The 243,793-nt window shown below is 44.8% G+C and overlaps 7 protein-coding genes and 1 long non-coding RNA gene across 18 annotated transcripts in view; 4 read left to right on the plus strand and 4 right to left on the minus strand.

Moving 5' to 3' along the window:
* The window catches only part of ENTPD4 (ectonucleoside triphosphate diphosphohydrolase 4), a 22,094-nt gene extending 19,198 nt beyond the window's left edge, over positions 1 to 2,896 (plus strand). For all 4 annotated transcript variants that reach the window (XM_083588665.1, XM_083588666.1, XM_083588667.1 and 1 more), the window contains exons 13-14: positions 288 to 449; positions 976 to 2,896. In XM_083588665.1, coding sequence (XP_083444791.1) covers positions 288 to 449; positions 976 to 1,204 — 391 coding nt within the window. In that variant the 3' untranslated portion in view covers positions 1,205 to 2,896. The remainder of the gene's footprint in view (positions 1 to 287; positions 450 to 975) is intronic.
* A 22,700-nt stretch (positions 2,897 to 25,596) lies between these two features.
* Positions 25,597 to 94,827, plus strand: LOXL2 (lysyl oxidase like 2). The gene is made up of 14 exons (XM_083588559.1): positions 25,597 to 25,729; positions 36,887 to 37,326; positions 40,784 to 40,959; positions 54,384 to 54,595; positions 59,110 to 59,329; positions 64,828 to 65,011; positions 69,719 to 69,870; positions 74,015 to 74,182; positions 83,441 to 83,603; positions 84,576 to 84,819; positions 89,686 to 89,801; positions 90,769 to 90,905; positions 92,164 to 92,275; positions 93,233 to 94,827. Exons 2-14 carry the CDS (start codon positions 36,975 to 36,977, stop codon positions 93,301 to 93,303), a joined length of 2,307 nt encoding a protein of 768 aa, XP_083444685.1. The 5' UTR covers positions 25,597 to 25,729; positions 36,887 to 36,974; the 3' UTR covers positions 93,304 to 94,827.
* Positions 94,828 to 98,260: 3,433 nt separating this feature from the next.
* Positions 98,261 to 118,139, minus strand: R3HCC1 (R3H domain and coiled-coil containing 1). Of its 2 annotated transcripts, none has more exons than XM_083588703.1 (8): positions 118,066 to 118,139; positions 110,466 to 110,595; positions 107,628 to 107,765; positions 105,381 to 106,764; positions 101,646 to 101,818; positions 101,176 to 101,246; positions 100,199 to 100,294; positions 98,261 to 98,481 (listed from the first exon to the last, which is right to left on the minus strand). In XM_083588703.1, exons 4-8 carry the CDS (start codon positions 106,650 to 106,652, stop codon positions 98,330 to 98,332), a joined length of 1,764 nt encoding a protein of 587 aa, XP_083444829.1. In that variant the 5' UTR covers positions 106,653 to 106,764; positions 107,628 to 107,765; positions 110,466 to 110,595; positions 118,066 to 118,139; the 3' UTR covers positions 98,261 to 98,329. The 2 variants fall into 2 exon arrangements, with proteins under 2 accessions (XP_083444829.1, XP_083444830.1); XM_083588704.1 differs by lacking the exon at positions 118,066 to 118,139 and adding an exon at positions 111,672 to 111,799.
* Positions 112,506 to 196,586, plus strand: LOC310750723. The gene is made up of 2 exons (XR_014542191.1): positions 112,506 to 112,614; positions 193,769 to 196,586. It is a non-coding gene; the product is annotated as an uncharacterized lncRNA (long non-coding RNA).
* On the minus strand, positions 127,110 to 129,291 carry LOC310749913 (D(1) dopamine receptor-like). The gene has a single exon (XM_083587232.1). It carries the CDS (start codon positions 128,631 to 128,633, stop codon positions 127,266 to 127,268), a length of 1,368 nt encoding a protein of 455 aa, XP_083443358.1. The 5' UTR covers positions 128,634 to 129,291; the 3' UTR covers positions 127,110 to 127,265.
* CHMP7 (charged multivesicular body protein 7) lies at positions 135,928 to 161,708 on the minus strand. Its single transcript, XM_083588828.1, has 10 exons — positions 160,736 to 161,708; positions 155,616 to 155,790; positions 153,700 to 153,885; positions 152,108 to 152,241; positions 145,996 to 146,044; positions 144,827 to 144,946; positions 143,312 to 143,410; positions 142,616 to 142,676; positions 141,023 to 141,208; positions 135,928 to 139,706 (listed from the first exon to the last, which is right to left on the minus strand). The coding sequence occupies exons 1-10, from the start codon at positions 161,023 to 161,025 to the stop codon at positions 139,642 to 139,644; spliced, it is 1,365 nt and encodes a 454-aa protein (XP_083444954.1). The 5' UTR covers positions 161,026 to 161,708; the 3' UTR covers positions 135,928 to 139,641.
* On the plus strand, positions 171,142 to 196,586 carry LOC310750543 (tumor necrosis factor receptor superfamily member 10B-like). Of its 2 annotated transcripts, XR_014542114.1 has the most exons (11): positions 171,142 to 171,403; positions 177,593 to 177,716; positions 181,559 to 181,690; positions 184,415 to 184,529; positions 186,117 to 186,223; positions 186,517 to 186,612; positions 187,909 to 187,949; positions 189,072 to 189,239; positions 189,823 to 189,886; positions 193,206 to 195,063; positions 195,540 to 196,586. XR_014542114.1 is itself a non-coding variant. In XM_083588879.1 (10 exons), the coding sequence occupies exons 1-10, from the start codon at positions 171,305 to 171,307 to the stop codon at positions 193,496 to 193,498; spliced, it is 1,239 nt and encodes a 412-aa protein (XP_083445005.1). In that variant the 5' UTR covers positions 171,178 to 171,304; the 3' UTR covers positions 193,499 to 196,586. The 2 variants fall into 2 exon arrangements, 1 of the variants encoding a protein (XP_083445005.1); XM_083588879.1 differs by having other exon boundaries at positions 171,178 to 171,403; positions 193,206 to 196,586.
* Positions 196,587 to 200,382: 3,796 nt separating this feature from the next.
* Positions 200,383 to 240,154, minus strand: RHOBTB2 (Rho related BTB domain containing 2). 6 transcript variants are annotated; one of them, XM_083588564.1, is made up of 11 exons: positions 240,041 to 240,154; positions 230,671 to 230,758; positions 212,605 to 212,806; positions 211,468 to 211,571; positions 209,707 to 209,892; positions 207,668 to 208,680; positions 205,794 to 205,912; positions 204,006 to 204,156; positions 202,841 to 202,929; positions 202,138 to 202,243; positions 200,383 to 201,659 (listed from the first exon to the last, which is right to left on the minus strand). In XM_083588564.1, the coding sequence occupies exons 2-11, from the start codon at positions 230,724 to 230,726 to the stop codon at positions 201,427 to 201,429; spliced, it is 2,259 nt and encodes a 752-aa protein (XP_083444690.1). In that variant the 5' UTR covers positions 230,727 to 230,758; positions 240,041 to 240,154; the 3' UTR covers positions 200,383 to 201,426. The 6 variants fall into 6 exon arrangements, with proteins under 6 accessions (XP_083444690.1, XP_083444691.1, XP_083444692.1 ...); XM_083588565.1 differs by lacking the exon at positions 240,041 to 240,154 and adding an exon at positions 237,780 to 237,948; XM_083588566.1 differs by lacking the exon at positions 240,041 to 240,154 and adding an exon at positions 237,768 to 237,948.
* Between the last annotated feature and the right edge of the window lie 3,639 nt (positions 240,155 to 243,793).

Here is a 243,793-nt window from a genome sequence, read left to right on the forward strand (position 1 = left end):
TATCTCTTGGGTTTAATGTTCAAGCCTGCTGGAGCAGATGCACTCAATCTGTCATAGCAAAACTTAATAATCTATTCCATATAAGTGCCTCATTTGTTGGCTGCAATCTAGAGAATGTCTGTGTAAGTTTAAGTAAAAAGTGTGCCCTTGAATATGCAATTATATGTAAATGCACAAGACCAAGGGAATTCAGTTATACTTTTTAGGCTGTTCTTTTTATGTCTTAACGAGTTCTGCTTCTGTTTAAAAACAGCAGAAGTTGACTTCTTAATGTTTATTCTTTGTAGGTATCAATGCTTTAAGTCAGCCTGGATGTATGAAGTGTTTCACAACGGTTTCTCTTTTCCTGTAAACTATGGCAACTTAAAAACTGCACTGCAGGTCTATGACAAAGAGGTGCAATGGACGTTGGGGGCCATTCTCTATCGAACACGATTTTTGCCTTTGAGGTATGGCTTCGCTTTTCTTAAGTGTGGTATTCAAAAAGAGCCAGTCACCAGTCACAACCCTTTCAGTGGATAATTTTCTCCAGAAAACTTTGCATCTGTGATGCTTTCTGAGCATCATGTAGAGCTAGTGAGTTGCCCACCAGATGGTGGGAATAGAGGACGAATGGAATGGTAAACACTAGTTGTTGTTCACCTCTCTGTGCCCTGTTCCTTGAGACCAGCACAGCAGCCTTTGCTGTTGGGTTGCTAGGCATTCAGATAGGTTTGAGAGGATGAAAGGAATTGGTCTAAAGAGGAAGATGACATTAGTGTTACAGCCGCTGACATCACAACTCCCCCTCCCCCCATAAAGTTCTAAGGGATAGTTTAGGAGTTGGGGCTCTTCCCACTTGAAAATCAGCATATTCCTCAGTTGCCCTCTCAGCTTTCTTCTGGCATCTCTCCCACCCTTGCAGAGGCTGACTTGCTGAGGTGTGGGTTGCTGTAAGATTTCTTTCATGCTAATAATTTTGTTCTGTTTTCCCAGGGACATCCAGCAGGAGAATTTCCGAGGCAATCACTCCCATTGGCGCAGCTTCTCCTTTGTTTACAACCATTACCTATTCTTTGCCTGCTTCTTTGTTGTGCTGCTGTCCATCCTGCTGTACCTGTTGCGATTGCGACGGATTCACCGGCGAATGCTACACAGCGGCCCGTCCCCTTCCCTCTGGATCGAGGAAGGCCTCCCGCCACAGAAGATCCCAGGAGCCTTATAAGCTGCTGAACACTGGTCTTAGGACTTGCTAAAGAAAAAGCCATCATTTTTGCCTCAGGGTTCTTTTCTCATCCCTAGAAACCGTTGCCCAAGTCTCTTGCTGCGGTGTTGGAATCGAGAGGTCACCTGTACCTGGAAAACTGAGGGAGGAAAGCAGGGTCAGCTCCGCTTGGCTAGACTGAGGGAATATCAGCCAAAATTATTTTAAAAACTCATACCTTAAAAGTAAATGCACTTTGACATTGAGGGGAGATGTTGTGGAGGGAGGAACGAAAAGGGTGGGGCAGGGAAGACTTAATGCCAGTAAATAAATAAATGGGAAAGAAGCAAACTAGTCTGTTCTCCACTGTTCTGTACACAGCTACTGTGATTGTTCTCTCAATATATGGTAAGCCAGCTCATTAAAAGTTCCTGTGGATGTGAGGGAAATCTTATTAACCAATAATCCATCCTGTAAGGCAGGGCTGGGGAGCTGGATGGGGCTGGCTGGCCAGACCATTATCTTCCCGCACCTCTCGTGCCCACAGTGACATTGGGTGACCCGTTTTTGCCTGCATGGTTTGAAATCAGACTGTGGGCAGAAGCACAGCCTGCAAAGCACAGACTTATCAGTTGAATGTCAGGGCTTGCAGAGTGCTATGCACAGCCCATCCTGACAGGCAGCTGATGGACAATGCCTGAAACCCCCTTTTGGCTGTAACTCATATGATGTTTAGTGTTGGGCAGGTAAGCCCAGCTGAAATGGCCCGGTAGACTTAATTGAGCCCATGGGCTGGAGGCTCTCCTTTGGAGCCCTAAGGATATCTCATTTGTCCCTAAGATCCACACACTCCGTATGCCCCAGAGCCACACTGACATCAGACAAAGGGTTCTTTAATCTATTCATTCCTGGTGTGAACAGCAACATAGGCTTTAACAGAACTCTCCCTTGGTGCTCCCCACAGCTGCTTGCTGTGTCTGCACAGAGGAACCAGCACCCAGGGAGAATTGCGCAAAGTGAGAGTCAGCAGCAGGATTCATAAACCCTTCACCGCTGTAAGCAAATGCACATTGCAAGACGAGGCCTCCACCCAGTCCTCTGCTGCTGTCCACGCTGGGAATGAGGGTGTTAAAGAGCCTTTTTTTTTGGTGTCTTGGCTTGCCTGTGAGTGTTTCAGTGAACAGTGCCAATATGGCTGGTCTTGAAGCCCTTGCTCTGTCTTTAAAAAACATTTTGTAAAATATGCTGACCAGGGCAATAGATCTTGAGGTTCTGAGCCGCCCCCTGAAAAGAGGGTTCTTCAGTTTGTTAACGTTGTGATGTACAGTATTCTTGCAATATTGGGATGGAGCAAACCTGGCTAGCCATTGTAATGTACTGGTGTTGGGAAATGCACTCATAACGTGGCACAGTCGGCCTTGCCTGCAGTCCACCTGGTGTGCTTGGTAGCACTATCTGTGCTGCAGCAGAGAGTTAATATATGTGTGGCTTTCAGTCTTTGGGCCTGGCAGTAATTATTGATCCTTTTGTAGCAGCAAATAATTGAGTGAGACTGAAACACTGCTTGGACGCGTGCTGGAAAGATAACATGTATGCTGTCATGTCCTTATTTCTGGCTATAGAAACTGTTTTTTACTTGAAAGAACATGTTCATAATTTAAAGTGGCATTTGTGTGAACATCTCATAAAATACAAGCTTTATCATCTTAGAAAGCAGCATCTGGTTTCACTCATGCATGAAGGTGTGTGTGTGTGTCTGTGTCTGAGTGTGTGTGTGTGTGTGTGTGTGTGTGTGTGTGTGAGAGAGAGAGAGAGAGAGAGAGATACTAGCCTAATTGTACCTTATTAGAATCTCTTCCAGGCTTGTGAAGTTGGAGTGGGAGGATACATTTGAAATTAATTATAATCTTTTGACTGGAATCCCCCATGTGTGCTCTGGTCAGGGAGCATCTATTTAAGGAAGGGAGTTGCTCTTGCACATGTTGCTCATGCTTTGAATTTCTTTCTTTTCTTTTTGGCCTATTTAGATTCCCACACATCTAATTTTATTGTTACCCTTTACCCCCAAAAGACCCAGGATTGTAATTGGCCCTGAGTGTTTAAGTATATTATAGAAATGTAGGCAACAAGTGTAACTATCAGACTTCCTTGGCATTTTGTGTTTTTTTTTAAAAAAAAAGCTGAAGCCTTTTGCTTTCCAATTCTATATACAGTGGTACCTCGGGTTACATACGCTTCAGGTTACAGACTCCGCTAACCCAGAAATAGTACCTCAGGTTAAGAAATTTGCTTCAGGGTGAGAACAGAAATTGTGCTCCGGCGGCAGCGGGAGGCCCTATTAGCTAAAGTGGTGCTTCAGGTTAAGAACAGTTTCAGGTTAAGAACGGACCTCCGGAACGAATTAAGTCCTTAACCTGAGGTACCACTGTACAGTAAATGCTTGTGATTCTATCATGAAAAATATGGGAGGACAAATCTTGCAACTTTAGTACTTGTGTCAAATCAACAAGTTTTTAACAGCTGTTGGAGGAATAATGAGCTGCTTTCTAATCCAGAGCAATTTGCAGTGACCCCCTCCCCTCCACGAAATAGTGAAACACAACACTCTTAATAGCCTTAAGCTCAACAGTTTTCAACTGGGTTCCCAGGCCTCATGATCCTCTCCATCCCAAAGGCTGTGTTTATACATTGGGGGGGGGGGTTGGTTAGGCACTTAACAAGCTTTGCTTCAGCCTCTCCTCTCTCTCCACCCCCCACCAAAAAAAAATCCATTAAGGTTAGCAAAGAAAAGACCAGGGCTGTGCCCTCTAACCTTTGCCAATGGCCTTGCAGCCAGGTAAGTGATATCAAGACATATCCATCAGCATTGCTTCTGCTTCAGGGCTGCAGCTACAGGACCCAACCAATCTTTGATAAGCATTCTCTTAAATGGGTCTCTATGCAGGAGGGGAGTAGCTTAAAAAAGGAAATGATTTTTTGTTATTTGTTTTTAATTGTTAGAATGCTGCACTCTGTATGAGGGAAAAACAGGGTTTTTTTCTCATTTCCTTTCTATTACTCAAGGGTCTGTCTTTTTTCCTCTTTTAAAGGTTGCCTGGACAAAACAGTTTGGCTAATTATACTCTGCCAAAAAGAGCGTAACAAAGAGGTCGGCCAAAAAGTCTCAGTAGCCTGGTGACAAACTTGATCTGGGGCACTCTGTCCCCTGATGCTGCTTTTATCTCTGCCATTGTTGGTGCTTAATGATGGGTGGAAGTCTGCAAATGCCACGTACATGGTAGCAATGTTTAATAACAGCCTCACTCTCAGAAATATACTTTTTGGAGAAGAAAAAAATTCTGTTATTTTTCAGGTCATCTTGCCAGCAGCAGAACCAAGTGCAAAGCAAAGGCTGCATTCGTGCCGAGCTGCTTTTCTAATTTTGTAATATTTTTATATCCCACCTATCGTCCAAGGAGGACCTCAGAGTTCTCAGGAGGCCTTCTGACCAGGCACTGGACAAGCCCTGGCATTCTTGGCTTCAGTAAGGGCATTCCATTTAGTACCATAGGTCTGCAGGTCTAAAGAAAGGGCCATTGTTCAATGGCAGATCGTCAACTTTGCATGATGTGTGGCTGTGACTTCATACAATGTTTTCTTCTAGTTAGATGGCACATTTTGATTCATAACTTTCCTTCCAAAAAGTTAGAGCCTATTCTATTCTAGTCTAGAGGAACAGAAAGCTAGTGGGGGAATCAGCAGAACGGGTTATGTTTAAAGAGATGTGCACAGTTCACTTTGCCAGCAAATAAAATGGGGTGGGTTAAAAGGCAGGGTGCAAGCAATTGAATGACTTAAGGGAATAATGGGTGGAGAAAGATCTAAGCATGGGAATTAGGTGGTGATGACAGGAAGAAAACCAAATAAGCTGAAGGGAAACTGAGCAAGAGATAAAGAAAAACCCAGGCATAGGGCTGCTCCATTTTTGTTTCATTTTATTTTACAAAATGTCACTTAACTGTAAATAAGCAGTTTACAAAGAATATAAAATATACTTTAACACCATCAGTGAACCCCCCCCCCCGATAAAACCAACAGTTAGACATATACATTATAGGGTAAAATTACAGACTAAAATACAAGCAAACTTTACATGTCTGGGCAGGCTTGCCTAAATGAAAGTTTTTAGCAGGTGCCAAAAAGAATACAGCAAAGTCACTAATGCCAATGGGCAGGGAGTTCTAAAGGATAGGTGCAGCCACACTAAAAAAAAGCATTTCTTGCAAGGGTGCCTCAAAGATCATGGCCACTTTTAAATCCTCAGATTTTGCTGCCTGATATTAAGCATTTTGTTAATGAATTAATTGCATACTGCCTTCCTTACCGATCCCAAGGCAGTTTATGATATTGTTCCCCATCAAGGCTAGCCTAGTCCTTTGGTCAACTGTGGCAGAAAATTACACAGGCACCTCTCCTTCTACCTGGCAGTAAAAATGTAATAATAATTTGTTGTCTTTCATTACATCCAAGGCCTCATTTTGCCTGATGGTGGGGCCAGCCATCCTACTGTGTTCCTCTGTGTCTGCATGCACCTGAAACTTACGGCTGAAAACAAATCCAAGTTGAAAGATTCAGGTGTAAACTTGGCTATGGTTAGAATAACTGGTCTGTGGACCACCAGTGGTCTGTAAACATATGCATATTGATTTTTAATCATATTTTTATTGCTGCTTTTATTCTGCTATACTGTACTGCAATTCAAATTCTATAGAATCCAGTTTGCAGTGCAATGTAAGAAATAAAAGCGGTAAAAATGCAATTACAGATCATACAGCATCTAGCACAGCACATTACAATTGCTACAACAGGCAGAAAAATCATTAAGTGGTCCGCCAAGACCCTCAGCAATTTCCAGGTGGTTTGAGAGGGGGTGGAGCTTGGCAGCCACTATTCTCTTTTTTTAAAATGAATATTTATTAGATTTTCCAATTTTATATAAACACAAAAAGAAAAAGAAAAAGAAAAATATTTAAAAACAATTCAGTTTCAATAACAGTTTTTCAATCACATGTTTCTTTGACTTCCTCATACCTCCCCTTCTTGTTCTCTAGTTCACCTTATTAATTCAGCAAATCCTAATCTCTTAACATTCCTTTTAAAATAAAACCTTATTTTCCATTCAACTTTTTAAAATTTAATAACATAGACCATTATAATCCCCATTATCTTTATCATAACAGCTAGTCCCCACCAAAGTTCAAACCAACGTCTTTTCAAAGTTCATTAATTTTATAATATTTCTGTAGATAGTCCTTGAATTTCTTCCAATCTTCTTCTGCTGCCTTTTCTCCCTGGTCGCGGATTCTGCCGGTCATTTCTGCCAGTCCCATACAGTCGATCAACTTCATCTGCCATTCTTCCAGAGTGGGTAGATCTTGAGTCTTCCAGTGCTTTGCTATAAGTATTCTTGCTGCCGTTGTAGCATACATAAAAAAAATTCTGTCTTTCTTTGGCACCAGATGGCCGACTATGCCCAAGAGAAAAGCCTCTGGTTTTTTCAGGAAGGTATACTTAAGTATCTTTTTCATTTCATTATAAATCATTTCCCAGAAGGCCTTAATCTTTGGGCATGTCCACCATAGGTGAAAGAATGTACCTTCAACATCCTTACATTTCCAGCATTTATTATCGGGCAAGTGATATATTTTTGCGAGCTTGACTGGGGTTATGTACCACCTGTATATCATTTTCATAATATTCTCTCTTAAGGCATTACATGCCGTGAATTTCATACCTGTGGTCCATAACTGTTCCCAGTCAGCAAACATAATGTTATGTCCAAGATCTTGTGCCCATTTAATCATAGCTGACTTAACCGTTTCATCCTGTGTATTCCATTTCAGCAGCAGGTTATCCATTTTTGACATGATTTTAGTTTTAGGTTCTAGCACTTCTGTTTCTAATTTAGATTTTTCCACCTGGAAGCCAGTTTTCCTGTCCAAATTGTATGCCTCCCTTATCTGAAAATAATGTAGCCAGTCTCGGACTTTGTTTTTTAATTTCTCAAAACTCTGCAATTTCAGTCTATCTCCTTCTTGCTCCAAAATTTCCCAATATTTTGGCCAGCTGGCCTCCATATTGAGTTTTTTCTGAGCTTTCGCTTCCATTGGTGACAACCACCTTGGGGTTTTGTTTTCCAGTAAATCCTTATATCTAGTCCAAACATTAAACAAAGATCTCCTAACAATATGATTTTTAAATGCTTTGTGAGCTTTAACCTTGTCATACCACAAATATGCATGCCATCCAAAGACATTGTTAAAACCTTCTAAGTCCAAAATGTCTGTGTTTTCAAGAAGCAGCCAGTCTTTCAACCAGCAGAATGCTGCTGACTCATAATACAGTCTAAAGTCTGGCAGGGCGAAGCCACCCCTTTCTTTTGCATCAGTTAAAATCTTATATTTTATCCTAGGCTTCTTGCCCTGCCAGACAAATTTAGAAATATCTTTCTGCCACTTCTTAAAACATTCCATCTTGTCCACAATTTGTAATGTTTGAAACAAAAACAACATTTTAGGCAATACATTCATCTTTATGGCTGCTATTCGACCCATCAAGGAAAGCTTCAAATTTGACCATATTTCGAGATCTTTTTTCACTTCTGACCAGCATTTCTCATAATTGTTTTTAAATAAGTTCCCATTTTTAGATATCATGTTAATCCCCAGATATTTCACCTTCCTCACCACAGACAGACCTGTTTCATTCTGAAATTTCTCTTTTTCAAACAATGTCATATTTTTCTCTAAAACCTTAGTTTTGGTCTTGTTCAATTTAAATCCTGCCACCTGACCGAATTCTTGGATTAATTCTAAAACTCTTTTAGTACTAGATTCTGGCTCCTGTAACGTCAAAACTAGATCATCTGCAAATGCTCTCAATTTATACTGTTTAACTCCGAGCTGTATACCTTTAACCAACCGGTCCCTTCTAATCATATTCAGCAAAACCTCCAGGACCGATATAAAAAGTAAAGGGGAAATTGGGCATCCTTGTCGTGTCCCTTTTTCAATCTTAAATTGTTCCGTAACCACATTATTTACCATTAATTTGGCCTTTTGTTCAGAATATATTGCACCTATACCATTTTCAAAACCTTGGCCTACCCCCATACCCTGTAAATTCTTTTTCATAAAACTCCAAGAAATGTTGTCGAAGGCTTTCTCCGCGTCCACAAATATCAAAACAGCTTTAGTATTTATATCCACATCTAGCTTTTCCAAAATGTCAATTACATTCCTCAAATTGTCAGATATGTGTCTTCCCGGCAGAAAGCCCGCTTGGTCCTTATGTATCTCTTCAATCAATACTCTTTTCAATCTCTTGGCCAAAATGTCAGCAAAAATTTTGTAATCCACATTTAATAAGGATATGGGACGGTAGTTTTTAAGTTGGGTCTTTTCAGTCTCTGTTTTCGGTATAAGTGTAATGTAAGCCTCTTTCCACGATTCTGGTGCCTTTTTCCCTTCCAAAATCTCATTGCAGACTTCCTTCAAAGGTTGTACTATCCAGTCCTTCAAAGATCTATAATATCTGGAAGTCAGTCCGTCCGGTCCCGGAGATTTGCCCAATTGCATATTTAAGATGGCACCTTCTATCTCCTGATCTGTTATTTTACAGTTCAACAATGCTTTACTTTCCTGTGAGATTTTTTGTAATCCATTTGTTTTCAAAAATCCATCAATGTCCCTTTCATTCTGTGGCCCTTGTGCGTACAATTGCTTAAAATTTGTTGGTTATAAAGTTGCAATAAGAAGCTGGATTTGAGACCCCTAGCGGCAACTACGTTGCAAAGACACTTTAGACTGCAAGTTCTGTTGTGGGAAAATTTTTACTCTACCAAAACAAATTCCTCAAGTGTGTGACTGACCTTGGGAGTGCATGTGAGTGTTATGGCAGATAAAGCAGAGTTGACACAGGAGAAAACTACCAGGTCCGGAAGACAATACAAAGTAGACACTACTAGAAGGCCTTCAACGGGGGGGGGGGGGTAGTGGGCACAGCAGGAGCTGTTGCCCCACAGGCAAAATTAAAGGTTATGCCAACTGATGAACTGTTGGCCCAAGCATTGGGTAAAATTGATGCATCTTTGGAGAAATTGGCAAACAGAGTTGAAGAGACAAATAAACAAGTAGCAGAGGCCTGTGCAAAAATTGAAGCGAACACCGCAAGTACAGTGGTGCCTCGCAAGACGAAATTAATTCGTTCTGCAAGTTTTTTCTTCTTGTGAGTTTTTCGTCTTGCGAAGCACGGAAAATCAATTAATGCGTTCCTATGGAGACCGCCTTCAGACCAGGTCAGAACAGCCTTCTGAAGGCTGGCGGTGGGAAGAAAAGCCCTTCTCCCGCCGCCAGCCTTCAGAAGAGTTCCCCCAGGGCTGCCTAGGCTGCGGATAGCAGCCTGCTGCCCCGCGCGAGGGGCGCTCTGCTTCAGAGCGCCCCTCGCGCGGGGCAGACATTCGCAGCTTGGGGAGCTCTGCAGGAGTTCCCCGCAGGGCTCTCCAAGCTGCGGATAGCAGCCTGCTGCCCCACACGAGGGGCGCTCAGGGAACTCCTGCAGAGCTCCCCAAGCTGCGAATGTCTGCCCCGCGCGAGGGGCGCTCTGAAGCAGAGCGCCCCTCGCGCGGGGCAGCAGGCTGCTATCCGCAGCCTAGGCAGCCCTGGGGGAACTCTTCTGAAGGCTGGCGGCGGGAGAAGGGCTTTTTTCCCCACCGCCAGCCTTCAGAACAGCCTTCTGAATGTTGGCGGTGGGGAGGAAAACCTTCTTCCCACCGCAAGTCTTCAGGACAGGTCCGAGAACAGAGGAGAAGCGCAGCGCGCCTTCTCCTCTGTTCCCGGACCTGTCCTGAAGGCTTGCGGTGGGAGGAGGGCTTTCCTCCCCACCACCAACATTCAGAATGCTGTTCTGAATGTTGGCGGTGGGGAGGAAAAACCCTCCTCCCACCGCAAGCCCAGGGAACAGAGGAGAAGCGCTGCGCGCCTTCTCCTCTGTTCCCGGACCTCCCACCGCAAGCCTTCAGGACAGGTCGGGGAACAGAGGAGAAGGCGCGCTGCGCTTCCCCGCTGTCCCCGGAGATTTCCCTGTGGGCTTTCGTCTTGCGAAGCAAGCCCATAGGGAAATTCGTCTTGCGAAGCCGCTAAAAAATCGGAAAACCCTTTCGTCTTGCGGGTTTTTCGTTTAGCGAGGCATTCGTCTTGCGGGGCACCACTGTATTAATTTGAATACCTCAAGTATAAATGAACTAGGGAAAAAGGTGAATTCTAATACGCAGTCTATTGAAAAACTATTGGAAGAATCGGCGTCAACCAGAAAACTGGCTGAAGAAGCCAAGGAAATTGCAACTGCTGCCCAGGAACAGATCCCACCGGTACATAAGAAATTTGAAGAGTATGATTTGATGCTGTTGATGATAGATCTTGAAAGAAAAGCGAGAAACTTAAGAATAAGAGGCGTGCCAGAAAGTGAGAAAGATAATTTGGCAGAATTTCTTACAAAAGAATTTACACAATTTTGGCAAAAGGACCTGGGGGAGGAAGAATTCACTATTGTGAGTGCCTTCGGAGTTGGTAGAAGACAAGGAAATAACAAAGCAAGAGACTGTCTGATAATTTTGAAAACTAAGGAAGAAAGAGACAAGATACTGAACTTACATTACCAAAGAACCCTGGAAATTGGGGACACTTATGTGGAAATCTTTAAAGATATACCTAAACATATCTTGGAGGTAAGGGCCCACTACAGAGACTTGGTTGCCTTGCTGAGGAAAAACAGAATAATTTTCAGGTGGGAATTCCCCCAAGGCCTATCTTTTAAATATAGAGGAAAGAAAATAAGAATAAGGACAGTGAACGACAAGGACAAGTTTTTGAAAGACCACGAAGAGGACCTGCAGAAGGAAGTGGACTCTGCTGAGGACGTATTGATGCCAGGACAAGGACTTTTGGAGATTGCAAATTTGATATCTGGACGCTCCGGCCCAAGGAGAGACAAGCCACCGACAGAAGAAGAACAACAACTTGGTGCAGTAGGAGGGAAAACTAATTAACCAATCATGTCTCTGCAACTTTTAAGCTGGAATTGTAATGGACTGAATTCCCCTAGAAAGAGAAAAGAGATATTTCATATATTAAAGAAAGAACATTTGGACTTGATTTGTTTACAAGAGACTCATGTTACGAGGCTACACAGGAAAATATTGGTTAATAAAAGATTAGGGCAAGAATTTATTTCGTCTGACAAAGTTAAAAAAAGAGGAGTGGTGATTTACGCAAAGGAGAAATTTTCACCGAAATTTATCCTCAAAGATGAGCAAGGAAGATATTTGGCTATTGAAATTCAGTTTCAAGGGGAGAAATTTTTGATAGTAGGTGTGTATGCACCAAATGAGGGCAGCCACTATTCTCACCAATATCTGAAAATTTGCCTATTCACCCATCCCTAACTCCCAGTAATGGTATTCAGAGGCATCTTGCCTCCACCGCTGTGGGCAGAACATAGCCACCATAGCTCCTAGCTGCCATTGAGAATCTTATCCTCCATGGATTTGTTTAATCCCCTTTTAAAGCCATCCAAGTTAGTGGCCATCAGTGCTTGAGTCCCGGTCCCAGAATTTGGCATCTTGAGAACTTCCAGTTTCCTAATAACAATAATAAGGGTTCTAGCCCTTAGGACAACCAAAATAAGCTTCAAGCTTGTGAGACTGTAATTAAATCCCCCAAGCCAGAGCTGACTGAGCTACGTCTTCAGTGGACATAACAACAGAGCCATAATAATAAAAACAATAAACTCAGATCACAACGTCTAGCTTTTCCTGGCACAGAATATTGGATTGGCATAGGTTTTGGAAAAATAATAATGCAGAGTGCGCACAGCATCACATATAACAATGCACAGTCTGGTGACAGAGTGCAAGTGGAAATGTCATCTCCATCTTGTTGTTTTGATGTCTCATTGTACTGAATGTCTGGCTTCACTTCAAGAGGTGAAGTCAAGGTACAACCAGGTGAAGATGTTGCTTTGGCCCTTGTGTATTGTATGTAGAAACATGCTTGCCTTAATTGCGCCAGGTGGCTTCCGCCAAACTCTTAACAACTAGCAGGTTATCTAGACAAGTGACATGGTACCCAGCCAGATATTTTTCAAAGGTGTCCCTTCTTTCATTAGTGCAAAGTATTCGCTTGTGGTGCCACTTGAGGTGCTTAAGATTGTGCTCAGCACACACCAAGCCGCTAGAGTGGTGGAGAGGGATGAAAAGAGACCGAAGGAGGATTGAGACTGGAGTTTAAGAACAAAGGAAGATTTCTGCTGGATCAGCTCTAATCCATCTGTTTCCAGATGTGGCCTGTTGGATGCTCCCAAGAAGCTTGCCAACTGGGGCATCAGGACTAGAGCTCATCCCAATTTGTCACCACTGGAGGTAGCTCCAGAGCAAGAGACTCTTAATCTCAGAGTTGTGGATTTGAGCCCCACATTGGGCAAAAAGATTGCAGGGGGTTGGACTAGATGACCATTGTGATTCCAATTCTATGAAAGCTTGATACTCATAGATACACAGTGCCTCTGAATAGGGAAACTCCGTTTAGCTGTCAGGGTTTGTCATCACTGGTAGATGCATCCAAGAGCAATCATTCTCTTTAAATCTTCTGTAATTGCAAATATTAATGAAAGTAACTTGCAGAAATGTGTTGTATTAGTGAAAATTTATCTGCAAAAAAGTGCATAGAAAAATGTTACATTAGGATAAATTTGTACTAAAATGCTGCTGAATTTCCATGAGGACTTTTTAAACAACATGCAAACTAGTGTTGGATATGGAGAGAACAGGACCAAAATTAAAAGAATGAGAAACTGACAGAAAATGAATTTGACCCATTTGTCCATCCCAACCTGGGAGGAAACTTTATTTAATTCTTTATTTAATTCTTTATTTAATTCTAATAGAATTTACTTCTGAACCGACATGGGTAGGACTATAGCTTAAAATATTTATTATGGCATAAATTTTCATGGGCAATGGTCCATGCCATTAAGAAATCTTAAACAGCCACAATGCTTCTATTAATTTCTGGTTTTATTTGGAACATGTTTGTACTATCTCAGTATATGTGTGCATTAAACCCTGTTTCAGGTAGCATGTGATTTTTAAATTCTAGATAATTGGCCCCTGCAGTTGATTTTAAAAATATGGAATGGAAACTTTACTTTTTAGGGACTGGCTAACTTTTGTATGAGGACAATCTCCCCAAATCATGAGTCCTTTTTAAAGTCAGGCATTTATCTGGGAATTTTTAATATCTGATTCAAAGACATCTGTTTCCAATCTCTGGGAGCCAGAGCTACAAAGTGAGCATTATGAAATGTTTCTTCAAATCTCATAAAGTCTTCGGAGGAATGCAGTGTTAAAAACAAATGTTTATTGGGTTTGCTTCAGTAGCCAGTGCAAATAGAACAGAGGACTCAGAGCATTAAAAAAACACGCTTTGTTTCATCAGGCCAATGACAGGGCCAGAAAGCCATATAATGTCGGACTCCAACTCTCACCAGCCCCAGCCATTATGGCCACTGGACAGGGATGATGGGAATTGTAATCCCACAACATCTGTAGGGCCACAGCTTTCCCACCTCTGATCTGCACCCCAGCTTGCTTATACTACAGAATGAGGTGGTTCAATGGACAAAACCACTTCAAAAATCAGGTTGAGGGGGTGTCCCGTTTTGTTAAAGTCCTTATGAAATCAACTCCCTGTATTACTGACTAATCTTCATGACACTACTCTTCAGATATACTTGAAGGTCTGTCACACACAAGTGGGCGAAGACTAATTATCTGCTGCCCTACAGAGCAGGACTTGGTCTAAGTTTCACAAGAGGGTAGATTTCAGTTGAGTATCAGGAGAAACTTATTGATGGCCAGAGCAGTTCAATGATGGAACCTAGAGGTGGGTGGGCTTTCCTGTGCTAGGGGTCTTCAGGCAGAGGCTGGGCAGCTCTAGCTGTATTTCCTGCACTGAGCCAGCATTGGACTAGATGCTCTAAAAGACTTCTTTTAAGGCCCCCTCTAACTTGAAGTGGTTTACAATAAGGTCGAAGCCTGGAGAATAGAGAACTAAGAGGAGATAGGATAACCATCTTCATATTTCTGAAGCGCTGTCACATGGAAGAGGGAGCAAGCTTGTTTTCTCCTCCCCTGGAGGGTAGGATTTGAACAAATGGCTTCAAATTGCAAGAAAGGAGATTCCAACTAAACAGCAGGAAGAACTTTCTGACAGTAAAAGCTGTTCAGCAGTGGAACAGTCTCCCTTTGGAAGGTTGTAGACTCTCCTTCCTTGGAGGTTTTAAAGCAAAGGTTGGATGGCCATCTGTCATGGAAGCTTTAGCAGATTCCTGCATTCCAGGGGGCTGGGCTAGATGACCCTTGGGATCCCTTCCAACTCTACAACTGTATGATTCTATGACTCAACTCTTCAATTGAAATCCAGTGGGGCTCAGTTTGGCTCGACTGGAGTAAGGAGTCCCCTGGAGACGTCAAGGTGGCCAGATAAGGAATGGGAGGAGCTTGGAGAATTGGAGGAGGAAAGGGAAGGTCCTAGGCGTTGAGGAATGAGGGCTGTGGGTCCCAGGAAGGTTCTGATCCAGAGGAAGGTCCTTGCTGATTGGAAGGTGGAGTTCTGGATCCAGGAGAAGGGCGTAGAGATCCATCAAAAGCTTTCAAAACTTTCAGCTATAGCAGCAATCTGATCTGCAGGTGGGGAGCCAGAACATCATGCCCCTCACTTATATGGTTCTAGTAGGGTGTAAGGCAGGGAGCCCAATCAGTAGGTGGGGCCAGAGCTCATAATAGGTGGGGCCAACTAATTCTAGTTTTGTCCCTATCTGCCTCCCTGCTGAGTCCTACAAGCTTGTTCTTCTCAAGCTATCACCTAAGTCATCTCTCTGTAGAGATCAGGCTGCTCAGAAGTTCCATTCATGTGCTTTAGTCAATATGAAAGGCTGAGGTGACCTGAATGAGGCTTGAACCTGTGGCTCCAGGAAGTCTAGATGATGCAGATAAAGGACCAAGGCTGTTAAACCACCCCTCCACAATGTTTGGAAAGAGCTAACAATTTTGAGAAGAAAGAATAAATGACCGGTTAGTGAGGACCAGGAAGCTAACATGTGCATTGACACTTGGCATCCCAAGGCCATGGATATTCAGTGGGGGAAGTCCAGCAATTGTTCACAAACCTTGCTTTCAATCTAATTGCCTAAGCATAAACTTTGTTGGCACATCTGGAATTCTGGAATTCTCATATTTTCATCACCATCACCATCACCACCACCACCATGTGTGTTTCTAGACTTCAAGGGTATGAGAAGCTCGGAGTGCTTCCAAACCATCACTGTTTTCACAAGGCTGCCACCAGTATATATCAATTTGCTGCTTTTCAGATAATAATATACTGTAGTTTGCATTTTTCTGATAGCGGATAAGGGAATGTAGCTTTAGAAGGTTACATATAATCCTAAAATGGTTTAATAGTTCTGTTGGAAGCTGCAATGCTAGCATCTGCCGTGGTTTGCCTTGGCTCTTACCTTGGCACACAGTCCAAATGGGAGCTACTGCTGACAAGTTCCGACAAGATCAGTGACTTCACCTCAGGCACTTCAGTTCATTTTCTGTCAATTCTCTCACTTTGCACGGAAATCCAACCATTCCATTGGCAGAATGCTGGATGCCTTATCCTTACCCGACCTTCCACTTTACCTAGGCATGCTGTAAGCATTCCTGATGGGGGCTGTCATTTGCCTTTCCAAGCCTAGACTAGCGGCAGCCCTTGCATTCCATTACATTCCCAGTCTGAAGGGAGTTTCCTTTGTGGCATTTGCAACCAGGCACAATTTGAGTAAATTGTAAGTCTCTGGTGGGCTTCTGCCCAGCAACCTGTGGCTCAGCTGGTGAGCTGATGAGCCAACATGATAAATGATCAACCACAAGGTGGCTCTCTCAGTGTGTGGCAAAGGCAGACCTTTATCACCCTTTGCACACGATAGACTGATGCAGTTGGAAGTGGTCTTGAAGATCATCTGCTCCAACCTCTTACAAATGCAGGAAATGCACTGCTCTAACATTGCTGATCAATTGCCATCAGTGGCAAGCTCTAATGAAGGAGAGCCTAGCAGCCTCCGCTGTCAACTAGCTTGCACTGAAGGATGGACTCATCGGTCCGTTTCAGTTTCCTCAGGTTCTCATTTTTCCAGTCTTAGTTCTCCAAATTTCTGCAGGAATTTGCAAGTTTATTCTTTTAATCCTCATGAAAAGACATCAGCACTTTAGTGCTGATATCTCCTAATAAACACTTTTTTGTATGCAGTTTTCACAGATGTACACATTGTTGCAGGAGATTTCCCCTAATACTGTATATTCATTTTTATGCACACTTGCCCCAGTATATCCTTTTTTGTAAACATTGGTTGGAGAACTGCATCACAAAATTTGGAAAAGCGTGAATTTCAAAGGATGGCTCTGTTTCAGTTTGTGCAATGTTTCAGAAAGTGTGAATTAGGTATGTTCACCTTAAAATGCAAAGTGAATTGAATTTCTGCCCCGTTTTCTAATTCCGCTCCCATGAAGTTCTTCCTAACATTTAGTCTATAAATAATTTCCCAGTGCTACTCTTTGGAGGTTTGCTTTGAACTCTCAGTGACAGGTTATAGGACAATTGTGTTTTCCTAGCATATCTTTTACATCAATAGCACAAACTGCCACCCTGGCTTTTTAAAGTAGTGAACAACAGGCTGCTGCAGAGTAAAAAGAAAGAAAGTTGATGGATGAGAGCCTTTCCTTCAGCAACATTCAGTGCTCCCTCTGGCAAAAAAGTATACATTTCCTGAAGGCCCAAAGTGGGTAAACCAGATAACACACCTACAGCACACACATCCATTCCCTCTCCCTCTCCCTCCTCCCCTCCTGCACCACAGAGGACAGGTCTCTGTTGGAAGACATCCTCTATTTAAGGGCTGTCTGGTCCAAGTCTGGTTTAAAGATAAAGAAGAGCCTTCAGAAAGAGAGCTCAGGAGAGGCCTTTGAGTTGCCCACCAGCAGCTAGCAACTGGAATGGAGATGGATCAGGCCCCAAAATCACCTGGTCCCTGGGGCAGAGGAGGGGGGCAGTGGGGGCGGGCTGCTCCGGGTGTCACAACTGAGGTGGTGACAAAATGGTGGGGGGCACTCACTGTGGGGCCTGCAGTGAGCCCAAACCACGCATCTCTCCTGGGAGTGACATGGTGGCTTGGGCACCCGCAGGCTCCGTGCTGCCCCAAACAGTCCGCCCACCGCCTCCCCCTCAGCTGTAGGGCGACTGAGTGGGAGGAGACAGGCAGACTCCTTGGGGACCCCAGGGAACGTCCTGCCCCGGCTCCCCCCGCCCCCACAGGCAGCTGGCCCCACCCCTGGGTGCAGGGCATGCGCGCCGCCCCAGGCGCCTGATCAACTTGCTCCACTGCTGCCCGGTCCACTGTCTCCTCCACCATAGGGAGGAATGTTTCTATTTAAATTATAATAATTGTTTCTAAATGTGCACTCAGAGATATAAATTACAATGTGCAAATGTTTTGGCAAAGTTTGAGTGGCCACTCCCTCTCTCTCTTTCACACACACCTGCCTGCACCCCAATAGCCAGGACAGGTACAGGGAGGGGATGGCCAGTGGAAAGTCTTGCAAGCCAGACTGAGAAGCCTGGTGAAGGGGAGTGGGGGCATTCACAGGACTTTTCCTGGGCCAGGGGGTTGTGTGGCGAGAGAAATATTCAGAATGGATAAATAAATATATGTTGTTGTCTTTGTCCATGGAGTTTTCTTGGCAGGGATACTGGAGTGGCTTGCCGGTTCCTCCTCCAGGTGGATCACGTTTGGTCAGAACTCTCCACTATGACCTGTTCATCTTGGGTGCCCTGCTCAGCATAGTTCATAGCTTCTTTGAGTTATTCAAGCCCCTTCGCCATGGCAAGGCAGTGATCCATGAAGGGGAAATAAATATATACACGTAACCAAAAGGTGGGAGCAGGCAAGCTTCTCATAAACCACATGAGAAGAGTGTCTGCACAACTAACTTCAAATTCCGGGTTCCAGAAATACTTGAAGCTTACTATTTTTAAAAAATTAAAGTTGGGAATCTGAGGATTTTGGATCAGCTTGGGGGGAACTGCCCCCCTTGCCCCCCCTGAACACCCATGCCTGGTGGGTCACATTCAGATAAGCACTTCTGCACTTCTGTTGACCTTTCCTATGGTAAATGTTTCCTCCATGAAACACTGAAGGATATTATTTATATTTATCAGTCACTTTACTCACAGAAATGACTCAAAGCGGCTTGCAAATACAGTAAAATAACTACAACCAATTACAATAAACACAACAAATAAAAATCTAAAAACACATCTCTACAAATGAGAGACAAGTCTAGTTGTTCCTGCCTCACCAAAGGAGACCACACCTACTTAAGAAACCTGCAAATTAAGGGCCGAAAGATGGTGATTGCAGGGTCTGGGTTGGTTCATGTCAGCAGAGGTACTGGAGTCCCGAGCCCTTTAAGTCTTTATAGGTCACAACCAGCACATTTGTGCTCAGAAACTAATCGGTAGCCCCTGCAGTTGGACCAGGATCGGTGCTGTGTGCTCAGACTCTGTTGCTCCAACGATCAACCTGGCCACCAATTTCTGCACCAGCTGCAGTTTTCAAACTGTCTGCAAAGGCAGCCCCACGTAACGTATTGCAGTAATCTAACCTAGAGGATACGTTACTCTCTTGTGTATTTTTAGACTTTCCTGACGTCATGGTTGGATAGCAGTCTATACATTTGTCAATAAATAATAAACATTTGTTACCTATAGGGTAGGCTGATATACACCAGCAATAGGGAGCTGGGCTACATTGTTGATCTGAAATTGTCAGGAGGACTTTTAAAAACAAAGAGCAATTCTAAATGCAAAAAGGGTTTATTTTTATTGGTTTTTGTTTTTCCTTAACTATACAAAAACAGAGCAGAGCCCAATGGGCATGTACTTTGCACAAACAATTTCAATAATGGAAAATTTAAACAATTTAGGGCACTTTTCCCATTTCATGTTTTGACAATGTGTCTTTCTGAAAATCTGGGTTAATTTCCTCCTGAATTATTGCTTTTGTGTACATGTATTTTGTTTTCTGATTTACATTGGCTATCAAAAATATAGAATCTGATAACAAGCAAATATGCAGGGGATACTTTGGGGATGTGGAACTGTGTGTGTAAAGGAAAGCAACATGACAGGACTGAAATGTGAGATTTGGGGAAAACATCCCTGAATGACCCCAAAAAGCTCTCGGTTGGACCAAGTGCTCTTGACATCACAGTGTTAGGCAATCTAATTGCCTCTTGACACTATGGTTCATTTCTTATTGTTCTCCTTTTCAGCATTAAAACTTGCACTTATCCCATCAAGGTATTTCAGAGCTTTGCTTTGATTACAGGGGAAATGTCACATTCTTTTCCGTGAAAACAAATATTTGGAGGCAATAAGGTTGTTGTTTTTCCATTGGAAGGTGTACTCAAAGGAATAGCTTTTCCTACCTCTTGTTTGTTCTTGTTGTTTACCAGCATTGATGGTTGCTTTATCTTCCTTTCTGGGGAATGAGCTGGCACTCCCTTGTGTGTCTGGACCGCATCACAGCTCCCTATTCAGTTTTGGTCCACGTGTGCACAGCTGTTAGTACAGGAGAGGTGCCCATGCCACCAAGCTCAAGCCTGCTCTGTTCGCTTTTTCCAGCTGCAGCAGGCTAGAATTAGTCAAAGGTGAGGTTGTGTTTGGGCCAGAGGATCTTCATGGCTGAGGCATCCAACCTTCAGCAATGGATGGAGACAGAGGCAACATTTTTAGGATGGATTCTTTACCAGTGGTGTGAGCCTGAAATTGTGTCATGTCAATTCCAGCAGAGCAAACACTGGGTCAGCTAACAGCCTTGTGCTTCCTTTTGCCCAATAGCCAAGAGTAATGGAAGCTGTTGTTCAAAAGAGCTGAAGGGCACCAGGCTGGGAAATGACTGTTCTGAAGTAACACAGACACATAAGCTCAGCCCTCCCATTATTCCCACTCCACTCCTAAATTATAAACCATTCCACAGTTGCTCTGGGGATCAAGACAAATACCCCAACTGCACTATACATTTAAGGCATTATATACCACTTTATACAGCCGTGGATCCCCAAAGAACCCTGGGAACCGTATTAAGAGGGCTGAGAGATGTTTGGAGACTTCCTTTCCATCCAGACTGGTTTCCCAACCAATCTCACTTCCCAAGGATCTCTGGGAATTGTAGCACCGTTTCACATTAGTACGGACGGTGCCCAATTTTTCCTCAAAGCAGCTGAGTGTTCTGCCTGTTCCCACAGTTTATCCAACAACGATATGAGATTGACTGAGAGGGAGCATGACTGGCCCAAGGCCAGTCAGTCATGGCTGAGAGGGATCTCAATCTGGTTCTCTCAAGGCCTCATCTGATTCTTTAACCACTACACCAGTGACAGGGAACCTGTGGCCCTCCAGATGTGGCTGGAATCCAGATTTTATCATCCCTGGCCATTGGCCATTCTGGCTGGAGCAGAGGTGAGTCATAGTCCAGGTTTTCCATCCCTGAACATCACTTTGGCTGATCTCTTCCTAGGCAGCCAACTTTCCCCTCATTCAAACTGACCATGCTGAAAAGTTTGTGTTATGTACTGAGTTGAATAGGATCCAAACTGCAGCAGTCTGATTGGTCCTAGAACAATAGGATCCAAAAGGCAGCAGTCTGATTGGTCCTAGAACAATACAGCAGTATGATTGGTTGGCAGGAACCACCCAATCATGCTCCAGATAGAAGTGAATCCACAACCTGATTGGCTTACAGTAGAATTCCGGAATTAGCCAATCATGTGCAGCGCATTGTGTAAATAATGTATATAAAGCAGATACTTTGAGGGGACATTCATTCATTCCTCCTCACCACTATGAGCTGAATAAAGAGCATGAAATCACTTTGCGACTCTGAGTATATTTCAGTTTGTTTGTTTATTATTGTTAAAATTGCATACTAAAAAGGTAAAGGTACCCCTGCCCGTACGGGCCAGTCTTGCCAGACTCTAGGGTTGTGCGCTCATCTCACTCTATAGGCCGGGAGCCAGCGCTGTCTGCAGACACTTCCGGGTCACGTGCCCAGCGTGACAAGCTGCATCTGGCGAGCCAGCGCAGCACACGGAACGCTGTTTACCTTCCCGCTGGTAAGCGGTCCCTATTTATCTACTTGCACCCAGGGGTGCTTTCGAACTGCTAGGTTGGCCGGCGCTGGGACCAAACGACGGGAGCGCACCCCACCACAGGGATTCGAACCGCCAACCATGCGATTGGAAAGCCCTAGGCGCTGAGGTTTTACCCACAGCGCCACCCGCGTCCCAAAAATTGCATACTACCCTTCATCTAAAGACCTCTGGGCAGTTCACAGCACAAAAATACAAAATGAAAGCACAAAATACATAATAAAAACAAGAACAAGAATAAAACAAATCAATAACCCCCCTTCCCCAAACACATTTAAATGGGCACCGAAGGCCTGGTTAAAGAGGAACACTTTCGCCTAGCGCCTAGAGGAGTATACTGAAGGCAACAGGCAACAGTGGTGTAGCTGGGAGGGCAGGGGGCTGCACTGGGCGCCACACCGCGGGGGCGGCACTTACCGCAGGGCCTGCAGCATGCCCCGGCCACACATCTCTCCTGCGAGTCATGTGGTGGCTTGGGCACCTGCAGGCTACATGCTGCCCAAAATGGCAGTGTAGGGCCCACTTCTCCCTCTGCCACCTGAGGGGGAGGTGGCTGCAAGGCTCTGTACAGCGTGCCCTTCTCTGGCTTGTTTTGCCCCTGGGCGCAAGGCACATGCGCCGCCCCAGGCGCCCAAGCAGCTACCTACGCCACTGCCAGGCGAACTTCCCTGGGGAGAGCATTCCACAGATGGGGAGCCACTACAAGAAAAGGCCCGTCCTTATGTTGCCAACCTCTGGAACCCTCATGGAGGAGGCGCATAAAGATGGGTCTCAGAGGGTGAGCTCAGGGTCCAGGTCAGTTCATATGGGGAGAGGCAGTTCTTGAGGTATTGCAGTCCTGAGCTGCTTAAGGCTTTATAGGTCTAAAGCAGCACTTTGAATTGTAGAATCCGTTTTGTAGAATCTGTTCTGCCTGGTTCAGAAAAGGTTACTGAAAGATGGAAGCAGCCAAGCTGGCTCATCTCAGTTAGCAGAGTACCTGCACCTTTTGCTTCATAATTTTCTTTCAAAGAGGGCCAGAGACATACTCTTTTTCAAAAATGTATGTGGTTTCTTTCCCCAGTGGGGGAGACTGCTGACTGTGAGCCTGGTACATCAGTACCCCTTGTCCCCACTTCTTGGCAGCCCTCCACGGTGCTTTGGCGCCTTCCTTTGAGATCACCAGGGCATCTTCCAGGTGCACCATCACCATGGAAGTCTGAGGAGGTCCAATCCCCTTGAAAAGATTTTGGGGGGTGCAGGCCCCCAATTACCCCTAGATGGTGCCCCTGGTTTTCCTCCTACCTAGAGAGTTGCTACAATAAAATAGCATTCAGGGACAGTAGGGAGTCAGACAGCAGCAGTATCTCAGGCACCTGGCAGTTGTGGGATCCTGCAAGGTCTCCCATGCTCTTAAAATTGGAGCATCCAAGAATTTGGGACATGATGCCACCAATATGCAAATGACACCCAGCTGTGTCTCTTCATTGCATCCGAATCCAGAGAGGCTATGCATGTGTTTGATAAGGGCCAGTAAACTGAGGCTGACTCTTGGTAAGACTTGCTCTATGGGTAGCTGGCTCCTGGGTCCAGAATTAGCTAGACCATCTGTTCTAGGTGGAATAGCACTCCTCAGACATAGCAACTGCATAGTCTGGAGGTACATCTCCATTCTAAGTTGTTGTGGAGACCCAGTTGGCCTCAGTAGTGCAGACGGTGTGCAGACAGCTGCAGATGGTTGGCTAGCTATGGCCATTCCTGGGCTGGGAAAAGCGGGTGGCAGAAGTCCATGCTGTGACCACTTTATACTTCTGCATGGAGTATTTTTTTTTTTTAAGTAGCGGTAAGTAATCTGGTCTATTTCACTACCTAATTCCTGCATGCCTAGACCCTGCTTATACTTAAGGTCACTTTCAAAACAGTACCACACAATCATTTATATTTTAGGGAATAACAGTATGGAATAAATTAAAGATTCTGTATTGACAAAGGCTGCAATTCTGTTCACTTTTACCCTGGGAGAAAATCTCACTGAACTGAGTATTGTTAGGCAGGCTGAAATCTTATGTCCATTTACCTGGGGTGCAGTATGGTGGAGGAATGGAGCAACCACGAGGACAGAAAATGGGATTTTAAAAATGGAGTAGCATTGATGGGAGAGATGGGGGGGGGACAGGACAGAGAGCAGCCCTGAGGGGCAGGTGTGTTTGGGTAATGATCCACTGTGGGAGAGAGAAAGATGTGGGGTGAGTTGGCTGACAGAGAGAAAGAGTTTGCCTTCTGTGAAATGTTATTTGTTTTGGGTTTTGGCCTTTTGTGAAAGGGTGTTCTTTTGGAGCAGAAAGCTATAGGTTCCAAGGATTTGCTGTTGTGTTTTGGGACTCAGACTCGACCTCTGCTTTGTACTCCCTTCCTTCCTTGTCTTTTTTGCCTCACCAATTTCCTTCTGTCTGCCTTTTGAGAATGGGCCTGCCCCCCACTCCCTGACAGCCATTTTGCGGTGGTGCCCTTAGTGCTTCCTCAAAATTCGAAATGTGCTTACGGACCAAACACAATTGGGACTCCTATGGTAACCCCTATGACAAGTCTGTGGGGGTGGAGGACCTTGTTAGGCCCCTGCCAAGGCTCCCATGCCAGGAGGGCCCCTGGTGCCAACACACCTAGAATCCCTGGCCTTCCTCCTCCTGCTCACTGTTGCTGCCTGTTGCCTTATCTTGTCTAAGCAAATGAGCAGGGACAAGACTGGCTGGAACAAGCATCCTCTTTTCCATTCATCTTCAGGTAGCTGTACCCAATGAGAGAGAGTAAATTAATGGGCAGTTCTGGCAACTGGGAGGCTGTGGGTTTCCCTCTGCACAGAGCTCTGTCTGGCACCTTCATTATGCAGTTTCCACTGTATGTTTTATCCTGGCATTTGACATCTGAGACCCACTGACTCTGCGCCTGAGATGGTAATTTTTAAAACATTGTTTTTCATATTGAATTTTTAATTGTTGTAACTCACCCTGGCACCTCCTGGTGAATGGCGGGTGATAAACCAAATGAAAACTAAATAAATATGAGGAGGGATTAGGACCCTGCATAGAAGAGGCTTACGGAGAGTCTCTTCCCCAAATCCACCACCCCAAATCTTGGAGCCAGCAGTCTTTTTTGCCTTTCATTCCCTCCCTAGAAATTATGTCCATCACTATTGACCTCATGGGGTTAGAATACCACTAGTATGAGGATGGTGTCGATAATGAAAAGAATTTATACCCCACCTTTCATGACAAGAAAAGGACTTTTTGGTCCAAATGTGCCTACCTGCACAAATAAGACCTTCCACAGAGGCCCTCCTCTGGGTGGCTGTCAGAGAAGGGCCTGTAGTTGGTGGCCCCTCAACTGCAAGAATTAGTTCCCAGGGAGACTCACCTGGTGCCTATTTTGATTTCACTGAATGTCATAAAAATCATGGGATTGTAGAGCTGGAAGGGACTCCAGTGGTCATCTAGTCCAACCCCCTGAAGTGCAGGGATCCCAGCAGGAATCTCCACTCACAGCTGCTGGTTTTATACTGGTTCCTTAAACTGTGCTGCTTTCAAGTTGTTTTTGATTTAATTTGCGGGTTTTGTTTTGTTATTTTATTTTTGTGTGTGTGTCTCCCAGAAACTTACACAGAAAGCACACACTTTTGAGGACTGAAGAATTGGGGGGGGGGGAGGTGATAAAAGGTGATCACCAATTGTAGTTTCTGAAAAACATCCCGCCAAGAGAAAATGAAATGAATAAATAAAATGACCATCCTGGCACCCTTTCACATGCCTTCCCACACCTTTGCCCCTGCAGTACAATAGGCATATTAAAGTATGAATAATCCAAAACAGAGAGCAGCCCCCACCCCGGCCGCCCGCCAACTTTTAAATACATGTTTCCTAGAAAGTAGCCAGTTCCGCCCCCTCCCCATCACCCCCCCCCCTGCTTCAATGCCTGCGCTTTAGGAATGCCACAAGGCAGATCTCAGATTACAGCAAAAAAGCACATGATATCACCCATTTGAGTCTCAGCTGGTGTTGGCTGCGTGTGAGGGGGTGGGCCCGGGGAGGGGTTTGCCCTGAGAGGAAGACTCCTGTGAAATGTGCAAGAGAAGAGGCTCTTCTCAGCTGCTGCAAGGCTCAGTCCGGGAGAGGCGCTTTATGCAAGAGGATCCTTTCCCCGCAAGGTGTCCTGCCAGGAACTGCTAGGTAAGAGCAACCACTAGAGAATTAATGATGTCCTGTACTTAAACTGATGGAGCTACAGAGACAGCAGCAAACCAGGAAGAGCTACTCTCTCTGCGGGTGTTTGTGGGCACATGCATTTCTCTCTCGCTTTCTCCTTTTTTCAGGGGTAAAGGCACTGCCTTTGGTACCATCTGCATTCAGAGACCTGGAAGAGTCAACATGCAGAGTGTGGGGCGCTGCTCCGCAGACCCCCTGCTTTGCAAGCAAAAGGTCCCAGATCCCGTCTTTGGGGTCTTCAGCTAAGACTGGGAAAGACGTCTCCTGTCTGAAACTCTGGAGAAGCGTAGTCTCTCGCTCGCCGGACTGGCTGCTTCCTGGGTTCTGAGCCATAGCTGTCAACGTTTCCCTTTTTTTAAGGGAAATTCCCTTATTCCGAATAGGATTCCTTGCAAGAAAAGGGAAAAGTTGACAGCTATGTAGCACTGCTGGCAGAATGCTTTTTCAGAGACGGGGGTGATCAACCTTTGAACAGCCGCTTTAGACAGAGTAGCTGGAGACCTGAGAGTCCATTTGCTCTTCCCTTCAAACTTTCTGTCAACATCATGAACTGTCCCGGGCATAAGAGGATAAAATGTAGGAGAAGGGGAGGGGGGAACCCTTCCATAAAGCTCCGTTGGGTCAGATTGAATAATATGTGGGGCCAGGGTGCTTGGAAAAGTTTTCATCACAACTCAGTGCACTCCAACTTAAAACGCAGCTAGGTCGTTTTCTCAATTCCCAAAGAAACGACAGGATGAAGGATAGATATGGATTGTGACTAACTTCATGTGCATACCTCTTCCCAAACCAGCAGTGGGAGCAGAGTAAGGGGGGCGCGAACAGAGCCACTTTCCCATTCTTTGTTCTTGCACAAGAGGAGCCAATACTGCATATTAGGAGGAGATGAAAGTCCAGATTTGAGGAGACCCAAATTCAAACATGCCTAATTAGCTCCAAAGCTCGCTTATGGATACTGGGCCTGCCTACATATTTCACCCTAGCCTACCTCACAAGGCTGTTGTGAGGACAGAAAGAACTTATGATTTTATTTTATTTTATTTTACAAAATAAATCTAAATAGATAGATAGCTACAAATCCTGCTCTGGGGTCCTTGGAGGATAGGTGGGAAGCAGCATGTGTTAATGGGAATGCTTTTATATATATAAAAATACCAATATCAGAATGCTGTGACTTTGCAGATATGAGTCTGTTGCCAGACTGACTCTTTCCACCATGCAGTCCCTGACCTAATGAGGCAGAAAGAGAGGGTTGCCAATTGCCCACAAGCCGGGACAGTAAGCATTCAGCAATGTTGTTAGTAGTGTTTGTTTCACCTTAGGAAGCCACAGATCAGAACTGTGTGTCAATTCAGCTAATCTGGTGAGCCAGCCCTGCTGCTTTAGTGGGCTCCCCAACTTCTGCCTCACGACGCTGCTGATGGTGCCACTCTCAGGCTTCAGAGTGAATGTTCAGAAGGGTCTGGCTTAAGGAAATCAGATGTGCAGTGTTTGTGAATCTGATAGATAAAGACAAGGCGAATAGTGGGAATTCGCCTTGTCACAGACTAGTTATGACCTGAGGATGAAAAAAGTGCATTGCAAACTAAAGGCAGTGGGGCATGGAGGGGGCACCAGCCATATAAAAGTGATAGAATCATAGAATGGTAGTTTGAAGGGACCTTAGGGGTCATCTAGTCCAGCCCCCTGCAATCACAGCTAAATCCTAGAGTTACATTGTAAACTTTATGGCTGAGTGGGGATCCCTGATCCTAGTCCAACATCATAACCACTATACCACATTGGCTCTACAGAGATGGGGGAGGGGGGAATTTCCTGGAAGTCAGAAGTTTGAAAACACCCACTATGGATAGTTGTATCCGTCAGTCCTGAGCCAGACTCAAAAAGGATTTGGAGTGGCCTTCAAATGGTGAATATCCTGAATCAGAGGTGTGTGTGGTTTTTCCAAAGTACTCCCAGATGTGGGAGCTCAGGGGACTGTAATATAAACGTCATTTGACGGATTCTTTCTGGACTGAATGCAGCCCTTATGTAGTGCTTTGGTTCATGGCTCCAGGAGATCCCTGCCTCTTCTGAGGATCAAATAACAGGTGTCACCTACTGAAGTGTGTGTGTGTGTAATCTCTGGAAATGCACAAGGGAGGGCCAAAATTTAGATAAAGTGACTTTGTAAGCAAGATATACTTGTATACAAAGAGCATGGAGAAGTTGATGGTGATGACTGGGCTGAGGAGGCGTTAGGGTGGGTTATCTGTAGAGTCGCAAAATGTGTGTGTGGAAGGCACTTCTATGTAGGAAACGATTTGTGTGTGTAGGTTGTCATTCATCCTGCTCATGTGTGAGAGGCATGTGTGTCATTGGCCCATGTGATGAAATACCTGTTTTTTTCCAGGCCGGGTACCTATGTTTCTTTGTTATGTGGGGAGCAGGGGAGAAGCAAGGTGTATTGTGTTACCTTAAAGACTAACAGTGAGATCTGATGTTAGCCATACTCAGAGTAGACCTACTGAAGTCATTTATTTCAGTGGGTATACTCGGAGTCGGACTATCATGGTGTTTGTAAATGAAACCAGCAAGGAAAGATACAGGGGTTAAAGATAAGCAAGACTGGATTCTAGAAAATAGGTGCTTTCCAGTTCACACTTCAAGTTAAACCCTCTTTTGTAAGAAATGTTTGGTGAGATCTTGCTGGAAACTGGTGCTGTTGGCATGACAGTTTTCCACTGGAGGTGGGACATTTGTGGGGGCTCCACCTTGTGGGCTTTCACCACTCAAGGCGGTCACCCCAGCTTGCCTCATGGGCAGGCAAGGCCCTGAGTTTAAAGATCATAATTGTTAGGGAAAATAAATTAAAAATTCACATTCCACTGTGTGTGTGTGCTTTGATGTTTTCTTAGGCTTGCTGTTCTATATTTTGGCACGTCAGCTTGTAATAGTCTGAATGCTGAAGGAAAAATTGCTGAGGGTCGTGTGAACTGGAACTGGGAACTGAACATGAATGACAGTAGTTCATTTTGTAAAGGGATGGGTGTGGACAGGAATTAGTTCCTTTTGGACATGCTGAAGTAGAACTTTTGTTGTTGTTTAGTTGTTTAGTCGTGTCCGACTCTCCATGACCCCATGGACCAGAGCACGCCAGGCACTCCTGTCTTCCACTGCCTCCCGCAGTTTGGTCAGGCTCATGTTTGTAGCTTCGAGAACACTGTCCAACCATCTCATCCTCTGTCGTCCCCTTCTCCTTGTGCCCTCCATTTTTCCCAACATAAGGGTCTTTTCCAGGGAGTCTTCTCTTCTCATGAGGTGGCCAAAGTATTTGAGCCTCAACTTCATGATCTGTCCTTCCAGTGAGCACTCAGGGCTGATTTCCTTAAGAATGGATAGGTTTGATCTTCTTGCAGTCCATGGGACTCTCAAGAGTCTCCTCTAGCACCATAATTCAAAAGCATCAATTCTTCGGCGATCAGCCTTCTTGATGGTCTAGCTCTCACTTCCATACATCACTACTGGGAAAACCATGGCTTTAACTATACGGACCTTTGTTGGCAAGGTGATGTCTCTGCTTTTTACTTTTTTTATATAAAAAAGCAGAGAACTAGAACTAGTTCTGTTTAAAAATGAACTTTCCAAACACTGTTGCAGACCCTCACCGTCTATGAATAGGAAGGCAACAGGAAACGTGACTTTATGTGCACCTCACGTAAGGGACAAGCCCTTAATCCACAGCCCTGATATGCCCCTGATCTAGAAGTTAAAAGATAAGGTTAGAAGGTGGAAATCAACCCCCAAGAGCATTTGAACCTCTTGGCTCATCTCTGATTTGTGTCAGGGCAAAGGACAATGATCTGAAAAGAAACCTCATTATCTGAGATATGTAGAGTTTAGTGGACCACAAGCACACTGACCGGGGAAACTGCTTCACGCTGGCTCTAGCTATGTAAGTTTCACTCAACAGCAAAGAGTACACTCCATCCCACCCTTTGAAAGCAGTGTCCCATTCCTAGTCCACACTCATCTCCACCTCCCTTACATACAAAGGGTCCCCAGTGCTATCCCTGGCAGCTCAAGCTAGGGCTGGGTAGACCCTGTGATTGGATGGGGAACTTAGGAGCCTCCAGACACAGTTGGACTGCAATTCCCATGATCCAAACACATCTGAAGGGCCACAGGTTTCCAATCCCTGGTGTAGACAAAGCTCAGCTAGGTTGACCAGGTGTCTGACATGGCAGAATGCAGCTCCCTGGGCTCAGAGATTTAACACCAGCTCCTGGTGCCAAGGCTTCCAGTTCAGCATGAAAACTTGCAAGCCCTATTATGTTGCATTCCAGATCAAGATTTCTTCACTGGAGGCTTTGGCCACTCAGCAAAAAAACATCATGTTGTGGAAGCTGAATTCTCTCACAATGGGCCCAGCCGAGCTCCATGAATCTGCTCTGCTTTTACCCCTTTGTGATTTTCTTGTAAGAGTACAAACTGCAAAGGAATTCACAAAGCTTCTTGTAGTGAATGTAGGGGCTTTGAATGGCCAGCCCCTGTTCTCTGACGGCAGCAGCATTCATACATGACCTCATTTGGAAGCCGAGGTCTCAACTGGCACAAGAACTGACGTGTCTGTACAGTTTAACATTGTGGAGGAACATCTTATAGCCTGATCTTGTAAACCCATGACCCTTTCTTAGATTATGATGGTGGTGGTAGTGGTGATAGTATTCATAATCACAATCATAATTCTTAGCAAGGGAGGTCAGAATTATTATCCTCATATTGCAGGTGCAAGGGGGGGGAGGCTGAGACTAATACACACTGGATTGCATAAGGCGACCAGGCTAGTTCATGTTTGAGGGGAAAGGTGAATCCAGGATATTCTGACTCACATCACAATCTCTTAATCATTAAAGTGCTGCTTTTTAGTATGCTGGTCTTCGTAGTTGTTGGGTCACCCTGGCTCATGGTGGATTGGATCAGTGGTGCCAGCATTGTTTTGTTTTTGTTTATTTGGGTTTGTTTTTTATAAGGAGAGCTGCTTCCAGTGAATTTTCAGTGATGCTGAGGCACTGCTTTTTCGGCAATTGACTGAAAGCCAAACCAAGTTGGAGGTTCCACACAGCCCATCTTATAGCGCTGTATTATCTAGCAATACCCAGACCCAACAGCCTTCAAGAGTATTTACTCACAAGTAGAAATACAAGTAGGAGATCTGTTCAATTTGGGTCCTCTCAATTTCTCATTTTTCCAGTCTTAAATTCTGTTCTCCACATTTCCACAGCAATTTGTGGGTTTGTTTGTTTTTTCATCCTCATGAAAATTCATCAGAATTGTAGTGCAAATTCTTCCCAACAAACACACTTTTGTATACAGTCTTGACTAATGTGCACATTTTCAAGCAATTTCCCCTAATATAATGTGGCCATTTTCACTCCATTTTCACTTGTCTGCATTTGAATGCATTTCCCCCTAAGACATTGGTTGGTGGAGAACTGCCTGACAACATTCAGAGAAGTGCAAATTTCAAAGGGTAGCTGTGCTTTGGTTCACATACTGGTTGAAGAAGTATGAATTAGGAGGTTTTTCATTAAAGTGCAAATGAAATAGAACTCCCCCATCCCCACGAGTCTTGTTCCACAAAGATGATTTTTAACATTAATTAAATGTTTCCTGTTTGCAGATGCTTCCTGGTTTATGACTTCCTGTTGAACATGATGCGAGAATTAGTGCAGGGGGCCATGTGTGCTACTTTACAGGTGATAGTGCTCTGTAAAAGGACAGCTTTCTATCTGAAGGGCTGCCTGGCCTGCCAGGTTTAAATATAACCCTAAAGAGAGAAAGCAGGGGCCTTGAAGTTGCTCATCAACAGCATCTGACAGGAGGCCCAGAGTCTACTTCCTCCCAGTCTTCACAGCGAGGGTGAGATGTATTCGCAAATGTATCTGTTGGATCATAAGTTCTTTCACCAGCACATGCCCACCAGTTGGATGCAGGGGTGGGTGGGGACTGAGATGTTTAGAATCCTTCCTCAGAGCAGGAAACTTGACTCCAACAATGTTTGATTCTGACCTGGCTAAGGTTCTGCAATGCTCTGAAACATGAAGAACTGCCATTTTTTCCAGGGTAAACCACATTGAAAAGCTATTAAACCCAATTAATCATCTCCGGCAGTAGAAGGAGGGGATCTGTTGTAATAGCTTTTCAGCATGTGACTGTTTTAAAGCTTCTGCTTTCAGGAGAGCAGGAAATAATAGCATACAGCATGCAGATATGAAGGCGCAGATATGAAGGGGTTCCTGCATGGCCCTGTTAAGTGGGGCTCTCAAAACCGGAAACATTGTACCTTTCAGGGTACCAACAGGTGTACACCAACCGTCCCAACCTGGTGCCTTCCAGCTTTTTTGAACTACGGCTGCCATCACCCCCAGCCAACGTAGCCAGTGATCAGGGATGATGGGGGTTGTAGCTATTTGGAAAACTAGGTTGAGGAATGGAGCCTACACATACAATTACACTCACCCCAAATGGCATGATCGGACCTGCCTTGGTAATGCTAACCCCATCTGAGTTTCAGCCGTTTGAATTAAGAGCGTCTCTATTTGAATTCTGAACAGAAGCCGTGCTCTTGCAAGCAACTCATGTTTGCTCTATCAGCTCAGGCCTGCAAAGCTTGTCTAACATTGCTCTTTAGGAAACATGGGTGAACCTCCAGGTTCAGATGCAGTATACCTCTAGATACCAGTTGCTGGGTAACAACAATAGGAGAGAGCTGTTGCATCCATGCCCTGCTTGTGCCCTTCCTTGTTGGCCCCTGTGGGAAACCAGATCCTGGTTTAGACCTTTGGCGTGATCAGGCAGGTCAGCAAAACTGGCAGCACCATCCATTTATTATTATATTTATCCCATCTTTCCTCTGTGAGGCAGGGTCGGCTGAGAGACAGTGACCAGCCCACTGAGCTTCTTGGCCAAGTGGAGTTTTGAACTTTGGTCTCCTGGGTCTGACCCTCCAGCCACTGCACCACATTGGTTCTCCAGGAGTGCAATGCTTAGCAAAAGGCTGGTCTTCTCTTTCCCTTATCACGTTTTTGCACTTGGTGCTGAAAACAGCCTCTTTCCTAGATGTCTGTTTACGAGCTGATTCTTTCCTGTGTTTTGGCGGCTGCTAGGGAGAGTAATCCTACTCTGGGAAGTCCAGTGGTGGGCTTCTCTCGCTGCTGCCTGGCCTCGCTTCACATGGAAGCTATTCCACACACATGGCCCTTCCGACCGCTTCACGTGCCGGTTGCAAGGATGACAAAAGAAATTGGCAGCGAGTGAACCAGCCGGCTCAGTTTGAGGCCAAGAAGCAGGCTCACGTTTCTGCCTTGTCTTTTTAAGTCCCTCCCCAGCTGAATCAGAGGGTCTTGAGATGCTCTGAGGATGTCCCTGTGGTTTCAGCCCCTGCCCCCCACCCCCAGCATAAACTGTTGGCCGGGGAGGAAAATGATGCACAGGCAGGGGGTGGCAGGCCACTCTCCCTAAAAGTGGAGAGGGGAGAATCTCATCTGGGTCTTTTTGGTGGTCCTGTGGTTAAAACCAGACATTCAGTAATGGAAATACTCCGTACATGACATCATTTCAGGGGCCTTGTGGGAGGGGGATATTCTCTCTATTGTGAACAGGGGGCCACAGTATTTATTTATTTGAGGATCTGCCACTTCCTTCTTTTTTTATTAAACATGGTACAGAGGGAGACACAGAAAGAAGGAATGAAAGAGAGAGAGTGACCCAACTCACAGTTTAAAGGAACTGTTTGCTTATATCATCACTGGTTTCTGTTGTTTATTACATCTCTACCCCACCCTTCCTCCCAGGGGAGCCCAGGACTACAAACAGAGAGTAATACAATTTAAAATGAAATGAAAATACTTCAAGCATAGGAAAACTTTGAGAGCATTTTAAAACAGCAGCACAGCTAATAATCTCAAGGCTGCTGGGGTCTCTCTCAGCCAACAAATGCCTGGGTGAACAGGAGTGTTTTAAAATTCCTCCTGAATGTTAATAAATGGGAGCCACTGCCATGAAGGCCCTGCCACACGTCAGCACCAAGCAGACAGTGCAGGTTGTTAAACAGATCAAAATCCTCCACATCCGTTCTTTTTGGGATACAGTTTGGGAGGGCAGAAATGAAGACGAAGCAGACGTGCTCAGTGGATCCAGCATTTTATGATACGGTATATGCTAACAGCAAACTCAGTTCTCTAGGTGTTTTTCTTTTAGTCACCCACAAAAAGATGGAGGTTATTAGTAACCTCAGAAGAGCCCCAACCTTTGCAGAAATACAAAAACAAAAAAAAAACAAAAAACAAACCACACACAACTTCAGTGGGGGGGAAAACCTCCTGTTGGGCTGAACAGCCCCAAAAACAGGCCAATGAAGGTTAAGCATGTTCAGTCGCTACAGAAAGTTAACTGACTATTGTGGGGGGAAACAATATCAACAACAACAAAAATCAGGAAAGGGAACAGAGTATCCTGAATGAGACTTATCCTTTCGATTCATTGATTAAACATCTTGGGCTTAATTCAAACCTTGAGCCCAATTAACAGTGTTATTTAATTAACAGAGTTAAGTGTTTAAGTTATTGAGGGTTTATATTCCACTGTACTTTTGTTCCTCACATTTCTTAGATTTCTTACCTACCACTTCACCATAACGTCCCAGGGTGGGATACCCAGCCGTGTCAAAATGCAATATTGCAATCAGTTAAGACTATTTCTCCTTCAACGTTTAGCTGGCTGCTGGCTTTGGCTGGCCTGGAGAGTTCCCTTGCCCTTTTCCTGAAGCTCAGTGTGAGCCCTGGGAAATTCCCCTTGTTTGGAAGATTCAGGAGGAGGGCAGGGGAACTGACAGATCTTGTGGTGAGTCTCTCTAGTGGCTGCGAAAGCAGTGGGATGACTCTCTTTCCCAGGCATCTGAGGTTCAGCACAAGCCATAGAATCATAGAACTGTAGAGTTGGAAGGGAACCCAAGGGTCATCTAGTCCAACCCCTTGCAATCCAGAAATCTCAACAATGCAGCCCATCCAACCTCTGCTTCAAAAGCTCCAAGGAAGGAGAGTCCACCACCTCCTGAGGCAGTCCATTCCGCTGGAACAGCTCTTACTGTCAGAAAGTTCTTCCTGATGTTTAGTCAGAATCTCTTTTATTTTCACCTGAAGCCATTAGTTCGAGTCCTGGCCTCCAGAGCAGGAGAAAACAAGTTGCTCCATCTTCCATGTGACAATCTTTTAGATATTTGAAGATGGCTACATATCTCCTCTCAGTCTCTTCTTTTCCAGGCTAAACATCCACAGCTCCCTGAACTGTTCCACATAAGCTTAGGTTTCCAGAGCCTTGGTTGTCTTCCTCTGCACATGCTAATATGTACCTTCCTCTGCACATGTTCCAGCATGCTGCTAATATGCTGCTAAAATTGTGGTGCTCAGAACTGGACACAGTACTCCCAAGTGCAGAATAGAGTGGGAGTATTCCCTTGAACACTAGACTTCTGTTGATGCAGCCTAGAATAGGTTTTTTTGCTGTTGCATCACACTGTTGACTCATGTTAAACTTACGGTCTACTAAGACCCCTTGATCCTTTTCACATGTACTACTGGTAATCTAGGTGTCCTCCATCTTATGCTTGTGCAGCTGGTTCTTCCTGCCTAAGTATAGAACCTTACATTTCTCCCAATTGAAATTCATTTTGTTAGATTTGGCTCAATTCTCCAATCTGTTAAGGTCATCTTGAATCCTGATTCTGTCTTCTGCAACATTAGCTACTCCTCCCACTTTGGTGTAATCAGCTAATTTGATAAGCCCCTCCTCAATACCTTCATCCAAGTCATTTATAAAGATGTTGAACAACAATGGGCCCAGGACAGAACCCTGTGGCACCCCACTTGCCACATTTTTCCAGGATGATGAGGAGTCGTTAGTGAGCACTCACTGGGTTCAATCAGTCAATCAGCTACAAATCCACCTAACACTTACCTTGTCCAGCCCACATTTTACGAGCTTATCCGCAAGGAGATCATGGGGGACTTTCTCAAAAGCCTTACTGAAATCAAGATACACTATGGTTGGATAGTGTTCTCAAAGCTACCAGCATGAGTTTGACCAAACTGCGCGAGGCAGTGGAAGACAGGAGTGCCTGGAGTGCTCTGGTCCATGGGGTCATGAAGAGTCGGACACGACTAAACAACAACAACATGACCACAGCATTCCCCTGATCCACCAATCTCTCCCCACCAGGAGAAACTAAGCACATAAAAATGCAAAATGTATGGTGAATTATTAGATTTGTATAAATTGCAGATCAGATTTTTCAAAAAATAAATAATTCCAGAGATATCATTTATTTCAGTGTTGTTGATCTACCAGTACAAGACATAAGCAAATATCCCATCATCTATATAAGGGTTTGGTCCCCAAAGAGGTGAAATGTTATACAGTATGGGTGACAGAGAGTGTCTTCCTTTCCATCTTAGCATATCTAGAACCAAGGGAGCCAAGGAATCTGGGCTAACGAGTGTTTCAGATTATAAATTCTTTTAAAAAAGAAAAAGTGTTGTGGGTTGGATCTACCAAAGTCATACCTTTTCCCAAAGACTTATTTCTATTCAGTGGAACTTCTCTCTCTCCTCTTCCTTTGTCCTCTTCATGACCCCCCCAAATAGTTTCTGGAGGGGTGGGGGGAAACCAGAGCAGATTTGCAGCATGTGGAGTGTGGGGTGAGGAGGAAAGGGAGTCCTTTTGCAGAGGCGGACGTCCTTGTGCTGAGGAGGCGACACTGTTGGATATAACTCTGTGTTTTTATTGCCCCTTTGCATGTGTGTGGTGCTATACCTGCAATGACGCATTCACAGAAGGCCCCGTCCAATGCTGCAGTCAGGAAGGGAGGGAGGTGCATGTGTGAACTAGCCTTCAGGGAGAAGTCAGGAAGCCACTTACGCGTTACCCAAAAATAAGACAACATGGGCCATGGCTCTTGCAGAGTTTAAGGGAATCCAATGCAACAGCTGCACTAGCGGAGGCTTGTTTCGCAACAGCTGAATCCATTGCTTAACAGTCTTTAGCAGCTGGCATCTTTCTCACAGCCCATTTTTTTCCTTCCAGCAAACCAGCCCAGCTGCCTCCTGATCCTCTCTCTACTAAACTCAGCTGATAAAGGACTTGGCTTCTGGGGGGACCACAGTTTCCCAAAATGGAAAGGTTCCTAGATTTCAGCCCAAACCACTCTTTGCTCACATTGCTCCTCCTTGCATGCCTGAGCCACCTGACCTTGGCCCAATATGAACATTGGCCACACTACCCTGAGCAACAGCCTCCGCAGCAGCTGCCTCCCCTGCCAGCTGATGTCCCTCATATCCAGCTGCGGTTGTCAGGGCAGAAGAGGAAGCACAACGAAGGGCGGGTGGAAGTCTTCTACAACGGAGAGTGGGGCACCGTGTGCGACGACGACTTCACCATCCACGCTGCGCACGTGGTCTGTCGGCAGCTGGGCTACGTGGAGGCCATGTCCTGGAGCCCTGCTTCTAAGTATGGCAAGGGAGAAGGTAAGGCTTTTCCTTGTCCCTGTGCATGAAGAGCATTTGCTTTCTCCTGCCTTCTGCTAGCAAACATTAGCCCAGAGGCAAGGAACCTTTTTCATACACATTTTCTTAGGGGTCTACATAGCAGTGGTGGGCAGAGCAATGGATGTGACTCTTAGCCTTTGTAGAGCAGGTTACAATGCAGGCACACAAAAGCCAGAGGTTTCTACCCACACATCCCCACCAGCACCACACCTCCATCTGCACAAGCAAGAGGCTTTATCTACAGTTCAAGGTTGCATTCCATCCAGACAAAAGTACTTGTGGGGGTGGAGCAGGGTGCATCCTGGACAGGGGGGTGTCCTATGGAGAACCCCAAGAACTGGATAGAGAGCAACTCCTGCAGCCAAGCAGGTGCCAAACGTCTTGCTCTGCTTTCCTTTGGGCCACATCAGTGAGACTCAGAGGGGGGTCATGGTGTCTGACCAGCCCAGGACCTCCAGACACACTGCCCAAGCGTGCGTCCTGACTTCGGTGCTGCTAAAGCAGTGCTTTGACTTCACCCCTGGAGGCACACTCCATTGTCTCTCAAGACAGATGGGTGCCAACAACAACAATTTATGAAGAAGAAACAGAAACTTCAGCAAACCTATCTCTTTTTGAGAAACCTCTTGTAGCCCTCCTCCTCTGTGTAAGGCAATCTGAGAGAGCTATGTCTCTGACATAATCCAGGTCTCCGTTAGTGGCTCTGATTTGGCTTTCCAATGACGAGCAACAACTGGTTGCGCTGCTGTTAACAACAACAAACCAACCACTAGGCCATTGTGTTTAATCACTGGGTTTGCACCACTTTCCAGTGAAAATAGAGCTAAGGATGGGTCAGACTTCAATTCCTGGACCATGATGGAAAAGATGGTGTCAAAAACATTTCCCCAGAAATTTTGCACTGTACTGTGGGCTCAGCATTCATGAAAAAAGGAATAATTCCTAACCCTTTCCAACACAGTGTGGATAAAATCTTGTTTATTCGTTTGGATGGCACAAGATTAGATTGAGATGAGCATTCCCTTCCAGATCAGCAGATTATATAAGCAAACCATTCACCCTTTTTGTTATGGCTAGGGGTCTCAAAAGATGGGTGTCTGGGGCCTCTCTGGGCCTCTGAGAGAGCCTGCATTTGCATCATTATCATGCCCATCAACCCCCCATCATCTCTAACCATTGGCCATGCTGGCTGGGACAGATGGGAGTTAGAGTTCCAGCAATGATCCTGTAATGCACACTACACCTCCTGAAAATCCCATTCTGCATTTGCCCATCCTAGTCCTTATGCATTCCTTCAGTAACTTTACTTCCTTTTGTAACATTAATGGAGAGAGGGGGTGTCAAAAATCTGCACCCATTTATTCAGAATTTTAGAGGCTGTAGCTTTCTCATAACTACTAGCTGGGATTTAACCTCCCAATGGGCCTCTACCTGTCTCAACCATAGTCCTGCTTTGCCTTTCTGGCAGCTCTCCCAGGTGGAGTAAAGCTTGCAGCATTTATTCCATTTTCCAAAAGGTGACATTCCCATTTCAGAATGCTGCCATTAAATGAGCTAGAGGTATTATGATGCCTGTTTATATTTTGATCCCACCCTCCCTCCAAGTAACTTGAGGTGGTCTACACAGCCCCACCTGCCAGGGACTAGGAGTCAGGTCCCTCTCCATCAGGTGATGGAGGCAAGACCTCTGAACCTGAAAGGGAAAGGCATGCAGGGCCACCCAGAGGCACTGCTCCCAATTGACTTGTGCCCGACTACCACCCCATTGCTGTCCTCTGACCACACTGTAGAAGGCCTGTACTTCCTATGCTCTGTTGAAGTAGGAGATTACTAGAGAGGGATGGAACCTTTTAATTACAGCAGCATTTTGCAACAGAGCTGATATCAACAATTAGGTTGCTAGCAGCCTGGTGGGCTTGCTATTAAAGGGCTGGGTTTCAGCTTGTTCATTGCTGGAGCAACTTTGGAGCTAAGTGCAGGTCTGCATCTAGCCTGAATCCTACCAGAGCCTTGTCCTCCACTTCAGGACACTGCCGCCTTTTTAGTTTCACAACCACTCCACAACGTAGGTTAGACCCTTTTGTTGCCCAAGTGGCATCCCACTTCCACTCCAGCTAGGGCTAGTACTTTAAAAATCCTTGCTGCCCCATTCAGAAACTAATTGCTGCCTATCTATCTTCCACCTTTCATGGTGCTGCCTGAAGACATACCTCACTTCACCCTGAGGTATGATAGGGCCACTGCCAGCTTAGGTTGAGAGAGACAGACCAACTGGCTTAAAGTCATCTTGTACTGTAAGCCTTATGCTGAGTGGTGGTTTTAACCCAAGTCTCTCTGCTTTAAGTCCCAAACTATAGCCGCTATACCACACATCCTCATACCCCCCTCTCCATTTAGATGACTTAGTCAGTGGTTAAACTGAACCCCCCTCTACAGCTGTTTATTGAATAGTTGGTGCCTTTGGATAGATGTGAAAGCTGCTAAATATAGAAGGATGATTTTTCAGCCCGGATAATTGGAGGCTGTGGACTAATCAGCAAAACTAGTGGAATTTAGTGACATTGCTGCATTGTGAATAATAATAATAATAATAATAATAATAATAACTTATTTATATCCCGCCTTCCCCAGCCGAAGCCGGGCTCAGGGCGGCTAATAACAACTGAGCACGGAAACTCTTGCAGGTTTCAATGGGAGGAACCTGTGATAAAGGTCACTTTATCCTGACCCTTGTAAGCTGATACAGCACCATCAGATGATTGACACAGAAAGGAGGGGGGAGTGAGGGTTTTGTGCAGTGTCCAGGCATGTGCCTCTGGAAAGCCCATGAGCAGGACATGAGAACTATTGCACTCTCCTGTTCATGTTCCCCAGCCACTGGTATTCAGAGACATGCTGATGCTGGAGGTATTATATAGCAATCTTGTCTAGCAGCAATGTATGGCCTTATCCTCCTCTGAAAGCTGTCCAGGTTGGTGGCCTTCAATATATATTGCATGGGGTCCTCAGGCCTTTTTTTTGGCAGCCCTCGGCAACATTTGATGCCCCCTGCCCTGACAGCCCTTGCACTGCCCTCCCAAAGCCAGGTAAGCAAGTTACTGGGCTTTGGGAAAAAGGTATGAGGGCTCCGACAGGGTCCTAGAGTCCTCCAGGCTCCTTCTCAAAGCCTAGTTAATGCTTTGACAGCTTTGGGAAGAAGGTGGTAGGGCTCTAGGACCCTGCCAGAGCCTTGCACCTTCTTCCGGGAGGGGCCGTCAAATTTTGGCCTTGCTCCTCCCCCCCGGGAGTTCCATCTCAAAGTTCTCTTGCAGCCCACTTGTTATGAAAAGTTGGACCACCCTGATATCTTGGAAGGAGAATATATGACCACTCAGCCACAGTAATCGAAATGTGTGGCACGGTTTCAGGATCTTTATTTCTTGTCTTTCCTCTGTAGGCAGAATCTGGTTGGACAATGTCCACTGCAATGGCAGAGAGGCTTCATTGGCTGTATGCACCTCGAATGGCTGGGGCGTATCAGACTGCAAACACACTGAGGATGTGGGTGTGGTCTGCAGTGAAAAGAGAATCCCTGGCTTCAGGTTTGATGACTCCCTGCTCAACCAAATAGAGGTAAGCACAGCTTGGTATTAAGCAGGGCTTAGCCCCTGAAGCGTCAGCTGCTTAGACCTGTGAGAACAAGTTGCCTCCAATTCATTTGGCAAACCATTGTTGTAGTCAGGGTACACAGTTCTCAAATTCCATTTAGAAGAATGTTGATAAATGAACAATAAAATATGGATTAAGGTAGGATGCACCTTTAGGCCGTGTTTGCAAACTTGGGTTCTGCAGATCTAGGCTGATGCTAAAAGCAAGTCAGAGGCGGGGGAGGGGTGTATCTGTAGGCAGATTTAGGGCAGGCGTTTTCCACAGCAGGATCCCAGAATCATTGTTCATGGCTAAACCCTGGAGTAGGCAGGCGGGAGCAGATCAGATAAGGATAGAAGGCAAGGCTCCTTCTATTTATATTACACTATACAAAATGTACAAAATACATTGTACGTAGGGTAAATATAGATGCCTCTTCACCTGACAATGTATGGATGAAGACAGATACCCTCATGCCACAACCAGGTTTGGGCTTTTCTGTTCTAGGGTGAGCTCTCCTCCTCAACTGACTCTTTTCTAACACATGTACCTGACTCTGATTCCAGTGAGGGTTTTCCCCTTCACCAGTTGGCTTTTATTTAAAGATACCTACAATGCTTTTACATTTAAATCAGGTTGACCAGGTGCAAAATAAGAGAGAGGGTGCAGATCACTCTGCACAGCTGGCAGGCGGGAGGTGTTCCATGATTCTCACAAGGGCTGGCCAATCAACAGCTGGATTCTCATGGAAGGAGGAACAGCCTATTGCTCCCGAGTTCAACTTAGTTTGGTGGTTTGGCCATCTTTCCCAAGGGAGTAAGTATAGATCCACTTACTGCAAGTGAGATACATACTACTGTACTTCACCCTAGATTTCTCCATATGCCTCTTTGGGGATGTTGTATTAGAGAAGCACCAAGCATGACTAGAATGCCTTTTGCTTTCTTCCTTGAATGTGTGGGCTTTTTGCATTCCACCCTGATTCTCTTGGAGATGACTCAACTTGGGGAGGTCACAGAATGTCCAAGATGGCTTGGGTAGTCACTGGCTTCCCCAGGGCCACATTTGCATTCTCAGAGCAGAAACTGGAGGAAAAGATGGATGTCTAGACAGAGGTCAGCTCTCTCTGGAATGCTTCATATATTTAATCATGCAAGTCAGCTTCTCTGCCTACTGCTTTTCCATTTGCTAAGGATTGAAGTGTATGAGGTTAATTCAAGGCCATTCCGATCTACCCTGATGAATCAGTTTGCACTGACCTAACTCTTCCTAGGAACTTGAAAAATCATACTTTGGGGGTGGGAGGAAATGGGAAATAAATTATCTGCGTAGGAGGTAGAGGAGCAGAGGCCTTGGCTTGTGTATATATCAGAACATTCACAGGCTTCTGGTTGATCTGGTGCCTGTTGCATCCATGCCATTTTGTGTCTTGCATTCATGAATTGACCTGGGAACTGGTAGGAAAACTCCCTGCAGTTCTCACTGTTCTATGCTTAGCTTCATCCTTGATCAGAGGCTCAAATCTTGGTACTGTATTTTTCGCTCTATAACACGCACCCGACTATAACACGCACGTAGTTTTTAGAGGAGGAAAATCCGTAGGCATGCCACCCGTAGGCATTCCCTCCATAACACGCACAGACATTTCCCCTTACTTTTTAGGAGGAAAAAAGTGAGTGTTATGGTGCAAAAAATATGGTATATCCTGTGCTTTTTCCTGGGGGTATTCAAGGGTATGCAGTACCAGCATCTTTCCCACTTAACTGTTAAAAGTGTGGCACTTGCTGTAACAACTTCATGGTGAGTACCAGTACACACCCACACACCCACACACCCACCCACACAATATTGGGTATCTCCACTTTGGGGGAAAGAGTTCAGGTGGCAGGTCTGGGGGATGTTTTTGCCTGAGGCCCTGGAGACTCAGTTAGCCTTGAAGGAACACTAGATTGCTGTGTCTGTCCAGACCCATGGGAAAATTTAGACAGAGGAATGGGATACCCCAGGCAAAAGTTTGTGCCAGGCAAGATGATCACAATGTTCGGAGGAGGTTCCCTTTTTCCAATAAGATTTTATTAAGACCTTTCATAATACATTGCAATAAAAAACAAACTAATAAAAACAGAGAAAAAGAAAGGCAGAATAATGCAAAGTCCTCTCCCACAGGTAGATCTTAACTCTTACCTTACACAGAGAGAGGTGAACCCTTCCAGCTCTTACCCGGGAGCTTCCCTTTCTTCTCCCAGCCTCCCTCCCCCTGACTCTCTTGGTCCTTCACCCCCATCTACATGCAAACCCCTCATTAACCCTGAGTGCATGACAACAAGAAACACAAAAGAACAGAGCAAAGCAGAAGCAAGAACAAAGCAAAAAAGGAAAAGAAAAGATAACCAAGGGATAAAAATATTAAAGGAATAAGAAAATAATATAAGGAATAGAAAAAAAGGAAAAGAAACAAGTAAAAAGGACTTCCAACTATCCGTCTGTCAGTTGTATATACAAGAGTTCTTCAAAATATTCAGATCTTCACCCCAGTGTAGTATCCAGCTGTTCCTTCCATGGATAGTTGATCTCAGGTTCATTCATTGGGAATGTTCAGAGCAGGGTCAATGGTAGAGCACCTGCTTTGCATCCAGTGGGTTTCAGGTTTACTCCTGGGGCCACCTGCAATTAAAAGGATCAGGTATCAGGTGATGGGCAGAGCTGTACCTGGGACCCTAGAAAGGTGCTGCCAGTCAAAGAAGAAATTGTTTGCATTTGACATCATGCTAAATCATACCAGCTTGGCATGAATGAGGAGGAACAAGACCCAGTGGGTCCTGGGCTTATGTGCTCCCCCCTCTCCTCCTTCCATGCAGATGGGGGGGGGGGAGGTCAGAAACTTTTGCTTCATGGTACTTTGTATCACCTGAACTCACAAACTTTATGGCTGGGGTAGCCAACATGGTACTCAATGGATGCTGTTAGATATTAACTCCCTTCAGCCCCAGCCATCATGGCTAATACTCGGGGATGATTTATTTTTATTTATTCGTGGCATTTATATAAGTGCTGTACATGGTTCTCCCCCTCCACACAACAGCCTGTTAGGGTGAGAGACAGTGACTGGCCCAAGGTCACCCAGTGAACTATGGTTTCAAACAAGCTCCTTGAAGCTGCCTTGTCTAAACTAACAATAGTTAATTACAGTTCTGGGTTTGGACAATATGATAAGTTGTGATTAAATGAAAATGAAAGCTGCTTAACTCCTGTTGCTGACTGTGAAAGAAAAGGAGAGATGGAGTGGGGAGTGTGCACACCAAAAAGGCATTCTGTGGCTCATTTCTGCCACACTAAGCTGTGGTTTAGCATGACATAACAGTGTGGTCAGTAGTTGGCTAGATGGACAAATAGACTGAACTAATATAATGCAGCTGCCTGTGGATGCTTCCACTCATGTCAAAACCACCAGAAATCTCTATTAAAATGGAAATTTCAGCAATTTAAAAATATTTGCTCCATCACTACTCTGGGAGCAGTGTGGTAATCAACTTTCTAAACTTAATATTAGTGGGAGTTATTCACAAAAATCCTTTGAGCTGTTGGTAATATATTGTGATTTTCTGCTGAGGATGTTCCACATATCAGGTAAAGGCTTGCCAGGAGCGTGGCCAACAAACAGCTGTAACCAGCTTTGATCTAGAGGCTGGCTGCCAAGTTGTGTAAATGGCGGGAGACTATAACATGAGTCACTTCAAGGACAGATGTTGTTCCAGGGTTGGTGCAGGCAAATTCCACAATGGTAGTTCATGTCAGGGCAAAGCAAGGAAGACAGGATGGCAACAGACGGCTTCAGAAGAATAATCAAGTATGAGGCAAAAAAGCATTGGGTTGCCGGCAAGCAGATAGAAGGGCTTGAAGTAAGTCAGGGACTGGGAGAGCCTGCAGGAACAGATAAAAGTAGGAAAGTTCCAGAAGATACCAAGGCTTCTGTTGCTGAATTGTTGAGAGCTGTGCATTCAAAGATGCTGTGCTCTGATTCTCTGGGCTATCAGTCAGTGCAGGTGAAATACTGGTATCTAGACTTCAAGTTCAGGTCTACTGCCAAGGGTGAGGGAGCCCCCAGTAAAGTGTGGACTGTGGGATTCCTGAAACAATGGTTGGCCCGCTAGTTAGGACTTGTAGTGGCCTGGGGGCCTTGCCTTTGTGGCACCAGCATGTTTTTCCTTCGTCAACTTCCCTTAGGTTGAGTTGGCTACCAAGACATTGTAGCCAACTTGAAAAGATAGCTGGCCTCTGCTTGGAACTGCTATGGATGTTCATTTTAAGGAGAGACCAGAGCAGGCGTTAAGTGGTGGACTCTGCTGAGGAGGGTGTACTGGGAGGCCAGCAGCTGATCAACGATGCTTGCTGCTAACACTGAACCTGATAACGTTAATCTAGCTGAAGAAACTGATGTCTGAATCAATTATATGACTGCCATCTTTTGCTTTCTGGGAAGGCTAGCATCTTTAACAGTTATGGAGCATGAGGAATTCAGTTGCATTTCCATGAAAAATACCTCTCTGCCTTTTGAGTTTCTGCCTGTTTTGCAGTTGGCAAAGGCACAAAAGCACGGCTGTAAATCAGGAAGCAAACCTAACCAGTTGCTCCATCTTTGGCACAAGCACATAAAATACCATGGACGAAGCTCGAACAGATATTGTTCCAGCTTTCAGGTTAAGTTTGTCTTTTATTTTCTTTGGCTTCATGGAGATAGAATAGCTGGGGTTTTTTTTTCCCGTTGCCCAGATCTACTGCAATATAACACTTGCTTCAGCTTAGACCTAAACGTTATCATAATGCGCTTTCAATTTAAATGCCATTAAAGAACTTTAAAAATGGAAGGAAATTATCCAAACTCACCCAGGGCAACTGGCAATTCTTCGACATATTTTTGTTAGTTTGTTAAAAAAAATTAATGGTTATTTTAACCCATTGCTGTTGACAATCTAAATGATGCACAACATAAACACATGACAGAATATAATAATAAATAGGACTTATACCCAATGTAAAGAAATGGAAATTGATTAATTACAAGAGTTTGAGGCTGCTATCCTGTGCCAACAGGGAGTAAGTTTCATTGAACCCAATAGGACTTATGTCTGAGTAGACATGCATGGGATTGCATTGTTAGTTAATTGGTTGATTATATCAGTTATATCTACATAAAACTGAATATTAGAAAGCTATAATTGTAAAACCCACATATCACAGCAGGGAATTGGAAAAGGCATCAGGCTTTCACACACAGAAAGGAATGCCTTTTTAAAGATTTGAAGTTTAGGAACTTAGTAGAATACAGGAAACTGTCTGTCAGGGGCTAAAGCCAGGCAGAGGTCAGCAATAAAATAATAAAGCACCCAACATCGGTGAAATTACTGCTTTATTTAAAGAAATGAAACAGTGCCGTCCTAGTGATGAGAGCAACTCTTCCCCCAATGCGACAGTTGTGAGGACTGAAGGTCTCTGCCTTCCCACCGCTCTCTAAGGCCCCTCTTCCCCCATTTCCTTCCCCAGCTCCTAAGGCTCCATCGTCTTGTCTCCCACTGCTCCACCCTCTTCATTTCTTTGCATGTTTGGGGAGACCGGGGGGAGGGAACCCTGTCGCAGCAGGTGGGGGAGACTCCCTGGATTCTCCAGCAGCTTGACTCAACTCTGTCTCTTGGCCCTCAATCCTCTCCAGCCTCTAAATCGGGGCTGCTCTGTGCCCCAGCTTCTTCCTGCTCACTAAACCCTGTTACCTCTTCAACTTCTGACACCTCATCCTCCCAGTCTTCTCCCTCTGACCACTCATCGTTGTCCCACCACCAATCCCTGGCCTCTGAGCCTTCTTCCCCTGGGGGTGTCCTTGGGGTTTCCCTGCTGGTGCCTGCCAACACTCCTCTTCATCCAACCAGTCCATGGCACTGCCCCATCGAGCTCAGTATTGTCCACACTGACTGGCAGTAGCCCTCCAGGTTTCAGGCAGGGGTCTTTCCCATCTTCCTGTAGATGCCACTGGGACATTTTGTACCTGGGAGATTTTGCATGTGAAGCATGTGCTGTCCCACTGAACTACATAGCCGTTCATGGAATCGCAGTCCTTCCCCTTTTTAAAAGAGCTTGATTTGGAAAACAAAATCTGCTGACACTTTTTAGTCAGTCTTATTGTTTTAAATTAAACTGATCATAATTGATAAATCAGCTAAACAATGTAGCTCTGACAAAAAAGTTAAAATGGGGCCCGCCATTTCCCTTAGCGCCAGAAATTCATTTTCCAGGATGAAAAATAGTATTTAGTCTGACAAAACAGTCAACTGATATCTTTTACACCATCATTTTAGTCAATGTAATATTACACAAGCAGATCTAGTGGGACTATTTTGTTTTATAGGTGTGCAAACTGTGTGCCTGTATGAAGCTGAACTGGGAAGCAGGAAAGAAAATGGGGCAAAGGCTTAAGTTAGCTTTTCTGGCAGACATTAAATGTTGTGCTGACCTGGTAAAACCATTAGCAGACTCAAATATCCTCTGAGGATAAAAGCTATGAAATATTGCTGATGAAATTGTTCATATGCGTTCTTAGCCAACACAGGATGAAAATCAGAACAAAAGAGGGATGGATTATTTATTTATTTATTTCTTTTTGCAGTACATGAATCTTCTTTTTTGTACTAGAAACTTTGAGGAAGAGAAACAAGGACTGGCGTGCCACAGAAGCAGGGGAAATTTCCCAGAGTGGCATTTTTTCCTTTTACACCAACACCCAATGTGTTGGCAACTCATTTCTCAAGGCCAATTTAACAGTGATTTCACTAGCTACAATTGTTAGTATATAAGCCTGACATGTTTGCCTATAAAGCAGAAAGATCAGGGTGGCTTTCACACTAAACTTTTCTCTGGCAGTGTAATCATCTATTTACTCACTTTTTATGAAGCATTCACTGTGTTGTAGCTAGATTTTTGCATTGCAGTGGTTTTTCTGTTGTCTTCATGTATTTTTTTTAGATGTAATCCATGGTTTGCTAGTGTTTTTTTGCAGTAAAATGTTACATTTGCAGCAGCATCCTGTCTAGTGTGGAAAGGCAAAGCATAATTAAGGCTTTTGGGGGCTACTGTGTTTGTAATTTAAAGCTTCCTCCTTGCATGTTGTGCCATTTCTTTTCCTTTTTGTGCTTTCTGTTCAGCTACTTTCTGTCCTGCCTTAAAAGAAATAAAAGAAATAATGAGAAGTTTCCAGAAATTGAAGCCTTCACTGCCCCAGCAGATAACAAAGATTGGCTAATTAAAGGATAGTTAATCACTATAATCCCCCAGCTGCACTGAACTGGGAAGTAATATTGCAAAAAGAAAACTTTTAATTAATGTTGCAAGGGATCTTAATTGTGACTAAACACTTTAGAATGACTTTGGCTATGCAGAAAGTTATCACTCTAAGTGTACAACTTCTCTTTTAATTCTGCTTTCAGCTACTTGCCTGAAGGCAATGCCTGGCCATCACGGAAGGGTGCTCACATGGTTGCAATCTTGAAGTGTTTTTCAGGGCTTGCTTCTGAAATTCTTTAGTGCTAAGACCAATATCTCCAGGTATCCACTGAATATATTTTAGGGGACGGAGTATCTGTGATGGGGTTGTCTCTTTTTCACCATTCAGATATTAAAGCGGGAGGCGGGGTTGTTTAATACCGAAAAGCAGACGACTTCAGCCAGTTCCAGCAGCAATCGGCCATAAAACAATACTGCATCATAAGGACACTTGTGTTGCTAAGGTACAGGCAGAGGAGCAGGAGGTAGAGCGATGGATGATCCAGCAGATAGAGACCAAAGTCTGTGTGAGTTATGAACTAATATAAAGTAAGGTCACCCTGCATTTCCCTCTTCTAGTAATGAGGCTTTGCAGTTGGGGAGGAATGAAGGACCTGTGACCCTCCAGATGTTGCTGAACCACAACTCTCATCATCCCTAAGGATGCCTTGCTGCTTGGGGGCTGATAGCAGCTAGAATACAACAACATTTGGAGAATCACTAGTTTTCCACTTGAGCTATAGGGACTTTTCCAGCAGAATATGGAGATAGTTGGCCCGTTTCCTCTCGGAAGGGATCAGATTTATGCTGTAGCTTCAGGGAGTCCAGACAACTGTTTACAACTCTGCAGCTAAAGTGGATTGATAGGATTGTCCCATCCAACTCGTTCTGCTTGGGGCTGGGACTCATCATTTTCTGTCTTTGACATTCTGCTGAACCAGAGCTTTGCCTGGTTTCGAAGAACACCAAATCTGGAAATCTATTGCGAAGAAGAGGAGGAAATTAGTTATTTTAATCTAGAAAATTTAGCTGAATCCTTGGAACAAATGTTTGAATTCAGTGACTTTAATGTTCAGCGGGGTCAATATTTATTTGCATGACTGCTTGTAGGGAAAACAGGCAATGTTTAACTAAATCAACAGATGGTACAAGAATTCAGACAACTTATGACCTGTTTGCGTGGTGGTGAACTGACTTTAGGCAAAAGTGTGCCCCCCCCCGCTCAATTGCATGTGCTGCCTGCCTATCATGGACAGATGGTGGAAACTTCAAACAGCCAAACTACTGCATGATTGTTGGAAACGCCCCATGAGAAAACAAGGGCTGGGTAAAACCACCATTAGATGCTGGAAAAGGGGGTGAAAGGAGGTGCCACATTGAGCCCATCTTTCCATATTCAGTTTATAGACAAACTGTCCAAAAATGTATATGTTATAGAGCACTTCATAGAGAGAGTCAGCATGGAGTAGTGGTTAGAACATTGGACTTGGGAGACAATTATTATTATTATTATTAGTAGTAGTAGTAGTAGTAGTATTATTATTGTTTATTAATTTATACCCCACCCATTTGGCTGGGTTTCCCCAGCCACTCTGGGCAGCTTCCAACAAAATCCCCCATTCACCTATGAAACTCTCTGCGTGGCCTTGAGCCAACCGCTGTTTTTGTGAGGATAAAATAGCAGAGGAGAAAGAACCTCCTTTAGCTGTGGTTCCTGTATTGCAGACCCTTGGGATCCCCTCCAGCTCTACGTTTCTGTGATTCTGTTATTTTTATTTATTAAATAAATAAGCTCCTTGAATCAAAAGCAAGATATAAATGTAATAAAAAGACATTCAATAAGTGTCTGATCTTGCTCTTCATTTTACGGTGCACAGTGTAGTAGTAAAAAGAAACAGCAACAGCGTTCTCCCCTTCCCCTCTTGTATAGCCCCATGTTGCTCATGTTAAAAGGACAGCCGTAAGCAGCAACAGAAACACAAACGCCATATGGGAAGGCGTAAGAGATTGTAAGAGGCTTCACCTTACACTTAATGAGGAGCAGGGTAGGTGCCAGGCAGCCTGGGGCTGCTGGAGAAGAGTGTTCCCAAGTCAGGAGGCCATAGCTGGAAGGGCTCCATCTCCAGCCCTGCCAGGGGGGCTTTAAGGGTCTATTGCTCCATTTGTGGAGCGCTGCAAAATGTGGGGTTTTCACTGCAAACTTCAGGGGTTTTCCTGCAAAAAGGCTGCAAAACTTTGGCACCAGTTTTGAGGGGATCCCAGATTTTGGGGTTCTTGTTAATGAAGCTGAGGCCATATGCAACTTACTTCCAACAGCTTTTCTTTTCATTTGATTACTGTAGATTTAAAAAATAGTAACTATTTTTCAAAATGCTACCCAATTCACTTTCAGAGGTACTGTATTATATTTATAAACAGGAAGGGGGAAATTCCACAGTCGTGACATAATGACAAATAAACCATGTATATAAAGGAAAACAAGCTCTTTGGGGTACTTTATATAAAGTTCCAGTGGGCTCCCCCCCCCCGTGATTCCTTTTCTTCCTTTTTGTTGCCTGTCTCTGCAGCCAAGAGCTCCCCCTCCCTGGCTGGGCTGCTCTAGCTTTGGGGGGTCAGAGTTCCTGTGAGGTTTGCATGCTGCTGCTGTTGTCACGTAGGCCCTGGATGTGAAAATCAGTCTCTCTTCATGACTCATAACCCATCAATTCAGTGGAAGGGAAATCCAGACGTGCTCCAGAGGAGAATTAATTTCACAAAGGCAAGCACAGAAATCCTAGGAAATTGCTAGTTAAACCTATCTACCCTTTCCACTCTTGCAAGGCATAGCTATTGGAAGCAGAAACAGCGTAATTTTAGCCAGCAAATTTTATTTATCTGGTTGTTTGTATCCTGTCCTTCTGGGGCGCATGAACAAAGTTTCCAGGCAGCCCTCTCAGCTGGGCTAGAATCTGTGGGAATAGCCAGTAGTCAGGACCGAAGAGTAAGTCAGAATTATAGTGTATACCAGGTTGCGGGATTGCTTCACATGTTAGATTCCTGCAAAAGAAATAATGGTGTATTTTAAAATAATAGTTCCCATCTGAAACACATTTTCTCTGAAGTAAATTGTATTAGTTTTGATGGAGTTGAAAGTCAACTCATGCTTAGAATTGCAGTGTTATTTTAATTTCCAGTTTATGATTCAGTTATCATTAGTTCATTAAAAGTCTCTTGCTTTCACTTAGCCACAGGGCTGCAGCAATAGTTAGTGGCTGGGTGCGTGTGTTCACACACTAACTGGTTGCTTGTCTAGGAAGCTCCTTACCAACCCCACCCCCGACCAGGCCACCCACATGTAGATTGTGTCTAGATTGTGTCTGCCAAAGGCAGCCCCACAGATGTCACAGACTGGTTGGACACAGAGGAATGGTGGGAGGTACCCATAGCTGTCAATGTTTCCCTTTTTTAAAGGGAAATTCCCTTATTCCGAATAGGATTCCTCGCAAGAAAAGGGAAAAGTTGACAGCTATGGAGGCACCAGCAGGGGAGCCCCCAAGGGAAGAAGGCTGAGTGGTTGGAGGAAGAAGAGAGAGAAGAAGGAGAAGGGGAGATGTTGGAAGCTGAAGAGGAAACAGGGTGGGGTGGTCTGTGACAGAGAGAAGTCCACACTCAGAGGTAGAAGTGGAAGCAGGAGAGGAGGGAGGCCAAGAGGCAGAGATGAGTCAGGCTGGTGAAGAGGCACAGGTGTCTCCCTCTCCTGCTGCGACAAGCTCCTGCCACCCCATCCCCCCAGTTTCCAAGAACCAGGAGAGGCATGAAGAGGGCGGAGGAGAAGGTAGCTTCACACAGGCACACTCTCAGATTCCTTGGAGTAAACCTTGGAGAGGAGGGGACTTAGGCAGCTGTGGGGAGGCAGGGACCTTCCATCTCTGCAACTGCTTCATGGGGGCATGCTTCATGGACCTGTCGGAGATGAGTTACTATGCTCATTAGGCCTCTGGCCCCACTTGCTGCCCAAGGATGGTCCCATAGGAAGGAATGCAGCCCTCCAGCTGAAAAAGATGGCCCACCCCTAATCTAGAGCCATGACCAGATCTCCAGTCCAGGCCTTGGATGTAAAGAGTCTACTGGGTGCACCATCACTTCCAGGCACATGCCAAGGTTTTTATGATTTTCCATCCTGGTCTCATCTCACCAAGCTTCTACAATTCCTCAGGGCTTTAGAACAGCCTTGCTGAGCAGTTCTGGGAGCAGGGAGGCATGCCTGGGAAAAGACCTCAAATGCCCCACTATCAGCACAGAGGCGCTCAAGGCAGCAATTTGAATCCTGGTTGAAGACTTAGTGCTGTTAGTTTAGTTAATGCACAGGTATATACAGTGCTTTTTTCTTTAAACAAATGTTTAGGGGTACTCAAGAAAACCACGATTTTATAGTTCAAATTGGGGGAAATAAATGCAGTAAATGGACAAAAGTACAAAGATTCACAAAATGTTTAGGGGTATGCGTACCCCTGCATACCCTCATAAAAATGAATGACTTTCGTCCAGTAGCACTCACACCTATAATCATGAAGTGCTTTGAAAAGCTGGTACGAAATCATGTCATTGCCTGCCTACCAGAGGGACTGGACACATTCCAATTTGCTTATAAAACGAAAAGATCGACAGAGGACGCTGTGGCGATTGCCCTCCATGCCGTCCTTGCACATTTGGAGCAGCGGGGGGGTTATGCCAGACTGCTTTTTTTAGATTTCAGCTCGGCATTTAATACCATTCTACCACAACGTCTGATGTCTAAACTGGAAGATCTGGGGCTTCCGTTATCACTTTGTGGGTGGATACTGGACTTTTTGTCAGACCGCCCCCAGAGGGTTCGGTTGGGCCCTTATACCTCTAATATGCTTAAGACTAACATAGGAACACCACAGGGATGCGTACTCAGTCCGCTCCTTTATATTCTCTACACGTACGATTGTGTCGCTGCTCACCCTAGTAATAGGGTTGTCAAATTTGCAGATGACACAACCGTGATTGGGCTCATCCCTGAAAGGGAGGGTGAAACGGATTATAGAGATGAGGTGGAGCGGCTGACAGAGTGGTGCAGAGCTAACAACTTGCTCATAAATACAAGGAAGACAAAGGAGCTTGTGGTGGACTTCAGGAGACAGAAGAGCAATATCCAGCCACTTTTGATTGATGGGGTCTGTGTGGAGAGGGTAACAACATTCAGATTTTTGGGCATTGAATTACAAGAGGATCTGTCCTGGAGTGTCAACACAAGGGGGCTTGTGAAGAAGGTGCAGCAGAGACTGTACTTTTTGAGAATTCTAAGGAAAAACCATCTTCCGCAGAAACTGCTGCTTGCCTTCTATCACTGTGCCATTGAGAGCGTGCTCACTTATGGCTTATGTGTGTGGTACGGAAGCTGTACTACCCAGGACAGGATGGGGTTCTGCAGAGTTGTTAAGGCAGCAGAGAGCATTGTTGGCTGCCCACTCTCCACCTTAGAGCAGATTTATGCCACAAGGTGCCATAGGAAGGCACTGGACATAGTAAAAGATCCATCGCATCCTGGTCACTGTCTCTTCGAGCTCCTGCCATCGGGACGGAGATACAGGACGATGAAGACAAGAACGAGCCGTCTTAAGAACAGCTTCTTCTCCAGAGCGATCTCGGCCCTGAATGGGAAGCCTGGACTTTGAAAGTCATCTAATCTTCCTTGCTGTACTATACTGTATTGTTTTAATTAGTGTTTTTATGGAGCAGTCAAGTAATTTCGTTGTCCCTGAGAGGGGGCAATGACAATAAAGATATTATTATTATTATTAGTATTATTATTATTATTATTATTATTATTATTATTATTATTATAAAAAGCACTGTGTGTGTGTGTGTACGTGTGTACGTGTGTACGTGTGTACACCCACCCATACCGCCCTAGGATCTTTTGATAAAGGGCAATATATAAATTGAATAAATAATAATAATAAAATAGTAATAATATTTGTTTTATCAGCGCAACTAATCTGTTGTTTGTGATGTATTTCTTGCTTGCTTTGTATCTGCGTTGTGGCCAATGGATTAGCAACAAACCTTTGCCTGTCTCCAACTCCTTTTCCTAGAACATGAACATCCAGGTGGAAGATGCCCAGATCCGACCCATCCTCTCTGCCTTTCGCAAGCGCATTCCCGTCACAGAGGGTTACGTGGAAGTGAAAGAAGGAGGCGTCTGGAAACGAATCTGTGACAGGAACTGGACCACAAAAAACTCACGTGTTGTCTGTGGCATGTTTGGATTTCCATCAGAGAAGAAATACAATGTCAGAGTCTACAAGTAAGAGAGGGTTTTAAAAGGGGGTGGTTGTGTTCTTGGTCCCTGCTTAGAGCTAGAGGTTTCCAAATGAGGTGGCAAAAACCTAGGCAAATTGCTTTGGTGTCCCCCACCCCCTGGTCAATGTATTAAGCAGCTTCTTTTCTTCCTTTAATTTCCTTCATAACAAGGGAGGCCCCCAGGCAGCTGCAGAACAGCTTGTGTTAGGAAACTGTTTGTATTGTTTTTCCAGCCTGAAGACCATGATTTGTGGGGCAACCGTGGAGGGAGGTCCAAAGGCTCAACATTTGCGGTTTTTTTGCTTGTTCTTCTGGCTTGTCAAAAGGCTGTTTCCCACTGAGGTTCCTGCTTACAGGATTCCACTGCCTACATTTCTTGTTGTTCTTCATTAGCGAGAAAAGTCAAAACAGAAAGGCTCCTGGATTAGAATCATGTAAAGCAGCATGGAAAGGCTCTTTCTTTTTCAAAGTCCAGATGCTTTTGTTTTTTTCCACAGGCATCAGTAAATAAGTGCTTCCAGGTGACCTGGTGTTGTGTCCAGTGCACGGAAACAAAATATCACATGTTTATGCCAGTTCTCTCCTCCCCTCTTGGAATCTTTAAAACTCACCGTTTATATTTCAGCCTGATGCATTGTGAAAGAATTCACCACAAGAAGGGCAGAGAGAGAGAGAGAGAGAGAGAGAGAGAGAGAGAGAGAGAGAGGCATGTGAACTCGCTTCTTTTTGACATGGTGCTGACATGATGCGGTGCCTTGTCAATCTATATCTGGTCATCTGCTCCTTACCATAAATTGTATCTTGTCAGTCTGTGCTCTGCATGCACTGTTGCCCTACAAGCAGCGGTTTGCAAAAGTTGAGGTTTAGTGGCAGTGCCAAAGTAATCCATCCTGCCCCACCAGATTAAATGGGGGCAGGTTATGGGCTGGCATTTGAAGGCAATGGCTTGTATCCCATGCAGCACTTAGTAACTTTCTCATCCATGCAAAGGTTCTGTGTTTCCTGAATTTTGCAGTGCAGTTCTAGCAAGGTGTATAAAAATGCACATACTAGAGTAAAGTGTGCACATAAATGCACATATTAGTGGGGGGGGGATCATAAAATGCATTATATTGGAGAAAATTGCATGCAAGATATGCATAGTAGAAGAAATTAGCTCTGACATGCTGATGAATTTTAAAGGAGGACTTTATTTGCAAACTAATATGGAAATGTGCTGAACTGAACTTAATATTGGAAAAAATTAGAAACTGAAATTTACATATTCAGCAATCCTAAATGTGCCTGACATGAAACTCAGTGTGCACATTTAAACAGGACACAGAACCATCTGTAATAGTGGAGGTCATTTTTGTGGGAGATGTGGAATAGAGATCTCTGAAGGCAGAAAAGCTGGAGAATCATTTTGCTAGGGATGTGAGGTATGAGTTTCTTTAAAAACTGGGGAGCCCAGCCCCAGACTACCCATGTTGGGATGTTGGTTGGTATCTAGCAGCTCTCTCTTTTCCCAGTGTGTTCTTTAATACTGCCTTTGTATTTTCACATACTGCCTTAAAGGGAAAGCAAAGTCTCCAGTCACTTGGATCCAGTCTTTTTTGCACGTGACTCTGAAGCCCTGTTAACATGCCTCTCATTTCTCTGGTTTCACTCTGCATAATATTGTAAATAGCCTTTTCCACAAGGGTGGGGCCTTCCATTGACACTGTGGTTTCCACAGCTGGGAAATCAGTTTCCAAATTGGGTTTCTACTCCAATAAGCTGACTCTGTACTTCTGGGGGCTGTGGGTTAAAAGGAACCCCCCCCTTGCCCACAGAACTAAGAATTTTCATTCCCGAAGCGTAACCTCAGCTTTTACGTGCTGAGGCATTCCACGTGAGACTGCTGAACTTCATGATGGTGGGAAGCCAAAAGATTCCCAGATGCCTCATTTCGCTAAAGAAAACAACTTAGTTCATCATCATCCTTGCTGCCAAACTCTCACCCTGGAATGTAATTTGGGTTCTGCATTTGACAGTGCAGTTTTATAATTAAAGGAAAAACAAACTTTAAAGCTCTGGGAGTTTCCTATCCTACTGTTCGTTTCATTGAACTCTTTGAGGCCATTTTCCTAATCATTCTTGTACCATAAGAGCATAAGAAGAGGCCCCTGGATCAGACCAAAGCACCATCTAGGTCAGCATCCTGTTCTCACGTTGGGCAACCAGATGTGAGGAGGACCTGAGCTCAACGGCACTCACCCTATTTGTGCAACTGCTATTCAAGATGTACTGCCAGTCACAATGGTTATATTCTACCCCTGAGCGCATGGAGGCAGTGTTTACCTTCCTGCTGCAGCAGTACTTCTTCATCACTTGACACAGTCCTCCGTGCGCCAGAAGCAGTCCTGTTGTCCTGTTGGCTACGTGACCCAGAAAGCTGTCTGTGGACAAACACCGGCTCCCTTGGCCTGAAAAGCAAGATGGGTTCCACACCCCATAGTCACCTTTGACTGGACTTAACCGTCCAGGGGTCCTTTACCTTTTTTATTATTCTACTCCCACTGTCCCAGGCAGTACGTATATCCCTGAATAGTGGTTTCGGGGAATCCCAAGTTGGTATGGTGTTGTTGTACTCAGGTGCTGTTTTGCAGTTTCCCACTTTGGTTAGCCACTTTGAGAACAAGATGCTCTATTAGAGGAGCTAGTGGCCTGATCCAGCAGGGTTTTTCTGTTTTTATGCTACCTTGATGGTGGAGGCAGTGTATAGCCATCAAGGCGAGTAGACACTGAATAGTCCTACCCTCCATGAATTTGTCTGATCCTCTTTTAAAGCCATCCAAGTTGAGAAGAGCCCTTCTGGATGGTGTATTTAGTCCAGCATCATGTTTCATGCACTAGTCAGCCAGAAGATTCTGGGAAGCCCACAAGAAGGACATGAAGACCATTGTCCATGGGAAACATAGGAAGCTGCCTTATACCAAGTCAGACTTCTGGTCCATCTGTCTTAGTATTTTTGACACTGACTGGTAGCAGCTCTCCAGGTTTTCAGTCAGGGATGTTTCCCAGACCCATGCAAGTCAGGGATTGAACCTGGGCTGTTGACATCCTTCCCTACCTTGGCTTCTGAGCTTCAGAGGCATACCTGGAAGTCTCTTTTAGCTATCATGGCAAATAGCCACTGATAGAACTACTTTCATGGATTTGTAGTGAAATGTCTGTCTAGCACTAGTCAAATCCTTACTACCAGATCAATCCTCAAAGCAAAATCCTGGCTACCACAAGCAGCTGCCTCCATCAAGCAACTCTCAGGCATTTGTCAATTCACAATCTAAATTGCTGACACAAGTAGATAATTCATTTTAAAAAAAACTATTGTGGATTTAGGCAGCGTGGAAGGTTTCCTCAAAGCATTGCACAACACAGCATTCTGAGATTTTTACTGCCATGCGTAGCAGGGATGGTGAACCCAGGTCCCTTCAGATCATAGCTGTCAACTTACAAATTTGAAAATAAGGGACCAGCAGCCTTGAAAATAAGGGACCAGCAGCCAAAATAAGGGACCTGCGGCCTCACCTGTTCCAGGCACTCCAGTCTTCCTGTCCTCCTGCAGTCTGGTCAAACTCATGCTGGTAGCTCCAAGAACACTGTCCAACCAACTTTGTAACCAGAGGTTCAACTGAATAGAATCAGAATCACATGCACCACAAGACCTATGCAGCCTCAACTTAAGATGGCTCCCCGGCCTGGCTTTGCACTGCAAAGTTTGCAGCAGCACGTGCAACAAAATGGTGTCCAGCATTCAAAAAACCCCTCAGCTTGCATTAACTAGCCACACACAAGGCATGCAAGCTCCACCCCCCCAGTCATTCTTAGACTTCTTATTGGGTGAGCAACACAGCCAAGCAACACAGTTGGAGCCTCCCTCCTCCCTGGCCGGCAGGGAGAGAGGGAGAGGAGCTGCTTCCTTTGAAATTTAAGGGACATCATTTAAGGGACATTTAAGGGACATCCATCAATAAGGGACAGCAGCGGGACATGGCGCTGAAATAAGGGACTGTCCCTTCAAATAAGGGACACTTGACAGCTATGCTTCAGATTCAGTTGGACTTGCTCTCCCATCGTCCCTGGCCATTGGCCAAGCTTGTTGGGGTTCATGGGAGTTGGAGTCCATTAGCAACTGGAGGACCACAGGTTCCCCTGTCCTGCTATACAAGACATTGAATCCTTAAAGCCATATTGAAGTAGCTCAAACCTTGGTCCTGAATTGAGAGCTCTTCTTTTATGTATAAGAGATGTGTTCTTAACGAGTTTCTTCCCTGTTTCTTTCATGTATCTCAGCTCAAGACAGTCCTGTATATGCATTTGGATGAATATGCTTATTTGATTGTGTGAATTTACCTGGCTTGCATGTGAGCAGTGTCACAAGACTTGGCCCATAAGGACAAACCTATCGCTTCAACTAATCTGGCTAAACACAACTTTTTGTTATCTCAGCATGTTGCTCTCCGTGATTCCGGTTTCTTCCTTCCTTCCTTCAAGGATGACAGCAGCCAGAAGAAAGCACACTTATTGGGCTTATTCCATGGACTGCACGGGCAACGAAGCACACATCTCCAGCTGCAAACTGGGCAATCGCATCAGCACAGCTAGTGGGAACGCAACATGTGAGAATGGGATGCCTGCTGTGGTGAGCTGCTACCCTGGTCGTGCTTTTGCCCCTGGCAGCCACAGTGGTTTCCGAAAAGCTTTCCAACCCGAGGTAAGAGAGACAGAAATATGTTCAGCTATTGCTGAGGAGCATAAATTTGTGGAGCTTGAAATAAGCAGTGGGTATTCAACCAACCATGTGGCTCATGTGGAAGGCTTAAGCTAACACTCTGCACCATACGTTTGAAGCACTCTTATACCACTTTAACAGTCTTGACTTCCCACAAAGAATCCTGGGAACTGTAGTTTGTTAAGGGTGTTAGGGGCTGTAGCTCATCACAAACTTCAGTTAGCCATGACTGTTGAAGTGGAATGGTGTGGATATGACTGAGACAAATGTTTTCTTATCTAAATCTACATATGAAGGCAACAGGACTCCACACAATCTGACTCCACACAGATACCATGTCTGCTTGCCATCCCCTGATCCAAGGACAGCCAACTTGTGGCTGAAGAGCCACACCCAACTTTGGTCCTGATTGTCTCCAGCCCACGCAACCTTTCTGATTGCATCTTTTTAAAATTAATAATAATATTTATTAAGTTTTCCAATTTAACAATCCAATAAAAAACACATTAAAAACATTTCAAATTATAAAATAATCAAACAGTCCAAATGTTATGCCAAATTATAAATCTTTGTTTGATTTCCCATGCTCTGAGGTGGGGCGGTGGCGTTCATCTCACATTTATTCTGCTCCTAAGTTATTCTCTGATTGCATCAAGTTGGATGCAGTGACTCAAATGTCTCTCATTAATTTATTACCTTTCCCCCAAGGTGCTCAGGGTTGTATACATTGTTCTCTCCCCTCCCCTTTTTATGTTCATATGGTGAGAGCTAGTGACTGGTCCAAGGTGATTCTGTGACTTTCATAGCTGAGAAGGGATTTGAACCAGTGTCTCCCTAATCCCAGGCCAAGCATGTGTCTAATCCATTACACCAATGGGAGAATGCCTGCCCACATTCTTCAGCCATGGAGAGGGCAGACACTCCCTGGCCAAGTTTCTAGTGGGAGATGCACAGTGATATCATGACCTGGTGAGTTTGGGGCCTGAGTAAGTGGACTATTGCTATCCTGTTCGCTGAATTACTTGCATTCAAGCATGTCTTCACTGTAAATCAGCCTTTGTCTGCCTAGAGCCCTCTAGACGCTTTGGACTCTGCAAACTCCTGTCAGCTCTAGCCAGCCACAGCATCTTGGGAGCTGAGGGGCACCAGGTTGACATCCTTTACTCTCAGTGAACCATGTGAGAGGTTTATGGATCTCTAAAAGAAAACTCTTCGTATCCTCATCACAAAACGGCAGCCTTCAGATGTCCTTGGGGGAAGCTGTTGCCATTAAACTGGGTACATCAGTGCCCACAGCACTGTAGCTTAAGCCTATTTCTTTCACAGTTAATGTGGCTGAAAGTTTGCACAACCATGAGCAATGGGATAAGATATTCCACTGTGACTCATAGCACCTTTCCATGAATTCCTTGTGCATATTTGGGCATTATTTACAGAGCTGTAGGAATACACATACTCTCTGGGATGCAGTGACGGGATAACAGTGTTCTCAACAGTTGCCTTAGTAGATTCTCCAACCACAGTACAGTGGTACCTCGGGTTACAGATACTTCAGGTTACAGACGCTTCAGGTTACAGACTCTGCTAACCCAGAAATAGTACCTTGGGTTAAGAACTTTGCTTCAGGATGAGAACAGAAATTGTGCGGTGGTGGCGTGGCAGCAGCAGGAGGCCCCATTAGCTAAAGTGGTGCTTCAGGTTAAGAACAGTTTCAGGTTAAGAATGGACCTCTGGAACGAATTAAGTTCTTAACCCGAGGTACCACTGTATGAACCCATCTTTGAAACTGCTATCTATCTATCTATCTATCTATCTATCTATCTATCCAGTTGCAAAAGTGGTCCAGGAATTAAGGGATGGTTTTGTTGCTGATATCATGGGTATTAACCAATGATTACTCATAACAACTAGCCCCTCGCCCCAATTCAGAGTGAATGGTGCAAGAAAGCAGTGGCGTAGCGTGGGGGGTGCAGGGGGGCCAGCCGCACCGGTGCAACATCTGGAGGGGGCGCGCTCGCACTCGCAGCTCTCTAAAATCCACGGGTTAGGGGGCGCAAATTACTTGCCTTGCCCCGGGTGCTGACAACCCTTGCTACGCCACTGCAAGAAAGTAACAACCATGCTGAACCTCTTGTTTTCCAAAGCTTACCACTCTAGAACAGAAATGCATGTTTGTTTGTCAGCAGGGAAGATGTACTCAACTCAAGCTACATTTACTACTCTTAAAAAGTTGCATCTGTCTTCAGTCCATCAGAGCAACATTTGTACTGTAACGATGCTAGTGTTCCTGTTGTGCAAGGCCTCGTTTATAGCCTCCCTCCTGTTTTGACCTAGGATGCTTTTTGACTGAGGACAGCGTATGTTCCATTTAGTGCTGGAAATGGCAAGGCTCTTGGCAAAACACTTGCCACATTCTTGTTCAAAATTCTTCTGTTCAAGCCAACTGACTGCTGAGCTGGCTGGCTTGGCTGAACTTGCAGCTCCTTGTTTCTCTCGTGCTGTCTGCTATTCTTGCTATGTAGATGTTAAATGTGGACAATTCCTTTCCGTTATATAACTGTGACTTGTAACAGATAAACTACCCAAAAGAACATACAGTACAAGCATTGGTTTTGGGTTTTTTTATATTATAGATAAATGTTTGATGCTGGTGAAACTGGTTAGCAGCACTCCTGGAGATTATGGATCCATGATCCCATCTTGTATAAAAAAGCTGCCACACTTTAGTGCATGGGTAGGCAAACTAAGGCCCTGGGGCCGAATCTGGCCCAATTGCCTTCTCAATCCGGCCCACAGACGGTCCAGGAATCAGCATGTTTTTACATGAGTAGAATGTCTGCTTTTATTTAAAATGCACCTCTGGGTTACTTGTAGGGCATAGGAATTTGTTCATATTTTTTTCCAAAATATAGTCCGGCCCCCCACAAGGTCTGAGGGACAGTGGACCGGCCCCCTGCTGAAAAAGTTTGCTGACCCTTGCTTTAGTGTCACACCTTGTTTCCTACATTCATAGCAGAGATAGAAATTGCAACACAGGAAGCATGATGCCATTTAGGTTGCAGACAGATCTATGGAGCTGGATTGATTAGCCTCGGCCAGGCACTTCCAACTTCCAAAAGGTTGCAGTCTATTCACAGTATAAAAAACTGGCAGTGATCTACCCATTGTCATTGGAGGGACCAGGAGAGTGCGCGGGGGCATAGCTGTCAACTTACAGATTTGAAAATAAGGGACCAGCAGCCTTGAAAATAAGGGACCAGCAGCCAAAATAAGGGACCTGCAGCCTCACCTGTTCCAGGCACTCCAGTCTTCCTGTCCTCCTGCAGTCTGGTCAAACTCATGCTGGTAGCTCCAAGAACACTGTCCAACCAACTTTGTAACCAGAGGTTCAACTGAATAGAATCAGAATCACATGCACCACAAGGCCTATGCAGCCTCAGCTTAAGATGGCTCCCCGGCCTGGCTTTGCACTGCAAAGTTTGCAGCAGCACGTGCAACAAAATGGCATCCAGCATTCAAAAACCCCCTCAGCTTGCATTAACTAGCCACACACAAGGCATGCAAGCTCCACCCCCCAGTTGTTCTTAGACTTCTTATTGGGTGAGCAACACAGCCAAGCAACACAGTTGGAGCCTCCCTCCTCCCTGGGCAGCAGAGAGGAGCTGCTTCCTTTGAAATTTAAGGGACATCATTTAAGGGACATCCATCAATAAGGGACAGCAGCAGGACATGGCCCTGGAATAAGGGACTGTCCCTTCAAATAAGGGACACTTGACAGCTATGCGCGGGGTGCTGTGTGGAAGGTGGTAGCTAATTGGACGCGGGAGGGGGGGAGTTTTAAGTGGGGGGGAAGGAAAGGGAGGCAAAAGTTCTCTCCCTCCCCCAAGCTGCTCTCCCCCCCCCAAGCGAGCCCTTTCTCTCCCCCCGCTGACAAAGGGAGCTGCACAGTTGATGCGGATCAGGCTGTCACACACAGACCAGAACTGACTATCGCTCCAGCTCTTTCCCTCTAACTATCTGCCCAACTATCTTAGAAACTATCCTTTTATTCTCCCTCCCAAAACACTGGCTCCACTCCCCTTTTGGTAACCAATCAGACAGAGGCTCCAGCCCTCTGGTGGAATTCTGAGGCACTGCATCACCAGACTCTGGTCTGGCTCAGCTGTCCGTCACACCATCATTTGATTCCAAAATGCATCCACAAAACACCTGAGTTCTGTGGGAGAAGGAGGTTTTTTTCCCTAATGGAACCTCAGACTAACCTAGCTGAGGTGGAGTTCCTGGAACAGCCCTGTTATCCTGTAAGTCATCAGAGAGTGCATTTATTTCAGCACCAATAATTGCTCTATTTGTTTTTTATATAGAAGCATGGATTTTCAGTCCTCTAGCCTTATGGGGAAGTATGTACATCGTGTCCTTGGATGAGGAACCTGTTTTCAGTTTATTTAAAATATTTCCTATGGCTCATAACTGTTGATGTTCTTGTTGGATTTGGGGGCCTGAAGGAACATGAGCTTCAGATACTCCTGAGTGGGCATAGCTGTGTCTCTTTTTAATTCCAACTTTTCAGGAGCTGGAATTCAACAATCATTATCATTATCAGTAAAGGCTGAAAAGATTAGATCTTTATACCTGATACAAAATTCTGTCAAACAAATCAAATGAACCATGCAAGTTCATCTCTTCTCCCTCCTCCATCCAAATTTAGAAAATGTGCACAAATGTGTTAGGATTACACAATCTAGTCTGCTTCAGCTAATCATAGGGAGGGGGCACAGAAGCTCCTCTTGACCTGTCGACTACTGAGAAGCCTAATCTGTCCCAGAGTTAAAAAAGAAAGTAGGCCAGGATCTACCTCATTTTCCTTGAAGTGCCCATAAGTTGGGGGAGGGAAAAATTTAATTTTATTTGCATTTTAATGAGAAATTACCTAATTCACATTTCTGAAACCAGTATATAAACTGAAAACACATCTATTCTTCAAGATTCAGTGTTGCCCAAATTTTGTGATGCAGTTCTCTGACCAAATAATTTGTATCAAACTGTGTATATTAGGTGAAAGTGTACATCAAAAAGATCATATTTGGGATTCTTTACAGAAACTGCATAAACAAATGTACATTTTAAAAAATCACTAAAATGATGCGGAATTTCATTATTTGTTTCCAAAAAGCAAATTGCTGTGAAAATGTGAAGAATTGAATTAAAGGTTGAAAATGTGAGAAAATGACTCTTCTATCCCCACAATGAATCGTGCCCTAGGTTGCGGCATCACTTAACTATCCCTCCTTCAAAACAAAGTGTGTGTTTAACAACTGCCACCTCCAGTAGTGTATTCAGGAAAATTGCATCTATAAACTGAGTTAATTTCATCTCCAGTTCCTAGTAGGAAGCAAATTGCTCTGCGTTATAGACAGTTGCCTGTGACGGTTACATTCCTGTGAACTTAAGGGTTTTTCCCCTTGGTCTTTATCTTTCAGCTTCCACTGGTGAGGTTAAAGGGAGGAGCCAAGATTGGCGAAGGTCGCATTGAAGTGCTGATGAATGGGGAATGGGGAACTGTTTGCGATGACCAGTGGAACCTCGTTTCTGCAAGTGTGGTCTGCCGAGAGCTAGGCTTTGGATCTGCCAAAGAGGCTATTATGGGTGCAAGGCTTGGGCAAGGTAAGCGTGCTTCCTGTTCAGGAACCTTTAGAGTGGGCTGTCGGGACAGCAAGATGAAGAACTCAGTGGCTGAGCGCCTGCTTTGCGTGAAGAAGATCCCAGGTTCAATCCCCAGCACCTCTGGTTTAAAATAAAGGGACCAAGTATCAAGGGCTGGGGAACAACTCAGCAGCCCTTGGAGAGCTGCTGCCATTGAGAATATTGACTCAAGGTGGCTTGCAGATAAAAACAGCTAAAAACATTAAAAACCATCATTGAAAAAATTAAACACACACACATGAGAGAGGGGGGGGGGAGAGAACCATACAAATAATTACAGTAAAATAGCACAGTATCAGCCTTTCATTAAAAGCAGTTGGTTCCCAAAAGCCTCTTGGAACAAGAAAGTCTTCACCTGCTAGTGGAAGGACAACAAGGAGGGAGCCTGTCGAACTTCTCTAGGGAGAGAGGTCCATAGTCTGGAGCAAACACTGAGAAGGCCCTCTCCTGCACCCCTACCAAGTGTGCCTGTGAGAGTGGTGGGACTGAGAGAAGGGTCTCCCCCAAAGATTTCAGGCAAGCTCATATGAGGGAATATGGTCTTTCAGGTAGCTTGGACTTAAACCATGTAGGGCTTAGGTATGGGTATGTAGAGTAGATAATGTCAGGTTAGAGGGCAAGTCGTCTAACCTGGAACAAGGCATCTTCCTATGTTCCTATGCAGTAGCAAGACCATGGTCCATACTCACAGATATTCTGAATACCCACAGAGGGGCGCAATGTGTGTCTGTACAGAGACACATTGATCTCACCGGTGGGGAATCTTATCAGTGAAGGCTGGGACATTCAGCCTTGAGGAAGTTGCAGCTCTTGCTGTCACCGCAACATTGTCCTGCATAGCAGCTTTTGTTTTTCCTCCTAGATGTGAATGACAACCACTTGCTTACTTGAGGGGTGCACTTGATCCCACCCCAGGCCTGGGTTCAATGTCTTTATCATGCTAGAAAAGAGATGGGAATCTTTTTTGGCCCAAGATCTGCATTCCTTTATGGGCTACGTCCGGGGGGGGGGGCATATACCAGCAGAGGATGAGCCCAGAGGCAAAGAGGGCAGCAGCAGAAGCAGCAAAACGGGTGGGGCGATGAATGTGGCTCCTACCTTTAGCCAACAGGAAACAAAAAACAGATTTTTGACACACAAACTCCATCCAGGCAAACAAGAGGCATTATCAGCCCCAAGGATATGTTCTTGGAGTGCTTTGGCCTGGCTGGAGCAGGTCCTTAAACTGAAGAGAGCAGGGCTGGTGCAGGTGGGGCTTGGGCAAAGTCCTGAGAGCCAGATGGAGAGGCCTGGAGGGTGACATTTGGCCTCTGGACTGGCGGGGGAGGGGTGGGGATTCCCCATCCATGTACGGGAATGTGACGCAAGGGAGAGGGGGAGAGAAGCATTTTGCAATATTTGGAGCTGGTTTGCATCTTCATTGCTTAAAAGTATATCCTCCTTTCCCTCTATAATGGGATTATTATGTTAAAAACAATCAAACACAATATGAACAAATAATTAGAAAACTCCCAGCAGCCAAAATACCTGGGAGATTTCCAAAGCCTGATTAAAAAGAGAAGTTATAAACTACTTTCCTGAACGCATACAAATCTTTAGGTTTTAAGAGGCGGGAAATAGGCCCAGGGTCCTTATGTGGCCTCGCTGCCCAGACCTCCCCGCTCCCCATGGGTGTTTTTGCCTTCTTGGAATGTATCCTTGAACTCTGATAATGCCTGCATGGAGAAGTGTGTTTGTGTTGAACAGGGATGGGGAACTCCATGGCTTTCCAGGTGTTGGTGGACTACAGCTCCCATCTTCCCCGGCCATTGGCCATGCACCCTGGGCTGATGGGAGTTGGAGCCCAACAGCATCTGGAGGACCACAGGGATAGAAAGTAGCCTGCTGTGCACAGGGCAAAGACTACCAGGGCTGCTCTACCCACTTTTGCCTGTGGCCCCATCCATTGCGGGCATGTGGCCCCCAGCAGGGAGCGTGGTCCTCAAGCTGGGAAAGAAGGTTCCTTGCAGCTTTGTGAGGCAATTGTTTCCATGGACTCTTCCTCAAGGCTCCAAATCACCCCCCAGGCCTGTGTTACTATCCACTACCTAACCAAAAACCACACCATAAAACATAATGGAAGGGTGAGATCCTCCAGAGCTGTGTGGTTTGGGGTGAAGGAAAAGGAAAAGGAATAAAAACGTATGAGACACACTGCAGCTCTCTGGAATCTTAAAAATGCAAGCTTGCCAGCCAAGCAGCACACAAGAGTTCTCTGATGTGAATTTAATTGCAGTTATGGCTGCAGAAGTGCCAGCCATCACACGAAAAGGTTTGGCTGCCACGTGAAGGGCTCAAACGTGCTGCCTGCTGCCACATTACACAGTCAGACCATGGAAACTCTCTCTTTTTTTACCGTCTTGGGTGGCTGAGCTGAAAAAGACCTCTCTCTACCTGAGGCCTTGGCAAGTTGCCGCTGCCAGCCAGAGCAAGCAATATTTGGTTTGATGGATCGATGCTGTAACCAATAAGGTGGCTTCGTATGTTGGGGGCAAAATGCTAACGTAAATGGATTTGGGGGCTTTCTTAAGTCCTTAAAACCCATCTAGGCTGGATATGCTTAGATTGGAGAAGAGAAGATTAAGGGGAGACGTGATTGTGGTCTTCTAATATATGAAGAATATATTAACAGAATATGGATCAGACTTGTTGTCTCAAGGCGGCAGGACTAGGAACTGATGGGTAGAAATTGCAAAGAGGCCTATTTCGGCCGGACAGTGGGTGATGCTTTCTAATTCCTGCTCCAGAGAAGCGGACACGGAGCAATGGATCCAAACTACAAGAAAGAAGATTCCACCTAAACATTAGGAAGAACTTCCTGACAGTGAGAGCTGTTCGACAGTGGAATTTGCTGCCAAGGAGTGTGGTGGAGTCTCCTTCTTTGGAGGTCTTTAAGCAGAGGCTTGACAACCATATGTCAGGAGTGCTCTGATGGTGTTTCCTGCTTGGCAGGGGGTTGGACTCGATGGCCCTTGTGGTCTCTTCCAACTCTATGATTCTATGATTCTATGATTCTATGATTCTATGATTCTATGAATAGTGAGGGGTGTTTGACAGTGCAGCAGGCTGCCTCATGTATTTATGGGCTCTCCTTCATTAGAGGTTTTAAAACAGATGCCAGACAGCCCTCTGTCAAGGATGCTATAACTGCATCCTGCATGGCAGATCCGGCAGATCCATCTCTAGGATTCTTTGATCTGGTAAACTGGGGATTTTCACATCAGTTAATTGGCTCCAAACCCTCACATTATGGATTGTATACAACTAACCTCTTCTCAGAGTAGACCCATTGAAATTAATAGACCTAGGTTAATCATGTCTATTAATTCAGTGGGTCTACAGAGTATGCCATTAGTGAAAGGCTATAACTACAGAAATACACCTGCACACGAAAACACTCGTATAGTGGAGAAAGTGCTGGACTTGAGAAAACAAGGCCTCCAAGCCCTGCACAGAAATGAAACTCACTAGGAGATCCTGGGCTGGTTACTGTGAGGATAAATGGGGAACAACCCCAGACATGCTGCTTTGAGCTTTTGTGATGAAGAATGGAGTGCACATGTGATAAATGCATCTACTGTATGTGGGTGTAGGTAAGCTGCACCCTCTCAGCCTATGATACATTTCTTTGACTCCTGGAAAAGCTGCTTCTCCTGCTCCACACTTTCCCAAACAAAGCCTCTCTCCATCAGAAGGTGGCATCTTCTGATTCATGGGTTCTTGGGACAGGTGTTGGCTCAGGCTCTTTGCCCTTGGTTGGAAATGTTTTGCTTGGTCCTTAAAAAGTCAAGAAAATCACACACTTTTTTTTTAAGCCAGAGGTGCCAGGGATTGAACCGAGAACCTTCTTCATGCAAAGCAGGTGAATGCATTAGAGGCTAAGGCCTCTATTGTATTGTAGGGACCTACTTCAATGCCACAAGACTTCTCAGTAAACACACATAGGTCCAGGCTGCAACAGATTTATTGGAGAAGGGGCTTCAGGTTTAACAAGCAATCAACTTTGGCTAACTAGGTCCCAGTTTTATCCATGTTAAAGTGGGAAGTGTGAGTCATTCTACACCCAAAAAACCAAATAAAATATTTTTTTATGATAAAATACTTATTCAAGCTCAAAACATCCTGTGGAATCCTTTTGTATCCTCAGAAGGCCAAACAATCTTGGACTCCTCAAGTAGCCCACCTGTATTTGAAGTTACTTGTTTTTCTGTTCTTTTATATTGCCCTGGAAAAAGTATCCTAGTTCCCACTGAAATGTCAGAGCTTGATCAAGTGCAGGTTCCTGACGGGAAGGAAGTTGCCAAAAGTGCTGGGTAATATATATTTTGCTTCCAGTTCCCCAGCTGAAGTTTATAAATGATGGAGAAGTGGAAAGTTGGCCTTTCTTTTCCTTCTGGCCTCTTTATTGTAGCAAAATAAACTACTGGAAATAATTTCTCAAGCAGTTTTTAAAAAGTGGCAAGAAGCATTAGCAGAAATCCTTACTCTGTGGTCTTCTTGGGTTAGTATCTGAAGTTTCTAGATCTTGGGATTTGATAAGGCTAGAGTTCTTAAGTATGATATCTGAAATCCAACGTTTCTTCATCTTACTTGCTGTAGAAAATTGAGAATGTCTGTTTCTTCTTCAAGGTATGGGCCCCATTCATGTCACTGAAGCAAATTGCAAAGGATTTGAAAAGTCTTTCACAGACTGCAAATTCAGCACCCAGTTAGGAAGTTGCACTCATGAAGAAGATGCTTCTGTTAGATGCAATGTTCCAGCTATGGGATTCCAAAACCAGGTAAGGAACAGAGCTGTCTTGTCTATAATGGGAGAACCATTTTTCTGCTTTTTTTTTTTTTTGTATTTATGATATTTTCCACAAGCAACAGTTCCCCTACACAAGCAAGTGTGAAAATAAACTCTGAGCTAACTCACAGGAGCTAATTCACAGGAATATTTCAGAAAGCCAGCACCCTTTTCCACAGCTACTGCAAAAGTTGGAAAGTTCAAACCATGCTGACCATTTTGAAATGTCACACTAAACCATAGTTGAACATGCCAAGAATGAACCTAGATGGGTTCAAGGGAAGGGCTTGCATGCTGCCCTGCCTGCCTCTCCTCTAGCATGGCTTTGGCTTCCAATTTCCCTTAACCACAGTTTAGCTTGCCGTAGGTATCCTAAGCTGTAGCTAATGTTTACTGTGGTTTTTTAAAAATAAAACCAACAAACTAGCTTCATAACCCATGATTCACAGGTTGTCAGTTTATGAAACAACTAGCTGCATTTAAGCACCAAAGGAAGAGAAAAGAGGTGGGAATGAGCAAACCTAAGGCTATCGGAAGTAGGTCTTTGTTATGCTAAACTAGGGTTTAGTATGACATCAAAACTTTCCCACTGTGGGTGAAATCCAAAATCCACAGTGCCACAACAGCTTTATTAGGATCAACCAAAATGTCAGAAAGTTTTAAGCAAGCTTTTTGAATTCTCCTGCACTTTTCATCACACAAGATGTTGCACAAAGTGGTAGCAGGAGGGAAGGAAAAACATGGCATGGTCTTTTTATCCTCAAGGCTGCAGTACTTAAGCTGGAGTATAGCAGGAGTCATGCAACATTAACCTGAATGCAGAGCTCTCCATCCCTTGCCTGGTCATATCAAGATCCAGTGAAGATCTCAGGGTTGAAGTCTTTGTATCTCTAGGACAGTGCAGGAGAACTTCCAAGCAGATTGTGCCCATGGCTTTCTGATCAATGTTACTTCCTTTATCAGGTATTCCCAGTGCTATTTTTCTAGAAAAGGTAGTGCCGGAACTCAACATGGGAACCGTCCTCCTTCTTTTAGGCAATGGTGCCCACCTGAGAGGTGCTAGAACTGAGTTCCAGTGAGTTCCGGCTGAAAAAAGGCCCTGGGTATGCCACATGTCATGCATTGATCATTAACTTCAAGAAAATAGGCTTCTTTCAATTTTAGAAGCACAAAATAGTACAGCCACAATCAAAATGTCCAGAAGAGTGCTGGATGTTTTTACTCTGAGCTATTCCCCTTCAGTCTAGAAGCATATTCTTGGGATATAACTTGCTTGTTCAGTAGTGTTGCTAAGGAAACACAAGGGATGTGCTTTGAGCCATAAGGACATTTGGGAATGTCTTTGTGGATTTGTTGTTCTACCTGTATTGAAGAGATCATAGCACCAGAGTCGTATGGGTCAAGGAGCTAAGGGCAACTCCAGTCTAGGCTGAAGCAAAGAACAAAATCTATTACAGTCCTATGGTTCATGGTGCTAACATATTTGCAAATGGGCAGCCATTTGTATTTGTATGAGACTCGTTGTCACCCTCATAACATGTGTTTGTGTATTGCTAATGCTGTTCTGCAGAACAGATGAGACCTGGGGTTGGTTCAGAGCAGGAGTTGCCAACCTGCTGCCCAAGATGACTAAGATAGCTTCCAGTGGTGTCCCTGAGCAGATGCCCAAGACTGTGGGTTTTCTTTTCTTTTTTAAAAATTGGTCTGTAGCCCTCCTAGAGGTCTAGAAATAAAGCTACGGGGCAACATGTGCAGGTCCCTTCCAAGCAAACTTTGTGAAATGAAGAGTGGTGTGGCCACTCACATTCCGCTTGCAGGCTCCCCACTGACATCTGGCTTCCAACTATGAGAACAGGATGCTTGACTAGATGGCACTTGAGTCTGATGCAGTTGGGCACTTGATGTGCTGCATTGCAGTACTATATTGGCAAAATGGCGGCCACTTGAAGAAGCCATCATGTGAGATTCAACCTCACTGCAGATGTTCAAATAATGCATTTGTCAATGCACAGTAAAAGCAGGATCCAGTGCTTGGCAGCATGGGCCCACAGATGGTTAGAGACCAATAATATGCATAGGTTCTTCAGGTAGCTACTGTGTCCCCACCCCACCCCAAGGTGATGCTTTGGACTACTTCTTAAAAGTGTTACTAAATATGTGTTTAGTTTTAATGAGAATGAGAAGAGGTTTTGCTCAGCCCTTCACATTGAGGTCACCTTCAAATGTTGGCTCAAGATCTTGGCTGGCAGGCAGACCACTGAACTTGTGGGATTTGTATCCTGATCATTTGGCCAGACTCTACTTGTTCCATTCACTTTAACATCTGTGCTCTTTTAGACCTGGAGAGCAGAACATAGAACAGCATGCTAGTCATTCTTCAAGATCTGTGCTTCATAAACACTCCTCTGCTTCTCACTGCTGGTAGCATTAAAACTTTCTCAAATATGCAACTTTAAATGTCACTAAGGAAGCTTCCTTATACCAGACAATTGGCGCTGATCTGAAGCCCTTCTCTAACTTAAACATTTGTGCCCATCTCTGTGATACTTGGCACTAGAGATTCCTTTAGGCGTAGATCACATCAACATCTGCTTCAGACCCTCAGCCAAAGAGGCACTGCAACTTCTGTAATGTACTGTACAAGGTTTTTCTTAAACCCGGGTCCCATGTCCTGGGGGAAGGGGGCAGACTCTGAGACCTGATCCTGAGGGGTGGCCAGTCCACAAGTCTGCTAAAGTCAAAAGTAACAGCAAAGTTCCCAGGCTTCATCTGCACAGCTACTGGCAAATTAACCCCCAATCAATATGCAATTGCAATTGCATTTGCATTAAGGGGGCGGGGGACAGATGGGCAAGGAAGGCCTTTCAAAGCTGTTCCTATAATGAGTGATGTGGAGAAGTAGAAAGTTCAGCAATCAACAAGTCAAGCAGCTCCCAATCATCTCAGCCCATAAACCCACTGATGAAGCATTAGAGCCAATTGTAAAAGGTTTAATTCATAGTTGTAGGTCCCAGAGGAGGCCTGAAGGTTGCTAAATCCAGCTAATCTCTAAGTGAATGGAGTGCCACTCTGGACACTTAAAGCTCTGACCACTGTTGAACTTGAGAATGTTTTCACACATCCCAGCATAGTGACCTTGCCCATAGTTCTGCATAAACTATATCAACATTGGGCTTATCCACACCTCCATTTGCCCTGCTGCTTAACCACTGAATTGGAACAAATGGCAACTGGGCTTTCCCACAGATTGCATTTTGTTCCAATTTAGTTCTAAAGAGCTGGCTTTCCAGGGGAAAGCAGTGGCGCAAAGCCAAAACTGCTCAGCCCTGTGCCTAGAAAGCACCAAACACGTGAAAAACCACTCAGCCTTGTGCTGTCTAGGAACAGGACAAACAGACGTGTGGATGAGCCCGTTGTGCAATTCAGCCATTAAAAACCGGGGGTCTTCGGATGATTATCTGGATGCTTGCAAGTCAAGTAGAGACAGAACTGTGTTAGCTGTTAAAAATCACACAGGCCAGCCAGGGAGATGCTACTGACTTTTAATAAGTTAATTTGCCTGGGACTGTTCTTGTTGCATTTCTCCTTTCCCCGTTTTAGTGCTCTGTGTAGAATTGCCCTGTGCACACTTCCTTGGGAGCAAGCTGCATTGAACTCAGTGGGATTTACTTAGGAACATAAGAAGAGCCCTGATAAATCAGACCAAAGGACAACCTAGAACAGCATCGTGTTCTCACAAGGGCCAGCCAGATGCTGCTGGGAAGCCTGCAGGCCCTGAGCAGAATGCTTTCCATTGCTAACAAAGTATTCAGAGGCCACCACCTCCGACACGGCAGGCGGTACATAGCTGCTATGACTAAGGCTTGTCCACACTTCGGATTGTCTTGTGCTTTCTTAGAACTGGCATCAGATCAGCAGCTCTGGTCCGAAAGGTTTTCATATCTATCCCAGTGCAGAAACACAAAAAACTACTTTCTACCTCTGTCTTGGCACAAACAATTTGATTTGAGTTTCTAAGTAATATGTTTCAACAGGAAATGAATTTTGCTCCCTTTGCTGTTTGCACAGGACCAGTTTGTTTGTTTTTTGGTGACAGGAGCTATCACTTTTTATTTTTCTTCTTTTATAATTTACAGATACGTTTGAGTGGTGGCCGCACGCCCTACGAAGGCCGGGTGGAAGTCCTCCGGGAGCTCAATGGCACACTCAAGTGGGGCACAGTCTGCAGTGACAAATGGGGCACGATAGAAGCCATGGTGGTCTGTCGCCAGCTGGGCCTTGGCTATGCGGCCCACGCCTTCCAGGTGTGTTGATCACTCTTGGCTGGTTTCCCCGTGGGCCAATGGGATAAGAGCAATATTACCTAGGATCCAATCTGAACACCAACCTGCTACATGGGAACCACTTATCATTTTTCATTATACTTGTTTGCCTTCTTTATCTGGCTGTCTCCATCTCTCTTTCCATGCCCCCATACTTCTGCATTATTCTCTCCTTCCTATCTTCCTTTCCTTTCTTTTAAAAAGTTAGGAAGAAAGACAAAATTGTGGCTGCATCCCTATTTTAGGGATGGAAAACTGTGGTCTCCCAAATATTGTTGGGCTCCAGTTCCTACCAACCTCAGTCCATTTGGCCAGTGGTTAGGGGTGATGGGAGGCCTAGTTCAACAACCTGGAGGGCCTCAGCTTCCCCTTCCTTTGCTAGGGGCACACTCACCTTTTGGTCCACAGTGCACTGAGGTTTTCATATGCATGACGGGAACCACCTGGAGCTTCACATGGCTGCAATGTGTACAAGCAGCACAGCTGTCAGTAGACCTTAACCTCAAAGACTCTCTTAATTCCAATAGCATGAGCTACAAGCAGCTTTAACTTCTGCTTTTAAGGAATGTTCTAGTCATACATCAGAGAATCGTAACCTCATTTGTATTAAAAGTTGGCCAAACTAGGGAGGCCTAAAATTATTGGACCATGTGAGACTTGAAATGGGTCATGGAAACTGAACATTCATCTATACCCAAATAATCCAGTTCTTCTTTAAGAGCAACTTGTACTGATGGGGAGAAAGTAGTAATGTTGGTTTTAGGTCACTGCAGGAGAGTTACAATGTCTTTGTGAAATAAGCTATATGGTCTTACAGTATTCATTGAAAATTCTTGAAGTATTAAGACAAGCAACTGTGGTAGAAAGTGGACAGTATACCGTATTTTTCGCCCTATAGGACGCACTGTCCCATAAGGCGCACCTAGTTTTTTGGGGGCTCCCACGGCTTGCGGAGATCTACGCCAAGCCTGGAAAGCAAGAGGGGTCGGTGTGCACCAATGCCTCTCGCTCTGCAGGCTTCAGCGAAAGCCTGCATTCGCCCCATAGGACGCACACACATTTCCCCTTCATTTTTGGAGGGGAAAAAGTGCGTCCTATGGGGCGAAAAATGCGGTAATAGCTTTGCAGCAACAAGTAAAATGTAATACAGCAATGAAAGAACCCCAGGAGAATGTTTAAGATGAAATCATGTCAATCCACACGAGAAGCAGACCACCCATATTTTGGTGAGTGTTTTTGGTTGGGATGAGGAAGGCGCTGCGCAGAGCTAGTCCCATGCTTGTTAAGAAGACACACCTGCCTTAATATCCACATTGCCTGAAGTCCTTTCCCTCCTGGGCCTCTGGCTTCAGTTTGCCTGCCATCAGCTGTCATGGAGCTTATTGATTAATCACATTGGTATCCCACCCTTCCTCCAAGGAGCTCCGGGAGTTACATAAATGGGGATTGTTCTATTTTACGGAGAAGTGTCAGCAGCTCTTCCCAAACCCAGGCCCCTCTTTTATGCAGCCACCCGCTTATTTTCTGATATATTTTTGAATGCTGTGACAAGGCCCTAATTTCCTGGGTCATTTAAGACTTAAATTCACACTTATCGCTCATTACTTGATGCTGTACTTGAGCATTTTCCGCTCAAGGAAACATTGCTATTCTTCATCCACGCTTTGGGTTTCCTGCCAAGGGGGCAACTTGTGATTCTCCTCTGCAGAGAGTTGTGCAAACTGCAATTGCATTGGCCCCTGACCTCAGTGGAACCTTCCACTTTAGCTGACCCAGAAAGTCCACAACACCTGGTTCCTTTCTAGCTCATTGTTTTTCGCAATTCAGATCAAAGCTACTTTGAGGGGAAATGCATCAAAATGCAGCATTTCCTAAGAAAGGACAGGTTAGATGTTAGATAGGCAGTGAGAGTGCACTGGGGGCAGAATGAGCAGGGCTGCATCCACAGCCTTTGACATTGTTCAGCGTTTATGCAGAACACTGCTGGGAAGTGAGGTCTTCTTAAATGAGGAATTCTCTTTTGCAACAGTACCCAAAAGTGGAGCTCCCTTTGGTGACCCCACCCCACCCCCAATGTGTTGCAAAAAAGCACCAAGTGTTTCTGGGACATTTCCCCAGGAAATAAGCTGGTGCCAAAACACACCTTCATTGTCAAGGCTAGGGGAGGTGGCAGCAAGGGGAGCTAGCGCTACAGTCTACTGTGTGTTCCTCTTAAAACTGGAGCTGGAAGGCCTCACTTTAGAGATTTGGTTTATTTTCTTGTGTGGCTGCCAACTCCTAGTTCAAGAGTTGAGGGCAACTACATCCATGGAACACCATGCTTTCCGATCTCTCAGCTGTGTTGACATAAGCAGGGCCAGTGCTGTTTGATGTGGGGCATTTCCTGTGGCCGGGGCTACTGATACTTGCAAGAGAAAAGGCCCTTGTGTTCCTCCAGGCTGCACCCTTGATTGGAATATACGGCCACCCTTGTGTGTGGAACAGGGCACACCCTATGTATATGTGTGTGCAGCCGGTCAAGGGGTCCGTTGGCAATGTAATTAACTAGACCATGTGTTGCTGCAGAAGCGATGGTACGTACAGTTCATTCACCCTTCAGAAGCATATCCTTTTATGATGTCCTCCCTGCCTTGGATCTTGCGCAAAGAGGACAATAGTGCTAATCTGAAGCCCTTCTTGCATTTATACCACATGTTGCCGAAGCTAAGGAGCAGGGCGCACATTTTGCATGTAAAAGGTCGCAGTTTCAGTCTCCCTCAACTACGAGAAGCATGTAGCGCTGGGAGAGAATGCTGTTTGAAATTCCAGAGAGCTTCTGCCAGCCAGTGTAGACAATACTGAGCTTTATGGACTGATGGTCCGACTTGGTATAAGGCAGCTTCCTATGTAGTAAATACAGGAATGTGGGCTGCCAGTCAGATAGAGAGAAAGCCAATTTCAGTCTCCTGTAAAAAGACCTTTAATTCTCATGGCTGAAAGTGTAAGGACATGCATAATGTCTTAACAGCAGTCGCGAGGGGTCCTTTACCAGAGACTTCACAATGTGTCTTTTGCTTGCCAGCGAGTTCAGTGCTGACTTAGCTGTCAGACTTCACAAACACACACACACACACACATGCCTCTCCTGCATGCTCAGCAGGGGTGCCATCTAGGGGGAGCCGAGGGGCCAAGGGCCCCCCAAAAAAATTCAAGGAGGGGGCTGAGCCCCTTCAGTATTCCATGGTGATGTGCATGCACCACGCAACACACTTACATCACTCATGCACACACTTCCCTACATGCTCATGTCACATGTCAAGTCATGTGGTGGTGGGGCTCATGTGGTGTGCGTGTGCCGGCCCCCTCAATCGCAAGGGCAAGCCAGTGTGCCTGATGCTCAATAAGATGGTCGCATACGTGATTTCTCAAGCATTAGAAACCATTAAGTTAAAAGTAAATCTGAGCCACTCAGAAACATTTCAGTTCAAAAATAGCTTAAACCAAAAAGGAGTTTTTTTAAAAAAACACACAAACAAAATAATGTTAAGAACTAAATGAGGTGTTTGTGTGGAACTAAATAAAAAGGAAGGTATGCTAGCAAGATTTTTTAAAATAATAATAATAATGTTTTTAAAACTGCTCCAGGAATTGGAGTGTTAGCGATCTCACAGGTGCTAGACAGTAGGCTCCATTCACAATTGGCTTCTCATAGAATCTTAGAGTTGGAAGAGACCCCAAGGGTCATCTAGTCCAACCCCCTGAAATGCAGGATTCTCAGCTAAAGCATCAATGACATCCCTTCTTCCAAAACCAAACTACACTGAAAACTTCACTCCCAGTCCAAAAAAAGTATGTTAGTATTGCATAATGGGTGCTTTCAATTGCTATTGATGTGGCTTTTCAGGGTCTTATCGTAACTTTCAATAATTTCCAATACTTTACAAACTATCTCCATGGTATTAGTTATAAAAGTGCATCTTGGCTACAGAGTGAGCTTTCTGTTGTCCTTCCAAACACACAGATGTTGCAAGGGAGGCCTCGTTTATATAACAGGCAACAATGTTATTGTGGCAGCACTTCTGACTCAAAACAGATCAAGCCGATAAATTAATAGATGATTTGTGGTGTTCAGGGTGGAGTTGGGAATTCAAAGCTTGGCTGCCCAATTGCTATAGCAAGTCCAGAATCATTGCATTCGCAATGAATTGCATCATCAGACCACCAGATGAGGAGGAGGAGAGGCTAGGATGGTTGGAGTAACCTTCAAGAACAGTCTGTTGTATTTCCCAACCTTCCAGCTCATTGGATAGACCAGGTCTTGTAGGACCAAGCCAGTCCCCAGCAAAGGATGCTTGCTATTTATTTATTACAATTTCCTTTCAGGGTATAGGGTTATAGCCAGTGTTACTTATACTCAGAGAAGACCCATTGAAATTAATGGGCATTGCTTACTTAGTCCTATCAATTGTAATGTGTCTACTCTGTGTAGAACATAGTTTGAGATAACCCTTGGATCTTACCAAAGTGGCTTACAAGTCACATTCAGTCATATATTTTAAAAACACAATAAACAATATTAACAAGTCATCAGCATCCTTCCTATGTGGCAGCTGATGTTAGATTACCTTTTGCAGGGGGAGGAAAGTCCAGCTGGAGTGGGTCTGCTTGAGGAATCCATTCTTTGAGAATTCCAGAACTAATTTAATGGGCTAATCTGCAGCACTTAGAGTGACATGCAGTTGGAATGCAGTTATTCTTCGGAATGTTGTGATACAGTACTTCACTTAACAAAAATGTAACAAAATGCATATGAAAAAATAAATATATTTAGGAATGCATATTTTGTGAAGAAATAGTAGGCAACAGTCAACTATCATTTCCCACTGACACAAGGGTTTCATTTTACACAATGGAACTTCTCACCTCCTGCCCCTGTGTTCCCCCTAAATGTGTTCCCCTAACCCTCTGGAGCAGATTTGGGAAAGGTGTGTGGCATACATGGGGAGAAGCAAGGGGGAACATTCCATTGCACAACAGAAAATCCCTGCACCAATGGGATGTATTACTTGGCTCTTGTCAGTGGCGTAGCGTGGGGGGTGCAGGGGGGGCCGGCCGCACCGGGCGCAACATCTGGGGGGGCACGCTCGCCGCCTCCGGAATCGCCGAAGAGCCTCGGGCGCAGGCTGTAGCAGAGCCCCATGTCTCGCGGAACCGATGAGCTGTGCGCGCGTCCGGGCTGAAGGCGTCCGGCAGGCAGCGGCTCTCAGCGCTCGCCGCAGTCCCCGCACGTCAGGGCCGCGGAGGGCGCGCCAGGCAGCCCCTCCTCACAGCCCCGCTGCCGCCACTGCTGCTGCAGCTGCTGGGCCATGTTGCATTTTCCTCGCCTCTCTGCCCTCCTCCTCCTCCGGGCAAGCGGCGTCGTTTGGGCGGCAGCGCCAGCGGCAACTCGCCTCAGATCACCTGACACGGACCCGCCGCCGTCGCCGTGGCTACCTTACCGTAAATACCCCAGCCCAGGCAGCAGCAAGAGGAAGCTGGCAGCGGCGGCAGGTTAGGGGTTAGGGGGCGCAAATTACTTGCCTTGCCCCGGGTTAGGAGGCGCAAATTACTTGCCTTGCCCCGGGTGCTGACAACCCACACTACGCCGCTGGCTCTTGTTCTTTAAATACGACTTCGTGTGCAGAATTATTATTATTTTAATCATGGATTACTGTGGAAACATAATATAGTGGACTTTGGAATGAGGACATGCACAACTGACATGGACCAGTAACAGACATCCATCCATCCCTACCAAGACCATTTTGCTTCTTCAGCTCTGAAGCAACCCTTCACTCATACTGATACAGTTCCAGCATTAGCATGTTCACACTAGGTCTCTCACGCAGATGTACTGACATATTAATAATGGTGCTACATTGCTGGCTGGCCAGTCCTTGATTGGACTGCTTGCTGGTTCATAGCCAGATTAACTACACACTACTACACATACTACACAGATGGGAGCTCATTGGGCCTTGCTTAGAGGAGACCTGCTGAAATCTATGGCCATGAGCAATTTTTAAGTCCATTAATTTCAATGGGACCTGCCTTGGATACAATCTATGATTAGAAAATAGTTGATGATATCTGTTCGAATGAGACACTCATCAGAGTTTAGGGAAGGTTGCACATGCAGAGCTAAGGGGAGACTGCAAATGGAAGTTGGTAGTTTGGGAGAAAAGGCAGAGAAAGTTGAATGATGATGATTTGTAAATAAGGTAAGGTTACGCCTGATTTGGTGCATCAAATGTTAAGAGGAGCTTAGTATATTATCACTTTGTACATAGATTTGGCTGGCTGTCAGCTGCATACCCTTGCCTTCCTCTCGCCTAAGCTGCTGTAATGCCACTGATCCCATTCTGACTGCCGTGGAAGAAGGGCCAGTCATGGAATGGTGACTAGATGTGCAGTTACTGAGTGGGAAGTGAAAGATTGGGCTTGTTTGGCAGAAGTAAAAATTCATCTGAATGGCAGGAGTGTCTCTGTGAATGGTAAAACATAAAGGTTTGGTGTGGGGGCTGAGGGCCAGGGAACCAGAGGGTTTGGCAGAGTTGAATTTCACACAGTGATTTGAAATAACTAGCAGAAAAAGAGAGCAAGGAATATTCTCGCCTCTATTAAGTGGGCATAGATATTTTCTAAAAGCTTTCCATACCATGGCTTTGTTCCCCCTTTTTTCTGCAGTAGTGGTCAGTCCTGTACTTTGGGGCAGGGCAGCTACCTGAGGAAAAAGCCACTCCAACATCAGCCCATCTGCTGTGCTTGGCTCCTGGTTAGCTCAATGGGAGAAAAAGGCACGACAAGCTGCTTGATTTGCTGTTTACTGAGCTGTTGCCTGTTTTCCAGGACATGTGCCAGGTCTCCATTACTCAGTGAGTTCAAGGAGGTGGCATTTTAATTTGTTCATAATTCAGTTAATTCTTCTTGGGCAAACGTCAGCCGTCTGGGATCCAGCTGCTAAATAGATGCTTCCTGGATCCAAGTATCAGATAGTAGCAAAAAAACTTGAGAGCTTAATTAGGGGTTGCAAGAGACAATGAATGGTAGCAGATTCCCCCCCCCCCAATAATGTTTGGGTAAAGAATGTGTGATGACTGACACAGCATTTTGATGTGTTGTTCCCCCTACTATGCCAGGACAATGACAGCATGCATTGAGTTTACAGTGGTACCTCAGGTTACATACACTTCAGGTTACATACCCTTCAGGTTACAGACTCCGCTAATCCAGAAATAGTGCTTCAGGTTAAGAACTTTGCTTCAGGATGGGAACAGAAATCATGCTCCAGAGGCGCGGTGGCAGCAGGAGGCCCCATTAGCTAAAGTGGTGCTTCAGGTTAAGAACAGTTTCAGGTTAAGTACAGACCTCTGGAACGAATTAAGTACTTAACCCGTGTTAAGTACTTAAGCACTGTACTTAGAAATTGTAAGAGGAAAGAGTACAGCTCTGTAACTTTCACAGCTGTGAGCTGTGGAGCCTTAATTTCAAAACTTTATGGGACTGCATATACACTTTGACTTCCCCCAAAGAATCCTGGGAAGTGTAGTTTGTTAACGGTGCTAGCAATTGTAGCTCTGTGAAGAGTAAGCTACAGTTCCTGGAATGCACTAGGGGAAGTCATGTGCTTTATCTCGGCCTCAGCTGAGACGTGGTGGTGATCATAGTGGCCTCTTATAAGAGTGTTGTAGATGCGGCAGGTGTAGCACTTTGCATTCAAGAAATGCAGTAAATAATAGCAATAATCAATAGGAACAAAGCAATAGCTACAAAAACCACAAATATATTCAGACTGAGGGTGGATCTACACACAGCTCTCCCACGGCTTGTGGATAGCAGCCTGTTCTGGGGGCTGGAGTCAGGGGAAGCTTGGGCTTCCCCCGCCCCAGCCCCGCACCTGGGGGGGGGAAAATAATTTTTTTCCCTTTCTTTCCCCCCCAAAAAAACTAGGTGCGTCCTATGGGCCGGTGCATCCTATGGGCCGAAAAATACGGTAAATTGTTAGAACAAAAGAATAAAAACACTATGTAAAATCACATAGAAAGGTTTTGTGCTCTACTACGCCATCTGGTGCTGCATGTTTATAATGCATTCAAAATGCTGTGGGGTTTTTTTACTAATGTAGCTGAGTCCTGACACTGCCTGTGTGAAGTTATAAGGCAGATTAATGCAACAGGTGATTCACAGACTTTTTAGAAAAAACAAACTCAATTTAGATTAGTAGGAAGGGACTCATACATGATTAGCAAGGGGTAGTTACAAGATAGTTTTTAAAATTTTCTTAATAGAAAGGCCCATCTAGCCCAGCATCCTGCTTACACAGTAGCTGACCAGATGCCTGTGAGAAGCCTGCAAGCGGAACCTGAGTGCAGCAGCACTCTGTCCACCTGCGATGCCCGGCACCTTCTGCCTCTGACAGTGACAGTAGCTGTCATAGCTAGTAGCCATTGGTAGCTCATCCTCCGTGTGTTTGCTTGATCCTCTGCTGGCCATCACTGCCTCCTGCGGGAGAGAGTTCTTGAAGGGCTCCTCACGGACACCTGAGGGTGCTTCCACTCTGCCATTCATTGTGTATTCGGTGCTAATCGTGTCTGCAAGTTTTGTGCAGCATCAAAATGTCATCACTTTTTGCTTTCCCATTTAATTCAGATTTGCCAGCCCTGGTGAAATTTGATAAGTAAAACAGAAGTAAAACCCAACAGAAGCAGTAATTGTGGATGAAGTGGGCCTGGGTGTGTGGGGTGACATTTTGCTGAGAACAGCATCGTGTGGAGGTGTTGTGGCCTGAGGAGTCGGGCCAGGCGGCCCCAGTTTCATTTGCACTGATAAGGTTGGATATTGAAGCCATTCTTCCTATGGGAGCAGGGACCAGTGCCTTATTTTCTCTCTCTCTTAGTTAGTAAAAGCACAGGAGTAATGCTGTACATTAGCATCAGGAGAACACGCAGTTTAATGATTTTGTTGCTGCAAGCTCCAGGATCTTCAGAATCCTTGATGGGGAGCCTCTTAATCTTCAAAAAAAAATATATGAGAAATTGTCTGAAGCTGCCTTCAGCATTTTCAAGTGTTCCATGCAAAGTAGGCTGCTGGGTCTTGGGAGCCTCAGAAATGACAAATCTCATGTTTCCCTGAACTTGCAACTATTATTTTTTATTGTAAAGCATACATAGTTCTCTTTTTTTTAGCATTAAATTCTGCTTCCATTGATATGTTTTCTGCTAGGAAACCTGGTACTGGTATGGGGAAACGAGCACCAGTGATGTTCTCATGAGTGGGACAAAATGTTCTGGGACAGAGATGGCCCTGTCACACTGCCGCCACGATACCCACGTAGTCTGCCCCAGAGGAGGTGGGCGCTTTGCAGCTGGCGTTTCCTGCACAGAAAGTGAGTTGTGAAACTTCCTTTTCTAGGTACCATAAAGACAAACCTCCCATTTATATTTTTTGCCCTGGATCTTTGTTTTGTTTTGTTGTTTTGTTTTGTGACAGCTGCCATTATAAATGAGATTTGCCTTGTATTCGTGAATTTTTAAAACTCTGTTTAAAAGATCTGTTTCTGAGTCACTCAGGGCTCTCTCTGCTTCAAATTATTATTTTGAGTTCTGAGCATCTCTGCATAAAGGGAAGGTGTCTGTTCCCCCATTCACTACTACAAGGGATCTAAAAATCCACAACTTTTTCCTCTTGGCCAAAATGGATGGAATTTCTAGGCACAGGAGCTCCTCCAGAGTAAACTGTATCTGCCAAACTGAAGACAAATAGGTCCAGCAAATGGGGGGGGGGGGGGAGGCATAAAAGAGATTCACTTTCCTCTATAATCCCTAGTGGTTTTGTCTCTTTCTCACTGTGCTATAACTAAAAGGTGTCTGAGTGGTATGTGGTTTTGCTTGTCTTTCTGGTGATTGATTGTGTTCTCTAATAGGCCTTCCACTTTAAAGCTTACAAGGTAGTCCCATAAAGGCCTCCCCTTAGGGCTTTGCAGATCTCAAGTAGACCATACAATTGTAAGCTGCCCAAGAACTCTGTGTATGGAGTTATAAAGAGATCTTGGGGGTTTTGTTGTTGTTAGAGAAACATGGGATTTTTTAAATGAAGCTTTTAACTTTTTTTAAAAAAGAAATGATCTCATGTTGTGCTTTAACAAAAAAGAATCCAGAACTCTTCAATGCTCTGCACGCAACATTTTTGACCACCTCACTAAACCCATGGATGTAAGAAGCATAGTGATATATAGGAAAACATAGCTGTGCAGTACGGAAAAACACAGCTAATGCAACATGGAGGGTGCTGGCATCATATTTGGCCTGAAAAGTCTGTATGTCGGGGCTAAGACTCCCCTTTCTTTTCTGGCCTCCAGCTGCAGCTGACCTTGTCCTCAATGCCAAGGAAGTGGAATACACATCATACCTGGAAGACCGTCCCATGTTCATGCTGCAATGTGCGCTGGAAGAGAACTGCCTGGCCTCCTCCGCTGTCAACACCTCCATTTCCACTGGCTACAGGAGGCTCCTGCGTTTCTCATCCCAGATCCACAACAACGGACAGGCTGACTTCCGCCCCAAAAGTGGACGCCATTCCTGGATTTGGCACGACTGTCACAGGCAAGACTTTGCTGTTCACCACCACCATTGTGGATTTACCCAGTAGAAAAAAACTTGGGGTGGTCAGAGTTCTGGCCTCAGCAAATTTGATAAAAGGCAGATTAAGATTCATGTGAAATGTAGGGCAGCCCTGTGGATAAAACGCTGGTTGTGAACTCAGTGTTCAGGTTCAATGTCCACATCTGCCAGCAGCAAGTGAGCTAGGTTCAGTATTTCTTCTGCATATATTTTTAGGCCCCACTAAGCCTAATTGGGTAATTGAGGCATCCTCTACATCCCCTGAAATGACATAGGCCAGGAGTGGCATGGAGGAAGCAGTCACTCTGGTCACAGGGATTTCCCAAGGCTGCTCTAGGGAAGTGCCTTCCAGTGAACTACCACCCACAGAGCAGCACCATCACTGCAAAATCTGTTTTGGGGGCCATTTTGATGTTCCCACAATGCCGTGGCATAGCATTGTTCTAGTGCATCTTAGGAACGTCAAAATGGTGGCTTCCAAAACAAAACGCTCACTGATGGTGCTTGATAAACCTGAGCCTGTGGACATGGACAAGTGGGAGGGCCCATTGCAGGACAGGTGTTGGCAAAATGGGCCTTGTTGGGACCCCCGGTGGGTGCCTGAGGTGCCGCTGCTGGCACTGGATAGACCAGACACCACCCAGCTGATCCTTACAAGAACTCTGTGAGGTAGGTTAGGCTGAGAGACAACAGCTGGCCCAAGGCTAGAGTTAGGTTAGCACAATGTGCTGTGTGGTTTAGTGGGTATTTGAACCTAGTGCTCTGGGATCCAGTTCTGTGATCCTTGTCCCCACTCTAAATATGCCTAAAAAGCAAACCAGGGATAAAAAACAAGTCTTCTTTGCAGATATTCATTCATTCCTTTCAAAGCATGATGTACAGTCTAAAAAAAAACAAATAATATATGTTTTGAATCCCAGTCTTTCATCCATTAAGTTCAGAGCAGGCCCAGCACTTGCATGAGTGTATACGGAGCTAATACTCGCCTCTTGCTGCAATGGGAAACTTTGCCTTCGGCAGAGAGGCTTCCACAGGAAAAGTTCATTGTGGACTCACTGCTGCTCAGGCATGTAGGTTTGCTGCAGCTTCCACACAACATCATCCTTATCAAAAGGCCACCCCATACTTTTTGCCCATTTAATCCAAAATCAACACTTTTGTTTGTTTTTATGTACAGGATTTTCTGCAGAAACAGTAAACCTGAATAAAGTGGGAAAGTAATGCAGGGCAGCATTTTGATGAAAGTGGCTTTCTCTGGATACTATGGGAAACTTGTATGTGTGAGCAGCCTTGACTGAGCTTTAAACCCCACGCGGAAGCACCCCCTATCTCTGGAGCCCCAAATCAGCCAATGCACTTGTGCCTTAAAACAATACAATAACCCTTTAGCAATCTGTTGATGAGACTCTCAATAAGTTACGTAATATTCCCAGTTTATACTCCATTACCTAGTATATTACATTACTCCATATTCATCAGCAAAGATATGTAAGGTTATAGCCAGTGCTAGTCCTACTCAGAGTAGATCCATTGAAGTTAATAGACATGACTAACTTAGGCTCATAGATTTTAGTTGGATACAACTGGTAATGTTGCATCTAATGTAGCACTAAATTGGGGTCCCATAAACACAAAGATTACCGTTAATACAATTAGACTCCCCCCTTTTCCCTGTGCAACCCCTAAGTTCTAGGGGCTCCTCCACCCCTCTGAAGCTGTTCTGGGGAGTGCTGGGCATGCGTGGAAGGGGGGAGGGAGTCCTGTTGTGCTAGCAGTAATCTTTGGGCTGACGGGGTGAGTTCCTTGAATTATGCAGGCGTTCATCATTTCAGGAGGGGCCCCATTTCCCATCTAGCGCAGGTCTGAATAACTTGTGATTCACCAAACCAAATTCAGCAAGCATTATGGGGCCCACCACCTCCTTGACAGACCTCATCCTCCCCATTCTTGCAGCACTCAGTCAGCTGCAAACATATAACAGTTATCGGCCTCTGGTGGCTGTTGGGCCACGTCTACCTGGGGGGGGGGGGTCAAGCATTCTACAGGCCTCTTTCTGCTTAATCCCAGAGCCCACCAGAAAAAGAGAAAGAAAGAGGAGTGCCACCTCAGCACGCTGACTCTCTGGCATTTCCAAACAAGCTCGAGTTAAGTGAGGCAGCTGTAGCCCATCCATGTGTTTAAGCCAGTCTCTGTTTGCACTAAGGAATACAGACTCAATTCCTCTTCAGTATTTCCAGTCTGTAAACACCATAATATAAACAACTATCTGAATGAGCAGACATATTTTAGCAACGGAGTCAGACCTGAGGTTTAAAGTTTTTTATTTCTTTTTCTTTTTTGCATTGGAAATACTTTGAGCATCCAACCTCAATGTAAATAGTTTGGACATCTCAAATTTTTCTTCCTCTCCCTGACCATCTCAGCCTGTTCCTGAGCATTTTTGTCCAGGATATAAAACCAGGGAGGCAGGGAAGGCTACTTAACAGGCAGGTAAAAGGAAACCAAAGAACATCTGGCAGTGATTCCAGGGCAATTAAAATTTCCCTTTATGCCCCCCTCCCCTTATGTCAACATATTTAAATAGAATAAACACGATGGGTGTACTAGGTGCTGCTACCTGATACTGAATATCAGCTGCTTAATATTAAGCCATGGTTTATTTTTACAAGTGAAAAAGAGCAAGCGAGCTCCACTTTTCAGTTGCTTGGCTTCCCTTCCCTTAAACTGTGATGTGTCCATTAGAGGAGCTTGGTTTCCAAATGGGGCAAATCTCAATGTTCATCTATACTCAAGCATTGCCTGAGTGTAGGGCTTAACTCACGGATATTGGTGCTAGGTGCTTTGAAGGCAAAAAACAGGGAACAGTGGCTCTTTGAGAGACACTATGGCTCTCCCTTAGCATCCTCTCCACAGGTTTCTAACTAGCTAGGTTTGTTGCACAAGAGTGCCAAATCAACTTTAATCGTGCAATTTTGATTTGTCAGTATGTTATTGAAACCCAGCCCAAAATAGAAATATTCTGAAAGCACCCAGCAAAAATATAACGGATATGCTGAGTGCTTCTAGTGAGGTTCTGTGGACCTCTGACAATACAATCTGCCCCATAGCAGAGTGCAGATTATTTTTTGGCATTTTGTTATTTGGAATAACTGCAACTTGCTCTTGTGAAGAAACTTAACACGCTTGTCAACTGTTTTACTACCACATGGGTTGAGCAGCCCAGTTCTGAGCCTGAGCAGAGCAGAGTTGGACCTCTTTGCTTCAGGTGCTTTGGCTTACAATACACTCAGCCAGAATATTCCCAATCCTTGAGGACAAAATGAGTGGAAATTTCCCCTATGAGGAAAGCTTTCAGCAGTTGGGGCATTTTGGTTTAGAAACAAGACGAGTCTCAACTTATGCTTGGAGAAAGTGGGTTGAGGAGTTTTCCTCCCTCTCTCATAATTCTAGGACTCAGGGACATCAGATGAAACTGAATGTTGGAAGATTCAGGATGGACTAAAGAAAGTACTTCTTTATACAGGGCAGAATTAAATGATGAGATTTGTTGCCCCAGCAGGTAGCGATGACCACCCATTGGATTAGACAAATTCATGGTGGTTACTAGCCATCATGGCTATGTTTTTGTCTCCATGGTCAGAGACTGTATCCGTCTGAATAACAGTTGCTGGAAACGGCAGCAGGAGAGATTGCTCTGGCACTTGCATCCTGCTTTTGGGCTTCCCAGAGGCAGCTGCTTGGCCCCTGTGAGAACAGGCGGACCTCTGCCCTGATCCAGCAGGCTCTTCTTGTGTTCCTAAAGCATGTGCTTGGCTTGATACGATACAATAATCTTTATTGTCATTGTCCCATACAGAACAACGAAATTGAAAAAAACTACATCAGACATTCAAAAACCTACAAGCCTGCTATCCCAGCTATCCCAGCCTGGTTAGCCCCTAAAAACTCTGATACCCCATAATTGAATACAATATACTCACATAAAGACTACCTTACACTGTGTTTAAAACCAAAATCGCATTTGGATAGAAACTGTTTCTCAGGTGGCTAGTCCTAGTCTTTATAACCCTGTACCTTCTTCCAGAAGGCAGAAGCTGAAAGAGATCATTTCCGGGGTGCGCACTATCCTGCACTATCTCTGCAGCTTTCTTATGGCACCTGGAAGCATAGATTTGATCCAAGATGGGAAGAGTGCACCCAATTATTCGCTCCGCAGTCTTTACAACCCTGGACAGCATTGTTTTTTCCCTGACTGTGCATCTCCCAAACCACACACACAGACCATAAGTTAATACACTCTTGTGCAATGCGCTATGGCACATGGACTCAAATGTGCTGTTGTCTGAGTCAGAGTAACATGAATTCCCAGATTAAATGGCTGCATATGGTGTTAATTTCCTGCTTCTATACTAATGTTATAAGGCTAAATTTTTGTTACAAAATTCCCACATTTAGGGTACATTCTGATCTGGCCAGTGAGCATTGTCTGAAAAATGCCTGCTAATAACTTGGTTAAGGAAAGGATCACATGTCCTCTAGGGAATTAGAGCTATGCTTCTGGTTCCACATCACCAATCCTACTGGAAAACAGCATTTCCTCCTCCCAGTGAATAAAGGTGTTGACTTGCTTTGGCTGTAGCATTGCATATGCTATACAACGTTCTGATATGTGTTAGTCTACAGCCCACGAGGCAGGAAGATCAAGGGGTGAAGTTGCTTCCCAAAATAAGAGGAACTACACCCCAGTTGTACGCGCCCATTGGCGCTGTCAATAAATCTGGGCAGCATTGCTGTAGAAGTATGGAACCTGTCCTTAATCAAAATGTTTGCTTTCTTCTGCTCGTGCAGGCATTACCACAGCATGGAAGTGTTCACGCATTATGATCTGCTGGACCTTAATGGGACAAAGGTAGCAGAAGGTCACAAGGCCAGCTTCTGCTTGGAAGACAGCGAATGCCTAGACGGTATATACATTCCTAATATACTCATGAAATACACTCCAATGTAAAATAACCCATTCTGCTCTCATTTCTACTGGGGGTCTACTAAAGATGGGTGGAGAAATGTGTGCAATTCACATTTAAGAATTCGTGATTCTCAAGACAGAATACGTACAAAATGAAATGTAACAATCCTTCAAAATTTGCACTTCTTCAAATGATACAGTGCAGGTCTACAGGAGCAACAAAAAGTTTATTATTTATTTCATAAAATTTGCTTGATGGGGGGGGGGAACCACCTCAAAGCTGTTTACAAGAGTCATACAAAACTGTGTATATTGATAAAAGGTTTGGCCCCCAAAGCAAACATTCCTGAACATAACGTGTGAAAATGCATATAGTTAGGGTGAAATTGCTTGTGAAAAATTGTATATCATGAGAAAACATATGCAAAGGTGTGAGGATTTTTGTCTCAGCTTGTGAACTGATGTGAATTCTTGGCTGTCTTGACATGGCTGTGTTGCAGTCCTCGGTCTGTTGCAAATTGATGGCGGTATTCATTCACAATTGGGACAAGTGTGGTGAGGCAGAGACTCGGTGGAAAGGGAAGTTCTGCTCCAGAGGCCCCTAAAGCTCTGCTTTAAGCATGGTTGGTGCCCCAGTCATCTCTATGCTGCTCAGGGGACAGATGCGTGAGATGCGCACATGGATTGTACATCCCCACTTGGAACCACTTGCTTGACACTTTCATCAGAGCACTAGAGGGGAAGCATAACAGCCCCTGGCAAGACTGGGGACAGGAGAGAAAATAGCCGCTGCCAACTAACCTGGGAGGTGGGGCTGTAAATTAAGCATCCGGGGCATCACAACAAGGTTGGGCTTTCAAGTTCTACAGCCCAAACACTTACCTGAAGCCAGGACTTCCTAAAGGGCCTCTTGGCACCACGCTGCTGCTGACGGTTTTTCACATGTGCTTCCTTTCCCCCTTTAGGTTTCCAGAAGCAATATGAATGTGCCAATTTTGGGGAGCAAGGGATCACGGTTGGCTGCTGGGATGTGTACCGGCATGACATTGACTGCCAGTGGATTGACATTACAGATCTTGTGCCAGGAGAATACTTCTTCCGGGTAGGCTGGGGTTCTTCAGATTCTGGAGTGCTATCAGAGTAGCTGAGAGCCAGTTCATGCCATCACCAAAACCAAGGGGCAGTAAACCTTTTAGGTGGATAGTAGCATTCAGGTTGCAGGTGGTGGCAAGGAGTAAAGGTAAAGGGACCCCTGACCATTAGGTCCAGTCGTGACCGATTCTGGGGTTGCGGCGCTCATCTCACTTTATTGGCCGAGGGAACCGGCGTACAGCTTCCGGGCGAGGAGTACTGCATGTTTAAATGGCATATAAAAGGGGCCAGTTCAGAATGGTGTTTCAGCTCTAGGACAGGGTGGCTGACTTAGGACCAGCAGATGCTGTTGGACTACAGTGCTTGCCATTCTTGGCTACTAGCCATGCTGGTTGGTGCCGAGGAGCTGGAGTCCAGCAGCGGCTTAAGGGCCACACCAGTTCCCTGTTCCTGATTTAGGAACCCTCTAGATATTTTGCAACTTTTGAACTGACCATTAGGCAACCTACAAAACCATAATATGCATTTCTCAAGATACTTCTTCAGAGTTAATTGCAAATAGAAAGCAAAGGACAACTTGAAAAATTCCTGCCTGTGGTCACATTAAATATCAAGGTCTATTCATAAATACTTGATATGTTTGGTATAAGTATCAGCCTTGCATTGCAGCATGGAATACATTTTATGTTATTCATTTTGCTTTAAGCTTTTATTATTATTTTATTTTTTGTACCCCTCTTGCCTTCATGACTATTCTTATGATTTTTATTTTTATAAGTAACAAGGTCTTTGAAAAATGATAATGAAACCACAATAAAATAATCTAGTTTTTTAAAAATTCTGTGGTGTATAAATAAATAATATTTACTTGGGTTTAACCCGCCCAATTGGTGAACAATTGTGTCTGAAGTTGTATAGAATGAGTAGCAAATAATTTCAGGGAAATAGATTGTTTTTATTCATTTATGCTGTTAATATGTGATGTTAAGTTCTCAAAAAGGATGAAAAAGTTGAGACACAAAGAAACAGGATGTGAGAGAGTGCAGAGAACTCTGGTCTCCAAAATTAGTCATACTTTGAGTAGACCTATTGAATTGCATATTCCACACCTCCGCAAACAGGATAGTTTGAATACATGCAGCCCCAGTTCCTGAATCAGAAACACCATTGAAGCACCTGGATTGCACAAAGAAATCCCCCCACTTCTGGATCAGGATCTATGTCTGAGATAAGATGGCCCTAAGATCCCTGTGTCTGTCCTTTCCCAGATCATTGTCAACCCAAACAAAGAAGTGGCAGAGTCCGATTATTCCAATAACGTCATGAAGTGCAAGTGCAAGTACGAACTTCACCGGGTCTGGATGTACAACTGCCATATAGGTAAGTTCATTATAGAAGAAAAAGAGAAAAGTCTAGTGGCAGAGATGAGCTTTGCATCAAGGGGGTGATTCAGCGGTGTGTGTAAAGCAAAGGGGAACCCTGACCAGGCAGGCTGGCAGGAGCTGGAGTCTGACAACAACTGGAGGGGCACAGGTCGCCCACACTGGAGTGTACACATCAGAGTGTACAAGGATTCCTTCCTTTCTGCCCCCCCCCCCATTTCATTACTCATTTGTTAGAATGACATTTGTTTAGTTAATGGGCACTAGTTTGTTCACTTCTGTAACTCCCATTCATTTTCCTCTTGTGATGGATGTCAATGTGAGACTTGGCCTGTAGCACTGTCTGTTGCTTGGGAGTTTTCCACCCAGTTGGCATGACATTTCTAGGCATCCTACTACTCTTTCAATACACTGGACCAACCAAATTTCAGATAAAATCTACATTTCATAGGCAGTTTTAAAATACAGACAACTCCCCATTTAGATTCCCATTGCTTTCTATGAGGAGACATGACTGTTCTTCATATGCTTGTCGCTTCTGTGTTTTCCATCCAGAACTAGCACAAAATATTTAGTTATTCTACTATCCAGACATGCGCAGTGGGGTCTCCAGTTTACAAGGCACGGAGACTCAGCCTAACTCCTTCCTGTAACATTTCCCTGTAACATTTCTGTGACCTGTACAGGCTGCAAGTGAAATTAATTGGTTTTTGTTTGCAACTTATTTATCTGAATTCTCATTTGTTTGTTTTATTTAACTTATGTACTACACTTTGTTACCAAAAAATGCTAGAGTAATTTACACAATTAAACAAATGAAACGTGTTTTTTAAAAGAAATGCAACCCTAGTAAAGGGCAATTTAGACACACGGCTTTCTGCTTTCAGACACGGGTAGCAAAACTGCCTATGACACTGTCTTTTCCCATTTTTTCTCCCCCTCACCCGGACTGCAGCTGATGCCTTCAGTGAAGAAATAGAGGAACAGTTTGATTTCAATGGACTCCTCAACAACCAAGTGTCTTAATTGGCCTCTTTTTAAGGAGGGAAGAATACCTTTTCCCAAGATTTCCCTAACCACTGCACAGAAAACTAAAGTAATCAAGCAAACAACTATGAACTTTTAAAATTAGCTTTGTAAGTTATTTTCAAGTGTGTGCTCCATGCCTACTTTATGGTGTTCAGCAGAAGAAAACGGGTTGACACTTATTTCACATCCATTCCAGCTGAATGACGATTTTGCACTACCTGCAAGACCTCCTTACCCTTCGTGGGGACCCTAACTTATTCACAAGGAATTATTTGCAAGCTCTCATCACACCTTTGTTCACTGCGGTGTACAGAGGCAGCAGCGCCACCTGCCCACAACCTGCGTAAAGGATGCCTGAGGCTGCCAAAATATTTTCATTTTTAAGGGAATTCCTTTCTCGGCCTTCGTGTTCTGCCTTGATAAAGATTTGAAAAATCCGACTCTACACCACTGGCACAGAACAGAAGAATCATGACACACAGAGGTCTTGAGACACTCTGCCGTATTAATTTCCTGTACTGTCACACTCCTTGGCACCTCCTCCTCTGAGAGCACATCTGACACTCAGTTTTGACAGAAGGTTTGAGATACCACAGTGAGGAAAAATCTGCCAAGTCATTGCATATATCTTGGTTTTTGATGCCACTAGACTGTGAATTTTTTTTAAGACAGTAAGCTATTCCCTTGCCTACATTTTTCCTTTGACCCGTACCTTCCTGCCACCCCCCTTCACTTCCCACCCCCACCATGAATACTGCAAATAAGAAACCCACTACCAAAGATAACTAATGGCTTTGTGCCCTCGAGGTCACACATCCCTTCTTATTAAGTCAGGCTATCCTGTGATGGCGCAGGGAGGGAGAGCTTAAAACACACACATTAGTAAATGCATAATGGTGCTGAGCACATGTGCCTCTGTTTGTTTGAGGCCATGCACTTGCATTGCAACAGGTGCCGACAGATCTACACCCTACTTGAATCTCTTAAAGTGCTTTTTGTTCAGGAAAAGAAAGAGCTGGTGTGATTTGTGTTGTTTCCAGTGACTAGAACCAGCTGCTGTCCTTTTATTGCATTTTGTTTTGTTTACTCTTCTGCTGCATGGTTAAAGAATGGGACTGCAAGACAGAATTAGTTCAACCTTGCCTCTCTGGAGCAGACCACAGTTCATCTAGTCTAGCCTTCTGCTTCCAGAAGCAAACAGCCAGGTGCTGCAGGATGTTCAGAAAGCAGGACAACAAAGATAACGGTCCTCTATTTGTCCTAAGCACCTGGTAATCAGAGGTAAAAAGGTAAAAATCAGAGGTGTACTGTCTCTGTCCCTAGAGGCTCTGCCATAGCTACTAGTCATTGGTAGACCACGCTCTATGCGCCACTTGTTTTGGTACAATGGGTGAAGGAATTAAAAGGATACCTAAAGCTCAGGCAGAGAACACAAGAGTGATTTGGGAGCTTTCCCTTCTTAGAACCTCTCCATCACCTCCCTTGTGTGATGTGTGAAAATAAAAAAAAACTTCTATAACTGGAGAAATGAATCATAGACCCACACACAGTGCTATCAGAATTGTATTGTCCGCTAGTGGAGAGACTAAAAAGCAAGCTAGGTTCATCTTTCCCACAGCAAACCCATTCTCTCATCCTCCACTTCAGGCTGCAAAAAGAGAGTAAGAGTCACTAGACCTTTTTTTGCATGGAAAATGAGGATTACGGAAAGACATTTTAGCTATGCAAAGTACTATATGAATAACTTGATGGTGATGCTTACTGCTTCTAGATGTTTTGCAGTAATGCACAAGAAGGATTTCATTGTCTGTTATTCTTTCCCCCATGTATAACCTACTTCACAGGGGTGTTGTGAGGCTAACGGCCAGTTCACATAGCCAGGCTAGGGCTGGCCACTTGGTTCCTTCGGCAGGTGATGAGTGTAATCATTTGACCAGGAACCAAAGCCAGCAGTATGTCAAGGCACCCAAAGTCCACACTGCAATGATGCAAAGCAAGCGATGTGGGGTGGTCAAGCTGGCCTGGCGCATGAGGGGCAGGAGGAGCCACGCAGCAGCTACCAAGTTGAGAAGGGGGGCTTGTTTCCCATGGGTAGGAGCTGGATGAGACATCCAGAGGCCTTATTTGTGAATGATTGACAGCAGCAGTTTAGAATAGCCTGAGGACCACAACACAGGCCACCTCCATCCCTCCACCGTTGCTGCCATTATGCTACAACCAAAATAGAAAAAATGTTGTCTGGAGCTGGGCTGTATGGAAATGCCAGGCAAGGTCTCCAACTACTACTGCAAGGGAGTGGGGGGGGGGCAGGAATCTGCATTATACTTCATCCACCACAGTGGAGTTTGTCAGAAACTTTGCCTCTTTGGGAAGAGTGAGGCTTGTTCCAGACTACCTGAGCCTGGCAGCTGTGCTACGTCAGCCATGTGGAGGCTGCAGCAGCAGCAGCATAGTAACTGCCAGAGCAGCTCCTCCAATGTGCAATACTGGGATCAGGAACACAGCTACATCCCATGCTGCCCAGGATGTGGCCATTCTGAGTGGCAATCAATAGAAGGGATTAGAGAGACATCAAAAGTTGCCTTCCAGCAAGTCAGACCACTTATCCATCCAGCTGAGCACCCTCTACTCTGACTGGCAGGGGCACTCCAGGGTCTCCACGGGAGAGCCTTCCAGCACCGGCTACTTAATTTTAAGATTCACAAGCCATCGCCTGCAGGTGCCAGGGATAGGATTTTCTGCCTCAAGCCATGTGCTCTGCCACTGAGCTGCGGTCCGTTCCCAGCACAGAAGTCTGCAAGCAGGAGATGCCTCTCGCCTGCCACACCTTCAGGCAGCTGCTCAGTTATGGTGACTGAAGGCTGGGCTATCAGCTTAAGCGCTAAAGTTCTCCTCCTTCCCTGGCTGATATGGCCAGCAGTCAAACTCTTTCCATGTGCCCTCAAGCTGCTTCTGGTGCCCATAGGCTCTGGGTAGAGCCCACATTGCTGAAGTGAAACAGGTGGGTATGCAGAGGTCAGTCCATAATTGAGTTAAGCAGGCTTGTTCACAGCAATTGAGCCAGTGCTTCCAAAATTTAGGCCCTGAGCCTGATTCCAATGCAAGGGTTTCCAGTGCTTCTCAAACTTGGGCCCCCCAGCTGTTGTTGGACTACAGCTCCCATCATCCCTGACCCCTGGTCCTGCTAGCTAGGGGTGATGGGAGTTGTAGTCCAATAACAGCTGGAGATCCCAGTTTGAGGAGCACTGGCTTAATCAGTAACAGGCCTGCTCAAGTGGAGCTGCAATGGGCTGACCTGGATTCCCAATGTTGTGCATCGCTGCTGGTTACCAAGGCAGAGCGACATGGGAGCAGGGAGCTTGACAGAGCCATGGAGCCAGCCCATGACGCTTCATGGTCCTGATGCTGCAGCCAAGCCAAGCCCATCACTGGCTTTCCCCTTCTTCCATTGGTAACTGGCAGCGACACGCAGCTTGGGGAAGTCAGGTGCTGGCTGTGGCCTTGCAACTAAAGGAGAGAGCGAGAGGAGACTGAATCTCTACCTGACCCACTGAAGAATCACAGCCACCTCCCACAATGGTGTTTCCTGCTTGGCAGGGGGTTGGACTCGATGGCCCTTGTGGTCTCCTCCAACTCTATGATTCTATGAATCTGCTGCCAGGCAGGATTGATCTCCTATACTTGTTTGTTCCAGGTTGGTTTTTTACAAACACAACTTATGGCAAATGGGCAGTTTTCCCTCTCTTATCACTAACGGAGAAGAAAGTTAAGATCCAGAAGGGGCCACTTCCCCAAAAAGGAACCAGTTAGAGAACAGGAAGTAGTTGTTACAAGATAGTGGGCAACAGAGGATTCAGAAAACCACCGTGCATGTTGATTTGTGTATTAACAGCTTTAATTTTAAAGAAGAAAACCCAGAAAAAAAATATTTACAAACTTCAGTAAATAAGATATTGACTCCTGCAAACATGTCTCTCTCCTGTCTGCTTGTAAACTAAAACAGCCCCCCCCCCTCCAGGCGGGGGCAGGGATGTGTGTCTCACTGGTTCTCCCTACATAACTGAATGGAAGTTTTCCTTCCAGTGAGTTTGCAGCTAAGTGCTCACCTACAGGGGGGCTCAATGTGGGGTAGAAGCAGACTAGAGCTGGGGCAGCTCTGGCCCTCCTGATGCTGTTAAGACCCTGCTTCCCGTCCGGTCCAGCAAGCATTTGCACTGGGGTCAGGGATGGTTGGAACTGCGAGAGCCCCCCACCCCTTAAGTATACATTCTGCCTCCATCTCATCTCTTCAATGCACAGTGGCTCCTCTGGGAGAATTTCTAGTGGACAAATGGCAAGGAAGCACTTGATCCTTCAGTTGCTGCATTCCCCCCACAAGGAGATCCAAACCTGATTTTCAAACACACACACTTGGAACCTGAAATGGGTGAATGGAGGGGGCAGGGGGTGCATCTTCTGCACTCCCACCCCTGGAAATTGTGCTCTCTCCTCTCCACTTCACAAGAGGTTTGGAAGAGACATGGAAAGGGAAACAAAAATTGTCCAATTCCACCTTAATGGGCCCAAGGAACGTCCCGTGCAAACAAAACACCAGATCCCAGCCCCGGCCAACTTTTCAGAGCGCAGGTTTTTAAATTAAAATAATATCAGCCAAGTCACATATACATAGAAGAAAACCTTTATAAGGTATTTCAGTTCTATTGCACTTGGCTAATTGGGACAGCTCTTCTTGTGCTAGAGCACCCTCTTGTGGTGCCTGTATGAAGGTCAGCCTCCTTCCCAGCAAGCGTCAAGGAAGTTCAGTGCCCAACAATAACTCTCATGGGCTTGGAATCCCTGTCCGGTTTGAAACACAACCAGCCACTATAACCACAACTCCTTACTACTTCCATAGTAAAAGAAACCTGCAACCACCAGCGAGCCAGCTGAGCACAGATGAGGCCTGCAATCATCGTAAGTGAGGAGTACAGTTTTAATACTACCCCCAGACCATCACCTCAAGCCACACAGGGCAACCTGCTTTTTACTCTGGCAAGCTTGTGCTTTCTGCTGGATCCAGCACTTGCCAGCCGGAGCTCCGTGGAGGTTTGCGCTGTAATCCCAGGGCCCTGGTCACCAGCCTCCGAGCCACGGCCATGTCCGTCTGAGGTCTCTCTTTGGCCAGCTGAAGGAGCTCTGGGGGGAAATGGAAGAGGAGAAGGAGTCATGGAGCAAAAGGGGTGCAGTGGGAGAGAGACGCAGCCTGGTCCAGGGTGGGGAGTCTGAAGGGTCTGGCAAAAGGGGTTTGGACTCCCAGGTTCTCTTTCCACAGAAGGGAGATGGGCTGGTCTAGACATGAAGGCAGCTGGGTGGGGCATAGCATTGCAAGTGATGAACACCGTTTTTTAAGACTTCAAAAAAAAAATTTAAAAAGCCAAGCATGAACACTATCACCTCCCTGAAAGTATATTAAAAAAGAAAATCAGCACCTCAGAGAGAAAGTTTCTTACTCAGTCCACTTCCTGCTAAGAGCCTAGCTAAATTCACTGGGCCAGTTCACACATAACAGGAATTATAGCTTCCCGATACACAAATGTGTCAGTGAACTGACTTGGATACTCTCCCCTCTTCCGATGTGTGCAGGAGGAAATGGTTGAAGGCATCCACCTTGGAGACAAGCCACAGTTTCCCATCACATCCAAACATGGGGGACTGTGGTTTGTTGAAACTCCACTTAGCGGACAAACCACTGTGGCAAATGCAGACTACTTCACAATTGCGTCGTGAACTGGGATGAGTTTGAAACCAGAACATATTTAAAGCTTAAACTATATAAAACCAGCATCCCTTCAACACACAATAATGCTGACATTTCATATCCCTTCCTATGGAATATGCTGACAATCTGGTTCTTTGCAGCAACCGAGTCCTGCTCTTTTCAACAGTGCTGCTGCTGCTGCTGCCTTTCACAGCTGGTCTTGCCCTCATTAACGCTCACACTATACATTGCTTTCTCTCTAAGCCAGGAGTGGGGAACCTGTGCAGTGGATGTTGGGACTCCAGCTCCCATCAGCCTCAGCCAGCATGGCTAATGGCCAGGGGTGATGGGAGCTGTGGTCCAGAAACACCAAGAGCCACAACTTTCCCACCACCACCTCTGCTCTAGACAAACTCTGCTACCAGCTTTCAGTCCCAGATCACAGCTCCCACTTCAACAATTCCATTATCAGAACTCAAGGGCAAAAACAAGGCAGGAGCAAAGCCAGGCCACTGAGCATGTGGCCTGTGGGAAGTCTCAAGGGTCAGAGAGAGAGAGGTCCAGAAGCCACTGGGCCTGAAGTTTCCAGCCCTTGCTTTACCCCACCCAAGTGAACCTTCCTGCATCTGCCACACCAGGTTCAAAAACCACTGTATGATCCTTGTTGGCTCATTAGCTAGACTTTAAACCTCAGATCAGAAACGTGGGGGCCATAAGGAATTAGCCTGGCAGCTGTGAGCCTCTAAGCTCCAGCCAGTGCCCCCTTTGTGAGGAGGAGGTGAGGACCTTGGAAGTACAAAGAGACGAAAGAGGAAGTTGGAAGGGCAGCACTCTGACCCACATCCTCTTACATAGTTCTTTGGGAAGAGGGACTGACTGTTCAACCACTCTGGGAATTGTAGCTCTGTGAGGGGAAGAGGCGTCTCCCAACAACACTCTCAGCAACAAACTACAGCTCCCAGAATTCACTGAGGGAAGAAGCCATTACCACTTAAAGTGGTCTGAAACTGCTTTACACATACAGAGCAGATGGGGCTTTAGACCTTAGCAGTAAAGTGACAGACATCCATCTACATATGTGAGTAGGACATTGCCTCTTGGGAGGTGGGGTGCCAGAGGTCTTTGAAGCAGCAGCAGCTTCAAAAATGCTCTTACTTGGCCGCTGAAGAGCCTTGATTTTTGACTGCCTTGTTCCATGGATTAGGTGTCGGATCTTTAGGGAGGTATAGCTCTGTTCCAAGGCTTGAGAAGCTGAAAAAGAAAGTACGATTTTTCAGAAATAAGACCAAGCATGGTTTTGGACTACAGCTCCCAAGAATCCCAGCAGGCACACGCTGCCTAGGGCTGATGGGCATTGTAGTCCAATCACGTTATCTGGAGGGCACCAGCTTGTGGAAGGCTGACCTGAACTCTCTCCCAGGGTTGCCACAGAGGGAGTCAAATTATTTCTGGAGCAAAGCATAGATTGATGCCATGATTGCTGCCCAGTGCTTGGGAGTGTCAAATGTCTAGGGAAGATTGTTCACACCCATTCCTCCCTACACATGCAGCCACCAGGTGAGTGCACAAAAGGCTCCCCCAGCAACAGGAGGCAGGAGCCAGAGGGGATGCATATCGCACACATTTGGCTCCCATGCAACCCCAAACCATGGTTTTGCCTCTGGAAAGCAAGGATTGGGCTCAAGCATTGCCCCTTCCAATTCCATTTCCTAACTTCCTATTTTGTGCAAACCATGGTTTGTTGATTCAAGTATCATAGCAACAGGATGGTAGAGAGTCCAAGCTTCACTTGCACAATAGCAAACCATAGTCTGCCATTCCACATGAAGCGCCTCTCTCCACAATCCATCAGTTACCTCCCTTTTATTACTCTCCTTGGCAGGGAACATTCCCTAAGAGTTGGGCGGACCAAGGAAGATCAGCTGCCTAGGAGATAAGCAAACAACAGATGCAGAGACAGCCAGAGGTTCCTCCTTCCCGATATGTATGTCATTTGTAACCAGCTCTGCTTGTCTTGTGCATTCTCCTGATCTGAGAATGCCATCGCTGGAGTGGAAAGGAGAGGAAAATGCAGGCGGGGACATCGGTCAGCCCTAAACTCACAGGCATTCTTACAGAAAATCCAAAATTACCTGCTGCCAAACTGGAGAAGATCCCAAGAGCATGAGTATCATCGACCCACTGTAGCTTAAATCCACTCTCTCTAAAAGACAGACCACAGTGTTGCTTGTCAGTTACATGAAGCCACGGATAGTTCCACCCAGATAAAAATATTAACAGAGCCCCCCCCCCTCTCTCTCCAAGGCACCCACACCATCCCAGTTGTACACCCTTGTCCCCAGGCCACACCTCTCACTGGCCCTGCTTTGCTTCCTCCTTGAATGCTTTTTCCTGGCTGGAATGTGTCCCTAAACTCTGCATCATGCCTCTGGCTTGCCAACATCTCCAGGTCTGAGTTGGGCACATGCCCTGGTTGAAATTTCATAGATACCAGTCAGTATGTACAGCCCTGAACCAGATGGACTAATTGTCTGATTCAGTGTAATACCACTTCCAGCATTCAGCCAGTCCAGACCAGGAAGTCCCTTGCCCATCTACTTACTGGAACTCTGCAAAGGCCTCCAGAAGATGCTCGGTTTTTAGCAAGGGCGAAAAATCATATATCTCTAGCACATGGCCAAAATCTCCTTCATTGATCTGTGCTTCCCCATAGCTGGAGTAATCAAACTGGATTTTCTCAATGCTTATGTCCTTTATGGTCAAGTAATTTGTGATCTAGGGGCAGGAGAAAAGAAGAGAAAGAACATTGCAGGAACAAGAAATATTTACAGATAGGAAACATCTGTACATGGAACACAGTCAGGATCAAGCTACACCATCAGCAGAAACAGGTGGCAAAGCTTTTTCTAGACCACTTCAGCATGCAGATGTACTGCTGCATTTTTCAACATTTCCCCATTAAAAATCACCCTGCAAGTAGAAAACTAGAAAGCTGGTCTTCTGTTTTCTTCCACGTCAGTTGTGGGGTATCTTTGAACCTACAGAAGTTGCTGAACTGTAACTGCATTAGCCTTGGTCATTGGCCAGGCTAACTGATGGGACTTGTAGTTCAGGAATAGGGTTGAGTGTGGTATCGATACATCGTCCAAACCCGGTTTGAAGTCCAGATCACAATAACAGTTTCATAATTTTTGACCTGGTAATATATTGTGTCCTACATTTCTGAAGGGGAAGAAGATTCCCCGATAGCTTGCAAAGAGCTCACCCACGTGCAAAGATCAGGGTCTCCTGCCCTTTCGCCTCTGACTGAAGACCCAGCATAGCAAACGCAGGAGCCAAGCCAAGTCGATCTTATTGCCTGATCACAAAAAATAAACCTCTTACTTTGCTGATCTCCCTCCTTCTCCCTCTCTCTCCCAAGAGAGACCAGTAAGGAGAGAGTAGATTACAACAACTTGGGCTGGTCTGAAGTCCACATCCAGGAATCACCCCTCAGCTGCTGCTTCCTCCTTATTTCAGGCATCATGATATATCGGTATCTCACGACTTTTAGCTGGTGATATATCTGTTGAAAACTACCGTATTTTTCGCTCTATAGGACGCACTTTTTCCCCTCCAAAAATGAAGGGGAAATTTGTGTGCGTCCTATGGAGCAAATGCAGGCTCCCTGGCTTCAGCGATAGCAAGGCAAAGCCTCCGAAGCCTGCACTCCAGAGGCTTCGCGTTGCTTCCGCTGAAGCCAGGAGAGTCTGCTCTTTGAGGCTGGCGGTGGGGAAAGCAGCGCTTCCCCCATTGCCCGCCCCAGAGGATGGGGGGCAGCAGGAAGGCGCGCGACGCCTTCCCGCTACTCTCCAACCCGGCTTCGAGGCTGGCGGTGGGGAAAGCAGCACTTCCCCCATCGCCAGCCCCAGAGGATGGGGGGCAGCAGGAAGGCGCGCGACGCCTTCCCGCTACTCTCCAACCCGGCTTTGAGGCTGGCGGTGGGGAAAGCAGCGCTTCCCCCATCGCCAGCCCCAGAGGATGGGGGGCAGCGGGGAGGCGCGTGACGCCTTCCCGCTACTCTCCAACCCTCCTGTGGGCTTTTGCGGGAGATGGGGGAATTCCCCCACCTCCCGCAAAAGCAGGCAAAAGCCGTGCGCTCTTTAAATGGGCTGCGCGGCTTTGCTGGCTTTTCTAGGAGGTGGGGGAATTCCCCCACCTCGCAGAAAAGCCCGCAGGAGCCGCGCAGCCTTTAAAGAGCGAGCGGCTCTTGGGGGCTTTTCCCCAAGGAGGGAGAAGGGACTGACTGGCCGTTTCAGTCCCTTCTCCCTCCTGGTCGAAAAGCCCGCAGGAGTCACGCGGGGCTCCTGTGGGCTTTTGCGGGAGGTGGGGGAATTCCGCCACCTCCCGCAAAAGCAGGGAGAAGGTCTTGGAGTAGCGCACAGGCTGCGTGCAGCCTGTCCACTGCTCCCAGAGCTGCGGGGCGGGGGGGGGGATCATATTTTTTCCTTGATTTCCCACCCTGAAAACTAGGTGCGTCCTATGGTCCGGTGCGTCCAATCGTGCGAAAAATACTGTATAAATTGCCAAGGCCTCTTCAGCAGCATCCCCACACCTGCTCTATGAGTTTGTTTTCTACATGCAAAGAGCAGGTGGTATTCTGTGCTAGTCCTGCCCCTGAGGCAGGACGCAGCTGAATACAACCTAGGGGTTTCCCCCTTGGGGAGCCTTCAAACATACAACACTCCACCGACAGCCTCAAGTGGTACAGTCCACACCCTACAGTCGAAGCATGACTATACCACTTTAATAGCCGTGGCTCCCTCCAAAGGATCCTGGGAACTGTAGTTTGTACAGACTGCTAGGAGTAATTAGGAAAACATTAAGCAGCTACAGTTCCCAGGGTTTTTCTGGGGAAGCCAGACTGCTAAAATGGCAAGAGAGTGGATGGTGCAGGCGTGATCCAGTAACAGTTTTTCCCCACACGGTTCTGCTGATCCACCTCTCCCTTTTTTGTGCCGAAGGGCAGCTCTACACAGGAGGGGCTTTTGGGTGCTAGCTGAGCCCCAGAGTAATCCTTTGTTATGCTGCTACTTTAGCATTTTGGTTGCTTGTTGCTGAAACTGAGGAAGGATCCTATGTCAGGGATAAAGGACCCAAATCTGCCTGTGGAGGTTCAGTCCCTGGCATCTCCAGGTAGGGGTGGGAGAGACCCCCTTTGAAATTCTGGGGAGCTGCTGCCCATCAGTGTAGACCAGGGGTAGAAAACGTGATGCCTCCAGGTACAGTTGGACTACAACTCCCATCACCCTGACAGCTGGCCATGCTAGCTTGTAGCCCAATAACGTCTGGAGGCTCTTCCTGGAGTAGGGAAATACTAGATGGACCAAGAGTCTGACTCAGTAGAAGGCAGCTTCATAAGTTCTTAAGCATTTTGTGCAGAAGGCCCCAGAGTCAACCCTTGGCAGCTCCAGACAAAAAGGAGCTTCCCTAGGTAGCAGGAGACCCCTTTCCCAAGAACTTAAAGCACCACTGCCAGCCACAGTAGACCAGGATGGGGAAGCCTTTTGAGCCCTGGAGCCACAGTTCCCCATGGGCTTACGCCAGTGGGGGCAAAGCCATGTGGTTTGCTCTGCGTGACCCAATCATGGCTTCTTTGGGAGAAGCAAGCCACAAATGCTGGTTGGGATGTGATGCAAACCAGCTGCACTGTGGCTTGTCTCCCTGCTGAAGAGAGGAAGCAGCAAAGTGGAATTACTAGAGCTGTGGGCACCTACAAGCAGCCTGGGAACAATGTGGCTAAAAGAAACCACACTGAATGGCTTAACACAGCCTTTGCCAACCTGGTGGCCCCAGATGTTTTGGACCACAACTCCCATCAGGGCCAGCAGGGGTGGAGGAAGAGGGGGACGGTGGGGGCAGGCCGCCCCAGGTGTCACCACCGAGGGGGGTGACAAAATGCCGGGCGACACTCACCGTGGGGCCTGCAGCACGCCCGCAGGCTCCGCACTGCCCCAAACGGTCCGCCCGCCACCTCCTCCTCAGCTGTAGGGCAGCTGAGTGGCAGGAGGCAGGCAGACTCCTTGGAGGCCCCACGGAGCGTCCTGCCCAGCCCCGCCCCTAGGCACAAGGCATGCGTGCAGCCCCAGGCGCCCAATTGGCTTGCTCTGCCACTGAGCACCAGGCAGCACAGCAGAAAGGGCTCCTGGTTAGCAAAAGCTGCCTTAGTGTTCCACAGCCATAGTGCTAAACCATGGTTTACTGTTACATCTGAATGCAACCATAGTGCTAAACCTTGGCTTACTGTTACGTCTGAACCAACCCACTCAGAAACAAGTCTGTAAGTTAAATCTATTACCTCTTGTAAGAGTTCAGTGCCGCAATCATCCTCAAAGATGCTGTCCTTTTCTTCCACTGCAGAGTGCCCCACACTTCTATCTCCAGAAGAGAATTCTAGCCCAGGCCACTGGTTACCTTCCAGGTCTACCACTGCTTTCTCCTGGCTTTCAAATACGAGGTTGGCTTTATCAGGATCAGATAGAGAAGTACTCAAAAAGGGGAGAGCCTGTGGATCCAACGCGGGTCGATCTTTGCCACTTTCCATTACAGGAGTGGGTGCCCCATCTGGCCCAGAGCCACAAGGACTACTTTGACCCTGAGCGTCCCCGTAGGACTCTGTTTGGCTACACTCCAATGCCTCAGTGCAGTCCTTGTCCTGGGTTTCCAGTGCTGATGCCTCTGGGCTTCGTTGGAATGCAAGGTCATCCACAGCGCCATCTTCCGGCAAGGGCAGCATCTCGCTACATTCTAGCTCAGTGGCACAAGCGCAATCATCGCCCTTATCTTCTGCAAGGGAGAGATCATTATGAGGCTCCGACAAAATGGCATCTGCAATGTCTCTCACATGGTCTTCCAGAACAGGTGGGAAAACACCACTTTCCAGTACAGGGGAATCCTGGTTTTCTGCAACTGAAAAGCTTACGCTCAACTCTAGAGCAACAGCATCTAGAGGTCTCTCATTCTGGCCTTCTGGCAAAGGCTGATGTCCACTTTCTTTGGACAGCACCCCACCAGAAGGCTCTTTCTTCTGCTCTTCTGGAAGGCCTGAGGTTTCACAGCACTCTGGGACCAAAGCATCTCTGCTATCTTTACTAGGGCTTTCCAGTGCAGTCAGGCTTGGGCTGCTCTCCAGCACTGAGACTACCTGGCCGACGTTGCTCTGGCCATCCAGCTTTGATGGATTAGACACACATTCCGACAGAAGGCAGCTTGAGTGCTCCATAGCCCCTTCGCCACTTATACTACTGAGCTCCAAATTATCTGTACACATCTCTCTAGGGCTTTCAGCCTCTGGGTGATGCACGCAGGGATCACTGCTGGCAGGTAAGCTGTTGGCAGCTGGTATCCTTTTGGTGCTATGAGTGGCACTGGACATCTGGTGACCATCCTCACTGACCCCAAAGCCGGCCACCTCACTCGCAAAGGCCTCCGCACCTTCCTGCCTCAAGCCCTCAGGCTTCTTGCGCATGGCTCTGGGAACATACAGAGCTCTGTCCGGCTTCCTCCGGGGCTGCCTCCTGCCCCGGCCACCTCCCTTCCGGCCTTGGGAGCCATCTGCCAGCGTGTCCATGTGATGTGGGCCTCCTCTGGGTCGGCCTCCTCTGCTTCTTGACTGGGGAGGGTGGCCTGAGCTGGGGGCACTGCTACAGGAGCCATTTTGATCATCTGGTTCATCTGGCAACCTAAACCCAAGAGAGGAAGAAGAACAGCAGAAAGGAGGCGTTCCAAGGAGCTCGTCATGTGTGACCTGCTCCCTGTGAACTGCTCCCTTTCAAGCACGGGACCCCAAAACAAAGTGCTTTCCTCAGTAAGAAATCCAACCTTACCTAACCCTATTGCAAGTTTACTCCAAATTAAATCTCCCTGTGGCCCTCTGGGACTACAACGCCCATCATCGCTGACCACTGACGACATCCCTGGTTTGCCGCTTTAAGCGCATGAACATCAGGTCCTGCTTACATATTTCTTATAGAGTAGGAGCTGATAGACCTTTCCAATGGGCCACCCAATTATCAACGCCCCCCCCACGTCAGGTGGCAGCTTCAAAGGAGCTCGCTGTCAGCATTAATCCCATCAGCCAGTAGCTCGTGCTTCCCAGAATTCCTGTTTGCTGCCCCATGTGGAGGGAGCTTCTGAATTCCTCAACACTCAGGAGCCTGGCTTACATTTTAAGGAACATTTTACAGGAACCTCCCAACTGGAGTCTGAATTTGGCTTGCAAAGGCTGTCTTCCCAAGCCATGCCCACTTGCCCCACACCGGATGTCCTATATGGAGGGTGTGGGGCAGATGCAGTTGGAGCTGTCTGCTGAAAGAGGGTTTTGCCAACACCACTAACCACCAGCACTTGCAAACCCCTGAGGAAAATGCTTCCGCTGATGTCATGCTGACATCAGGCAACTGGCAGCTCAGCCCACCTGTCAAAATGCCCCACTGGAATTGTGGGAGATAAGAATTCAGCCCACAGGCTGGGAAAGTTTCCCCGCTGCAGTCTTTGCCCTTGGGGAGAAAGTGAGTCAAGGGCTGTAGAACTGTGAGAGTCCAACCTGATCGCTGAGTGACAGACCACCGTCCTCCTCCTCCAGCCTTCTCCAACCGAAAAGCTGCTCAGCTGGTCGACATCATCCACAGTCCTGTGGATCAAGTACCGCAGGCGACTGGACAGCGGAGGAAACAAGAGGACTCTGGAAAAGGAAAGGGAAAGGACAGAAGAGTCAGTAGGGAGTGGTCAGAGGTTGTGCCAGATGTCCCCCAATTTCTGGCCATTTTGCAGCTGTGGTAAAAACAACTCGCATTCATAAGGAAGGGGGCAGGGAAAGACTAAAGCCCTCCAGATATCACTGAACTACAACGCAAATCATCTCTAACCATCAAGGGTGTTCTTTTAGTGTACAGTCAAACACCAAATGTGAGGTTGGAAAAAATGTGCATTTGGACAGCTGATAATGTAGTTTGAAAAAATGGGGAGGGAGATATCAGACATATTAAGCATAAATGCATGTGAAGACAGGCTCCGGCGGATGGAGTGGACAAGACCAAGAGTGGGTCCAACGGTCAAGAAGACAGTTTCTGCATATGCTGTCAAGGGAAGTGAGGGGCAGGTGGGGCTCGTCCACCTGGGAAGGAGGCCCACCTAGGAGAAGGAAAACTCTGACTCTAAACCTCCACTGCCTAGCGGAACATCTTCAGGAGAAGACAAGACTCAGGAGTAAACCCTACACAAATCCGGAGCAAAGTCCCTAAGGCAGTTGGGTGGTGCCTGGTACGCCTTCTTCCAGCAACCAAACTGGTACCAAATGTCTCGCTCTGCTTTCCTCTGGACCACGTCAGCGAGGCCAGGAGGGAGGGTCTTGTCGTCTGGGCAGCCCAGGACCTCCATACAAAGAGCCCAGCCTTGTGCCCCAGGGAGGTCACTTTGGTGTGGCAAATGCAGCAGTTTGACTTCACCCCCAGAGGCCCACTCCACTGTCTCTCGAGACAGACAGGTGCCAACAAATAGGCAATGGCAGGAACAGAATGTGCACGTATTATATAAGCGTAGAACGGACAGCTTCCATACTTAATTTAAGCTGCCCAAGACATATAAAGCACTTTCCTCTTTTTTATCTTTGGGCAGGTAGTGTCTCACTGCAACCCTGAATAGTAGATAACTTTAAAGAATTCAATTTTCTGTGCCTTCAAGTTATGGAACTAAAGCAGATTCATCAATGAATCGTTGCTCTATAGCACAGAAGGACTCCTAACCCCTGGGGAGAAACTGCAGTGATACAGGGTAGAAGTAAGGAGCAAGGCACACTTTGTATTTGCCCAGCCTTTCTTTTTCCCTTTTCCATTTTTTTGGGGGGGAGGGTGTCTGATTGGTATTGGGGCCTGTGCTATTTAACTTGTTCATAAACAATCTAGAGTTTGGGATGAGCAGTGTGGTGACCATGTGTGCTGATGATACTAAACTGTGCAGGGCATTAGAACAGAAAGGGAGGAGCTCCGAAGAGACCTTTCCAAATGGAGGGAATGGTCAGTAAAATGGCAATGTAAGCAAGTGTAAAGGAGGGGCAAAAAATAATAATTTCGCATGAGGTCCGAACCGGCAATGACTGACCAGGAGTGAGACCTTGGAGTTGTGGTGAGGAGCTCAATGAAACTGTGTACCTGATGTGTGGGAGCTGTGAAAAAGGCAAATTCTATGCTGGAAATCATTAGGGGGAAAACTGAAAATAAAACTGCCAATAGGATAATGCAGTTATACAAATCTATGATGCAACCACATTTAGAATACAGTGGGTACCTCAGGTTAAGTACTTAATTCGTTCCGGAGGTCCGTTCTTAACCTGAAACTGTTCTTAACCTGAAGCACCACTTTAGCTAATGGGGCCTCCTGCTGCCGCCGCGCCGCCAGAGCACAATTTCTGTTCTCATCCTGAAGCAAAGTTCTTAACCTGAGGTACTATTTCTGGGTTAGCAGAGTCTGTAACCTGAAGCATATGTAACCCAAGGTACCACTGTACTGTATACAGTTCTGGCCATCTCATCGCAAAAAGGATATTGCAGAGTTGGAAAAGGTTCAAAAAAGGGCAGCCAAAATGACCAAAGGGATGGAGAAACTCCCTATGAGGAAAGGTTACAGCATTTAGGGCTTTTAGTACAGAGGACAGGTGAGGAGGAGGAGACATGATAGAAGTGTGTCAAATGATGTACATCATGGAGGAAGGGGAAAGAGAAAAACTCGTCTCCCTCTCGCGTAACACTAGAACATTCAATGAAACCGAACGCTGGAAGATTCAGGATGGACAAAAGAAAGTATTTATTCACACACCACACAGTTAAACGGTGTGATTCAGTTCCACAAGCAGCAGCGATGGACACCAACGTGGAGGGGTTTGAAAGAGGGTCAGAGAAATCCAGGGCTATAAGTGGCTACTAGCCACAATGGCTTCACTCTGCTTCCAGAGTCAGAGACAGCAGGCCCTGAGGGCCAGAAGCTGGGAATCACAGGCAGGGAGGCTGCTGTTGTGCTGAGTTCATTTGCCTGGTTTCTATAGGCACCTGGTGGGCCACTACGAGAGCAGGATGTGAAACTGAACAGGCCTTTGGTCTGATCTAGTAAGGCTCTTCTTAGGTCCTTAGCCTTTTCCGAACATGGTCGGTACCCAAGGCGCCTTCCAGCTTGGGCACCTGCAGCGCTGGACTTGGGAGACCAGCGCTAACAAACAGGGTGTCCTCTAAATGTTGTTGGATGCTGCCTCCAATCAGAGCCAGCCAGCGCACAGCCAATGGTCAGGGACCTGGAGGGCACCTCACTGCCTCACCTGTGGCAGACTACCATACAAAGGCCTAAAGCAGAGGAGGACAGCTGCATCCGCCAGCTGCTGACAGGAGCCACTTACTTCTCCAGCTGGTTGTGAAGCAGGAAGTGGTCCAATTCCTCCACAATCTTGTTGACAAAGTCATTCTCCGTGGGGGAAAGGAATACACCGTCCAAACAGCGCAGCGCCAGGGTGACGGTGGGGTGGTGGCCTGTCGGGAGGAGACAAAGCAGGGTTAGCCATCCGACTGGTTAAAAAGAAATGTATTCACTTTGTTAGAACAATTGAGCATGGCAAGTTAATCAACAGGCTTGATACTCGTTTGCAGATTACATTTCTTTTTTGAAAAAGCAAATTTATTGTAAAACAGTTAAAAGTAACTTTAAAAACAACTTGCTGTAAAATGAACGCAGGTGGGTTAGGTTACCAGAAACGGGAATGAGTTAGTGAACTTCTTAGGAAGATAGGAAGCTGCCTTGTGGTCTACCTGGCTCAGTATTGCCTACACTGACTGGCAGCAGGAAGGAAGTGTCCCTGAGCCCTACCTGGAGATGCTGGGACTGAACCTGGGAGCTCCTACATGCACAGCAGATGCTCTAACCTAGTCTTTCCCTAACTTGGGTCTCCAGCTGCTGTTGGGGTACAACTCCCATCATCCCTAGCTGGCAGGACCAGTGGGCATGGAAATTGTAGTCCTAAGGCAGCTGGAGACCCAAGTTCTGGAAATGCTGCTCTCACCAGTGAGCAGTCATGGCCCTTCCTCCTTCTAATTGGCTGTGTCGAAAGACCAGCTGCAAAGTTCTTTAAAACGGGGAATTCATGAAAAAGAGCATCTCTGTTTCAAAGAGACAAGTTTTGAAAAGGCAGCTGGCTTAAGCAGGCAGCGAGCACCAGAAAACAGCTGGCTGTACTGGGCGTCCTCGAGCGACCCCGTCTGATGGGTCAACTGGCCGGGGGGGGCGCTTTTAGGAGACAAAGGCGGGATGGGGAGCCGGGAAGAGGGAAGGGCAGCCGGCTCCGGAGGGAGAAGCCCCGGGGGCGGAAAGACCTGGAGGAAGCAGGCGCGTTTTCTCGCTTTGAATCGGAACCATTTTGCCCCCCCCTCCCCGCGGAAACGCTGCCGGATCCGGGGGGCCTGGCAAGCGAGGGGGCGCCGGAGGCTCCGTCCGTGCGGGGCCCAGCGCCGCGCCCCCTTCCCGGGGACCGGAGAGGCGAGGCGGGCGCGCCCGGAGGGGGCAGCGGGCGAGCCGCGGACAGCCGGCTGCTCGCCCCGCCGAGGGCACGTACCGCAAGGCCCGGCCTGCGAGGGCTCCCGGGGCGGCGGCGGCGGCGAGGATTGCGGAGGCTCCTCCCTCCGCCGGCGGGGCTGCAGTTACAATTGCAACCGCGGCTGCTGCTGCTGCTGCTGCAGCTCCTCCTCCTCCCCTTTTATTTCCTTCCGTGTGTGGTTTGAGCAGCCGCACAGCGCCACCTCCTGCTCTTGGATCGGGCGCAAAAAGCGTGCAGCCGGCTCCAGCGAGCGCCGCAACATCTCTTCCACAGTCATCTAGGAGGAAATGGGTTAGCTTACACCGTCCCTCGCCCTTTAAGGAAAGGTGGGGTACCATTACAAGAAACTAGCTTCTGAATACGCAAAGTTGGTCTGCATTTCTGTGAAACATCCATACCTGGCTAGGAGGGGTCAAAAAAGAAGAAAGGCGGGTGAAGCTTCCCGTTTTAGGATGAATTCAGCGGCAGCAAACTGGCAAGACTGAGATTGCAGTCCTAATCCCATTTATCTAGAAGTGGGCCTCATTGAACTCACTGGTAATTAACTCTGGAGTAGATAAGCATAGCATAGTACCTCTGAACGTTTTTATGAAGCTTCTAGCAATGCAATTATACATTTACTCAGAACTAAACCCTACTGAGTTCTGTGTATAGAATTGCAGCCTGCACATTGTGTACAAACTATGCATGCTGCTGCTTGTAGCTGAGTAAGATCGTCTTCCATGAACACAGTTTTAACAGGGGGTCCGTAAGTGACTGTGGAGGCCAATTCTGGATCCTCATGTCCTTCTGCAGTGGGGTTTCCATGCGGGAGTTAATCACGGTGAGGGTTTTCCAAATGTGCCTTTCTCTTAGCACCTTTCTCCCTTTCGTCCTGAGTTTGAGCGTCTTCAAAGCCCAGGACACCTTTGGTAAAGGCTGTTCTCCAACTGAAACGCTCACAGGCCAGTGTTCCCCAGTTGTTGGTGTTTATACTACATTTTTTAAGATTTGCCTTAAGAGAGTCTTTAAACCTCTTTTGTTGACCACCAGCATTACACTTTCCATTTTTAAGTTCGGAATAGAGTACGGTAGTTGCTTTGGAAGACGATAATCAGGCACCTGAACAACATGACCAGTCCAACGAAGCTGATGTTGAAGAATCATTGCTTTGATACTCATGATCTTTGCTTCTTCCAGTTCACTGGCATTAGTTCGCCTGTCTTCCCAAGTGGTATGTAAAAAATTTTGGAGACCCCGTTGATGGAATCTTTCGAGGAGTTTGGAGATGGTGTTTACAAGTGGTCCATGTTTCACAAGCATACAGTAAGGTTGGTAGCACAATAGCTTTGTAAACAGGCATTTTGGTTTCCCTGCAAATGTCCCAGTCCTCAAACACTCTGCCCTTCAATCGGGAGAAAGCTGCACTTGCTGAGCTCAGGCAATGCTGGATTTCGGCATCTATGTTGGCCCTTGTGGAAAGGTAGGGAAAGTGATCAACACTTTCCAACATTATACCACTGAGTTGGATTTGTGGCGCTGCGGAAGGGTTGTTTTGTGCTTGTTGGTGCAGCACTTTGGTTTTTTGGATGTTGAGCGATAGGCCAAGGCTTCTGCGAAGATATTTAGGATGGTTTGGAGGTCATCCTCTGAGTGTGCACACACTACATTGTCATCAGCATATTGCAGCTCTACAACGGAAGTTATGGTAATCTTACTCTTTGCTTTCAGCCTACTCAAGTCAAAGAGATTTCCATCTGTTCAATATAAGATTTCTTTCTTTTTAAAAAATAATTTTATTGAATGATTTTATGTTACAAAAAACATTACAACCATACTACCACAAAATATAATTGAGAAATAAAAATTACACACATCAATATTTTGTTTGTTATTTGTTATTTACCGTATTATTTCCTCCCAAACATTCCATACAAAACACACACCCACACAAACACACACAAAAAATAGTGATAATAATGAAAATAAATATTTTTTCCTTTTTATCTTATAAATCTTTTCTTCAATTTTGACTTCCTGTCAAGTCCCTTCGCATATATTTTATCTTACAATTGAATGTACACAAAACAATGAACCTTTCTATATAGATTTTTCAGTACATTCAGAAAACATCATAAATCCTTAATTGTTATCCACCTCCTTTTACTTCTTTTGTCACTTGAAAGCTAGCATGGAGTCAAAACTATTATTGTATTTTTGAACATATCTTCTATAATCATCCCATTTTTCTGCAAATTTTTGCTTTGAGTTTCCTCTGAGTTTGCTAGTCAACTGAGCCATCTCCACCAATTCCTGTAATTTAATTTGCCAGTCTGTTCTTTTTGGAGCCTCCTGATCTTTCCATCCCTTGGCAACGAGTATTCGAGCTGCTGCAGTTGCATACAAGAATATCTCTCTTAAATTTTTGGGATCTCTTTGTCTAAAATACTTTTTTCAAAAATAATTTTTTATTGATTTTAACATATAAATTATAAAATGTACCACAAAACTTATCACTTATACAATCTTTTTAGACTTCCATCAGCACCTCTGATGATCCACCGTTTTAACCACTTCTTATGCATTTCTTAACTTTATATTGCCTTTACATCTCTTAACAAATCATCCTTCCCCTTCTCCATTTTTGCAATACTGCTAATAATACTCCTCACAAAACTTCTTGCAAACCTACAAACATCATCTGATCTTCACAAATACTTTTCAAATTGTCCGTAAATTTACTCCAGTCTTCCGTGAATTTCTGGTCCCGCTGGTTTCGAATCCTTCCTGTTAGTTTACCTAGTTCTGCATAGTCCATTAACTTCATCCTCCATTCGTCAATCGTCGGTAATTCTTCTTGCTTCCATTTTTGGGCCAGTAATATTCTTGCTGCTGTTGTTGCATATAAAAAGAGCTTACATTCCTTTCTATTTATATCACTCCCCACAATGCCCAGTAAAAATGCTTCTGGTTTCTTTATGAATGTATATTTCAACATTTTTTTCATCTCATTATATATCATCTCCCAGAAGCATTTCACCTTTTTACATTCCCACCACATGTGATAAAATGTTCCCTCTTTTTCTTTACATTTCCAACATTTATTACTGACTTTATACATTTTCGCTAACTTGACAGGTGTAATATACCATCTATACATCATTTTCATCACATTTTCTTTTAGGGCATTGCATGCAGTAAATTTTAAACCTTCTTTCCATAATTTTACCCAATCACTCAGCTGTATATTATACCCAAAATCTTTGGCCCAGTGAATCATAACCGACTTAACCTCCTCTTTGTCTAAAATACTTAATAGAAATGCCTCCGTTTTTTTAGTAAAAGTTATCCCCATCATCTTTTTTAATTCATCGTATATTTTCGCCAAAAAAGTCTTAATCTTTTCACACGTCCACCACATGTGGATCATGTCACTGTTATTGATATAAGATTTCTACCCCGTGGGGAGTTTCCTTTTGAAAATGTATGGGATCATGGCAGTGAAAATAATGAATAGAGTTGGGGTGATAATGCATCCCTGTTTCACACCTAATCCCACTGTGAATGGTTCACCTTGAGAGCCATTGTTATCTGCAATTGTTGCTGTCATATTATCATGGAGGAGCCGAAGGGTGTTCACAAATTTATCTGGGCAGCCAATTTTCAGAAGGACAGTCCACAGGGCATTACAATTTACAGTGTCGAAAGCCTTAGTCAGATCAATAAACGCCAAATACAGGGGTTGGTTTTGCTGTCTGCATTTTTCTTGAAGGTGTCAAGCAGTGAAAATCATGTCCATTGTCCCCCTAGAAAGTCAAAAACCATTTTAGGATTCAGGAAGGGTAGCCTCGGATATAATTAGAAGACGGTTTGCTAAGATCCTTGACAGAATTTTGCCAGCTGCAGCTAATGAAGAGATGCCTCAATAGTTTCTGCAATCCGTTCTATCACCTTTTTTAAAAAGGCTGATAATTTTGGCATCCCTAAAGTCTGCTGAGATCTCCTCTCTCTCCCAGATTTTTTCAATGAGCTTGCGAAGTTGTTGTGTAAGTTCAATTCCACCCACTTTGAAAACTTTGGCAGATATCCCATCAGGTCCGCTGACTTTGTTGTTTTTCATTTGGTTAATAGCTGTACACAACTCTCCCAGATTGCAAGCTCATCTCTAATTTGTTTTTGTGGAATTTGTGAGAGGACCTCAGCAGCTACGGGGAAGTTGCGGTTAAGGAGATGCTGGTAATGTTCTTTCCAGCACAGTGCAAAAGCTTATTTATCCTTTAGAAGTGTGGTACCCGTCTGTTGAGCATAGGGGGCATATGCCATGATTTACTGGCCCATAGATGGTCTTTGTGGCTTTAAAAAACCTCAGTGCTTCAACAGTGTCAGCTAAGTGCTGGATCTCTTGAACTTTTTTTATCCACCAGGTGTTCTTTACTTCTCTGGTTCTTCTTTGAACCTCAGCCTTAGCGTTGGCATAGGTTTTTTTCTTAGGGGCGCTTGAGTGTTCATTTTGTGCCTTGGTTTCCTTCCTTGAAGCCTGCGTTGAGGTATAATCTAGATAGCCATCATGGAGCGTATTAGTTGGTGATCCGTCCAGCAGTCGTCGGCACCCGTCATAGCTCTGGTAAGGAGCACATCACAGCAATCTTTAGCTCAGATAATTACATACTTGAAGAGGTGCCAGTGGTTCGACTGAGGGTGCCTCCGTGATATTTCAAATTTATTTTTTTGTCAAAAGAGTGTGTTGGTAATAAGAAGGTTGTGTGCTGCACATACAGTCAAAGTAAGATTCCATTCTGGTTGCTGCTGCCAATTCCTTTGTTCGCAATAGTCCCAGGCCACAGATCAAAATCTCTCCAACTCTTGCATTAAAATCACCCAGGACGATAACCTTAGGCATCTCTGATAGGATGGCATCCAGCTAGGGGGGAAAATTCTTTAATGTCTTCATTGGCATCCAGTGTTGGTGCATAAGTGCTTAAAATAGTAGCCTGTTGGGTTTGGGCAAGTTTTAATTGAAGGATTAAAAGTTGCTCATTAATGCCGGTAGGGACTTCTGACAAGAGCTTCACAAGATCATTTTTGATAGCAAAGCCTACTCTATGTATTCAACATTCTTGTTCAGGTAGACCCTTCCAGAAGAATGTATAGCCTCCTTTTTCTTCCTTCAGTTGTCCCTCTGCTGCTCTTCGGGTTTCTTGAAGCGCTGCAATATGGATGTTAAAGCATCACAACTCTCATGCAATGATGACAGTCTTGTGTTTGGGACACTCATTACAGTGAAACCTCCAGTAACGAACTTAATTCATTCCGAAGGTCTGTTCTTAAGTCAAAACAGTTAACCTGAGGCGCGCTTTCACTAATGGGGCCTCCCGCTGCTGCCACACCGCCTGCGTGCAACTTCCGCTCGCATCTCGGGGCAAAGTTCGCAACAAGGAGCATCTACTTCCAGGTTAGCAAAGCTCGTTACCCAAAGCATTTGTAAGGAGGATGGTACATAACCCAAGGTTCCACTGTATCTGTGTTATCCAACAAAGTCCTATATTCCATGTTCCATGTTCTACATATGCAAAGCATATTCTTTCCCTCAAAGAATTCTGGGGACTAGTTTACGCCTCCCAGAGTTACAATTCCCAGAAACCCTGAGCAAACTACAGTGCCCATAATTATTTGAGGGGGCCTGAGCCCAAGAGAAGGGATGGGGACCCTTCAGGCCGTCCTTCCAGATCACATCTTTCACTGGTTCTGCTCTGTGCCCTCAAGAACTTTTGCCTGAATGGAGAATCCTTGAGCTGTGGTCATGCTTCTTGCTTTTTAGAAATGTAATAATAATAATTGAGCTGTATAAATTCACCGAATATGCGAGATGGAGCAGGGATTTTTCTGTAACTGGACCAAACTGAGGAATTTAGTGACAACCCCATTTGAAAGGAGGAATGAAGCCTTGTATAGAAATACATCAAATATAACTCTTGGATTGTCAGAATTTATGAAATAAATATTTGCTTGTCACATCGGTTTACAAATCTTTGCGATTGCGTAGCATTCTTAGCACTGGAGTTTGGTATGAGACAACTTTAGGGAAAAGAAACTGTTGAATAATTAATTATTTGTTAAACTTTAATAAAGTACTTTCAAAGAATATTTTGAAAATCATATACACCCAGTTCTTTGCAGCCTGACAGAATGGGAGGCTCATAAAATAAAAATTGCAACTGTTTTGTTTTTGTTTTTTTAAAAAATAGAAGCTGGAAGTTGAAAGATAAGGTTCCTTCAAACCACACCTCATCTCCCTCGATGGGCCCATTCTTATGTAATATGTTAAGCCACATGTATCAGTTAAAAACTATATCAGATCATTGTCCATGACACACAGGAATTACTAAAGTTTTGGCGTTTAATGTTTAATAGCCCCCTTTATTAGAAAACTTACTCGAACTTCAGTTGATAGAGGGTAGTAGTCCCTTAAGCTGTTTCAGTTGTTCTGTGGTCAACATTCCTAGAATCTCCCCTGATTCCAGAATGCCCATTGTCTGTCTTAAAGGGCCCTTAAAAGGGCCTTTTGCAATCCCACAACTGTCTTGGACAGACTTCCATGCTGTGCACAAGAAGACGTTTGGGATGATTTGTTTCTCTGTTGCTCCAGGCAAGGCCCATCTTTAGCCCAGGGAGCCAGGTTCCCTTCTTACTAAGCTTCCGGGGGCCACATGCCAATGGTGGATGGGAAGGACCAAAGCAAAAAGAGAGTGGGGGTGCCCATCCCTCCCATTCTCTCTCACACACATAACAAAGAAAGCTCATTCATTCATTCATTCTCTCACACAAACACTCTCACCTTTCCACCTTTCCACTTAGGGACAAGCAAGCGAGCATGCAAACCTCAGCCATTTCTGTTTCCCTCTGACATCCCTGCTTCCAGTCCTAGATAACCAGCATTCTGTCTGATTTGTTTGCAGAGAGATTAGATGGCGCCAGCTGTTTCATGAGCATCCATCCTGATTTATTCGTGGGAAAATTAGACAGCAGTTGTGTCAAAGCAAGTGTTATCCCACAATTTCTAGTGTGCTTTCATTATTGCAAATAAATTCATTCATTCATTCTGATCTTTTGGAGGAAAGCTGCAAATCAACTTGCTAGGAAGTGATTGAATCCCACCCAAAAAAAGTGAGTCTGGAAATTCTCCTAGTCCTGTTCTCCTAGTTTCCCACAGTGGCAAGCCAGATCCATGAGTCTCACCTGAGGATTCTACACAAATATATTTGGTGCATTTCATTTCTCTCCCACCTTCCTTCCAATAAGTTCAAGGGGGCATACATGGCTGGTCCCCCTCCACATTTCATTCTCACAACAACCCTGTGAGGTAGAGTTGGAAGGGACCACAAGGGTTAAGGCAGGCTGAGAACAATGACTAGCCCAAGGTCACCCAGTGAGCTGCAGGATTTGAACCCTGGCCTTCCAGATCCTAGTCCAACCTTCTCACCACTAGGCCCCTTTGGCTCTCTCTGAAAGGGTGTGTGTGGCCTGGATTCCATCACATCATATTGGCTTCTGCCAGGGGCATTGTTGGTGGGTACTCAGTGGACCACCACATGAATCCCTCCATTCAGTGCCTCGTGAATGACTGTGGCAGCATCTTCACTGGCAAGTGACCTTATGACCAGGGTCATAAGGTCACATCTCAGTTACACATGGCTTCTCTGTGAATTCTATAGTTTGTTAATAGGGCTGGGAATTGGATCTCTGTGGGAGATAATTTATTTATTTAAAAAACGTATATATCCAAGGATCACAGGGTAGTTTACAGTATAAAAGCACAAAAATACATAACAGCAAACAAGAATAACTCCCTACCTGCAGTTCTTTGGAAGAAAGCATGACAGTCAACAATGGATATAGAGCATGAATGTGACCTCAAGCTGACAATAATGCTGTATACGTTATCATGTTATTAGATTAGATTTTGTTTCTACTGCCCTTAGTTGTTGGTTATGTATTTCTGGTGTTTCTTACCCACCCTTCAGCCTAGGCTCCAAGAGTGATTGACAGAGACTGATGATTTTGCAGTTGTTTCCTTAATCATCAGTAAAGCATAACAATAAAAACATAAAGCACATAACAGTTTTTGTGCTGCTGACTTTAAAGCTGGCTGAGCAAACACTTTAAAAACTTTGCTTTTATGGCATGCTGCAAAATGCCGTGCCAATGAGACCCCAGCTGCCCATACAGCATGAATTAGCATATGCAAATGATATGCAGATGTGCATCATGGTCCTGTGCCCTTTTCAGTACCTGGCAGTCCTTCTTGCCATTCTATGGACTGATTAATGTGGGAGCACTTTCCCTGGGGAGCTGATGCAAAATCCATCATGTTATTATTATGTTAGGGTTTGTTTCTACTGCTATTCTTTTTTATTTGTTTATTATTTATCTATGCATTTATTTATTATTTCTTGCTTGCCCTAAGGTCCCAAGATAGGTTGCACAGACAAAAAATACAATTACAAAATCTTCAGTAGTCTGTAATCTGTGGGTCGTATTGTTATGCATTATTTCATGCCTGAGAGGCAACTGAAACCCATCTCAGTTTGCAAGTGCTGTTTTAGAGAGAGACTATCCCTAGACGATGCACAAGCTAACCACATCTCACAGCCATTAGTCCTTTGAAATGAGCTGAAAGCAAAAGCCTCTTTCTGTAAGGATCTGCACTTTTATTTTGTATAAAATCAGGGACAAAACTGGAGGAACTGAGGGGTTATGGAATGCTGACAGTACATTATAAGAGTTTTGAAGAAAACAACATGCAATCCAGCCAGTGTGGTGTCATGGTTGAAGTGTTGGAATAGGACCTGGGAGACTCGAGTTCAAACCCCTACTCTGCAATGAAGACTTAACTCACAGGGTTGTTGTAAGGATAAAATGAGGGAGGACAACTATGTATGCCTCCTTGGAGGATGGGTGAAATATAAAATAAAGAACAAGCAAGCTGTGGCATGTTCCATTGCTTTATACTGTATAATTGCTGAATAGTACTGAGTTTAAATGCACCTTGAATACCTGTTTACTGCAAATTGCTTTTCATTGCTATATATACTGGGAATTTAGTGCTGCTTTTTATTTTAAACTATAATCTGCTGCTTGTTTTAAACATATGTTCCTGTATTTATCTGCTACAGCTTTGTATGACTTCTTTCCTTCCCAGGCACCCGATGCATCTTTCACAGGATCCCAAAACAAAACTGAGGTCTCCTTTTCTCCACAACCCTGCTGGGTGAGCAGATAGTGAGGGCTGAATTTACACATCACAATAAGCTAGGATTGCTGGCTTTCTGTGGTTTATTGTGAACATGCAGCATGCACCATGCTTGGCACAAGCAGGAGAAACAAGCCAGGAAGCCACAGTTAAGCTTGGCTTGCTCATATGTTACACTGAACACAGGTACAAACTGTCTCTGTACATCTGCAAGTGTTTGTGTGAAAGAGTGTGTGCTGGTTGATTGTACAGCTCAACTATTGCACACAGAGTATGCACACTCGTGAACGTTGCATGTAAAAGCGCTTTCCTTGTGACATCCAAACTTTGGATGGTTACGTACTGTACTTGTTTCTCCTGAAGCCTGAGTCATTCCCCAGCATCACACCATGGTGTGTTGTTGTTGGCTCTGGAATCCTAGAGAGAACCAAAGCATGATCTCATATACAAACATTGCAAGGAAGCCAGACTTCGTTGCAGCTTCGTGCTTCTTTCTCCTGCTCATGCCAGACAGGGAGTGAAGCAGGAGCGATCAGGCACTAGGACAAATCGCAATAAGCCAGCAAGCCTGGTTTATCTTGATGTGCAAACTCCACCTTTCTCTTCCATGGCCAGCCTCTTGCCCACAAAGTGTTAATCTCTCTCTGCATTTCTCTCTTCATTTCTGATTGCTGCGAATTACCATACAGATTGAGAAAGCTGTGATTGCTCAAGAGCCTTTGCTTCAAGTGGCCAAGACCTTCAGCAAGATCCAGCCTGCAGCCAGACCCTCACTCTGCACCTGCCTCTGATGAGAACCGCCTCTAAGGACTCCAATTTGGAAAGGAACCTAAGGAGGTGATGATGAGGATTGATTTAAATCTGCTGTTTCCAGTCAGCCCCCTGGAATAGTGCTAACACTATTCCCCTTTCCTCAAATCTACATCAGCTACCCTGTTCTCCCCCCTCACTCACACACACCCTATCAAGACCCTGATCCCACCTGAGGTGCTGTTTGAGCTTAATTTCCTCAGGCAAGAAATTGCATTAGCCACCAACTGTATTCCTTTTACCCCTTGTGCCTGCTCCTTTCCACTCAGCAGTCTCAAGAAAGGGCCATAGCTCAGAGGTGGAGCATCTGCTTTGCATGCATAAGGTCCCAGGTTCAATCCCCAGATAAAGAAGGGAAAGATTCATCTCTGAAACGGTGGAAAGTCCCTGCTAGTCAACAGTCCTGAGCTAGATGGTGCACCCCAGATAGGGGAGATATATAAGCCGAAGTTAGGGCAGAGCCTCTCTGTTGCTGCAACTGCATCATTAAGTGCACACCTAGGAGTAGCTGGGGACGCGGGTAGCGCTGTGGTGTAAACCACAGAGCCTAGGGCTTGTCGATCATAAGGTTGGTGGTTCCAATCCTGCGACAGGGTGAGCTCCCATTGCTCTGTCCCAGCTCCTGCCAACCTAGCAGTTCGAAAACATGTACAGTGGTACCTCTGGTTACGTACTTAATTCGTTCCGGAGGTCTGTTCTTAACCTGAAACTGTTCTTAACCTGAAGCACCACTTTAGCTAATGGGGCCTCCTGCTGCTGCTGCGCCACCGCTGCACGATTTCTGTTCTCATCCTGAAGCAAAGTTCTTAACCCGAGGTACTTTTTCTGGGTTAGCGGAGTCTGTAGCCTGAAGCATCTGTAACCCGAGGTACCACTGCAGTACAATTAGATAAATAGGTACAGCTCCAGTGGGAAGGTAAATGACATTTCCATGCACTGCTCTGGTTCGCCAGAAGCGGCTTAGTCATGCTGGCCACATGACCCGGAAGCTGTCTGTGGCCAAACGCCGGCTCCCTCAGCCAGTAAAGCAAGATGAGCGCCGCAACCATAGAGTCGTTCGGGACTGGACCTAACGGTCAGGGGTACCTTTACCTTTACCATTAGAAGTAGCTGAGACACAGAGCACTGATGGACTTTCCCTAATTTGTAAGTGTACTTTTGACAATAAAAAGTTAATTCCTCACTTTGGGCATTTCTTGCCTGACAGTGCCATATTTGAAGCAAATTCCCAGCAGGTTTTTCACTAGAGGTCTTAACCGGAGTAGCCAATGTGGTGCCATCCAGATGTGGTTGAACTCCCACCACACCTGACCACTGGCAATACTGGTTGAAGGTGATGGAAGTCCCAACAACACATTGGCTGCCCCTGGCTGAACCCAGCCTTCTTCACAATTGGTGTGACTGACAGAGCTGGCCTGGAAATGCAGAGGTTGCTGATGCTCTCCTTGGGCTTCTAGTGGCAGCAAGCAGCTCCTGTTCTACATTTCCCACAATGCCTTGGGGCAATGCTACATTGGACATTCTGCAGAACTGTAGGAAAACTAAGATGGTGGCTCATTTTCTCAGGTCATCTGCAAATGCATTTCAGATGTTGATGGGACAAAGAGGAGAACCTGTCCTAAACACCTTTAAACAAGGAGGGGGGAATCTGTGACCCTCCAGGTGTTGTTGAACTCCAATCCATCAGCCCCAGCCTTCAAGGGCAGTGGTCAGGCATGATGGGCGCTGTCACCCAGAGGGCCAATTTCTGCATCCCTGCCTTAAAACATGGGCAGGTTTGTATGAGAGAAGCCTTCACCTGCTGACCCTTTTCTCTAAACTGAAAAATCCAAAAGGTGCAACCTTTTGTCTTTGGGGAGTTTCTTGAATCATTTTGGTTGCCCTTTTCTGAGATGAGGGAAGGGACAGAAAAGCAGCTTCACTTTTTTAACAGCTGATTAAACAGCAGGTCTGTCAGTGCTGCAACAAGGAGAAACCAGGATGGTCTCCACAGAGCGTCAGCAAAAGGCTTTCTCCCACCCACACCAACTGAGCAGCAACTTGACTGTAATTGGGGTGTATTTAGTCATTACAGTTAACTCAGTAATTATCACCTTCATCTTTTTCTTTCTGTTAAAAGTTTGTTGGAAAGGAAAAACTGGGGAAGAAATGGCACTAGAGATGTCCCACCATGGCGGAAGGCAAGAGAATCACATCTGCACATCTGCCATTTTCTGCTTTGGCTTTTCAAAGTGTGTGTGTGTGTGTATTTTTAAAAAATTAAAGTAAAAACCCTAACCTCTGTCACCTTTTACAGTGAAATGGTGGCAGCTGCCCTCCTTCCCCCCCTTCACCTGCCACTCAAAGCTATCAGACAGGATGGGATTATGCAAGGAAGACAGTAATTAAATGGTACAAGTAGGAAAAGCCACTTTAAAAGCCATTGTTATTGAAATGAGACCGCCCCCCTGGTGTAGGGAGAGCCTTAAGGCAGCAGCCCTGATGAAATTTCTTCAGATAGGCAGGGCTGTGGTGGTTAACTGGTAAATCCAGACTGCTGCAACCAAACAGGAAGTTAATTATGTGACTACAATTAAAGTGTGCTTGTTTGTTTTGCTAAGTTAGTAGCAGCCCAGGTAATTGTGACCAGCCTTAGGACTCTGGAAAGTGGTGGGTAAGTCTAACTGCTCCTCACTCGGCCATAGTCTCAGGGAAATTACTTCTCCCAAGCTGCTATTCGCATTTCAAGGGAGATTCCCATTCCCATCAATGTAGGCTTCTCTTGAGTTGCCAATAACTTCAGAGAGGATGTTTCTGTAGGGATTGTGGCATGGAGAGAAAGAGGGTTTCTGGACTGGGGCTATTTTGGGATGGGATGGGATGACAAGAAGTGATGCTCGGGGCTCTTTTTCTGGAAAAAGTGGTGCCAGAATTCACCATGAAGGCCTCCCTTCTTCTCTTAAAATGGCAATGGCACCCACCTGAGAGGTGCTAGAACTGAGTTTCAGTGAGTTCCAGCTGGAAAAAAAGGCCCCAGTGATGCTTCTCATTTTGCTACTTGAAGCAAATCGGGAAGTGCTGCCTGGCCACTGCCACCGCACTCTGCCACCTCCACCAGCAACAGAGAAGTGGCACTGAGATCTCATGAGAGCTCACCAGAAATTGGATCCAATGCCAGTTCTACTTCTTCCAGCAGCAGGGTGCCACCCCAGGGGCTTTCACCACCTGAGGCAGGGCTTCTGGCGAGACAGTCCGCAGGCAGATAGGGTCTCAGTCTGCGTACCAGGTGGAGCTGATAAACAGCTGCCCTGGACACAGAATTGACCTGCGCCTTGATGGACAGCTGTGAGTCCAGAATGACCCCCAGGCTGCGCACCTGGTCCTTCAGGGGCACAGTTACCCCATTCAGGACCAGGGAGTCCCCCACACACACCCTGTCCCCCCAAAACAGTACTTCTGTCTTGTCAGGATTCAACCTCAATCTGTTAGCCGCCATCCATCCTCCTATGAACTGTGCGCTTGCCATCTTGCCTCGCCAGAAGTCCAAGCACTGTAGTTCACCCCTCACAGAGTTACAGTCCCCAGCAACTTTTAACCAACTACAGTTTCCACAATACTTTCTTTATTTAAACAATTTACATACTGCTTAACTACAATAATCTCTGAGCTGTTTACAAGATATACAATGCAAAAAGATATTAATTGGTTAAACATATGAAATCAGGTTTCAATGAGACAATCAGACTTTGAGGGAAAGCCAATTTGAATGGCTTTAAAAGTGGATTAGACAAATTCATAGAGGATGCTGCTGTCAATGGCTACTAGCCACGAAGGCTATGATCTCCCTCCACAGCTGGAGGCAACACTGCTTCTGAATGCCAGTTGCTGGAAACCATAAAAATGTGTTCATCCTACATATGTGTTCCTCATGTGTATTTAAGGGTGTGTGTGTGTGTGTGTGTGTGTGTGTATTACACACACACACACACCAAGAAAAGAAAACATATATACATATATACAATCCCAAAAGATGTCACAATGCCAGGATGAGTTGGTTTTTACAGGTGACAAAATACCACAGCTGAATCACAGAGAAAATTCATAAACCAACATGATGTAGTGGCTAATATTGGGGTTGGATCAGGGAAACCCGGGTTCAAATCCTCCTTGTGCTATGACGTTCACGTGTGAGATAGATTAGGTTGTTGTGAAGATAAAATTAAAACATCCATATAGACCACCCTGAGTCTCTTGGAACAAGGAATTGACAAGCCCAAATAGTAAAATACCTTGGAAAAATATATATGGAGAGGGATTATGTAACAAATTATTAACTTGGACCCATTTATTGTCTGCAAACAGCATCCATTGGGAAAGGTTCTTAGAAAGAAAGGAAATGTGTGTGTTTCCCAAAATTTTAATAAACGTAAATGAAGATGGAAAGCAGTTATGTCTCACACTAGAAAAAGAGAAGGAATTTGTTACTTCAAAAGCAATAGAGTTATAACAGTTTAGGAACCCTTTTGGCCACTTCACATGTAACCTTTCTAAAGCAGTAAAATCACAGTTTATTAAGCTGGGATCAAACAGCAGGCCCTTTCTCCATCTCTGTCACCTTCAGTCACACACCAGTTATGGCAATTTAGTTCTGGCCTCTAAAAACTAGAATCGAGAAAGTGAGGTTTACTCTTGGGTTACTAACCTGGAACTTAATCCATAGCTTGTTTCTGGTTCGTAAGCCAATGTGAAATCACTGAATCCTGTTGTGGATGCAACAAGGAACTGTGGTTTTTTGTCACTAGGATCACAGCATCCAAGTCAACATCATGGTTTAGGACGCCACGATTCTTAGATCAGAAAGGCCTTTTGTTTACTGTTCTTAGCTTGATCATCTTTGTCCTATTGTCACTATTTTGCGATTTTTAACTACAGCCTGCTTTGAGAATGATCAACACGGTGACAAAAAGACAATGTTAAAACTTCAGAATAATCTTCTAAGTATAGAAGCCGTTCAGTACTGCAGACAAGCTTTCTGTGCATATTGTTTCCATCAAAGATGCTTTAGTTGTGAGCCACTGCCTGCACTTCCACTGAAGAATGTATTAAATTGTTTTCACTACGCACCCACCTTGGGTGCTATTGTCTAGCTGGATTGTGTCCTTGACCTCTTGATAATGTCTCTTGCTTGCCTGGATGGAGGATAGAGGGGTGTGCAAGCATGTGTAGAAATTAGCCTACTATACGAAGGTACAATGCACATCCAGTGCTCCACCCACATCTGCCTCTGGCCCTGCCCACCACTGGTATGTGGCCCTTGGAACCTTGCCCAGATGGGAAGGTGGCCCTCAGGCTCACAAATGTTCTGCATCCCTGCTGTACCTTAGTCTCCCTCTTGGATATATCTCCAGGCTCTGAGAGCATCATCTGCAAACACATTCCTTTCCAGTCAAAGAGTCAGTTATTTGTCACCCCCCCAAAAAAATCCCCCTCTCCATCAACCCCTCCCCATCACACGACACAGAATTTTGACTAAATGTGAAGAGGCTCTCTCGTTGTGTCCCATCCCCCTTCACGCAGCCTCCTGCCTGCCTTTTTTAATCCAGCGTGTTATAGGCGATCTTCTCAAGTGACGTATCAGTCTCATACTCCACATGCACTATGGCTGACAAAGCAGCTCCCTTGTTACCATGGGAGGTATCACGTGAGATCTCAGAGACTTTGTCAAAAGTCAAATCATTATCCTCCCCTTGGAGGGACATGGTGTGAGGTAGAAGCTGTGGGTCACTCAAGACCACCAGGTCTTTCTGGCAGGTGGTGTCGTGATGGTATGAAACAAGCTCATTGCTGAAGTTCACCGTCTCCACAGCATTGTTGGGGCAGAAGCGGCCACAGCCCAGGATGGTTGTAAAGGCCTTTCGGAAGTCCGCATTGAAGGCATAGATGATGGGGTTGAGAGAAGAGTTTGCCCAGCCAAACCAAACAAAGGTGTTGAAAACTGTGTCGCTGACACACGGCAGTTCTGCCAGCTGATGCAGGTTGTGGTCACAGAAGGGGATGATGCAGTTGAGCACAAAGAAAGGAAGCCAGCAGAAGACAAAGACACCCATTATAATGGAGAGGGTCTTGAGGACCTTAGTTTCTTTTCTGAAGGAATTCTTCAAGGACACTTCATGGGGACACTCGTTGCTTTGGCAGCTCTGGGCGTGTTCCACGGCCCTCTCTAGAGAGGAGATCCTCCTTATCTGTCGCTGAGCAATGCAGAAGATCCTGGTGTATGTCACGATCATGATAACAACAGGGATGTAGAAGCTGATGAGGGAGGAGGAAATAGCATAGGTCCTGTTGAGGCTGGAGTCACAGTTTTCTTCTGAGCTCCATGTGATGTTGGAGTCTCTCTGGTGGGCAGGAGGAAGCTCCTTGGCTTGGTGCCATCTCAGCTGGACGGGTATGAATGAGATCAAGACGGAGAGCATCCAAGCCACCCCAATCATGACAAAAGCCACTCGCTGGGTCATCTTCCACTCATAGCGGAAGGGGTTGGAGATGGCCCAATAGCGGTCCAGACTGATTATGCACAGGTTGAGGATCGAAGCCGTGGAGCACATGATGTCAAAAGCCACCCAGACATCACAGAAGCTGCCAAAGGGCCAGAAGCCAGCCACTTCCGTGACCGCCTTCCACGGCATCACCAGCATGGCTACCAAGAGGTCCGAAACAGCCAGGGAGATGACAAACAAATTGGTGACTTTTGAGCGCAGGTGCCTGAATTTGACCACTGCCATGCATACAAGGGTGTTTCCCAGTAGGGTGGAGAGGATGAGGAGGAGGAGCAAAGTGGCCAACACCACTTGTAGGGACATCTCTGAGTGCTCTTCCTCTGCTCGGCCTTCTTTATTGAGGGTATCATTAGTCATGGCCGATGCACCAACACGTCCTCCTCTTCGCAGGTAAAGGTCATCCATGCCCACCTGCAGTCCTCAGGCGTCCAGAGTGTTCACCTTCTGCTACATCACCACCAGCCCATCATATCCCTGCTCCTCTCCTTCTTTCCTTGAAACTCAGAAGCAAATGCTGTTGGCTCCCCAACCCCCAGGATCTCCGCCAGATCTTCAGCTCAAAACAGCAATGCTCAACCTTTCACTCCTTTCCAAGATTCCTACCGGCAGCCTGGCATTTTCCCCACCCCCTTTGCTTTTCAGACTGCCACTCAAAGCCAGCCAGTTCTCCCCTACTACACTTTTTGCCAAGTGGACTCTCATATAACAAGCCTACCCCCCCTCCCCTCTATTTTTTAGGAGCTCATCAGCTTCTCTATGCTACCCCCCAAGCACTAGACCCTTTTGTGCTGGCTAGGATTTGGATGAGGCTTTATATGGGATGAATACAAGACCTGGGATTTCTCCGCTGTTGCTGCTGCTGCTGCTGCTGGATGCTCTTTCTGCCTTTGAGCTCACTGTGGCTGCTGTTGCTCCTGTTCCTGCTAAGCTTTGGTGAGAATCCTTCCTTATCTCTGTGCACTCTTTGCTCTGGGACCTTAGGCAAGGTGCATTTTAGCGGACAGATAGGCTCTCAGGAAGAGTAGTGCAAGGAGCAAGAGAATGAGCAAAATGCAGTCTTTCATTTAGTGGCAGTCAAGGGTGGAAATTCAAATTCAGTAAAAGAGACTCTTGGAGGCGGCAGGGAGAGGAAGCAGAGCAGGGCAGTCAGAAGAGGTTTGTGTTCAGTGTGTGAATTAAGGGGGGGGGACAGAGGCAGCCGGGGCCCCATTCCTTGCAGAATACAAGTCCCCTTAGCTACCGTCAGTACAGGGATTACAATAATTTGGTTACGGACTCCCCTTCCCTTTTGCCCCATAATCTCTGCTCTGGTTTGTGGTCCCCGAATTTCCTATAAACTCCAGTCAATTACTTCCAATAAGAATATTCTTCCAAGTGGTACTTTGGATTCCTTACATGTACAGTATTGGGAAATGGATTGATTGTTGCTGCTGCTGCTGCTGCTGTGGTAGGTATTTGCTTTCCTCAGTATTTTTTTAAAATTTCATTTATATTATCGACTTTATATTATATTTATATTATCCCATTTTCTGTGATGTTTTATCTCCCCCTTCGCTGCAGCCTGTCTTACCTCTTTTTTTAGCATAGTCATAACACAATAATCTTTAAGTGTTCTGTTGCTCATAGTTCAAAACCTGCTTGCAGGTTCTTCATGTTGTAGTATTTCTTTAAATAATCTGAGAAAAGCTTCCATTCTTTTTATTTTTTTAAAAAATAATTAGCTGTTAGCTTCACTGATTTAACATAGTCTATTACTTTACTTATCCATTCTTCTTTAGTGGGAACTTCTTCATCTTTCCATTTCTGAGCATAAAGGAACCTAGCTGCTGTAGTTACATACATAAACAACTTGACCATCTTTTTTTACTATTATTATTTCTATACCTATAATCCCTAGCAGAAAAGCTTCAGGTATGTGGGTTTTGTGGGGTTTTTGTGTGTGGCTTTTTGTATACTCAATTTAAATGTCTTTTTATAATCTCCCTCAGTACTGAGTAATCTGATCCTTCTCTTTTTTTTTTTTTTATGAACGTGAACATAAGCAACTTTTAAAGCAAGAAATCCCACAGCCTCTTCCTACAGTTTATTCCCTACAAGGAGAGATGACACCCAGCAAAAAGGCCAGACTACAATAATTTAGCTGGACTCCAAAGCAGGGATGGGGATCTTCTGGCTTGTGAGCCAGACTTTGCCCACCAGAATTTCCCAGTTGTCCCACAGGGCTGCTTTCCCACAACCATGCCCACATGCCTCACACCAGGTGTGATATGTGGCACCAGGGCAGGTACAGATGCATTTGTATAAAGTAGGATAGCTCCTCATGCATCAAATGACGTGCAGTGATTTCAAAGCAGGATTGAACCCTCTGCACATCAGCTGAGACACAGGAAGTTCTATCCTGCTCCGTTTTGGTGCACCAGCCAGTTCCCAAATCCTGCAGGAAGTGGTGAGCATGGTGGGTTCAATACGGTTCAGGACATATCTCCCTCCCCCACCCCTGAGGGCCAACTATGTCAGGTATGCAGGACCACCCACCTGAGGTGAAATTAGCAATAATAGAATAATTGAAGGGGAGTTGTGGGTCCCTTCCAGCGCTATGATTCTATGAAGATTGGTCGGAATTCAAAGTTAATCAGGTGTTTCTGCAATATCTGCCAGATTGAAGTTCCAGGGCACAATTAACTAGTCCAAACTGATTCTCTTCCACTAGTCTGCCAGCAGTACTTTAAAACAAGGCTGGGAATCAGCAGCACTGACCTCATTTAAGCTCAGGTTAGTCTTCAAATTAATGGCCCATATTCTGTCCTAATTTCACTTGGGTTCCTGCAGGGCTCGATGTGACCCACAGGGCTTGGATGTTATTACACAGTAGAAGAAAAAAGGTAGGAAAAGGTGCAAGTCACTACCCAAACCAGTGACCATCCAGGCCTGGAGCCAAGGCAGCTGCAGAAGCCTCTCCTCTCATGTCAGCCTTCCATTCTCACCCCTTCCGAGGCGCCAACACTTTGCGTTTCTTCCTTTTGAGTGAGGGGCAAATCTGTCAGTGTCTGTTTCTCCTTCTTCTAGTCTTAAGCTCAGTTTTCCACATTTCCATGCCACTTTGTGATTTTTAAAAAAATCCTTATGAAAATTCACCAGCATCTTAGTGCAAATTTCTTCTAATATTGTATATGCATTTTTGTATACAATGTTGCATCATACACCCATTTTTTTAAAGCTTCTTTCTCCACATCCAATGCATTTGTGTTATGTTATCTTCACCAATATATGCATTTTTAGGTATACTTCAACCTACTATCTGCACTTCCTACACATTACTTGAAAATTTCAAAGAAGTGCTTATTTTGAAGCATTTCAGCCCAGGCATTATTTTGTGAAAGTGTGAATTACAAAGTTCACCTTATATACAAAGTATAAATAAAAGATAATAAAAATTCAGTGCCATGCAAAACCTGCTTTAATCTCCCAGGCTTTTTAAAGTATAAATTGTTTAAACCTCTTTTTTACTATTGATTGCTACTGGCAATTTCAGCATATAATTTTCCTAATTTTATTTTATTGTGCTTTATGTCACAATATGCCCTGGAAACTACAGTATACAAATGTTAAAAAATCAAGAAACGTATCTTTAAGTGCAGGGAACTGTTATCAGTGAGAACATGAGTGTCTATTTAATAAGTTTTAGCTTCAAACAATGGCTCTTGAATAATTTATTCAGCTACATATATAATGTCCCCCATATACTCAGCTTGTTTCTACCAGCTGAATACAGAGCCTATTCCCACCCCCTTCCCAGCCCATTAACTAATATCAGAGCTTGGAATTAACTAACAATGTTCACTGAATTAGTTCAAAAACATATGAACTACACCTGAAAGTAGTTCCCATTATTGCTGGGTAAACTGGATGTGAATTAAGTTTGTTTTGGGGTAGAACTTCAGATGTTTTCTAGATCACCTTCTACATAATTCTCTTATCCATTTTTTAAAAACTTTGTAGACTCTTGGGGTTGTTAGGCTTAAAAATCGTAATTGTCAGGGAAAATAAACAATTCACATTCCACCCTGCATGTGTTTCAATGTTTTCTTAGTCATCTTAAGTACGTATGTTTTCTACTTCAGCACAACAGTTTGTAGAACAAAATGCAGAACAAAATTTGCAAAGGATCCTTTGGGTAAACTTGAACTGAACTGAATTATAGTAGTTCGTTTTGCAAAGGGCCAAAAGCAAACTGGAATGAGTTCCTTTTTGGACATGCTGAACTAGAACTAGAACTAGTTCCTTTTAAAAATACTGTGCCCTTTGGCCCTTAAAACAAAACAAAAGCAACACAGAGAAAAATAACTCATGTCCCCTCCACCCACCCACCCCAAATACAGGGAGGCAGACATAAGAACAGATAACAGCTATGCTGAGTCTACATGCATAGCAGAATGAGGCAGAATAGACTTGCCACTTGAGACAGCAGACCCAGGGTTGGGGTAAAGACCACATTTTTAAATATTCCCCAAAACTATTTATAACTTGTGGGTGAAATCACAACAGGCAGAGTGCTAGAGAGTCTCTTGCTTAAATGTTAGCTTAGTTTTCTATGTGCAGTGAGTTATTTTCAACATGCAAGAGTTTTCATGTCAAATATCTTGAGGTTTTGCCAGACTCAGGAGTAGCGTGGCAGGCTGGCAGATGGGGGGGGACAGGAGCATGACATGGGGTGGGGAGACTGGAGAGCAGAGGCTGGGGGGTGGAGAGACACAGGTACTTCCCCCTCCATGGCTGGGGAAGCAGGATTCCCACCTCTCTTCTTCTCTCCCAGGGAAAGAAGCATAGCAGCAGGATGGGGGGGTGTCAACCCACTGCTAGGAGTGGAGGAACTAGAGTCACAAACAGAGGGCACAGCAGGGTCACCCAAGACCCAGTGGTGCTCCTGTTGCTGAACAGACGCCTTCTCCCTGCACATTTGGCAGTCTTGCAAGGCAAGAGGGTGTCATGAGTGAGCATGCCTTACTTGGCAGGTGGGTGGGCCAACCTGTTGGGACAACTCTGTAGTGTCTGGCTGTTAATCAGGTTGGTGGTTGAGCTAGATGATCGCCAGGGTCCCTTCCAATTCTACAGTTCTCAGGTGCTTAAACGCTGCTATAATTCACAGACATGCTTTTGGTGCTGGGAGCTGGCTTTTCAAGAGGTTCGCTTTAACACATAACCTGCAGATTGTTGGTTACAGTAAATTCCTTCCAGGTCTCTGTGGGGTGGCCACATTCACTGCTGGCAAACAGCCCCCCAAGGTTAGCCCCACTCCCAACATAGCAGATATGGGAGATTTGTACCAGAGAGCCTGGTGCTGCTGCTGCTCAGACTGTTCTGCGGTAGATGAACAACTGAAGGCCAGCTTCCTAACTTGTCTAACCCTTTATATAATAATAAATATTGCGCTCCACATCACACTGCGGAGCACTTAATTTCAGAAGTTAATGATGTCTTGTGGAGGCATTTGTTTCCGTCTTCCCTGAAAATTGGTGGCTTTTTTACCTAAGAAAACCACCTCTCCATACTCATTATACTTTTTTTAATAAAGGAGGGGGGACCATGTTAAGTGTGCCATGTTAACACATAGCACAACAGCTAAGCCATATTGCACCTACCCTATAGGAAGCAACTTGCTCATTGTAAGGAAAAATAACTTCTGAGGCTTGGCAGTTCCCGTACTTTGGCAAGTTCCTTTAGAAAAATAGTGACACAGTGAAAGCTTTCCCTTGGAAACCTGCCCCAAGAAAAAGATTGCAGTGCTATCCTTGCTCTAATTACCCTGGCTTTTGCCGCAACACTTCACAGTGACCTTAATCTGAGCTTGTAATGTGTGCCCTCTTCCAAAGGAAACAGCAGTCCTCCAGTGACAACCCACACAGCCCCCCCCCATTCATGAAAACAGCCTCTCAGCCAGACCTCTTTTCAGCTGCAAAACTGTACATCTTCCTTCCCAGTGATCTGAAAGAGTGGCTAGATTCTTTAAAGTGAGAACAAGGTGATTTGGTTCTGGAATGCAGGTTACTTTGCCGACAAAAAGAAGAATGTTGAAGAACTGAACCCAGCTGTGGGCACGATCTCTCTGTAACAGGTATACCGACTTGGGCATCTTGCAATGATGTTATGCCAAAGGCTTGAAACCAAACCATCTGAAGAGTTTTTCTTTTTTTTCTTTTTAAAAAAGAAAGCTTCTACATCTGATGTGTTGCCTTTAATATACAGGGATGGCACATCAAAGGCTGTAGTTTAGGAAAGCTGTGAAAGCTGCCATACAGGCGTCTTTCCCTCTGGTGTGCAGACGCTGTGCCCACAATCCTCTCTGATCAAGCAGGTCTTAAGCACGTGTAGGAGAGATTACAGTGAACTGGGGGTCTAGAGCACAGGCAATAATGCCTCTGTCATAGTAGGGAGGAATGTGCATCCAGCCACAGATTGCCTTTGAAATCCGGGGGGGGGGGGGAATCAAAACACCATTTTCACATCCAACAAGAAAAGGTAACAACTGCTGGTTAAATTGGAGTTTGACTAAAGCACAATTATAGATCCATTTCCGGAGATGTTTTTGTCAACAGCAGACAAGATCGTTTTAAAAAAGAAAATGGCAAAAGGGCACATGGTTTCCAATTTAACGAGCTTTGGACAAGAGAGCTCATGGATAGTCAATCTCAGGCCAGAAATAAAGACAAAGACAATGTGCAAGGAGTGCAAGGAGTACTGGAGCAGGGGGAACTGGCTTCAACTCTTTGCTCAGTAGTGGGTGTTCTTGCGCTGGTCACTTATCTTTTAAGCCTCTTAGTTTATTTGGATTATTGCAAGGATAACATGGTGGTGATGTTAGATAGTGTGCAAATGTTTATTATTATCATCATATCCTTGCAATAACCCAAAGTCAGTAAGAGAGGCTAAAAGGTTCAGTGCACTTTGAATGCATTCTCTGGTTGTCATCCTTACAAGATTCTTATGTAAAGTACACTAGCCTTATCCCCATATTACAGAGTCTGGGGCAGGGCTGAGAGAGAGGGACAGCTTGCCATGAACTCTCTAGAGGAGGGATGGGGAACCTGAGGCCCTCAAACTTTTGTTGAACTACAACTTCCACCATCCCTCACTAGTGTCACCTGGATGGGGCTGATGGGAGCTCTCAAGGTTGTAAAAAACAACGCAAAGCTGTGCCTGCAAAGGGCTCATGCCCCCAAGGGGCAGCAAAGCTGTGAACTCTTGGACTACTGATACTGCCCACTCAATCACTAAGTCACATTTCCTTCCTCATGCATTCCTTACTGACCCCTCACCCATCAGTGCTTCCCATGTATTGTTCTTATCCTTCCCATTTGTTTCTTAGTTGAAATATATTCTCCCAAAAAGTTCAAATTCACACAACACACATGCCATTTAGCTGAGTTGCTAAAGCATGATACTCTTAATCTCAAGGTTGTGGGTTCGAACTCCACATTGGGCAAAAGATCTGTGGTCCCTCTAAACTCCACTATTCTATGGTTCCAGTTAGCTACAAAGAAAATTAAAATGTTTGCATACATTTGGAGAATGAAGCTGGAGATATTTTGGTACAGAATTTGGATTAGGGTGAGAGTAGAAGCATACACAAAGTTCTAATCTCTGTGTGGTTGCATAACTACAATGCAGTACACTTTACATTTCACCCATCACCAGGACACTATTTAAATTTGCAGTTTCTTTAATCTCTCTCTCACGTCCAACAGAACTGCCTTCTCTACAAATTGCCCACTTTTAAACAATTGAGACTTTAGATTTCCTTTCTCTTCATTCATCTTGATTATATTCCCGCTTGGTGCCGGAGCATGAAAATTACAAGCCACTTCTAGAAAGGAACAAGCTGTTCAATATTAACTGTTGAATGCCTCTTCCAGCCCTCTGAGCAGCAATATTTTAGATACGGACACATTAGGGACACATACAATAAAACCTCCACTTCTTGCATGTTGTACAGATTAGAGGGAGAAGCAGGACCTGGTTCTGAAAGCAGCAGAAAAACAGTACTGATCCCAATGATCTAGGATTTGAGGCTAGGCATGGAAAGTAATTATTCCTTTAGAGTAAATTGCTAAGAGAACTACAGAATAGAGCTGTTTACAATGCATTTGGAACTCAAATCCTCTTAAAACTATTGCCTATTGAAAGGGCTGTGAATGAATGTATGCCATTTTGTTGTGGTGGGCAAATAATTCAGCATTCTTGGAATCTGTTTTTTGTTTTGATTTTTTAAACAGGGTTTAAAAGGGTCCAGGCAATGACACCTTACAAGTCTCACAAGGCAGAAACCTGGCTGAATCGGATTTCTAGCAGTTGGCAACAGGACTTCAGTATCCTTCCTCCTCCCACGAGTAGCAAAAAAGTAACTATTACACAAACACACAGACTGCAGAATTGTGTGAATTTGCTTAATTGGGTCACATAATTCAACCCCCCACCTGAAAGTAGAATTTGGATTGCCGAGGTACAGGATTGTGGTTTGTTTTTAAGGACAGTGCACAAAAGGATAGCTTTGTGTGTTTACGCACTAGCCCAGCAGCAACAGGCAACCAGGGTTTCCATGCAGGTGAATGAGGGGGTCTGCAGAGATTTATTGCTTCAATGAGAATTCACTGGGCTTCCTTGGTTCCAAACTGGCATTGCAGGTCAACCTCGCAGCAAGCCTAATTAAATTGCTAAAAAGATTGGGTACCTATTATTTTCCATTTATCCAAACTAGGCTGGGATAGTGCTCCAGGGGAGGAGTAAAGCTGCCACAGAGTACTAAAAAGGCAGGCATAGAGGCAAATGAGATGTGACCTTTGACATATTTTTGACATTGCAAATCTCATTCTTATTTCACAGTGGCCAGTGCAGGGGGGGAAGCTGGACTGAGACTGTCGTACAGGTGGGGGTTAACCCTTTGCTCTTGCCAATCGTCCCAATCAAAAACTACACCCCCACACCCACCCACCCCCCTGCTCCAAGCTTACTATTTGCAATGGAAGGAATTTATGCTTTCCTTCCACTGCAAACAGCAGGTTGCAAGAGAGGAGACACAATTCCAATCAGGTCAACAAGAGCAGGAGCAAAGGGTTAATAAAATCTCTTGCCCCCCACTAGGACCCCACTTCAGTTCAGAGGTCCCCACTTCAGCCATCTGTGAAAGAGAAGCTATGTAATGCTGAACTATGGACCACACATCACATTTAGTTCAGCTCTAGAAACCAGGAATGCTGTCAGCTTTCTAACTCTTTTCAGCACACCTAAACGCAGACATTTCTGTGATTCACAGCAAGACTCAACATTCCTATAGCTGGCATTTCCACAATTTTGAGGCACCATTTTTTCCTTTAGTTTTGTACAAAAAAAAAAATCAAGCTACATCTGTAATGAGGATCACTGTCCAAAAGTAGCAAAGGAAAAAGCACACCTTATGAAATTAAAGTGTAAATAGCAACTCCAGCTAGAGGCAACAGAGAAGATCTCATTACGAGACAAGAAAAGGTTTAGATGCATTATGGAATCCAATATGCTGATTGTTCAAAGGGCTGCGTTCTCCAAGCCCTTATATCTAAATGGACAGTCTGCTTCAAATAAACAAAACCATGAAGGGAAAATAATATGCAAAGTGAAGCATGTTAAACAACAATAGAGAGGAACTGAAGACTTTCCTCCCCTTTATTACATCATTGGTTCTTTTAAAGATTGATTGATTACCTTTCCCCCCTCTCTTAACCGTTTTTCTAACAAATGATTATGGCGTTAAAATTATTCAATGCAACTCCCATTTGCCATCTGCCTTCAGAAAAAGTGTCTTGCAGGGAATCAGCAAAGTATTGATTCTAGCACAGCACACTGAGGAGACAAGGCCAGCTGTTTCTCCCACCTCCAATTTAGGCAGATCTCTTCCTTGAAAAAAACATTTTGCTTCACTTTTCCTGAATCACAGCTCACTCAGCAGCAAACACCATCCAGACCATTGTGCTTTTGAGTGTACACTCAGTCTTGGAATAGGCTGCAAGTTTACCAACAGCCACTACTGACCCACAGTTTCTCATTATATAAATGGTTCCCACCACCTGTGTGCTTCATGCAGTGCACTGACACACAAGCAAAGTGCCACTTTTTCCTTTTGCAGTTAATGTGGCTAGAAAACAACTTCCATCCAGAAAAAGCGCAGGCCTGTCTCATAGCGCTGCATCCAATGCTAGTCCTACATACGACTAACTCTGGTTAATTCACTTCAGTGGCTCTACTCAGAATATAATTTACTTTGTAAAAGGTGTTCTGCAGAGGGCAAGAACTGCATTTCCCCCCAGATGAATAAAAGTCATCTCAATAGGCTAACTGGCACTTGCCCACTAGCTTTTCCATCCTGCATTCCATCAACATTTTTTGTGTTAAAAGGAAACAGCAACTCTCCCCAAGAAATACATCAGATGCAGAGATATCAATCCAAAGCTCTGCCATTTTAAAGGTCTTCCAACATACATGATTGAATAGCCTCCCAGAAGATATGAAGCCATCATCTGTAAATTTCTGGCTAAAAAGCTCACCCTAAATCTCTCAGAAGTATTGAAGGGAGCATTCCACCAAAGCAGAAGTTAAATGTTACTTGCTCTTCCTACAAATAAACTGAAAAGTACTTTCTTAAACATCAAAAGATTATAATCGTCAAGCAGCAACAAAAAGCCCTAAACCCCTACATTTTAGAATTCTTTGCAGGTCCCATTTAAGGCTACACTACTATTGTTGAAAAAGGGTTATGTGGCATTTTGTGCTTGCAGATACTACCCCCTTGTGGAAACAGCAACAAAAAGTCTCCTACAATAAAACTGTCACACATCTATGTTGTCCACATCGTGCAAACACAGATAAGGAAGAACAGAAAGACCATCAACATGTGTGTGTGTGTGTGCCTGTTGCCCAGCGAGAGCTACTAGAGTCAGTATCTTTCTCATGTGCAGCAAGTGTTTTGCACAGACACACAGAACAGCTGGATGCCTGGAATGCTGTGATCCTATTGCATTTCTGATTCTCCCCAAAGCTGGCACAACTAGGTTCAGTTTCACGTAGTGGAAAGAGGGCCTTCAGAGTGTCGTGTGACAAGTTAAAATCTCAGCAGGAGTGTCAACTTGCCAGGGAAGGGCAACCATGACTGGCAACACAGGTGAACATGTCAACCGGAGACACTGTAGTTTGGCACTGAAAAGACAACAGCAACAGCAGTTGGGATCTGTTTGAAAGATGATGGATTGTCATGGCAGGTACATCCTGTCTCTTACAAAAGTGCCATCTAGCAAGGAGGGGACATAAGCCCACATTCCACAAGTTACTTTTGTAGTTACGATCACCAAAATTTAAGACATCATCATAGCACGAAGGTGGTTTTGAGTCATTAGAGATGCAGTTCCAGAGCTCCTTTGGGCTCAGAGGCCTTTGAGTCAGTCTTTAGTGCCAATCCTGTAAATGATCCAAAAAGGAAGAAGGTCAAACACACTTGCAACTGCGGTAGAAGCAAATTTAAGTATGCATAACAACATGCCTACACTCAATTAAAATTTACATTGTTAAGCTTGTGGGGAAGAGGCCTGTCTTTTTTATTATTTTGTAAAGCACCATTTCCACTGACAATTACATAAATAACAAAGTATGTGCATATCCCCTGCTAAACAGCTCTTGCTCCTTAGTTGGATATAAGAGATTTTCAAAGCTAGAAAGCAGGAAGGTCTGCCCCTATGGATCTATGGCAATAGGCCACGTCTACTACACACCCAAGTCTTTGGGTAGGCCTCCCACCTGTGGCCAGGGAATGCCTGGCCTACCAGCCTTCATGCACCTTTGCATCCAAGCTCAGATTTAAATCCTAAGAAGGGCAACAGAGAAGCAGCCATTTTTATTCTCAGAGAGTAAATGAGATGACTGTGTAGCACAGGGAGCTATAGGAGTTGGAGGGACACTGCCAGGGCAGCTAGAGAGAGGCGTGGAACTGAACAAGATTCAGGTCCTTTTAATTATCCTCTAGAAAAAGAATTCTGTACTGGCATGCAATCAACTTAGCTAAGAAGCCCAGAGTAACACACTTGGGAAGAAAGAGAGCATAACCCTGCAGGGAGCCTGCTAATGGGATCTCTACATGTTTTGGCCTCATTTGCATGTCACAATACAGTGGTACCTCGGGTTAAGTACTTAATTCATTCCGGAGGTCTGTTCTTAACCTGAAACTGTTCTTAACCTGAAGCATCACTTTAGCTAATGGGGCCTCCTGCTGCCGCCGCGCCGCCGGAGCATGATTTCTGTTCTCATCCTGAAGCAAAGTTCTTAACCCGAAGCATTATTTCTGGGTTAGCGGAGTCTGTAACCTGAAGCGTATGTAACCTGAAGTGTATGTAACCTGAGGTACCACTGTAGTTTACCACAAACATGCTGACTGTGCCACCTTTGCTTTTCCCCACTAGGCTGAAGGGAAAGCAAACGACAATCCCTGGTTGTGCATCATGTCCAAACCAGGGACTGTGGTTTGTTTTGCTCAAACAAATCACTTTCAGTAAGCCAAGAATAAATCATGGCTACAGACTGTGGTTTGTTAGCAAAACCAACCACAACCTCCAGTTTGGACATAATGCAAAGCAAGAAATTGTGGCGTCTTTCTTCCATGCATTAATGCATGGAATTAATGCATTAATTAAGAAGCCAAGTAGCACATTCAATTAGCTATAGTAAACTGGGTCTTTAAGAGGCAACATTAGACTCTGGAAAACAATATAACAGAAACATACCTCCAACTGAATGAGTGAGCTTTTCCAACTCTGCTTCAAGCTCAGCATCTGAGATGCTAGGAAGCACTACGGACGTAGGAAACAGTGGCTTCTGTGGAACGGAAGGCAGGTCCAGAAGATCTTTTGAGGAGTCCAGGAGAAGAGTGTCCAGCTCCTTTTCCAGTTCCTCGGCATCAGCTTCTGATACTGGAGAACAAATACATTCCAGTGTGACATACAGCTTGGGCTGCTGGTGAATTTACTCAGAATGAAGTCCCACAGAGTTCAACAGTGCCTATTCCCTACTAACTGCACATAGGATTAGAAGACATGCTCAACAAGAGAGATCAGCTCCAGGACACATAGCTGTAAGATGTACTATAACCTTCTTAAGATCTGTAAGAAGGGCAAGAGCTTGAAGAAGGTTCTCTTATTCTGCTCAGCCCTACTGAGAATGTGCTCTTGTTGTTTTTCCTAACAAAAAAATCGTCAAATAGTGGCAACATATTACAGTTGGAAATGGGACCCACCTCACTCATGCCTTTTACAGACCACAAGGGGCACTATGTCAGCCTGTCCCAACTAGGTCTCCTCAAGCAAGTATGTGGTGGGTGGCAAGTTGGGTAAGGGATGCTTCCCCACCTCCAAGCCTCTGCTACTGTGGCGGCTCAGCTCCTTTCTCGAAGTTTTCTTTCTGCTCACAAAACTGATCCTCGCCACCACTATGCACTGGACCCTTGGAATTTTCGTTCATTTTTTCTCCCATTCAAGCCCCGGTCTGCTGCACCAGCACAAGCTACAAGTGGGTCACCTCAACTCACGGTCAGGCAGCACCAGGCTGGGTGCGAGCACCTTGTTGGGGGAGGCAGGCGGGCAGCAAGACACGACCCCAGCCTGAGGAGGCATGGATGCATGTCCTGCCACTGCTCCATGGCTCTGCTTGGCAACAGCAGCAGTGCTGCATGAAGACGCTTTGATGGTCAAGGGGCAGCCAGCACCTCCGTCCTGCCTGCTGCCAGCTTCCTCCGCCCATTGTCCTGCGCCTTGGCAGAGACACTCCCACTCGCTTCAGCCCACTCCAGTGGGGATAGTGCTGGTGGCCCGGCACTCCGCTGCCACGTGCCGCTCTTTGAAACCAAATCCACCGTCACCACCACCTTTTCTCCAAGTGTGGGGCTCTCCTCAGGTGCACAAAAAGGAGCCACAGCGCTTGTGCAGAGTGCATGCCGACAAGGGAAGGGTTTGCACCACTGGAGTGCTTCTCCCATCTGAAGGGTTACTCTGTGCTCACCATAACCTGTGATGTCAGCAGTTGGCCCTAGATGCCCCATATCCCTCAAGTGCAGAGTAGGGACAGACTCTCGCATGGTGGGGCTCCCCAAACTGCGATGTAGGATTGCTTCTTCTCACAGGTTAGGGGGCGCAATACTTGCCTTGCCTAGGGCACTGGCAACCCATGCTAGGCCACTCTCCTCCAGATATTTTGGACTACAATTCCCACCATGCAGACCAGCACCACCATTTGAGGAAGATTCTGTTCAAATGTCTGAATATGAGGTTGTAAGGTAGAAAACCTAACAACAAGGGTTTGGAGGCTTAAGAGTTTGGACTCACCTAAGCCATTGATTCCAACTCCTGCTAAGGTTTGCGCTACTTCATCCTGGGTGTCACAAAGCTGAAAAAAGCAGCAGATACTGCCATTTATTACACTTTTAATCCACCTTCCAAGGAGCTCAGTCGGCACACATCAAATCCTTCATTTTAATCCCACAATGATCCTGCAAGGCAGGCTAAGCTAGACCATAGTAATTTGTCCACAGCAATTCAGCAAGCTTCATGGGTGAGCAAGGATTTGAACCTGGCTCTCCTTAGCTGAGTACAACACTCTAGTTCAGGGCTAGGGAACGTTTTTCAAGCCTGAGGGACGTATCCCCTCATGGGCAACCTTCCAATGACTACAGTCTAGTCACAAACAGTTCAAAGGGTTCTACACTTACATCTCTCCATTATTGCAGTTACAAGGACAGATTCCAAAATAACTGCAGGACGATGTGCAGCAGAGCCAGTGAGGGGTGTAGATCGAGGAGAGTCTGAAGGGCCAGACAGAGGACTGGAGGGAGATCATTGGCCCCTGCTCTAACCACTACACCACCCTGGCATCTGAAATAAAGCCTGCTAAGAGGGGTTAAGCAAAGGCAGATATGGAAAAAACCACTTAACAGAAAGCTAAGAAGCAACCTGCAGCACGAATGTGATTCTCATTTAACTAACACTTGTATAGAGATTATTTGTTTTTCCTCTTTATAGTACCTCTTGAATCTGATCCACCAGGTTCTCTGCCTTTTCCACGGTGACATCTTTCATGGATAACTTCAGAGCTCCAACTCCAGCCTGGTAAGCATTAAATACCTTATTGGGAGGAAAGAGAATAGCCTGTTATTTTACAAGTATTTTCAGTAATCTGTTGCAGTTCTTCACCTTTTTAAATAGCCTATTTATTTATTTATTTATTTATTTATTTATTTGTAAGTAGGTAAGTCTGTGGTTAGGGAGTGTCTTGTTTTAATTTCATGTTAGCTGCTCAGGGAGCCTTTTGGGCTGAAGAACAGGATATAAATGCTCTAAATAAATAATAAATAATACTGATTCTGGCAGGCATTCCACCTCAATATTGCCTATATGATTTTAAAAATGGCTTCAGTTGGATTTACTTTGTCAGGAGGCCGCTTGAGGCCTGAGGGAAAAGTAGATGAGGGAGTTAAGGTTGTAATCTCAACTGAAATATTTTGCAAGCCATATGCTTGGGACAGTGAACTTTTGCAGAGGAGCCACTTTCAGGACCTCTTACTTTCTTCAACATTTTTCTGAAAGACTCAGGAGTTTCAGTGCACCCAGTTCTCCTTCAGGATTCTCCACCAAGCTTGCTCCCTATCCTGTCTTCCACAGGTACTTTCACTACAAATTGTGGCCTCCACATCTGCTCCTTTTTCCTATCTTCACATGTGTCCGTATTTCAGAAGCCACTCACTGGTCCTCCCTGCCATAGGCCTGATTAGGCCTAGACTGAGGCTTAGTATGCAAAGTGAGCCCAGTGAGAGAGCAGGTTAGCATGCCTTCCAAGCTGTGCTTTATAAACACAATTCCATTTCCTTTTACGCTTTGCATGCTTCTGCTTGGTTAGAATTAATCAGCTAATTCTCCCAGATCAAGAAAATGTTTATCATTACTGAGCAATTCCTCACTGATGATGTGTATGTACATCAATAAATATCCTACCCTATAAATTAAATACTATGTGAGTTTAAGTTACTGGGTAAATCTGCCAAGACATACTACTGCCAATGTCTAAAGTTTATAATTTATAAAGCTTCTAGAATGAAACACGTCTACTGAGGCATCTTGCTAACAGCAGTGACACACAACAACAGGCAAATGGGGATCAACCGGCCATAGACGTGCCAAAGCCAATGCATGCTCTGTGTCAGGAAGAGAAGCAGAGAGATAGAAAGGAAGAAATATTTGAGTACAGGAAAGACCATGTGATGCCTTCTAGATGCTGCTAGAGTACAGTTCCCATCAAGCCTGACTATCTGTCATGCTGACTTGGACTGTAATACCTGGACAGTAGTACCACATTGGCTACCTCCATTATAGCTGCAAGAGGTAAGAAGTGTGTGAACAAGCCCCAGACTGACAAATCAGTCAACACTGCAGTGGAAAGAATGTGTATTTCCAACATAAAGCAGATCTTCAAGCAGAAATCTTAGACAGAAGAATTAAACAGAGCAAAGTGGAGTCAATGGCGACACATCAGTAAAGGAATACCATCTGATCTGTCTGAGAGGCGTAGATCCGGTCCAGGATGCCTTGTACTACGTCCAGCTTGGAGTGAAGTTCTGCAATACGTCTTTCTGTTCTTCGTTTTGATTTCAAAGACCTAAGTGCCTAAGAACATAAAGGCACAGTTTTGATGAACCATCAAGAGCAGCCTGAAATAACTCCCTATTTAAAACAGTCATCTCAGTGCAGGAGGACATGCACAGTGGTTGTCTTCCCCTCAAAGCTTATCCAGCTAAGTGAATGAATGTCCTTAAGACTGCATTTGTCTGCTTGCTGCTGGGAGAGAGGGAGAAGTAATTGCCCCTGTTGCTGTGTTTTTTTAAGGTAAATGTGCATTTCAGTGCTGGAGAGTGAAATGCACAGCATTTAGCAAGTTACAGGGAAAAGTCCTGAAACTGTCAGCTTCTGCTATAGATGCAGGGGAAAGTACCTTGTTGGTACAATTTACTTTGTGTGTATGTTTCTTCTGAAGTGCCTAAGTGGTACAAGTAAGGCAGCATTGTTTCTCAAAGCAAAAAAAAGGAAGAGGGTTTTGTTTATTTCAACACTATCATTGAATGGTAACAATTATTCTTGTCACCAAAAATATTCAACAGGTAAAGTAATAGTTCTATTAGCTAAAGAAAGAAGAGACTGTGCTCTGAACACCCAAGAAAGCACAACAATTTTATAAACGAAGCAGTACCTTGACAGAAGACACATTAGACCTCACACTACAAAATGAGCTAATGTATGCCCATGAAAAGGTTCTTGTGCTGCAGTAAGATGCCCTTCGACCTCAACAAGAGGCTTGACAAGTGCTAAACCAGGGGTCAGAAAACCTTTTCAGCAGGGGGCCAGTCCACGATCCCTCAGACCTTGTTGGGGGCCAGACTATATTTTGAGGGGCGGAAATGAACGAATTCCTATGCCCCACAAATAACCCAGAGATGCATTTTAAATAAAAGCACACATTCTACTCATGTAAAAACACGCTGATTCCCAGACTGTCCACAGGCCAGATTTAGAATTGGGTCGGATCTGGCCCCCAGGCCTTAGTTTGCCCACCCATGTGCTAAACTCATGAAAACACATGACCTTTGAAGCAGGTTGGCTTTGGACGTACACATCCCACACAACTTTTGGTTGCCTAGTTAAGAAAACACAGGACTTACCAGCTGCTTTTTCCCAGCTCTACATGCACTCCGGGCCTCCTCTTTACATCTACAAAAGCAAAGTGTAAGCAGCTCAGTTTCTTATTTATTACGTATTAGGTGGTCATTCTTAGACTGATGGGAGAATGTAGCCCCACACATGTGGTGCATCTCAGTATCACTACTGAAGCATTTGTAGATCTGCTCCGCTCATATTTTTTGTACCCTTTTATAAAGAAGCTTTATAAAAACAAGGTCATGATTTACCAAATGCCTTAACTCATAGAATCATAGAGTTGGAAGCGCCCACAAGGGCCATCAAGTCCAACCCCCTGCCAAGCAGGAAACACCATCAGAGCACTCCTGACATATGGTTGTCAAGCCTCTGCTTAAAGACCTCCAAAGAAGGAGACTCCACCACACTCCTTGGCAGCAAATTCCACTGTCGAACAGCTCTTACTGTCAGGAAGTTCTTCCTAATGTTTAGGTGGAATCTTCTTACTTGTAGTTTGGAACCATTGCTCCGTGTCCGCTTCTCTGGAGCAGCAGAAAACAACCTTTTTCCCTCCTCTATGTGACATCCTTTTATATATTTGAACATGCCTATCATATCACCCCTTAACCTCCTCTTCTCCAGACTAAACATGCCCAGCTCCCTTAGCCGTTCCTCATAAGGCATCGTTTCCAGGCCTTTGACCATTTTGGTTGCCCTCCTCTGGACACGTTCCAGTTTGTCAGTGTCCTTCTTGAACTGTGGTGCCCAGAACTGGACACAGTACTCCAGGTGAGGTCTGACCAGAACAGAATACAGTGGCACTATTACTTCCCTTGATCTAGATGCTATACTCCTATTGATGCAGCCCAGAATTGCATTGGCTTTTTTAGCTGCCGCATCACACTGTTGGCTCATGTCAAGTTTGTGGTCAACCAAGACTCCTAGATCCTTTTCACATGTACTGCTCTCAAGCCAGGTGTCACCCATCTTGTATTTGTGCCTCTCATTTTTTTTGCCCAAGTGCAATACTTTACATTTCTCCCTGTTAAAATTCATCTTGTTTGTTTTGGCCCAGTTCTCTAATCTGTCAAGGTCGTTTTGAAGTGTGATCCTGTCCTCTGGGGTGTTAGTTGTTGATAAAGATGTTGAATAAGACCGGGCCCAAGACAGAACCCTGTGGCACCCCACTAGTCACTCTTCTCCAGGATGAAGAGGAACCATTGATGAGCACTCTTTGGGTTCGGTCAGTCAGCCAGTTACAAATCCACTGAATGGTAGCATAGTCAACTGTAGTTCAAATCCACTGAGTGGTAGCATAGTTAACTGTAGTTCAGCAGTGAAGATGCCCCTTGCCTGAACATGCACAAGTTCCTGGATGCAGAGACTGCCAAAGGGGGAGATGAATAGAACCCAATATGGCAAAGGCAATGCTAAATGCCTCATCTATTGTTGGTGTCATGCAGCGGCTGCTGGATGAACAGCTGACAAAATTAAGAGCTGAGATGCATTGAACATTCAAAGAGATTGGATCAGAGATGCATCAGACTAAAGAACACACAGGACCTGTGGAAAAAGAGATGGATTCTCTTCTGATGGAATATGAGAAGGTAAAGGCAAAATGGATATCAGCAGATGATGAATTGAAAGATGTTGTTGTGATGCCGAAAGAAATGAATGGATTTATGAATATGGACATTAAGAGAGAACCAAAGATGGCAAAGATGGAACTGAGAGAGAAAGGGCCATGTGCACAAATTGAAGTGAATAAAGTTCTTGACAATTGGTTTCGATGAAAAATGGAAAAGGTAGAAGGATTTTTCCTTTTTCCTTTACGTTAAGAGTAAGCATGGTCAACAGGAAATGGGACTGAAATATATGGAACTGAGTACAGTCATACTCGGGTTGAATGTGCTTCGGGATGAGCGCATTCAAATTGCGCTCCGCAGCAACCCGGAAGTAACAGAGCGCGTTACTTCCGGGTTTCGCCGCTTGCGCATGCGCAGATGCTCAAAATGACGTCATGCGCATGCGCAGAAGGGCCGAAACATGACCCGCGCACACGCAGACACGGGTTACGTTTGCTTCTAGATGCGAATGGGACTCCGGAACGGATCCCGTTCGCATCTAGAAGTACCACTGTACAAAGCAATGAAGACACAACAAGCAAATAAATATGGACTATTATGCTTTTTAGATTTCTCTTTTTAAAAAAATAATATTTATTACTTTTAAAAGTTACAAGAAAGGAGAAGAAAGAAAAAGAAAGACAAAAAAGAAAAAAAAACAAAAGAGAAGAAAAGCAAAAACAATACAGTGGTGCCCCACAAGACGAATGCCTCGCTAAACGAAAAACCCGCAAGACGAAAGGGTTTTCCGATTTTTTAGCGGCTTCGCAAGACGAATTTCCCTATGGGCTTGCTTCGCAAGACGAAAGCCCATAGGGAAATCTCCGGGGACAGCGGGGAAGCGCAGGGCGCCTTCTCCTCTGTTCCTGGACCTGTCCTGAAGGCTTGCGGTGGGAGGTCCGGGAACAGAGGAGAAGGCGCCCTGCGCTTCTCCTCTGTTCTCGGACCTGTCCTGAAGACTTGCGGTGGGAGGAAGGTTTTCCTCCCCACCGCCAACATTCAGAACAGCATTCTGAATGTTGGCGGTGGGGAGGAAAGCCCTCCTCCCACCGCAAGCCTTCAGGACAGGTCCGGGAACAGAGGAGAAGGCGCGCAGCGCTTCTCCTCTGTTCCCGGACCTGTCTTGAAGACTTGCGGTGGGAGGAAGGTTTTCCTCCCCACTGCCAACATTCAGAAGGCTGTTCTGAAGGCTGGCGGTGGGAAGAAAAGCCCTTCTCCCGCCGCCAGCCTTCAGAAGAGTTCCCCCAGGGCTGCCTAGGCTGCGGATAGCAGCCTGCTGCCCCGTGCGAGGGGCGCTCTTGAGCAGAGTGCCCCTCGCGCGGGGCAGCAGGCTGCTATCCGCAGCTTGGAGAGCCCTGCGGGGAACTCCTGCAGGGCTCCCCAAGCTGCGAATGTCTGCCCCGCGCGAGCGGCGCTCTGAAGCAGAGCGCCCCTCGTGCGGGGCAGCAGGCTGCTATCCGCAGCCTAGGCAGCCCTGGGGGAACTCTTCTGAAGGCTGGTGGTGGGAGAAGGGCTTTTCTTCCCACCGCCAGCCTTCAGAAGGCTGTTCTGAAGGCTGGCGGTGGGGAGAAAAGTCCTTCTCCCCCCGCCAGCCTTCAGAAGAGGTCCGGGGACAGACTGTCCCCGGACCTGGTCTGAAGGCGGTGTCCATAGGAACGCATTAATTGATTTTCAATGCATTCCTATGGGAAACCGTGCTTCGCAAGACGAAAAACTCGCAGGAAGAAAAAACTTGCAGAACGAATTAATTTCATCTTGCAAGGCACCACTGTACAATACAATATATAAACAATACAAAACCCAACCTGAACCCATTAAACTAAACACATAAATAAAGCAAAACAAAAACAATTTAAAAACATCCCTCCTTTTCCATACTCTGTCCTTCATTCCCTTGTTTCTTCGACTTCCTCACACCTCCCTTTTTGTATCCCACTTCTAGTACTTGTTTCAGCAAATCCTTTCCATCTTTCTCTATTTTCTATCATATTATAAATAACATATTTTTTAACCTTATTTCCCATTAAGACTAAATTACTTATATGTACTTAACTTCTTATAGCATTTCTGCTAAATCCATAAAATATCATTCCACTATTTTTCTAGCAGTCATTACTTTTACAATATTTCTAAATATACACTTTAAATTTTCCAGTCTTCTTCCGCCATCTCCTCTCCCTGGTTTCGGATTCTGCCAGTCCTTTCCGTCAGTTCCATATAGTCTATCAACCTGGAGATCTTATGTCCGAGGCTCTTAAATCTTTTCCAAGTCCCTTCTGCAGATCTTCTTCATATTCTTTAATGCTCAGGAGCAAATCTCGGGAAAGCTCCAACCTAGCAGTACTTTTATTCCTTCTGGACAGTTCAGCCAAATTTCCATGATTAAAACTAAAGTCCATAAAGAGTTTCAGGACGTATTTCAGGATTCCTCCAAATCTAGAGGCCCCCAAAACTTCAGGCTCCTCCAAACCCAAGCCCATGTCCCAAAAGTCAGTCAATCCCTGGATAGAGGGATCTTTCCAACTTTCCTTCTTCAAGCCGGGATCCAATCCTCAAAATCTGACTTTTGCTAGATTCAATCATGGAAGACCTCAATTTATAATCCTCAATTTGCTTCTGAAAAACTAAGGATCCCGCTTGTACTACTTTAGGTTTCACAACAACAGCTTCCTCCTTTTCCTCCACCATTTGTCCTGCCAAGGTATATTCCTGTGCCAAGTCCTGAATGTTTCTGTGCTTTTTGACTCAAATTAGTCACTTTCTGTTCCAAGTTATCAATTTTAAAGATTGTGTCATCTGTCTTTTTATGAAGCTGTTCCAGCGAGTAGTTTATCTTATATAATACAGTCACAATAGCTTCTCCTATCAACATTTTGAATAGTCCAAGGTCAATCTCTGGTTCTCAGAATCCTTATCTTGAAGCTGGAGATCTCCCTGTTACACTCCTGTAACAGTTTCACATGCTCCCTCTAGAGGGAAACAGTCTCCACTTGTATCAATTCTTTCAAGCATGACTCGAGCAAATAAAAATAGTTTTGATTTTCAGTTACTTTTTCCTCCTTTTCTGAACGCAGAAGAGGACAATGGAAACAGTATCTTTCTTATTTTAGCTAGCTGTCAAATCCGTTCTGTCAATGAACATTCCCCAAACGTCATCTGGCAGCCCTTTTCCAGGTTCAGAGCAGTGGTAATTTAATTTTCACTCTCTCCTGCAGGCTCACTAGGTCCAAAACTTCCCCCCTCTTCTCCTGCTTCCAAGGGGGGGGTTGTATTTTTGACCGATGGAAATTTAATCCTTTGTCAAAAACTTTCAGAGACTTTAGCTTGTAGCGTCTTTGCTTCAATCTATTTACAAAAGCGGAAGGCGGACTTCCTGTTTAGAACCTTCCCGCTTCGGTGCCAAATTAAAGTATTTCAAGATCCAATTTTCCGTTCTACTCACGGGTAGTTGTTTAAAATCTAATTGTCCACAGGAAAAAGTCAGCGCTCTCCGGCAGCAGCAATGCGGCTTCACTCCGTGAAAGAAGCGGTCGATTCAAAGCACCGCGCCACTCACCCCACGTCGCTCCGGATCCCCAAAATAGGGTTTCCCCGCGAGTAGGGGAGGCGCAAAGGGTGCCAGCTGAATCCCAAGTTCACAGGCTTCTCCCGCCTGTGATTTCAATGGGTCTCCGCCTTCGCCGTGGCGGTCAGACCCTGCTTTTCACGGAGCAAGTTCCTCCCAATCGGAGGAGCTCCGCCATTGCCGGAGGCGCCAACCCGGAAGTATGCTTTTTAGATTTCTCAGAACCGTTGGGGAGAAATTCATCATACTGGATTGGAGGACTATTTAAGACATTTAATTATAATAATTGAAGAGCTACTTTTTGACTTTTGAGTAGGAAAAGGTGAATTTGAGATGAACAGGATGGAAGATTGAAAAAACAACACCTAGCAGATTGAGAAACAGCTGTATAATACAGTTAGATTGTTATCCTGGAGTGCATACTTTGAATAACTGTCATATACACATCTGCCCTTCTTTTTCTTTTCTTTTCTTTTCTTTCTATGATCTCCAATTCTTGTTTTTCTTTGGTTAATTCTATCTACATTTATGCTTTGCTTTTTGAAGTTCCCTATTTTGGATTAATGAAGATACACACAGGAAGGTGGTGGGCGGAAGATGGGGGGCCCTGTGTGAAGAGCAGGGTGGAGAGGCTGGAGAAAGAAGGGGAAGCACACAGGTGAGAGCTGGGAGGGTTCACTCTTCTGTGTATGGATAAAGGGTTAAGATATAATTCTGATAGAGGGCTTTATATTCACTTTCTCTTTCTTCTTCTTTATATTCTTATTCTTCCTTTTTTCTTATCTCTTTTCTCTAGATTAGTTTGGCTTTTATTGTGTTTTATTTGGAATCCTTTTAATAAAAATTGATTAAAAGATGCCCCTTGCCTGAAGGACCACAGCTCAGCAATGCATGAGTTGTGACATAACTGACAGCTTTAAGGATGTAAAGGACACACACCCATATTACCTCTCTGCTTCTTGTGCCAGGGACTCCACTTTCTGAGACAGCAGCTGTTCACTTTGCATGAGCTGATAAACCCCAATGTCAACATCATTCACTGGAGATACTTTGGTATGAAGACCTCGAGCAAATTTCATTATCTGAAAGAGAATTTCATTATGACATAAGATCTCATCCCATCATCTTAAGGTCCAATTGTCTCTTATTTCCCAGGGAGACCTCCCTATTTTTGGATTTTAGAGATACTTTATTAGAGTTGCTGGACTTCTTCAGGTTTCAACATCTTTCTCCCTGGTTGACAGAAATTAAAATTTGAGCTGCGAGGTGGATGCATCTTATCTCTAATGCAAATATGTAAAAGCACATGCATGACCATTAAGGCATGATGTAGTGCTCAAGCTGCCATTCCACACACACCCTATTTGAATATGTTGCTAACAAATTGTAGGACATGGGTCAGCAAACTTTTTCAGCAGGAGGCCGGTCCACTGTCCCTCAGACCTTGTGGGGAGCTGGACTATATTTTGAAAGAAAAAAAAATTAACAAATTCCTATGCCCCACAAATAACCTGAGATGCATTTTAAATAAAAGGACACATTCTACTCATGTAAAAACATGCTGATTCCCGGACCGTCCACGGGCGATTGGGCCGGATCCAGCCCCCGGGCCTTAGTTTGCCTACCCATGTTATGAGGTAACATGTGTTTTTTCTAGCCTATATTTAACCAAAAGAACAAACATCCTCTTGGTATCTAAAGAGGGAAGTCTACTGAAGAGTAAGTGATGAATACAGCCGTCAAAGAAGACATTTCAGCAACATAGATTTGGGGAGTCAATTATTTTTGCACCAACGCTGTTATAAGCATGTCTCTATCTTCCTTTGTGAAACACTGAATATCTTGCATTAACCAAGTTCTGTAAAATTATGAAAATTATGAAAATTATGATACAGTAGACCCCACCATCCCTCCTCAATCAGCTATCTTGTACTTTCAGGGCAGTACAAGATATTGCCTGAAGTACAATTAGAAGAAAATAGCAGACCTCCATGGCATTTCTGCAACCCAGAGCTCACCAAGCCTTTTTAACTATTATGTTCACTCCATACATCATAGCCAAAAAAGTTCAAATTCCCACAACCTCAGAATTATTTGGAGGAGGTGGGATGCCAGTATATTATAGATGAGGATATGACCAACCCTTCTCCTGCCCAGAAGCCCATGTTTCCCTTTTTAATTATGAAATGACAAATTCAGCTTAATGCTGCCTTATCTCACTTAAATGCTGCAGATATCTTCATTGCCACTTTGGGTTTTCATTTTAGAGGGGGAAACCTTTTGCTGAATGAGTGAGCACAGGGCAAATGGAAGACTGGCTTTATTTGGCCCAACTTATTTCCATTCAGAGACAGCACAACTCCCAGAAATGCAACTCACATTTTAACTCTTTATTAGGGTTGCCATATATCCTCTTTTTCCAGGACGTGTCTTCTTTTTCATGGGTATGTAAAATGAGTCTTATCATAGCGATCCGTAGTTAAAAATAGAAGTCGGCAAATGTGTTCTCTCTCTTGCTCTTCAAAATATGAAAACCCTACCTTATTGCCGTTCTGCTCCAACACCGTGACCCTTTTTTCCTTCTGCAGCTGCAGCAGCACCAAACAGAATGTCCTTTCGTCCAAACAAATGCTAGTGCACAGGGAACGCAGCTCTGACAGGCCAACCACAGGGTGTGAAGAAAGTGTGGAATTCTGGTAGAGATGATACACTTCTTCTGCCTTTTCCTAAAAAAAATAACCATTTGCAGTGAACTCTTTATTCCCTGCCTCTGTTGTGGGTACCATGCACAAACTAAACCAGAATTGCTTAATATCCTAACCTGACTCAGAAATGGCAAGGCATTGCTACAGATGACATTCAAACCTCATTCACGATACAGTACAGAGCACACCACAGTTTAGATCAGTGGTTTTTACTGTTCAGCTACAGACTAGATTTGAGTATCATTAGATAATCGGTAGCCCACCTGTTTCTGGTCTCTAGCTTGCAGCAAATAAACAGTCAGTATAAGTCAGCACACATGTCTAATTAAGGTATGCAGTTAAAGAACAACTATGGGCAGAACAGGGAAAGACCAGAAGCAAGGCCACTCTGCTAAGCAGCCAGCTCACTTTGGCTCCTTCTTTCTCCAAATTGTTTCCATTCAAACTGGCAATTATAAGAGCCTTTTGACTATAAAAATGAGTGGCTGGGTTCACCTGTTTTACATCTTTGTCCCTTTCCCCTACTATATCATGTCTTTTAGGTTGAAAGCCTGAGAGAAGGGACTATTTTGTTTACTACTGATCTCAAAAAACAACAACCTGAGGGAGTTTTTTCAGCAGCAGAACAATATAAAAATGCTATTTAAAAATAGTATTAATCTTCACTCTGCTACTCCCTAAGATTACCTTCATCTTCAAGGTTTCTGGGTGTGAAGAGCAAAGGAGAAACTTTTAAATATTAAAACAGAGATACAATAACACTTGAGGGTCATAGGGTGAGAAGGAGAACTGCTAATCTGGTGCAGATTGCTCTGCTTCCTCACATACAGCTCTTCCTTCACTTTCTGAAGGATTCCTACTGATTCCCAGTCAGAATATGATCACAAATTGCAATGCAATAATTCTGTTCAATAATTCTATTCTATTCTCAACCTACATGGGTGAGAAAATAGGCTTCTTCAAAAATTAGTCACTTGAACATTTAAGCAAGATGATACTGAATAGGAAAGATATATGCTGTTCTTAGTGCAGTGCAGTGTTAAAGCCGTAGTGATTGGCTGGCTTACTGTAAATTACACTTGACTGAAGACATCCTGGAATTATGGAAAGCGCCACTCCAAACTATATTTACATGGCTCAAGTTGCACCACAGGGAGCAGATATCTGAACTTAAAACTAAACAAGAGATACATTAAGGTATAAAGATGGAAATCCCTTGCAAGTATGGTAGAGAGCTCTGAAAAAGCATGAGGAGAATTTGCCATACACATTCATTAAATATCCATGTTCCTGGTAATCCACAACAGCTCTGTGAACTGTTGGGTATGTCTGCATGAGGGATCCTCTGAGTGATTTCCTGAACATACAGTGGTACCTTGGTTGTCGAACATAATTCATCCCAGAAGACCAACAATAAGGTTACAAACTCCGCTAATCCAGAAATATTACCTTGGGTTAAGAACTTTGCTTCAGGATGAGAACAGAAATTGTGCTCCGCCGGTGCAGCAGGAAGAGGAGGCCCCATTAGCTAAAGTGGTGCTTCAGGTTAAGAACAGTTTCAGGTTAAGAACGGACCTCCGGAACGAATTAAGTACTTAACCCGAGGTACCACTGTACAGGTCTCTTCAGCTACAGGTCTCTTCAAGTGTTTCCCAAACACTCAACAATATTTTTTATCATTGCATAACAGAAACCATCAACTCTCCCCAACATCCTCATAATATGTGATCGCCAAGCATCAGAAAGCCTACCTGAAGTAACTCCACATAGATCAGAATTTCCTCCTCCTCTGGCACTTTGCTGTCACCTAACACACTAGACAGGGTCCACTTCAGTGGCTTCAGAATAAAGACCCCGACGCCCCAGGAGATCCAGCTGCTGTCTACGCTGGTCATGAAGTCAGATTCCCTCTGCAACTTACCACGTCTGAGGGAAGAGCAATATATAAATGCTGTAAGTTTCAGCAAAGCCAAAGGGAATACTTATCTAAATTGACAAAAATCAGCCTTCTGTGACTGCCATGCTACTGCTGTCTCGTACTGAAGGAGTATGAGTATGATAAATGCAGAGGATACTGTAAAGCAGTAGTCTTCAAGATGGGCAACAGCAGCACTACCACCATGCAAATATATCGTAATAATAAGAAGAAATGGGTCTCCAAGTATGTTTGGATTAAAGGTAGGCTCCAGGTCTTTAAAAAGTGAGACTACCACTGTAAAAGGTTGATACGGGGTGAGTCCTTTAAAAGAGGCCCCATGGATGCAGAGTACACATCTTCCACGGGGCCTCTTTTAAAAGACTCGCCCTGTACTATGGGGACTTTGGAGTTAAGTATAGGTCTACAGTACATATGCCTTTGGAAAAGACCAAGAAATATTTGAGTGCTAAATACACTGCAACTGTGCTGCTGTGGGGGCTGGAAAAACTAGTATTAGGTATTTAACAGTTGGAACAATGGAAATTGTTTACATTTTATTAGAATAATGAAATAGAGGAACAGAAACCATTTTTTATCAATGGGAGACATAGAAAACACAGTGAAACTTTAACTTTTGACAGACTATGCATTTTATTCTTTCACATCGAAGAAGATTGAGATATTACACCTATCAATTAAGTTATTATTTATTGAGTCAATTAAGTTATTTAAAACAATTTATGTATACAAATAATGTATGGAATATTAACATGAGTATCTTACTTTACTTCCTGATATTTGTAATTTACCTTTGAATTATCAAAATGTAAGAACAAGTGGGAACAAATGCAGGGAGCAATAAGGGACAATATATCAGGGTCACAAGAGAATACTGGGCATGCCCCCGTTGCGCCCGCAGAGAAAGATGCTAAGGAAAGTGAGTGCATGGGGATTTAAGTTGAGTCCTGTAAAATAAGGTTGAACTTTAAAATAACAGCAGAACTTTTTTTGACAGAGCAGGTTAGTATACTAAAAGCAATCTCAATGCAGAGTTTGTTTCATCACATTATTATTGGAAATGGCTGAAAAGAAGTAATGCGGAACAGAACATTTTCCAGTGCTTTATTTTCCCCACAGAAAATTTTCCATTTCATAAGCTCATTAGAAACAATCAATAGATGCCAACTCCAAACGTTAGGCAAACACGGGAGTCCAAGTTTTCAGCTTGTAAAATAAACACGCTAAGACAGATTACTCTCCAGGACAGGGTGGGGAACTGGATCTGGCTGGCATGTTGGAATGTTATCTCCCCTTCCCCACCCCCACAGACAACTCTGACAGCGGAGATGCAATGCTTTGAAGCCCTGACAAACAGCTGATTCTCAGGGCTTCCTAAAATTACAGAATTGTAGAGTTGGAAGGGACCCCAAGGGTCATCTAGTCCAACCCCCTGCAATGCAGGAAGCACAGCTAAAGCATCCATGGCAGATGGCCATCCAAGCTCTGCTTAAAAACCTCCAAGGAAGGAGATTCCACAACCTCCTTAGGGAGTCCATTCCACTGTCAAACAGCTCATACTGTCAGAAGTTCTTCCTGATATTTAGTTGGAATCTCCTTTCTTGTCTTGAAGCCCTTGAGATATTTGAAGATTGCTATCTTATCTCCTCTCAGACTCCTTTTTCCAAGCTAAACATACCCAAATCCTTCAACCAAATGTTCACAGATTGGCAAAGAACCCTGTCGAAATTCATATGGCAGGGCAAAAGGCCAAGAATTAGATTCAAAATCCTTACAGACCGAAAAGAAAGAGGGGGCTTCTCAGTACCTAACCTGAAGTTATATTTTGAGGCTGCCAGCCTCTGCTGGATTAAAGACTGGATTAATCTAGAAAATGCCGACCTGTTGGACCTAGAGGGGTTCGACAACAGGTTCGGCTGGCATGCCTATTTATGGCAGAATAAAGAGAAGATACATAAAGGATTCTCAAATCATATTTTCAGAGGACCCCTACTCGAAGTGTGGGAAAGAAATAAAAAACTCCTGGAATGGAAGACACCCTGGTGGTTATCACCTATGGATATTTTAATAATTAAAAAGGCAAACATGGAGGGAGAAAGGCTGACTTATGAGGACCTACTGACAGGATCAGAAAATGGTTGGAGGATGAGACCTTATGAGGAGTTGAAAGACAAATTAACGGGCTGGTTACAATTCCATCAAATAAATGCAGTATGGAGTGATGATAAAAAAGTAGGTATGAATGAAAAGAAATCTAAGTTTCAGATAGAGATAATTGAAGGCAAATCCAAATTACTATCCAAAATGTATAACATATTATTAGAGTGGGATACCAAAGATGAGGAAATAAAGGGGGTAATGACGAGATGGGCAATGGATCTGGGGTATAATATAGAGTATGACAAATGGCAGAAATTATGGACTAGTGGAATGAAATTTACCGCTTGTGTAACACTCAGGGAAAATTTAGAAAAGATGATGTACAGGTGGTACATTACCCCAGCAAAGTTGGGGAAAATGTACAAAACTGGGAATAAGAACTGCTGGAAGTGCAAGGTTAAAGAAGGTAATTTTTTCCACATGTGGTGGACTTGCGAAGAAATGAAGAAATATTGGGAATATATTTATAATGAGTTAAAAAAAATATTTAAATATACATTCCCTAAAAGACCGGAAGCATTTCTACTAGGGATAGTTGGGGATGAAGTTAAAAACGAAGACAAGACATTATTTCAGTACGCCACAGCTGCCGCCAGATTATTAATTGCCCAAAATTGGAAAAATCAAGATATCCCATCAATTAGAGAGTGGCAAACAAAATTATTTGAATTTGTTGAACTTGCAGAAATGACTCAAAAAATCAGAAACCAAAAAAATACAAAGTTTACTAATGACTGGAAAAAATTTATGACATACATTGAAGGGAATTACAGAAGCCTAAAAACTATAACAGATCTGATATAAACCTTACGACGTGTAAACTATTAACAATTACTAGCTGCGAGGAAAATAAATTATGTACATTAAGAAGCCTGAAAGCGGGAGGGATGGAGGTCAATAGAGCGTAGAAGAATGATTTAAGTTCTTGAAACACAAAGAGATAATTGTGAGGATAAAGAATTGTAACGGAAATAGATAATACTTATGTTACGTTTAGACATTTGTTTTGTATTTTTCTTTCGTTTTGTAATTGTGAAGTTATTTCTTTCTCTTTTTGATTACCTATATGAAACTCAATAAAAAGAAGTTTAAAAAAAAAAAAAAACAAATCCTTCAACCATTCCTCATAAGGCTTTCAAAGCACAGCACAGAGCTCCCTGCAAGAACGTTCAACCAGCTGATTGTCGGTGCTTGTAGAGAGCTTCCCAACACACTACTCACAGAATTTCGCACGTGCCACTGGGCTGGTGTGCGTGGCTTAGCCAGAATAGTCTAGTGGGCCAAATGGGGAGCCCTGGTGAGACCATGAGCCAGAGGTTCCCTACTGATTATCTAAAACCTGAGAAAAAATTGCGGTAGCCCAATAGTATATGGAAGGTATCACACAGCTGACTTCTGGTGCCAGATGTAAACAAAGCTCAGAACAGTTTGGGACCAGGATATTATTGCTCCCTAAATTTGCCGAGTTTTGTTATGTTTGTTAATTACTTTATTTTCTTAAAAATATATATAATAAAATGTTTTGTAATGGCTGGCCCTAAAAGAATGGGAGAGTCAGTAAGTGAGTAAGTAAGTAAGTAAGGAAGGAAATGTTGTGCCACCTTAAAGCCTATAGTTGCCCTTAAAATAGCTGGAGGGCGTTGAGAGCTACTGGGGACCCTGTAGGGGGGGCAGAGCTGAGTTATCCACAACCTCTCCTTTCACTTGTTTAGCCAACATGTTATGTGCATTCCCTACCTGGGGAAATTTTTATGCAAAGGTCACTCAAATGCATACAAGATAAGCACACCAGCCTCCGGAAGAGTAGCAGTGGCAGGAAAACAAGAATGTTAAAGACCAGTAATAATAATAATAAGATAATGACGTTAAAGACCAGTAAAATTCTTATATGGCCAGAAATCTTTGCTAATTTTATTCACAACAGCAGTTAATTTTATTTATTAACCACATTCTTTAGGCAAAGGACTCCCTAAGTACCTTACAGAAGAACAAAAAAGCAAGAGAGAGAACTGAATATCAGTGTCATTTGACACAGATCTAGTTACAGGTAGGGAGCCGTGTTTGTCTGCCGTAGTCAAAACAAAACGAAGAAGTGTGCATGCACAAGAAAGCTCATACCAGAAACAAACTTAGTTGGTCTCTAAGGTGCTACTGGAAGGAATTTTTTTTATTTTATTTGACACAGAGTTGAGCTGAACAGAGTTGCTAGCTGTCAACATAAATATTTTGGTTGACATTAACATGCAGTCATGCCTTGATGGATGTTTAAATAGAACTGAACTAATAGGTTACTAGATCACATATTATGGTCCTTTTGCCAGCACGTGAAGCTTTTCTTGTTCCAACAAGCTTTTGGAAACTGACTGCTTTTAATGAAACAGCTGGTGCTGTGCTGTTTTTATTGTACTTATCTGTATATTTTAAGAGCTTAGATAGATACATAGAGAGCTATAGCTATTGATAGTTTTAATCATGCTATTTAATGATTGTGGGATTTCCCCATGTTCTTTAGCTGTTGTTTTTATCTGCCAACCGCCTTGAGTCCCTGTCAAGGGAAAAGTCAGGGTGTAAACAAACAACAACAACAAGTGTTCTCTTGCCCCCTTCTTCCTTCGTCCTCCCCCAGCACACCCTCGCCCCGCAGGGCAAGAACTTCCCTCTGCACGCGCTCAGAGGCACAGCTGCAGACTGGAAGGAGGCTAAGCGAGGGGGGGCCGAGGAGAGAGAGAGAGAGAGAGAGGAGCCCCCCCCCCCGCCGCCGCCGCCGGGCGGTACCTGAGCAGCTCTCGCAGGACGGTGCCCAGGCCCAGAGGGACGCTGCCCCGCCGCTCGAAGGCCTGCTGCAGCTCCCGCAGGCAGGTCCGGACGCCTCCGCGGCGCCGCCCCCACTTCAGCACCAGCTCGCTCCAGAAGAGCATCTTGCTGTCCCACTCGGTGGCGTTGACCTCCCGGCTCTGCTTGAAGGCCGAGAACAGGAAAGCCATGCGCTCTTCGTCCGTCTCCCACTCCGGGGGCAGCTCGCCCTCCGCGGCCGGCGCAACCGGCGCCTCCTCCGGCGAAGACATCTAGGCGAGCCCCCGGCTTCGGGCGCGGCCTAGCTCCTCTCGCTTGGCCAAACGTTTCCTTGTCGGTGGGACGGCGCATGCGCCTTTCCACCCCGTCCGACATGCGCACAGAGGGGCGAGGCGCTTGGCGGGAATCCAAAGGCGGAGAAAAGAAAAGGCTAGAGGCGCCACTCGGGGGAGGCAGCGGGAGCCTCCGGGTTCCCGGGCGAGTCCCCTCCCCACCTGGGCAGGGGGGCGAGGCGTAGCAGGAAATAATAAAACCCATCGTGGGAGCGGGGAATTCTCCCTCTAAGCGTGAGCGCTGGAAGAAAGCGATCACGGGCCTTTTTCCGGGGGGGGGAGGGGGAGATGCTTTAAAGGGGCGAAAACTGCCCTCTCAGCGGCGCTTCCCGTCATCCCTTCGGGCTGCAGATACGAAAAACTTCAAGGCAAAGACAGATCCGGGCGCAACTTGCACGTGCGAACTGTCTCTGCGCGGATTTCCACGTGGCGCAGCGCCAAAGGGCTGCGACTGCGCGGCTCACAACAACAACCCAGCAGGGTAGTCCCCCTCGAGGCAGAGGGGAGTTGAGATCCTTGGCCAATAATAATAATTTTTTAAAAACTCATACAACGTTTGCAGGTTACGACAGAAAGCCCAAGCTACTGCAGAAGCCTTGTTTTCTGCAGCCGTCCAAGCTAAAGACGCGCCTCTTTAGCTGCAGATGATGCCATAAATTTGGATGCCGCCCTTCATTCGAAGATACACAACCCCCCGACACATTTCTAGGACCCGCCTTGTTTTTTGTGATTGCGAATTGTTTTGCACTGTTTTAAATAACGTGTTTTAATGTTGGTAGCTGCACTGTGCTGAGACCTTAGGGTGAAGCGCGGGTAGTAAATGATTAACTGAATCAGCGCGCCCCGGGTTTGATCCTGCACCCACCCACCTGGGAGTAAAGTCCCTTTGGATCTACAGGGTCATGTATTTCTGAGCAATCATAAAAAAGTAAGACTTTTTAAAAATTAGCCGGAATAATAATTCCTGCCTTTACTGCTACATGTTGTGTATGTGTGGGTTTGTGAGCAACACACTCGCGCAGCTATGCTAAAGGCGGATTCCTCCAGAGTTTTCTCACTTCCGCCCTGGGAATCGCCCAAAATAGCTCTCGAAAGTGAACCAGGCACGCGGGCGGCGCCTGCGCCAGAATAACGCTTGACAAGCGCACCGTCAGAGAAAAAAGCTGCAGCTGGAGGTTTCAGAAGTGCGCGCTTCCCTCCCGCCCCGTGTTTAATGGGAGCATCTCAACCTTAGGCTTTCAAGAGGACTAGCGGCATGAGCTTTTGCAGAGCCGTGAAGTGTGCCCTACTTTTGTAAATTCGTTCGTTCTACACACACACACACACACACACACACATAAATGGAGAAAAATACTTCTGAAACAGTCTAACCTAAGAAGTATTGTGCATTGCTATACAAAACGTGAAAGTGTACAAATGGTGATTCACAATTGCACTACATATTTAGTGGTGACAAAACTGTAGCTTTGCCATGCTAATTTTAACAGACCATTAGGAGGGGAAACTATTGTCTCTTGAATTCTAAACCAACAGAAACGAAAAAGTTCCCCAATGTTTTAGGAAAATGAGTTTCAGTAACTACAAACCCTGAAATTTTGGATCCCCTCCGAAACCAGTGCCACAGTTTCGTAGGATGTATCAATTACTCATTACTAAATGCAGGGTCCCCATTACAACTCCTGACAAAACAACTACAAAACTTTGGCACTTGTTTGGACGGGACCCAAAATTTCGGATTTCCTAGTTAAGGAAGCTAAAAATACAGGCTCTCTCACAGGCCCAGAGAGAGCTGGAACACTGCCTGCTTTTGAGGCCCGCATAACAAACCCCACTGACACCAGATGAAAACAGATGGGCCTACGGGGAGGGCAGGTGCCCCCTTTAAAGCAAATAAATAAATAATAACTAACCAATTGCATCACTGATAACTGGGTTCTGCAGCCCCGCCTAAAATAAACCCTGCCTACAGCCATGCTTGGGCCTCATTTGCCCATGCCTCTTGCTTGCTGAGAGCCAGCTGCACGGTTTCCGTTAGGAGAGTTCTGAGGAGCACAGCCAGCCTGCATCTGAGAGATAAGTTTTGTCTAGCAGCCGGACTCTGGGATATAAAATTGCTGGTATTCATTGCCTGTAGAGGTTTGAGCGTATAAACCAGAGCTTTCCAAACTGTGTGTCATGACACGTTAGTGTGTCGGCTGCAATGTGTAGGTGTGTTGCATGAACGCTCCTTGCCAGGGCTGGAAAGGGGTTAGTTTAACCTCTGGTTTGCTAGTAAAACTGAATTACTGTACTGTGTTGCAAAATGATGCATGTCTAAAAAGTGTGTCACTAACATGAAAAGTTTGGAAAGCTCTGATACAGGCCTTTGGGAAGCTGGAAATTCCAGTCAAGAGAATGACTCAGCTCAGCAACGTCATGGCTGTATATGGTGGGCTGTACTGAGTAAAGAGCTGAATGGGCACGATAAATAATAAACCTCTGGCTTTAAAAAACGAACAAACTGTTTCTATACTGCCCAGGCCAGTATAGGCACCCTGCCACTGAGCTAATATGCATAATTCAAACAGATCACACTAATGACTTAAATCCCTTGCAGAAAGGGAAGCAAAGAAATGAAGGGAACAGAAAGAAACATCAGTTGTGTTATAGAGCTACAATATAAGGCTCCCTTGCAGGATTGTTGGTGATAATGTGTTGTAGTGGTGAGAGTGCTCCAGATTCAATTTACCGTATTTTTCAGTCTATAAGATGCACCCGACCATAAGATGCAGCTAGTTTTGGGAGGAGGAAAACAAGAAAAAAATATAGAAGCCAAAACAGCAAGAAGGATCGCTGCACAACGATTCTTCTTGCTGTTCTGGCTTCAGCAACAGCTGCGCAGCCTGCATTTGCTCCATAAGACGCACAAACATTTCCCCTTACTTTTTAGGAGGGAAAAAGTGTGTCTTATAGAGTGAAAAATACGGTACATCTCTGCAGTGAAGCTCATGGGTGACCTTGGACCAGTCACCACATCAAGACATAGTGTGTTTTTATTGTGATGAAAACAAGCCCAGTTTCCCCCTGGGCCGATGTGTTCTCCCCACACTTGCACTCTCCTCCTGCTGCATGGCCACAAGGATAAGATGGGGAGTTTTCACTTCTGATTTGATTAAACAGAGTTCAATGCTGGATCTGAACCATACACTCTTCTTAATTGTAAACAGTGGTTTCTTGAAAACCACCCAGCTTCATAAACAATGGTTTTAAGTTTTCTTAATAATAAATATTAATAATTTTATTATTTGTACCCCATCCATCTGTCTGGGTTGCCCCAGCCATTCTGGACAACTTCCAACACATATTAAAACATAATAAAACATTAAACATAAAAAACCTTCCCTATACTGTACAGAGCTGCCTTCAGATGTTTTCTAAAGGTTGAATACTGTAGTTACTTATCTGTTTGACATCTGATGGGAAGGCAGGCACCACTACTGAGAAGGCTAGTTTTAAACAAGCTACAGTGGTACCTTGGGTTACATACGCTTCAGGTTACATATGCTTCAGGTTACAGACTCGGCTAACCCAGAAATAGTTCTTCAGGTTGAGAACAGAAATCGTGCTCCGGCGGCGCGGCAGCAGCAGGAGGCCCCATTAGCTAAAGTGGTGCTTCAGGTTAAGAACAGTTTCAGGTTAAGTACAGACCTCCGGAACGAATTAAGTACTTAACCTGAGGTACCACTGTATTTGTTGTTTGTTGTTTAGTCGTTTAGTCGTGACTGACACTTCATGATCCCATGGACCAGAGCACACCAGGCACTCCTGTCTTCCACTGCCTCCCGCAGTTTGGTCAAAGTCATGCTGGTACCTTTGAGAACACTGTCCAACCATCTCGTTCTCTGTCGTCCCCTTCTCCTTGTGCCCTCCATCTTTCCCAACATCAGGGTCTTTTCCAGGGAGTCTTCTCTTCTCTTCTCATGAGGTGGCCAAAGTATTGGAGCCTCAGCTTCACGATCTGTCCTTCCAGTGAGCACTCAGGGCTGAGTTCCTTCAGAATGGATAGGTTTGATCTTCTTGCAGTCCATGGGACTCTCAAGAGGTTCCTCCAGGACCATAATTCAAAAGCATCAATTCTTCGGCAATCAGCCTTCTTTATGGTCTAGCTCTCACTTCCATACATCACTACTGGGAAAACCATAGCTTTAACAATACAGACCTTTGTCGGCAAGGTGACAAGCTATAGTAATCATTAAACAGCACCACAAGCTATTCTGTAAGCTCTTCCTTATGGCTGCACTGAAGGAGGAAGAGGAGTGTATGAGCCTGGAGAGAAGCTAGACGCATTCCCATCATAACAAGCAATGGTTTGTCATCATCAGTACGCCTACTGAAGACTTTGAAATGCCAACAGGCATTTTAAATGAATTCCAATTTTATGGTTTAAGATGGTTTTTATTTTATTTTATTGGTTACTTGTACAGTATTTAGAGACTACTCTAATTAAGTGGTATATAATTTGGCCAGATAAATTAATAACTACATAAATGTGCTATCTGAACACAGCCACTATTTCTCAGTCTAACCTGCCTCACAGAATTGTGAAACTAAACAGTGGAGGGCGGGGGAATCACTCTCTGCTTTGAGTTCCATGGAGGAAAGATGGGATATAATATAATAAAGAAGCCTGAGTTTCACATACAAATAAAAAGTTTTTTGCTTGCCTACGGCCTAAAACACAAGAAATGGTTTGCTTTTGGCTGTATTTAAACAAATTTCTGGGCCAGCTTTCCTTTAAGAAAACAACCATAGATGTTTTATAAAGCTCTTGGTGATCCTTGGTTATTGATTCAAGCACCAAACAGATGTTGGTAACACAATTATATGCAACTTCCTGGCAATGCTCTTAAAATGCATGCCTGCTGCAGGGTTTTTGAGCCACCAATGCAATCTTCCTCAACCTGATGCCCTCCAGATGTTTTGGGTATAATTCCCACCTGCTCCAGCCAACATGTGGAAGGCAGCAGCTTAGGAAAGGTTGTACCACAGTAGGCCAGCCAACATAGTTCCCTCCAGATGTTTTGAGACTGAGACTCACAGCATCCCTGACCATGGGCCATGCTAGCTGGGACTGATAGGAGCTGTAGAGAAGAACATCTGGAGGCCATCAGGTGGAGAAAGGCTGCTGCAATCCACAACATCTGGGGGTACCAGGTTGGCTACCCCTGCACCAGAGTTCAGTTTCATTTTTGGTTAGAGCAGCTAGCAGATTTGTGTCATTTTTTTGGTACCTGTTTATCTACAAATGCACATGTTGAGCAGGGTGGAGCGAGCTGGCATCCAGTCAGATAGTGCTAGCCTTCAAAGCAGCATCAGTTCCCCCCAAATCAAACCACATACCTGTGGAACCACTGCCAACCTAATCCCAGCCCTGCCCATCTGCAAAAATGTCTATCAATGTAATGCTGGCTGCATTACAATTCCGAGCTGGAGTTTTGCCCAGCACAACACCTCAAGGAACACCTCAAGGAACGTGTGGTCTGTTGCGGCTATTCATTTACTGCTATATAGAAATGTATGAGTCACCTTAAGGTACGAGTCATGCTTAAAGTATGAAACTCAAAACATATAGGGGCAAACAAAAGATAAGCTTTTTAAAACTACTCAGATATAGTTAGTTAAAACCATAAAGGAATAAATGGCAGCAACAAATACCCTTTAGAAAATTGCATATGCTAATTTATCTGTATACAGTGGTACCCCAGGTTAAGTACTTAACCTGAGGTACCACTGTAGATGCAATTTCAGGTGGAATTTCAAAGGGGAGGGGACACAAATTCTGACTCTTGCTGTTGGGGCTTGCTTTGAGGTATGGGGTGGCAACAGGATTTTCTGGGTCGAATAGCAGCTATAAAGATGAATGTATTGCCTAAAATGTTGTTTTTGTTTCAAACATTACAAATTGTGGACAAGATGGAATGTTTTAAGAAGTGGCAGAAAGATATTTCTAAATTTGTCTGGCAGGGCAAGAAGCCTAGGATAAAATATAAGATTTTGACTGACGCAAAAGAAAGGGGTGGCTTCGCCCTGCCAGACTTCAGACTCTATTATGAGTCAGCAGCATTCTGCTGGTTGAAAGACTGGCTGCTTCTTGAAAACAGACATTTTGGATTTAGAAGGCTTTAACAATGTGTTTGGATGGCATGCATATTTGTGGTATGACAAGGTTAAAGCTCACAAAGCGTTTAAGAATCACATTGTTAGGAGATCTTTGTTTAATGTTTGGACTAGATATAAGGATTTACTGGAAAACAAAACCCCAAGGTGGTTGTCACCAATGGAAGCGAAAGCTCAGAAAAAACTCAATATGGAGGCCAGTTGGCCAAAATATTGGGAAATTTTGGAGCAAGAAGGAGATAGACTGAAATTGCAGAGTTTTGAGAAATTAAAAAACAAAGTCCGAGACTGGTTACATTATTTTCAGATAAGGGAGGTATACAATTTGGACAGGAAAATTGGCTTCCAGGTGGAAAAATCTAAATTAGAAACAGAAGTGCTAGAACCTAAAACTAAAATTATGTCAAAAATGTATAACTTGCTGCTGAAATGGAATACACAGGATGAAACGGTTAAGTCAGCTATGATTAAATGGGCACAAGATCTTGGACATAACATCATGTTTGCTGACTGGGAACAGTTATGGACCACAGGTATGAAATTCACGGCATGTAATGCCTTAAGAGAGAATATTATGAAAATGATATACAGGTGGTACATAACCCCAGTCAAGCTCGCAAAAATATATCACTTGCCCGATAATAAATGCTGGAAATGTAAGGAAGTGGAAGGTACATTTTTTCACCTATGGTGGACGTGCCCAAAGATCAAGGCCTTCTGGGAAATGATTTATAATGAAATAAAAAAGATATTTAAGTATACTTTCCTGAAAAAACCAGAGGCTTTTCTCTTGGGTATAGTCGGCCATTTGGTGCCAAAGAAGGACAGAATCTTTTTTATGTATGCTACAGCGGCAGCAAGAATACTTATAGCAAAGCACTGGAAGACTCAAGATTTACCCACTCTGGAAGAATGGCAGATGAAGTTGATTGACTGTATGGGACTGGCAGAAATGACCGGCAGAATCCGCGACCAGGGAGAAAAGTCAGCAGAAGAAGATTGGAAGAAATTTAAGGAATATCTACAGAAATATTATAAAATTAATGAACTTTGAAAAGATGTTGGTTTGAACTTTGGTGGTCTCCAGCTGTTATGATAAAGATAATGGGGATTATAATGGCTTTTGTTACTAAATTTAAAAGAAAAAAGTTGAGTGGAAAATAAGGTGATATTTTAAAAGGAATGTTAAGAGATTAGGATTTGCTGAATTAACAAATTGAATTAGAGAACAAGAAGGGGAGGTATGAGGAAGTCAAAGAAACATGGGACTGAAAAACTGTTATTGAAACTGAACTGTTTTTAATATTTTTCTTTTTCTTTTTCTTTTTGTCTTTATATAAAATTGGAAAATTTAATAAATATTCATTAAAAAAAAAAGGATTTTCTGGGCTCTCCACCGCCTCCCCAATCTTTTATTTTCAATTATTACTAACAATTTAATTATATACCGCCCTTCACCCGAAGAACACAGGCAGTTTACAGTATAAAAAGAGTGATTCACAACATATGTTAAAGGGTACAGAAATGATCTGATAACAATGAAAGAATAACAATATAAACAATGCAAAAAAGAGAAAACATACTGGAATTAAGGCAAAACATCACACAGACAATATATGCTTTAAATATACAGGACACAGGTAGGAGAATGGTAAGAAAATTAGAATAACTATCAGGGGTTAATTGACTTTCAATTGTGTTATAATGCTAATTTCTCTTTGCAGATTTAGATCCACCAGCATTTAGGAACACCAAGGGCAGATACAGTCCTATAGAAGTCCTACTAAGGCTAAATATGAAATTTAAATAAAGTTTACATTGCAGTCAGCAGGCTTGGGAACATGGCCAATTATTGCTACGTCTATTGAAACTTTTTGTGAAGACAAAATATTCAAAATATAAACAATAATAAACTGTAAAATAAAATTTTATTTTTCAAAATACGTAAAACAAAACCTACTAAGTTTATTTTTGTATACTTGCACTTTATTTATATTTGACAAAATTTCTCCTACATTTTCTAATTGCAAAGTCTTTGATCAGATCCTCAAAACTAATCTTACGTAACACATCTGCTTCTGTACCTGCCTTGTTGCATAATTTTTAATGTACCTCAGCTGAAAAAATGAATGCTCAGCTGAGCAATTAGTGACCATTAATGTTAAAAATCTGGCAATGGAAACATTCTGTGGTGCCCCCCCTTCCCTTGATGTCCTAAACATGTGCTTATTTTGCTTAATGGTTAATCCAGCCCTGGACTGGAGTGTACAATTAAAATCTCAATAAGAATTTTTATTTTATTTTTTGGGGTTAGGGAATACAGGAAGCAGGAATGAGGATGAGGTTAAAGAGAACTGGGGCCAAAATTAGTGTGATATGAGAGCTAAAATTAGTTTTAATGACTGTAAAGCAGTTTCCAATCAAACTCCCTACCACCACCAAGTGTTATTAAGCTCCACTGGGGAGAGGTGAGCATAATACAGTACAGATAATAAAGCTCCCCCCCCTGCCCCGCCCAGCAGGGTCAGTAGCAGCAGGGCCAGCACTGGAGCTTAGCATCCTTCGGCATTTGCGAAGGCCCACAGCCCAGCTTGCTGCTCATCCCTAGACCCCATCCTGTCCAATCAAGGAAGCTAAGCAGAGTCAGGATCACTGGTACCTGGTTAGGAGGCCACCTGGGTGCTAGATGAGGCCTGGCACTTTTTCCATACTTACCTTCACTTGCCAGTCAGGCAGGTGACAGGATGCAGAGGAGAAAATGCTGGCAGCACAAAAGTCTCAACAGCTCAAATCTGTGATGGGCCTAACACAAATGCACTCCTACCCCAGCTGGCTATAGACTGTAACATTAAGAGTAAATGCCTGGATTTGTTTTTGGTTTTTTCGCTCCTCTTCCCCTTCCTCTTTGTGTGTCAATACAATCCTGTCATATCTTTTGGATTGTAGATTTGAGGCCTGGGCATGCTTTGTTCCTGGTTTTGTAACAATGACCCAGAGAGATCGGTCACTTCAACTCTGCTAAGAGTTGCAAATTAAGGTGCTACTGGACTATATCGTATTTTGCAGGAACAGTATTGATTGGAAACCATTCTTTCCCTTTTCTTTTGCTAAAAAGGCTCCCAGAGCAGCTTCCAAATGACCAGTAAAGATTCTTGTGGTATTTTTCAAAAGACTAACAAATGTGCAGCACTGTCCTAACCATGTCTACTCAGCAGTAAGTCAAATAAAACTGGGCAAGGACCACAACCTCATTATGTCCTCAGGTGCCCCATGTCCCTTTGTTTTTCCCACGACAGGTTTGTGCACCTGGAGAAGTGACTTCTAGGGCTGTGCGTCTCCTTTGTGCTACTGTATCCTTTGCCACAGTTAGTCAAGAGGCACTACTACTTTATTCAGGCCTTCAGCCAGCGGGGATCTTCTTGCCTGGAGACAGTCCTGTACAAGGAAGTTTTTAATGTGTGACATTTTGATGTATTTTTAATCCTTGTTAGAAGCCGCGCAGCGTGGCTGGGGAAACCCAGCCAGATGGGCGGGGTACAAATTAATAACAATAACAACAACAACAACAACAACAATAATAATAATAATAATTGCCTTGTTCTGTGCTGTCCCCGCCCCCCCCCCCAATAGCTTTTGCTTTTGCTTTTTGATTTCAGTTTATGACTTTAACTATGTTTTGTACTCATTTTAATTGTGATAGGTGCTATTTTGTGTGTAGGTGATATCCTGGGACCATTTGGTGAAATGGCAAACAAAAAGAGCTAAAATGGAAATTAATTCACTCGTTTTTGCGGCAAAAAGCCCCACGGAGTCTTTTGGCACCTTTCGGGCGATAACGCAATCCCTCTTTAGCAGGGCGAACTAAGGAGCGTCGCGTCGGGAATCCCCTGCAGCCGTGACGCGACGTCAGGTGATGGGCTGCGCCTCGGGTCCCTTAAAGCGCGCTGGGCGCGGGTCGGGCTGGCAGTGCGTCTCTGGCTAGCGAGGGTGTCGCGCTGGGCTCAAGTTTGTCGCCGTTGTCGCTCAGACATTTCATTACGGCGATCTTCTCTGCCCGCCCGGGATGTGCTCCTGTCCCTTGGAAAGCGAGCTCCGCCATCGCCACAGATCTGCCATGGCAGCCAAGCGGCTTCTTGCGCTTTGGGTGATTTTGTGCGTTCCGGTGAGTAGCGAACTTCCCCGACTCCTTGGAGCTCCTCTTTGGGACCTCAAATGCGCCCTGTGGCTCTCCGGACGCTGCTTCTTATTGCAGAACAGAAGTGGCCCCCCATTAGTGGGTGAGCGTGCGCGCGCTGCTGGGCGTGGAAAGGCGTTCCGCGCGTGGTGCCCCACTTTCGTCTCGGACATGCCCTCGTGCCCGTGCCGAGTCGGGAAGAGGGGCTGGGAAAGATTCGCAGAAGAAACCTGGCCTTGGAGGGAAAGGAGTCCGGGGTGGGGGTGGGTTTAGATACGACCCCCCCCACTTGTCTAGGGGCGGGCAGCCCCATCCCCTCTCGCAGTTTGGGGGGCGCGTAATCGAGCAGTTCAGATAGTCGCGCGCTTCGGAAGCCTTCCCGTAAGTCCCTTTTTGCGTCCAGAACATGTCCGGGCAAGTCCTGTCTGCTCGCCTCTCCATTTGGGGAGCAGACGAGGGAAATCGGGGAATTTGCTGCGGGACTGGCCATCGGGGGGGGGGGGCGTCTTTCTAGAAACAGGAGTCGGAGCGGGTTGCAGATTTGGACCGTTGGTGTGCGGGGAATAAAGTTTAGTGTTCACACTGGAGACTTAAATCGGTGCTTAATTTGGCATAGATACACAGGGTGAGTCTTTAAAAAGGGGCCCCGTGGAACATGGGTTCTCTGGGCCTCTTTTAAAGGCCTGTACCTTGTCCCGCTTCTGAATTTTTGTCCCGAGTTGATAGCATTCGCAGGTAATCAAGAAAAGTGCTTTTGCGCTTCTTTGCTTTCTGCCGGTATTCCGTGGGTTTACTCGAGAGGCAAGTCTCGGTGCCTTAAAGCGGGGGGCGGGGGGATTTACCGTCGAGGATTTTGCTGCTTGGTGCTGCGTTGCTTAGCAGAGCTCAGCGCTTAGGTGAAGGTCCCTATTGAGAACTCGGTGGGACTTGCTCTCGAGTAGACCTGGTTAGGTCGCGCAAGAAACGTTGAGACAAAGATGGCCAAGCGCGGCAGGTAGGATGTGTTGACTGCCTTGAAAATTCTCTAGTTAGGTCTTTGAATGAACAACCCCTTGGAAGCCAGACCCGGTTTTTAAATAACGGATGTAAAAGGGGGAGGGAGAAGGCTGGATTCTGGAAATACTGGAAACCCCCGGAGGAAGGACTCCGGATGGGTTAAGGCCTCCCATCTTGGCCACGCCGCTCTTCCCCTCCTATTGGGGGAGACAGCCCCCTTGCGCAGCCCAGCGGGCACATACCTATTTCTGATGCAATACTTGGCAATATTCATGCACTTCTTCTAGCCAGACTTACTTCTAGCCAGACTTGGTGTTGCAGCATCCAGGCTCTTGCCTGTCCTAAGGACTTGCTGGGGCTTTCTCCTAGGTAAAGCGGGCATAGGCAGCATCCAGGTTTACAGTGATGTGACTTCGTGTGACCGCTCCTTTTCCCACAGTTTTGGTTGCCACATAATAGTTCAGTATTTTATCATTTGCTGTGCTGGCCTGGCGTGAAGCTGGCAGAAAGTTAATTCATCAACTTGCCAGCCCTATTTAAATAATGGTGAACGAAACACTAGATTTATGGTGCATAAGTTTAGCAGCAGCAAATGCCAGTGGGGTTTAATCCTGGATTTTCCTGCTGACTTTTGGCAAAATTAAATTCTCAAATGATTTCCTTAATTTTGATTCTGAGGTGCATAAAAGGAAATTATTTACAGGCACTTATGAGCTGATGGGCCTACTTTGGTGTAAGCTTTTTCAGGATGGTAGTTTTGAGTTAAGACAGTTGGTCTCATGTTTCCTCATCATGGAAATACTGTAAAATACATTTTATAAACTTCTATATTTCTTGCTCTATTTCTGCTAAAACAGTTCTTCGAGGGAGAAGATGAAGGTTTTGTGAGAGTGGTTGGAATTAAAGATGTAGAGGCTGCATTCTAGTAATACATTTTAAAATGTGGTTTCCTTTCAAGACACTATTTGAAAACTTCATAGAGGGTGAATCATTGTGTTTTGGATCACATACAACATGTTTTTCCTCCATTAGGGCCTTTTAAAAGGTTAGTGTGTTTACTGCTTTGCTGTTCTGCTATTTATTTTTAAATCTAATATCGTAATCTTGCAATATTGGCATCATTTTTTAATAGTTGTAAGCTATGTGGTGCATAAATTCTAGAATTAAAAATAAAACAGACTGGTGAATAGAAGGAGTTAACTTTTCTAGTGGAAAAGTTCCAAAATGTATAGTTGGGTAGTAGCTTCATTAGTTCTAACCAAAATGTCATACAATTGTGCAAACTTTGGAGAGCTCGATAAGTCTTCATCAGGCAAGAGATTGGTGCGGTTTATGTGGATGTACAAATATTAGGCTGATTTTTACTGTGAGGACATCAACTTGCAGACTTGCTTCCAAGATGGAGATTGCACTGGGAATACTTTTCTCACAGGGATTACAGGTATTGAGTTAAACACCTAGGATTTTGGAATTAAACAAGGATCGTTACCTATTTCTGAAAATTAGCCTAAAGGATAAGCTGACCTCATGACTGCAACATCCTTTCTCATTTTTGTATGTTTTTGTGGTTTCCTGCACCCCTTTCTGCCCTGCTTGGTGTAGCAACTTAATGCCTGATTAAGAGTTCTGGAAAACTCAAAGGTTGCCATAGTTCTGTGACATTTTGGTTGCTCCTAATAGACATTCTCCTGCCAACCTAGCAGTTCGAAAGCACGTCAAAGTGCAAGTAGATAAATAGGTACCACTCTGGTGGGAAGGTAGACGGCGTTTCCATGCGCTGCTCTGGTTCGCCAGAAGCGGCTTAGTCATGCTGGACCCGGAAACTACTCCGGCTCCCTTGGCCAGTAAAGTGAGATGAGCGCCGCAACCCCAGAGTCGGTCACGACTGGACCTAGTGGTCAGAGGTCCCTTTACCTTTAATAGGCATTATCCAACTGAGTATTTTGGAGTTTTTCCTATGGACCAGCAGTTACCTTTTGATGCTTATGGCTTAATGGAAATGCAGGTCTTCCTATTCTGCCTCTGGATAAGTTCTCAGAATCACAAGTGGAGAGAAAGTGGTTGTGCTTTGGTCTTGTATGTTGACTTTCCACATGCAGCAGGTTGGCCACTTTGAGGGACAGCTCCTGGCCAAGATGAGCCTTTGGCCAGATGCAGCAAGGCTTTTCTTACAGGCGGTGTTCTTATCTACATTACTGTTGTAGGAAGAAGCTTTTAGGTATGGTTAGTAGACCAGATTTTGTGGCTATTGTGGCTGTACCTAATCAGCAGGAATTGGAGGGTTAAGCTGAAATGGTTCTAGGCAGTACGGTTTGCTGCTGGTTAACTTGTCCCCCTTTCAGTTAAAAACAGCGTTGCTGATGAAGTGATAATATGGTGGCTGGCATCCCAACACCAGTGAAAACCACAGTCCCCACCTTGGGAATCATTGTGCCGAGTTTGGTGAAGATATTCTGAGTGACTGCCAAACCCATAGCAAACAGATGGTTAGGCAGACAAAGCACTTTTCAAAACAGATACAGTACTAGATCAAATCAAGGCAAGCTTATGACCTTCCTTTCTGAAGCCTCCTCAGAGAGTTTCCTCAAATTTTTAGCATTTATTTATTTTAAAGTATTTTACTTAGTGCAGTTTAAGGAAACATTGTCCAGCCAGTATTCTCCCCAATATTGCTTATTAATAAGCAATTAATAATAATTAATAATAATTAATAAGCAATATTCTAGCTGGTAGATCCAAAGCCACTGGGATAACTGGTTGGCATTTAGCACTTCTGTTTTGCATGTTCTTAAAACAGTAATAAACACCACTGAACATAGCTGGTGTCCCATTGCGGGTGTTTGAAGACATGTATACATGACATTAGCCACAATCTATATTTGTTGTGTAGTTTCTTAACAAATACTGCTGTTTGATGCATTCCCCCTCAAATTGGTATCCATTCAATTTGAAAACTTAGCCACATTCAGTTAAGCTGAGGCATGGACATGAGACATGGTTGTTGCATATGCACAGATAACAATGGGGGGGTGTTGCAAGTGTGGGGAAACCAGATGGGTAATGTGCATCAGGTGAACACATCCTTGCCCCTTTCTGGTGTGTGAAGCAATGTGCAAATGCAACTTGAACCTCACTGCATTTTAAGCCATTAAAGTGTGTACACAGACTTACTCGTAGCAAGTTTGTTTAGGTTCTCAGCATTAGTCCATTTGACTGAGAGCTTTATTTTCTGCTATTTGTGCTTGTTTTCTACTTTTAGATAAGCTTCTTGGATATCTTATCTGCTGTCTGAACAAGGAGGCTGACAAGGGTGTGTGGAGTTCAGTTCTGAGCAATCAGCAGCAGCTTATCAGTTTTTGAAAGAAGCAGTTCTGAAATGTGTAGACAAGGAGAGGATGATGTAATGCTTCACCCTCAGAAAGTAGTTGGAGGGGGTGATAGGGTTACAGCACCAGTGGAGAGAACACTTCTCTATAGTTCCTGTATTATTCTTATTTGTCTAAAATGTGGCCAGTTGGGGAGGGGTGTGGAATGATCTTGCATAATTTCTTCTACCACGAGAAGTTTGTTTTGCCCTCTTGCTATGCTTTTTCAAAAAACAAAAAAACTATATGAGGATGATACGTAGATGGTACTTAACACCTAACAAATTATCAAAAATGTGTAAGAAGGTTCCTAATACAGTGGTACCTCAGGTTACATACGCTTCAGGTTACAGACTCCGCTAACCCAGAAATAGTACCTTGGGTTAAGAACTTTGCTTCAGGATAAGAACAGAAATCATGTGGCGGCGGCGAGAGGCCCCATTAGCTAAAGTGGTGCTTCAGGTTAAAAACAGTTTCAGGTTAAGAACAGACCTCCAGAACGAATTAAGTTCATAACATGAGGTACCACTGTAATTGCTGAAAGTGTAAACAGGTAGGTGGATCTTTTTTCACATGTGGTGGACTTGCAAGAAAGTGAGGGTGTTTGGGGAAATGTTTAATATGAGTATATAAAAAAATCCAGAAGTGTGTGTGTTAGCCATTATAGAGTCAGAACAGGCTGAGCTCTTGGGGCTGCTTGGAGCATGGCTGCCTTCTGCAGGCTGCTGGGGCTGCTGGGGCTCCAGAGCACCAGAGCCCAGCTGCAGAGCTAAGCCACCTGGTGCCCCTGGGGGTGGACTTGAGCTGGGCTTGGGGCAGCCAGTAGGCAATGGAAGCGCTTTTGGTCGCTGTTTGAGGTGCCCTTGAGAGAGGGCTCATCGAGCTGGGTGCTTTGGGCTGCGCTGCTTATCTTTGAAGTAAGGAGCCTGGAGGGGGGGCCATGCTGGGCAGGGTGGTGGAGGTTGAGAGGAGGAAATATGCTGGATTCAATCTCCCAACTTTTGAGGCTGGTTGGTACTCTGGGGCAGGCGGATCAGCTTCTAGCCCAGGTGCTTCTGTGTGGCGGGGGGGGGCACCCCAAAGGCCCAGCACCAATGGTAGGGTGCAAAATCACAAAGGGGGATAGAATGGAATTTTGGTGCAGAAAAGAAGTGTGGGGTGGGTGGTTGTCTGTGTGTGTGTTTTTCAGTACAGAAGACTTGACTTTTTTGCAATACAGAGAAGATTGGGATTCACTAATCAGTAGGGGAGAGAAAGGAACTGAGATGTCCCATTGATGTCTGCATTGTTAATGAAAAGCCAAACTCTTCCCATTTGTGTAAAAGGTCCCAGTTTAAATTTCTGGTATCTCCAGGTAGGGGTGGAAGGACTTCCTCCTGAAATCCCAGATCTCCACTGCCGCGTAGATAGTCCTGTGCTAGGTAGCCTGATGCATCTAAGCAGCTCTGAGAGGAGGGGTGAGCAGAGACCAGAGCAGCAGCAGTGAAGACCTTTGCTTTCTAGTCGGGGACATTTGTACATCTGGCACTGAGAACGGCTGGAAGATCTATGAACTCCTGTTAAAATGAGTCTGGTTAGCTAAGTCTGGATGTAAGATTCATTCCTTGGGGAGGGAGCAGAAGTCTGAAACATTCCAGGCATGGCAACAATTTTTCAAAGTGTCCCCATCATCCCTCCAAAACCACAGGAGAATTGGGGTGTTAACAAGTGTGGACAACCATGGCGGCATTGATCATAAACTTTGCCAGTTCAGCAGAAAGTCTTAGGACAGAGGCAGTCTAAGGTAACTCCTGTCCCCTCTTGTCTTTGCTATCAGCTTGAAGCCAAGGTAACAAGCCTTGGTGCAACACAGAACCCAGAAGATGCCGTATCTGTGGCCTTGAAACAGAATGATGAGTTCTATGAACACAAAGGGCGTATTTGTAAGAAATGCCCTGCAGGTACTGTATCCTCAAATTGATCTGACTCAGTCTGCCCTGCATGCTGGCCTACTTGGCTCCATTTGGGTTTTCGCCCTCTGATCTTTGTCACTCTGAAAAACATTTACCAGAGTAACTGATGAATAGCTGCATAAGAATGCAAAAGGAGTTTTCATATAGTATATACAGGCAAAAATACTGATTGTTTTAACTAGCTTTTAGAAATGCATAAGGCTTAGGAGCACCTGACGTTGCTGAATGAGCAGGTGTGGTCCTGTTATACCTGCTAGGAGGTCCATGTAGCAGCAGTTTAGAACTTAAAAATAACCCAGCTTCATAATCCGGAAGGAAAACCATGTCTAGGAGTCCTGGAATCCACATTTAGCTATAAGTGAGGACTGGAAAAAATAGGTCTACTTGAGAGAAAAATGCCGCTGCCGAATTCAACCTACTGTAGTTAAGGAAGTGACTCGGAGGTTTTTGATCCTCCTCCTGGTTCAAAAATTAAAATACATTCTGTGACCAAAAAATAATCTTCAATCTCATTCTGCTCTTGCTTCTGAGTGAGGCTAGTCTGGTACGTCACGTCAGATATTCCTCCTTCACTAGTGTCTACTTCCAGTATAACAGAATTTTAAAAAGAGCACAAATACCACAAACAACTTGCCACTATTTTTCCTGCATCATCCATTTCTGATTTTCAGGGAAATGGCCTCAGGTGAGGCGCCACCTAGCAAACCGAAGCCAGTTTAGGTCTGGTCAGGGTCAGGGTGGGAACCCAGTGTACCTGCTTCTTATGTACTTTGCCTTTGGTTCCATCAGGAAGGAAAGGTGAGGAGTAAATGTTTCTGTGACAGAAGGTTCAGACAAAGCGGAGTTTGTTGGTGCAGCGCAGGCAGAATCCCACCGGAGGGATGTAGCTCTGTGCTGAGCTGGAGCTTCACTCAGGCGGGTGGAGACACCACATTTTTGGTTGCTGGCATTAAACTGGATAGCAGTATAAACTCTGTGTGAAATCTGCCCTGAGGAAATATTTAGAGCCAGAGAAGGCAGTCTCTGAGCTGGGGGTTAGATTAAAAGACAGTGGTTATTTCCTTCAAAGGTATACAGACACAGGAGAACTGGGAAGCTGAATTTTGGGAGAGGAGAAGTGGAGTTGTGAAGGAATTCTCCACTTAAATCCCAATTCAATAGGAAGGAGAGAGATCTCCTAGTGAGAGGAGAATAATCCGAAACCAGTTAGAAAGGGAGTATGTGCTGCTCCCCTGCTCTGATAGACTAATAGAGGAGCCTCAGGTGTGAGATTTCTAAAGGCTGGGAAACTGAAAGACAAAGGACAAAGTACCAGCCTCTTTCAGGACCCTCAAGTTATTGGAAACTTCAGCTCTCTAACACTTGGGGCAAGTTTAAGTAACTGAAGAAAATCAAAGCTGTAAATGTACCTTCTGATTAAGAAGCCTTGACATCTACACACACAGAGAGAAAGATTCTTGGAAGACTTCCAACTCTGAAATATTTCTGTTTACCATTCTGATAGTGAAATAAATCCTTTTTCTGTTTAACTTCCCAAAGTTTCTAAGTGACAGCTTACTTTTTTGAAAAAGGGGGGGGGGCAAACTACAGTGGTGGCGGTGGGATCTGAAACTAAAACTCACAACTAAGTACAGTAGTCCCCCAAGTAAAATACAAGGATACAATAAAGTATTTTATATTTTTGTGAAGAAATAAAGGAAAATTACTGGCAGAAAATGGCACTCCCTTATAAAACTCAAGAGTCACGAACAGAGCAAAATCAGAAGGAGTGACTTCTGAGGGACGTTCTAGTCAGCAGTTAGAATTTATGAAAATAAGACTCGAGATGGCCAAAATAGAAGTAGAAAAGTGAAAAGACAGGCTTCAAGCAGAACAGCAGATTCAGTTAGCCAAAATATAGTCAGAGAAAGAAAAAGAAATATATAAAAATATAAAAGAAATACAGCTAAGAGCAGATTTACCAAGTCCACAGAGAAGTGAGGAAATTGCCTCAGTGGAACAAAAGAAATTTCCATGTTATAAAAAAGGGGGTGATGTGGAGACTTTATTTAGTTTTGAGAGAACTTGTAATGATTTAAAGGTTCCAGATGAAGCCAGAATAACATATTTGCGCCCAGAGATTTGTGGAATTCGCCTTGGGGTTTGCTCAGAAATGAGGGATGAAGGAACCTCAGATTATTTGCTCTTTGAGCACATGTTGGGCTTACTGCTGAATAGTGCAGAAAAACTTCTAAAGAGATTAAAAGGAAACCTGGTGAAACTTTTGCCCAATTGGCTTGCTGTCTAGATAGAGCCTTGAATAGATGAAGGAAGTAAAGTTCAGAAATTTGAAGAACTGAAACAACTGATAGGTTTGGAGCAGTTTGATTACCGTGCTCCCTCATACTGTAGTTGGTTTTTGAGGGATAAAAAGCTGTGGAGAAAGCCGCCAGTTTACTTGATGAGATAGAAGGGGATATTGGAGGGTCGCCATTCCCTCCCGCCTTCAAGAAAAGGAATGTTTGGGGCCCCTTAATGTGCTGCCTTAAAATATTATTGCAGGCATGCTCACAAATTATGTGTACTACATTAGTGGTAGTAGTTAGTAATATTTACCAGTACAGTGGTGCCCCACAAGACGAATGCCTCGCTAAACGAAAAACCCGCAAGACGAAAGGGTTTTCTGATTTTTAGCGGCTTCGCAAGACGAATTTCCCTATGGGCTTGCTTCGCAAGACGAAAGCCCATAGGGAAATCTCCGGGGACAGCGGGGAAGCGCAGCGCGCCTTCTCCTCTGTTCCCGGACCTGTCCTGAAGGCTTGCGGTGGGAGGAAGGTTTTCCTCCCCACCGCCAACATTCAGAAGGCTGTTCTGAAGGCTGGCGGTGGGAAGAAAAGCCCTTCTCCCCCGCCAGCCTTCAGAAGAGTTCCCGCAGGGCTGCCTAGGCTGCGGATAGCAGCCTGCTGCCCGGCGCGAGGGGCGCTCTGAAGCAGAGCGCCCCTCACGCCGGGCAGACTTCCGCAGCTTGGGGAGCCCTGCAGGAGTTCGCCGCAGGGCTCTCCAAGCTGCGGATAGCAGCTACCCCTATCCGCAGCTTGGAGAGCCCTGCGGGGAAGTCCTGCAGGGCTCCCCAAGCTGCGAATGTCTGCCCCGCGTGAGTGGCGCTCTGCTTCAGAGCGCCCCTCGCGCCGGGCAGCAGGCTGCTATCCGCAGCCTAGGCAGCCCTGCGGGAACTCTTCTGAAGGCTGGCGGCGGGAGAAGGGCTTTTCTTCCCACCGCCAGCCTTCAGAAGGCTGTTCTGAAGGCTGGCGGTGGGGAGAAAAGCCCTTCTCCCCCCGCCAGCCTTCAGAAGAGGTCCGGGGACAGACTGTCCCCGGACCTGGTCTGAAGGTGGTCTCCATAGGAACACATTAATTGATTTTCAGTGCATTCCTATGGGAAACCGTGCTTCGCAAGACGAAAAACTCGCAAGAAGAAAAAACTTGCGGAACGAATTAATTTCGTCTTGCAAGGCACCACTGTAGTTGCTTGTTACCAAGCTCTTCAAGCAACGTACATTTGAAGCTATAAATACAGTATACAGTTGTATAAAAGTTTCCTGCATTGCAGGGCAGGGCTAGATGATCCCTGGGATTCCTTCCAATCCTACAATTCTAAGATTCAGTTCTGTGGTTCTGTGAACATTATCACACAAACACCTATGCACACAATCAAAAACACACATACCCCAGTGTGCATTTGTTGCATGCATAGAGACTGAGTTTTCTTACATGAATAGTCAGTGAGCAGTTCCTGGCCTGTGAGAGTTTCTATGCTCTTTTTCTAATACACTTCTTTCTTTTCTTTTGCAGGTCATTTTGTCTTCCAACCTTGCAAGAGTTCAGGAACTGAAGGGGTTTGCCACCCCTGTGAAAATAATACATTTTCCAAATACTTGAATGATTTTGAAAGATGCCTCCCCTGCACAGAGTGCAGACCTCTAGGTACTGAGTTGGGGCAGCTTGGAGGCTCCTTTGGCCTAGATGCAGAGCACAGCCTTGCCTTGCGTTCACAGCTGAACCAATGGTTATGAGCTGCGCATGAGAGCGAAAGGATTTTCTCTGCAGTTACTACGTAGGTACTGCAGAACCAAGTTGGTTGAAACTTGCAGAGGCAGTTTACATTAGACAGTGGTAATGTGTACTTAATAATTTATTTATTTATTAGAAATAGTTTTATTGAGCTTTACATTGCAAATCTAAATTCAAACAATAAACACCACCACCATCATTTAGGATTCCCTGAATCTTTTGATTCCCCTTCACCCTTTCATGGTTACCATTTTCAATCTTTTTCCACTGCTTCAATTGTTTTTGTTTTTCTTATATAATCCAATTTTACCTCAGTTTTTAGTACATTACAAACGTTACTTGAATCCTGCCAAAGTTTTTAATTGTTTACAGTGTTCTCTTAAGTACAATGTAAATTTTCCCCATTCTTTCTTAAAGTTCTTCTCTTCCTGGTTTCTGACCTTCCCGGTAGTATGCGTGCTGCTGTTGTTGCATACATAAATAATAGTCTCTGCTCCTTTGGTATCTCTGCACCTAAAATTCCTATTAAAAAAAGCCGCTGGTTTTTTCACAAATGTTGTTTTAAACATTTTTTTCAACTCATCATATGTAATTTCCCAGAATGCTTTTGTTATCTTGCATGTCCACCACATGTGGTAGAACATGACTTCCTTCTCCTTACGTTTCCAACATACCTTTGAAGCAGTTCTATACATCTTAGCTAATTTTATAGGTGTTAAATACCACAGATACATCATTTTCATATAATTCTCCTTCAACGCACAGAATACTGTAAATTTTAAGTCATCCCTCCATAACTTTTCCCAAGATGAAAATTGGATATTGTGCGCAATATCTTGTGCCCATTGTATCATTACTAATTTAACTTCTTCATCCTTAATATGCCACTCTAGCATCAACTTATACATTTTAGAAAGTAACTTCATATTATATTCCAATAAATCTTTTTCAAACCTTGAAATTTCCTTACTAAATCCATTTTTCTTATCCATTTTAAACACATCATTTAACTGGTGATACTGCAACCAGTCTGTTACTAAATGTCTTATGTCCTCAAAACTTTTCAATTTCAATTGTTGTTCTACTTCCATAGGTTGCCCATTCACTTTTTGCATTAGTCTTTTTCAGGGATATCACTTCCAATAGAGAAAGCCACCATGGTGTCTTCTGCTCTAACAGGTTTTTATATTTTCCCCATACATCTTAAATTGATTTTCTTACCAAGTGATTCAGAAACCCTTTATGCACTTTGGTCTTCTCATACCATAAATATGCATGCCAACCAAATTTATTATCATGACCCTCAAGGTCTAAGATATCAGTATTTTTTGAGGTTATCCACAATATCCACAGCAGAGACAGGATGCTTCATAATATAATTTCAAGTCCGGCAGGGGAAAAAAGCCTCTTTCTTTAGCACCTGTTAATAATTTATACTTAATCCTTGGATTCTTCCCCTGCCAGATAAATCTGGAAACATCTCTTGCTATTGTTTGTAGTGTCCCGCTCCTCTGACTATGGGTATTGTTTGAAATAAGAATAGCATTCTTGGCAATACATTTCCATTACTGAAATTCTTCCCCATAGTGATAAATTCATCCTTCCCCAAACATCCATATTTTTCTTTATTTCTTTCCAGGTTGTCACATAATACAAGGTCATCTGTAAATGCTTTTAGCTTCTGTGCTTTGCACCCAACTGTTATACCTTTTGTTTGTTCATCAGATTCTTTAATACTAAAATAAACTAATGATGACAGGGGACAGCCCTGTCCTGTCCCTTTTGTAATTTTACATTTTTCTGATACTACATTATTCACTATCAACATTGCCTGCTGGTCTGTATAAATTGCATCAATTCCCTTTAGAAATAAATCTCCAAAATTCATCATCTCCATAGTTTTTTTTCCATAAAGGTCCATGACAACGCTGTCAAAGGCCTTCTCTGCATCCCCAAACATCAAGGCTGCTTGCTTTTCATTCCTCACCTCCAGATATTCTATTATATCAGTTACATTGCTTATATTATCCTTCATCTGTCGGCCAGGAAGAAAGCAAGATTGATCTTGATGAATTAACTCTTTTAACACCAGTTTCAAACAATTTGCCATTATATTAGCAAATAATTTATAATCATTATTAAGCAGAGAAATCGGCCTATAATTTTTAACTGAGAGCAGGTCTGTGTCTTGTTTTGGAAGTAATGTTATATACACCTCTTTCCATGAATCTGGTATTTTTCCTGTATTTAATATTTTATTCATTACATCCTTCAGTGGTTGTATCAAAAAGTGCTGTTATTTTTTTTAAATAATATTTTGCTGATAAACCATCTTGCCCTTAATTTATTACAATTCCAGAGCAGATTTCTGAGATCCACCAGATACTTCCCATCCCACATGTTTTCAAGGTTCTTCACAGTAGTAATGCCTGCTAGAAGCTTGCTTTTCTTTTTCTTTTATGAAAGCTGAGTGTGTTTTTGTTATTACTGAAAAATCTCACTTCATGCATAGCTCCACTTACATCAAAGCAACTACTATGATGCTGTAATCAATCTGGCACATTTCACCAATTCTCCCAGGATTCCTTGTTCTGGAGAAAAGGTGATCCACTTACTTGAGTTCCATTGTCTTTCCAGATGAGGTGGTGCTACAGCCATGCACCACAACCAGTGATACCCAGTGTGCTTGTAAGAGCGGCACCTTCTGCTCCCCTAGCCTTCCATGTGAAACATGCCATACATGCACAACCAGGTAAAGGCGTCAAGATAAGCAAATGGAACCCAGTTACTCTTGCCACAACCTGATTATCAACTTGTGGCAGCACAAGGGCCGACTTTTTTACTGGTGGTACCAGTATTGTAGAATGACCTCCCTGCTGAAATATGGAAGACCCTGTCAGTATTGGCATCCTGGCTCTTGGCAGCATGCCTGTTCAGGCAAGGATTTGCTTGAACTTTTTTTAATTGTTACATTTTTAACTGGCTAGTTTTATTGTATTTTTAAATTGTGAATGTTTTAATACTTTGAGAGAATTGTTTTCTTATGGATTTTAATTGTATGGATTTTATACTCGTAAACTGCATGGGACCCATTTTGTCATATGAATTATTTCATAGAAATGCCTCCTAACCCTAAAACAAAGCTTAGGCTGCCATCCTGTACTCACTTCCCTGGGAGTAAGCTCCTTTAAACACAGATAGGCTTACTTGTGAGCAGACATGTATACAACAGTACCATAAGTTGAGATTTTATTTGTCATGAAAGCACAGAGGCTGGGGAGATTAATGAAGACCTTGGTGAGCATGATGGTACCTAAGACGGTCTCTTCAGGATGCAGGCTAGAAGTTACCTGCTTGAATCCTTTCTTAACTCCCACGTTGGGGGGCCTGGTGGGGCCGGGTCCCTTTTATACTGAAATCTAGCCTTTCAGGTTGAAGGCATGACTATAATTATATAATACTATATAATACTATTACCAGACATTATATATTGAAGATGATTCTAAACCTATAGACTATCTCATCCACATTTTGAAATAATGCAGTCCTGGGAGAGCTAAACGATGTCTGAAGGCAGATTATTATTATGTATTTACTGCATTTTTTTAGGGACACGGGTGGCGCTGTGGGTTAAACCACAGAGCCTAGGGCTTGCTGATCAGAAGGTTGCGGTTCGAATCCCTGCGATGGGGTGAGCTCCCGTTGCTCAGTCCCTGCTCCTGCCAACCTAGCAGTTCGAAAGCCCATCAAAGTGCAAGTAGATAAATAGGTACCGCTCCGGCGGGAAGGTAAACGGCATTTCTGTGCGCTGCTCTGGTTCGCCAGAAGCGGATTGGTCATGCTGGCCACATGACCCGGAAGCTGGCCACATGACCCAGAAGCTCCCTCAGCTAATAAAGCGAGATGAGTGCTGCAACCCCAGAGTCGTCTGCAACTGGACCTAATGGTCAGGGGTCCCTTTACCTTTACCTTTACCTTACATTTATTTATATCCTATCCTCCTTCCCTAAATTGGCCAGGGTGACATAGATTAGGTACACCTTCCTAAATATGCATCCCCTACAGGGCTAAAATTGAGCTGCCCATCACTAGGAAGCTGGGTGCAAAAAAGTAGAACTATCATAACAGCAAAGGACAACCTTATTGCAAGATTCAAAAGTCCAGTGACTGTTTCAGTTTGATTCTTGGTTGCTGCATGAAAACATCCCTAATTTGTCCACCCACATGATTATTTTGAAACTGTTTCCATCTCTAAGAGAAGCACCTGAAATTCCAGCTTCCTTTAAGTCAAGAAAATGTTTAGTTCCATTTACATTGGTTTTCCCCTTTTGCCTGGCAGGTGTCCTGATGGAGAAGTGATGGTTCAGCCTTGTACCCCTGAAAGTGACATGCAGTGTGTAAAGGCTCCAGGTCCTGCTGATGCAACCTCACAAACTCCTGCAGCAGGTAAGACTAGTAGATTCTGTATGTGTGTGCAGAGTTAATGCAATAGGCAGTATTCTGTTTAGCCAAGGATTTTCAAACAGAACAAGCGGAACTTGCAACCAAACTTTAGTGAAGAATATTGTTCAGGTTTCCAGGCAGCCCTTTCCCACTCCATATCTTCCCCACTAGCTTTCTGCCTATTTCCTCCCACTGAGTGTATATAGTCCTTGTTTCAGCTATTTTGGGTTTCCCACATAAAATCCAAATTATCACTTTGTATATGTAATGGAACTTGCTGTTTTTCTTCTCTTGAGGTTCCAGTGGACATATACTTTTGATTTTGGGTATTCTGGCTTGTGTCGCTCTGGTTGTTGCTGTTGCTGTCGGAATTTGCAAGTGCCGTACTAAAGGTAATAAATCTTTCTGGCCTCCTTTATGGGTGAGGTTGCAAATGGTCATGGAAAGCATAGAAAGACCAGGGCATTGTATATTGTGCTCCTAAATGGGGATTTTGTGGCCATCCATCCATATTGCCAACATGGTCCACATCTGCTTAACTTCAGTATCCTACAGAATCCTTTTTCTGTGTCCTAAGATGAGGGCTTCCGAGTCTTCTCTAAACTGAAAAGAACTAGAATTCTTCACCTAGTCAATCTGAATTAAATCCATATCTGCCTAATTCTACAGGTTTTGCCCCCCACCCCATTAATTTGCTTTTGCTGGACATGCAATGGAGAGAAGGGACAATAAAGCCGGCCCTGCCAACAACTGAAAATCATACCCAGCCATTGCTTGGGTGCATGAGATTTCTGCACACATAGTTGGGGGGGGGGGGATTCTGTTGCATCAAAGTTGAGATTATCCGCATGCTGATAATACTATTTCTGTTGGAGTTATGAATAGCTCAGAATCCACTAATGTGGATCAAAGGAACAAAGTTGCCATGGAAACGACAAATTACATTTATGGAATTCACCTTTTTTATCTTGAGGGTCAGTAACAGTTGTTGATGCCAGTATATTATGTTACTGTCTCCGTGTTCTCTTCCAGGCCCAATTTAAGTTGCTCGTATGATTCACACACCTTATTTTCTGCTCCCCCACCCACCCATTTGTGTCCCACCACAATCCCCAGGACTTCCTTCCACCTTTATCTTATTGATATCACTGTGGTATCAGGTTTGGTGATCATGGCACAAAGAGGGTTTTTTGGTGCCTAACTGCAAGATCTTCAACTTGGAACCTGGTCACCTTTCTCAATGTTGCTGGCAGACAATACTCATCCTATGCCCATGTATTTGGGAAGTATTTAGATATTCCTGACTTGCTCAGGTGAAACAGAGGGCAAGAGATCAAGTCTTTTCTCCACACCCTGATGACAGGGGTGATGGAGAGACTACAATAACCATTTGCCCCAGCTGACATGGCCATTGGTGAGGAAGAATGGGAGCTGTAATCCAACAAACACTTGAAAGGCATGAGTTTGGGTAGGATTTATTTGCATTAATAATCCTGCCAATGTGGGATTGAAATGTGAGGCCTGAAGCTGATGGGGAAACCTCTGGTCTTGGCTAGTCATTTTAATGGATGAACGTCGGGGCAAGCCAAGGTCGGGTCAGGATCCTACAGGTGGAAGCTTGCTAAAATATTAAGCAGTACATAAATGCTTCTAAATAAATAGTAATAGCATCCTATTTTCTCTTACAGACAGCAGAAAAGGATCTGTAACAAGTGTGTGGGACTGCAAGGTGAGGCCTGCTTCCTTCTTTAGAGAGGGTAAAATCATTAGGGATAAGTGGATTTTTTTGGGGGGGGGGTTGCAAGATTATGACATCTTTAAAAAGTTACATGGGAGGCTGTTTTTATACCAAGTTTAGACCACAGTTCTGCCTAGCTCAGTATTGTGTACACTGACTGGCAGCTGCTCTCCAGGGTATCGGGGTGGGATCTTCCTGGCGATACCTGGGTGCTGAACTTGGGACCTGTGGCATACAAACCAAGTCCCCTACCATAAGGCCCTTCACTTATTTCACAATATTACAGTTATAACATTGTGACTTCACTATTGCATTACTGCACAAAAATATCAGGATTCCTTTCTCAGTTGGAAGGCCTTATTGTTTTTATTTTTTATTATTACTTCATTGTCAAAGAGGCAGAACAGGGAACTTAAGTCCCACTTCTAGCTCACAAAATTCCAGAAAGATTTCCTCCCACAGAATATAGCGGTTTCATAATTTTGATTTCAACCCATTAAATCTATTCAGTATAGCAGAATGTCAAAATCTGGGTGTGAATCGCTCCTCTCCAAATTGGGTATCCAGACTAAATGGTCATGTGTAAATTTAGTGACATTTCTTTGTGTATTGTAGAAATAACACTTTGGCTTCTATCAAGTTGGAGTGCCTCATTCCTTAAAACATAACTTGCTTTTTTAGAAGGGGGCATCCCTATTCACAGCAGTCCTTCTTATAAAATTGTAAAATTATTTATTGTTTATTGAAAATATATACTGCCCTATACCCACAGGTCTCAGGGCAGTTCATATTTTGGATACATAGAAAAGACATGTACTGGAGCAAGAATTTTCCCTTAAATCAAGGGTGATAAATCTGTGGCCCTTCAGTTGTGACTGAACTGCCAATTCCCGTCAGCCCTGGCCAACGTGGCCCATGGGGATAGATTAGACTGAAAGCCTATGCAAACATAATCAATAATACATTTCATTTAACTTGGTGGGACAGGATTCTGATAGATATGACTTGTAAAGGTGGTAGGTTAGGTATCTTTTTTTAAAAAAGGCAAAATCTATCCATGCAGAGGCAAGTAACATTTTGGTGGGCTAAAATTGCATTGCGTTTTATTGCAAGATTTTCCGAAGACTGCGGCGAAAATGTACTCATAGACCACAGGAAGTAGAGGTCTTGTGGGATGTACAGGTTAACCAGAGGATCCAATCGTCTTCACTTGAACATGTCAATTCCAATGCAAGAGGGTCTGAAACCACACCTCTGCAAACAACTGGCTCTTCAGAGGAGGTAAACAGGATGAAAAAGCACAAGGTATTGCCTGTTAGCCAAGTCACATAAATAACTCAAAGTTCAGAGAGAAGACAAATCTGGTAACACTTTATTGAGGAAAGATGAACAAAAACAGTATAATTTGAGAAAGGAACAGAGGTGTTTCTTATTTCAGACCTTGTACAGAGCGGAGACATTCAACCCAACTTACACTCTCAGAACTAATCAGCCAATCAGTGCATGTGCTACCCCAGCAAGCATCTTGCCACTCTACTTGGTTGCTAAGCAACACCCCCCCCCCCGCAGCTTGCTTACTTACTGATAACAGAATTAACCCTGAAGTTGTACCCAGAATGATCTCTGCTGTTGCACTTCTAGCATTACCTGTCTTGGGGTGCCTCTAAAGCTCCTTGGAACAAAGGAGGCTGGTGCAGAGTGCTAATTCAGACTGCAAAGAGGCTGGTGGATATCTCTTGCCTATCAGCCAGCAGCTGAAAAGAATATTCTCTAACTTTACCTAGAGCTGGAATATGCTTTCAGTACTCTTCCATCATTCATTTTAGTAATACATGTGGTTTGTTTCCGTTTTGACCCATTGCAGGTTCAGGTCTCTACAGAGCAGAGAAGGAATCTGGTTCCTGCAAATGGGAAGGATCAAATGACTGGTAAATGTCCTTACATTCTTAGCCTGCACAGTCATTTAAAATATATTGCTAAATCAGGGGTCTTCAAGCTTTTTTCAACCAACAGGCACATTCAGACCCACTGAAGTTAATGGACCTAACTCAATCATGTTCATTAATTTCATTGAGTCTACTCTGAGTAAAACATGGTTGAATACCACCCTAAATATAACTTCCTTAGTTCAGATAGCATTTTCAGTGCAGGAAGAAAGAAATATGAGTGCTTGAATAACTGGGAATAGTGGGAACCAGTGCTGCTGATTTACCTTATGCCAAGTCCCCTCCTTGCACTCAGCTCTCACCTGTGGCTCCTAGAAGCTGTCAGCATGTGGCAGCTGCCACACCCTGGGAACGACCTCGACTGGCTGGCTAAACCAGGTGAGGGTAGCTGCTGGGTCTCAAACCTTCTGTGAGTTAGGAACGTCCCCTGCATGTGAAGACAGCCTCCAGCGGATTGAGCAGACGAGACCAATAATGGGCCCAACAGTCAGGAAGGCGGATTCTGCTGTAGAGGGAAGTGAAGGGCAGGTGGGGCTTGTCAACCTGGGAAGGTAGTCCATTCAGGAGAAGGAAAATTCTGATCCTAAACCTCCGCTGCCTTGTGGGAAATCTTGGGGAGAAGAAAAGGCTAAGCGTTAAACCCTACAAAATCCAGAGTGGAGTCCCTGAGGCAGTTGGATGGCGCCTTGTATGTCTCCTTCCAGTCAAGCTGCTGCCACATGTCTTCCTCTGCTTTCCTTTGGACCACATTAGCAAGGCCCAGAAGGTCTTGTCTTCTGGGCAGCCCAGGATTTCCATACAAATGGCCCAGGCTTGTGCCCCTGGGAGGTCACTTTGGTGCTGCTATCAGTGGTTTGACTTCACCCCTGGAGGTGCAGTCCATTGTCTCTCAGGGTACATGGATGCCAACAACAGCTGTCTCAAACCATTGATCTGTCTAACAGTAACAGCCTGCATGGTATCTTCCACATGTCGGTGGACTACAACTCCCTTCATCTCTGCCCATTGGCAAGACTAGCTGGGGCTGATGGGAACTGGAGTTCAACAACATCTAGAGGGCACCATGTTGGCAACCCCTGAACTACAGCAGCCAGCAGCATCTCTCCAGAGATCCGGCACTTCCATCCCAGCCGTATCTGAGGATGCCAGGGACTAAACCTGGGAACATCTGCATGCAAAACACATGCTTCACCAGGCAGCTACAGCCCTTTCCATAGACAGAGAATAGCTGGCACAAGATCCCAGGGACAGAGAACAACATCTAAATGGTTCTTTGTCAGTTTGGCATAGAATTGATTCTGCCGTGTCAGACTATAAATAGAAATTAAGCATCCAGGAATATTAGGAGTTTAAACAAAGACCTAAAGTAGCTGAATGAGACCAAACGGTTCCCCAATTTTTGAAAATAAGACAAAGGATTGGGGATTGGGTTACAAGTTTGTACCCCCAAAACACACACACGTTTACGTGTGTTGGTATACAACAGAATCACTAGAACACCATAATTGCTTGGCAGAACTAACATTTTCAGCAGGTGGCAAGATATCAGGACTTTGGCCACTTACATGATTTTATTGGGAACATTGTTCCAGGCTAGTGGTGCCACTATACTGGGGCAAGAAAAGTGTGCAGGACATTGTATGCAGTGAATTTTCTTTTGCAACCAGTCTTTTGGACCTTAATTTGGAGGGTTTTTTTAAAAAATATTTTTTATTAAATTTCCATTTAACAAACCAAGCATATCACATTAAATCCAAATTATACCAATACACAATAAATTCCAAATGTTTAGCCGAATTTTAAAATTTTTTGTTGGGGGTACCCATGTTTCGAGTTCAGAAAGGATCCAATCATCTCATATTTCTGCTGCTTTGATGTTCACAAGTCCCATCTTCCCATCTCTTTGTTGTTATCCTTTTTCTTCTTAATAACCTCCGAGTATTTCCACAGGCAAGTTGAATCAATCCTTATTTATGTTTCTGTGTGAACTTTGTAATGGTCTCCCGTAATTCATCTCACGCTGATCCAAAAGTCCTGTTCCAGTGGCCGGCGCCATTTTCGACAATTCCAATGAAATACAGTCTAGGTGCCTGCTCCTTAATTTTCCCAGACCAGTTGCACCATATATCAGTCTTTCCAGAGGAGTTTTTGCCCATTCAGATCTATAATCCACACATGAAAGCAAAACGGTGGCTCACCTCCCCCTTTGACTGTAAATCTCGCAACAAAGTCTGTCTCATAATGGCGGATCCCAGTAATAACTGCGCAACAGAAAAGCCTTTCTCTTTCCAGATCTTCCACAAAACAAAGCCTTTAGTTGATATTTTTGTTTCCACACAGTTTATTTTCCAACCTCACTTGCTATCAATAAATCAATCATGTGACGGTTCTTCTAGGGGAGGGGTTGTTAGGTAAACATATTGAAAAAGAAAGAAGTTCCCCCCCCCCCTTTGCATTCCGTTTCAACATACCGACATAGCTGTGATTCTTTGCTGTAGTCTTCTGTTCAATCCATCCCATCACTCTTGACTTCTCAGAGGTAAATTTGATTAGCAGATAAAACACCCTTCGCTCGAAACATGTGCATTTACTTTTTAATCCAATTATTGTACCTTAAGCAATGCAACTAGGTCGCACTTGGAAGTAGCGTCCAGGAGATCCAGAATCTCACTCGAGGGCTTTTCGTCCAGTGCCCTCACCCCCTCCTTCTTTCGAACTCGGGGTGATTTATTGGCAACTGCGGACGAGGCAGCGTCTCCCTATCCGCTGGGGAGATCCAGGGAGGCTGATTTACTCCCATCGTCAGCCTCTTAATTACCTCGTGTGAGCCGGAGAGATGGTATTGTCGGCCATCTTCCAAGGCGACCCTAGTGGCCCCCCTAATTTGGAGGGTATTTAAGTGTGTATGTGGCCTTCTCTTCTGCTCATCATGTGGGTTCAGTTGGATCTGTGTGTATGCGCGCGCGCGCACACACACAGTAAAGTTGTTTGTAGTTTACTCCTTTTATCATTGATTCTAATGTCCCCCCCATAAGGTGCATTGAGTCGCTTTTGACTAATAAGTGATGGTGATGATGCTAGATTCCAGCTCATCTTCTGAAATTCACAAGTCATTACATGCACATTTCCAATTTACCTTCCCAGAACTAATAAGGGTTAAGCAACTTGTGTTTTTATTCCATTGTTACCTTAAAGGAGAAGCCCACAGGGAAACTAAACTTTGAGCTTGGTGCCAAAGCATCCTGTCTTTTGTCTCACTCCTGCAGACACAAAGCTCCTAATTTTGCTCCTTTCCTTCCAGCTCTGCGCCTGTCTTTCAACATCTTTATTAAAGAGGTTCCCTTGAGGGACTGGAAGAGATTCATGAGGGCCCTCGGGTTGCTGGATAACGATATGGATGCTATTGCTTTGATGCATGTCGGAGATATGAAAGAGCAGCAGTTCCAGATGCTACGGACCTGGCACGACATGAATGGGAAGGGGGCGTCTTTGGGCTCTTTGCTGGAGGCGCTCTGTAACATGGACCTCAAAGGCATTGAGGATAAAATAAGAGCTGCCCTGATTACCCAGGGCCTGTATGTCCTTGAAGAGTGACTTCGATAGTCATGCGAAGCTTCCTCCTTGCAAGCTGTTCTTGTGAAGCCTCTCTAAAAACAGTTGGCTTAGGGTTTTCGGCCTGGAGGAGAGTGTTATTCTTCTTTAAAGCTATATATAGTTTACTTGTGAAAAGACTCTGGGTGGGAGTTGATCATGGTGTGGATTTGCCAAGCGTGCCTTCCTCTTAGCACGTTTCTCCCTTGTGTCTTGAGTTCAAGTGTCTTCAAAGCCCATGACACCTTTGTTCTCCAAATGGAGCACTCGCAGACCAGTGTTTATACTACATTTTTTAGATTTGCCTTGAGACAGTCTTTAAACCTCTTTGGTTGACCACCAGCATTACACTTCCCATTTTTAAGTTCGGAATAGAGTAGTTGCTTTGGAAGACGATCAGGCATCCGCACAACATGACCAGTCCAACAAAGCTGATGTTGAAGAATCATTGCTTTGATACTCATGATCTTTGTTTCTTCCAGTACACTGATACTGGTTCGCCTGTCTTCCCAAGTGATGTGTAAAAATTTTCGGAGGCACCGTCGATAGAACCTTTCGAGGAGTCGGAGATGGCGTTTATAAGTGGTCCATGTTTCACAAGCATACAGTAAAGTTGGAAGTACAATAGTTTTGTAAACAGGCATTTTGGTTTTCCTGCAGATTTCCCGGTCCTCAAACACTCTGCACTTCCGTTGGGAGAAAGCCGCACTCGCTGAGCTCAGGCAATGCTGGATTTCGGCCTCAATGTTGGCCCTTGTGGAAAGATAACTGCCTAGGTAGAAGTCTGAGGACCAGCATGAGGCTGCCTTTGCTGCTCCCCGACTTCGTCAGCCATGCAGTGTTTCCACCTGAGGGGAAAGTGTGTGTGTGTTTTTAGAGAGGGACAAGGGATGAATTGCTCTTGATGATCATGGGTGTTGACAAGCTCATGGATCCAGGTGCTTGCCACCAAACTACATTGTTATCTTACTTGGTGCACAGGCTGCAGTGTAAAACATCCTGCCAAACTGAGCCTTTTCAATGAACATTGTGGCTCCCATTTCTTTTTATTATAAAATGGGTACCCAGTATGCCTTTTGTATTTGCTGTGAATTGGGGGGGGGGGGTTTCTGGTGCTGCTAAAGTCTACTTTTACCAATGTCTTCAGGAGGTGTGGATGTAAAATGTTGTTTGCCATCAAATCTCATTGCTACATGTCTGAAAGACTTTCCCCCCAAGAATATGAACAATTCTCCATCTTGAAACAATGCCAGCCCCGGTATAAACATTTAGCAAATTGCAGAATCCAGCTTTTCTGGGCACAGAATTCTCATTTCTGTTATGCAGATTGAGTACTTCCACAAACATTTTCCAAAGGGGTAGCTGTTGCAGCAAAAATGTGTCTTGTGGTGCATTAAAAGCTAACAAATGTTATAGCTTACGGCTCTGTGGACTATAATTCATGGTTCATCTGATGAAGTGAGCTGCAATACACTGAAGCTTATGCAGAATTATTCTGCTTCCCCCCAGAAAGTTGGTTTTGCTACTCATGGGAGAGGACAATAATCTGTGGGTGATATCTATTGCTCGTTTCACTTAGAGAAGACCTATTGAAATTAATGGGTATGGCTAACTGAGATTCATTAATTTCAATGGGTTTAGGACCTAGCTGAATACAACCTTATGTCCCCTCAACACATTGCATCAATGCCTCATCTGCACTATACATTTAAAATTGTATCATACCATTTCAATCAGCCATGACTTCCCACACAGAATCCTGGGAACTATACTTTGTTAAGGATGCTGAGAATTGTTAGGTGACCCCTATTCTGCCCACAGCCACTGTACTCAGAGTGGTTTAACAATCATTCTCTGTTCCCAGGAATTGTATCTTTGTGAGGGGAATAGCACCCTTAGCAAACTACAGTTCCCAGGATTCTTAGGGGAAGCCACGACTCTTTAAAGTGGTATGATACTGCTTTAAATGTACAGTGAAGATGGGGCTGTATTAGGAATCCCTGTGGCTTCTGGGACCGCCACTTCTGGCTCCACATTCAAGCAGATTTCTGCAACTGCAAGAACAAGAAACGTTCTTGAAAGGCTCAGGAAATTTGATTCTGTAACCAGTACTTTAGTTCAAGACTTTCCTGGAAGTCCATAGGAATCACAATCTGCACTCAGCCTTACCAATAAGGCAAGCTAGTCTTTTTAGAAGCCATTGTTTTTTATACACTTTGGAGGTATCCAGGAACCTCTTTTGTTTGGTATCAAATGATTTTTCTGCCTGCAGTTTACTACGTAACAATGGTTTGTGTTAAATAGTGCCTTTGTGCAGACACAGTCCCTGTACAAGGTGTGAAGCATTTTTTGGGTAAATTGTTAATGTATTTATACTTTTTAAATATTTGTTGTGTGTCAAACGTTTGTGTGGCTGTTTTTTGTTTTTGTTTTGTTTTGTTTACGTTAGGAGGACAGGTTGCTTTCCTGGACCTGAAGTTCCTCCTGTGGTCATTCTTGCAGTCACCTGCACTGGGTGCTGCACCTTTGCAGCTCATTGTCCAGCTGGAATCTTAGAGTAGCGCAGGGAGCCTTTTACAGTCCATGGGCTGCATGCCTTCATGGCTAACCTGGGAGTCACTTTCTAGTGATGGGCAGGGCCCGAGAGAAAAAGTGGACACAACTTGTCTTATCTATAAAAGGAAACATTCCAGCCATGCAAAAAACCCGGGGTTTCTAATATTCTCAGTCTCCCAGTGCTCACCTCTATCGGGTGGGCCCCACAACTTCCCTTGCGGGTGGGTTTAATAAAGCTATTAAACTTTATCCAGATTTGCACACCACAAAACTGGCTATCTATTAACAGCTATAATGAGATAATCAAGTGCTGCATTATTGATGTGGCATTATTGGTCACAGCTGCTGAGAAAATCAGGCACGTGTTTTGTTAATGATTTTGAGCAAGTTGTGTGTGCAGTAAATACAATGACTGTGGTTTTTATTTGTGAATGCTGCCACAGTTTTCTTTTGTAAATTATTGATTTGTGGCATGAATGGATGTGAGGTTTGCCAAGGCCTGTGGCTATTAACTAATAAAATGTATTATACTTCACGAGTCAACATGCCATAATCGGTCCACTCACATGTGAACAACTATTTAGAAAAGGGGAGGGACACCTTTGACCTCCAGATGGTGTTGGACTATAATTCCCAGAATCCCTGATCATTGACCATGCTGGCTGGGGCTGATGGCAGCTGGAGTCCACTAATCACATCTGGAAAGCAACAGGTTCTCCCCAGACTGTGATGTTGATTCTGTTCCCTTTGGGCTCTGCCCATCTGCTCTCTCATCCCCACCTGCTTCCAGCTGTAGAAAGTTATGAACAAGGCAGAACCCTGTATGTGTTACCATTGAAGGAAAGCTAGATACTGAGTAGCTGTAAGTCGATGTCTGTTTTTTATAGTAGGTTGAGCACTATGATACCTCATTTTTTAGTTTTCCGTTCTCTCACTTTGCCTTGATATCTTGACACACTGGAGAGCCAGTGTAATGTATTAGTGTTGTAACCTCTGCCTAACCTGCTTTTTGCAGGTTATTGTTTTGAGGTGCGTGAGTGTGCAAAATGAACTTACTTGCTCCTGGAAGTAAGGAACTAGTTATGCATTAACTCAGTTGGTCCAAAATGGCCCAGCAATGATCTGTGCCAGTTCCTGTGAAGGTATTGTGACTGGCTCCTTCTGCAGTATTGTACACTTTGAACAGTCATAGCTTCCCCAAAAGAATCCTGGACGCTATAAGGGTGCTGAGAGTTGTCAGAGCTGCAATTCTCAGTTTCCTGGGAAGAGGAATGGATTGTTGCAGCGCTCGAGGTGCTAGATCTCTTCGGCAGTATATTGTTCCAGGTTTCCAAATCTCAAAGAGGGTGTCACAGACTGGAATGGTTGGGGTACAGGAGAAAGGAATAACAGAAATGATAGAATCTGAGAACCTTCCCTGCAACAAAAGACTGAAATGTCAGCTGCTTTTTAATTTCGGGCCAGATGACAAAAGAGGCGCATGATTAAAGATTGTCCCTGTGCATTTTATAAACTACTTTGAGGTTTTATTACAAGCAGGCAGTATATAAATTTTGTGAAAAACAAAATAATGATGTGCAAAAAGTGGAATGAGACTCTTCCCTCCCCACTCCTGTATAGTAGAACTTTGATCATCAAGCAAAAATACCTTTGTACATCATGTTGATGGAATTTGCTGGCACAAGGACATGCTGCTCGCTTTGAGTATTGTTGTTTAATGCCTTTTCCAAGTGCTGTACAGACACTTAAAGACAAGGCTATCCTTGCCCTCGGGCTTTACAGTGAGATTAGACAAATTCATGGAGGAAGGTAAAAGTCACTTCCTGTCTTCAGTAGAAGTGTGGCAACAAATACCAGTTGCTGGAGACAACAGATACTGGCTGCTGCCTTTATCGTGCTCTGTGTCTGGGCTTTCCTGAAGTACAGTTGGCTCCTGGGGGGAACTTATGGGTTAAGTTAATTTCTGGCCTGATCCTGCAGTGCTACTCATACATTGTGTTCATTCTTCATGAAATCCTATGGACCTGCCTGGGCTAACCCAGTTTGAGAGGCATGCTGTAATTTATGGGAGAGGGCATGTCCCCCCGTAACTTTTGCAAGAGAGGAGACAGCATAGCTGAATTTTATACTTTCTCTACTGTCTTCTCTCTAGACCTTTTGTGGAACCACAAGTGCTGGAAACCTAAACTGTTCAGATCTATTTTTAAAAAACATTCCGATTTATTATGGAATAATAAACATGTATTTGCACACTGTTTTGAATAGTGCCTCCAGGAGTGTCTCTGGAACAGGTACATTGCTATGTGGGCTGGGTTTTTGATAAAGGTGCTGGATTAAGTGACCTTTGGAGACAGATCCCATCTTAAATGCTAAGCAATGTGCCAGTCTCTAGCTGGTCTCCTGCTTGCCCCCTGATGACAAGAAGACTTGTTGACCAACCAGAATGAGACCTTTTAACTTGCCAGTTTTGGCAAGGACAGACTGCTTGTACACTTACTTGTAATGCAGAGTCTTCCTTGAACATTGAGATACTGGAGCGAATGTTGGTGTGCACAATCAGGTCACCATTCTGTTTCAAGGGGACCAGATAACAATGTAATCACATCTTAATGGTATGGTGTATCCTTTCACCATTGAGATCATAATGAAACTTGATACAATTGTCTATATCATAATTCTTGATTCATCAAACTTTGACCCCCGGATCCATTTTTCCCCAAGGGGTAGCAATAAGTGTGAATTAGCTATAGTGCAATTCCTGAAACAGGATAAGCTTTAGTAGCTTATCTTGTTGAATGCTCTCTTGCTGCTGAGATTTCTGTGTGCAGTGCCTCCATATTTTTGGACAACTGGCTAAGGAAAAATACTCTTAAGTACTGTAGATCCTACTGCATTTAATGCCACCTGTTCTTAGGTAAGTGGGATTAGCATAGTCCCTTGGCCTGTTTGAACTACCTGACTGCAGAAGCTGATGGGAAGGAGTGAATTATGGCAAATATGCAGAAAGCGTCTATGCAGAAGTGTGCAGGAGTGCTCTGATGGTGTTTCCTGCTTGGCAGGGGGTTGGACTCGATGGCCCTTGTGGTCTCTCCCAACTCTATGATTCTATGGTTCTTTTGCACATAGCACTGTTTTGGAAAAACATGTATTAAGGGGAAGAAGGGACATCATTGCAGAAACATTTGAAAGTGTTTGGTATATAGCTACTTTGCTGAGTGTGGCTTAAGCATGCACAGACTGGAAACTAGCATCCTTCCAGCAGGTCAAGCATGTGCAAGTGGGTGACCCATCTTATCCACCCAACTTGGGTAAGGCAGAGAGACAGAGACTGGTTAAGCTTTAATGAACAGGTGAGTCCTTTGACCTGGGTTTAGCTGTTCCAAATGCAACACTATGCCATACTTACCTATGGGTTAGTGGGACAAGCAGAATATGCTTGATAAATTATGTAGCCTGTTTGGCAAAAATTACTTGAAGTTTGTATTTATTTCTAGATATGGTATATTAATGTCTTTATATTCAGGTGTTCTGTTTTTAGTGATTTTATACTTTTGATACTACAGATTGAAAAAGCCAAGTTTGATATGTGAATATATAAAATAACTTAGTGCTTTGCTTTGCCCTTTCCATTTCTTACTGTTGGAAGTCAAAAACAACTTATTTGAAGGCAGAAGCTTTTTACCTTGTTTATGAAGCTATGTAAAGTGTCCGGACTGGAGCTGTACAAAGCAATTAAACGATTTTTAAAAATGGTATACATTGTCTTGCAGTCTGTACACATATTCTCAAGGTGGGTTTCATGTACGCCTAGGCTTGGGTCTCAGGTGACACTCTGAAGGCAGCAACTAGGGGTAGTGGGGCTGAGCCAGACCTAGGTGGGAGACTGCTTGGAATAGCATGGGAGAAAAGCAGGAGTCTCAAAGATATGGTGGATCAATGATATGAAATATTTTCAAACTTCCTTTTACAATTTAAGTAAAGCTTGTCAACTGTCAGGAGTTTGTAACAGTTTTGGTAGTGAATCAGTAGAGCCCATACTATTCAGCTAGGTCTTTGTCTACTTTTGGGGGTGGGATGGGACCTTGGGGCCAAGTGTGGCTTTCCAACTGTCCCTTGGGTCTGCCCCCAGACACACACCCTCCTCGAAAGTTTTCACCCAGCTGGAATGTCCTTGAATTTTGGTCATGCCTCTTCCCTGCCTGGACGGAGGACCAGGCTACTGTACAATGATAGAATTTACATAGATCGCGCCACCCACTTTCACAACACCGGAGGCTTCCCAGAAAGGAGCATGATCCTTCACTCCAAATCAGAGATGGAGGCCACAATCATCTTTTCAAAATACCATTTATTACAACACAACCTTGCACACTAAAATCCAAGTTGGTGTATTGGTTTGCTTCATTAAAAACAGTGTCAACTGCTGGAGTTTCCAATTCTTTCAGAAGCAGCACATTCCCAAACATCATGGCCAGCACAGGCCAGGATGGAAGAGACTCCCTCGCCAACTTTCTTAACTTGCTCTCATTGGGCTAGCCAACCTGGTAACTTGTAGTGTGCCAGCAACGAGAGAAAGAAAGAAAACAGCATCTTTCCAGCCACAGCAGGCATGTTCTGTGTTCTAGGACTTTTTTCCTGTTGCAATTCAGTCTCAGTGCAGAACTGAAGCATCTGTTGGCCTATGCCTCCTCTAGCAGGGCCTGCCTCTCATGAGGAGGGTCCACAGCTCTTTGATGCTCCCAGGATCTGTGCCTTGCTGCTAGCAAACATCCTAGAGCTAGGCCCCAGGGGTGGACGTGCAACAGAAAAATGATCACCTTGCCATGAAAAGCACCCCCCAAAAATTCTGGGGCACAGCGCCTGTCTTCAGCAGCTTGAAATGACATGGTGCAGAGGGGCGGACAGTGTGAGGCACCCAATTATTTCTTTTTTGCAAAGGTGCGGGAACCCTCATTAAATCAATGAAGAACTGCTGCATTTTCCTTGTAGCAGATTTTCAAAGTAAACCTCTTGCATTCCTGTAAACATGAGGTGTGTCCTGTTAGATGAGTGAGCCCCCTTCTAAAGAAATCTGGCTCGCCTGCCATTCCACCCAGGCAACCTCCAACGGCTGTGCGCCAACACTGGCTGAGGCAAGGACTGGGACCCTATGGAGAGAGCTCTGGGTGAAGATGTAGGATGCTCCAGACCCTGAGCTCCACCTGCACAGGTTCTTGCTAACCTCCCAGGGACATTCATGCTTGTTTTCTCCACTGAGGGTTTTAGCTGGTGGTGTCCTCTCTAAGCCTGTCAAGCCAGATGTTGGTCAGGGTGGCAGGCTCCCTTCTCTCAAGAGAGACAGAGGAGTGTGTGTGTGTGTAGGGGCAGTGCATCTCTCAGACCACAGCAGAAGAAGAGGAGGAAGATGAAGATGAAGCTGTGGCTGCTGATGAGGAAGGTGACTGGGCAGGAGAGGAGGCATTCCAGAAGAGCCACCTCCTCTTAGGCTGCCGTTTCTGATGGAGGTAGTCTTCCTTCTCACGCTCCTTCCTGGCCCTCTGATAGTGGTCCTCCTCCTTCAGGTACCAAACTGGGGGCCACCGATGCTTCTCAAAATAGTCCTGGTTCTCTGCAATGGGAGGAAGGAAAGAACTTTAAAAGCCTGCTATTACAGTTAAAAAAGAAAAGTCAGAATTGCAAACATGCAGCTGAAGTTTGTGGGAAAAGCAATCTGTGGAGACGTGGATGGTTTGCAAAGCTCTGAACTGTCAATGTGCAATTTATTTGCAGCAAAACTAGATGGCATCAGCCATTGACCTGAAAGGGTTAGAACAACTTTCAGTGGAAGAGAGGCGCAGACAGGAGCCAACCCTGAGGATCAGCAACTGCAGTGAGGAATCCTACTAGAAGGAATGGGATGGGAACAGGCCTCATGTGTTCTAAACCATTTTTAAGGGTTTTGCTGAGATTACAAGGGTTACAAATTGGCTCTAAGATGAAACTGATACTCTTGTGCATGTTTAAGAAACGGCTATAAAAATCTTATTTGTTGCTTTTCTTCATGGACACCTAAAGCAATGCACAACTCATAATTCTTCCATGCTGACCTGCTGACATTGCTTTCATCTCTCGAGGAAATTTGCGGCAGATGTTGTTGTAGTTGGTGCAGATATGATGGAGGCACCAGTCGGCTAGCTGGTAGGCACCATGGAACTGTGGGAGGGGGGAAATAAGATATGGACATGAGTCACAGCACAACACCACACGGTAATTTAGCCAGTACTGCTAAGGAAATGATCGGGGCTACCAAGAGCGCAATTCTGTACAGAATGGGTAGGGAACCTTCAGCATATGGGCCAATCTTGGCCCACCAGAGGGTCCAGCTTGACCCACAAGGACATTTCCCCCAAAACACACCTACCACTGGTAACGTCCGCAGAAGGGCAGGATTTAATCTTGCATTGGCAGTGGAATTTAATCCCTCCTCATCAGTTGATCTCACTTCTTTCCTTGGTGGGAGGTGGGTGCGTGGGGGGACTCCCACACCTGCCACTGCTGCTCCTACCCTCTTGCTTAAAGCTGAGCTGCTGCAAAGAGCAAACACTCTTTGAAGCAGGGGGGTGGGGGACCCTGCCCACCTGTCAGTCATGCGATGTGTAACTGACAGGTGAGTCCCTGGTAGCAACCTGCCAGATTTGGCCCCTTGAGCCAAATGCTGTACAAGTTGACTGGGAAGCAAGTCTCAGAGTTCAATGTGACTGACCTCAAGGGATCACTACGGATTCACTATGACCACGCCGTTTATTATACCTGAGCCAGCTCCAGGAACACAAGGACATCACCATCAATATCCACTAACATCTGAGTTGCTTCCATCAGACCAGACACCGTGAACTGTTCTGTAAAAACACATACATACAATAAGGTCAGAGTGCATCAATGTGACCTCCTGACTAATAGGGCAGAATAGGTAAAGACCAATCTTTTTCTTTCAGTTTTTAAGCAAGGAAGAAACTGGATTCTAAGTTTTCTAACACAGCTGTGGGCTTATTGCTGTGGAGTTTGTTTGTTTGTTTTTAAATTACCCAGTTTGAAAAGAAATCCATATTCACTTTGTATTTGTTGAGACAAAACTGAATCCTGTTCTAACAAGCACATGGGCCTGCTTTTCTACATGAAATTTTTCTGCATAAAATAAAATAGGCAACTCCAGAGGAAAGCAATCTTCTGGACAGTAGTGAATTGCTTATGTATTTGGTGCCACAGTATGTCAATAAATGCTAAGTGGGTTTGGACTCACTCTTGACACGCTCCACAACAACATCATCAGAGCTCAGCATCTGCAGCCCCCCACTCCACGGAATAAGACACAGACCCCTTCAGGGTCAGGGAGGGCCTGCCATTTTTCTTAATGTTTTTGTTTTTGTTTTAAACCTTGCAAGTAAAAATCGAGCTTCTCAATCAAGGGGAGAGGTTCTAGGTCAGCCCACTCTACTTTTGTTTAAAAAGGAAACTTTTTAAACTTTGGAGCATTCACAAATGTGATGCGCCACCTCCTCTCTCAAGCAGAACAGTTCGTTCTGCCAGCTCAGCCTCTCCTCATTCTGGGGCCTGAGAGAGGACAGAAGAGGGGCACAGTCTGCCACCTGCCGGCCAAACCAAGACAAGCAATGGGTCAGCCAGAAAGTCACACCCTTGTTGTCTATCTCCAAGTAAGCCTGCTTTGAACACTGAAAACTATATGGCTTGCCTCAAACCCTAGAATCCCATCAGTGCCTTCAGGGAAGGTTCTCCATATCATACAATGATACCTAACAACATCACCCCTTCCTAAGCTAACGTCACTCCAAAAGGTGAGGAGAGGGATCAAAGCACAGTACTTTCACGCTGTTAAGCACAAGCTCCCTCATTGCCCCATATTGTGCCTGATCACAGCGATGAAGTCAGAACTGTGCCTGCAGCTCTAGAGTATTACCTGTCAGTGCAACTAGGTGTGGCAGACACAGGCGGTTGGCAAGGATGATAAGCTTCATGTAATCAAGGTCTGATGTGGAACAAAACTGCCCCGTGTACAGGTACTCCAGCACTGCCCTCATGCAACTCTTGCTGGTGTAAGGTAAAACCACCTGTAAGAGCAAGGACATGCACACAAGAGGGGTTAAATTCACAAAATACTGAGATACAGAAAAACTGCATACTTGTGCTCATCCTTTGTCATATAACAACTCTTCACTTCTATTTACCCTTTTATTTAACCCATGTGATATTGCTTGAGCCCTATAAAAGCTTGCCCTGAGAATAGGCTACTGGGTTTCCCCCCTACTCACTGGAATGGATTGTTGTTGCTTTCACAATAGAGATAGGGAACCTGCAGCTTTCCAGGTGCCCCTGGACTACAACTCCCATCATACCAGCCCACTGGCAATGCTGACTGCAGCTGATAGAATTTTGAGTCCACAACATCTAGAGAGCTACAGATTCCTCATCTCTTCTCTGCAGGATCTTCTTATACTTTTAGGCCAGAATGGAGCCTGTCCAGAAGACACTCACATCACTCTGAAAGCAGCTACAGTCAGTTCCTACCATATCTTTTGCTTGGGCCCCAAGAGGGACAAGACATTGAAACTGCAGAGATTGTGATCATTTTACTTCCTCAATAATATACAGCAGGGCACCAGGAAGTTGCATATTTTTCACACACATCAGCATACCTAGTAAGGTACTAGCTCCCTCTCTGCATCTGGTTTACAACGTTCACATCCTGGTGAAAAAGATACATGGGCACCACCATTCCCAGGTTACAAAATTTATGTATTCTTGTAAATGGGTGTGAATTTGCCATATGAAAATGCAATAGGCAAATCAGGGTCCTAAAAGTCCCTTTGTATGTTGTTCCAAGGTTGACATAAAATAGGTAGTCTTGCACAGATTGGGTCTTTTGTCTGTCGTTTGCAAGGGTTTCAGAAGGGAAAGGACCTTTCCAAAGTGCTGACCACAGTGCTGGCCAAGGACATTTTCTTTCTGAAGTTGGAAAATTCAAGCAGTATTTCTCCTCCTCACTCATTAAAATGAGACATAATCTGCACAGCTTCCATTTATTTCCATGGAGCTTGTATAAAAGGACTTCTTGGTGGGTCCTGGCTGGCTCCCACTCTGCCACCTTTACTGGCACCTAAAATCTATTACTTGAAATGGCAACCTCATCATAGGGTTGGCTTTCAATACAATGCCCTCCTGCTTGAAGCGTGCTCAAATTGTGGGAGAAAAGGTAGGAGGCCCTCAGTAAAAACTATAAGTCTTTATTCCTTTTAGCCAAACTTTGTCCCCAAAGCTTTCTAAAAACCACAAAAGGTCAGGGAGCTGGATACCCTATAATCTGAGCTCTGCCCCCAGTCCATCCCTTATTACTGTATAAAACATATAGGATCTTCCCCTCCAAGCCCCACATAATGGCACTTGCCCTAAAACCCTTCCCTACCATCTCCCCTTTTCTTCTCTTGAGCCTGGATGCTGAGAGTACTGTGTAAAAAGCAAAAATCAGGCACTCTACTCCCTCCCAAACCCCAGGGATCTTAGCTCAGCAGCTGAAAGAAATGAAAACATTTGTTCATCAAAAGATCTGCTCAGGTGTAGTGTGGACAAAAAACTGAAGTTGCACACAGTATGAAATGGAGTCCAAGTATTAGTTGGAGCTATGTCCAAGTTTAAAAACTAGAGAGATGATAATTCAGTCTGGAGCTTTTCATGCTCACGGTGGCCTCACCTCTTGGGTTGAGCTCTCCACAAACGGACCCCCAAACATAGCAGCCATCCAGTCACAACTGGAAATTAGCAAGGGCTTGTGGGCACTGATAGCACCATCATCCAGCATAAAGGTGACATCTGCAAACAAGTAAAGAAATATAAGCAAATGTTTTTATGTTTGTGGACTGTGCTTTACCACCACATAGTAACAGGGAGTTGTAGCCAACTTGAGTTTGGCCCAACCTAAGCTAGTCATGGCCATTAACATCAATGGATCTATTCTGAATAGGACTAGCACCGTATACAACTCAGAGAAAACTAATGAGATGCTAAGGGCTAGAAGATGTCACTTCCACAAGAACGTATCTCCCCCCCCAAAAAAATACTGAAGGAATAAAGTCACCTACAGCAATTTCCCCCATCTACAAAGTAATTGTGCAGATTAGCTTTGAGCTGTGAGTTTTGGGTTTCTATATCTATTTGATATTTTTCTGGGAGCTATTATTTGGGGCTACAATTACTAACATTCAATGAAATTTCCATATCATGCCCTAATTTAGCTATGCAGCAAAGCTCATCTACAACCTCAGTGACTAGGAAGTTGTGCCAAAGCTAGCCAAAACCAATAGCACAATCCTAAACACATTTACTAGGAAGTTATCACATGAAACCATAATGAGATATTTGAGTAAACATGTTGAGAATTGCTCTGTAAATATGATGCAAAGGCTTCTAAGGATTAAAAAGGCAATTCAGGCATCCCACAAACAGAAACTGGGTGAGACATAGGATAATGATGATATTTCACATAATCCAGAAATGGCCAGGACAGGAGAGAATGAATTCTCCTGGCCTTTGTGTTTATTCTACAGCAGAGGTGAGGAACCTGTGGCCCTCCAGATGTTGATGAACTACAGCTCCCATAATCCCTTATTAATGGTCATGCTGGTGAGAGTTGGAGCTCAACAACATCTGGAGGACTATTGGTCCCCCACCCCTGATCTACAGGATTAATCAGAAGGGAAATTTCATTGAATGTTAGTGATTGTAGCCCCAAATAATAGCATCAGTAACAACCAGCAGGCCTTCATAGCAAAATAACTATATGGATGACAGGGGAATAGCAGGAAACTGGACAATGCAACAGAATTTTCTGCACTATGACTGGCAAGCAACAATACAATTAAATTGGCTCCTGCACAGGAAACAGCAAGAAGCCCTGAGTAATGGAACAGACAACCATCTGGTGGCAAAAGCAGCCTTCGTATTTATTCAGAAGAGCTATATGAGGGCCAGCTCATATATTCAGCAGAACCAAGGGCCAAAGCTTGTTCTAGACATTACCACTTTAAAGTGTGTGTGTATCTGCTCTCCAGTCTAAAAATAAAAAAGAGCTCGTGTTTATTCAAAACAGAGAAGAAAGACCTAATAACCATTTAATAATAATTTTAATAATACTAATAATGATTTAATTATTTATATTGGGTTTCCCCTAGTCATTTTCCCAACTTTTTTTCCTATTAAGTAGGATTCATTTAGATGGGTGAGCTTAGAAAAAGCTAATGCTATTAAAAAAACGAACCATCTTCTTTCTGACATACTATTTACCACATGCAAGGAGTTTGATTACATGGCAGAACACTAAAAAAATCCCCAACTTGGACATTCAGAAACATTTGAAGTAGTGCAATCAAAAATTCTACTAATTCATTCTTCCTAACAAAGGTGGCTCCTAAAGGGCTTCCAATGCAACACTTAAGCCAGGGTGAGAACAATGTCCTGTCCCACCCTGTTACTTTAGCTCATTAACCAAATTCATCTGAGCCCCCCGCATCCTGGAAATCAAACGACATTGGTCCCAATAGCCATGTCCCACAGTGCTCTAGAGCGTACCGGAAAAAGTCCCCTTGGCCAGACACTCCTTAACCCGGTTGGTTCTCCTGACGTGGAAGGCTTTGGTGATCTCCTGGTTCATGAATGCCTCATTGTTCAGGATGTTGGCCACCATCATCCTGAGGTCAAAGACTTCTAGCAGCTCAGCAATGTGGGCAATATGCATCAGGTCCCTCTCGTTCTCGTCCAGCTCTCCTGTGTACAGATATTTGAGCACAGCCCTGAAGGGCCCCAGTTGAATGGAAGGGTCCATCTTCACCACCACCATAAGTCGGGGCTTGTATGTCATGGGGTCATCCGCCATCTCCTCCTGGATGCTGACAAAGGCACGGCTCCAAGAGGAGAGGATCCGCCCCCGTTTTAGCCCTCGTTCCCCATAGTTCTTGCCCCGCAATATCCCATCGCTGGTGGAGGCTCTAAGGCACGGTTTTTGCTGGCCAGAGCCAGCTTCCTCAGCACTCTCACAGATATCAAAACTAGCAGCTCTCAGGAGGAATTCCCGGCCATGGTGATGCCTCTCCTCCTGATGGAGGGTCCGCTCAGCAACACCAGCCCCGGTGCCGCTTCCTGTCATCCCCTGCTGGCTCTCCTCACTCAGGTCCATCAAGAACAAGTCGTAGAACTTAGAGGAGGAGGTGGAGAGGTAGATCTTATGCGCGTAGATTTTGATTCTCTCTTGCAACACCAGGATGACATCCGCACACAAGGGGTCCTCCAGCAGGTTGGCTGGACGCTCCTCATTGTTGGAAGGAGGGTCAGGAACAATGATGATGGGTGGGGGTGGCTTGGGGGGCAAGAAAGGGGCCTGGAGCAACGGCCTCTGGACATTACGCAGGTGAGACTTCCAGAACTGGAGATGCCGGCGGGAGATGAGGGCAGCTCGAATGGCATTGTCGAAGACATCCTTAATGCCAAATTGGGCTACTACGCTGGTCTCATAATAAGGGATCCCCAGCTCTTTGGCCACCTCTCGCCCCTTCTCTGGGGGGAGAATTTCATTTGGTTTGATCGGTCTGGAGAGAGAGAGGAAAAAACCGGGAAGGGGAAAACTAGTTTTACATCTGCTCAGCAATCCAAGGCAAATGACAGAGGTAAGTCAGCCTAAGGTAGAAAAGTGGCAATTCACAAGGAGAAAACTATCAGGTGTGGATCCTCATTATTTGGCTGTACCTGCCTTTGCCCCCCCTACTGCCTTTCCTCTCTTATTTTTGCAGTTTGTTTTCTACTCTCCATACGCTCAGAATGTGTCCCATGGCCCTAGCCAAGGGAGCTTTCTGCCTGGTACCAGAGCTAAATTGGAAGCATGAGAAGTATTATTAAAAAACAACAACCCAGGTGTGGGGCCATCCAGGGAACAGTCTGCACTAGTTGCCCAATTGTCCCTGCCCACAATGTAGATGGAGCAGGAACCTGCAGAAACTGAAGACTTGTACACTAGAAGGTTCGACACACACTAAATCCCTGCACATACTGCCTTTCTCCTTCAACCAAGGACTATTATTCAGTTTGCTTGTTCTGCTTAACTACAGTGGTCACTGGTGTCCATTGGGACTGTTAGGGCAGAATACAGGGAGGCCAATGACAGATGGAACCAATTCTAGTTTTGTGCCCACCCTCTTCCCTGCTGTGCTCTACAAGTGCAACAAGAAGACTGAGGAGGAGGAACTGACAAGCAGCGTCACCCCCTAGACTAAGTAAGAAGGCAGCCTGGCTGGCTGAGGTTGGTGGGGCAGGATCCCATTTGCCCTAAAGGACCAGCTTCCATGGCCTCACCATTCTGACAATGATGCCACAAGTCAAATCTAAATCTAGCATCCTCACCTTTGTCTTCCATGTTACTGAGCCAGGGAGCAAGTAACAGTGTAGCACTGGAGGACAGACCTGACACTGTGCCATAGGCAAGTGCATGAGTCTTTGTGCTCTAGCCCGGGAATGTCACAAACTCCCTGTCCTGTCGTCTATGAAACGTGACACCTGTGATGCCCAACCACAGTTTAGCTTCCCCAACCCACCAAAGCCGTCCTTGGGTTATTTCCTACCTGGCTAAAGGTCGCCTAGCTCGATTTACTGCTTCCAGGTCAGCATAGCGAAGGTCAAGCTGGCAGCCTACAAGGATGACAGGAGCTCGGGGGCAGAAGTGCTTGATCTCTGGGTACCACATGGTCTTCACATGGTGTAAGGAGTTGGGATTAGCAATGGAGAAGCATAATACTACAACGTCAGATCTGTGGACAGAGAGGAGGCAAGAGTTAGGTATCACTTTGGTCTCTGCAAGCCCTCTCTTTACATTAGTCAGCACCTCTTGGTGCAAGCATGCACCCTGCAGGATGACACCCAGTCCCTCCAGGTGCAATGCACACACCAATTTTCCCCAAGGTTTTGGTGCAAATCCACTGCTGTCCTTGCAAGTGTTTGTCCGTGTGTGTGTGTGTGTGTGTGTGTGTGTGTGTGTGTGTATTGCGTGTGTGTTTGTAATGGGTCTATGTGTACCCTGTGCTCATTGTTACCACTACCACCATAGTGGTACATTGCCCCCCCCCATGGAGAATTCTATTTGTTCTCATAGGAGTGTGTGGCAAGCATTAATTTAAGTATCAGCAAATTAAGGGAGGAACCTGGGGAGAACATTGGGGCAAAGGCTAAAGCTGCTTCCTGTCCCAACAGCCCCCCATGTTTATGGAAAGGGGTTGTCTCAGATAAAAGAGCATTTACTCTGTCCCAGATAACTTGGTTGGAGTCACTGAAAAATGTGCCTGGTCCTATTTGCATAGCCCCCACCCCTTCATCTGCACATGTCCACTTGGGTTTCATTTCTTGGTTAAATGCTCCATGATAGCAAAACCCTAAGAGTGGGCTTTTATGTATATTTTAGGCTCAGTAACCACCCATCTTCCACTTGTTCCATCTGAGATGCCTGCTACTACATATCAACGCATAGTGTGTATTTTGAAGAAGGGCTAGTATATTCCTAGGACATTCCACTCCCCACCAGTGGAGTATAATATGAAATCACCTGTTATATCAATCTAGCCTCATATTAAGATCTTCCTCCAACACCTTGTTCCAGGTCCCCTAACTGCCTGGAATCCAGGGTGTGGTTTCTTGAGACAGGGCCTTTTTAAAATTTGCACCAAATCCATGGGAACTCTTTTCCTAGGGAGGTTCAGTCTGCTCTGTCATTTCTAACTTGCAACACTTTGCAAAGGCAACTTGACATTTGCTCTGAAGGCCTTTGTGTGATTATAATTCTTTAATCTCTAAGTAGAGTTGAGACTATTACCTTGGCTGAGCTCTCTACTGCTTAGCATTGGTGTTCCTGTTGATGGATTAGGTTTGAGTTTCACTTGTTTAGACTATTGTTTTAATTTTGTGTAATGGATTTCAAGCATCTTGTTGCTCACTTTACATATCCATCAGGTCAGAGATCAGGCCTGGCTTCCCCTTTTGTTTCTCTTCCACATTACATATCCCATCTCCACCCTGAAGGATTCTGTCAGTGATTGCCAGGTCTTTAAAGCATAAGTGAGGGGTGGGAGCAGGTTTTGTCTCACCACAAGAAGCACAAAGCTTTTCTCACAGCAATGAAAGACAACCGTATGGGAAAAGGTATAGGGGGTCCCATGAAGGACACCCCTCCAGGAGAGGCAAAACTGGCTCCTTTGCAGGACACAACCATCCTGCAAGATAGACCAGACTGAGAAATGTTTGCTTGCACTTGACCACCCAGTGAGCTTCTAAGCCAAGACTGAATGTCTGCTCCATGTTCATCATTAGCACTGCACCAGATAATCAATATTGACCTTCCATAAGCAAAGCGTCTGTCCTTGTGATGGTCTCCAAAGGTATCCCAAAGCCTCAAGGACACACTAACATCATCTACCACATCTCGAGAGCGCTCCAATACCTGAGAGAAGGCAAAAAGATTACATACTTCAAATGAATAGAAAGGACTAGGAGGACTGCAATGCCCAGTAGCTTTTCAGTCTGATAATCAGTGATGCAGGATTTCAGGAAAGGGCTGAATATTTTTTTCTCCACATTTCACCCCCCTCCCCAGAAATCTTTTCAGTTATTTAATTTGATTGGGAGCACAATCTCAAAAGCTTCCCCCACTCCACCCATCAGAAGTATCTGAATGGAAGATTTGATTAGGGCAAAATAAATTTAATATACCTAATTTAGGCTGCAATACTACATTCACTTACCTGGGAGTAAGCTTACTAAAAGCAATGAGACTTACTTCTAAGTAGGCTTGCACTCTCACAGTATGGACACAACTATTCAATCACATGCCCTTCCCTTACATTGTTTAAATTTCAGACGGGAAAAAATGAAGGCTTACTAATTTTAGCATGTCAAAAATGAGATATCCATTTCTGTTTATATATATATATATATATATATATATATATATATATATATATATACACACACACACACACACACACACACGCTCTGTATGGACAGAAATGGGGGGGGGACTCAACTTTGAAGCTGCCCAATTTGATTAGCACTGTATTAATTACTTGAGTCAATTCATTTTATTATTATTGTTATTATTTTCAAAATGGAAACTTCCTCACAGAAAAACAGAGCAGGGAAAAATGTTTTGCCCAGAATTACTGTTGATCACTGGAGGGAATCTGGAACCCAGGATTAACCAGATTAAAGTGAGGAGGTGGGAAAGGGTCGTGGCTCAACGGTAGAACATCTGCTTTGCATGCAGAAAATTCAATGTTCCATCCCTGGCATCTCTAGGGGGGTTGGGAGAAACCCTGGAGAGCCACGGCCAGTCACTGTAGACAATACTGGGCTAGGGGGATTGTTGGTCTGACTCAGGATAAAGCAGTTACTTGTGTCACTTATAAGCCCAGGTACTGATTTTCCACCAGTGAGATTTCCCAGGTGATTTATCCATTGACAAAGATACCACTCACCTCCTGGCAAACACGATACTGGTCAATGGCCCAGACTGTGGGCACATGGGTGGCAAGAAGCTGGTACTGAGTCAGTGTGGCATTACAAGCACGGGCACAAATGAGCCTGGTCTTGCCCACTGCGTTGTCCCCAACCACAACACACTTGATAGTTTCTACGTTTGGCCTTTCATAATCCATGTCAGAATCCATTAACTGGGACCTGTAGCAAGAAACACAGAAAAAACAGAACCAGACAAACAGTTTATTGAGCATTCATCTTGATTTGTTTGCACAGTCTAGGACGAGGTGGTACAACTTTGCAAATGGGGTATTACATCAAGCAATAGTTTTCCCACACTTTCTGGTGCATTTCCCTCTTACTTTCCTTATTGCACGATTTCTAATTCTGAAGAAAGCAAATTGGTTATGCCAGAGAAAATTGCAGGATTGGAAGTTCCTACCCCCAAAATAGCAACAGTCTGGAATTACCCCCAGACTCTGAAATACGGTACATGGTTTGGGTTCTTTCTCCGGCCAGCTGTCCATGAGTTTAAAGTAAGGTAGGAAACTCTCCCAGGAATGCCATGTTACTGACTGTTACAGCACCCTACAACAAAGACTACCCAGCAGTAGCACTCTTACCAACTCACTGTTTCACAATGGGTTGCAGGGCTGTGCTTCGTTCTGTCCTCCCTTGCTCTGTACCAATTCATAAACAGAATAATTCCACACTGAGAAAACAGTGCAGCAAGAGCAGATTCCACAAATGGATGTAAAGTCCAAAACAAACAGCACCCTGGGAGGGAGGCAGCCTTCTGGATCAGGCCATCCAGTCTATCCTGTTCTCACAGTGGCCCACCAATATGTCTCGGGAAACCCTCAAGCAGGGTCTGGGCACAAGAGGCCTCTCCCCTTCTGGACTTCCTAGCAACTGGCATTCGGAAACATCACTGCCTCTGACTGCGTCATGTCTAGGAGCCATCGATAGCCTTATCCTCCAATCTTGCCATGGGCAAAATTTACTAAAGCAGAAACTGGAGTTCAGAGCAAAATAAAAATTTTAGTTTTTTTTATGTCGTCCAACCAACCAACACAAAACAAAAGCTTATAAATATGAAGTAACACAAGGAAACAATGAAAGAAATTAACTCAAACAAGTACAGTGGTACCTCGCAAGACGAATGCCTCGTAAGACGAAAAACTCGCAAGACGAAAGAGTTTCTCATTTTTTGAGTTGCTTCGCAAGACGAATTTCCCTATGGGCTTGCTTCGCAAGACGAATTTCCCTATGGGCTTGCTTCGCAAGACGAAAACGTCTTGCAAGTTTGTTTCCTTTTTCTTTTCAATGCATTCCTATGGGAATCCGTGCTTCGCAAGACGAAAAATTCGCAAGACGAAAAAACTCGCAGAACGAATTAATTTCGTCTTGCGAGGTACCACTGTATATTAAAATTTGATGTCTGAGACATAACACCTACTGGATATTTCCTTTTTAATGCATATGGAATATAAGTAAGCCAGTGTGCAGCCCTGAATTCTTCTGGTTTCTGATGGCAGGAGGATGAGCAGAGGCTACTGGACCACCTGGCCACTCTGGCAATTCACTTTGGCTTGGTAGAGACTGGTACAAAACAAGCAACCCTGGTCTTCTCCTCTGCCAAGCTCACCTCACCCAAATCCAATTCAGCAGGATTCCCACATTGTCTGAATTTGTGTCCCTCCAGACATCAGCTGAACAGAACGGCCTGCTCCAGAAATGTGTCCAAAATAATCTTCTCTAGCAGGGAGTCATGCCCCAGGCACCAGCTCCCCAACCTGGTTGTCCCTCACAAACAAGAAGGGATCTCCTTCCCACCCCCATGACAAACCTCCCAAGATGCAGAAGACTTGAACAGCTGCCCTCCTCCAGACTGATGCAACCCACACTGAACCCAGAGAGCAACAAGCAAGAGCCTTCATGAGGGGCCTAGAGCCCAGGCAGCTCTACACCTCTCCATCCAAAGCAGGGTCCCTTTAAAATGTAATCTTTCTGAAGCGTGCATCCTGAGCCTCAGATAAGACCACAGGCCCTGCCAATTTGATTCTAGCTGCCTCTGCCTCCTCCTTTTTATCTCTCATGCCTGTTCATGTGAGATTCCCCCACCCACCAGTCCCTCCCTTTCCAGCAATGGTTAAAGAAACTTCCAGATCCACCTGACTGATCATGGAATTTATCCCTTCCTTCTCTCCACCCACAGCACCATCCCCCCCTCTCTCTGCTCCACAACCATGTGTGCTTGCACAAGTCTCTCTCTCCCTCTCTCTCTCTCTCTCTCTCTCACACACACACACACACACACACGTGTGTGTGTGTGTGTGCATGCACTTGCATAATAGAAGCAGCCTTTGGGGCATAACAGGGCAACTGCAGAGCAGCCAAGCTCCTGCCTGTCTGCCCAAGTGGCTGCAACAACTGGCATTTGGGACGGCATATCTTACAGTGTTTCCAGTAGAGTAAAAAGCAGCAAGACTCAGGCTCCCATCTGGACTTTTTCATTCCTTGTTTTCTATGATAGGGAAGTTCACAGAAAGGCTATCCCAACTGGGGATAATCATAGCACAGAAGAATGACCCAACACAGGTTGTTGTAAGCAGGGACACCACCATGGGAGAGTATGGATATTTAGCAGTATCCTTTAGGAACACAGAAAGCTACCTTATACCAAGTTGAGCAGTATTGTCAACACTGACTAACAGAGGTTTTCCCCATTCCTACCTGGAGATGCCAAAAACTGAACGTACGACATTCTGCATGCAAAACAGTTACTCAAGCTTTGAACTACAGACCTTTGGTGGCAGGTATGGACACACAGACCCTGAAAAGAGGAGCCCACAACCAAACAGCCAGTTTATAGTCATTAGAGACATGAATCCTCAGCAGAGTATTTTGCCAGACATGAAGTCCAGATATGCAATGAAGCCGTGTCTTACTCAAAACAGTATTACGACACCATAGCTCAGGATGGGGTATTTAAAACCCTGACATGAGGAGGAGGTGCTCTCTTCAGATGCAGTCAGTTGGTGTGTTTTCAATATTAGGTTGGTACAGAAGTGAGAATGAAGGGGGGGACAAAGAGCCAGTACAGTGTAGTGCTTAGAGTGTTAGGCTAGGACCTGGGAAAAGAAAGAAAAAGAAAGAAAGAAAGAAAGAAAGAAAGAAAGAAAGAAAGAAAGAAGAAGAAAGATATAAAACCCCAATAAACAGCAATGACAACAAAAATCCACATTAAACAGGTACAGCTTCATCTATCCTAAAAGTACAAAGAGGATTTTTCAATGTACTTTCCTCTCATTTACAATGCAGAAAGTTCTTAAGGAAAGGCTAAATGGTGCCAGCACTGGTAATCCTTCAACCTCCATTGCATCAGGGGGACTTTGGAGGTGAAGTGCATAGCAGGCTTCTGCACAGAAAGGCTGAGCGCCCCCACTCAGCAATCCAGCCTGCATAAATCAGAGTGGCTGTTAGTTTTACTGGAGCGCTGCCAACTCCCCTTGGCTGAGAATCAGATCCTGCATGCAGAGGCCTGCGAGTCTTCTAACCAAGGGGCCGGACAGGTAAAGCCTCTGGAAAGACTTGGATAGTTCAGCCCAGTTTCATCAATTCCAAGCCATACTGCAACAACCTCCACCCTAACAACCTGATCAGTGGAAATACGTTTTAAAATCATGGCATTACCTTTTGGGTTCAAGTCCCACTTTGGGCAAAAAGATTCCTGCACTGCAGGGGGTGGGCGAGATGACCCTCGTGGTCCCTTCCAACATTACTATTCCATGATTCTGACATTTCTGATCAAATAATTATAATTATAAAGCTGCTGCTATGCCCATGGTATCCACCCCTCCCCCAGAGTCCTGGAAACTGGAGTTTCCCCTTCACAGAGCTGTAAACCCAAGGACCCTTAACAAACATGATTCCCATTATTCTTTTTTTGGGTAAAGAGAGGAAACATGCTTTATAAATGTATGGTTTGTATGCAGTCCTAATGCCTGCCACATAGCTGAGGGTCTTTGATGCACATGGACTGAACAAATTTGCTGTTATCTGCTGCCATCTCATGTAGATGGTTGTGCAACCCGTACAGCACATAGGCGACAATTATTCACACAATTAATATTCTCGTTCAAAAACAAATTTTCACCATTTATCAAATTTGTGAGAATAATACAACTTCTTCACACAATTAATATTCTTGTTCAAAAACAATTTTTCACCATTTATCAAATTTGTGAGAATAAGACAACTTCTTCAGCATGTAGATGAGCTAATTTGGGGAGCTGGAGAGGTAACTGTGGCCTGACACATTTGATTAACTTACTTAATGCAAGGTTTTCTTCCTGCCATATCCTGCCTTCAAGAACTCCAGGATCAGAACTTCCACTCATCTAACAACAGAAGTGCTTCCTTGCCCAGGTATTCTTATTGCTCTCTGCTACCACGGATACTAAGGGACATGGGTGGCACTGTGGTCTAAACCACAGAGCTTAAGGCTTGCCGATCGGAAGGTTCGAATCCCCGAGATGGGGTGAGCTCCCATTGTTTGGTCCCAGTTCCTGCCCACCTAGCAGTTCAAACGCACATCAAGTACAAGTAGATAAATAGGTACCGCTCTGGCGGGAAGGTAAATGGCGTTTCCGTGCGCTGGTTTGCCAGAAGCAACTTAGTCATGCTGGCCACATGACCCAGAAGCTGTACGCCGGCTCCCTCGGCCAGTAAAGCGAGATGAGTGCCGCAACCCCAGAGTCGTCCACGACTGGACCTAATGGTCAGGGGTACCTTTACCTTGGCTATTACAAGATACAGTCAACAGAGGCCCTTGCCACACATAGAACTGCATCCCACACAACACCACTAATAGCAATGAATGGGCTATCTGGGGGAGTGTAACATCTTCTCATGAAGAGGGAATTAAGGTATATTCACAGCAGAAGCACAGCCTCCTTAAAAGATGTGAGAGGACTTTGTGTTGTACATGGAGAAAGAAGCATACATTTATTGTGCAGCAAAGTGATCTTCTTACTATTATTATAAAAGATAATTACCAAATGGTTAAAGGGGCAAGGGGAAAAAAATACAGTTAAAAAGATGCAATTAATTTCTCAGCCAGTGAGTGCTGAAAAGACAGAGGGTAGTCAATGCACCACCCAGAAATAGGTCTAAAATATCTGAGTCTCAGGTACCTGTTGATGCTAACAAGAACAACAAAACAGCACTTGTGATAAAAATGTGAACACAGAAGACATGCACAAGAACACAAAAACAAAACATGTGCTGCCATTGTGGACACACTGTGAGTCTTTCATCTTTAAAGTTCCTGATATGCAACCCTGCCAGGGTAGGAGGAGGTTGGACAACAAGGGCAGTTTGCCTTCATGCAACAATGGAGTGAAAGCTGACTGAGGTTTAAAGGTAGGGATGGGCAACCTGTGGCTCTCCAGATGTTGCTGGACTGCAGCTCCCATCATACCTGTCTGAGGCTCATGGGAGTTTGCTTTCCAATAAGAGGTGGACAGCCACCACCTCCTCATCCTTATTTTAAGGCTGCAGCCAAACATAATTCCCTGAGACAAGGTCTTCATTGAATATAGTGGGATTTATTTTGGAGTATACTTGCATAACATTGTGTTGTGATTCTCAGCCCCAGAGGCACTGAGAACCCTCAGCTCTTCAACTACGCCTTTATAGGGCTTCTCAGTGAATTGGAGAATCCAGCCTTCCATGGGGAAAAGAGCAAGAGAGCTAGGAAATTGTGCTGTGCAACTGTATCAACCAAAAATAGTGTAGCAGTTGCAGTGTTGGACTAGGACCAGCAGACCCAGGTTCAAAACCTTATGCAGCTAACATGCTTACTGGGTGGCCCTGGGCTGCACTATCCTATATTTGTGGTGTTCTATTATATTCTATAATGCTATTGTTATTTATTGTTTGTAAGCCACTTCGAAATTCATTTGAATGAATAGCAGCATAGAAATATGATCAGAACAACCATACACACTGCCTTGAACTCCTTGGAGAAAAGGAGGAGAAAATAATAAATAGGTATTATAAAGAAGTTACTCATATGCGTCAGAAATATGCAGTCTGCTGAAACAAAGAGCAGATTTTAGAACAGGGAAAGAATTGGGCCAGTTCCTGTTTGGTGTGCGAATAGTGGCTGCCTCTCTTTGGAGAGCCTGTGATCACAACCAAGAGGCAGAATAGATTTTCATGTACGCCCAAATCTCCTTGTGGGCTTTGGCTTCATAGCTTATTTCTTAAGAACAAAACAGGATGTGTTGAACCCCAAACCCATTTCACCCAAGTAAGCTTTAGCAGCAAGCTCTCCCTCTGTGACAGTCAGCTCCTTGGGTGTGTTAACAGTTAAAAGAACTCACTCCTAGTGGGAGCGGATTTCGAAATGAGTGTGCAAGACACGTGGGGAGGTGGAATAAAGGCAACTGAAGGCAAGTGCCATGTGAAACTCCTGCAGCAGCAGCAGCAGCTGTGGAGGCGGTCAGCAAACTAGCACCCATGTGACATTTAGGGGGGGACAATCCTGGCCCAGACAAATCCTATCACTGTTGTTTTGTGCCTCTCCTCTTTCCTCCCCACTCTCCTTCCTTGCTGTTATGATTCCATTTCCCTCCCCTAAAAAGAAACCCTCTCTCCAAGGATCCCAACACCAGTAGGAGAGATAATCAAACAAGTCGTTCTTCCTCTCCATTTCAGCCCCTGTCTATTTCTGTAGCTCTTTTGTCTGAGTGCACAAAATCCATTAGTTGCTTTTGTTCTCTAGGACCTGCACTTAGGCTCTGTAATCGCCACCACATCCAGATGCTCCCCTCCCTCCCAGCACATCTCCTGCCACACACGCTCTTTGGCCTTATCTCCTTTGCCAACTCCCTCTTATCTCCTTTATCTCAACTCCCTCTTGTTTCAATGGCAGTCTTTCGACGACTACTGGTCATTCCTGCTCATTTGATTCCGCTATGTGCCCCCTTTTTCTGTCCCTCACCCCGTCCACTCTTGGTGACATGTCCTCAGTTCCTTGCCATCAAATCTGCCCCGCTATCTCTCGGAGAGAGTAGAAATGTGTTCCTTGCAAGCTGCCCCAGTCTTCGGTTGCCAAGGAAACTAGAGAATCTCTCAGGGAGCCTAACCAGTTTCCTAGCAACCGACAGGCTAAATGTGCCCCCACCCCACTCAATCTCATTTCACAAAACACAAAATGGGGGACCGGGAGAAATAGCGCAACAAAAATAATTAGTAAAAATACCCCTTGGTTACGGAGCATTTCCGGGAGGGGGGGTTGTAGAGAAAGAAGGGTGGGCGGGCTGGAACATCCCCCCAGAGACCAGGAAGGGAGGCATGGTCAAAGAACTCTGCAGATTACGATCAGTGCCTACTCTGCAAAATTATGCTAATGAAGATTGAAGAGGTAAAGCTTAATAGGAGCGATGCTTTCGCAAACGAAGCGGAGTGGGGCGCAAATACGTGTTTATTTATGTCTACCCATATGCGCGCGTGCACACACACACACACACACACACTCTACATTACTCTCTAAGCACACTGCACATTTCTTCCACATTACAAGCACATCAAAGTACAGGAGGCTGCACGAGCAGCTGGCTTGTTTGAAGGAAGAGAGAAACCCGATACGCACACAGCTCTCCACACACTGCGAAAAGGTTTATGCAATGAAAGATATCCCGGCCAAGCCTGCCCTTGGAGCAGAACACAGCTCTCTCCACCCTGCCCACTTTTGCTTTGTTTTCCTTTTTTGCAAATCCCACCCCAGTCCCGCCAGACCACTCCGTTTGTTTGTTTCCCTTTTTGGCAGTGCAGCAACTACCCACAGAGACCCAAGGAAAGCACGCAGCGCTGAAGAGAAGCCGCTCTCCAGGCGTGCCTCTGGGTTTGAAACCATTTCCCCAAGAACAGCGCCAGGAGTACGCGGTGCTCGTTGGAGAGGCTCGTGCAATCTGTGCGCGCCTAGGATCTCTCACTCGCGCGCCCCGGGTTTAGCTAGACTGGCGGAAACGCTGCTCCCCTTTCGCTTTCACCGACCCCACCTAAAATCGGCCCTATTGACCCTCATTGCAAAGCGGACCCTCGACCCTGGCCTGACCCTCCGCTCCCGCGCCTGCAATAAGTCCCGCGGCGGTCGCTTTACTTACGCCAACACATACGACGGGGCAATTTGCAGCGGAAAGAGCCGAGCTCTTCCCCGGAGACATGATGGTGGCGGGCACGAGCGCCCAGCTCGGATCCTGCTCTGCCGGGCCGACCGCTGGGCGGGATGCTGAATTTCTCCGGCTCAGATGCTCTGACCTAACAGTCCGCGTCGGCCCCAGAGCGGATGCGCCCCTTCGCGCGGCGTCGGCAGCCGCGGCCTCTTCCTCAGCAGCATCTTCCTCGCCCCAGGCCGGCTGCGCCGAGCCGCATGGAACCCCTGGCGAAGCGGCGCCCCCTCCTCGGCCGGCGATGCTCCGCCCTCCTCCCTGGCGGCCACGGGGCGACTGAGCGGCGGCGGGGCGCGAACTGCAGTCCTGCGCGGAGACTCGCCCACCGCCTATTTTCATTCACAAAAAAAGGAGAGCCCCCTCCCGGGAGCGCCGCGCAAACTCCGCCCCGCAGCCCCGCCGCCGCTCATTGGCCGAAAGCGAGCAAAACAGGGGCCAGGCGGCGCGCCGGCCGGGCCTTCCGGGGAGGGGGCTCTGGCCACGGGCTGCGGGGGTCGGGAGGGGGAGGGATGCAGCCCAGGCACTTCCCCTCTGTGCTTCCCGCCCTGCTGCAACGTCCCTCAACCCTGTACACCCCCCCCCCCGCGCACCTTTCCCCTTCTGTACATCTTGGGCCATTCATCCCTTTCTCATCACTCTCCGCCCCAATTTATGGGGAAGGCAGCAGAGGCTCTTTAGGAGCGAGCAGGGCAAAAACAATAAGAAGAAAAGCTTCGTGTACCACAGTTACCTAACATCAAGCTCTGTTAAATTGAATTATACAATAGCAAAAGCCCTTCCCTAAGTTCAGGAATTCATGTAGGGCTGGAGCGTCCCAAGGCGGCTGCTGGGACTTAGAAAAGCCTAGTTCTGCTATTGACATGGATACCCTGGGAAGGAGAGGGGAGTTGAAAACATCCAGCCTAGATGTTAGTTGTCCCCAAATGGTCTAGACAAGGTCGCAGGTAGATCAAGGTGAATATGGCAAAAACAAAAACAGCCCTCGAATGGTGCAATGGTAAAAAGGCACAGGGGGGCAACTTCAGACCCGAGATGAAATCAAGCATATTCGGTAGGTATATGCAGTTTTCTACTTTCTTCCAGCTCCTTATGTAATTGTTACCCTTGCATTATACAATCAGATACATAAACAAGCCAGTTTTCTTTATATCCATTTATTGTTTCTTCATCATTCTTAACCTGCCCATCCCCTCATCTATCCACCTCCTTTGCCTGTTTGCTGTCCCTGATACTGAGTACCTATGAAAGGGGGAAAGGTTTTTATGCCTTAGCTTGACAGTGTCCAGTAAAAATGCTTCTCTCAAGCCTTCCCAATGCCATCTTCACTTTTTCTAACGGATGTTTCTGGTTTCTAGTTTGTACCTACCCATTCTTCATATTTTCCCAGCCAGTTTGACTTCATACTAAAGGTTCTATCATAATGCACACCAGAGAGCACTCAAAAAACTTATTGAGCTCAGTGGAGAATGAACACTCCACATCCAAGGATTCTGCCTTCAGCTCTACAGAGACACCAGCTCCCCCTCCCATACTATGGCCATTGCAAAGAAGGGTGTGTACTTTCCAACAATTGCAAGTCACATAGTAAGTGGATCAGGGCCAGTATTGTCATCTGAAGCTAATTGCATGCCAAGTTATGCAGATCTGAGATACAATTTCTTTTCAAGCAAGCTGCAGGAGTGACTTTTCTCTCTCTGCCCCTTCTTATGTCTCCTCTGGGCACTGACAAAACAAGACCACTAAGTTTCTGCCTGCAGTAGCTTTGGGCTCTAGGGATGTCAGACAGAGGAACAACTGACACATATTCCTTCCTTCCCAATGCAGCAGAACCACGCAAGATTCAAAAGCAAAATATATGTCTGGTTGGTTCCTTTGCACAAACGGAGTGCATGGTTGTCTTTTGCAAGGCTGGCCTTCTTTTACCAGGGCCTGGCCCAGACAGCTTTATCTCACCCCCATGGCCTTATACCAGATTTCATCAACCCTGATAGGTAACAGCTCTTCAGTGTCTCTTGCAGAGCTCTCTCTCAACCCATCACCTGCTCCCTTTTCACCTGGAGATGCCTGGGAATCTGGGGCTGAACCCGGGGCACTCTGCGCTGCCACTCAGCTACGGTCTCTCCCCACAAGTCCACAGAATGTATGTGGGCTAACGAGCACCCTCCCTATACTTCACCTCTAGCAAAAGTCTGGACCAGTCTACTCTGCTCCCCTGCGCGTCCTGGCCTCAAGCACATAGCCCAGCTGGACGGGTCCTCTTGCAGCACTCTACACCCCCCACCCCACCCCCCGAAAAAGCGCTGCTGTGCTGGAATCCCACTCCAGCCCGCCCCACTCGACTACGTTGCTTTGCTGCCCTTCCCGCCCCCTCCTCCCCGCAGGATGAGGACAGAGACGAAAATCTCCAGTCATCACTGGAGCCTGACCAATGGGAGGCGGATCAGCGCCCCAGCTCCGTCGCAGCCAAGACCAGCTGCTGCGATCCAGCATCTTGAGATCATGTGATCCCTCATTGTCCTCACTCAAGGCTCGTTCCCCCCTCCCTCCCCCCCTCCATGCATAACCAAAATAAACTTGTCCCTGCTCTCTTCCTGTTAGGATCAGCGGAGCCGCGGCCCTTCCGAGCCGCTCCAAGGGCCGGCGCTGATGCAAAGGCGCGTCAATCCGCGTCAGCGCTCCGGCAGCATCTCCCTCCCTCCCTCCCTCCCTCCGCACCTTTGCAGTCCGGGCACAGCAGCCCCGCTCCGCCTGGGGAGGCCTCGGCCTCGGCCTCCGCCCCGCGCTCCCCTTCCCTCCCCGCCAGCCCCCGGCTCTCTTTCTCACCGGACTCGTAAGACGGGGATCTCTCTCTCCATAGCAGAAGAAACCTGGGCTTCCCGGAGGGCTGTGTCGGGTTAAGAGTGCCGGCTCCCCAGCCAAGCCCGCCAGCACCGAGGCCACCGGCTTCAAGCCCCAAGCTGTTTATTTCCCTGCATTGGGCTGGAATGAAATCTGCAGGCAGCTGAGACGCAGGTTTTAGCTTCCTTCTCCGACAGGGTCACGGGGGAAGGGACGCATAAAAGCTCGCTTGCCAGCCGCATGATTTGGCTTATTTTACTCCTTTCGTAGCAGGTGCTTAATTGTGGCATAAAGAGTTCCTGGCAGCTTTCGCCGCTAGCCTCATTCCGGACTGGCCCCCTGCCTGGTGCAAAACAATAGCACAATTGTGACTTGGGTCAAAACAATTCCCGCTCCATGTTAACCTGCTAGAGGACAACAGCTGAGCTGGGGACTGGCATTTCCCCTCTTTCTTTTCCCAGTAGGAGGCGCCGAGGAGTACAATAAGGAGAGGAGGAGGAAATACTGCTACTGAAGAAAACGGAGTTACAGCTATTCCAGCTATGCTCTTTTAGCTCCACAAAGCACAGTTTTACACAGGGGTTGGCCAGGCGGGCCTCCATCAAGGGTCCAGGCCTAGCAGGGTGAAATAATTGTCCCTTTCCACACTGATACATCCTAGATTAAGCCTCTGGTTCTACATGCTCACCCAGTTTAGTCCCCTTTGCCCATGATAGGCAGCAGAAAATGCACATTCTGCACCAAAACAATCCATTTTCTACAACACTTAACTCTGGGTATACCAAACTCAAGAATTTAGAGAACTACCTGAAGGTGCCATCTCTGACACTAAGAAGTAGGATTCCCAGCTGACCAGAAACAACCCCTCCCTGAAACCAAACTAGCCCCAAATCATTCTGGCCTGCTCTTGGGCTTGTTGTAGTGGCAGATGTGCAGAAATCAGCAGGAGAAGCTTTTCACAGCAGGGAGATAAACACTGCCATCTGCTAATCCGCACATCATCAGGCTGCAATTTGAAGCACAGCTAGAAAGGGGTGGGTGGAAAGTTGGCATCTCTACTGAGCAAGTCTGCATTAGGTAGAGTGAGATGCCTGCCTCAGGCAGCAGATGGTGGGAAGCAGGCAGAATGCTTTGTCCCATGCCCCCTGCTCTGTGTCTCCAAAGCTAATCTGCTGCCCTCAAGTGCAGTAGACAACACTGTCCTGTTGCTCAGGTTTTGTACAAGGGATTGAGAATTGGTACCATGTTGTTCTTCACTTCAAGCAGCAAAATGTCTTACCCTGCAGGTGTTGGCCTAGCCAGTAAATAGATGGGAGATTCTTAGGAACATAGTGGTTATCAACATTAACATAGTTCTATTCATATATTACAAAATGTGAATGTGCATGACCTACCGCCATTAATAACATGAGCTGCACTTTCTGTTTTTACCAGCCAGTGGAATGTTGCCAAAAGGCCTTTTCATGTGGGAGATGCCCACACTGTACATGTGGACCCAGTTTGTGTTCCTCTGCCTCTCAAGTTTCTTTGAAGGCCTGGCACAAGCCACACAACAAGAAGAAAGTGCTGTGCACTTCCTGCTTCTCCACAATCATATAATGTCTGATGGTAATGAAGGGCAGGGACAGGGCTTTAAACGTAGCAAGTAGAAAGGAATTATGCAATTTCTGTTAAATTACATCATCCTGGCTGCAGAATAATATTGGATCACCATTCCTTGGCAGGGGTTGGGCTCATGTTTGAAATGTGTAGGAAAAAATCACAATGAGGCAACCTAAATGTTGAAAGAGAAAAAATGAAGCCAAGGGGTATAAGAGGAGGAATTGGGCTTAGGGTAAACAGGGAAGCAAATGATTCAAAATATATTGCTGCTCTTGGTCTCTCTCAGCCCGGCAGGCAATGACTGAATTTCCAAAACTAAAAGCTCTCTCAGTACGTAACACAGATCTTATTAAACTTGGATTGATTAAATCTGAAAAGTGTGATGCAACCTTCTAAAACATTGTAAGTTCCTATGTAAAGCACATGCGGATGGATTTGGCACAAAATGGAGATATGAATTGAAAGTAGTGGTGTATATAATAATGATGTAATAGACACACTGACAGCACAACCCTTACCCATGTCCACTCAGAACAGACATTGGATTAGCATGATGGAATAGGATAAGGGAGACTCCGATAGCATGTTGACTTAAGTCCTAGTAACAGGAAATGCTCTACCAACTGAATCAATGTGTGAGCAAGTCTATGGGGGTTAGCTCCTTCATACTGTATGCAGGAAGGTTTCCTTGCTGCAGATACTTGGGCTGTACCATTTAGATGTCTTAGGTGGTATGTGTGTGTCAAATTGGTGCGCAACACATTAACATTTCTTTTGAACAGTCAGGAATACAGTGTTTGTGTACATGTGATTCACATTGTGTACATGTGATTCGAACCACCGACCTTCTGATCAGCAAGTCCTAGGCTCTGTGGTTTAACCCACAATGCCACCTATGCCTCTGACTATGAAGCAGCAGAACATGGGAAGGTGCCTTATACCAGATTGTACCAATTGCCCAGCTAGTCTGCCACTGCCTACTTTGATTGGCAGGGACTCCTCAGAATCTTGGACACAGAAGAATCTTTCATATCACTTGCTACCTGCTCCTTTGAACTGCAGGTGCCAGGAATAACAAGGGCATTCTGCATGCAAAGCAGGCACACTGCTACTGAGCTATGTCCCCTTCAAAGAAGCTGGGATGTCTAGTTCAAAGGGGTTTGCGAGCATTTTGAAAAGGCATTCTCCCTAACCCCCAATGCCAACATAGGGACTGTGATTTATCAAGGATCAGATTGTCCCCAGCAATAAACAGGTATAGCTGGAATATGTGAGATACTTCTGTTTTAAAATAGCCATCCCATGAATCTATAAACATAAAAACAAACATCAATGTGTGTTAGTGGAGCAAGAGCTTTCCCCCCTTCACTTTTCCCTTTGCCCAGGTATAGCCCATGTTCTAACAGCCGCATAACAGGGGAATTCCCACAGGTACATCTCTTGTAGAGCCTGCCAAAATTCCCTTGGCCACATATTTATTAAAGATACAGAAGCCCAGATATGGCCCAGTCTGGCCATTCATGTTCTAGCCAAACCGTCTCAGAGGCCCAAACCAACCGACATGCAGTTAGCAGTTGTGTGAACAGCTTTGAAAAAGTAAATAGGTATGTGAGACCCAATCTCAATCTGCACTTCTGCAGGGGGCAATGAGTTAAAACCACTCTACCCCACCCATCCATGCCAGGAGCAGGTTCCAGATTAGGTCCCCTGTAACGGAAAAGGGACACGGGTGGTGCTGTGGTCTAAACCACAGAGCCTAGGGCTTGCCGATCAGAAGGTCGGGGGTTCGAATCCCCGCAATGGGGTGAGCTCCCATTGCTCGGTCCCAGCTCCTACCAACCTAGCAGTTCGAAAGCACGTCAAAGTGCAAGTAGATAAATAGGTAAACGGCGTTTCCGTGCGCTGCTCTGGTTTCCCCAGAAGCGGCTTAGTCATGCTGGTGACATGACCCAAAAAGAACTGTCTGTGGACAAATGCAGGCTCCCTCGGCCTATAGAGCAAGATGAGAGCCGCAACCCCAGAGTCATCTGCAACTGGACCCAATGGTCACCTTTATCGGAAATATATATTGTCTCCCCAAAAGCTATTTACAGAACTTCCAATTGTGTAAATGGTGTATCCTCTCATTTGGCCCTATGTAACGGGCCCTTATCTACCACTTCTCCAAATTGCTTAAAAACTACAACCCACCCTACAGTTTCTTGGGGGTTCTGAAGAAGCTGGCATTTGGCTGAGCTGAAAGGGAACACACACACACGTCACCAGTGCAGTTTCAGCTCCAAGTCAAAAGCTGGATTTGACCAAAAGCAGGGGCTGAATTCCCCTCCCCCCGCGCTGCCTTCTGCTTTTATCACAGCTGTAATTAAAATGCAGTTTGTTCTCTGTTTCCATGTATCCCTGATATAAGCCTCTTGATCTTATCCCCAAAGATTCCCCATCTGCCCTGCTTGTTAATCGTCCTTGTTCCAGGCAGATAACTCCAAACTCAAATGCAAGATTCTGTGTTGCTTTGTCCTGAGCACTGCAACAACCACAGGTCAAACAGGGAGGTATGCTGAGGGAGTATGGTGGGGAGGGCAGAATTTCAGGCAACCCTAGAGAGAAAGCTTCTAGAAATTATCTGATTCATCTGTAATGCATTAAGAAATGCATTATTTACCATCCAGTTTCGCTGACTTTCCCCAGATTAACAATCACAGTTTCCTAAACTGAAGTGCAATCCCAACAAGACAAAGTACTGTGGGCTTGTCTGACCATGGAGCTGGTGGCCCACCTTGTGCTTTCCTATAACTGGTCTTCAGAAGCATTACTGCCTCTGACTATGGAGGCAGAGCATAGCAGTCGTAGTTAGTAGCTGTTGGTAGCCTTATTTGCCATTAAAAATTCCAGTTCTTCTCTACAGCCTCCCCAAGTTGGTGGCCGCCTGCCCCCAGTTGAGGCTGTTGTGGCAGCTCCCTTCTGGACCAAGGGAAAGCCTTGCCACAGTTGCACATATGTCTGGTGGCAGGGCCGGCCCAAGACATTTTGGCACCTGAGGCAGACCCCAAGAACTGGGAATTGTAGCTCAGGGTGCGTGTGTGTCTCCTGACTTACTTTCAGCACTGTTAATGAACTACTGTTCCCAGGATTCTTTGGGGTGAAGCCATGACTGTTAAAGCAGTATCAGGGTGCTTTAAATGTATGGTATGGTTGTGACTGGCAGACTGAGGTTGGTGGGGCAGTGCCCTGTTCGCCCTCATGGATTAGTCTCTACTGCGGTATATAAATTCAATTAATAGTAATAATACTGCATGTAGCTGTTCCTGTGTTGATAGCATTGATGGAGGCCCTTGGTCTGAAGAAACAGGTGAGAGGCCTTTTCAGTTGCAGCTTCCTGGCTTTGAATTGTTCTGCCTAGGGAGATCTGGATGGTGCCTACGCTTAATGCCATTTGGTATCTTTTATTCTTCCTAAAGCTTTTTAAACATCAGTCATATCTGATTTTATCTATCCTTTCTTTTCTTTTATTCTCCAACTTCTGTTGCTTTACCATTCTGCTGCTTTAATTTTGTTGTTGTAGGTTCAGATATGTGTCGTTTTTACTGGTTGGGAGATGCACAGAGAGTTTTTATCAAAGAAATATCAAAGAATCATAGAATTGGAAGGGACCCTGATGATAATCTAGTCCAGCCCCCTGCAATGCAGAAATATGCAGCTGTCCCTTATGGAGATCAAACCTGCCACCTTGGTGCCATCAGCACCACACTCTAACTAACTAAGCTATAATGAGATACCCTATATAACAAGATACTAGGGCATGCATTTATCAGTCATCTTACTAAGTCCTTCCACCTTGTTTGCTTTGGTGGAATCTACACACATATAAAAACCATTCTGAAAATGCTTTTTTAAAAAGGGTTTTTAAAAATACATTGAATTTTCCATAAGGCTCACCATTGCCATCTAGTGTCACATTGCCATCTAGTGTCACATTGCCAAACTTTTTATTTGCCCCTGTATAGCTGAGTCCTTTGCCTCCCAAAATCCCACTGGGTCTGTCCAGCCTCAGTGTTACACATTACCCAGAATTGTTTATGCCAGCCCTAGAAATGCGCTCCATTACATTGCTCTGGTGCTTTGTACTAGGCTGGGCAGACATTCCAGCCGGGCAAAACCCCTCAAGGATAGCGTGAAACAGGCCCAATAAAATGTGTGACTGGTGAGGGGATCAGATCTGAGGAGAATCCTGAGAGTTGGATCAAAAGGCTTAGAGGGCCACATTTAGCCCCTGGATCTGAGGTTCACCATCTTTGCTACACACTCTTAGCTAAAATCCTTTGTGGCTTTTTGTAAACTCCAGTACACAGTCAACATATTCCAAATCCCTCAATGTCCCTGCTTAACCTCAGCTGTGTGTTTTTGGCACAGCTGCTACAGTATAATACCCAGAAGCCCTTGGATTGTATGCTTGACTTTAAATAGCTACCAATTAAACACTCTAAAGTTGTAATTTTAATTGTTGTTGTAAGGTGCCCTGAGAGGTGCTTTGCACCAGAAGGGCAGGGTATAAAGGTTTTGATACATAAAAGCAAATGTTTTAAAAGTTCTACCCACCTTTTCCAGTTCACTCTGGATGCTTTAGCCCAGAGGCTTGTAGGAAACCTTACAAAGCCCCCATTTAGTCTGGCTGATCTCTTGAGAGCTTGGTGTATTTGCTGCCAGACCCCTGTCAGCATTTGACAGACAACTCTGAGTCAGCTTGGTGAGACTGCAGTTTAAGAACAATCCCCTAGAGGTAAAGTTCACATTCTGTTCACAAAGGGCAAGGGACTGTCTTGGTGGAAAGGAAATCAATGCACACTTCAAGATCAGACATTCAGTTCCTTTCACCTTTGAATATATAGGGTGCTTGCTATCTTGACCATGATCTGACCCACCTACATTCCTCCTTCCAAGCTGTAACGTTAACTCAGCACAGTTAAGTTTGCACTACATAAAGCTCTCTGAACACAGCCCTGGATTTGAAAAGTTCAATTCATCTAGCTGGGAGGGGAGCATTTATATAGGTGCCCAGGGTTGCAATTCTGTGGCAGTGAACTTGAAAAGCAAGACACAGTTTCTAAATAATAAGGAAAATGTTCTGGAGCACAGTTTGAGAGTCTAAACACAGGTCATTCACATATGTAGCATATATATGTAGTGTGGGGAAACCCAGCCAGAGGGGCGGGGTATAAATAATAAAATAATAATAACATTATTGTGTTGTTGTTGTTGTTGTTGTTGTTGTTGTTGTTGTTGTTGTTGATGTTGATGATGATGATGATGATAATAATAATAATAATAATAATAATAATAATAATAATAATATGGCCAAGATAAATTGAAACCAATCTATGTACTCACAAGGCATTGTTCATCTTGGTCTTCAATTTGAGGTGGGCTTTGCCTCTGGATTCCATCTCTTCCACTTCCTCCTCCTCTTCTCAACAGTCTGAAAGCAGAAGAAAGATATATATATGCAGATGAAGTGAGAACTGCCTTTGAAGTAGCTTATCTCCCCAACATTTGAGAGATGGCATTTCCTTCTCTATGAAACTGGAGAGTCTTTAAGACATGGTGGTCTGTATCAGCTAATGGTTTGTTTAGCATGACAGAATACTCAAAATGACCTCTTAAACTGAGTTTACTGGATTGTCATCATACTGGTCCCAGTGGGTGCACTCTCCAGTATTTGAGAAAATAGGTAAAATTCACACTATGTTTGTGGTTGAAAAACAAAAATTGTATGTGGGAGGCTTCCAAATGTTGGGGCATAGGTGTGTAGCCAGTGCTCGTCCTACTCAGAAGAGATCTTCTGAAATCGGTGGACACAAGTAACTTAAGTCCATGGATTTAAGTCAGTTTACTCTGTGTAGGACTAGCATTGGCCACAACCCATAAAAAAGGAAGAGTTTTGTCCAGTCCTCAAATCACCTTTATATATCATAATCTATTCTGCAACTTTCTTCCAAAATACTAACTTTTCAGAAATCCAGAATCCAGTGTGCATTGGATGTAGATGCCACTTTCTAAAGCAGATTGATAGTGGGCCCAGAAAGCAGATTGGGGCCAGTACTAGGCATAAACTCTATTTGTGCAAAAACAAAGTTTTCTGCACTTTTGGACTGGACTGAAAAAGAAAGCAGCTGTAAACCACAGTTTGTTTATAAGTCAGGATGATCAGCTGGACTGCTTTGGATAGGGTCATCCTCTGTTAGAAGGGCTGTCCAGTTCAGGACCGGGAAAAGATAATGAACCCTAAGAAGGGGAAGATGCTCCTCTGCAGTAGGGTCTCCAAAGCACACCTAGCAGGCACAAAGGTCACCTGGTAGATAGAAACATTGTAACTTGACTAGAAATATAATCTAAATGTGCACATATACATATAAATTAGTATCCTGCTTTGGTGTTGCCTTCTGCCTTTTTTAGCACTGTTCTTGCTAGGGTGTCTTGACTGACGGCACTGTTAAGCATAACCTAGCTTTTCATACAGTTGAAGCACCTAAAGAGAACCTCTTTTATGTTTACTTTGTACACAGCTTTCTTTCTCTGTTGTAAAGTAGCACAAGGTGTTTTTTCTTCCACGTCCTCTTCTCTCTATTTAGTTGCCATAGCAACTGTTTCTAAGCTGTCCAGAACTAGGCCTGGCAGTCCTGATACCTGATACACACAGACAGCTGTTGGCAGTATCCAAGTTTTCCACTATGGAGATGTTGTTTTAAACTTCTTTGGCTCAGCTTTGAGCAACTCTAGGAGCAGAGTTTTAAGGATCTCTGATACACAGCTTTCAGCAAATATGATCAGAGTACAAGCAAGTTCAGATTAGAAAGCTGAAATAGCAGCAGTGGAGACCTGACGCACAGCTTTCTCCATGATCTGCTCACTGTCTGTTTGCAGGGAGTTTTAACTTCACATATGGGAGCATTCAAGGGTGATATGAAGGGAAATAACCCATTTTTACCACACACACAGTATATTCAACTGGAGGGAGGCTTGGAGGTTTCCTTATAATGAAGTGGTGCTTATACGCCACTTGGTTGTAAAGAACCCCAAAGATAAGACAGTGAAAGCAAGAAATTTTTACAAGCCTATCACCTCAACTTTCTCAGCATCTGGGTAGGCCAGGTATATTTATACTGTACATTATGTTCCAATAAGAACAAACAAACAAATAAAACAGTCCAGTTATTAGGACTGCACATGATCATAGAATGTGACTGGCTGGGTGGAGGATGGTGAAATGAGCTGTTGTGCAGGTGGGCATGGCTGACTAAAATGCTCAGCAGGAATACTTCACATTGCAACCTTCTGTGGCAGGATCCAGTTGTGCACACTAGAGCCATTTGAAAATATTGGGCATTCCTATGGCCATGAACCAATGTCATCTAGTCTAGTACAGGGTCCTGGGGTACAGGTGTTTAAATAAGCGTGGAGGTGACCTCCTACTTTCCCCTCTTTCTAGGACCCAGATACATGGCTGGAACCCCCACAGACTTGTCAAAAGCCCTGTATCAAAACACAAGGGGAGTTATACCACCTCACAATGCCAGAGTAAGGTAGTGGCTTTGAACAAGTCTCTTTGGCTTAATTTACCTCACATGGCTAATTTGCCTCATACGTTGTGAGGATAATAAATCATTACTCTGAGTTCTTTGGTTAGTATTCAGATAAGCAGGAGGACGTACACATGCACTGTGCCTTCAAACTGATATATTTGCTAAATAAATCTGAGGGTAAGTAAGATTATAGTCACAGGGTTTAAGGTTTTTAACCATAACCAAAGCAACAGCCAAGTGCTGTGTCACATGGCTGGAATAATCTGAAGCTCACAGCTCAAATTGGGGGGCAGAGAACCTGGGTCTGACCTGCCATTTCCAAATGTGTCTGGCAAACACACCTCAGATTCTTTCTGGCACGTCTCAAACAACGCCTGAAACACAGCTTATGTAATGAAAAGGCAGTGCTGTTGTGGTGCACTTTGACCACAACTGTAGGTTGTAACTCAAAAGATTTGCATAAGTTAGAGGAGCTGTATTCTTTTTATTGTATAGGCTAGGCTATCAGGAATGTTTGTTCACTAAGACCAGATCCTGCTTCAATGGCTGTCTGGCTTAACATTTGAAACCAAGGTTATCTATAAATAGCATTTTTTAGTTCCAAAATTGCATTTGTATTAGATGCGTGCCTTCAGCAGGAGAAACAAAATAGCAGCAGGGGCATGTGAGGAACACAATACTAAATCTCAGGATAAGACTTAAAACCTCAAGCAGGAAAAGCAGAAGTCCCCTCCCCCTATTAAATGGGGGAAGGCGAGGCAGAGCAGGGCAGAGTCTGTGGGGGCACCGTTGTCTGCGCCAAGACCCCTGCCTTCAGCAGTTGGGGGTGGGGCTTGCTGCCTGTCTGAATTTGCAGGTAATGTTAATTCACCTCAGTTCCATTTTAAAAACCATAGGTTAAAAGTTGACGTTGAATCAACATAAATGAATGGCTGTTAAGAGTGCCTAGGTAGGACTGGAGAAAGCCAGATTCAAACATGAAGCTGATTCAAACCCCCCCTGAGTGACCTCGCGCCTGTCAACAGAGAGACGGAAGCGGCATGGCAGAGCACATGCTTTCCATTAAGAAGGTCCCATCTCCAGCTAGGGCTGGTAGAAAAGGCTTCTGCCCCAAACCACTGGAAACTGCTGCTGCTAGTCTGTGTAGACTAGGGGCAGCCCTCCAGCTATAGTTGGATTTGACCCTAGTGGTCAAAGATGAAAGGAGATGTCATCCAGAAACGTCTGGAGGACCACAAGTTCCTTACTCCAGGTGTAAACAGGACTGAGCTGTTTACACTTGACATAAGGCAGCATCCTGTTCCTCAGGTGAACTACTTCACAGGATAAAATCTGAGAAATAACCATTTATGTTGCCAGGCACCTTGGAGGAAAGGGGTGAAAGAGCTACGTATGTGACAAACAAACAGTGCTCAGCCGTAACAATCGAACAGGAACTCTATGAAATCACCCAAATAGCAGAGTCCAGTGAACAAACAAGGCAGCGGGGGCTTGGACACAGTGCACTCAGTGGGCCCACCTGCTGTTGCTACAATCCATTCAGCTGGTGGATATGCATTAATTTTATTACATTTGTATCCCATGCTTCCTCCAAGAAGCTCTAGGGGCTTACATGGTTCTCCCCCTACTCTTTCTGTCACCACAACCACCCTGTGAGGTAGGCTAGGCCAAGAGAAAGTGATTGCCCAATGTCACCCAGAGAAATTGCTGGCCTATGATTCACAGTGCCAGAGCTCCCTTCAGCTTTGAAGAAGGATGGGATCCTTATGAAATAATGCTAATGACTGTGCTGTACCCAGACATAAGTGTGCTCCGCTTTCTGAGCATGTACGCAGGCAAGGCAACGCAGGAGCCCAGGGAGAGAGGTGCAGCTGTTGGCATGAAACATTTAAAGGTCTGACTCCCCACTGAACTGTAGCTTCATACAGTATTCACAGCCTCATACAGTATTAAGAGCTGCCAGTGCCATATGAAAAACTGTGGAAAAAAATGTTCTATTTGGACATGGTTTTGCTTTTAATAGCATATCCCATAATTTCTCTCCAACCTCCTGCTGCTCCCTCCCTCTGTTTTTTTAATCACCAAGAAAAGTTGCATAAAAATAAGATAATATTACCAGCAATATTTCACACTTTTCTTTTTCAAGTGCTTTGCAATGCATTAATTTTCACCATGCATTCATAAGACAGCTAAGTGTTATCAATGCCCTCATTTCCCCCTTCTTTTCTTAACCCCCCCCAACAGTGGAAAACTGCAGTGCAGAGAAGCAAAAGGCTTGTGTTTTAAAACATGTGGCTTGACTTTTAAGAGATTCGTTGAATCTAATTTATTTATGGTTACATTTACATCTTGCTTTTCATCTTAGGAGTTCAAGGTTGCACATTTGGTTTCTCCCTGTCTTCCTGTTTTATCCTCAAAAAAACCCATGGTTTGACCAAGTGGCTGGTGTGCCTTCTCAGTCTGTAGCCCACATGGCAATTCCTGATGGACAACTTTAAGCCCCCTTCCCCCACCTCTGCTCTGCCTTCTGATTATTATCTTTAAACCAGACTTGGAGGAGACAGTCCAACTCTACAGTACTTGAAAGATAAAGAACAATAAGAAGGGAGAGCAGGGTGGGAGGGCAGGCTTGACGTTAGCATTTGGACAGCACAGAGGATTTCTGCAAACAGAGAACTGTCCTATGCAAAGTAGGACACATGGTCTCCCTACCTCTGGTATAAGCAAACTTCATAACTGTTGGGGGCTTATACATGTCACAAGTAGAACCTTGCCAGTGTTTCTTGCTGCTGGTAAGTGAACCTCAAAAGAACTGAGCACTGCTGGCTTGGAGAACAGAGGGCAGGGTATAAAATGATACAGTTTTGAGAGAGATGATTGGAGAATAGAGATGGAAAGAACCCAAGGCTACATTTGATGAGGCAAGAGCTCTGCCTGTACTTCCATGGGAGGAGGGAGGATAAGGCCCCCAAGTACAGTGTATCCAAAACACCCCATTACTTTAGATCACAAAACTTAGGATTTATCCATCAGACTTAAAGCTGAATTTATACAGTAATAGAAATTCCTTTATAGTGTTGGAGAAAAGAGTGGATCCCATGAGCTGGCATTATTCAGAATAGAGATAGAGATTTAGCATCTACAACATCAACCCAGAATGAAACGCATTAAGCAAACTAATCAAAGCATTTATCAGGAGCATTTTCTGGCAACAATGAACAGGGAAGAAAAGAAGAAGCAGAGTCCACAGAAGCTGTACTAAGTAGAGCTGCCTCTTGAGCAATGATTGCTGACTGTCCATGTCCATCTTGGTTTGCACCATCTCTTACTTGTTTTTACTTTAGTTTCCCTGTCAAAACTCTGTTGAAAATAGAGTTGCTACTATACACACAAAACAGATATGGGACTTTGGAGAGAAAGATGGAAACATGGGTTTTGTGATCTTGAAAAGATATGTGTTACAGTCACAAAAAAGGCACTGAAGCTTCTCTCCCATCAGAAAGACACCCCAGAGACAATCACATTGCTCCCACATACACTCCTACTTCCCTATTAAGTTAGCCAATTAAGTTAGCCAAAATGTACAAAACTAATTCAAGTATGTGTTGGGAGTGCAAAATGACATTTTTATCATATGTGATGGACTTGTAAAAAAGCTAAGGGCTATTGGAAAATGATATATAATGAGATTAACAAGATGTTGATGATTCCCAAGAAACGCAAGGCAAGTGTTAGGGACTCAGAAAGGATTAGCAAGCTTTCCTTGGTAGGTTTTACATGTTGCTACAAAAGAAGGACAAAGTGAATATCATCCTTCATACTGATGGCTGAAGGTCCAGCAGACAACTTCAGGTCACCAGGTAGCTTGGAAGGGGCAGAACAATCTTGTTCCATTAAGTTTAGCTTGAATATTAACCCCCAACATATTCCGTAACCTTTAAAACTTTAATAAATATTAATTAAAAAAAATATTATAATTAACGGTGCTCTACAGCATTAATTAGATGACTAATGCCCATTTGCTGACTCCTGCTTAGGGGAAACTTTCACTCCCTTTTCCCCAGACCTCTTGAAATACAAAACAAAGATAGACCACAAGAGATGTTACACTGTCATAGAGCAAAGAAGAGAAATTGATAATAATCAGAAGGAATGCTATTATGTAACTTGGGTATGAGCTTAGTTCCATCAAATTAAATAGATATATGCCCATTAGTTTTGATCAGAGAAAGGTCAAGCCCCAGATGTAAGAGCTCATGGGGCTGGCCTTAAATATATTGGCAGTCAAGATGAAAATGCGAGAGTCCTGGCTGAAGCAGCACAAACAGTATACAATGCTTGCAAAACAATTTCATTGTCACCACCATATCTGCTTCACTGTCACATGAAATGTGCTGCCTCCTGCAAACTGTTGCCCTACGCCAAACTTTCCCAACCTGATACCCTCCAGATGTTTTGGACGTCAGCTCCCATCTGCCCCAGTCAGCAAGGCCTCTGGTCAGGGGCAATGAGAGCTGTAGTTTAACAACTGGATGGCACCTGGTTGAGAGAGGCTGTCTCACACAGTCACCTGCTGCCATATAATACTAAAACTGCCCCATGCACAGAAAAATCCATTATCCTCTTTGCAGCCAGCAGCCCAACCATGTGACGAGTGGGGAGGAATTGCCAAAGGGTGAGAAGCTCTTGCTGGACACCTCTTCTCACCTCCAAGGCATGGGGAGTTTCACCACCACAGTTCTGTCACTGGAAAATGCTCCATTACACCCTGATGGGCCTTACTTTTGCTATAAAGAAAAGCATTCTGTCTCAGCTTGCCATAATTCTTAGAATTCCCATTCGCAGAACACCAGCAGAAAAGGGGAAAACCTTAGGAGATGAGCTGTGAGAAAAGATGAGACTGACCCAGATGGTTACCTCTACACAAATTCTGCAAGCGATGAACTTGTTGCCTTACACCCCGGGTAGCGTGAGTCTCTCTGTTCTTCTTGATCTGTCACACTGCATTGAAGCTCCAGTGAATGCTAACTGGTGAGCACACAGGTAAACTCCATTTTATAAGCAGCTGCCCATGTGATCTGAACAAATGTCCCAAGGTTGAGAGCTTTTTCTTTTCTTTTCAGTAGGAGAGAGAGAGAGAAAAAGAAAAAGGAGAGAGAGAGAGAGAGAGAGAGAGAGAGAGAGAGAGATGGGAACTAAAACCTGTTGAACCACAATCAAGGTTTCAGCTCAGTAGAAAGGAATTTTCCACTAACAGGAATACACCTCTGTGTTTAAAAACTGCCTGGTCCTTTGAACAGGAGATCACGGCCAGGGCAGGAGAATGGATAAAAGAAAAGAATACAGAACAAGGCTCTGTGGATTCCATTTGCGTGCATGAGAGCACAGAGAAAGTGCAGGATGCAGATTGCAGCTTCCAGAGAACTTCAGCTTTTTTAAAAGAAAGGAAGAAAGGAAAACATAGTGCTCAAGGATGCACTGATAATGTTTTAAGGGTGGTGGGCCAAAGCCTCAGAAGTGAAAGCAGGGAAGGGGGCTAATTAAAATTTCCTATGGGTGGAGGCAGGGCTTCCTGGTGGCATACAGAGTTCCTTCCCCATGGATAGCCAAATCAGAATAAGGCTGCAATCTTGAACTTTCTTGGGAGTAAATCTGATTAATGCCAAGGTGGCTTAATTCTGAGTTTATGTATTTTATGCAAAACAAGAGAAACACAGGCCAGAATCATATACATTCTTACCTGGAAGTAAGTCCCATTGAACACAGTGGAGCTTGTATTCTGTGTAGAAATGCATAGGATTGCACTGACAAGTTCCTTTCCACTATTTTAAGGGGGACCTCAAGGCATATCTGTTTCCCCATAACGTTCCCTCAGCATTTTGCTAAGAATGTAAGTGGTTCTCTTATTTAGTTGCTTTTCTTGTGTCTTTTCCTTCCTGGTCCTTGGGTGTCTGTTTATTTAAACTGTAAGCCTGTGGGCAGGATTTTGTCATTTGCTAATTTTATGATATATACTGTTTGGGTCCTTGTTTTTTTTAGGTGTTTCTGTCATAGGGATTTAGGATGCAATCCTATCTATTTGCCTCATGCAAATGGGGAAGGGGCTATCTGTCATAGGTGTGTGGAACTTTTGGTCCTCCAAATGTTGCTGAACTACCACTCCTGTCAGCACCAGCAAGCATGGCCAATGGCCAGGGCTGATGGGAGTTGTAGTTCAGCATCACTTGCAGGGCCATGGCTGGGCCTATATGGGCACCTTCAAGAGGGCCTGGAAGCTAATCAGTAAAGCTGATTAGTAAAGTGCCTCTACCAGATGTTCATTCAGAACTGGCCCATACACCTTCACTCCATGGTGGCTCCCCTTTACTACATACACAGCCCAACAAGACAACAGCAAGAACCCGCCAACAGTGTAAGAATCGATATGGCTAACTTGACCTAACAACCCCTCCCCCTCACACATACAAACAGCACCCAATGCAGTCAACTGAAGTCAGCCAACCATGCCCGTCCCCCCAAGTTTTCTCACCGACAACAAAAACTAATAAATGAATAGAAAGAGAACCTACCCATGTGACACTGAACCCAAATCCTTGTACATACACTGTGTAAAAAAATGAGAGTATACTGCCCCCTTTTCTCTCTCCCCACCTCTCTTCTCCCCCAGTCTTATACTGTACTGTCTATAAGATTAGCAGCTCACATTGAATATAACTGATCTGTAGAAAGGACTGAAACAGAGGTGTTGAATGTACTTATGTAACCCAATAAAATCTTTGATAAAAACATTTTTTAAAAAAGACGAAGAACTGGCCCATGTGAACAATGCATCATTAGTAGCATTATCCACTTCCAATCTTGGCACTAAAAGAAGACATAAGGCTCCAAATAAATATGCAGCATATACTGTATTTCCAACACACATTACTGAATAGGACAATAAAGAGGGAACAATCCTGCAAGACCCCACATTGCTTTTTAATCTTTAGTGTCCAGTTATGTAGACTACACATCACACTACTAGTCTCTAAAATGTAATAATTGGTACATAACAACTTTCCTAAAGAATCTATGTTAGATCAGGAAACGAGAAAAATGTGGAGCAGCATTCTATACAGAACACAGCAGGAAATAGTCTCCCTTGATAGTCTCCAAAAAGCCAAGAGTCTTCTACTTACAAAAGGGTGTCGCCCAAGCAACCTCAGTGGGCTTGTAGTCTTTGAATCCTTGAGTGTGAAGTCTTCTTCACAACAATACCTCCTGTCAGTTGTGTATCCCTGGCAAGTCACAGAATCACAAATGCACACCTTGCCTCTGGTTCTTGTTTTATAGTCATGCAAACAGGTACTTAGGATAAGAAAGAATGCAATTAAGTCCTGGGAAAGGGGGAGGAGGCAGTAGTGGCAAAGGAAAGACGGCTGAGTAATTGTAAACCTCAAAGGTGAGCATCCCACAGAGTATGGCTAAGTGTCTGGGAACATGTTAGAGATGAAGGTGATTCAATGGGAACCAAAAGATGTAGAGTCAGCAAAGGATGGCCAATGACCAGGTTATTTAAACGGGGTGGATGAACTGCAAATGGCATAACACTAATGAATTATTGGTATGTTGCCACTCAGTGAGGGGGGCGGGAATCCATAAGAAATCTCCATTTAAATGGAAAATGACAATGTGCGTACAAAGCTTAAGTGCACTCAAGCTATGGAGATCAGGCCAGTATATGCATTCATTTTTGTATGTTGTTTACTGCAGGTGCATGCATTAGCTAACTCTTTAATTTATAAACTGCTGGGCCTTGGGCATCTCTGCATCCACAGTTGTTGTCCTTGATCTTTAGCGACCTTACTAGGTATACAGAAGTCTGTGCTATTTGTTCAGATGCAGGTGGCAAAAGTTATAGAGGCATATGTTCAGAACTGTAATCGCAAATATTCCACCAGGAAATGGGGCAGTGCCAAACCTCCCAGCCTGGTTCAGAGAAATCAGGAATAGCAAAGTAGTTTGTACAGGACCAAGGGGCCAAGGGCAAAGATTTTCTCCTTACATGGCAACACTTGCTTGGATTGCAATTAAATCTAGAAAAAGCCAGTCTTTGAGTATCAAGCCTTCAGGCGATGTAAAATTTCTGGCATATTAATGCATCCTTCCACCCTGCCCGACTTCTCATCTGCACTGCCCATTTGGAGAGAGACTTCTACAACAACCTGCCTGCCTTCTTAAGCCATGCTATTTATTATTTATTACATGTTTACTCTGCCCTTCGTCAAGGAGTTCAGAACAGTTCCTCTTTCCCTTTCCCCATTTTATCACCACAACAACCTTGTCCGGTGGGTTGGCTGAGCAGTACTCACTGGCCCAGTCTTCATGGCAGAATTGATAATTGGACCTGGGTTTCCATAGCCTTTGTCCAATGCTCTTAACAATTATGCCACACTAACACTTTGTGCATTCAGTCTACTCTTAGCCTTCAGATTGGCATCTGTGCAGCCAATGAACCCACAATTTGTTCTCTACCATCTCCGTGCCAGCCTATCTATCTCTAACTGCTGAGGTGGAGGGCAGGCAAAAGTGTATCTCGTTTGTATGCTGCAAATGCCAGTAGCTGCTGGTGAAATTGCTGTTCTTCTTGAGTAAGGTGAATGAAATGCCATTTAATTACAGATATTCCCTCTTTTGGAACAAGAGATTGGCAAGCCAAAGTCAAATAAGTACAGAAAATGCCTGTTTTGCCAGTGTAGTTCCTGTTTGGTCCACGTAGATTTTATTGTCTGTGATTGCACATACTTTTAAAAATACAAGACTCAATACTGCTGCATCTGGTCCCTAATTAGTTCCTCAATTAACTAGTACATTTCTGTTCTGTTTACAAAGTACAGCTCTTGAAGAATGGTAAACAAGGGCTTCTTTCTCTAATAGCAGCACTTGTATAGTGTGCTTCCAAGGTTCTGACAACTCCTATCCCCTTAAAATTAAATTAAATTATATAATAATATCTTTGATCAAGCAACAATCACAAACATGTTTTTTAAATAAACAAATGCTTATTAGCATAGCGTTTGTAAGTGTTCAAAGCACTTCACATGCATCATCTAATTTTATTCCTTACAAAAACTCTGTAAGGTGGGTCAGTATTATTATTAGTAGCAGTACTGCAGTTGGAGGGACTGAATCAGAGACAGGCATGTACCTTGTTTTGCAGTAGAACAATACCTTTATCAAAACTGACTAAAATGCAACAAGCAAGCAAGCTTTCAAGTTTGTACAAACTCTTAATTGGACTGGAGGTTAAGCAAAATATTTGAAAATGTGTAAAGCAGGGTGTGGGAGATCTGTGTTGCTGAGGCAAATGGAAAAGCAAATGGAAAAACAGCCTTACAATATATTAAGATATATTTTGCACAGATTTGCAGTTGTGTCCTATGCACGGTTACTCAGAAAAAAGTAGCACTGTGTTCAGTGGGGCTTGCTCCCAGAAAAGTGGGCATAGGATTACAGCCTTTCTCAGGTTAGGTCATGGCTGGTGCAGTCAAAGTTACAGAGAGCAAGCAACGTTAGTCGCTCTTCTTTTGAAAATATCAGTGCCACCCACAGATACTGACAAAGGTAGAGCAGCTACTGTTTCTTTCTGCCAATAGCCTTTGGTGCAGCTTGAGAGCTTTTCGCAAGGAGCAAGGCCTAATCATGCTTGGAACGCCTCCTCCAGGCCACATTATTCTTTGACCCAGGTCCCTCCCTCTTCTAGTGATTTTGCCAGGCAAGAATGTGTCTCTGAAGTGTAGGAATGCCTCCTGCTCATCTGGATGGAGGTGGGTGGATGTGTCCATAGAAACCTGGTTTGTGTGTGGCTGGAATGTAGCTTAAGAGGCAAAGGTAAGAATCACATCCTTTCATCTGCACACGCTTGCCTTTGATCCTACCTGTCACTGCCATGCAGCCCCCCCATAAGGTCATGTATGAAGGAATGTGGCCCATGGGCTGACAAAGCTTTTCCACACCTGTTCTAGTTGGTCCTCCCAATGTTGCTATCCTTCTTTTTCTTAGTTCCTGTCTGCAGCGTCTTCTAGAAGCCTCTCCCTCTCTGTTGCCCCTACCCATTGTTTTACATGGACACCCTTTCACCTCCAGTTTGTTACAAAATACACTCAACCCTGTGTAATTTCCCCACCACTTAGAGCTAAGGTTGTCTGAAAAGAAGTATACAAAACAGTAGTGGGATTACAGTGGTACCTCGGGTTAAGTACTTAATTCGTTCTGGAGGTCCGTTCTTAACCTGAAACTGTTCTTAACCTGAAGCACCACTTTAGCTAATGGGACCTCCCACTGCCGTCACACTGCCAAAGCATGATTTCTGTTCTCATCCTGAAGCAAAGTTCTTAACCCTAGGTAATATTTCTGGGTTAGCAGAGTCTTTAACCTGAAGCGTATGTAACCTGAAGCGTATGTAACCCGAGGTACCACTGTATTTAATTTTCACCAGTGTAGGGACCTTAGTTCCTTTAATGCCTCAGGAAACACATTTGTTTGTGTCCGTTTGGGGAATTTAGTGATATTGTGCGGCTAGTACTGATGAGCTAGTAGCGCAAAGACAACACTGTTTCACAATGATAGTGTGGGAGTTGATGGACTAGTTTTTTTATGTGTGGGCAGTCATGGTCCTTTGAGGTTCCTGCCCATCCTCCCCAAGTCTTTCTTAATTGCATAAACACTTTCTTGCATCCCATGTGTTGTGCAGCTTGTTGTCGATCATTAAGGGCACAAAAAGTATCAGGACGTGACTTATCTCAGGCGGAGGCAACAGCTGAGATAGTAGCATATTAGAAAGATGTTGGATGGCCACTCTTCAATGTTCAAAAAAGTATTAAGGCCCTGAAATTTCTTCAAATATTACTGGTGCTTACTCAGCCAAACAGTAATGCACCAATTGCACTGAC

This window comes from Podarcis filfolensis (genome assembly GCF_964270895.1).
Source record: "Podarcis filfolensis genome assembly, chromosome: 15".
NCBI lineage: Eukaryota > Metazoa > Chordata > Lepidosauria > Squamata > Lacertidae > Podarcis > Podarcis filfolensis.

Bases quoted from the DNA above. Each gene is read 5' to 3' on its own strand.
- LOXL2 (XM_083588559.1), top strand. From the start codon at position 36,975: ATGGAAAGGTTCCTAGATTTCAGCCCAAACCACTCTTTGCTCACATTG. The intron at 37,327-40,783 runs GTAAGGCTTTTC...TTTCCTCTGTAG, and splicing joins TAAGTATGGCAAGGGAGAAG to GCAGAATCTGGTTGGACAAT. The intron at 40,960-54,383 runs GTAAGCACAGCT...TCCTTTTCCTAG, and splicing joins CCCTGCTCAACCAAATAGAG to AACATGAACATCCAGGTGGA.
- R3HCC1 (XM_083588703.1), bottom strand. From the start codon at position 106,652: ATGGACACGCTGGCAGATGGCTCCCAAGGCCGGAAGGGAGGTGGCCGG. The intron at 100,295-101,175 runs GTAATTTTGGAT...TTTCTTTTTCAG, and splicing joins CTTCTCCAGTTTGGCAGCAG to CTTCTCAAGCCTTGGAACAG. The intron at 98,482-100,198 runs GTAAGAGCATTT...ATTTCCCCCCAG, and splicing joins CAAGGCTCTTCAGCGGCCAA to AGCTCCTTCAGCTGGCCAAA.
- LOC310749913 (XM_083587232.1), bottom strand. From the start codon at position 128,633: ATGGATGACCTTTACCTGCGAAGAGGAGGACGTGTTGGTGCATCGGCC.
- CHMP7 (XM_083588828.1), bottom strand. From the start codon at position 161,025: ATGTCTTCGCCGGAGGAGGCGCCGGTTGCGCCGGCCGCGGAGGGCGAG. The intron at 142,677-143,311 runs GTACTATAAAGA...TGCTTTTTTCAG, and splicing joins TGGTGGATCAGATTCAAGAG to CTTTGTGACACCCAGGATGA. The intron at 139,707-141,022 runs GTATGTTTCTGT...GATCATTTACAG, and splicing joins GCTCACTCATTCAGTTGGAG to GATTGGCACTAAAGACTGAC.
- LOC310750543 (XM_083588879.1), top strand. From the start codon at position 171,305: ATGTGCTCCTGTCCCTTGGAAAGCGAGCTCCGCCATCGCCACAGATCT. The intron at 177,717-181,558 runs GTACTGTATCCT...TTTCTTTTGCAG, and splicing joins TTGTAAGAAATGCCCTGCAG to GTCATTTTGTCTTCCAACCT. The intron at 181,691-184,414 runs GTACTGAGTTGG...TTGTCTTTCCAG, and splicing joins CACAGAGTGCAGACCTCTAG to ATGAGGTGGTGCTACAGCCA.
- RHOBTB2 (XM_083588564.1), bottom strand. From the start codon at position 230,726: ATGGAATCCAGAGGCAAAGCCCACCTCAAATTGAAGACCAAGATGAAC. The intron at 202,930-204,005 runs GTAATACTCTAG...GTGTTTTTACAG, and splicing joins ACACCTAGTTGCACTGACAG to AACAGTTCACGGTGTCTGGT. The intron at 202,244-202,840 runs GTATAATAAACG...CCCCTCCCACAG, and splicing joins TGTTCCTGGAGCTGGCTCAG to TTCCATGGTGCCTACCAGCT.